This window comes from Pangasianodon hypophthalmus, chromosome 8 (genome assembly GCF_027358585.1).
Source record: "Pangasianodon hypophthalmus isolate fPanHyp1 chromosome 8, fPanHyp1.pri, whole genome shotgun sequence".
In the NCBI taxonomy this organism is placed as follows: Eukaryota; Metazoa; Chordata; class Actinopteri; order Siluriformes; family Pangasiidae; genus Pangasianodon; species Pangasianodon hypophthalmus.
Window position 1 is genome coordinate 24,406,948 of NC_069717.1, and position 237,739 is coordinate 24,644,686.

Below are 237,739 nucleotides of genomic sequence, written 5' to 3' on the forward strand. Positions count from 1 at the left end.
TTTATTTTTATTCCAGAGGTTCCATATCAATATAAATATTTCATTGAGATCATGTTGTTTAGAGCAAAGGTGCTCAAATGATTTACAGTCAGAGAGTCTTTTAACTGTAAAAACTGTAAAATTCACAGACCTCCTAAAACAATTAGGCACACAATTTAAAAGCGTACAATAATATTTTAGCTATTTATTGGAACTAGAGAGTTTTTTCCACCTATAGAACCCATTTTTATTTGTTAAAAAAATCATTGTAATTATGATTAGATTATTTAGAGGTCTAATAATATTGATAATAGTGGGTTGTGATTTCCATCACTGTACCAAATTTAGAATCTATCTATCTATCTATCTATCTATCTATCTGTCTGTCTGTCTGTCTGTCAATCAATCAATCAATGTATGTATGTATGTATGTATGTATGTATCTATCTATCTATCTGAGCTTTATTTGCGTTCTGAGGTTATAGCAAGGCTGATACTGATACTTGAGCAATGTTGGAGGTAAAGAAAAAACAATTACAGAAAGGAAAAAACAACAGTGTAGGAGATTCTGTCATTGTGTAACAGGTGTTCCTGCTTGGGCCAGAAATGTATTTGATGGATGACTGCAACATGAAGAAACAACTGTAGTCACATGTGAACTGTTTATGCTGTAAGTGTGCGGTAGAACAGGATGCATTAAAAATCATCCATTTTTTCACCACATAACAAGTCACCACTTCTGGCCTCATAGTGATGATGATGATGATGATTATTCTTATTATTATCAGCATCATCATCATTATTATTATTATTATTATACATTTACACTAGCAATAATCACATGACCTTAAACAGATTCCCCGACATACCGGTTGTGACTAACTGCTGAATGCCTAGGCGTTTGGTAAGAGGAATCGATGTTGATTTTTAAAACTTTCCACAGTCTCACTCAGCGGTTTTGTTCCTTAAAGCAAATACACGCCTTTCATTCCTATCTGCTTCCATAAGGCTTGCAGCACTGTAATTCCCACTGAGGAAGAATAACCTCCTCCAGACCAAGTCTTCTGATTATTTATTGTAGACTTAATGAATCCTTACATAACATCAAATCAAACAAAGACATCTCTTCTCCTTGATAAGATCACTGATCATTATGAAAGAAAAGAAAACAACATTTCCTTTAATGCATTTATTTACTTCCTGAGGGATTATTTACCTCTTGTAGCTAAACCCATGTATTGGAACCAACTTTGTCTTGTGTTATTTTAATTGCTGAATTCCAGACCTCTTCCTGTTGGACATGTAGTGTTCAGAACAATGAATTGATGCTGCTGTAGTCCACATGTGATTAAAAAGACGAGGAAAAGGTGCGACACTTCTGCTGAAGTGCAACTGATGTGCTCTTAGGATTAAGAGCCAGGATGGAATGCAGGAGTTTCACTGAGCGGTTTAATTGGACCAATGACAGAAGCTGAATTTGGTAAATTTGCATAAAGCTACGTGATTGGACAGAAGAGCAGACGCGGAAGAATCCTGGATGCTGCAACGGAAACAGTGACGTGTTTACAGGAATTGCCGTTGATACGTGTACAGAAAGACCTGGAACACGTCTGGAGCTTACTTCTGATTCATCTGCATCATAGACTACAGGCTACCTATAGCAAAAATGAATGCATGGATGAATAAATAAATCAACAACAAACAAACAAATAAACATGTACTATGTAATATATTAAATATTAAGATTGTGACCTGTTTCATATGATACACCACATATTATTTGAAATAGGGGCATTTTTACTGGCTTAAACCTAGGTATCAAAAAAATGGCATAGGCTTCTGAGGATTAATATATGTGTTAAAATATTATTAAGATTTGTGATTTTCTTTCATGTAGACCCCACTACAAAATATATAACGCTGCATAACAAACAAACAAACATACAAACAAACAAACAGGCTATATAAGCCAAAAAGCTACGACTGTCTGTGTAGCACTGAAAATATTGTTGCAATCAATCAAACAAACAAACAAACAGGCTATATAAGCCAAAAAGCTATGACTGTCTGTGTAGCACTGAAAATTACATTTACATTTACATTTATGGCATTTGGCAGACGCCCTTATCCAGAGAGACTTACAATAGTGCTTTGAAGTCTATCAAAAATACATTCTGTAAGTGCTAATTTAAGTATTTTATGAAGAGGTAAGTCTTTAGACGTCGTTTGAAGACTGCCAGTGACTCAGCTGTTCGGACATCTAGGGGAAGTTCATTCCACCACCTTGGTGCCAGAACAGAGAAGAGTCTCGATGCAGGTCTTCCTTGTACTCTGAGAGATGGTGGGACCATTCAAGCAGTGCTAGAGGATCGGAGGGAGCGTGGTGGCGCTCAAGGTGTGATAAGTGCTTTGAGATAAGTGGGTGCTGGTCCGTTTTTGGCTTTGTAGGCGAGCATCAGTGTTTTAAATCTGATGCGGGCAGCTACAGGAAGCCAGTGGAGGGAGCGTAGCAATGGGGTGGTGTGGGAAAATTTAGGAAGGTTGAAAACCAATCGTGCAGCTGCATTCTGGATCAGTTGCAGAGGACGAATGGCGCTCAGAGGCAGACCTGCCAGGAGTGAGTTGCAGTAGTCCAGTCTTGAAATGACAAGGGACTGAACAAGCACCTGTGTGGCCTGTGAGGAGAGAAATGGACGAATTCTTCTGATGTTATAAAGGAGAAATCGACATGAGCGTGTTAGATTAGCAGTGTGAGAGGAGAAGGACAGTTGATTGTCCATGGTTACCCCAAGGTTGCTTGCAGTAACCGAAGGCGAGATCAGAGAATTGTCTAGGGAGATTGCAAGATCCTGAGATGGGGATGAATCACCTGGGATGAACAGCAGTTCAGTTTTGGTGGGATTAAGTTTCAGCTGATGAGTTGTCATCCATGATGAGATGTCTGCCAGACAAGCTGATATCCGAGCAGAAACATGAGAGTCTGAGGGAGGGAAGGAGAGGATGAGTTGAGTGTCATCTGCATAGCAGTGGTATGAAAACCCATGTGAGGATATGACCGCACCAAGAGATCGTGTATAAAGGGAGAACAGGAGAGGACCAAGTACTGAGCCTTGTGGAACACCAGTGGAGAGTCTGCGAGGAGCAGATGTGGATCCCCTCCACATCTGCTATTGTTCTGCTATTGCTATCTGCTACTGCTATCTGCTATTGCTATCTAAATATTGTTGCAATCAAACAAACAAACAAACAAACAGGCTATATAAGCCAAAAAGCTATGACTGTCTGTGTAGCACTGAAAATATTGTTGCAAACAAACAAACAAACAAACAAACAAACAGGATATATATAAACCAAAAAGCTATGACTGTCTGTGTAGCACTGAAAATATTGTTGCAAACAAACAAACAAACAAACTATATAAGCCAAAAAGCTATGACTGTATGTGTAGTACTGAAAATATTGTTGCAAACAAACAAACAACAAACAAACAAACAGGCTATATAAGCCAAAAAGCTATGACTGTCTGTGTAGCACTGAAAATATTGTTGCAATCAAACAAACAAACAAATAAACAAACAGACAAACAAACAGGATAAATAAGCCAAAAAGCTATGACTGTTTGTGTAGCACTGAAAATTGTTTTAAACAAACAAACAAACAAACAAACAGGATACAGAAACCCAAAAGCTATGACTGTCTGTCTAGCACTGAAAATATTATTTTAAACAAACAAACACATAGGATACAGAAACCCAAAAGCTATGACTGTCTGTGTAGCAATGAAATTTTTTTAAACAAACAAATAAACAGACAAACAAACAAACCAGACTACAAACACCCACAAGCTATGACTGTGCAACATTGAAAAGGAACATGTTGTTTTAAACAAACAAGCAAACAAACAAACAAACAAATCACACTACAGATACCCAATGACCATTAAGGTGTTGTTTAAAAAAATCTTATATGTAGCATTTCATATATAGAAGACTAGGCCAAACTCAAACCAGCTTATTAATGTAGCAATATTGTGTCAGTGTTATATGTTCCCCACTTGTGGAGCCTGTAGTCAGTTGTAGGTGGTGTAACCTACTGAGAAACACTAGGATATTTTAGATGTGAAGTTTATGAAGGAACTTGTGTGAGTTTCTGGGTGAAACCAGCAGAGGGCGACAGATGCAAGCTTTAAGAGCAGGATAATTGTGATCATTGTGACTTCTTACTCCTGCAGTCAAACACTTAGCTCTAAACTCTTTCCCTTGAGATTTTCTGTAAAAGGAACTGTAAAGTTATTTCAAGACTTGCCAGTTCAGTTGATAGTGTTAGCTTGGTTGCGGGACTATGGAGAGGAAAAGCAAAAAAGAAAAAGAAAGGATGGGGGAGATGGGAAAATGAGGGATATGACCTTTAGTTGTTGCTTACGCAGTTGGGCTGTTAAATATTTATTTTAGATGGCAGGAGTACACTGAGAAGGAGAAAGAGGAAGGAGAAAGAAGGAAGAGAGGGAAGAAGAGCGACTGGGAGAGAAAGAACGCAATTAGGAGACACGAATAAGACAAAAACAATGAGAGAGAAAGAGACAGTGCTGGACACTAGTGTTTGTGAGAGTAACATTAAAGTGTTTGTACCGCTCTTTAGTCAAAGTGATAATCCTAAAGACATATTAAGGCCAAGCACAGTGAGTAAATGAGCTCCTCTCACATTACATCAATACTATCATCCATTACTTCCAGCTGTCCTGCTTTCCAAACCCTCTCAGTTTCTGCCTTTCTCAGTCTTTTCCTGCTCACTCTGTATTTGATTTGGCAATTAGATGGCAAGTTCCTGGCATGGCGGTGATCATAAAGCTATTTTCCTTTCTCCAGAAGTCTTTGTTTTGCATTCAAATACAAGTCTTTCTTAAAATTTAAAGGAACAAATCCACCCTGAACAACTTGCATATTCATCTTTCTAATCAACATGGTGTCCAAGATTCATTAAATTCTGACTTCTTTAGTTTTCAACTTCTTTCATGGACATGTTGCTCTATTTTCACTTTGATTCCTGGTTTTCTACATTAGATGGTGGGTGACTGATAGAGGAACCTGTACGAACCTGTACACTCGCTTCACCTCTACCTAAAGAGAGCAGTGCAGCGGCGCTTTAGTCATTTAGTCTCTCCGGCTCTCTCACACATTCTCGTCTGTACACTCTGTTCAGCTTCCAAAGCTTCATCATTCATGCTAATACCACTGTCAACACCATCGCACTCATCATCTCGTATATTGCCTACTAGCCGAGCCGGGTCACTGCCGTAACTCAGCGTCATAGAGCTGCATTGCTGGAAAATGGTGAGTCCTGACCATTACCCCTTATGTTTTTTTTTCTCCTACTAAATGCCATTGTAAGTGCACTAAGGGCTTAAGGGGTTTCTACACAGAACTGAAGAGATGTGGTGGTGGATCTTTTTTATTTCTATTTGTCAATAACTAGTATGTCAACACTAACAGTGAAAAAAAAATGGCTGTAAAGTTTTTAAATGTGCAACCAAATGTTTTATACGTTATTAAAACAATGACCAAAGTTACAATTTATGTAAAAATATTGTTACTAGATTTTGCTTTTTTAGTGCAGCGTAATTTGATTTGCACTTTAATGCTGTGATGAGGTTCATAGGTGAAGACACGTGTCAAATTTACATGGACTGAATGTTATATAACCCAGCCTTCCTGAGAAGTTTCTTCCCATGTCAGGTGCAAAGTACCTGCCTGTCCAGCTTTTATCAGCTAAGCAAAGGGACGGGCAGGATTCATACTATTTACACAGAGATGTTCCATTTTCCCTGGATCGTCTACTGCTCGTCAGCTGAACTTGTTACGCTTGAGTAAGTATTACAGCCAGAAATCTGCCTGGCACCTTTGCAGATGGACATTCAGTCATCTGGAACCTCTTGTAATGTATCTAGGTGTCGGTACTTGCATGTTGTTTTTTTCTTTGCAAACTTAATAATTGGTTTGACAGTGAAGCTATGTTTAGTTAGAGACATATGTTTGGTGTTGTCTTTTGAACGGTTGGTCTTCCTCCAAAATGTCACGATTGTAAATGCAGAGGTATTTAGATGAGATTAATGATTGCTGGCACTTGATGAGCATAGTCGAGGCACATTAATGGAGCAGAAAGGGCCAGTTAACCACCGTGCCAGCCTGGAGCTGGACCTGAGCATGGAAACTGTGAGAGAAACACTGATCTCTTCCAGCTGAGTGCATGTGTGTGTGCGTGTGTGTTTGCAGTATCTCCACTGACTGCATAGAAGAGGGGTGCATAAAAGTGTGAGTGCAAAAGCTTATGAAGCATTTTAGTCCATTGGCGTGCACGGTGATTGCAGATGCTCTTTGGTCATTGTATGCATCTTCCATCTGGTTTATGTCCTGACAAGATTTTAACCACAAGCATTTACATTTGCCTTAACTTTAGCCAGATTTAAATCAGAGTGCAAGTCTACATGGCCTGTAATATGCAAATCAGCTTCTTACAGTTGACCTTTCTGTGTTGTTCCTCATTTCCAGTTTTTTTAAAAATGCAAATGATAGTTGCTACAGCAAAAAATGTGGCAAACTCTGAGCAGCGCAGAGGCCTAATGTACTGGAATTAGTTTTGGTTGGCATCTATGGAGATATGGGTGTATTTACATAAGGATAAAACACTACAGCCCGAGCTGCTGTTGTAGAAAATGAATCAACACCTTCTGACCAATCAGATTCAAGAATTTGAATCTGCAATGGGTAGAGCAGAATGTGGAAAGCGTTGCTGTCTCACAGCTTCAGGGTCCCAGGTTTGATCATGAGATTGGGTGAGGTTTACGTGGTGTTTCTGTGCGTGTTCACCCTGTGTTCAATCCATGTGGGTTTCTTCTGGGTCCACCGGTTTCCTTCCATCTCCCAGAAACATGCCAGTAGGTGGATTCATTAAGATAAATCACTCCTATATGTTTGTGAATGTGTGTATGGTGCCCTGCAGTGGACTGGAGTCCCATCCAGGGTGTATTCCTGCCTCATGGCTCCTGGAACAGACACCAGATCCAACACAACCCTGACCAAGATAAAATGCTTCCTGGATATGAATGAATGAATGAATGAATGAATGAATGAACATTTTGATTAAACACTGTTCTCACTGATAATCAGTTAAAGGTGGACAGTGAGGGAGAAAGTGTCAGCGTGTGCTAACAAGGTTGGTATTCAGCCGATGTGCCAGCCATATGCCCACGTGACAGAGATCAAACCCACACCGCTGCTTTCAAACAGTGAGAGGAAATGGGTTTGTTCTCCTGATTCTAAAACAGAAGAGGGAGTTGCCTCTGAGAACACTCTGGAGTTTCTATTATTTCCATCTGTGCATGAGCGTGTTGTATGGAAACTATTATGGAGCCCCCCAAACTTGTTAGGCCCTGAGAGGTGTGTGTGTGTTTCTGGTTTGCACACAGGCTGAGTCACAGAAGCACAGCCCATTAGTAGACGCCCCCAGCCCAAAACAGAACAGCGTCTTTCCCGCTTCTCACACTCCCTTCCTCTGTCTAACTGATTCACTGGAACTTCATCTCACAGTAGGTACAGTAGGTTTCTCTCCTGTCACTGCATTCACACACTCCGACTGTACATTTCTGCATAAGCTTCACTAGCTAACACTTACCTTGTGTGCTCTCGTGTTTCTAATTACTTCCTTTGTGCATGTTTACTCGATTCAAATCTCCACTCTTGTATATTGAGAAAAGAGACTTTAATATCCTCATGTGAACTGTGGCAGCTAGCACAGCCTGATCTTCTGGATTCCAAGCACAGAGTGTGTGACTTACAAATGGGATACTAACCCATATGCTGAGCAGTGCTGTATAAGTGCCATTGTTTTATTCACTAGAGGCATATTTTCCATGCTGCATTGTAGAACTGGACTAAACTGAATGTCAGCATTAGGGTGAACACTGAGGACGTTTAACTCTGGAGTAACTGTATGTTTCTGTCTAGCAAGCTAATTTCTAATTTTATCATACAATATTTCGTAATAAGTCATTGTGATTGTTATAATCTGGAAGATTTCATCACTTGTCCAAGGTTGCTGTGTTTGTCCTGGTACATATGACAGGAATTGCGTAGTAAATTTAATCTTATTCTTGAGACAGTTTTTTTAGGGTGTGTATCACGTAGTCATTGCAGTATTACTGTTTAATATGATAAAAAGCTGTTTTAATGTGATGCATTGTGATTCAGTATTGTGTAAACATTTCATTCATTTATTTATCTACAGTAAGTGCTTTATCCTGGTCAGGGTTGTGGTGCATCTGGAGCCTGTCCCAGGAAAACTGGGCGAGGAGGAAATACACCCTGGATGGAATGCCAGTCTATCACAGGGTATCGTTATGAAAGAAGTGCAGCTTAGTAGTTTTAGCTTTGAGGAGTGGAAGGCCACGCCTCCATTACAAGCGACTGACTGGCACAGAGGCCACACCTCCTTCACTGGGACTGACAGCCTTAGAGTCCATGACTTCTTCACTGGGACTGGAGGCCACACCTCCTTCACTATGTTAGACAGAAAAGAAGCCACACCTCCACTACTGTGACTGGCAGATACCGAGACCACATCCCCTTCACTGGGACTGAAAAATACAGAGCTCACACCTTCTTCACTGTGACTGACAGGCACAGAGGCCACGCCTCTTTTACTGGGACTGAAAAGCAAGGCAAAGGTTTGATGACGTCAACTATATTTATGTGTGTTTCCAATGGTAACAGTGATTGTCAGAGCCAAGAGTAGGCCAACTCCCAAATGGTTTCCTCATCACTGCAAAGGTGCAAAACTCAATGGCTACATCCCTACATTCTACTTCCCAGGTACTGCACTATATGGCCAGTTGGAACCTATGTAAGATTCGCCCAATAGCTCAGCTCTGTACGTGAAGTTTAGCTAATCAGCTTATCTAGTTTATTTCCATTACAGTCCACAAATATCCATCTTGGTTGGGGTCTTTGCTGAAGCGAGGATGTTATTAATTATGCAGAGCTGCCAACAGTGCTAACAAGAAAACGTTAGTAGGCTAATCATCCAAAGTGACCCTGTTTGCTTGTTTCCTGTAAGCTCACAAGGCCAAGGCACATAAAGTCACAGGTCAAATCTCACCTAAATAAAGTTGGGACGAAGCAAAAAGTACCCTCTTCCAGAAGCTGATGCACATCTTTTCACGTCCTCCGTCCTTTCCCCTTCAGTGAAATAGCTTTTGATGAATTTGGTCTGGCAGGTGCTTTAGCTGTTATAGTATCTTCTGTATCTCCACAGAAGAGGTCAAAAATTATAAATGCTATGGTTAAATCGAAGAGTTTAATATGTTAGCCAGAGGTCTGCCTTTAAATTGATGGAGTTTATGTGTAGCTACTCTGTTTTTGCAAGAATGTCAGTGTAGCTAATTCATACTAAACTGTATCGCCACTGTATTAGTTTCATTGTACTAAGTTGGCATTTTGGTTATGAAGTTTGACTGATGCGTTTAGTATGGAGAGAGAATTAAAGTACTAAAGTAGACTAAAAAACATGCTAACTTTTGTTAGGATCTGTACTTCATGTGGATTTATAGCAGTATTAGCATCACAGTATTAAAAGTAAATATTTGCCAGAGTTGTTAACCAAACTCACACACAGTCTTACATAACACTGGGCCTTGCCCATAGCATTGTTCCTTCCATACTGTCAGGACTGTTGTTAGTTAAACTATCATAAGGTTGGGATCTAATAATATTTCAACGCTGATGTCATTTATAGCATTTTTCAGTTATTACTGCTTGATGATAATGAGGAAGTTGAATACCTTCCCTAAATAGGACAATCCTGATGACTGTGGATAGTTACATGTGCTGTCTGTGCTGGAGTACCGGCTCTGCTTTTGGCAGGTAGGATGAGGGAAGTGTATACATGTGGGCCTTCTCTTCTCTTCTCCTCTTCTCTTCTTTTGCTTTTTAGTAGTCTTTGGAAATAAATGTCTACATATGCATGACTCACGCACACACACACACACACACACACACACACACACATACAAATTCGGGTACTGGCCTGAGTTACACTGCCTCCTTCCAAACCACTGAATTATTAAAAAGCTGCTGACTCCTACAGCTCTAGAGAGCCAGAGACCTTCACAAACAGCCGTCCTTCACACACACACACACAGACACACAGACACACACACAGACACACACACGCATATTCACAGACTGTTAACTCGCTGAGAGAAGTAATCATGCATATCTTATACATGTCTCGTTGGAGAGACACAGCATATGTGTGTACGTGTGTGTGTGTGTGTGTGTGTGTATGTGTACAAACAGCAAACACTGCATGCTGCAGAAATAATGAAGCCTGTCACCTGAACTCTCAGTTACATAACGCCTCTCCTGCAGGCCATGCTGCTGTGTGAGCTTACAGTTGAAATCCTTCACCTGTGGGAGAACTGGTTTAGATTCTGTGTCTTAGCAACATTAAACAGAAACTATTCTGTCTACTTTAAGACAAATAATCCTGTTTACGACCCTCCTTTGTTTACATTTTTTTCCTTGAGGAATTTTTCGAGTTAATCCAAGTTTCAGCAGGTCATGGTTGTCAGTGACATACTATGAGTGTTACTGTGTATTATTCCTTCAAGTTTTGCCTATTCAGATGTTTGTCATAGCGTATAGAGTACGTTCACAGCATTCTTTTGCTATGCTGGGTTTGACAGCTAGCCAAACAAAACAAGGAACATTTAAAGGAATACTTCAGCATTTTTCAACCTAATCTTCTATCCACCTCATCATGTGTGTGAACCATGAGCAATAATTTCTGTTTGTAGAAATTGGCAGAAAAACTTTTTTACGGCAAGGTCACATATAATGGAAGTCTAAGGGCAGATGTGGCTTTATTAGGGTCCATAGTGGAGGCTAGAATACAGGTGGGCAAAACCACACAAGGGTAAATCCAAGATCACAAGTCAACACAAAAGCAAGTTTCAAAAAAAGGAGACAACAACATAAAAAGCTCTGACTTAAAAGTTACAAAAATACATGACAACACTTTGTGACAAGTATGAAAAACAAGCAAACTAATAAAGGGCTTAGAATTTATACTCAGTAAAACAGGTGAACACATTAGGGTAATCAACCAGTGATAGGATGGGGCAGATACAGGACTAGAACAAAAAAAAAAAAAAAAAAAAAAAACCAAAGTTAACAAAAGTATGAAAATGAACCCCAAAAAAATAATAATTGCAAAATGACTTTATTATTAGGTTTAGATTATGTGGAACTGCCACAAAACAAGTCCCTGTGAATTAATTATTACTACAGAAATGATCATTTATTGGAATGAGTGCATTATTATAAATCTATCATTTGAATTACAGCTGGAACTATAGTCAGAACACCTTCTGTCCATCATATTCGAGAATTCAACAGCACTGTGGTAAAAGTGGTATATAAGCTTCCACAACTCCCTTTCCACTTTCCTGCTTGAGTTGGGGTGTAATTTCATGTTTCATTGCCAGCTATTTTATCAAAACAGCATTTCCTTGGCATTGTGAAACCAGCTACAGCCTGGTGGTCCCTTCTCACATTTCCTGCCTAAAATAAACCATGATCTCACACATTGGAAAGAAGCAGCGATTTCCCCATGTCTCTTCAAGATAATGAAGTAATGAAATCACCTGTCTGTAAGTGCACTGTTTTAAATGAGGGTGTGAGGTCGGACATGTATAGCCATGCTAGGTTCATGCTCATGGAGGGGATCGGCGAGCCATTGCGTAACCCCTTAATGTCTTTCTAACATGCAATTCTTTCAGAAGTGATGTCTGTACTTGCAGAAAGTCTTAATCTCTAGACCTATACATTGGTATACAGCTGGCCACAGTGTACATGAATCAAGGGATTCATTATTGTTTACTCCAGGCTTATGTCAGTCTTTCTTTGAGTCATTTGGAGAAACCTGTTCTTTTCTATGTCACAACTTGTAGAAAGAGAGAAATAAGAGAAAGAATGGAGGGAGAATAGCATGGTTAGGAGGGTGGAGGTTGTTTTGTATTTGACTTCCCCTGTTTTTATCAACTCGCTGTAGATATATCACCTTATTAGCACAAAGAATAAGTTTGGTGCCTATTGAAATGTCATTCTGCAGTGCAGAAAGTCAGCCAAGAACGAGTCAAGTATACGCTGCCTGATCGTTTCCACGGCAACCCTTAGTGACCGGGACGTTCACCCCAGGCAGAGCAAAGTGTGTGTGTGTGTGCTTATATGGGGGAAGTTACTCTATCAAGGGAGTGAATGGAGGTTAAGTGTAAGAGTAAAAGAGAGGGAGTGAGTGAATGAGAGAGAGAATGCGTAGCCAGTCGGTGAGATCAGAGAGGGAGAGAGAGAGAGAGAGAGAGAGAGAGAGAGAGGAGGTCTGAGCTGGTTAGATGTGCAGTCAGAGAGAGTGTGTGTGGGAGAGAGAGAGGCTGTGTTTTCCTAAGGACTCTATGCACAGCAGTACCATCACACACTCCAGTAGATCTCTGACACAGACTTTGGTGAGTTCACTTTTCCCTATTACATAGCAACACTCAAACTTTACAACTTCGTTATCTGTAGACCTTGTCCAGGCCTTCAGGGCTTCATTCGGAAAGGTACAGTAACCTCCGATGGACTGTCATGTCTTTCTGAGCAGAAATAGTAAGTTCTCACATGATTCAGGGAATGAAAAATATAGCAAATATGTGAAGTTCGTTGAACCAGTTTGTTTTCAATGACAACTACCTTTGCGACTTCTCAGGTGCTTTACATATTGAGCGCTCTGATTTGTTTTAAAGGAGACACAGCAACGGATATGTGGTGTTGAAATGATCTAGAATGATCCTGGGTGGTGTATGGAAATCATTATTATAAAGTTCCTGTAAATTGAACAACAGTGTAAAGCTGTACAATTAACTGTATTTTAATTGTGATTGGTGAGCTTAGCTTGACTAATGTTAATGTTAGCTATTGATGTTAACAGTGTTAACATTATTTGGTTCTATACTGTGATTGCGTATTCATTCATTTGTTATGAATTGTGTTTCCGTTTAAAAGAATACCATTTAAATGATGTTCCAGGTGAAGTTCCAGTTACGTTCCAGCTTATTTTCCAGTTGCTCATCTTTCAAGACCCTGTGTAAGTTGTTCCTATAGAATATATAATGTATTACAAGTGCATTAATATAAACCTGTGATTTGCCTTGCAGCTGGCACTTATGGCCGAGCTGCTGTTATGGATAATTAATGAACACCTTCTGACCAATCAGAATCAAGAATTCAACAGTGCTGTGGTATACAGTCAAACAACACTATTTTCCCTTTAAATTGGCTGTATAATTTTGATTAATATCAGTATTAACATGAAGCCCTAAAATATAAAAGTGTATAACATTATACGAAATTGTAGAGCAAGTTTATCTCCAGGCTTTTATAATAACGTATATGGTAACCTGCTGAACTTTCAGCCTTGTTTTCTTGCATTCAAAGTCTTTCTTCCCTTCAAAGGTTTCTTTTTACTGACTATAACATGCATGAGTGAGAATTTTCTCAGAAGTGGGGTTTTTATGGAGTCACTCTGTTCCTCTTATCATAAAAGGAAGGCTTACACATTAAAAGGTCAGAGTTTAATCTGGTTGCATATTTCCTGTCCTTTTCTATGGCTGTCTTTCCTCTTTTTTGTAGGTAAATGTGACTGGTGTCAAGTCCACTAGTGCGTGTGTCTAGGGATGAAGGAATATATGGTGTGTGTGTGTGTGTGTGTGTGACTGAGAGAGACAGAGAGAGAGAGACAGAGAGAGAGAGAGGCTGTACCAGAATATAACTTATGTAACTTTCCCATGGATCTCTGATAAATGTGAAATTACCAGTGGCTTACCACTAGCCAATATTGCTAGCATGATAGCTAACAGTAGTCTATTATGCTGTGTAAATCAGTAGCCAAGTCACTAGCAAGCTAGCTTACACTTGCCATATTGTGTAAACCAGTAGACAGGGTCACTACAAGCTAGCATACATTACACTAGCTATTATACAGTGTAAAGCAGTGAGCAAGATTGCAATAAGCTAGCTAACATTAGACTATTATATTGTGTAGAACAATACACAAGGTTGCTACCAAGCTGGCTAACATTAGTCCAGAACATAAGTTTGCTGCTAGTTAACATTAGAATAACTGTGATATTGTGGAAAAGGATCTCTGTAAGATGGCAAACATTAGAGTAACTCTTATATTGTGTAAAACAGTAGATAAGGTTGCTAGCAAGCTAGATATCATTAGATTAAACATTACAGATTGCATCATACTGCGTCAGCTAGCACACAAAGTTGCTATAAGGTAGCTAACATTACTGTCATATTGTATAAAACAGTAGACAAGGTCACTATAAGCTAGCTAAAATTAGACTGTTGGATTGTGTAAACTAGTATCCAAGATGGCTAAAAGCTAGCTAACATTAACTGTTGTATTGTGTAAAACAGTAGACAAGGTCACTATACACTGGTAAACAATAGACTAACTAGCATATTGTGTAAACCAGTAGACAGGGTTTCTATAAGCTAGCTAACATTATACTAACTATCATATTGTAGAACAGTAGATAAGGTTGCTATCTATTAAGCGAGTTAACGGTAGTATTTCTTTTTTTAATTTCCATTCTGCTTATTATTTTCCCCTTCGGTAGTTCCCCTGTGCCCAACATTGCCAACATAGTGACTAGATTTGGTGACTTTTTAGAGTACTTTATTGGCCTTCTTTCTGAAAAGAGCCTGAGTTTAATTGTGCTTGAGTAATCCCCAATCATCATTGTGCCTAATTGTTCCCAGTGACCAATCACTGATCACCAAATTAGTCTAGGTGACTAATAGTGACATTTTGAACATGCATTAGCTACTTTCCCCTAAAAAGAGTTGATAACAATGCCTTAGCACTCCAGTGTGGGGGTTTTAGAGGTCGAATACCACTGTTTTAGTGCTATCTGAGATATTTAACACATTATGAAAGATAACAGTTGCGTGTTCGGATTGAGCATTTATCAGTCACAGAGTACGTACAGTGTTATGCACGGAAAGTCTGCCTCAGAAGCGATGAATGCTACACCTTCGAGGATGACTATATAACTAAAAGAGAACCAATGCCTCATTAGTTTAATACGGCTGATATATGACTAGGCTTCCATTGGGAAACCGCTTGTATCCAGCGCTAATGGTAATAACGGACATTCCTTGCTCTAGCAAACTCCAAACTCAGACTTTAGGGCTGTGGTCTACTAAATCACCCGGTTGGATGGGCTGAGAAAACCAGAGAAGTTTTTAACCCACAATCCAGAATATTAAGTTGCCTCTGCTTAAGCAAATACTCAATAGAAACATGTTGAGCAGCATTCCAAGAAGTACAGAAACTGCTCTTTGTGTTTTTCCACATGAGCAGGGGACAGCGAGTTCCTCCTAAGAAGCAGAACATGAAACGTTATGTCAGCTTATTCGTCTCTTAAACCTTCCTACAACTTAACGCTGCTGTACATTTTTAAACTAATCCAAGAGCATAACTCGGGTTACAGGAGCAAGTGTAGCGGTAGTAGGTAAAAGACAAGTATGAGCAAACATCCGAACAGCGACCGACGTGTTTCGAAACAGCCAGACGTGTCCGAGTGGATCCCTTAATGTCTTTTGACCCTGAAGGAGTGTCTGGCTCTTCACTATCAAATGGTATGCAGCATCTGGGCTGATCAGAGGGCCATACATGGTGAGGAGATGGGCCTGTCTCTGATTAATGTGTGTATCCTTTAATAACAGTTGATTGTAAGCAGACACACAGAGCCATGTATGGGCCAAAGTGAAAGAGGGAGGGGAGAATGTGTGTTTGTGTGAGGAAGAAAGAGAGAGGATTATAGTGTTATAAAAAAGAATAAAGGGAGTGTATGGAAATGCTGAGACAGGAGAAAGAAGGGATGACGAAGATTTTTTTGGACTCCAGGTCAAGTGTTGTGAGCCTCACCTCACAAATCATTTTGGATGGTAACCTGGTACTCGTCTGTTATTGCTTCCTTAATAGATAATGTCCTGGTCTCTTCGTAAACCATTGTTTTTTCTTTTCTCTCTGTTTCTCTCTCTCACATACACGGCCAGATTTGATAGATTAGATAGGTTTGCTCATCATTTGCCAAACAAAGTAGGAAACAATTTGAGTGTTTCAGATATCGCCTGAAGCGAATGGGCTGAGTTATCTCACTCGCAATCGTGCTTGTTCGTTGTATTGATTTGTATGCATACTTGCATGGTCTTTCAGGATTTTTGTTACGACCCTGATGTATAACAGAGCCTGCAAACATGCGTCATTGTCATGCACCAATCTGCACTATATAAACACATCTTCTTCCTTTTATGGAATCATCTTAAAACAGGGATTTATGTCTCCTGATCTATTTGGACAGACCCAATGACTGATTGGGCTCATCTTTTCCAGTGTGACAAACAAAACAGCTTAGGTTCAGGACGTGTTCCAAATACCACCGAGGATGGATAGAGGTGTGGGTTAGAATTTGTCTAATCACAGGATTGAGGGTGCCAGGCAATTGTGGCAGAGGGAGCAAACCAGCTTTTCATTCATTCATCTTCAGTAACTGCTTTGTTCTGGTCAAGGTAGCGGTGGATCTGGAGCCTATCCTGGGAAAACTGGACGCAGGGCCAGAATACAATCTGGATGGGATGTCAGTCCATAATCAAAAGGCATATCTAAGAACTGCTTTGTGCTGAATGGGCTGAAAGAATTCATTCGTAAATTGTTTGCAGGAGCATTTACAAAAGAAGTGTTGTATTTTTCAAAATCCAGCTAGTTTGTAAATTTTACTAGCTTCAAATCATATAATTAGCAATGTTACTGCGATCATGAGTTACTGCAATTTTAATTACAAATTATGCTGTCAAGTTTGAATCACTTATTTATCCCATATTTCATTTGAATTTTTGTGAATTTTTTGTTTCATATTAATGACTGAAAAGAAAACATTCCAAATCAAATAAAAAAATTACGTCAAAGACGAGCCGTTTGTTTAGGACAAAAGAAATGGTGCCCTACAACAAGAGGAAGAGTTAGTGTGTGTCTAGTAGATGATGCACTGCAGTGGCTGAGCTGCATTACTGGACGATTGAGCACATAGAAAACATCTGTTTCACTGTTTACTTGTTATTTGTTGTTTTCAGCTCTGTGAGCTTTGCCTTTTATTAAGATTTATGGGCATCGCTAAATGTGCCATGAAGGCACTTCATTTATGATGGGCATTTATCAACATACGTGTATGAAGAAAATCAGCCTTACTGAAACATTTGTGACATCTGGCTGGAATTTTTAGTTCGGTGAAAACTTTACTAAAAGATTGATAAATGAGGTCGAATGAACAGGACAGGCTGGTTAATAATTGAAGACCTAAAAGAAGACTTTATACGCGACTCTAATTTTGTGTGCTTTCTTAGTGGAACAATAAGACATGGTCAGTCTAAGGGCACTATAATTAATAGCACAGCAGTTGAATAGAAGGGCCGTGTTTTGACCTCACTGGTAGTTGAAATGCTTGAGTGGTTGATAGAAATACTGACAAACTCAGGAGAAACATATATAATTAGTGACTTTGGCAGTAGCGTTTGTCTTAAAGTGGTCTGGGTTAGTAGACAGATGGACACATTAGCACTGAATCTATGCTGGTGGTCCTTGGGCCAGCCAATTATAAAGAAGTAGAAGAAGTAGAACATCCAGCATGAGTTCTGACCGGACTTTTTCACTCGGTCTGCCACCCAGATGACTAATGCTTTGTGCATTGTGCATAATGCATTTCTCTCTTTCGTATTTGCATCATGGGGTACAACAGAGACAGGGTTCACTCTTCTTTGGATACACTTGCTATTGTGACTAAGGTCACTGGGCTCCAATTGACTTCCTTAGGCTCAAGGGACAAGGTGGTCATAAAGACTATAAAGCCTAAAGTTAAACTATAAAGATAGTTATAGTAGGGATTGTTGCTAGCTTAACATGTAGAATAGCTAGTCTGAAAGGCTGTGTGTCCTTTATCCTTATGACAATAGTTCTGTGCTCCAAATGGACGTAACTAGACATGTTATCTCAAAACTTTGTAAAATCTCTAAAATTCACCTTTATACTACAAATTAAGCTTAACAAACAGTTCTACAATTCTTGCAACTTCTGGAAAGTTTTGTTGCACTTCTGTAAAGCTAATGTTTGTAATGAAGTAAAGTAAAATTTGGTCACTTTAAAACCATTAGTATTTATTTCCTCACAGCACCACAGATGATAGACATATCTGGAAGATAGCTAATTTGTTTGACATATCAAGGCCGATAAAAAGAGTCTATACATTTCAAATTAATCATCTTCAGCCTCTTTGGTGATAATGCCATCATTTTTCCCATTCACCTACTGGTTGGTCATGTTCCCAGACCAGTGACTCAGACTGCATATCCCAGCAGGGCCTGGGTGACGTTACCTTGAAACATTGCTGTGGAAAAATGTGTTCACTGTGATGTTCCTTGTAGGAAGTTGCACTTTTTTTTTCACCAAGCTTTGGAACAGACAATTCTATTTAAAAATAGTATCTCAGAGATCTTGGCTGATATCTCTTATATTGCTATCTCTAACCCAAAACATCTGGCAGGAAGAATGGAAACTCTCGTGATGGGACCCATAACAAAGGACCACGTCTAGATTCATGATGTCACTGAGCTTTCAGAGGTATTCAGTACTATTGGTTTCAAGCCTAGAATATAGTTGACTGGAACCAATTATGGCTGCATTTATCCCAAAACTGGCAGAAAATATAGCCGTGAACAGAAGAATTGCTTGTTAGATGACATAATTTAATGTCCATTTGCATTCTAAAAAAGAACTCATCCTTTTTATATTATACAGAATTGAAATTAGGGATTACGTACAAGAAAGAGCAATTTCATTAAAGCCAAATTAATTTTTTTTTTGTGAAATTAGTTGTACAGAAAGCAGCCTCATTTATGAGAAACCCAGCTGTGATCTTAACCATTTACAGCTTCTCATACAACTTTCATCTCAACTGTTTATAACATGATCAAAAGCCAAAACATCTTTTCATACAAATTTCTTGAGACAACAGCCTATAAACATGAAATAGTGGGATCCGGTTGGTTAGTATACAGTTGCCTGTATAATGTATATATTATAAATCTAATCAAAGACTTATAGTAATATGCTAGCTTTGATGAATATATCCTCATTTTGTGTATACGCTTACAGTTTTTTATTCATAATTATGACAGTTAGAGCTTATAATTATTATTTAAGTAGACCTGCCAGTTAATAAGGAAGACCAATTATAAAACTTCTACAGTGCATTGAAAATGGTATAAGGATGAACTTAAAAACAACCTGATAAAACGTGACCACAGCATGCGTTACGCCATATGGTAGTAATTATGGTCTTCACCCCTCAGGCCTCCCCTTCATTAGCTAAATTCATTATCTCAGTCTAACCTGTCTGTTACCCCATGCAGCTGGTATGCAGGTCTGCCGCTCTTCGACATTAGCCTCTGATGTCAGAGCCGGAACCTAGCAGTCTATAAAACAGCCAAAACACCAATTAGGCTTAGAAAACAATTCATTTAACAAACAACAGACATCCTGCTTGCTTGTTTAAGGATGAAAGCTTGATTAGATTAGAATGATGGATGGACAGATGGATGGAGGGAAGGATGGCTGGATGGTTGAAGGGATGGATAAAATGGCTAGATGAGATGAAATGGATGAAAGGGATGGATTTGGGGAACACTAAATGGACCATACAGGAGTCGTGGAGGTCCAGTCATTTTTGTTAGTTTGGATTTATACAGTATGTATTCATTTTGAAGCAACTTACACATGATGTATTTAGTTGAGCAGTTGGTTATAAGCCCAACCCAGATCTCTGTCAATCCCTGGACAACTTTCTGGTCACTAGCAACTTAGCGGCTGAGGTACCTCTGCTCCGAATGCTTACCTCAAAGTGACTGAAGCAATAGTGTTTTAATCTCATAACAATGCAATCTAACAATGTCATATCTAATATTAATAATGTAGAAGGCGATTTCCCAGGATGTACCCCAAATTGTCAACATGATCCCAGTTTGATGCATAGAACTGAATAATTTGCCCACTGTAAAAGCTCAAAGATGCTCTCCAAAAGTGCAGAGCAGCCAAGTAGCCATGAGTTCTGGGAAATGTGTCTGATGTCACTGCCAAGTTTACTGTACTGGCTATGTGACATTCCGAAGCTCCATGCTCAACATCAGGCCAGGAAACGACTCTTGCCCTGAAGTCCATGTAGGGCTCGCTGGATAAACAGAAGCCAAAAGGCTTAGATGATTCTGTATATAAGAACATCCTGATCTGCTTGTCCTCTGTAGACCTGAGAGATACAGAGAGGTTCGAAGGTTCTGAAGTTTTGAAGCAATATTTCCTTCTTTACTAACATTTCAATTGTTGCATTTTCTGAATGCAGTAACACATAAGACATAGAAGACCACAATTAAAATCAAATTCATTTTAGGGCTTTTCTAAAAGCAGTTAAAATTTTTATTCATCTTGGTTTTAAATAATATGCTCTTGATAGCTAAGAGGCAGTGGAATACATTTTCGGTTGTATTCTTCTGACGCTTATGTAAGGGGATCTGCCAGGTAAAGACGGCTTTACACTGTATGATTTTCAGCTTAATTTTGCTCTTGCAGACAACAATCATGCATCATAAAAAAATTCTCAGGTCGTGCGCTGAGATGGGCGATCTTAGGACACGTAATTGTGGCAGCGTTGGAAATTTTTTATTAAAAGTCTGACCGCTGCTATGATGCTTGTCCAAACTACCAATAGGAGGATGGCAAAGGATTATATGAAACTCATGACAGCTACAAATACAGTAGTTGCAATTTCAAAACATAAACAAAACAGCGGTCAGAAAAATATCCTTATTACTTCAAGCTCACGTTGTTTCTATTTGTGCAACTCTGTTTTCTGCATGATTGATGACTTAAACAGAATGTAGGGATTTTTAATTAATCATAGGTCTGTCATTCAAGGACCTTCACTCTAAAATCTGACATGGAGAACATATGTTATTGTACAGTCTGTTACAGAATTTGGCCAGGATTTTATTAGGATCATATCATACAGTGTGAAAAATGAAAATCTTAAAAGACTGCTGTAGTTGCAGTGTAAAACCGGCTTAAGGGAGAATTATAGACCTTGCTCAAGGCCCGAAAGTGGCCAGTTGATAGTCTTGGGATTTAATAATAACTTTCCAATTAATAGCACTGACACTTAAAGGAAGTGTTTTTTTAAGCCTGATATTTATCTACCACATTTGCAGCCTACGTGTGATTATCATGAATAGTAATTTTAACATTTGCTGTATTGAGAAAAAGAGACTCATGTAGAGAAATTGTGTTGGACTGTGTTGGAGATTTACAAGCCATGATAAAATACAGCAATACAAAATGGTGTTTCAGTTATTGCTGCTCTGAGAGCAGATTAGCCTAAATACTCATGTTATCTAGATCGCCTCTACTGAGGGATCTTTAATGTGTTTAGAATAAAGAAGCTGATTAACTAGGACCAAAAGCATCCTTTCCTGATGTGCTCCACATGAGGCATAGATGGAAGTCTACGTGCTATAACCATGTGTTGAGAATAAACACTGCTAAAGCCTTGTCAAGTTCTGCATAGTTATTTGAGCAGTTTTATGGCCTGGCTATCAGGAAGAAGCCTGACCGTATTAGGTTGACTTTCTCCGCTGTCTCTCTTAATCTTAGATGGGCGTTAGAGTTTTTCTTGCTGTGTCCACCCTCTTTCTCTCTCTCTTTCTCTCTCTCTCTCTTTCTTTTTCTCTGTACCCATTTAGGTAATAGAGGCCTGAGGAAGCCAGGCATGCTGCAGTCCAGGCCAAACAGCTTTATTGGCTTTATATGGCTTTTTATGGCTTGGAGTGCAGTACTGCTGTTATTTTGTTGTTTAATGGTGCCAAAATTGTGGTTTCCATCTCAAAGACGCAGCTCTGACAGGAAGAACAGGAGGCAATTGCAAAGGATAGGAGGATATTATATTATTATGTCACACACACACACACTCACACACACACAGACATACACAAGTACACTCATGTCCTTCATGTCTTAAATCCCAGTTTAAGCAGTCAGGATTAGCCTTGAAAAGCAAGGAATTAAGTATCTGTCCTGATATATGACTACACTAGTCTCATTAATCTTCACTGACATCCACATATTTACTAATGATAAACACCATATGTTAGTCTCCTTTTGTTTCTGGTGTTAACAGCATGAATAGCTACAGTGTCTGAAACCATGAGCTCATTTCAGTCAACCTTTTGCGTGCTGAATTAAATTGAATAATAAATAAAGATTGTCTTGAAAGAAGTAATTGTCATGGGATAAGAAATGACAAAGGTGCTTCTTTCTGCCTCTGCAGATGCGAGGGTAGGGAGCACCAATGAAATTCTTGAATATTAACTCGAGGTTTTGGCATAGTTATGTGAATTACATTGTGGGTATTACAGACTACTTTTGGTAATGTTTAAGGTTGAGTCAGAGCTGGTCTTGTGAAATATGAGTCTGGAATGAGGAGTGCTTTCCAAAGTACACAACACTTGCAAAGTGAACAACTCCCACACACAACCATTATATATATATATATATATATATATATATATATATATATATATATATATATGTGTGTGTGTGTGTATACAGACACAAAGACAAACACACATGCACTGAGGAGGCCTAGGCACATGCACATGCAAGTAGGTATGTAAGCAACAGAAAGATTCACAGGGTATCTGCGATCATGAGCCAGCTGTCAGTTATGACAAACAAAGACCACTTTCTTCAACACGAACATGTGGTGCTGCGTGATGCATTTACAGCATCCATAGGAAATGCCTGGCCAGTTAAATTAGGCTGCTAATTACTAATTAAATATGAGTTTGTTTATATTATGGTGAACAGAACCAACTAAACCACCCCATGCACATCTCTAGTTGAGATAAATTAAGAACTTGAGTGATGTAGCTGAGGTTGAGGAACTGTCAGAGCCAGAATTCACTGACAGTGCTACCATTTCTACCTCTGGGTTTTTTCCCCCAGTGTTTTCTAGTGTTTCTGGAGCATTCCCATTTCAGAAAGGCTCAAATCTGTGTAGAGGTATAGCTGTTTGGAGCAATATACAGCTACTGATACAGATACAGATAGTGGCATTGCATTACACCCCTAAATGTGAGGCCTGCATTCATGCACAAACACAGCAACCATGTTGTGAAGCATGCTGGTGTGTGCACAACACACACAGAACAAACAGCTTGTTTCCTTGTTATGTAACAAGGCCCATTCAGGCTGATGAGTCATGACAGATAGGGGAAAGGACAATCACCACTCCAATCCCTGTGCCTCAGGGCATGTAGCAGTAGAGACTTGATTCAGGAAACTGACCATAGTCATTAGAGTCTGTAATGCCAAGTATGGCAGGCCACATGAAAAACACGTCTCTGTCCAGTCTCTGAGCGGCCAGCGCTGAACTGACCTTAGTGGAAAGCTCCAACAGAAAGCTGATTTAAAAAAAACTCATAGTGGCTTTGTCAGATATGTGTCTCCACATGAACCATGTTGAGAAGTATGCTTACTCAAATAATCTTTTTCGGTCTTTTTAATAAAAGAAACTTTGCCCTTGCCTTTGTTTTCAAAGCATCTGATTGTTCTGGCTTGAAACGTGTCTTCAGATATTCAAAGCTGGCCACATTGTTAACATGAAAATTCTAGTAGGCGGAGAAAAAAACAGAGTTTTACCACAAAAACCCTAGTGTATGTCAGTGGATAAGATGGCTCTGTGTTGTAAACGATAAACAGCATATTCTACCCTGCACTTTTTACTGACCAGAGACCACAGTCCTGCCTAATTGAGGTTCACATATTCACAGGTCAAAGTTCACCTATATCAAGTCGGCGCAAAGCAAAAGTAACCATTACCAGGAGAAAATGCATCCTTGGATTTTACACCAGGCAAATTTGATTCATTTAGTCTGACCACTGCTTTAACTAAGAAAGCAGAAATGTGTGTGTCTCCCATATCACCATAGCAAGGAGTCAGAGATTGTAAATGTTAAGGCTAACCCATAGATGTTTTCAAGGCTTTGAAAAGTTCTAATTCTACACTTGTGGCTTTAACACTGGGAAAACTGGATCAATAGTTCTGGTTCCAACTGTCCTACTTTCACTCTATCTATAAATACTCTATTACACTGCATTTTTTAATGACTTGAGACAGGAATTGAAAACTGCAATTGAGCAGTTGAGGATTAAGAACCTTGTTCAAGGACCCAACTGAGGCAACTTGGTGGGACTGGGATTTAAACCCACAACCTACCAAATCAGTAAAACGTTATCACCAATCCCAGTAACAGTTACATAGTATATGCCTTTTCTTTCACTTCTAAGTAACCATTAAGTTTTCAATTCAAGCTGCTGTTAGCTGATTAGCGAGCATACAGCAGGATTTGAGTCACCCACTAGCATGCACTAGGTATCTAGTTATAGATTTAGCTATTCTTTGGAAGCCATTACAAAACCTTCATGATGACAGCTAGCTTGTCTGTAAAGTTTATCAGCTAGCTAGGAACATGCAGCTTCTCTTATCTAGCCACCATGTTGTCACAGCTGTCTGTAATGAATAATCTGACCAGCTGTCAAAACACAGACTGAGCTGGTCAAACTGGTAGACCATCTTCACCAGCCAAATTATTTTCTAGCTTTCTTATTACTTGATTAAATTGATCAATAAATGTTTGAGATTTTCGAATAGCCTTACTGTTGTGTTATTTTCTTAAAAAAATATATATTGTCCATGTTTTAGCATTAGCAGCATTAATTTAGAAACTGTTTTCATTCTACCAGTTTGTCCAGCTCAGCCTTTGTTTGGCAGCTGGTAGCTGGTCAGAGCAAGCTTGATTTTTGCCAGATTACCTGCTGCTCAAGCTGCAGCATAATGCCTCATTGTGGTCAGTCATAAATAGACAGTGCTCTTCTAAGATGAACTACTGTAACTTTCAAAGCAGTGGCCAGGGCTTCACTAATATGAGCTCAATTATCTCCACCAACCAATAATTCCCTGGTCATTGTGGGACCATGAAGAGACAAGCCATGTTCTCTTTGGTGAAATAAGCCTTTGCATAGCGCAGCTTATTTGGCCATTGTTAAACTAGTGTGTCCATAGCCATTGCTTCATTGCTTTCCATAAGGTGGAAAGGGAGAAAACAATTGCTGTAGGCTATTATCGTTGGATTGTTTACGCTAACCAGTCTTGGAGAAGGAGTAGAAAGTGTTTCAACCGCTCAACCAGCCTGTGAGAGACACATCAGTTGTGACCACTTTCCCCTATGGTTTCTCCTCCAATGGAGATCTGCGAGAGATTCCACCAATCATGCGACATCATTGCAGACACAAAGCAGATACAGATCACTAACGGTCTCTAATATTAAGCAGGCCACATGGGACCACTGCCAAACTGGTAGCTGTTAAACCTTCAGAACATTCTGAACAGGACAGACTTTTGCCGTGGAGCAATGACAGGGCTATAAATGGCTGTATATATCTCTCTTAAGATGTACCATAGAAGACTGAGATACTCTTCTTACTTAAAAATCACAAAACAGATCACAGCTTGGTGTGATTTAGCACTCTGTACTTCTTGGGAAAAAGAAAGTAGTGGGAGTAAAACCACTGCTGACCTTCTTCCTCTGGGACTTTGCAAATCAATCCCTTACTCAAAAGAGAGGATATTTCAGTCTCTAACACTGAAACTCCTTGTTTGTCGCTAAAGCTTTGAAACAGCAAGAACTTCTGTATCCTTTCGTTACTGTTAAGCCCAGTAATAAACTGAGCATGCACACCAGACTGCTGAATGAACAGCACGAGGCAACTTATCCACTACTGATGTGCTGAAGCCCTCTCCTGGGAAAATGTTTAGAGGGTATCAACACCATATGACTCACTTGTTCCATTTAGAATGATTCAGGAACAGAAATGATTCAGTAACAGAAAAGTTACTGTGGCTAGCTGCGACAGAATGTTTAGGTATTTTGGAGAAAATGTGCATGGTGCACCCTCGCTCCAGGGCACAAACTGTAGCAGGGGCTAATAGGAGATTTGTAGCAGGAGCTAACTGGGGGTTGGCAATAACACTGTGAATTTAAGAACCGTCCACTCCACTATACATACCCTCCCCTCTCCTGGAGAGATGTTCTGGACCTAGAAGGGGACAAAATGTCTGTCTTGATCCAGTAACAGGGAAATTACCTCTAGATTTCCTACATCTTTTTATTTCCAGTGGTAGGTTGGACCATGCTTTGCACTGGAGTAGCATTTGCATTGGACAGTGCTTTGCTTTGGAGTGCTTCAACTTGTTTGTTGGCGAATAGCTAGCTTAAACAATGGGAATTGAGAAGTCTTCGCAGACTTCAATTGCAGGCATAGATTTACAGTAGATACACACTTTGGACAAGGCAGTGACATGCTCAGTTACATGCTTGTCGTATTTCTTATATCTTTAGCAAGTGATGCCTGGGCATACTTAACACCCAGCATGCTTAACATGTTCCACATGAGATGGGGATCCTTACTTAAGATCATAAATCTACAGGCAAGAGCAGGATGTAATAGCTTTAGCTGTGTCAAGGTTTCCTTTTCATGTAGAATAAGTCTGCTAATTAGTGAGTAAAACCAGTCCACACTAATGCCATAATAAACCCAACATAAAGTAATAGAAGAGGCCATTGACTGTGAAGAAAATATCAATGAATATATCAACTAGCTCACTTTGACATGTTTACTCGACTATTAAAATAATGAACATATTTTGCACTGGTAACAAAAGTACATCCAGATTCAGTCATAAGAATCTTATGACACATTTTATGGTGTGTCAGTGGATTAGACTGCACTACAAAGGTGTTGGAAGCTGACAGAAGTGGTAAAATTACCCATATTCTTTACTCAAGTAAAACTTTAATAAATCCTTGTTTGAAAGTTGAAGCTTCAAATTCTTAACAGCAGATAAAGTAGAAAAGTATAAACTCTTATATTTACTTGCTAATCCTTCTTGCAGTAAAATTACAAGCAAATTAGTGACTCAAATGAAAATATTAGCTATGGCTAACTAACAGCAGCTTTATTCCAAATCTCTCAAATGTTAGCTAGCATGGTAACACTTTACAGTAACAGTATGTGAATAATCATGCACTAATACCTGAATTAATACTTACTTAAATATGACCTAATGGTGAGTTAAGGCATGTACTAATCATGAACTAATGAAGAGCTAACCTTAACTATGACATCAGTCTTATGAATTCATGCGTGAATAACGACCACCTTAAGTGCATGTTAGTACGTTGTTATTTAACATATTAATTAACACATAGGGGTAAACTAATCAAACATGCTCTATATGACAGAATATGAATTAATCATGCATAATTTCAAACTGTTTATATACTGCAATTTGCCACATGTGTACACACTGCTCCTTTGCCCACAAGGGTGAAATCCTTATCCTAATACAATAACATTTATTAATTTAGCAGACACTATTATCTACTCAACCTGTTTTGCATCATTCACCATCATTCTCAGACTAAAACACTGGAAAATAATCTTACGGTGTTCTATAAGGTTATTTTCCAGTGTTTTAGTCTGAGAATGATGGAGAATGACACAAAACAGGTTGAGTTTGATTAGTTCATATTTAAGTATTAATTCAGATATTAGTGCATGATTATTCATGTACTGTTATTGTAAAGTGTTACTGCTAGCAACCTAACAGCAACCTGTCACAAGTGGATGTAGCACATCATCTTTCACTCTCACTCCTGCTGTCACATCTATTTAAATGTAGATTTTTTTTAAAGGAATTTAGATAGACACTTTGAAGCTGTCTAATGCTAAAACGTCACCTTATGACTTTACAAATATATGATTTATGTATGAAAATGTAATGATTTGAAAATCTTTTCTTCAGTGAGTACAGATAAATAAAAACTTCACTTCCTTTAGTAATGTATCAGTCCTAAACCGAAAAACAGTATAGTTCATGACATCATTATTGCCTGAAGGGGAGGTGATTGGGGCGCCCTACGAAACCTGCTTAATTTGTCCACATGACGATTCGCTCACCGGAACAGAAATGAAGTGATCATGTGTTACAATTATGAGCAAGTGTTAAGTGTCTCTGGAGAAGTCACTACTGCATTTTGAGTTCTATACTGTATGTCACAATTTAAATGAAAGGAAAAAAGAGGCTCTTTACTTATTTCTTTCTCTGAGGTCACAGCATGTGTCTCTGAATAGCAGAGGAGTGAATATTTCTGGGAAGGAAACCCCCCATGCAACACACAGGACAATGTGATTAATGTCATTAATGTTAACTCATATAATGCCAAGTTAGATAACTGTAATGTTATTATTAAGAGCTTTTAGAGTATTCCTAGGAATTTTGTTGGGGGAGTTCATGAACTCATGTGTCATATTTTTACCTCAAATATTTATATGCTGTTGCTATTCACAATTTTCCAAACATTTTATTAATATTTCTAATGTAATTACAATAGTGAATTTAAAAAATTACATTTCTTATCAGTCAGTGTTAGGTAGCATTTTAGTTATCTCCATGTTTCCTGAATTTGTATGGAAGCCCTGTCCAGTAAACAGAATGAGATTGTCTTTTCTGAAAAAGGATACATGCAATGCTGTCTTCATATTTGTATAAAATAAGACATCTTAGAAACCTCCTGTCCTAATGCTGCCTTATAAATAGGACCATTTTTTATCTCGGGGTACAAACTGTCTAAAAATGCTGCCTACTTAAGCAGCATCTTTGTGAATGGCAGGCTGTGAAAGTGATACTTTAGAGTGTCAAAAATAATACTGTGTCTACTGAATATCACAGTTTGTTATACCACTGCTTACCATAATCTAATCTGTCCAAAAGAATGATGAATTTTGCTCTTTTGAAGACACGTTTTAGCTGGTGAAACTGGAAGCATTATAAAATTCTGTCTAAAATGTACAATATGTGTAGTCAGTTACATTTGAAGAACACTTGGCTAATATTATTTTCATAATATTCTTTTCCCAGACAGTGAATCTGAGTTATTCATAAAAGAAAAGGACTGGAAACCCCACAGATGACATGCAGCCTCAGGTAGGAAAACACACATCACACTGTATTGTGGATTTATACAGCAAGCATAGCAACACAGTGGCTGAAAACACAATGAGTCACAAAAGTATAAACCTCAGTTCTGCCTAACCATAACAGGATGTTAACTTCCATAGAACAAAGTTCAGTCTTGTGATGGTGGACATAAATGCATACAACTTGTCCTTTGGTAATGACTTAAATACTGTTTGTAAAACATATCATGTTCAAGAATTTTAAAAACTCTTGGTATGAAACCTCTAGTGACTGAAAATTGGAATTCTTCCAAGCACTTGGGATTGAAATCATAACCTTCTGGTACCTAGTAGAAATGGATCCTTAACGTCTGAGTTACTATTATATATATGAGTGAAATTTATACTGCAGCTCTGTTAAATTCTCTACTCTGATTGGTCAGAAAGTGTTGATTAGTTTTCTATACCACCAGCAGCAGAATAGTTCCAGCTGCAAGGTTTATTTTAATGCGCTCATTCTAATACACTATCCTTTCTATAGTAACAACTTACACAGGGAATGTGGTGGACGCTTCATATAACTGTTGATACGGTGACATTTTCTGTGAGAATATAGTTATTTAGCATTTTTGGAAGGAGTCTCGAGTGTCTATGCTTTGTAACAGTCAAAGCTGTAAGTTTTAAGTTTTAAAGTCTTAAGCAAGCTGTGGTGTTTTTGTCTTACTAACTTCATGAGAGAGAAAAAATTGACGGTGGTGAGGGAAAGACTGTTTGTAGCTGCTATAAGTGATAACAGGAGCTAACTTGCAAATTGCTGTGGTATAAGAGGAATAAATCACTTCATGATGTGCAGTTGTTGGAAAATAATAAACTTCATGGTGGTAAGAGTAACACCACTTCATGTCGTGCTGCATCACATCACCCCATCGTTGAGTATTTTCCTATAATAGAATGGCCCCCGAGTGTTTTATTCACTACATAAATGACTTTCACTCTGTGGGGTGCATGGAATTCCAAGTTATCTAGATCAGCTCACACACGTGAAAGCATTTTTAAAGTGTAAGAAAACACAAGGCACTGATTCAGTGTTACTCTGGAAATGCTTTGCGCTTGACTGCCTTTGAAAGTTGCTTAGACTGTCTAGACTATTCATCAGCACTCTGAAAGATGCCTTAGGAAAGACTTACAGCCAAACACCACAAAACTGTAAACTGTGAAAAAGAGAGCGGGACTATTTATGGACTGCACTTGGATGTATGTGAAAAAGCCTTCGTCATTGGTCCCCTGACTCACAAAAGCATGTCCGTGATTTAGCAAGATACAATTTCACCATCTGTGAGAGCACAGGGATCTTCCCATGACCTCTGTAGTTCCAAAGTGAGAAAAAGGAGCATGTGCAAATCAGGTCAAGGAATAGAAAGCGAGTGTGTGACGGGCCAAAGGAGAAGCCATGGAGAAAATGAGAGAGGAGAAGGGCTGGAACTTTAGTCAACACATAAAAAACATGAAGGGATGCGAAACCAAAATTGGTAGACATGTATCCCTGTAATGAGAGGGGAAAGTTGGTGCTCTTCCTGGATTCTGATGATTGACATTGACCTTTTCTTGACCCTGCTGCCCAGAGCAGATATCTCAAGAGAGACCTGAATAAGTCAAGCTTCTGAGAGGATAGTAATGAGCTTTTCCTATTCTGGCCCCCAGAGACATGGGTACAATGGGGTCTTTATCCTAGCACTGCAAGATAGATGGCACTGACGGAGGGTGAGCTCCTCCCAATACACTCCATTTAAATAGATTAGAATGACTCCTCTTTCCCTTTTACACCCACGTAATGAGGGTCAATAAGAGAAAAGGAGAGGAGGGGAAAAGACAAGACAGTTCTTCTACTTCTAAGCTATTAGATGGTGCTGTAGAGCAACAGCGGCTCATGAGCATAAATTTTGGTGGGGCAGGACAACATTAATAACAAAATAGCCTCAAACAAAATTAAATCAAGAAGCTATCACACTTGACTTGCTATAGGCTTCTATCTACTGAGTAACCCTATAATACAAAGTGAAGAGTTGACAAAATACAGTCATCCAGCATACAGTCTAGCAGTTTAGATGTGCTTCTTTTCAACAGTGTTCGATACAGCAGGTGTGAGCTTGATGCCATTAACCAGGGTTGCCAGGTTTCAGCTAAATTTCCAACCCCAACCATATCTCATTAACCACAAAAGATGTGTGCGTGATTCCATCCCCAGTGGGCCTCTATTAGCTCTTGTTGCAGTTCCCATTCAATTATAACACTATGTAGATAACAGGGGCAGTGAGCATTCTGCCCCAAAGTTGTGCAACATCTATAAAGATGTAACTAGTATTTCAACAGAATTTAAAAGTTGTGAATGAGGACTTTATTAAGGACTTTATTAACATTTGTGGAACGGGTGATATATGTGGTGGGTCCACCAGTGCTGTACAGATAACAGAACATTTCTAGCCTGAAACATCTGGAGTCTGGTAAAACTGTCATTTCACTTAATATTTAGGAATATAGGCTTCACCTATGAGTAAGTTGGTGACTTTCGTTCTTGCCCAACCCAACCATTAAAAGAACATAAACACATCCATCAAAAATAGCCTCTGCATCTGTTTTCTCTTTCAATTACTACCTTCAAGTTCTGTTATAATTTATCCTATACTAACATCCATGCCAGTCTCTAGGGTTTCAGGCAAAGTTGTACTTTCATTTTACTTTTCCACATATATCGAATATCTGACCATCTGAACTGTCTCTGGAAGTCATCAGAACATGCTGATTGGATTGGCCAAGAATTGATTAAAAAAATGCTCCTTATTAGGTCCAATGCCAAAAGAAATTGGTGCTGGAAAAGGAAGTGAAACCACACTGTATTCCTGATGATTTTTGCCAGATCAATGAATAGACAAGCCAAGGACAGTTAACACATCTGTCGCACATATTGCAGCAGCACCATTTTGGGGCAAACCGGACTAATATTTCCTCAGTGTAATGCACAATCCATGGGAAACATATATGTATATCCAGTGACAGCTGGTTATATTAGATAGAAGGCTAAAATCTAATACCTATTATGAGCTCTACCAGTAAACTATTACTGTTGATCAATACATTATATCACAAGGTCTTACTGATGAAATAATCATTCAATCATTTGGGTCAGACTATTACACACACTTAGACATATTGTTTCAAGTCCTGCTGGCTTTCATGCTGTCTTTCCTCCGAATACCAGATGTTGTAATTCTTTTGTTCAAAGCAAAAAACTGCTAAACTCACGATTCAGTTATCTGTCTTTTTGCATAATCTAACAATTGACATAGGACAGTGTGTGCTTAGTCTACCTATTAGTAGTTTCCCCTGCAAAGGTATTTTGGAAAAAATGGATGATAGAGTAATTAATCTACCTCATTTACGTTTATTACACTCAAGTCTGTATTTCACATGTGTCTTCTCATTTTATGAATGCATCAAATAGAGATCAAATCTAGGGGGTGTGTAATCACCTGACATGACTGTCACTGAAAGACTGCATGAATCTACAGTCTGGGTTAGAAAGAAATCAGTCCTAGCCTCACTTCATCATATCACAGTGTGTATTTTTCTTGTTACCATTGGTGGTGATGTTTCTACAGAAATCCAGAATAATCTGCTAGCAGCAAATAATCATAGCAGCAAATAATCTGATGTGGATGCCAAAAATGAAGCCTTATAATAATGTCTTTTTATCTTTAAAAGACAGATGACCTTAGTCCTGCTAGCACATTTATTCCAGCTACCTGTGTATACAGTATATCTAGTTTTATACACATATTTTGCTAGCTAGCTAGTTGGCAAAAAGGTCTAATACCTCAACACTGAAAGCAGTTAACAGTAAACTTCTGTTCTGTTTCTCGTAGAGGACGGTGGTATATGACCATCTCAATGGCTCACAGATCGTTTTCTCAGATGAAAGTCGACCAGGAAACGCTCTGTCCCCGGACATGACCCAGGAAGTAGTCGTGATCTCACCTGGTCTCCCTGCACCTCCTCTGACCCCCTACTATAGGAGTGCTACTGCTTTGGCTCCTCAACACAATGTAATACCACATAACCAACAACCAGTCTACTTACACCACACCACACATTATGAATACACACATCTTTCTGATTACACTTAGATTGGACAGTTTTCTGCAAATGACCTCATGAAGTAATGACAATGTTTGAAAGAACCGCTGCCTTACATTAAATGACCTGTTGGATTTTTTACTCATTTCTTTTGGAGATGTTACAGTATAGGTAAAGCAGTGGTGCCACAGTGTGGTCATATTCAGAAGTACAGACCTTTTTTCCAAGTGTGTCCAAGGGATGAAGTTAAAGGACAAATCCACCCTGAACTTGTAATCTTGTGGCATACAAGAGTGGCATCCAAGATTTAATTTATAATGAAATCCTGAGTTTACATTTTTAGTCTAAACCGATTTCATTGACATGTATTTTCACATTACCCACAATGCTGTTCGACTTCCAGCTGTCCTCACTTCATCTCCATCTAAAGAGGGCAATGCAGCAGTGCTTTAGTCCTTTAGTCTCTCCAACTCTCTCATCTCCTCATCTGTTTTTTGCATCTGCATCAGCTGCATTGCAAAGTTTTCCTTTAATAAAGCTTCCCTTTCCTCTACCCAACACCACCCCTTAGTTTAATTTCCTTTCCAAGGAAAATGAACAGGGCTAAGCAGTTCTGTTCTAACTGTGAGGTGGAGCTTATTTATGAGCCAGAAAGATGTAAACAGAGACCTGAAATGAAGAGAAAACATTGCAAACATTTTTGAAATTATAGAATTATTCCAAGTCTAGCAATATGTACAAAGTGACAAAGACTTATGTCTAAGTAATTCCTTTATATCAGGAAGTTTGATTTAGCTCTATTTTGGATGTTGATCATTTTTCACTCAGGTTGCAGAGGTAAATGGAGGTGCAGTTCCTACCCCCAGTTTCGGATCCTACTACGGCCCAGACCAATCACATGGTATGTGCTTTGCTAATATTAATAAATAACATGTCAGAGTGTCACTTAGCATTATGCATTGTACTAATTGTCAATATCTAGACTTGTCTAGACAACTAAAATAGTTGAGTATCAGCTCAGTTCTGTTTGTACAGTGCACTTTATATTGTACTGTCACAAAGATGCTTCACAGACATGCAGGAGTAAGAAAAAAACCAAGACGACATTCAGAATAGGAAGCTGTCCTCCTCTGAGTGGCATCTGTCTTTCTCTTAATCATTGCTGAACATAAACAAAATACTGAAAGTATCTAGAAGCACCAATGAATAGCTCAGCAATTTAAGGATAATGCGAGTGCAAACCTGCATTCATTTTATTCCCAGTGATGGTACTGCCATCTGTCGGTGAGGGGAGAAATTGTGCTACAGATGAGGGAATAAATTACTTAAATACTAAAGTTACTATATAAGTTAGCGTATACAGTATTATGCTTCATTACTATTCCAGTCCCATTTAATCCAATTGGATGTGAAAGGTCATGGAAGTTTAGGATGTTCCACAGCATTAAATGTAACTGCATACATGGATAGTAGTGTGTCTTTCTTTAATAAATGAAAAATTGTAATCATTGGCAAATGTCTGTGATATATGAGGAATAAAACATTTTACAACATGCTCTTATAGGAACTTCGGAGTGATACCTATAAGAGATGTTTAAGAGCATGAAAGTTCAGTCTGTTCACTTGATCCAGGATGCTTTCTATGTTTTCTGTCTCTTGCAGATCGATTACCTAATGGTGGGCCAAGCTCCGCTACTCTGCCTCGCACTTCCATCACCAGAGAGGAGAGGCTCATCAAATTCTCTGGGATTGGCCCTGTGGACGAATCAGGCATGCCAATCGCATCCCGATCTGTGAGTAGTGTCCTTTTATACAGTATAGAGATACAGAGTGCAGTCTATCATGCAATAAAGTGTCACAGACTTATCTCAGCTTTATCTCGACTAAATATGTAAGGAATAACACACTTGGGGGCATGCTGTTTTGGGAAAATAATCAACACCAAGGTGTTGTGATGTGACCTGACACAAAGCAGAGTTACTGGTAACATTGTTGTAAGCATATCCTGAAGTGTTTTATTCCTCTTACAGTATGCCACAGCAACAATTAATGACAATTTCTTATTTTAGTAAAGAATGACACATATTTTTATCCATTTATAGTTACATGTAATGTTGTGGAACGTCCGTGAAATAAATCGACACTTACGTTATAGCAGCTATAAACAGTAGTTCACTCACCAGACTCTCTTTTTTCTCTCTCTCTTGTACTTAGTATGACACATAGTGTAGCATCAACATGTCTGAAAGCACTGGCACTGGAGACTCCTTCCAAAAATGCTAAAAAATAAACATCTCTTTAGAGAAAGCTGGACCATATCAATGATTTCACACACTTTTAAAATCCATTTACATGATGAGTGTGTTGAGTTTTGCATCAAAAAACTTTGCATCCATTTTTGTCAGCTAGTTTACTTCATGTGTGGGTTGAGTGTGTGAGGTGAGATATGTCAAGTCAGTACTATGCATTCTCTGAAATGCAGTCTGTTTTCTCTCACAGAGTGTGAACAAACCTAAGGACTGGTACAGGAGCATGTTTCGACAGATCCACAAGAAACCAGAGGGTATGTACACACACACACACACACACACACCCTGCCACATACACAATGAGAGAATCGCTTTCTCTCTATTCGTCGGCTTTTATCGGGAATTCTTTTTAGAAACTGGAGGAACCGCATCTCACACAGGTTTCCTGTGGAAAAATTGAGTGAAAGTGTTCAGTCAACCTTAGAAAATGTAACCAGATAGACTTTCACCAACGCTGAGTCTAATTCTACACCAAATACAGCCATTATTTACTTTGCTAACTTTGGTCACTGGGTTTCAGGCTTTCCTAAACATGAACCAGCATTTCTCACAAAATAGTCTTTTACAGAAGGCAAAAGTGAAATGACTGAAACTGTTCCCAGATCAGCAACCTGTTGGCAGTTTCTGAAGCCAAAGGCAAGTTTTATGTAATCCTGCTGTCAGCATTTCTATGTATCATAAATCACTACAAAGCTGAAACTCACAAAAGGCCCCGAAATATTCCATCAGGCAGTTTTATACTTGATTGATTAATTTAATGAGCTGCTCAAAGATCTCTGCTGCCAGTAAGGTGATTTATCCATAACAATTGGAATAACGATTGGAATGTTTCCTAATATTTCATGCTGGGAAAGGATTTATTGCAGATTTATTGCGCATATCTCCTTGCATTGCACTTTAAGAGACAAAGTCGGGTATTGCTGTATTTAGATCAGATAAACAGAAATTTAGCCTCAACAGTGCAATAAAAAACTATTTTCAAAGCAAGTCAAAATAAGTGAAATTCCCAAAATGCTAGCTACTATTAAAGAATATCCCCCAGCAGAGCTTGCTAGCTTAGGTTAGAGAAAAATGATCAAATCTAGCTAGCCAGCATAAGTGAAAATTCCCAAATGCTTGCTTATATTAGAGAATATCCCCAAACCGAACTAGTTCACTAATATTATGGTCTATTATTATAATATATATAGAGAAAATGATCAATAGAGCTAGTTATAAGCTAGTTAACATGAGTGACAATTCCCAAATACTAGCCAGTATTAGAGAATGTCCCCAAAGCTAAGTTAGCTAAGTTAGCTAAAGTTAGAGACAAAGCTAGCTGGTTTCATGGTTATTAGTTAGCTTGTATAGCAGGGGTATTCAACTAAAATTTAGGAAGGTCCAGCTACATTAATGTTTTTGGATAATCAACTAACAACAGTTAGCTTTCAATTCTTAACCATTAGTCATTAGTCTATGGCTGTAAATAATCCATCAGTTTGAAGTGGTTATGTGTTGTTTTGTAGTTTCACATTCCCACTTTTGACTAGAGCGATGGACGATGAACAGATAAGACGTGTGAGATGGGTTTTTCTGAACATGCCATTTCAACAGCTCACTAATTAGACCGGAGGCTGTAAATCAGTGAAAGTCTCTGAAACCCCACACTCTGTCAATGAGCCACCTTCAGCTAAATAATTTTAAAAAATGCACTTGATTGGCTGCAATAGAGCCAAAACAGAGGATCTGCTACATAAACTGCAGTTGCTGAACGATGATCTTTTTTTACACGTTGATTGGTTCTTCTGCAGTATTGTTTGAATAATTGGGAAGAAGAGGCTTCACTAGGTCATCTTTCACCTTGCTGCTCTCTGTTAGGTTATCTGCTCTCTTCCCAGGACCTCTCTCTATCCCTAAACTACAAAATAGAATACACTAGATGGACACCTGACAATCACAACCATGTGCTGTTTGAACATTACCATTCCAGATGTATTCCCTGCTTTGCTGTTACAATAACCTCCACTCTTCTGGGAAGGCTTTCCACTAGATTTTGGAGCGTGGCTGTGGGGATTTGCTCATTCAGCCATAAGAGCATTAGTGAGGTCAGGCACTGAGGTCTGAGGCACAGTCAGCATTCCAGTTCATCCCGAAAGTGTTCAGTGGGGTTCATGTCAGGGCTCTGTGCAGGACACTCGAGTTCTTCCACTCCAACCTTAACACACCAAGTCTTCATGGAGCTCGCTTTGTGCACAGGGGCATTGTCATGCTGGAACAGGTTTGGGCCTCTTAGTTCCAGTGAAGGGAAATTGTAATGCTCCAATATACAAAGACACCCTATACAATTGTGAGCTTCCGACTTTGTGACAACAGTTTGGGGAAGAACCACATATGAGTGTGATGGTCAGGTGTCCACAAACTTTTGACCATATAGTGTATGTTTGGGGAACTGGGGTAATATAATCACAGTATGCTATTTTCATTTATATCACGCAGCCTAAACTGGAGTAAGAATTTGAAAATGTTCAGGTCAGTAGATGGAGTTGATCAACCCTATACTGAAATTGCTGACAGCGACCTTGGCCCAATCCTAAAGACCCACTAACTGGCAAAGTTTTTCCTTTTTCACTGATTCACAGTGGTGGAAAAGTATAAAACACACTGATTTGTTTCAAAATTCTGCTACTATAGTAATAATTCACTTGTGTAAAACGAAATTATAAGTAAAAGTAAAAAAGTTGTCTGGTAAAAAACAAAAAGAAACTTGATGTTAACTAACCAAGTGAGCTACGCAGAAGTGAACACCACCTCCATTATCAACAGTATATAAACAAGGGTAACGTTAGCTGGCTAGCTAATTGCTTACCAGGCATGTTGGCAATAGGGGAACATGTACTTACACTTGTGCAGTTGTCTTCAGAAGTGCAGTTCAGAATTGCTGATTTAGGATGTAGAGTTGTACATAAAAAACATGTAAGTCATGAATCTGTAGCTGTCTAGTAAAGGTGAATTCATGAGGCATCCATTCAGAACGGTTCCTGCAGGTTCCTTCTTCTGGTGCTCCTTTTCCTTCTTCTGGTTTTTCAGCTTGTTTTGTAAAGTGAATAAGGTGCTATACAACACATGGAAATCTACAAACCTGCAGTTATCCTTTAAAATGGTTTCACAGCAGTATCAATCTGGGATTTAAGAAAAAAAACCTAAATGGTTGCTTGCTTGTTATCCACCTAGTCCTTTAAAATCTAGTCTCTATGAAAGGATCATAGTTATAATATTAATGGTGTTAAATCATAAAACAGTTTTTTATTTCAGCTTTTCTGAAAATATTTATTAAACTTTTTTTCTCTTCTCTTTTCTGTCTCAGAGCCAGAAGGTGACTGGCAAGAAAGTGAGTAATCAGTCTTATAAAAATATACAGACACCCTTTAAGCATGTTTTGTCATGTCATGAATTATGCAATACATTTTTATGATCTGATTGCTGTTTGCTTTGACAAGCAGCTCAAAAATTCCCACATAAAGTCTACAGAGTGACGCTGTAATCTCGCAGCAGAATTATGTCCATGTCAATCTGTACAATATTAATAAAAGTGTTAATTACTAGTGCTAGTAACTGCTACATTCTTATATACCTAGCAGACTTGAAATAACTGTGTAGTATATAATTATGTGAAGTTGTATATGATGTGTGCTTGAAGCGTGTTTATCTCGTTACAGGGAGGCTGAATGCCACTCCACCTGTAGAGTCGACTCAGGAGGACGGACACGGACCTGGAAAAGACCCCTTCACCCTCACGCAGCATGGAGCGCTGCCTGACTGGTGAGAGATAACCTCACTGCAAATATTAGTTAGTCAAATACATATTCTCACTGAGTTTTCACCATTTTTAACTCTCTAGTTCTTAAACTAAGTAGCAAAAAATGTCCCACTGACCTTGACATTTCAATAAATTTTATAGCAATACAATTCTATTTTAAAATATGCACTTTATCATATATTCATCTGCCAATTACCAATTAATCAAAATGTATGGATTTAGGCCTGATGAGGATCATGCTAATGACAGTTGTGTGTGCACTGGTGGAAGTGCATATAGGACTAAAATCATATTTTGCTTCAATTTTGCTTCAAACACAACCTCCTGAGCTGCTGAGTGACTAATGCCCCTAAATTAAACTTAGCACATTTAGTACACGTTACCATCAGCTCATTCTCGGGATACTGGAGGACACTAAACATAATCTAGGCATAATTAAAAAAAAAAAGCAAATAAAAATATGATGTTATTTAACAAATCAAAACATATAATTGTTGATATGATGAAACTTGGAGGCATTTATATCACATTTATGGAAAGAGTCTCCAGTGTCAGTGCTTTGTAACAGAGGGAAAACTGTAACTTTAGGTTTTCCACCTTGGGAAAGTCTTCAGCATGGAAGACTTGCGATTTCTCAGTAAAAAGACAAATTGCGTTTTTTTGTATTATTAACTTCAAGACAGAGAAAGAAAGAAAGAAAGAAAGGCTGGTGAAGAATCTCTTTCTCTCTCTGTCTACAGCTGCTATAAAGTAAACGATAACAGGAACTAATGGGTTTTATGGACGTTCCGTAACTTTAAATGTGACACTACGGTATTTTGTTGTTGTTTAGTGCATTTAAAAATGTAATCGTTGACAAATTACTGTCATATAAAAGGAATAAATCACTTTGGGATGTTTGATGTGTTTCATTCCTTACTTAACTAATTAAAAACCGACAAAGCAATATTTAAAAGATTTCGGAAAGCTCAGTGTCCACAAACTTTTGACAGGCAGCATTTGAGCATATGGACGAGCCATCCATCCATCCATCTATCCATCCTTCCTTGTCTGAACTTGCTAAAACACACATTACTCAAGAGTGTCTTTACCGTGAAGTAACACCCAAACATAAATGTAAATACTTCCTTATTCACATTCTGAGCTAAGCTATTATGAAGCTCAAATATTAACCACACCTGTCGTCACACACTCACCAGTTTTGGCAGTTTAGTGCAGTATAGGTGAAGAGGGAAGAAAAACAGAAGAGAGGAGAAAATACAAGAACCAGATAGGTGACTGCAGGCAGGTTATGATCCGTTGCTGCAGGCTCTGACAATGGGAATGTGATAAAGTATCTGCATATTCGGGGGTGGGGTGTGTTTCAGGGCTGACCTGGGCGATGTAATAAAGATTCCAGAGCCGAAGAGCATTTTCGACTTTGAGCCAGGACAAGGAGGCACAGCGGAGGAACGTGTGCAGGTAAGAGGCTTTTCTTGGGGCAAATTAATCCGCTTTTAACATTTATCCAAGGAAATGAAAACAGATCTTCCAGAGTGAATGCAGTTCATACAGTAGTAGACTTTCAAGTACTTGTCGTTATTATCTATTGCACTTTCTATATATATATCACCAAACCCACTCCATGAAATGATTTCTTGGGCTTGCTCCCAACATGTCAAAAGATTCTTCTTATTAAAAGGATAATCCGCAATTTTTAATCTCTAATCTCTATTCATTGCATCTGTAGCATATGTATGAATAACACAAAGAATTATTTTGACGCATTTCCTTGTATTAAAAAAACAATGGAATACCTGTTGGTGGGAAATTTTCTTATAATGGAATTTTTTTTTTTAAAACATGTAACACAAAATAAAGGCTGCACATATTCTATTCAATTCTAGCAACAGAACTTAATAAGACATCAAGAGACATGAGAGAAAGTCTTTATAAAGCTGTTCTTATGTTGTATCAACATTAACTTACGCAATACATCAGAAAGTAATTGTGGTTACCTTTCGGATGATTACTGAGTAAACACGTGTTCTGTTCTTTTTCCAGTTTTGGAAAATATGTCGAAATGTGTATGTGGTAATCAAACAGGAGCTACGTATGTGGTAGTAAAGATTATGTGGAAAAACACTGAAGCAGCCCTTTAATCCCTTAAACTCCCAGAAACCATTAGTAACTACAAAACAAACCTTTCCTAAGAGTTTCAATATAGTTACTAAATCATTCATAGTAGCTACTGAATGATGTGTTTTAGTATGAGGAACTGATTAATAAGCTTGGACTTTAGAAAATTCCTGAACTTCAACAGGTTCTTAACAGCAAAGAGCTTCTGTAAACAACACTGGTGTAATATGCACTTCTTCAGATAGCCATTTTCAGTGCAACTTTGTAGCGCATTGCTTGGGTCAGCATGTTGAAAGCTGTGTTTTGTTGCTGACTGCTGGCATTTCAGTGAGTGGGTTCAGATTCAGCCCTTTCACACACAACCCACTGAGAGAGAGAAACCGTAAGAAAGAAACTTCCTTTAAGGATTAGTTTTTGTCTGTGTTTACAAATGCCTGAACATTGTTAGCGGAGGTTTGTAAATGTATGTGGTCATTTGTCTTGAGACACACCTTTCCATCTTGCTTTATCAGTGCGGTTAAATACCAATGCTTAACTCCAGATTACGTCAGACTGCTCGTAAACAAAGTCTTGAGTCTCAACGGCTCAGATGAACCATCCAGATATCATCACTGCATGTTTCATTTCAACCTAGAGCCACACTTGATATTTGATCCGTTATTTGAGAACCAACAGTGCATTCAAGTGGTACTTGTGAATTCGTGCTCTTGACATGGGAACACACTCTGTTCAAGTTGTGAAATCACTCTTAGTAAGCTATTGGGAGACACAGACGTTGAGCTTAAAAGCTAATAATGAAGGCTAACAATTCATCTAGCTAGCACATAGCCATTAAAAGGTTTATATGGACAGTGGAATGGAAAAGTGACAGTGAAAACAAGACAGAAATGTTGGGAGTATCAACATTTTCCACAGATATGTTAGTAAATTATTCAGAAAACATCCATATTTTAGATACTCCCATATATTAGATTAAAACCTGTCATAAACCTTTATTATCTATATTTGCCCTGATCTTCCTGAGAATTGTTTCCACATTATTTCCATTGCACGTTGGCATGCAATCAAAAATGTATCAGAGCTGCTTTCTCCTGTTGACGTGTACGAGTTCCTGCTGTCTCGTGAATGTGATTAAACTGTTTCCAGTTTAAAGAATTGGCAGGTCTCCCTTTTCATTCAGTGCTTTTCAAACAGTTCCACTCCCCTCTTTCTTTTTGTTTACAAAGCTCAAGAGCTTTAGGAAATAGTTCTCAAAGGAACCTTGAACCATCTTAAGCACCGTGCTTCCGTGCTCATCATCCTGAGAGAAATGCCTTTCTTTTCTCTTGTTGAATCAAACCAAAAAATGACAATGGGGCGAAAGAAAGAGAGAGAAGTAGCAGCCATTAAGGGCTAAGTGTATTTGTTGCATTGTGAGTGACTCGTCACTGTTTGCTCGTTAATCAGGTCACGCTCCAGAAGTAGGAAGAAATGGATTCATTGTTCTCTCCCTCCGCCAGACAGAGCTGTCTTGTGATCACGATTAGGCCCGTTATCCGAGTTATCCGCCTGTCTGATTCAAAAGCATTTGGCGTGCTCAGCAATTAGCTTGCTCAGACATCAGTCCAGACTGCTCCTCCCTGAGACTCGGTCCGACTCTGAGACGCCTTTTTAAGACAGAATCATCTTTATGAGCTGATTTGATTGCGAGGATGGCTGCTGTTGGCTCTGAACAGCTCTCATCATGCCAAGGTATTTCAAAAAACAGTATGGAGAAAGGAAAGTAGGGTCTTAACACAGGCTTTTGAGCTTTTTTGTGGCATGCTGTGGATTCTACCAGACGGGTAATTGTTCAAACGCAATGTTAAATGTTGCATTTAATGTCTGATTAGGGAAGGCTTTTGGGCTTTTACTGCAAATGAGGTGCAAATGGAGTTTAGGACAATTGTTTGATCTTGTATGCCTGGAGAAGTAATGAGTTTATTTACCTTTATAAACATGTTTATGAGTTTAAGGTTTGACTTTGTAGGTTTCACATGAATATCTTATAAACTTTATTGCATCTAATTATCATTCTCTAATAACTGAATATCTCTTGAATACACCTTTTAAAAGAACACTGTACTCCACGAGGGCTCAACAGTCTGTACTCTGGAATGCACAGAATCTTGTTACATGTATTAATGTATTATCTTTTAACATAGTAATGTATGTTTGAATGGAGCTAGTTATAGGCAATTAATTGTATTATAAAAGCTATTGCTAGAAATACACCTTGAACATCGAAGACATCGATTTTAATTTTGCTAACTTTCTTCAGAATTTTTTCAGTACCTTTCCACATTTTGTAGTTTTACAACCTGGAATTACACAGTACTGTATGTCATGAATCTGCACAAAATCTTCTATAATATTGAAGTAGGGGGAAAAAATCAAGAATGGGCAAAATCATCAGGATACAGATGTGCAAAGTTGATAGAATCATATCCCAGAGGACTTGCAGCTGGAATTAGTGGTTCAGGAGGGTGAATACTTTTGCAGCCAACAAATGTCTACGTTTTATTTAATTAAAATGTATGTTGCACCTTTGAATGTTGTAAGTCAAATGGTAAATATACCAATTAAGCGCCTTTCATTTCCATGTGGGGGTGAATAATTATGCAAGGCATTGTATTAATCAATAGTTTTATTCTTCATTGACTCTTTAACATAGCCATTACCTGCACTTGTCCCATTCCCTATAATTTGTGATATTGAGATATATTTTTTTTTGTTCACAGTCACCAAGACAACCGCCAGTGCACTACCCTCCTGAGAGAGCCCACTCTCCTTCCATAGAGGTGAGTGTGAATAGTAACTTTGGTGTAAATGAACTAAACCGATGAAAAAAAAAATAAAAACGCTTTTTTAGTGACCTTACACTCTCAGAGTTCTCCTGTCATGCTTTAATTTATTGCTCTGTACATGTGTGTTTTGTTTTTTCAGGCCACTCTAGTGTCGGAGCTAAACCGCTTCGAGGCAGAGCTGGACTCAGACATCCGTGGCCTGGAGAGGAAGCTGTCTCTGAAGCAGCAGCAGCCACAGCGGCGAGGCAGGGGTGAGGTACTGACCCTCCCCTCAGCACACTCTAATCCTCCAAAATCTCCTTTTTTATCCATTTCACCTCTTTAAAATCTGTCCTTATTTAGCCTGACACTCATGATTTCCTACAGAAAGTCAGTTCTCTTCCTGTTTAGAGGTGCAATTATTACTAGTTCTACCAGGTAAATTGTAGTGTCCCAAATACTGCACTTTTTTTTTGATCCAAATAAAATTAATCATTAAAATTACTATTTAAAAAAAATCATAATTTTCCTTCCCTGTACCATGGTGCATAAAGATGTAATTCCTTTTGTGGCCCAAGTTTAAATAGACTGTTATCCAGTCTATAATTATACCACACACACCTCTATATACTTCTCAGAGTGGGAGAGAAAAATGAGAGAGAATTTAGAAAGAGGTTTAATGGTGAGACGAAGAGAATTATGTCTTCTTACATTAGGTAAGGAGACATAATTCGAATCAGACTGCAAGCACTGCGCTCTTGCGCTTCTATATTCAGCCTGAAACTCCAGTCTTTAATTTCCAGCCAGTCTAGACTATAAAAGTCTCGTCTCACACTGTGCACTGTACAAAGTTGTATCATTTTTGACCAAGTCATTTTGCTTTCTCAGCATTTTATCCCACAGCACATTTTCCCTGACAACAAGCAGCTTAGTACATTGACCTTTTTTGTATTTTTTCCCAATAATGCACTGTTCCAGACAATCAAAACTCAGGCCAGCAGGTCACCAGTTACTCACCTGGCCTGAGGCAAACTCTTCGTCTCTCATATGCCACTTTCGTTGGTTTCCTGTGGTGTTTGAGTCTACGCACATTGTTTAATCAATGAATGATACATACTTAACTTTTTAAAGGTACAAAAAAAAAGTACTGACTGAAATCTAGGGACCAGTACTTTAATAAGAAATTCTGCAGGTGGAACAAGCTACTTCAGCTGTATGATTGGTTAGATTGAAGCTTTCACAGCTTTACCCAAGATAAGCCCGAGAACTACCCGAGAATTTACCCAGGAACTAAACCGGCACACTTTACAAAAGGGGAGAAATTCTGGTGAAAGTACCAATTATTTATACTTACACCAGAACTTCTCCCCTTGTGTAAAGTGTGCCGGTTTAGTTCTTGGTAAATCCAATCATACAGCTGAAGTTGTTTGTCCCACCTGCAGAATTATTTTATTAATGAACTGGTCCCTAGAAGTCATGGATTTACACTCCCCGGAGTTTTAAAACTTGAATTTTATGATAGATTGCTAGCATGCGTCAAAAGCATGTGAGAAATTATTATGTTGTGGTTACGAGATGCCAGAGTGATAGCCATGAGCTGTGTAACATAGCCTCTGGTTAATTAGTTGTCATGAATGGGTGAAAAAAAAAATTCTATAATGCATGTAAGGTGACACGGGATAATGGTTATTCCATGTCGTAACACCATACACTCCAGTATTTCTTTATGCGTCATTCCGAGATTGAAGTGTAATATTAGCAGTCGTCTCCATGCATAGGCTGCTGTAGCCACAATGGTCGAATTCTTTTTTTTATTTTCTTTAGATCTCACTCATTTTTAAAATAAAACCAAGGACTTAAGAATGTTGTGGCCATGAAAGCTTAACTTGTAGCCTCAATATATTAATTCATGGCCATACTTCATTAAAAATAACCACAATGCTATCTCAATGGATTTGTAAATTAAACTACTAGCCTATCGCTACTCTGACCAGGCAGGTTCTAAGGATGAATGAATGAATGCATCGAATGTTGCTGAACATGGTCTTTGTCCCATGAGTTTAATATCTGACTGTTCACTCTTACTCAGGCAAGTTCTTTGTTGTGCCACACAGGATCCCAGTCCCAATGTACAACTCTAGTCTCAACCAGATGCCCTGCGAACCTTTCTAGCTTTCTATAAAGCTATCTTTCTATAAAAAAAAAAAAATTTATGCACCTTCTATTCATGTCATATTATCATATCATACAAATCTATTCATATATTTGTATCTGTTCAGAAAACATTATCTGTTCATATGAAGTGAATGTGCAGTGTGTAGGACCCAGGGGAGACTCCTGGGCGGGTACAATCATGCTGCTCTCTCTTCCCACTCTGCATTCTTGTATGTGTGTGTGTGTGTGTGTAAGAGGTGAGTAGCTACATGGGCTGGACTTACTGTGGTCTTCTATTCACAGGGTGAAAGGAACGACACTACCGGAGCAGGGACATCTGGGAAAGGACTAGACTACAGGTGTGTATTTGTGTGTGATTGTGTGTGTGTGTGTATTTGTGTGTGATTGTGTGTGTGTGTGTGTGTTGGGGGGGGTTCAATGTTTATAGTAAAAACATAGATGATGTCTGCTTTTTCTCATAACTATGGATATTAAGTTTCCTACTAAGTTCACTCCTGGCACTTATAGTCTGTGGCAGGATAGTATCCTTACTAAATACAAATATTGCCATATTGTCTTGTATATATATTACTTGCATATGTATTATATTTTTTGTTTAGTGCTCTCTCACACTCACTCTCTGTCTGTCTGTCTCTCTGTTAGTTTCCATATGTTTTTAGTTGTGGTTTTTCTGTTCTTTTTCCAATTATAATATGCTTCTGGGCAGTCGAGCAGCACATATTTCCTGTTTATAGTTTAATAATTGTTTTCTAGGTAGTGTATGGCGTATGCATGTTTTGGATCTTCATACACTGGATCTTCATATCTTCTTTATCTAGTTGTTTGTTGATCATGATGATTCAGAGAGTGTGACAGTCTCCTGCCACGATTGGTTAATTGTTGACGGGTTCTGGCTTGCTGCCCAAATACCAGAACCCCTACTGTCGTGTGTGTGTGTGTGTGTGTGTGTGTGTGTGTGTATACACATTTAGTTTATTTACATATCACCATCTGGCTAATATCTTCACATTAATCAGGCAAATACATTCTTTTTATGTTCACACTTCCCATGTGACTGTGTGTGTGTGTGTGTGTATCTTGATTACAGGTCAGAGGTTTGCATGTGAGGGACGAACCAGAGGTTTAGGCTTATTTTTATTACTTTACAATAGTTTGTAAAATGATACATGTATGCAGTACATAATATACAAGTTTATACAGTATGTGTAAATGAAGTTATATGCGTCACTAGTCATAGAAAATGGCAGATCGGAACGGGACAGGATATAAGATTGGACAGGATTGGGTAGGACATGATTGGAAAGAATGGTTAGAGTAGGACTGGACAGGATTAGATATGATTGGACAGGACTAGGTAGGGTAGGATTTAATAGAATGGGTAGACTAGTATTATACTAGATTAGATATGAATGGAGAGGATTGAGTGGGACAGGCTGGGACGGGATTGGGTAGGCTAGGATTGCACAGAATGGGTAGAGTAGATGTAGACAGGATTAGATATGATGGACAGGATTTGGAGGGAAAGAATTGGAGAGAATGGTAGAGTTGGACTGGACAGGATTAGATATGATCTAACAGGATTCGGTAGAATAGAATTGGACAGGATTGGATACTATTGGACAGGATCGAATAGGTACTGTACATGATTACTTTAGGTAATGTCAAAAAAACAGAAACACATTATTTATAATCCAAATATGCCAACTGTTATTTTGGTATATATCACCTGCCCAATATTATGTTAACGAAAAAAGTTTAAATGGTTGAAATACTCATATGACAATGTCATGCCTGGTTTGAATACATCCGCACATGCAAATCAGTTCCATTTGTGTGTCCTGTCAGAAATACGGCTAGTGTATCCTCCCTTCTGTGACAGACACAAAGGTTAGCAGCACAGGTACGTTACATGCGCTGGGTACAGGTATGTATTCATACTATTTTAGGCTCTGCAAAATGTCTCCCCCTTAAGATGGCACCCAAGGCAACTGCCTATGCCAGAGACAGGCCTTTGAATAGACTGGATAAGATTAGACAAAATGTCACAGAACCAGACAGGACTGTATTGGATTTGAAGCAACAGGGTTGAACAGGATTGTATTAGATTGAATTGGCTAGGATTGGATAAGACGAAACAGGCTAGGACATAATTAGTCACTACACAGTCTCACAGGACCAGATGTGACACATGTCTGGATACACCAGTGAGAATGTTGGCTTAAGGGTTGGTGGGAACTCAGTTTTAGATTTCTAAGCGAATTCATTGACTTGTGGAGACAGAGTTCACAGTAGAGGCAGTGATTTAAAAATGGTGCACTTGTCAACAGTGTCTGACCAAATAGCATAAAGGATGGCTGAATAGTCACTAAATAAGACAGTGAGTAAATTACATGCACAAACATTACCTTTTGAAAAGCAAAAATATCAGTTAAATATCCATTTTGGATATCTTAACACGTCATTATTCCTCTGGACGTTAAAAGTGTATCGTATTAGAGGGAATATTATTGGAGAATATAGTTCAATTTAAGACTAGCCAGGATAGGATAGGATTCAAGAAAATAGGATTGGACAGGATAGCATAGGATTAGACAGATTTGGATAGGATAGGATTGGATAGGACAGGATTGGACAGGGTTAGACAAGACTGGGCAGGATTGGAAACAGGAGGATTGGATTGGAGAATAATTGGATTCTTGGATTTAGTATTTTAGCCACTCCTGTATTTGAACTAGATTGGATAGAAACATAATAGGAAAGGATCTGGCAGAATTAGATAACATTGGACAGGACAGGATTAGTCAGGAAAAGACAGGATTAGACAGAATATGACTAGACTATGATATAATCAGATTGGACAGAATAGAATTAGATAGAATAGGACTGGATAGGATAGGGCAGGATAGGATTGGATTAGAGAGAATAAGATTGGATGGAGTTGGACAGGAATGGACAAGACAGGATTGGACTCCTGCTATGCATGAATTAGAAAGAATTGGATATTATGCATCCCAGCATACAGGAGGATTGGATTGAATTCCTGGCTCTAGTGTTTTAGCCACTGATGGATTGGACAGCATATGGTGGGAATGGATTATATTCCTGGCTCTAGTGTTTTAGTCAGTGATAGACTGGACAGGGTATATTGAGAATGGATTGGATTCCTGGCTCTAGTGTTTTAGCCAGTGATAGATTGGACAGGGTATGGTAGGAATGCATTATTTTTTTAGACACTCGTGGATTGGACAGGACTTGGTACGAATAGATTGGATTCCAGGTCGAGTGTTTTAGACACTTGTGTATTGGATAGGATATGATAGGAACAGATTCTTGGCTCTGGTGTTTAGCCACTCTTGATTTGAACAGGATAGTGTAGGAAAGGATTGGATTCCTGGCTGTAGTCAGTTATCCAGTCTGCCTTTTTTTCAAAAAGCCAAGTTCACTCCCATTTGCCTTTAGCCTTACAGTCTGGAGTAAAGGCCTGAATATCTCACCTTCTCCCAGACACATTCTTCAGATTCTCTCCATCTTCGTAACTGTATGTGAACATGAACTTGTCTTCTTGGCCTGCTTTTTTTCCCTCTAACCTCTTACTCCACCATAAAGCACTATAAACTGTAAAAACACAAGATGAAGGGCATGCCGAGTTTTACAGCTTCCTCTTGTCTAGAAAATTAACCAGCTTCAGGGAGGAAACTTATAAGAACACATGTTTTAGTCCCAATAATGCTCCAACCGCCCATTAAACCTGCTTAATAAATACTACATAAATTCAACGCGCAACATATTTCAGTGGTGCTACTGTGATAAAAAGAGTAGTTGGAACATTGGAGCATGTTTTTAACCCTGAAGGATGTTCTTGTCCAACCTTTTGCCTTTAAACCATTTTGACAGCAAAATCAGATCAGCAGTTTGCTGTGATTATTTAAACAGCTCTTGGAGATGACAGGGTTTCCTTACAGAACTTTCCGTATCTTGTTATGTAATGATAAGCCCATTGTCTAAGACCAAATCACTAAGCAGAGGAGATCCTGTGTATGAGTTCACCTAAGTGTGCTTTATGTTTCGGTTGCATTTAGGAAGTGTTCTTTTTCCTTTTAATATTTTGTATTATTTTTATTTTCTGTTTATTTTTTTTTTAACGTGAGTCTGCATGTGGGATGAGGCCAGGCACGTGTACATATGAAATGTGGGTCTTTCACGTGTGTGTGTGTGTGTGTGTGTGTGTATATATATCTGCTTTTTGTCAAATAAATGTATTTCAGACCATAACTGTCTTCAAAACAATGGGCCTCATTTATCAAACTGGATAGAAACAGATTTAATCATAAATCATTTGCAAGAGCATTTACAAGAAATTGTGGTATTCAGGAGATTCCAGTTAGTTCAGGAAAACTTATGTATCCGGCAACAGCTCCTGTGTTTGTGAAAATTTATGTATAAGGAGACTAATGTGAATCTCGAATGATTGGCTCCAAGTTGTGAGTTTTATATATGGATTATGTTGTCAAGTTTAAAATGCTTATTTATTTTGATTGCACAGACAAATTTAATGAAAGTATTGTGATTTGAAAAAAAAGCAATCTAAACAGAATCCGTCAAATAAGACTAGCAATTTAAGTGTAATAAAAGGAGGAAGAATTAGTGTGTGTCTGTGGTAGCCAATGCGCTGCAGTGGCTGAGCTGCATTACTGGAAGTTTTAGGCAACGATGAGGTATGGCAGTGTTCTTTCACTGTTTATTTGATATTTTGTCATCTTCAGCTCTTTGTGGAGTTTTGTGAGTGTCACTAAATATAAATTAGAGTACAAAGAAAATTACCAAATTGCAAATCTTGTGGGAATTTTTAATTCGGTTTGTTCTACGAAAACATTTACACATAACTTTACTAAAGAACTGATAATGAGGCCCAATCTTTCCTTTCTCCAATTTTCTCTCAGCTACCTGATTGGAGAAAAGCACCTTGGGACGAAAGATAGAGGTAGTGCCCCTCCAAGCCATCCCACAAACCCTTGCACCGGCGTTCAGCAAGATATAGCGCCTAGCATCACACATGCTAATGGTAAGATGTGACTCTTTCTTTCTTTCTTTCTTTCTTTCTTAATGCTTCTCTTTTCTCCATCGTACAGCCAAAAAGAAACAGGAATAAACACTGACACATTTCTTCTTGTTTTGGGTTTGTACAGTGGATCTAAAGTCACACGATGATAAAGACAGCAGAATGACAGCTTTAATCTGAGACTTTTTAGGTGACACGTAGGAATCAGAGCTACACACTCTGATTTTTATACACACTCCCTCCATTTCAGTTAACTGGATACAGTCAGAGTTTCATGTTGATGGCCTAGTTATGTTTATGCAAATCCTAAGTAATCCATTTTGGGTATCTTCCATGGTAAAGCTCTGTTTCTTTTTAAATCCAATTTGCTGTACACGATCAAAACAACAACAAATTTGCCTCTGTCTAACTGCTTACAGATTGCCCTATATATAAGATATCCAGTTCTTTTTTTACAATCCTTTTCACCGTTAATTTGTTTCCAGGAACCGGGAAAAAGATTTCTGCCTCTTTATTGTTTCAGGTTTCCTTACCTCAGGGTGGTATCTGATTAACACGGATACAGACAGAGCTCTGTATAAAAGAGAGAGAGAGAGAGAGAGAGAGAAAGAGAGAGAGAGAGAGAAAGAGAGAGAGAATAGCATTGTAAACACTGGGCTTGCCTCTAAATGTTCTTAAAGGAATTGCGAAAAAAAATGATTTATAAAATTTTCCGAATGTAGTCGATCACGCAAAACATTATTTAGGAGCTAGTACCAAGGCAAAGTAAGGAACCTAAGTCAACCAAGGAAAAGGGTCACCTGATGTCTAAGATGACTTCCCTAATAATGTTAAACCATCCAGCTACGCCCTCAAGCTTTGTTCAGGTTCATAGATTACTCTGAGTCACACATTCCACATCTCACGTTTTGGGTGAGACAGATTTCCATTACGTTAGCTACATTAGCTATGAATCTCCAATACAAAACTAAAGAAGCAAACCTCACCAACACCAAACACACCATCACAAACACCAAACATGACATGGCTGGTTTTTTGTGACCAGAAGGCTGTGAGGTCAAATCCCATGAGAACCAGCACTGCTGTGCTATATGCCTGGACTTAGTTCTGTCTCACTTATAAGTCACTTTGGATAAAAGCATCTGCCAAACTGAGAAATGTAAATGAAACTGCTGACTGTCTTAGAAAGAAATGTTCCTGAAAAAATCCTTAGAGTTACTCCATGGAATGCATTTCTTTGTTTGTTTGGTTGGTTGGTTGGTTGTTTTTCAAAAATATGAATTAATTAATTTGTTTGTTTGTTTAAGTGTCTGTTTATTTGTTGGTTTTTTTATGCATGTATTTGCTTGTTTGTTTTTATCAAAAGGAAATATTTATTTATTTGTTTAATTTGTTTCTTTGTTTGTGTGTGTGTTTGTTAGTTTGTTTAATTGTCTTTTTATTTGTTGGTTTTATTTATTTATTTATGTATGTATTTGCTTGTTTGTTTTTTATTTGCCTATTTATTTATCAAAAGTAAATATTTATTTATTTGTCTAGTTTGTTTCTTAGATAGTTTGTGTTTGTTTGTTTTTTTGAAAATATGAATTAATAAATACATTTGTTTGTTTAATTGTCTGTTAATTTGTTGGTTTTATTTATTAATGCATGTATTTGTTTGTTTTTTATTTGCCTATTTATTTATCGAAAGTAAATATTTATTTATTTGTCTACTTTGTTTCTTAATTAGTTTGTTTATGTGTTTGTTTGTTTAAATGATGAAGGACGAAAGATAAATGAGAACTGTCTTATATTATATAGAATAACAGACAAAACAGAAGTAGGCCCTTAAAAATCTTAAAAATTCAGACTGGTTTCTCTGTTGCCATCATTCTTGTGCAAAAGCCATGCTTGAGATGGGATGGTAGTTTTAAAAAATAATAATTTTTTTTTTATTTGCTAGATTAGTTTCTAGAGAAGCTGAAAGAGTGTGAACATTACTGTAACTGAGTTTTTCACACTTTTTCACACAGTTGTCTAATCAGAACCTTTCAGTGTTTCAAGCTTTGTGTTCTGTAATAAAATTGTAGGAACACATTCAGAATGAAGATCTTAAGTATCCATTTTGACTCTTGACACTTTTTCTTGCTCTGGCAGACAGAACAGCGTGTGTGTCTGCAGACATGGACTTTCTACCTAAGAGAGAGGAGAAAAAGGTATGTGGGCTTCTGGTTCTGGGGTCAGTGCATGGTGGTATGTCTTCAGCCTGTTTGTTTGATTGTGGGTTTTTCCTTTTATGGTCACAGATGAAAGCAGCGCGAGCCAAATTTGATTTCCAAGCCCAGTCACCCAAGTAAGTATAAATATACAATATAACTAAATAAACAGGAAAGATGGATCAGAAGTGTTAAGCTGTATTTATTCTAGACTGAATGTTCATTCAGGAGGTGTGTGAATAAACATGAACATGTGAAATTCAACAGGAACAAATGATTCAACTGTAACTCAACATTTGCTTCTTCTCAGTGAAATAATGAGTTCTCCAATAGATGGCAGTGTTTGTCTATTATGGATGAGACTGTTTTGCAGTTAGGTGATGGAAACATGCTGAAAAAATATTCATATAGATCTTTTCTAGTGCTGGCTCATTGATTTAGGGAAAACATACAGTGTGTATATATATATATATATATATATATATATATATATATATATATGTACAGAATATAACATTCTGTTTTCATTTTCAAATAAGATTTTTCAACATTTTCTTAAATACAGCACACTCCAGGTACAGGACCAATAAGACACTGATGAGCCCTTGAGCAAGATTCCTATATGCTTAGATTGTATCCTGTTTGAATTCCCCCTTCAGATTCCCTTTGAAGCAAAATCATCAGCCCAATTAATAAAAGTAATTATGCCTGAGCACTGTTAAATGCTCCAGTCTGATTGTTTAGGAGGCGTTGATTAATTTTCTAGAACAGCTGCTCGGACCTTAGTGCCAGCTACAAGGTTTATATTAATCTCTCTCTATCTCTAAAGTCTGTATCAGGCAACAGCGCTGAAGATAAGAAAGCTATTTACTTCAGCAGTTAGTTTGTAATTATTGCATTCCTATAATAGTTGTGTTCATTATTAGTCTTTTATGCTGTCTAGGTTTTGCACCTCCCCATGAGGATCTGCTTTCACTCCAAATATGTCCTTATTCTTGTTCTACAGCAATTTGTTCCCTAGACAGAAGTTTATCAAATCAATATGTTTCCCTGAAATGAGAAAAAACTGTCAACCTACTCACTTGTAACAGACTTATAATGTAATCCTAAGGGCAAATGTTGGGGTAGTTAAAAATGGACAGCAAAACAAGGATAAGACTGAGGAATAACTTGTAATCCTTATTGGATTCGGGGATTCTACCTACTGGCAACACGTGTTGACCTTTGACCTTTGTTTCCCAGGGAGCTGACCTTGCAGAAAGGTGATGTGGTGTATATTCACCGCCAGGTTGATGCCAACTGGTATGAAGGAGAGCATCATGGGAGAGCAGGGATCTTTCCTACTAGCTACGTTGAGGTATGTGTGTGTGTCTCTATGTTTGGTGTGTTCACATGATGTGAAATGTAGTAATCGTAGATCCTCACTCTTCCTCTCTTCCCTCTGTTCTTGAGCAGATAATTCCTCCGACAGAGAAGCCAGTGCCGATAAAGTCTCCCAGCGTACAGGTGCTGGAGTACGGCGAGGCTGTGGCTCTGTTCAACTTCAATGCTGACCTGCCGGTGGAGCTATCCTTCAGGAAGGTACCGGTTCCTAAGAGCTATAATAATAACAGTAATTACTATAATAATAATAATTGTCATAATTACACTATTTATATGTGGCAGTGCTTCCCAGTTTGTGCGAAAACAACACATGCAAAACAAGAGGAACTCAATCTCTTTTAGGGCGAGGTGATATCCATAACACGACGGGTGGATGATCACTGGTTGGAGGGTCGGATCCCAGGCACTGTCCGCAGCGGCATTTTCCCCGCCAACTACGTGCAGGTCAACAAAATGCCCCGCACCAAAACCAGTGATGACCTTTCACCCTGCCCACTCTCACCCCTCTCCCCTTCCCCTCACTGCACTCAGGCTCCGCTTTCACCTCACACACGCACCACCCAATCACGCTCACCCCTCTCACCCACACAGCCTGCCTACACCAGACAGCCGTCCAATCACTTTGTGTACTCGCCTGGCCCCGCCTCACCCACTCCACCCAACAGCCACAGGAGTTTCTCACCTTCAGCATGCAGCTCGTTGGACAGAGAAGCGAGATTCCCTGTTTCACCATCCAGTCATGTCCTGGCGTCTCCACAGGGCCCGGGACTGGCAGCGAACATGAACCCGCGACCTTCATATTTTTATCAGGTATCAAGATGGTAACATTTATGGTGGTAATGATTATATTTTCAGATAGGGTGAAGATATTTCATCACCGATCCTGGTTTCAACAGGTCATAAATTATTACATTTTTTTCTTTCTTTTGATTTTGATGATGTATGATGTTAGTCTTGTAACAACTTTCTGTAGGATGGAGCCAGGACACACTCTCCTCAGTCTTACACACATGTAAAAACTCCACCATCAGCAGCTTCTCCAGTCAACAGCGGCACTACAGTCATACCACGACAGCCGTGAGTCTTAGCTCCCCTCAGAGTGATCTGAGTAATCTGATTATTGTTCCTGAGAAAATGCATTGCTTACTTTCTGTCTCTCTGCCAGATATAAGGCAGTTTACAACTACAAGCCCCAGAATGGAGACGAGCTGGAGCTGAGAGAGGGAGACATTGTTCAGGTGATGGAGAAGTGTGATGACGGCTGGTTTGTAGGTAAATGGCTTTTTTACATAATGGCTGACTGTCCTTTAGGAATAACTTGCTTTACTTTCTCTGGTTTTGCAGGCCTGGCTGTAGATTATGCATATTTTTGACTTACCTGCCCTCTACAGGACACTATTTACATGATTAGTAAAATGGTGAATGTTGCTTAATAGTATGCTACATTTTGAGCATTTAGGATAAAATCAGTTTTTGTTTGGATCCAACTGAGAAGAAATTGTTGGATTTCTGGGATCACATCGAGATCTGCTAGGATCAAGGGTTATTCTATGATGTGAGCTTACTTGGGGCTTAGTTCAACAATCCTGACTAATTTTCTTAATTTCAGTTCCAAAAAAAAGGAGGCTAAATTTAATTCCCACTCAGTTACTTTGGCAACCTATGCTTTTGGACAAACAAGCTCAGTGCCAAGCTAATTGAAGCTTAGTTACTTGTAAATTGTGTTTTTTCTGACATTAAATTGAGGCTTGCTAGGATTAAATTGAGGATTGTTAGGATTAAATCAAGGCTTGCTAGGATTAAATTGAGGATTGCCAGGATTAAATCATAGAATAAAATTGAATCTTGGTAGGATTATTTCAAGATTTTCTGGAATTAAATCAAGGCTTGCTCAGATGAAGTTGAGGCTTGGCAGGATTAAATCAAGGTATGCTGGGATAAACTAGAGGCCTTCTAGGATTAAATAAAGTTTTTTGGGATTAAATTGAGGTTTGTTGGGATTAAATTAAAGGCTGCTAAGATAAATCGAGGCTTGGTAAATTAGATTGAAGGTTGCTGTTATTAAATTGAGGTTTGTTGGGATTAAATCAAGGTTTACTGGGATCAAATCATGGTTTGTTAGGATTACACTGAAGCTTGCTGGTATTAAATTGAAGCTTGCTAGGATTACATTGAGGCCTGGTATGATTAAATGTAGGTTTTCTGGAATTAAATCTAGGCTTGCTGGGATTAAATCAAGACTAGGATTAAATTGTCTTGGTAGGATTAAATCAAGGTTTGCTGGGATTAAATTTAAGTTTGCTGGGATTAAATCAAGACTTGCTAGGATTAAATTGAGTCTTGGCAGGGTTAAATCAGGGTTTGCTATGATTAAATCAAGGTTTGCTGGGTTTAAATTGAGGCTTTGGCAGGAATAAATTAAGGTTTGCTGGGATTAAATCAAGGTTTGCTGGGATTAAATCAAGGTTTGCTGGGTTTAAATTTAGGTTTGCTGGGATTAAATTTAGGTTTGCTGGGATTACGTCGAGACTTGCTAGGATTAAATTGAAGCTTGGCAGGATTAAATCAAGGTTTGCTGGGCTTAAATTGAGGCTTGGCAGGATTAAATTGAGGTTTGCTAGAATTAAATCAAGGTTTCCTGGGATTAAATTGAGGCTTGGCAGGATTAAATTAAGGTTTGCTAGAATTAAATCAAGGTTTCCTGGGATTAAATTGAGGCTTGCTTGAATTAAAGCAAGGTTTGCTAGGATTGAACTAATGCTTGTTAGGTAACTTTAGTGAAATCTTTTATCTCTTGCTTACTTTTTGTTGCTGATGTTGAACCTCTTCTCCTTACAGGTACGTCTGAGAGGACTCATGCTTTTGGAACGTTTCCTGGCAACTATGTGGCACCTGTGTGAACGTGAACAAATGTTTTGGCACATTCACTACTTCTGCAGTCTCACTCACTAATTCGAAGAGAATTTTAACGTATACACACACACACATATATATACACAATAAATCTTCAATCTCTCCATCATCATCTCTCACTTTTCAGCTCCTGAACTGGTTTGCATGCACACTCTGTTCACATTTTGAGCACTTGTGTGTGTTTTTGGCTGTGTGTGTGTCTGTTTGTTTTCACAAGCACTCCCTGGATGTGGTGGCAATGGCAAAGACACTGTGTTTGGAACAGTCAAGGCAACTCGCTTGTTTTTACAGCTACCAGTGACTGATTTAAGAGGTGGCCATGGATATGGTTTGGACTGGACTGCTGCCATAGAGAACAGAGACAGAGACACGCTCCTTATCGTCCACATGCTTATTTTGCAGCACATCCTGTGTTTGACATTTTTGTGTAAAGATTTCCTCCGTCCTGCATTTCAGATTTGTAACAGCGCAGCTCCGTGAACACTCCATGAGGACACACATCTGGATGGATGAACTTTCTCAATTATCATGATCATCACAAATATTAGTGGTTTTTTTTTTTTTTTTGCTGGCTTGGCTGAACTCAATTTGATATTAACAACACAACCATGCAAATCCTTGCCTGCTAGGGCTTCATCTATGTGTAGTATATGTTAGTGCTGTATCTGTTAATCTATTGCTCGAGACACCATTGAAGGATCAACTCACTCGGCAGCATTCTGGGGATTATCGTAATATTTCTGAGGAAGTAACTCATGCAGAACTGGCTTCAGTATGTACGTATTATAAATCTATAGCTCGAACATGTCTGTAGTGGATTAGCTAGACTTTGACAGTTCAGGGCTGTATGTGAGAATAGCTAAATATGATTGCCTACATAACAAAAACCTATTACCGAAAACTTGTGTTATAGATCATTATTCTGTGTTGAGTAATACATTTCCTGACATCTAATATGCTATTTAGGAACATGACCAATCCTAGACGTGCTGTGCATCATGAAGGGTATGGTTCTGTCATTGAGATCGGGCGATGGAAAGGAAGTCTAGTGTCATTTCAGATTGGCTCCTTGCTGGAACATTCTTTCTCTATCAACATGATCTGGTGAAAAATTCACAACAATTCGAAAGAGTGAGGTTGATGTGGTTGGGTTTTGTTGGAGTTAAGGTATAAACCTTAACCATTGTAACTTTTTACACAAACTGAGTCATTTGGGTTGTCTCTTGGAAAGCCATTGCAGTTTTCATTGACCACACTCAAATTCATTCCTAAAAAAGTTTTCTGAAGTTTAACATGATATTAAACCCTGTTGTGAAGTGATCCTCATTTGGAATTGTAATACTAAAGTAAAGTCTACCACATATCGGCCACTATCTTCCTTTTTGAGCATGAAAATGCACTTGGAAAGATGAAGTAAGATGGTGACCAAAGTATAAAGAAAAAGGAAGTGTTTTGATCAGATGATGTATGTACAGTAATTCACAAATTATGTTATCTCATGATCCCTGTCACTGTCAATTCCAACTAAAAGCAACTTCTTAATAAGCATTCCTTACATTCGTAGTCATGCATCGACAGAGGAAAACTGACTTGACCACAGGTTTTTATGGGATGATTATGTTACACTAGAACAGTGAATGCTTGTATGTGGTTGTATTGTGTAGGATACTACTTTCTAACTCGAGTATTATTTCCATTTTTTTTTTTTTGTTTTCTGAGACTGTACAGATATTAACAGTTATCAAACTAAAAATATAATATATTTTTACTGATTGCACAGTGTATTTCAGTAGCTATGGTACTCACAGATTTTGATAACCATCAAATAAATGCATCCTGTGCTGCGAAAAAAAAAACCCCAGAGTTGCTGCTTTTTTTTTTTAAACAACATAGCTCTAAGGTGAGCCCTAAAGAAACCAAGCTGCTAATTCCTAATGCTTTTCATGCCATGTGTTTGACTTTATGTTGTGTTTGAAAACACTCATATGCTTGTCTTTGCTTAGATGTTCTTCTTGTAACTATGACACAGAACCTCATGACTGAAATCAGTAACATCTTCCATTGCCTGGAGTTGTAGTGTGACACACTGGGGAAAAATCCCTGCAGATGGGAACACTTTTTAGATCATCAGACAGAAGTTTCAAAGTAACACATCTGAATTCCTCAAAACTTCAAAAAAGGGGTTTCTTACATGTTTTCCTGATGGAGGTTATAGCTAAAGCTCAGAATGGAAGGACTAAAACTAATAAAAAAAAAAAGGCTTTTTTTAAAAAACAAAAATAGTAAAAAAATATCTTTTGCTTTAACAGGGAAAACTATTTATTAGCAATAGATTAAAATTACCTTATACCATAGTGCTGCTGTATTCTCAATTCTGATTGGCCAGTAGGTGTTGGTTAATTAGCAGCTCTGATAGTAGATCTGTCCACATACCTTTCCATATTTGTGTTTTTTTTTTTTTTTTTTTTTAATTGAAGTTTTTATTGCTTTTTTTTTGGAAGGCTGATAGGTAACAGAAATACAACATTACCATAATTATGCAAGGTTACAGATTTTTACAGGCACATTTTGACCATGTAATAAAATACAATGCAAGACAGAACACAAAATAGTTGTCTACTTTTCCATATTTGTTCTAATATATTATCATTTCTACTGTAACAGCTAACACAGGGATGATTTCTATGAGATGTTTATTAACGTTTATGAAGGAGTCTCCAGTGTCAGCACTTAAAGCTGTAACTTTAAGTTTTTCAACAGTCTTGACAAAAGAAGACTTTTGTAGGAAAAAAAGAACACACCTGAAACCTCACCTCCCTCCTAACTAACTACTATTCCATGACTCATATTCCCGTATCACGTTAGAAGGGAGTGAAGTTTTGTAGCATAAAACAAAACCCAACCTGAATTCCAGACCAAGTCTCTAATCAATCGAAGGTGTGGCCCATGCTTGTGAGTAAACCGGGTGTGTTTGAGCTGAAAAAAAAAGACCAAACTGGACTCCATTGATTTAGAGTACAATATACTAAAGAATATAGATATTATATTACAGTATATTGGTGTGACATGACAGGGCTACACACACCATGGTGTCCAGTAATTAAAGAAAAATGTAGTCATCATGTTATGAATAAATCTTAGTGAACACTGGATGATTAAATCAAAATTAACTGAACTGAAACTAAAACACTGAACGCACAAAGCATATTGAAAACAAACACACTGATAGCACCGGTTTCTAGATTACTTCTCTACTTCATTTTATAAACATAAAAATAGCCTGATGTGAACCTCAATTTATTAGATACTATAATACGACCCTAAATGCATGTATTTCATACATCCTAGCACAGTATTATGCATAATTTGATGACCTCAAAAAGGTCACTAGTTTTCACTAGTTTGATTGTTATAGCTGTTATTGTTCAGTTGTAGAAATTATAATAAACTGGTAGGTGGCATGGTGGTGCAGCAGATACCACGGGTGCGTCACAGCTCCAGGTCTGCAGTTTGATCCTGAGCTCATGTTACTCTCTGTGTGGAGTTTCGCATGTTCTCCCTGTGTCCATGTGGGTTTTCTCGGGGTTCTCTGGTTACCTTTGACTTCCCAAAAACATAGCTATGCTAAACCACCCCTCGGTATGAATGAGCCTGTGAATGTGTGTGCACAGTGTCAGGGTGTATTCACGCCTCTTCCCCAGTGTTCCCGGGACACGATCTGATCCACCTCAGTTACTATAAAATGGTTACTGAAGATGAATAAATGAATGAATGAATGAATGAATGATTGGGGTGGTGTACAACCTGAACTATTACTTTCCTATAACAGCACATCCTGAAGTGTTTAACTCTTCTTATTACACAACAATTTTTTATTTATAAAAGAATGACATGTCATACTTTTTTTTTATCCATTTATAGTTACGTTTAATGTTATGGAATGTCCACGAAACAAGTTAGTTCCTGTTACCACTATCATTATAACAGCTATAAACTGTCATCTCCTTACCCTGAATGTTGAATGTAGGAGTGTTTCCCCTAGGAGGTGGTTCATTTCTGGAAGAAAAGAAAAAAAAAAAAGAAACTTAAAAACAAGCTTAAATGATCAACCTGCAATCCACCTGCTGTTTTAATTAATGAACTGGTTGCTGTTTATGTGATATGACAAAAATGCTTTAACACCTTTGGTTTGTGCAGGTGTATAGTTCAGGAATAAAAATCTCATAATAATCTGTAATAAATAAATATAATGGATATGGTGGTTCATTGCACCTGGGATCCACTGGGACCATGACCAGGATAAAGCACTTACTGAAAATGAATGAATGAATGAATGAATGAATGATGGTACATACTTGTCTATCTGTGCCGCTATCATCATATCATCATATGAAGGTTGGTAAAACTTTTTTTTTTTGGTGAAATACTGACTGCATATGTAGACCTACAGGTCCACCGGTTCCTAAACCAGGTCCTACACATATGAGCGTTTTCCTCATGCTTGATCCAACCAATCAGCTTATTAACAACCTTTCCTGATTCTTGAAGTGCGTGCTTTGCAGCACTAAAACATGGAAACCCATGCACTAACCTATGCACTGAACAGCAGGTGGCGCACTGAGTCACGCGCCGCTTCAGCTCGGTTTCGTAGCCAAAAAAATTAATATTTCCCGTTCTATATCCCACCCACACTTCCAGTGCCCGTCCTCTTGGGCTTTATTTTGATAGCTACACGTGGCATGAGAAACCGGGGGTGTGTTTATCGATGATGCCACATAGCAGTAATCTCAGGGCGAGAGCGCGCGCTAAAAGCCCTGTAGCGAGGTGTGCAGTCACACACACAGACGCACACGCGCGCGCGCGCTGAATAAAGGTTAAAAAAGCAAGCGCGAGCTTCTGTGGCAGGTTTGCGTTTTAAAAAACACAAGAAGGAGGCAGACCTTAAGAGTTTCATGGTGATATTTTCTGTGTAAGAAGCCTTCGTTACAGACAACCTTCCCACATTACTTCTTTTATTTTTGATTATTTTGTTTTTGACACGAGGGGCTGCGCGCGCGGAAAATCACGCGCAGGTGTCAGCGGTTGTAGCGGCTAATTTTTAATTTTTTTTTTTTTTTTTTACCTCAGCGTCGGCGTCGTGTTGTTGTTTTTGTTGTTAAAAAAAAACTCCGGTAAGTTTTTAAGATTTTCTCAACTCTTTTTTTTAAAAAGTCATAACAGCTAGTTCTCTGAAATGTTTGACTTCTTTCAGATAATTCAGTGCCAGCATGTAAGTGTCAGCACTTTTTCCTTGTTTAGAACAAAAATAATTACCACACTGAATTCATTCTTTAAATATTTTTAAGATTTAAAAAAAAAAAAAAAAGCTGACGAAAACATTGACCAAAAAAAATCCATGTGCTATTTTAGCTGAATGTGCAGTTCTAACCAGGTTCCTCTGTCAGTTATTAACCTGTTCCTAAACTGAAGCAGTTTAGCTTGTTGCTAGTTTTCCACTCAGGTCCCTCAGTAAACTGTAGATGCCCATATGGCTCTTCATCTTCAGGATTTTTGTGTTTTTTGTTTTTTTTTCTAAAAAAAAAAGAATCTTGTAGAGTATTTTAGAGCTACCCTGCAGGTCACCTCAGCATTTCAGACTTGGAGGAAGCCACAGAGAACTGAAGGTGTACATCTGTTTGGAGGAAGGAAATATTTTTAACTCTTTCCACCTCACAGTCTCATTTTTGTTCAACTTGTAGGTTTTTTAAAAAAAAAAAGTTGAACTTTGGTAACAAATTCAGTAAGCTGAAAGTTTAAAACAAACAAACAAAAAAAAGAACCCTTTAAACCAAATTTACAGAAACTCTGAACCATAGGTTGTGAAAAGTTTGTGTTGTGTTGTCTTATTTAGTTTTAACATCTTGTTATTTCAGGATAGTATGTCATAATTTTAAATATATATATCTGTCTCATTGTTTTGAATTTACGCACAACTTCAGGTCATATCCTTATGTTGACGCAATATTGTTATTTCAAGCATGTTATTTTAACTATATAACTCATTATTTTGGCTTGACTTATTATTTCAAGATGTTTATTCATTATTTCAATGCAATATCTCATTATTTCAAAACAGTATATTGTTATTTTAGCTATGTATTCTTATTGAAACACCTCATTGTTTCCCCACGATTTTATGTCTTTCAACTTAATATCCCATTATTTTAAAATAATAAGTTGTTAGTTTATGATAATATCTCATTATTTTGACCTGTGAACCTTTACACTTTTTTAAACCAGGATATAGGATTATGTAAATGGGGAAAGCCACCATGTTCTACCATCCCAATAGTTAGCCTGATCATTAACAGGTTAATTAGCTCGGATTTGTCACAGCATTTCAGTATTTGCGTCTCGAATTGTACTGTCCTGTTCTCTGCGATAGCCAAAACTGTCAAAGTACAGCATAACAACCCAAATTTGTTTGTCACTAGTGTTAGCTAGCATGGCATAGCCAATTTTGGCAAAATGCAGCATAACAACAAAGATTTGTTCATCACTAACTTTAAGCTAGCGAGGAAAACAGGTTTGGTAGATGAAAGTTTCTGATTAACCATGTCAGACTTCTTGTAATTCACATATCAACCATGATGGGTTCAAATACCTGAGCCTGTTTTGTGACATAACAAATTGAGCTCATTGTTTTTACAGAAGTACTGAGAAAGTTTCTGTTTATTGAAGATGGAAAAATGTGTGACTCAAATGTGACCATACATCGTGTCCTTTGTCTGCTATAGACCATACATGATATACACGCATACTACCACACCCTTTAGTACACATGCCAAGCATGTGGCTGTATAAGGCCGTACAATGTAATATGTCCCAAAACCAAAGTGCAATTTGATTATTGTAACCCAACGCTAAGGTCTTGTCCAGTTATGTAGTACATGTAGTGCCATAATAAAGCACAGCAGCACACAAACTCCTGATCTGAGTTCACATCTTTGCCTGCCCACACCTGAAATCAAATCACTGATGACTGTGCAGTACATTTTAGCCAGGCATGAGAAAAATGCAGGAACTTGCTGAATCCTCCCAGCTCATTACCTTTCCTTTGTCTGCCTCCCTCTCTCTCTCTCTCTCTTTGGCACACCTCATCTCCTCTCCTGTGTGTCGGTGTGTGTGTATTTAGATGGGTCCAGACTGCTGAGTGGGCATGAGTAAGAGGATCCACAAACACACCACTAGGTCATTGTACTGGCATTCAGCGTTATAATAACAGAGCTGCGGAAAAGAAAAGAAAGCACAAAATGCTAGTGAACGGCCTGTTTCCCTGGTGGAGAAGTTCGCTTCTTGGCACAAATCCCTGCCACTAACCTTCAGCAGCAAAGTCCCAGTTCACTTTTTTAAGGTTCTGCAAAAAAACAGTGCCACCCAATTGAAGCCAGTTCTCACATATTTGTGATTTTTAGTCGTCCAGTTCTCATGTATTTGCGATTTTTAGTCGTCCTTTTTACGCATGTTTCTTCCTTAATAAACTTCACAAATCTGTAATGTATCCATGTATTCAATTATGATTCATATCTATCTTTATAGATCTACCGCCGGCCTTTTACATGTGTAGTTGAAGCTCCGCCCCTACATCGTGCTGGAAGTGTCTACTCAAAAATGGGTCTCAAAATGTTAGCTAAGATACTGATCTATTTCAGTGGCAGTTGGGTGCTTTGGGAACGTAATTATTGAGGTATAGTTGTAAAATCTAAGTTTGTAAGTCCAGGGTGGACATTTCAAGCAGATTTTGTGTCTGCGCTATTAGTTTTTTGGTCATTCATAATCATACCACCTGCTGCACTATACACACCGCCCCAGTCACCGTCTGGCTGATGGTAGAACGGTTTCGACTAGGCGGATTAATTAGACAAACTGTTTCGTATTAGGTGATATCAGGACCATGAAGGTATGTGGAAACACAAATTTGAGCAAAATAAAGTGTAATACAAAGCTCTCCTCCTTACTGCATACGGTCATTTTGCAGTTTAAGAGATTTGAGACGTATTGAGACATTTCAAATAATGTTTTGCACGCAGCGCATGGATGGAACACCACATCTCATAAGTAGCTCGACATACATTCTTATGTTAGGTTAGCTACCCCTTTTAGCATTATCATTTAGCTTTCCGGGCAACAAAAACATGGGACTGGGCAGCACACTGAAGCTTTTTTACCTTATGGGTTAGCTGATAAATTTGATTTGTTCACCTCTGTCAGTACATAGGGTTGATTTGCAGTCATTAACACTGTAGAGACATATTAGTTATTTTATTTGCAGAACATCATTTAAAATCCCTCTTGAAGATTTACAAATGTGATTTTGCATTTTCAGTTAAATTTCAGTTAGTTGAGAAACTAACTAGTATTTGTTCATTTAGGTTTCAGATGCAGGGCGTCATGGATTCGTAGCATGTTTAGAGCTGTTTCTTGGACAAGAAACAGCACAGTGATATGATCTGATGTGGACGAGTGGATGATGAAAGACTCTTCTCTCATCCTCTGTGTCTTTGATATCAGGCCCATGTGGCCCATTTGTTCTTTCAGTGGCTGCTTGACCTCTGGCTTGGCTATGCTTTGAAATGCCTGGGTAGGGTTTTTGTCAGATTTATATGGAGTGTGTACACAAGTGTGCATGGGTTTGTATGACATTGTATGCTGATTTGTTTCTTGTTCTAGGTTAACAATGTCTGTATATGACTCTGTGTGTGTGTGTAACCCTGCTTTTACCTCATGGTTGAGACCGGTGTGTTAAACGGGGCTGTTTAGTAGGTGTGGGTGCATATGATGTATATTCACCATCATCCTGAGTCCTCACAGCTGAGATCTTAACAGGAATGGATTGGTAAAAATCGCAAATTTTTTCCCTATAACCCTATAAATTTTTTCCCTATAAATGCAGTCAATCAGCCAGAACATTTGGCAAGTGACGTTTGCTCCAAAATCTCTTCTGTAAATATCCGCTTCAGACTTTACACCTACTTGCCAATGTGAGTTATGAGACAGAGCAGCATGCTGTAATTTCTACAAATTAGCTGTTAATCCCTCCCCTTTGAACATAAATTTATATAACTTACTTGAAAAATGAGGTTTTGTAGCTTACTGATATTGTTTGAGGTAAGTTTATGAAGAATTGGGAATGAATTTACAAAAAAAAACAAAAAAAAAAAAACAATTTGTATGAGACTTTTGCGTGAGACTTTCTTTACTTTGTGAGCTTCATGTAGGGCTAGTACAAAACTAAAGATGCAAACTACTGGACTCCCAGCATGTTATTGATTACATCTGTGGTAAATTATTGTGTAAATAGTGTTTCACAGAGCTGTTTCTGTTTCATTTCCTTTGAGTCTGTTTCACTGTTCAGCCAGGACTTGAGAACATGTAATATGTGAACCATACGCTATTCGCGTGTCTTCAGCACAGAAACGTACATGTACACTTTATGTTCTGTGCTAAATGGAACCTGGAGGAGGAGGATGTGGTCTGCACTGATTGCAGAGCAGTTCTTAGAGTTCACACCACGAACACTCAGTGGAGCTTAAACCAGCCCTCCATTTCCTGTCCTTTTTTTTGCTCGAAGTATATTTACAACAATCATACATGGATAGAGGTCATTTCTAGTAGGGCTGCAGTCAAATAAGTTATTTAAATATTGGTAAGAGTGTTTTCTTTTAATACCACAGCACTGTTGAATTCTTGGTTCTGATTAGTCAGAAAACGTTGATTAGTTTTCTATAACAGCATCTCTGACAGTAGTGCCAACTGCAAGGTTTATCGTAATGTGCTCATTCTAGTAAGTCATCGTTTCTATAATAAGAGACAGAATGGTGTGAAAAACAAAAACATCCAGCGTGCAGCAGTTCTGCAGGTGGAGATGCTTTGTTGATGAGAGAGTGGAGAATGGCCAGACTGGTTCGATTAACTCAAATCACAATCTTGAGCATCAGAGAATACACAATTATTGTCTTAATAGTTTAATGAGGCTTGTTAAGTTTAGCTATAAAATATTATGTATGTCTAAGCTGCTGACTCAGTACCTCTTAGATAGAGATTTGTCATTATGTGATTGATTTCCTGTTCCAATTACCATAATATAAATTATCATTTTGTCAATTATCCAAAAAATAGTGGACTGATTATTTGATATATATATATATAAATTGTTGCAGACCTAATTGCTGATTAATCTGAGTCAATATTATCATCTCTAAACTACCAGGTGATGATCTCAGACTGATGTAAGTGGATTGTTAAGGTTAATTTATGCTGCAAAGATTTCAGTGAAAGACATGCAAGTAGGGCAGGGCAATATGGCAGAAATATTGCATTGTGATGCCTGAAGATATCATTACAATGCACAAATATGTAATATGTTATTTAGTTTTACTGAGGTTTTTCTATCAGTGTGTGGAAAAAGTTCCAGAAATTCATTTCATTCAGCAACTAGTCCTATTAGTTACTTTAAGTACCAATGGTGTTATTAAAGCACTGACACCTGATGAATAGTCCCAAAAGTGTACCATGAGGGGAATATGTTGCCTTATTGATAATATCATTGTAGCACCCAGATTACGTTCAAACATCAGTCAGTCATGAGATCAGCTCTGACTGGGCTCTTATTCGGGATTGTGAAAGATAAAAAATCCTGATAACAGTGCGTGAGTGCTAGAAAAAATATTTCTATTTCAACATTCAGTTTAGTCTCTATGGCAGCAGAATAAATACAGTTTCGATGGCTGGGAAATCTTGTTATGCAAGCCACATCAAGAGATAACCAGTGAACATTGAACAGTTTCACGGTTGTGGAATCCAGGTTTAATGATTCATGTAGCGAGAATCCAAACACACAGTAGTCATTCTATTGTATAGTGTCTATTCTCTGCACACCACCCTGTTTATTTTTTCCCCTGTTCTCTCATACCTTTGTCCTGCTTCATTTCTGATCGATGTCTTCATAGCTGTAGGGCAGGTTGGATTCATTGGTGGTGCATGTCTGAAGTATGTGCTGAATGTTGTTCAGTCTTTAGCAGGAATATAGAAAGAAGTGTTTATCACTGTGTTACCATGACAATGCTGTGGCTTTACGTAGGGCTCGGATTCACAAGGTATAATTGCCTACAGCCATCATTTCAGGGAGTGGATCTGTTAGATGACGTCGGAGTCAGCATGGGTGTGTATGAAATCAGATCTTGCTCTGGAGTGTGAGTCACTTTTGGGTAGATGTTATTTTGGTCTGTGTTGGTGCTAATTTTGTGAAAATTGTGTTGAAGATTGTTTTATAAATATTGCAGTGCCATTTTATTTAGATAAAGATAATATAGAAGGGATATTTCTTGTTTACAAAGGAGCTAATAACTGAATGGTCACCTTTCAGGCCTTAACCATTAGTGATTAGTTCATTGCTATAAATAAAACATCAGTTTTAAGAGGTTATATGTTTCGATTTGCACCACTTTTGACTACAGGCACAGACTCTGAACAGATGAGACGTGTGTTTTAAACTTGAAGTGGAACATAAACATAACTTCTCTTCTGTCCTCTTTCTTCTGACCTGTTTTTTGTCTTCAACATTCTATATGTTTTGTAGCATAATTTATGACTGTATCAATATTATACTGTCATATCACCCACCTCTAATTTTAACAAGTGATCTGATGTTTTCTGAGATGATGTTTGCATGACTTTGAATCTAAGCTCAGCCAGATGTTTCAGTGTTACAGGAGAACTGAACTGTTCTGTGTATGTGTTCCAGAAATATTGTCAGGAGTCCATCTGCAGTTGTAATCATGTCTTGCTGTCTGGTATTGCTATACACACACAGATACAAAACCTCTGGAAAGTAGTTTTAATATTACCCAAGTTTCATTTTTATAATGTAACATATCCATTTACGCATGATCTAATGCCCTTTCCGACTCGTCATAATGTTATTGTTATAACATCCTGACAAACCCCTAAAACGCACTTTAGTGTATGTGTGAAATTCTCCAAAAGGTCTCACGTTTCTGACTGTCCTTGAAGCAAGACTTCATTTCAGCACATTCTAGTCTTTCTTGGCTTGTGCACATATGTATGTGTTTTATTTATATATATATATATATGGATATGCATATGCAGAGTCACTGTTTCCTCTGCTTTATGACTTTTCCTTCAGTGTTTACTGTAGAGCCAATGTTGGATCGTGTTCTTTAACCAGAGGAGCGTTGGCGAAAGCAGACTTCAGCCAATATTCACTGATAGGGCCAAACATTTTATTAGACCTCTATTACAAACACACTCTGAGATGATAGCCTTAGGACGAGGTGTGGAGTGAAGTAAGGCTCTCCATGCTTTGTTGAACTTTCACTTTGAGAGTATCTTTGAGTGAAATTAAATGTGCATAAATCATGCTTGAGTGAGTGAGTGTTAAACACTGCTAACGTTTTGCCAGGTTTTGTTCACTCCTTGACTTTTTCAGCGAAATCCTCTGACCTTCTCAAGTTCAACAGCAGCTCAGAGTGAATGCTAATGTGCTCTTCAAATAGCATCTCTAAATGTCTTTCACTCGTACGTACAATCTCAGACATGGATGGGTTTGATTTCCGTTATTATAGGACATACAGCCTTTGAGTCACAAAATTTTGGTTATGTTTAGTCTCTCGAACATTAGCAATCATCAGTCACGTATTTACTCCGAGTGCCACTTCAAAGGCCGACTCATTCCGGGTGAACTGAAGTAGTTTTGTCTTATTATGGGCCTTTAGGCGTCGTCTGGAAGCTCGACTTCTTTCATGGTTTTGACTGGCACACACTTTATTCTTCAGCACTGACTCATTCAAATCCGTGCCATCCCTTCATAACATGCTCTCCTGTAACTTTTGAACTGGAAAGTATTTAATGCTAATGGCACAAACACATACACACACACACACACACACACACACATACACAGAGTATCTGATTTGAATCAGAAGAATTTGTTTGTATGGTTCCATTTGGCTACATTTGTGCTGTGGCATGTAAAGATGTTTACAGATACACCCTTTAGTACGTCTTGAAGGCATTTGTCCTTTTTGCCGGCTTTTGCCAAGGTGAGGTCAAGAGGGAGAGGTGAGACACATTGTGGGCATAGTTTGACCATTCTGAACCAGTATTTCCAGTTCCAGGTATAAGCTTGTATTGTGTAAGATTAGATGGAATTCGAAAGATTATATGGCCAGGTCATTACCTGGAATGTGAACCAAAATAAAAAATAACTATGTACTGGTGTCTGGCAATTGAGTTTGTGGCCACAAGTCAGCTCCAGTTTTTAATTCCACATATGTTGGTGTATATCACATGTTCAGCCCTTTCATAACCAGTCCTACTGTTATTGTTTTGATGTGCCACAGTAGGTGCAGTCCTTAAACATCTGTTATCTGGTTACAGTTTGGCCTCTTTTGAATGCATACCTCTACCCGAGTTTCTTTTCTCTCACTGTTGAGTCACTGAAGCAGAAGAACCCCAAACAGCTGGCCTTTGGACAAAGGCAAACGTCTAAACATGGAAAAGGTCTAGACTCCACTAAACCTTTCATTTATTTGTGTGGTGCAAATACTTTCGCCTTCTGTCAGCACAGCAGTTTCTATTTTCACTTCTTCTCTCTCTGTTCTTTACAGTGATTTGGAAGCCTAAAATTACACTACAACAGGGCTGGGCAAGTCAGTAGGCCAGGCACCTGGGACAAACAGATTTCATGTCTGGGCTATTGTATTCTTATTTGTAGTTAAACAAGTAGGTTTACCAACCAAGCAAAGGCACAGTCTGGATGATGATAGACAATATTCCTCCCACCCCAGCCCCCCAACCACCAATTCCATCCACCCCCCCAAACATGTTTTTTTCCCACTGTTCTCCCATGTTCTCCCCATCAAACATCATCTACCAAACAGAGAGAGTGAAGGCTAATGCATGCTTCTGCTGAGACATGTGAAGCCGCCCAACCACATCTTTTCAAGCTGCTGCTCATGCTGCGTCACAGCAGCATAAGACACACTTGGAAGAAACTACTATCTGCCACATGCCTGAGCTCTTTTCCACGATTGGCTAGTGTCACTGTTTTTGATAGTGGAGAGAGATACATCCCTCCCACATGACCGGTTTTGCTCCCCGTCTCATAGAAGGCGTATATTCGATACTCCACTCTGGAGCCTGGTGGATCAAGTGCACAGAAACAATGTGTAGTTAGGGTTCTGGGCAATCAAAACATGGGACTAGGCAGCATAATTGGTGCTTTTATTTGCCTGGTGGGCTTTATTTTTTGTCCACCCCTGTACATATTTCTCTCAGGATGCAAATAGAGCACACATTTATGGCACTTTCAAAGTGTCGGAGTCGTTCAGATTCATCATCACTGTAGTGATTGTGTAGTGGTTTGGTTCAATCAGGCTCAGCCTTTTCAGGCAGGATTTGATAGGGGTATCGGATTTCTGATATATTCATGAGGATGGGAGTTGAATCCCACCAGAGCATTTGGACTAATTGAGATTTTAAGTGGAAGTATGGCTGGCTCGGTCTCATGTGATTACACGACACCGAGCAACAGTGTGGACCAAGTGGAGTCTCTTGAGGTCACAGTAATTACAAGGCTCTAACGAGGGGAAAGCTTGTTAAGGTGGATAATTTTCTAAAAGCACTAATGATGGGGCGGGTCCAAACGTTCAAGGAATGCAACAATATTGCAGCCTCATCTAAGCGCTGTGGGTACAAAAGGTTCTTCTACATTCTTTCCTTTCTTCTTCTCATGATATTTTAATATTTGGATGCTTTTTCCTGACTTGGAAAAGAAACGTAGGACACCAAACACTTTCATAGGACAACAGGATACTTTCTCTGTTTGTTTGTGTGCACAAATTCCTTAGATTCCTTTTTTAATTACTCATCCAGTTATATAATAGGCTGTGCCATTGTTCAAAAGCAGTTCACATAAGGTGGGTGACTGTGAACTGGAGATGTGCTCCAGTGCTTTTATATTAAATTTACTGCTAACATAACTGTACAGCTAATATTTTCTTAAGGATGATGTGCACTTTTAAGTTGTCAACATTGAAATATTACTTCTAACAGTCACACGCAATCTGCTTCCATCACCTTTTCATAATCTCTGAATCGCTGAAATTGTAAGCAAGTTGACAGAGTAGTCCAGGCTCTTTGCATGCTTGTCTGGATCTGAAAAGAAGGATGTCTGACAGACGCTAACATATCTACAAAGAATGTCATGGTCTTGGTTAAGTTTAAGGCTGGTCTAAGACTGGACATGCCATTGCTGCAGTGATTGAATTGAAAATGCTTAACGTGTTCTTATTAAGTTCTTAACTTGTTCTTGTTAAGTTCTTTCAGGAAAAGTTGGTGTTGTGGGTGGGTTCGCACTCTGGGTATAGTGCACTAATGCCCCCTTCCCAGTGGGGTTTCCACTGCACAATTTAAGAAAAGAAAAAAAAAAAAAAACAAATTAAGGAGCTGCGAAAGGAAATATTTCATGTTTCAAAATGGAGATTTTGATTTTCTAAATGTGATTTATATTGGATCATGTACCAGTTGACCTTCAAAAACTTTTCCAAAAGCCTTTATTCCTATTTTTCCATTTGGTACAATTAATAACATTCATTTGCCTACCTACTGTGTCAGAGGATGACACATCAGCTTTGAATGCATCATTTACTGCACATGCAATTCAATCAATGCCATCTGGGAAAGCCCCAGGCTTAGACTGATATCATCTCGAGTTCTACAAAAAGTTCTCATCTGAGCTGTTGCTGAACTTTTTGTTGCATGTTTCCATTTTTACTGCACCTGAATTTAGAGTTTGCATCAACCATTTGACTACTGGTCTGTTGATGTTCCTATTTTAATGAAACCAGATTGTTATGACTTTGTTAAATGCAGGTATGTTTGAGATAATGTCATGCAGACATTAAATGTAGACATCAGTAGAAACTGATTGTCTTTCAGTGCCAAAAAGGCTTTTGGTAGCACTTGCTGGCATTTCCTGTTTTCTTGAATCTGAGTTCCACTTTTATTAGACCTATTAAACTGCTTTAAGATAGTGGCTTCAGTTACAACGACTAATCAGCCATCAGAAAATTTCCTCTTGGCACAGGGCGTTGCTCTGTAATCAGTGTCTTGTTTTCATTACACTGATTGAGTCTCTTCTCGGGCATTATTACTGTAGGGGAAGAAACTGGAGTCTTACTCTTTCTCTGTAAATGGTACCTAGTTTGGTTTGACAATATTCAAGGGGATTCACTATTCAATATTCACTTTTTTATTCACCGAAATGTTTTGCCTAAAAATGACTGGAAAAAAAGAACTTCCATTTTTTTTTGGACCAAAGGCTAAAAATGCAGAACATTTTGGTTAACTGTAACGTGTTGCAATATACCACATTACAAATCATTTCAGTTGTAATAATCTGGGAATGGTGGCTTTCCTGTGTTTCAACATGTTCAAACAATGACAAGGGGAATCTGTCACAATTGGTCCATCACCCTTTAATAAAAAATTGGGCCGGTAGTTGTAATTTGTCACAAGGTTTTTAAGCTGTAAAATGATTCATCCAAACTTGTAGTCTAGAACTGGTTGTAAGTCATTATCCACTCCCTTGTCTCCTGTACTATTTGTGGAATGAGATCTAGCACCTCTCGCATTGCAGAACTTATTTACGAGGTTCAGGCACCTCTGCGCCTTTTTTTCTTTTAATAAAAAAGTTATAATAATAAAACACTTTGAAGGAGCAGTCATTCTGTGATGTTTCCATGATGACCAATTGGTAATCATGTGTGCTCACATTATCAGTCACATGTGCTCACTCATCATGCATATGGCGAAAAAAGGCAGCTGTTGTCATTTTAGCAGAACATGCTCAAAAAGCAAGAGAGGCGTCATTTCTTCTTATTCATTTCAACCCTGTGCCATACGTGTTTTTAGAATTCTAAAGGAGACCGAACAGTCACAGACAAGCAAAAACAAATCACGAATTTCAGGAGGAGATTGTAAGTTATGAGAGCATTGAAATAATTCGAATAAAGAATGTCTTTTTTTTTTTTTTTTTTTTTGTAATTGAGGTTGATATTGGTATTCATGTTGCTATATCGTGTTATGGTGTTTAAATTGCATAATGTATTTACGAGCAGAGCAAAATGTTTGTCATGAAGTTGCGAAGCGTAATGCTCACTTGACTCCCATAGTCCTCCCACAGCAGCACTTAAATGATATGGCTGCAATCCTTCATTGTACCATGATGGTCATCATACCTACACTACTGTCCATGTGCATATGACCGCATTCAACACTGCTGTATTACACTTTTCTCTCACTGTGCACCTGCTGGATCACCTCTCCCGTGATGTTCTGATGCCTGATGTTTTACAAATTAAGCTCTTCTTGTTCTCCAGTTATTTTTCATTCTATGCATTTTTTTTTTTTTAAGTGATGGATTAGTATTTTATTTTAAAAAAAAACTTACGTTCACTCCCATATTTTCCATTATGTAAACATCTTGACACATCTCTGACTCCACATCCATCATACACTATGGACAAGTAAACATTGTGAAATACTGACTTCCCAACATTTCAGAGAAAGAAGCAAACCACTGACAGGGAAAATGTGAGAATACATTTCATTACAGCTATAGTAAGCATCTTGTCTTTGAGATAATAAAATCAAACACCATGGTGTTTGCTTGCTGACTACTCTTTTTTGTAAGGTATTGATATTTTAAGCTTGAGTACTAAACGTTGTTTTAGCTTGCTGTGCGTGGTTATTTGAAAGACAGATCAACCACTTTTGGGTTTATTTGTGTTTCTCTGGGGTTTGAGACATAAAATGCTTCTGTAAATGCTTATGAATGGATGTATTTTTTTTAACCGGGAATATGACGAAGAATCTGTACCTCAGGGTGAATTAGAGAGAAGTTGACTGAATCAAGGAAATGCTTATCACTTAAAAGTATTTCATAATACTGTCAATAGTCTTGGCTAATCAAGGACAGTACAAGCAAAAACGTCAGTCCTGTCAAATTCGAAGATTACTGTCTTAGCGTGTGGCTGTTATAATTGACCTTTTTTGTCTGATACGTGATTTAAGGTGCAAGTTTGTCCTTTGATTTTTTTAGAGATAAATTATGGATTGTTGACACCAGTGGTTGAGTAGGTTATCAGCAGTGGTTTGACCTTGTTGGCAGGGTTCTCGAGTGTCAAAAAAATGTTGGTAAGAGCAAGAGTTAGCCTTTGTTATAGTAAAACATCAGTTATGTTTTTATTTTTAATCGAAGTTGGCATGTCTGTTTAAAAAGCATTATGTAACAGGATTAAATGGATTGACGTTAATGCATCGTATCCGGTCCTTTATAACGACTGACTTACACAGCCGAAACATTTTGGAAATAGTTTTTTCCCTCTAAAATGAGTTGTGCCTGGTTGAAAGGCTGTTATTTTGCTTTCGCATGGAATGCTTTGGGTGGATTGTGGTGGAAGTGTTGGACGCACACAGTGGAAATAATGGAGGAAGAACAACAAAAACATGGCAGCGCACCATAGTTTCTTATTAGAAACACTCCTTCGTAATTGTGCTTTTGTAACAGCAGTCATAATATTATTCACCAGAGAAGTGAATAATGCAAGTAATGTCAAGAAGTTGAACTGAGGGTTGAAGTTTTGAACCGCATTCACATTTAAGGTTGTCAGTTTGTCATGAACAATTTAGGGAATGTAATGCATTATATGAGATTAGAAATCAGGAGCAGCCGTACTTCATGTTGTGTTGTGTTATTTTGAATAATTGTTTTAATATAGAGAAAATGGACCATGTCTTGCTGACGGTATTGATGTACGGTGAAATACTAAAATTTGACATTCTCCAGAGGTGCCGACATCTGTGGTTTAGCTGTAGTGTTTACAATTTTTGATCCCTTGCTACAGCGATACAGGAGACACCTGAAAACTAAACTTTTCTGCTTTTTTAAAATAAAATTCACCCGACAGAAAAGCTATTTCACTGAAGATAAAAGGATGAGGGATGAATTAGTGCTGGGCGATTTTTCATGATTAATTTGTTTAATTCGAATTAATGTTTTAACGCAATTTTGAAAATGTTCTAATAGAGATTATACGTTTATTTATATGCATATGTACATTTTTAATTAAAACATCCGTAAATGCTTTTTAAAAATTTAAACCAATACGAAGGAAAAACACAGCCTAGATTTAAAACAAACAAACAAACAAAAAAAACCCAACATAAACAGGCAGCACTTCACAGAGGACTGAGCTCATAGCAAAAGCTTCAAATATCACTTCAGAGATATGGAATTTGTACAGGTTTGATGTTCATGTAAAATATAATGCTGTATTACATCCTAAGCAGAAGTTCACCAGTCAGAATTACGTCATTTTCAACCTAGGCACGTTTGACAGGCGAAGTGGGAAAATGGACGCCCCCTTATTTGTTTTTTGTTAGTAATAAGCTGGGCAGCTAACTCAGTTAAGTGATTTTTCTTTCTCAAACAGCGAACTGTGTAGTCAGTGTTTTAGATTTAACAAACAAATATGTCTGTATTTTGATTAATTTAAAGCTAATACTTGTAATACTTGAAGCTTTACTTTCTTTTTCTGATGCTGTGTGGAGCCATGATGATTTGACGTCACTTCGTAAATGAGGAAGGAACTCAGATTTGAGAATACCACCCCAAGGTGACTTCTCAGTTGCGGTGGCATTTCATGTCACGAAAGACATGGTCCCCATTTACTCTGTCGAGAAAGAAGGGTTCACGAAGTGTACTGTAGCAATTTTATTTTTTAAAAAATATCTTTTGTTTAAAAGAACCATTGTTTGCACTATTTGCTATAGATGGTGCTGTTACTATTTTTCTAAAGTCCATTTTAATAAATAAAAATCTTTATAAATTGATTTTTTTTCAATTGCATTATGTAAGAACAAAAAAAAAATCGTAATCGAGAATCGTTCATAAAGTTGAAAAAAAATCGAGATTTTTATTTTTTTTGCAATATCGCCCAACCCTAAGATGAATGTATCTAGGTGAACTTTGACCTGTGAATTAACAAGCCTAAAAACCAAGTAGACAGGACTGTTGTGTCTTGTCAGTTTTTTTTTTTTCCAAAAAAAAAAAGGAGAAACTGCTTATTATTAAGTAGTGGTCACACCAAAGTATTTTGCCTCGCTGTTCTCTTGCTGTTGCTTGGCACACAACAAAAAAATGAGCTGTCTCATCCACTGACCTACACTAGGGTTTTTGTGGTAAATTTCTGGGTTTTTTTCTGTCTCTGGCTGCTAGGATTTTCTTGCCAGCAATGTTTTCACCCCTGTTTCTCTCTATCCCAGTCTAGTTTATGTATTTGTTGATTCGTTATTATTGCCTAATTGATCTTGGTAGAGTATGAAAAGATGTGCCAGTTCCTGAAATATCTCTTCTCTTCCTTTTACCGCACTTTCTACAGCCATTTATTTTCCTCAGGAGCTAGCATGATATACTATAGTGATGGTTACACTGCGGTTTCTCTGAAAAGAATAGGATTCAGTGCAAATTGGAGATGATAAGGCACCATTGTAGCTAAAAGCAGACCACCCTGACTGATGCACAGTGAGAGTAACCGCTCTTCTTCTGGTTAGGTTTGGTGTGGCTTTTTCCAAGTTGGGAGGTTGTGTGTCAGAGATGAGCAATGTTTTAAATGATGACAGATGAAAAAAAAGATTAAGAACACTTGTGCACATCTGCACTTGTGATTCCCTTTCTGTTCTTGTGGAGTCTGTGCCCACTGTAGCTTCAGATTCCTGTTCTAGGCTGACAGGAGTGGAACCAGATGTGGTCTTCTGCCGTTGTAGCCTAACCGCCTCTAGGTTTGTCGTATTCTTTGATGCTTTTCTGCTCACCACGGTTGTAAAGAGTGGTTATTTGTGTTACTGTAGCCTTCCTGTCAGCTTGAATCAGTCACACGTTTGTTTTTTTTTTTTGTTTTTTCTCCCCACACCATTCTGTGTAAACTCATGAGACTGTTGTGTGTGAAAATCTCAAGAGATCAGCAGTTTCTGGAATACTCAAACCAGCCCATCTGACACCAGCAACGATGCCAAGGACAAAGTCACTGAGCACACATCCCCCCCCCCCATTCCGATGTTTGATATGAACATTAACTGTGGCTCTTTGTCATTAACTGAAGCGCTAATCATTGTTACCTCTCTCTGATGTTTTGACTACAGGGCTCCGTAAGGTGGTGCACAGCGTCCTGCGGTCTCATCATGGCTTTCACAGTGAACCTGACTGGCCCATCTCCCTGGGGCTTCAGAATATCTGGTGGGAGGGACTTTAAGAAGGCCATTACAGTCTCCAAGGTAATGTTTTCACCTGTTAATCCTAAAACAAGCTCATGAAATAATAGCCAGACTCTCATGCTCATGTTTCCTGTCTGTCTAGCAGGCTAGCTGTAGAGGAAGCCCCTTGATTACAGAAAGAGGAAAATGCCTTTCTAATGGTCAAGCTATTGTTTTTTTTTGTTTTTTTTTTCCCTCTTACAAGATATATTTTTCCAAAGCTCTATTGTAAAGTCTACTTCTAGGAGGGGAGGACGTGAGTTGAGCGTTGTCTTTAAACAGGCAAGTAAGGATATCCTGGTTTTGCCACACAACAGCTAGCTGTACTGTACCGAGGAAACAATGTCTAATGGAAAACTAACACTGGGGTGGAAGCTGGCACAATGAAAGCTGATGCAACACTACTGTCATTTTTACCCATGATCCTTTGTATACTTTAAAAAGAAGATCATATGATCTAACAGGTCACTATATTCTTGGGTTCGTAACCCACGCTGGAAAATTCAAGCTGGACATGAATGAAAACACCAACACGTTGCAAATCATTGCAAATGACTAATATTAGGAACATTAAAGTAATAAATGGTTGTGTGTCTAAGTGCATTGTCATGCCCATGTTTTCCCCAGGTATTATGCAGTAATGTGTTTATACATATATTTTTCTTCTGAACATCAGTGTTATATAATAGGGATGGAGGGATTGATCAGCTACAGATTGGGATCAGATGATTTTGCGCCCTCCATCTGGCTGATGAACAAAGCCAATCTATTGCAAAATATGCAAGCCAGATTTGCCACATGTGAGAACGGCTTTAAACTTGCATTTCCATCAAGATGGACAAATTAAATGGAAAAACAACATAAGGTGTTGGTCCACCACAAATTGGCAGAACAGCTTCAGTGAGCCTTGGCAACAATTTTGCATGTCTCTGGAAATGTACTGGAGGAATAAACTCTGTTCTTCCAAAAGGTATTCCCTTAGTCAGTTAAAAGAAGTCACTAAGTAGGTTGCAACAATTTTTGCCTTAAGGACTGGATCAGAGATTGGCTTATACCACGTTTATATCATGTAGATGAGTTTGGTGATTTTAGTTGTAGAGTCGTATTTCTGTTATTTGAGAATATTACAGTTTGAATTTTTAAGATCGACTATTCAAAACAACACTTCAACCAGAGGACAAAAACAGCCTTTACAACTTGCGGTGCTGCTGCCTTTCTTATTGTTGCAATCCACATTAACTTCAAACACTTAATGTTTTTTTCTCTGTGTAACCACCACCAACATTCTTGGACGCCAACAGGCCAGTACCAGCATGCTCCTGCAGCCTGGTGTCACGATATGAGCAGTCACGTGAGAGGGGGAGCTGCGTGATTCACATGCAGTGATGTCAAATTTGGTTGTAAATATTATGGAAGGGTTTGGAACATCACGGCTGAGCATGTGATGTAGAAGTGAACTGCATGGCTGGAGCCTCATGTGTGCTTCTGCACCGTTTCCCGCAGGGACTGCAGAGTGAAACCAGGATCACTGAAGTGGCAAGGCGTTGGCATGGGTACACGTCTGAATTGCCTCCCACTGTTCCCTCTCTCCAGTGTGGCATTTCTTTAGCTTACATACAGTATATGAGACTCTAAAGAGATTTCATCATCTCTCTTTCTTTTTGTGTAACTTATATAGGTAATGAAAGAGGGTGCATCTTTAGTCTATGTGAAATGAGGCGTGGAATGATGGGACGAGGCACGCTGTATTGTCTGTCTCTGTGGTGACCGTTAATTACCACTTGAGTGCCCAATGACATGGCACCTTTACCCCCCTGCTCTCAATACACACGGAGAAAAACAACTTTAGTTGGCATTTGGAGCACTCTGCCATTTTGTTTCTGGAGGCTTTTGGGTGGTGTGTGGGTGTGTGTGTGTGTGTGTGTGTGCGCGCGCGCGCATGTGGTTTCCTCTTGTAATGGGGTTGAAACCCTTATTGACTAGTGGAGTCTGACTGGCGCTCGAGTCTCAGTGGAGCAGCTTTTGTTGGGTTTGTTCTTAAGACGTCATTGTCTTGTTTGTTTCGGATAGTGTGTGTATGTGTGTGAGTGCCTGTGTGTGTGTGTGCGCGCGCCTGCATCTCATTACACTCTGTCGTTTAGCAGCCGCTCTGATCTTGTGGGACTTGAGCTTTTTTAACTCAAGTAAGAGCTTGTTATAGTTTTCTGTAGAGGCTGCTTCTTTGGGATGCCCTGGGGGTTCGAACACACAACCTGCTATGTTGCGCTGTCTTCATCAAAGGAGACCGTGGCATCACGCAGTACAGGCTAGGATCTGACAACAGTGTTAACTTTATTTTATTATTATTTTTTTTTTTAATAAACTAGCCTTATCCCTAATAGGGCACTGTGTAAGAGGTCACAGTAACAGAGATTATAGTAGTAGAACAGCTGAACATGCTGAATCAGCATTGAGAGAATACTGACTAAGGATCAAACACATTAGCCAATTCTATTTAACATCATGTAGCACTGAAGCGTGTTTGTTAGTATGCCACAGTGACTGAGGGCTGTGGCTTTTCTCTAGCCAACAGGTTCATTGCACTTATATGCAATGCGTAACATAGGAAGGTACTTAATTTACATTAGGTTTGCTATCTGTGTTCTCATTTTTAATGCTATGTGCGAATGAGAGAGAGGGTGTCATTCTTTTTGAACAACTTCAAATTCAATAGAAGCTTGCAACACTGTCATAAAATACACTGGCAGAACCGCAAGCCTTGTGCAAACAAACGCACACTAGGAAGGAGGCATTAGGGTGATGTTAACCAAAAGGGAAGCCTGCAAATAAACATGCAGTAGAAAATGCTAGCACTAGCTTTATCTTTTAGATCTTGGTATCCCACACTCATTGCGGGTTGAAGGTGCTAGCCAAAGCAATTGATTTCTTCATTTGCAAGGACATGCACCCCTATAGTGTTGGAGAAAATGCTGGATTCAGACAGATGAGTTAAAATGGACAGGAGATACACAATGCCATGTGAACATTTTAGTGAAACGTACATCTCCATGAGAAAACATAATTAATGTAGATCCAATTCTTAGATAAAATAAGGACAGTGAAGAAATGTTTTACAATTGTTGTTCTTTACAGTGTTAAAACTACCATACATCAGTACATGATCAGTTTAACTCCAGTGAATCTTACTGAATCGAATCGTATCGTAATCGTACCGAGTATCAGATCAGTAGTGAATTGAAGTGTATCAAATCATTATTTGTTTAACGGTATTGTTTATTTTATTGTGTAATGCATATCGAGATATGTGTCTGAAAGATGGAGATTAAAAGCCCTAATAATTAATCCAACTAATTATATTAGTTCTGTTAGTTCTTAGCAGTCACAAGGTGCCGAGAATCACATAGCTACACTTACAGTGTCATGTTTTCCCAGAAAATACATGAACCAACTGGTGTTATGTTCAAAATTATCTGATAATTTAGCTTATAGGTTGATTGCCAAGAGAAAAAGAGATTCTCGTGATCACCATCAGCAGCCGACTGTGTCGCTTGTGTGCAGGACAAACAGTCTGTATGTCCTGAGCTGCTGATTTATCCCCTTTTGCCTCGTTTGGTTTTCTTTGGTAGTAACAAGACTGACTTTTGTGTGGTTTGTGTTTTGAGTGGTTCGATGTGTTTCTCTTCAGGTGAACCCCGGCAGTAAAGCTGAGAAGGCCTCTCTTCAACCTGGTGACGTAATCATGGAAATAAACGGAGAAAATACTGGTGACATGCTGAACGTAGAGGCGCAAAACAAAATCAAGAGCTCCAAAACACAACTGCAGCTGCTAGTCGAGAGGTAACACACAATGCCGCAATACATGCACAACCAAGAGCTATAAGAAACAGTTGGAATTGCATGAATGCTAATGAATTCATGAGCATTTTAAAGAATGTTTCTAAAAACAGTGTGATCATGTTGGCATTAAATGACACACCTATCCAGGTCATGCCTATTACGTACTACATTTTTGCTTCAGTCTGATAGACAGTTGAACATGCAGAGATTGAAAGTGTAGATGCAGTACCTAAAACAGGAATGTTTTCAAAAAGTCTGCTACACTTCACAATCTCTGTTTTCCTCCGTCTCTCTCTTTCTCTCGCTGTTTCATCTGCTCTCGCTTGTTTTGTTTTCTTCCTCTGCCTTTGTTTTTGTGCAGTCTACCTCTAAATTTGCTCTAGAGCTCTTTTATTGTTCTCTGTACATTTCCTTCCCCGCTTATTTGCATCAGTTGTGTTCCATTATACACTATTACTAGGATGATCATGCCTAGTCAAGTACTCACAAGTGACAGCAATGATCGATCACATAAGACATGGCCATGCTATTTAAAATTTTGCAGCTTTAGTCTTATTTTCCAACTATTCAAGATCATTAACATACCTAATCATTTAAAATTTTGTGAGATTGGGCAGTGTTTTAAAGAATGTTCCCAAATACAGATGTGTGTTTTTAATTACAAAAATGTGGTCATGTTGCCAATAACAGTCACACCTTACCCAGGTCAAGCCCGAACATTGATCCGAATCAACATTCCTGAAACTGAGTCTCACTGGTCACATTGGCATAGGGTTGGAACTTATTATTTAGAGACTTTACAGATGACAATTGTTTAAAAGTCAGAGGCAGGAGCACTGGAGCCTTTATTTGATGCCAAGGCTGTAGCAAGGGCTTATTAGCTATGGCCACAAAAATGTGCAATGATGTGTGGAAACTGGGAAAATTGAAGGGGAAAAATAAAAGTGTAAAGGGAGAATTATGCAGTGCAAAGTTGCTGTTTAGGTATGCAACTAGTTCAGTGCATCACTTGCCATTTAAACACACATTGAGTCAAAACAAAGCTTCGAATAACTTTTTCTTTCGCAGCGCATACAGAACATTGTTCAGGCTTTTCATCATTCAAACACGCAGCCTTCAGTGTGCAGTTTATTGGAACACTTGAGTTTATCATCTGCATCTTCTCCATACTTAATTCTGCATGCTCTGAGTGTTATGCTGATGTTCTGGCATCTTGAACTGACCGACTTGGTCAAGAATTTCATTCTTTCATTTCCCAATTTCCAGATGTTTCTCTTGTCCTTCTTCTTTTTGACTTTAGGCTTTGTCTTCCTGTTGTAGGTGTTGTACTATGTGCATGTTCATTCTGCCCAAAAGATGTCAACTAGGCATGTGCAATAATGTTTCTTTCCCTGCTAAAAAATTTTATTGTCAGGAACCAATACCATAAGAAGTTCCACCAGTTCAGGTTTAAGGAGAGTAGGGGACAATTTAATAATATTGTCAGTCGAGAACTAATCCGCAGTAAACAGTTAAAAACAGTACATTTTCTATATAATTCTTTTGCAAATTGTTTGCCTAATGTCTGCATGGCCGTCATTTCTCTGTTTATCTGCTTGTTTTAGGTCAAAATTCTCTTTTAGCCAACAGCTGAAAGTGCTGTTTGTGGCCATTTTCTGGCAAATTTAATAAAAATATATAACTAATGTTAAATATATTCTTGTGTAATGTTAGCCAAGTTGGACATACATTGATGAATTTTATTTTACATTAATGAACACAACAAAATTTGTTTGCCATGACAGAAAGCGAGAGCACCTCATGAGTTCAGTCAAAAGCATGTGAGATTGGGGAAAGGGGGCAGGGCTTCCGGGTAGTGTTAGTTAATATTGTAGAGTTCAAAACACCTGCTCAAATAATTTCAGATTCATAGGTCATTTGGCTCATCGCCCATTTTATTGGGGAGAAAAAGACTGCTATTTTGGCATATTTTGGCATGATAACTCATACTCCAGTGTTAAACTGAGGAGCTCTTATGCAAAATGCATAAAGGTTGGCAGATCTGGAAATAAAATAACATCAGAATATGCATATGAAGCAGTTTTGTCTGTTATTAATCTGTCAAAATGACTAAAATTCCCACCTTAACATATATAATTGATTAGCATATGACTGAATGCTAGAGATTGCTATCCATGTCACACCCATATTCAGACATTTGATTTATGCTGTTATTTTCTTTCCTAATACTGTTGAGGTATTGCCTATTGTATGTTTGTTTATTTTTCACCCACTTTAGTCATCTCACAATGCGCTGTTTTTGTAGGCCTCTCCCCTATGGCATGCCTGTTCCACCTTTCAGGAAAGGCTGAGCATGCTTTTGCAAAGTTATGTGAGGCATCCCTGTGAACCAGGCAGCAATGTGCCTCATGGTGTTTGAATGAGAACACAAATCACTGCACATACACAGCATTTTGTGTATAGGGACCCCTGCCCTACTGTTCCTCCGCCCAGGAACGAGAACAATTGGAGACCTCCTGGCCTCTAGAGTTCTTTGACACTTTTATGAAGCTGTCCTTTGCTTTGTTTGTTTTCCTTTTTCACGCTGAACTTGTATGTGAAGTACACACACTGGCCTTCCTCCTGGTATTCAAAGCCTTATGCACACATACACATTTGTTCATTCAGACACATTCCTTGTCTATCTGTACAAAAACACACATCTACTGTGAATGCATAAAATCCGAAGTGAAAGCTGAAGGGTGTATAAACACACCCATGCACTCCCTGCAAGTGGATTTTTCTGTGCTGACCTCATGTCTCTATCCAGTCCAGAAACAACACCGTGTGGACAGTTGCACTCCGGTGCAGTATGTGTGTGCATGTGGGAGTCTGACTGGCCGACTCTATTGCTTTGCCAGTGCTACTTTCTCGAGTGCATAACAGTATTAACAGTAAATTCCATCTCTACCTGCTGATTGAAGATGAGAGGGGTGTGATGTTCTCTAACAGCTCTCCAACAGTCCTCTATCTTCATGTGTGTCATGATTTTCAAGGTCAGCTTGGCCATTCAATCAGCTGTTCAGTTCCCACTTTTATCACACCACAAAAACGTGACAATCTTATCAAAAGTGGCACTAAAAGTTCCTGGCTTCTTAGAGTTTATTCTAAAAGCCATATTTATGAGCCTGCTGAGAAATCCTTAAATTTCTTAGCTATGGAAAAGGGCTTCTTCCTTAATTCGATAGTCACTCCAAGACATTAGAATCCTCTACTCATCTGATCCATCTGTTTATCCTCTGGTGTGCGTTTTAGCTAGCATGCTAACACCAGCCTGTTCGTGCCTAAAGTGTTTGGCAGGCTAGAGAACAAAACACAGATAAATGTAATAAAATACACACAGATGTCACAAATCTGCAAGTAAAAATACACACAGTGGAAATGACCAGAAGTGATAGTTTTGTTCTCTACACTGTATTTTAGCTACCTTCTACTGTAGAAGTAGTGGGATAGTTTGCTTCTGTTGGCCTCAGAGATGCTCAGAGCCTACAAAGCTGATCATGGTGAGATTACAGCATTGCAGCTGAGGTTTTGCTTTCATCTGGTAGTCAGTAACTGTGACAGTCACGTTCTTGTGCTCAATAAGGTTTTTATTCTCAAAATAATTCTAATACCGTGGACTTCAAGGCATTTTAAGTATGTAGTATGTACAAAGTTAGACACTTCAGCTGTGTCACGAACTGCACTACCAAAGGAAAGTTTGTCAGTACACCGCTGGTGTCATTGTTTGGGTGCATTATGCTGTTTTTGGGATGCAACCTTGAATTCTCTCAGAAAGGCACTCATGCTGCCTTCTTCCACAAGCAGCTTGTAATCACATTTTTCTGCCAGAAATGGTCAAACATTCCTAACTCTTGCGTCCAGCAGTAATCCAACCTTTACGTGAATTGTAAGCATCAATCATTTAAAAATTTTATGAGTCAGTCTTAGTGTCCAGAAGATGTGTCAGAAGACTGCATCTAAGTTTATGCAAGTTTAAGAGCTGCAATTAATGCTATACTAATGCTTTGTGAATTACTATTACGTTTAAAATATAGGTGTCTAAAATGCTCTTTTTTGTGAATGCAGCCCCTGTTATTCTTTGAAAGGATTTAAGTCTTTAAAAATCTCACACTGCATGTTTTCCCACTGTGTGTTTTTAACCTTTGCTCCCTGAAACGTTCCGCCTTGTTCATGTGGCCTTAGTTTTGTTGAGACATCTGTCCTCAGCTACACAAGACATTTCCATCACCTCACATACCCAGTGTGGAAAGTTAAGAGCTTTCAGCCAAGGTCTTTTATGTGAGCACTCATCAGTCAGATAATGTCCAACAAAACATGATTAATTAAACAACGAAACAATAAGTGCCAAAAACAGCATCCAACAACGGTACAAATTCTTGGCCTGAAAGATGGATGCCATTGAATACTTCATATTAAAAGTGGTCTAATCCCACCTGTTTCAACAGCTGGACTATGTAAAGAGCACCGTTTCTAATGGTGCAGATAAGCAGTGACTGGCTGGTCCATTCCATGAAGTGGAGTATTAATGGAGCCTGTCCACAGAGGCAGCTGCTTCTGAGCCTGCAGCTTTGATGTTTCAATGCGGAGCATGTGCTTTTAACACTCGCCCTCATTCCTGCTCTATCTGTTTCACGCTCTCACCTCTTCTCAGATGCTTGGTTCCCCCTCGCTGTTCACGTATGAGACGCAGGTATGAAGGAAATTTTAAAATGCCTTTGCAGTGCATTTACATGCTTTGGGGCAACAATATATGTGTACTTGCTGTCTATAAATGTGGTCTTCATTACTCAGAGGAATTTTAGAGTCATCGGTTATACATGCTCTGTTTTTGACCCTTTTGCAAGTTATTTAAAGACAAACTATGTGCCATGGCATTTGATTATCTAGCTAGTCCCAGTTTCTGGCACATGGTTGTGTTGAGTGCGTTTTGTACACTTAGCTGGCCACAAGTCTCTGAATCTTGAAGACAGTAGTCAGCATCATTTTTAAAAATTTTATTTAAAAATCCATTAGTTACAAAAAAACATGGTCAAGTCAGAAGCACAATCAGTGAAATGTCCTGTTCCAGTGAATGTAGCCACGGTTAGTGCCAGAAAGTACCAGTCTCTCTCGCTCTCTCTCACTCACTCAGACTCTTCCTTGTTCTGCAGGAACAGTGTATTCTCTGGCCATGACCTGTCATTACTGGTCATCCATCTGCTAAAGTTCAGAAGTCAAAGGTTAAAGGCTAATGAAGATAATGAGTGTGATAATTATGGATATTATATTATTAAGTTTATGGACTTACCTTGGAGGCACCATAACCTGCATTGTTTTGCAATGGTAAGAGTTGGACTGGTCAGGTGCTTGCACTTGCGCTTGTACTTGAGAAATCATCGTAAATGGTGGCTTTTTTTTTTTTTTGGTCCGCTTTTGGTCACATTTTTATTGTATAGAAACAAAAACCCCCACCTGCACACCGATCATGTCTTTGTAGGCTTAAAGACTAAAAGGTTTACCTGGTAGTGATGGAACTCCCCTTCACCACCAAAGGTCAGTCAGTAGGGTCAGGGGGTGTTTAACAAATTTAAACATACTTGCTCATAATTTTGTTAGCCGGAGATGTCACGTCATGTGTTATGCTGACTCATTAGTTTGTAGATTAGATGGTTAGAGTGATCATGCACCAACCACACAGGAAATCCTCATTTATTTATCAAAAGAACATCTGCAGCACCATGCAGTTCAATCAGATTTCACTCTTATAAATAAATGTGCCAGAAAAAAACTCTTTAGGTGCCCCAGAAGAACCTTTTTAGGGTTCACAAAGAGCTTTTTAGACCATGATTTAACCTTTTCTGTTGTTTCCCACCTCAAAGTTCCATCCACATGATGGTAACATTTTTTGGTGGGATTTATTTATTTTTTTCAGTTCTCTGCAGCACCTTTCAAAAACAAAAAATGGTTCTTCTATGATATCACGATAAAGAATGTCTTTTTTACCCACAAGTCTCTGAATCCTGAAGACTGTAGTCAGCATTATTTTTAAAAGTTTTATTTAAAAAAAAAATGTTAGTGGCAAATAAACATGCTTAAGTCAGTAGCAGCATCAGTGAAAATGTCCTTTTCCAGTGAACGCAGCCACGATTAGTGCCAAAAAGTACCAGACTCTCTCTCTCTCTCAAGAATAACTGCAGCTCTACTGTCTAATGGTAAAGAACACATTAGCTCATTAGCTCACATCTCTGTTGTCACAGCTGGCTCTCAGTTTCATATTTTCCCCAGACCTCTCTAAGATCGATGATGTCACACGGCAGAGGGCCATGGTAATCCTAACACCGACGACCTCAGAGTCAAGTGAAAAGGGCAGCTGAAGTTTGAAGCCCTGCATTTCTTTATAATGGTCCAATTTCAATATCAGACAGACTACAGACCAGTTTGACGTGATCTTTTTATCATTACTGGACTATATGAATAAAGCTGGCTTTACACTGTATGATTTTCAGCCGGTTTTGCTGTCAGAAATCGCACATCGTCAGAGAATTCTTTGGTCGTAAGAATTCGGAGAGCGGAGGTTTTAGAATGTATAATGTGATGTCAGAAGTGTGGCAGTGGCAGACCGCTACTACAAGGCTCATCTAAATGCCAGTAATAGGAAGACCCTATATTTCCATAATAGTCTTGCAGAAGACATTCAAAACAAATATGGAAGTAAAAGAAACATGCTAACTGACCGAACAAAATATTTTTGTTACCTCAAGCTAACTTTGAAGAATGTTTCTGTTTATGCGAGCCCATTTTCTGTACACTTGCACTGATTGATGCAAGCAGAAGTCATTTTTACTGGTCTGTCATTAGAGGATCTTTGTGATATATTCTGACATGGAGAACACGTTACCACACAGTCTGTTGTAGAATTTGGCAAGTATTGACTTTTAAAAGTGAAGTAGAATAAAGTTGAATGAAACATGTTCAATTGAAGCCAAAGAAATATGAAATCAGTGTGGATTCACTGGGAGTTGTCTGCTGTGACCAAGGATATTCAGACTGACCTCTGAGACGTTTATGCTCATCTGTCTCATGGCTGTATTTGGTTGATTTTGGCAGCGTGATTTGTCTTACATCGCTGACCTGACCTTTTCAAACTTTTGAGCATTCCATGTGTGATTTCCAAGCACATGGTGATCGTTAGCTGGTTCTCCGGCTCTAAATCACGAAGCAAGTTTTGAAGCAAGGTGCCATTGAGAAACATCTGAATTTATGGCTGCTCTTCCTTCTGGTGCTTCCCTGTTGTGCAGGAGCAGTGTATTCTCTGGCCTGACATTCCTGGTCATCCATCTGTTAAAGTTCAACAGTCAAAGGTTAAAGGCTAATGAAGATAATGAGTGCAATAATTATGTAAGTTTATGGACTTATCTTGGAGGCACCATAACCTGCATTGTTTTGTGATGGCCAAGAGTTGGCCTGGTCAGTTCTGAACTTTTTTAGGGTTCATAAAGAGCTTTTCAGGCCATGATTTATGTTGTTTCCCACTTCAAAGTTCCATCCACATGATGGCAACATTTTTTGTGGTGGGATTTATTTTTTCAGTTCTCTGCAGCACCTTTCGAAAACCAAAAACGATAAAGAATGCTTTTTCCTCACGTTCATTTTTAACATGTTGCATCCTTTGTATGGTTCTGGCTCTATGCTCTCACATGTTCTAGAAGGTTCTCAATTTCTACCAAAAAGTGTATCAGTAGAAACCCAAACTAGCTATACAATCCAAAAATTTCTAAGTATGCTCTAATGTACAGATATGATTTTTTTTCCCTCATAACCATCAGTGAATCACATCTAGCTAAACATAAAACAAGGAATATGACCGTGACGTTATTCAGTTTCCACATCCACAGCTCCACCTCAAGCCACATCAGCCTGAGAATCACTGAAGGTGGACGTTTCAGTGGAGGGAAGGAGGAGTTTGTGTTTGCTTGAGAAACTGTCAGGAGTATTATAAGGTTTGATTAAGGTTCAAGGGTTGACTTTTTTTCAGGAGCGCTGCAGTAAAATGTCTCATTAAAAGTGGCACTATTTGGAGAGAAACCTCCATTCCTCATCCCCCATTACACTCTCTGGCAGCCTGAAGTGTTCTTGATGAAGTGTACATTTCAAAAGCTCTTAAACTAGACTGCTATGTTGGAAATACTCACATATTGAATCCAAGATGTGTTTTCCATGATCACCTGGAAAATTGGTTGCAGAGACTTTTTCTCTAACTTACTGAGAGTTGACTGTCGGCAGACAAATTGCTGCTTGGATGCTGAAATTTATTTTTGTGCTAGTTGTTTTACTTTTATTTCTCTTCCTTGAGTAATCTATGACTAGTTGTTGAAAATATACTTTTCATGGGTTTTCCATGTTTCTGTATGTTGTTAAAATTTTTGCAAGTATCGTGATGTGTTTTTGCCATATCACCTACATCTACTGTAAACACACTCAGTCTCTGAACGATAAATGGAGATCTGTGGTGCACCAAGATCGCTCCAGGTCTGCTGAATCGTGCCCTTGTGCAGCATGCTTTCCCTGAAAATAGAAAAGGGCTTTTTGTGCTGTAGAAGCCCAGCAATTCATTTTAAGGCAAATAAACAGTCGCAGACACACTCTCTGTGTTGTGTTGACGGCTCAGACAAGCCTGTGTTGTCTTCCATCATGTCTGATTCAATTCACTTATTTTCAGTTCATCTACCTTTTCCACATTCCATTAAATACAACTTTCTTTGTGGGTCATTTGCAGCCCAAGAGGTCAGATGGAAAAGTTACCACTCTGGTGTTACTTAAGAAAAGCGTCATGGAAAGTCTCTGAAGCCTATTGTTTGGGCTTGTGGTCAGTCAGTAGCTAGTTATGGAAAGATTTGTTAGATGACACTGAAAATCAGTAATAGTGAGGCATTTTTAATAATGTTAGTGTCCTTTAGAATGCATAACTCATACATTTGTTGTTGTCTTTCTCTCTACAGGCCAGCCCCTTCGAGTCCTGGTCAAACCAACGGGATCAGTTCCACAGAGCAACTGGTGGGCCGTTTCCAGGTCAGTGTCCAGGGAGATCCGCTGGTTGCCCTTTGTGATTTGACAAAATCTCTTTTACAGCCAAAATAAACTCTAAATTTAGAAAACAAGCATGTAAAACGTTTTGAAGTCTTGCGTATCCAAGCCGCATTCCGTTTTATTGAAACTTTTGTCTCGGATTGCATCCTTGTGTAAAAGCTATTTAGAAATTGCTGGTTTGGTGATCAACAGTCTAAAGTGCAGGATTTCGACGGCCTGTTGTGTAATTTGTGGATGAGCGTAGACACATGGCAGAAAAACCAAGGCCTAGAGTTTGTCCTGAAAGTCACACTGGCTGTATACCTACATAAAAATATTTGCAATATACAGTTCAATCTAAAGTGATATTTAATTTCTTTTCATTAATTTAAAGGTAAGGTTTGTACTAGTAATACTTGTTATACTGTATACGTCACTATTTTTCTTATTTTCATTCACTGACCTTATGAAAGAGCTGAGATAGATGCATCTTGGATTAAAAAACCTTTTTCGTCTGCCCCTCAGAGGTTTGTTCTGGGGGATATCATTGTCAATTCAGATTAGATTTATGCACAACACAAGAAAAGGTTTGTTTCTCATTAAGGGGGGGAAGATCGCTACCTGCTGAGCTGTGACTTATAGACTGTCAGGATGAGCTCAAATGAAATGTAGTAATATGAGATGAACCTTTTTTTTTTTTTTTTTTTTTCCCCCCATGTGTGTTGTCAAAACTGTGCATGTCCAAGGAACCTGAGAATGAAAGAAAGCTGATAATGTTGTAAATTGTCAGCTGGTGTTGTGCTCTGTGTAACAGAATGAGAATGGTGAGCAGCAAGGAAGGAAAGAAAAGCACTATAAATACGTTAGCACTAATGTTCATATTTTGTGAATGATAATTTATGCATTATGTTGTGGTAAGAAGTAAACATTATATCAAAGGCTATACAAATCCAAAATCAAGATAACATCAAGATCCATGATGAATTGTTTTTTTCTTGAATTGAATTCAGGGTGGGGTTTTGAGGCTCTTACACTTATGATGACGCAGTTATCCCTTTGCTTCTGTAGGAAACCCTGCATGTGAGGGATGAGAACCAGAACTACAGAGAGTACTCCATCTCCAGCCCAACATCTTTCTCTCCAGGCCCATACTCCCCAGAGCCACCCTCCAGCCCTGAGCGCAAGGGGGGCAGGATCACACCCACCATGAAGAGGTAGAAACACAACACACTGCTGCTATTCATATAGCCATACACTTACCTGAATTATTAAAATAAGAGGGATATTGTGGTCATGGGTGTCAGCTTGAGCCACTGAACTTCTGAACGACTAACTATGGGAAACTTTGTCCAAAAATCAAGGTATGTCTCAAGTGTAGCTCCTCCAAAGAAAGTCTTGTTACCAGTGTTTTTTTTTTTTTTTTTTTTTTTTTTTTTGCTCCTTTGTCTATTACTAACTGTTTCCTGCTAATTTACTACCCTGGCACGTTTTGCTTTTTCTGAGTTTCTCCCCTAGTAAGATTAATAACCCAGGAATCTGGAACGCAGCCACACGTTGCTTGGTCAAATATGCTGCCGATATGTCTATGATTAATGCTTCATAACTGTAATTACCTCAATGAGTTTTGAGCTGTATAAACAGAACGTTTGTTTCAATAACAGAGCAGCCTTAGTTAGGAAAATATGCTTCTAGTCACATAGAGCCTGTTATCTTGATTGGCACTCAATTTCCTAAAGTTCATTTTAGCCACTGTTAAGAAGAGATGAAGTTAAGAGATTAAATATGCCAAACATGTTTATTCTAGCCCTAGTGAAATTGAAATTCTTCTTAAAGCAGTAATGCAATTACATGATTAAACCTAGACTGCTAGTTTTCAGTTCTGAAGTGTTCTTTAATGTAGCGGTTCTCAAACCTTTTGCAGCCAGGGACTCTTTCAGCTGTAAAATTTATTCTGTGGACCCCTTGTTACATATTTATTTCAAGAACATAATCCAACTATTCAGATATTAAGCTTTTTTTCAAATGCACACAATAATATTTTGGCTATTTATCAGAGGCGTAGAGCTTTTTATTCATGAGCTTTCCACTGACAGAACACATTATGTCCACATTGACATTATTTATAGACCGTCTTGTTTTTGAATTCCAGTTCCCATTCTGACCAAAAACCATAAAAACACAGTAATAAATATAATAATACTGATAATGTTGGGTTGTGATTTCCACCAGTGTACCAAAAAAAAAAGTGGACAACCTGGCTATATTCCCGAAAGTGTAGAAAGAGCTTGTTTCTGAAAGTCTTATTCTTGAGACTGGTACAAGGGGGCCAACTGGGGGGGTGGGGCTAGGCCCCCAAAAAACGCCCTGAACCCCCCCAACAGCGTAGCCAGCATATGTCACAAAGAGGATGCCATTAGTGAATGAGAATCCAGCAGCGGAAGCAGTCGTGAGAACATGTTGCTGCACAGTCAGGTTCCCTCCGTGGGTAGCAAATGCTGGTGCACAGCTATTGACAATAATTGAGATAAATGAGGTTGCATATGGCACTAATCTGCATGTGTTAGACCTTGGATACTTCATGCCAAAAATAAAAGCCCTACTACTCACCATGCCCTCAGTATTGAAAAGACCCCTAACAGTTTTGACTTGGTACCTGTGCCCTGATATTTTTAACCGGAGGTGACCGGCACCTGAGAAGTGCGGCATGCTGGCTCGACAGGAAACCACCGCACGTTTGCCCAAGACGAGTTGAATAGTTCTTAATTTTTGAAGTCAAAATTGCATCTGTGTTGGCCAACATTTCATTGACTGGATATTAATCTGAGAAAGGATGTAATGTAGCTAACTATCATGTGAGTACTCTCATTTCTGTGTACATATCTGCTAGCGAATCTATGAATGACTAGACAGATAGGTTAACCAAGTTGTAGATTTGGCTGGTTTTTATAAATAATCCCTTATGCAAAATCTGCTCGTACTGAGACTCTATCCAGTCTCACTCAGAAGAGGAGAAGTTCCAGTTTGAGTCTGGTTTCTCTCAAGGTTTCTTCCTCCCCATCACACACACATAGTTCTACTTTTGGTATCCTAAAATTAGTACTGTGTCAATTGAGCTTCAGAGGGACTTAGGCACATTCCACATGTTAGTACTTGAGAGAGAGACAGGTTTGATTTGATTTACAGAGGGATTAGGGCTAATGTAATAAGATATGGATAATTCAGACATAGTTCAGTTCCAGCAGCTGGAGTTGGAACAGTCTGAGCTGAAAAAAGCAGCAAAGTCTGGGACACCAATTAACTACCTAGATTACCATCCGAACATCTTTACCTCGACAATTTCACACTGATACACACCTCCAGGTTTCACCAGCTGTCATGTGACTTTTATAATGTTATGGATGTGTAGGTTCTCCTCATTAAGAGGTTGGACCACAAATCCAGTCTCTGTGAATTGATAACATGGCACATTTATAATGACTTGAATGAAAAAGCTTCTTAGACATGTAACAGTTCTGCCTGAATGACTTGAAATGACTTTCTTTTCTTGTGCTGAAAATCAACCTAACGTAGTATTTTATTTATGTACCAGCAATCTGTTTCACTTTAGCTCCAGTTTTCGTTTAAGAGGAATTAGCATGCTTTAAACAGTCATTCTTTTCACTTTTAGCCCAGTGTTCCCTTCCTGGACTCCTGAAGAGAAAGTCACCAGTCACAGACTGTCCAGGCCACTTTCTCAGGTAGGACACCACTACACCTGCATACCTGTGCTAGTCTGGACTAAAGCTAAGCCAATACACTTTAATGCCTTAGAGCTTATGCCAGAACAGAAAAGTAGGACATGCAAATTATCCCTTTAGGACTGTTTTCAAAATCCATTCATTGCTTTTAGCAAACCAAACTGGTCAATTTATGCTTGACCTTTGTGTGATGGTTCAGTGCAGCTGAGGCACCTTATTGTATGTTCGTAAATGGATTAAATTTCACTTTGTAAAGACAAATTCATGTGTTCATGACAGGGATGAACAATAAATCATAAATCTATTAGCTAGCCCACCAAGTAAGTGAAAGCTCTAACATGCTGCTCAGTCCCATGTTTTAGTTTCCAGGAAATCTAACTAGGCTACAAAGCAATAGCTAGCATAATGCAATAAAGTATGAAAAGCTAGTTAGCTAGATTAGTGTTTTAATACAGACGCAAACACGTAAGGGATGACGCAGTGGTGTTTCAGAATGAGCAGTACATAAGCTATAGTTACAGGATTGAGGTGTGTCACACCATGTTTAAACAAACATACCAACTGAAGACTTTTTTGAGAAAGTTAATAGCAAGTGGGGTATTCTCTTTCTCTGGCTGCTTTATGGGAGAATAAACAACACTGTTGACCACTGCCTACTGAGCCTAATTGTCCACCAGGCAACTATGCATAAAAAAATAATAGTCCAGACGTGTAATCTAGTAGCCCAGGCTACTGATTTGTCCACTCCTGCATATTGTTTATCTGCATATGACCTCATGCGATTTAGTTTTTTATAGTGTTCATAAATAATCTTGCTGTGATGCTGCCTCATGAATGCCAGAGCTTTGGAAACCAAGAATGTTGAGAAAATAAAAATACAAACTTCATCCTTTTATCATGTACCCCGCTCCACAGGGTGGTACATCTGTAAACTTTGGAAAGGTCATTTCATCAGACTGGCAAGCTGGAAAAGATTAATTCAAAAGATCATTGTGAGGAAGAGGACGATTATACCAGGGGAAACAATGAATTTGACCTGTTTAGTGGCTCCACCAAAATGCATAATTGGCATTTAATATGAACTGTTGTTTGAGTACATCTAATGAGCTCCCTAGTACATGATGTGCTAGTAAAATTTACAAGCTAGTAGAGAGAAGGATATATGTTCAGCAAAGAACAACAGAGAGCGAGAGAGAGAGAGACAATGTTGTGTTTCTTAAGTTAAAATAGAGTGAATTATGTTGTGGGAAAATTCATTTTGAGATATGCAAGTTATGCCACATCAGCCTGACTCCCACAGAAGTCTGTTCAAGACAGCTGACAGAACAGGAAAAAACATGCAGGGCCCTTTGATGGCTGATAGCATTCCAGTCATGTTCCAAATGCTGTGGACACTGGATAAACATACACTCGGTGACACGGCTTATTAAACTCTGTGACGTCCCAAATCCTTTGGCAGAAACAGTAAGACCCTTATAATGGTGGCTCTTTTGAGTGGTCATGGGAGGATTCGACATCAGTTCCCTTGCACTGGTGTGTGTTTGTCCAAGATCTTTAGGATATAAACATGTAGTTAAACATGTGATGCTCAACTAGCAACCTGAACGAGCCTAGTTGAGAAAGGGGTCAAGTATATCAGTCATCTTTCTGCGGAGTGATGCATAAAGTAATGCACGTACAGGTCAAGAGCTTCAGTTAATGTTCACATCAACATCAAAAAGGGGAAAATATGTGATTTCACTGACTTTGATGGTTGTTGCTACCAGATGGGCTGGTCTGAGAATTTCAGAAACTGCTGATTGCCTGGGATTTTCATGTACAACAGTATTTATACAGAGTGCAAAAAAAAAAAAACATCCAGTGCATGGCGGTTCTGTGGTCAGAAAGAGTATGGCCAAACTGGTTTTACAATAACCACTCTTTACAACCGTGGTCAGCAGAAAAGCATCTCAGTGGGCATAGGCTCAACAAAACTGTAAAATCAGATGTGGTATTCTGCTGTTTTAGCCTATCTGCCTCAAAGTTTTGGCCTATCTGCCTTGGTGTGTTGTGCATTCTGTGATGCTTTTCTGCTCACCACGATTGTAAAGAATGGTTATTTGAGTTACCATAACCTACCTGGCAGCTCGAAACAGTCTGGTCATTCTCCTCATACCCCTCTCATCAACATGGCGTCATCATCTGCTGCTTACTGGATGTTTTTTCTTTTCTCTCAAAACGTTTAACATGAAGGAGGCTGTTACTTAAAGGAGACTTGTACCCTAATCCTTTTTTGTTTGTGTTGAAAGGTTGTCTGACATCTGTTCACCCTAATTAATCTGCTTAGTAAAAACCATTCAACCGACAGTCCTGAAAGATCACACCTCTTGACGTGTGATCAGGTGGTGAGATCAGAGTGGCTCTATAGTTACAGCATCGATGTGCGTCACACTACCGTGAAAGGATATTAAGTGTAACATAGTTATATACCAAATGAAAGCTTTTTGTTTTGCGAAAGACAGTAAGAAGTAATGTTTGTTTTCTCTCTCTGGTTGTTGAACCTACTTGTCTGCCGGGCAACTATGAATAAATAGCTAATAGCGGGGGATCAAGGAACATCTGATTTGTCCGCCCCTTACAAATAAAATTAGTGCCATCTTTTGAAAATATTATGTTTTTGCATTGTGATGTTCCTCAAACATTCCCAGTTACACAAGCACTGAACACTGTTAATGTTCCTACAGCACGTTGCAGCAGCGCTGTAGGAATGTTTATAAATGCTGTGGACTGTAACAGTCATCTCAGTGACCATTAATCCAAACCTGGGTCTTGCAGTAAATCTGAGCTCACACATCAACTGACCCCTGCTGTCCGTTCAATTACTCCACAATTTACTGTCAGTCCCAACAAGGGTGAGCACCCTCTTTATTATCCCTCCGTCAGCAGCATTGCTGTCATTCCTCTCGCATCCCTTCATTCCCAGTGATGACCAGGGTATAACAGTAATGTGTTTTTTGAAGGGGGCATTGTAGCTTTGATTGTTTTGATGTAGAGAGATGGAGAGAGTAATGCTGGATGTCAGCTGGATACTGAAAAGCCGAACACAATGTCAAATAAGGTGACCGATGCTATCTGTAATGAACATGGCGCTGGGAGTTCAATCTTCATTATCAGAAGGAATGTGAAGAGCTATACGCCCTGTGAGACAGAACAAACTCGCATGTACACAGGGAAAGGCCGAAAGGGGAAGAGGCGCGCTCTGTGTGGTGCCTGAGAAGGGACAAACATTTCCCTTGCATATTTCTGAAGATCCATTAGCCCATTCTCCTCATTTTTTCATCCTCAACTGGAATCCCATCATTTATCTTTGCCTTTTTCTGTCTTTCCTCCCATCTCTTCAGGGAGCACTTTGCACACATACTTGGGCTTTCATTTTGCCCCAGTGCTAAGCACCCCCCCCCTTTTTTTTCCTTTTTTTTTCCTTTTTTTTTTCCTTTTTTTTTTTTTTTCTCCATTGTGTGTGTGTGTGTGTGTGTGTGTGTGTGTGTTGTAAACTGTGTTCTCTGTAGATTTTGCCTTCATTTGAAATCCTGTTATAAATCTGTAAAATGTTCTCCCTCATCCGTTTTCTTGATTGTGGTTTGGCCATACAGTTTGGGGGGGAAAGCACCGTGTATTCCTGCAGCTCAGAGACGTGGAAATCCAGCCACCCACTTCCCAGAATTCACGAGGTGCAGTGCGGTTTCTGCTTGATGAAAAAGCGACATGATGTTTGGCGAGGCCTTCAGTGCTAGATCAGGTCCACCACAGGGTCTCTCTTTCATACACACACACAGAGTGTGTATCAGAGCCTGTGTTTCTCTCAGTTTGTTCTCTGTATACTGCGAGACATTGTGTTCACTTCGGTGTCAGGTGATGGAGCACATTCTAGACTTTTCCATTCACTTGCTCTTTAAGCAGAGACATCATGAGTAAAGCAGGGAAATATCCATTTAAGACGCAGGCCTTGCTGGCTGAGAGAGAGTCAGGCGGAGAGCGGGATAAAGAGGGAGTATCCATCAGTGCTGCCTCGCAGGGTGTAGTGTGTCCTGAGAAAAGTGGCACGTACAATGGAGGCTCTGATGCAAAGCACTCTGGGTGTGTGGTGTTGGCTTTCCCGTCCATCTGAAGCACAGGCTGCTCCTTGTGTACCAGAGCCTGGTGGAGATGTGTGTGTCTGTGTGTCTGTGTGTGTGTGTGTGTGTGTGTCTATGCTGTGTGTGTGTGTGTGTGTGTGTGTGTGTGTGTGTGTTTTATTGTGTCTGTCCTTCCCTCTGTCTCGCTCTTCCCTGTCTCTCTCTCTCTTTCTCTCTCCCACTGATCCTCTGTCTGTCTCTCATGCTCCCTCTGTCTCTCCACTCTCCATCTTTCTCTCTCACACTCAGTCTGTCTCCATATTTCTGTCTTTCTGTATGTCTTTCTCTCTCTCAATCTCTTTCTCACTTCACTGTCTTTCTCTCTCTCTCTCTCTATCTACCCCTGTCTCCCTCTCTCTCACTGTCTCCTCTGTTTCATTCTCTTGTACTCTTCCCCCACCCCAGTTAAATTTAACCCTTCTCAGTTCTGCCCCTCCTCTCACCAATGACCCAGAAGCATCAGGGACACAGAAGTGGCCTTTGTACCAGTCTGACTGTCCCAACACACACAATCACTCACTTCTCTCTCGTATTCTTTTTAATCATCTCTTTCTGTTTGCTTTCATTAGACTTGTCACTGTCTCTCACTGTCTGACTGAAGCAGACCTTGTTTTAGTACGCTGTTAACTACTGAATCATTCCTGCTGTTGGGTTAAACACATCACATTTTCTTAATTTTAGGCATAGCATTGTGGTTTGTGGACACTCGATTGCTGCTGTGTCACTTCCAGCTAGTTTGAAAAGCTACGATAATGTTCAGTGATTAGCTTAATCGTGCAGCGATTCAGGAGTGACGCAGCATTTCTGGTTTAAAACGAGTGTTACAGTGCTCGTGCTGTGCTCATGATCATGCTGACAGCACTGGGGTTTACAGGATCATTGTCTTATTTAATTGTATAGGGAAACTATTACATTATTCTTGTTGAAGTTTTAAAAAAAATTCAATTACCATGACTGTGTGCTAAAAATGCCAGTTAGATGTACTCACAAAAAATTCAGCTAACTGAATTAAGTTCTAATATTTCTGTCACTGCCAAAACAGGTTTGCAGATCCTTTTAAGTTATTGTATCTCAGACATTTTTTAAAGAATAATACCAGTTTTCAATGAGGTTGTTCAAGAGCTTATGCTATACATTCTCTCATACACACACACACACACACACACACACACACACACACACACACAAACACTAGAGGTTTTATTGTAATCCTCCTTTTCTTCATGTCATGTGTGGAAGTAATTTTATTTGTGGCTTCCCTTAATTTGAACCTCTACTCAGTGACAGTGTTCCATTTTTTTTTTTTTTTTTTCTCTTCTACTCATCTTGGGGGGCTTTGTTGAGTTCACTTCCTCTTCTCTCATCTCCCCAGTGGAACAAGTGACCTGCTATGCTTGAACCCCAGATTGAAGTCCAATTTTAGTCCATTAGGGAAACACCCCAGCGTGCAGCAGAGGAGAAGGAAGACCATGTCTGTTGTGCGCATTAGGAAGCTGCCTTTTGTCTCCACCAGGGAGAACATGTTGCCAAACCTAGTGTGGCTTTGGCGCCGATTTCCTGCCTTGAAGATTGCTATTGACGACCCAATGCCCAGCTGGGTCTGCCCATGGTGACCGTTGTGTGGTTACCAACGGTTGCTGTAGCGGCAGACCGCATCCTGTTCAAGGGCTTGTGCATTTGGATATAAATAAGCAGTGAAGCAAGGTACTTAAAGTACTTACCCTGACCATTGATCCTACACACCCACAAACATACACATGCACACATGCACTAATCCAGACATATTGATTTCATCTAATTCAGATCAATTCAGATTTTGTATTCACCCACTCAGACACACCCATGTCCTTGTAGAGCTCTTTGTTTTGGTTTCATTCAGAGGAAACAGGCTGTTCTCTCAGATGGAGTGGAGATGTCACAGATGAGCCCCATTATCCCACAGCATGTTTATTTCTGCAGTCTTCCTTTAGTGCAGTCCAGCGTATATGTGTGTTGTGGTGCATAGGAAAACTTGTGGAGCCTTAACGCAAATCTATCAGCATAAAGTTTGATCCACATTCATTTCTTAACAACAAGTTCAAGAGCCACTTTTTAACTAGAAACTAATTCCATGTGAACTTTGCAGACTTCAGGTCAGCGATTAACTCTCGGTCTACCACCGTTGGGCCCTTGGACTGATCATCAGTGGCCGAGATTAGCATCAATTACTGTTCAGAGCCTACCAGACTTCTCTGTCTCTTTAATTATATTTGTTTGCGCTTTTAAATGCTGCTTCTCTTTTTAGAAAAAGAAGACTAGAGATTAGAATAGCTGAAAAGTACTCTTCCAGAGCATGGCCGAAAACCACTTTGGCACTGTCCCTTGACTCTAATTCGGACACACACTGCTTTTCTTCTTTCTGCTTTATGTGTATGGAGACACTGGGGGACAACACACAGTTATAAGCTTGGGGTCCACTGTATTTATCTTGGCCCTCTTTAGCCTATGAGCGAGTGTGTGCATGTGCCAGCATGCAAGTGTTTCTGCACCGTTGCACCCTATTAGATCCCCACTGATAAATCCAGAGGTGTATCTTTTCCCTCTGTAGTCTTCTTTCTTCTCTGTTCATTCTCTGTAGATGAAACATTTGACTTGTTATTCTTTCCTCGGAGTCAGAAAATCAAACGAGCTGGTTGGACGGCATCACTCTCAGGCCTCCTCGGAGGCAGCAGAGCCATAGGACCTGAGGCTGCCAGGGTTTATGTGGGAGGTTTTGGCTGGCCAAGAATACAGCCTGTTTTATGATTTTGGTGTGGTTTTAATGGAATAGGCCTGAGTGGTAGGTTAACATTCCAAACATTGTCAAGGTAACCAAGATACTTTTCTCAACTGTATATTTTTTGTTTAGTCCTACAAACTGAAGTTTTAGACCTACACCACCTGAATTGTTTGGTTTGACATTTTTATTGATTTAAGTTTTCTACTGTCATGAGTACTTAAACAAATACACATAAACAAGTATGACACATTAATAATGAAAAGCAGCAGCCAGGTTCGTTTATCAGCAGGGATGCCCCTAATTGAAATGAACTTTACATGAGGTCGTGAAGCATTGAAATGCTAGAGCGAATCAGATTTGACATTTCCCATTCCAATCCAGTGACGTGTGTTAACTGACATGGCACAGATCATGTGCATAAATATTTATATTTTAAATATAAATTATTTTATATTTATTTATATTTTTTTAAAAATCAGCAGAGTAAAATTGGTTACTGAGGGGACAGTTTCTACTTGAACATGACCTTCACCTGTAGATTAACTGTCTACCATTTTTTTCTATTCAAAATAATAATAACAGCACAGATACTCTCAGCAGAATGTTACTAATTTTAATAATGTCCATTTAGAAGAGCTGCGTTCCATCACTTGAATATGAAATGACTCTAGAAATGGCTGCTTTGGGCATTTTCCTCTTTTCATAGGCTTTGTCACATCAGAATTGACGGAGTTCGCTGTGTTGGAGCAGAGAAAGTGTCCTGGGCCAGGGTAGACCAGGGTTTGGTAATGACTGGTATAAGAGATTGGTGGTAGACCAGCGGTTATGTAACAGCTCATTACTCTGATATAATGCAGCTCAGATGGTTGTGTAATGGGCGGGTCTCAGTAATGGTAGTGTAAGATGCAGCTCAGCATTTTGAAGGTTATAATGTTGGACAAAGTCAGAAGTAGGCTGACTTAGGCTTGTGTGAGATTTAATAGCCTAAAAAAAAAAAAAAACTAGCACGTCCACCATTTCAGGTTTAAGGGTAGTAGGGGAGGGTGGAATATTATTACTGGCTGTGCAGTCGGGAACTGCTGGCTGGCAGCGCGGCATCATAAAAACGCTATAATATATATAATGCTGTCACAGATCGGTTGTTTCATGTAAACATGCCCAGCATTTTCACTGTTTATCTGCTTCTCAAAGTTTTTGAGCACTGACTGCAGTATTTAATCACTTTCTAATTATCATCATTAACGTTATTTGTAAAGCGTTAGATTTTAATCATTGTTGTAGGCATGATTAGTCAAAATTTTCAGGTTTGACCATTTAAGGTCAGGTTTTTTGGTAGCATCCCTAATAAATATAGTTGAGTCATGTTAACTTTATACTTCTCTAATGTTTAACATACACTGATAGCTTTTATTTTAAGCGAGGTCACAGTTGAGAGCATGTGAGGTGGGGGAAGGGGGCAGGGCTTCCAGGCAGTGCAGGTTAACATCAGAGCTCAGAACACCTGCACAACTGTCAGTCATTCCAGATTCACGTCAATTGGCTCATCTAATGTTTTTACTGGAGAGGAAAAGACTGCTGTTGTGGTTTATTAGGAGTGATGGCTCATACTAGCGTATGCTGGAGCAAGTATTTTATTAGCCTAAAATATAATCAGAATAAACATCATTGGATATCGTGGCAGTGAAAAATCATGTAGGGACGATTAAATTGGTGTATCACAAGCCTATGCTGTCTATGTCAGAGAAACTGGCGGGTGGGTGAAAATATACCCTGTTTTTACTTCCTTTACACAGTGTATAAGGAGAAAGAAAGAAAGAAAAACAGCAGACAGAAGGGGTGAAGAAGTCATCTCAGGTGGCTGTTTGATCATGCAGTGATTTATGAGGCTCTATAATTACTCTGTAAACTCTTTACCCACTCACACACCCCTCAGCCGAGACAGTTGAGGACGGAGGGAGATTATCTCACTGTAAACGATAGCTCCACTTAGAGAGATTTATAAGACATTTCAGACCCGTTAGAAAGCAGGAGCAACAGCTCCTCAGCAGCTGGCCCACACACCCCACCTCATCCACCACCTCCTAACTCCATTCATCTTAACACAGTCATTAGTTTATTTTGTTTAACAGGAGGCTCGAGTCTCATTTCAGCAGAGCTCCTTTTATAAATGAGGGTACACTTGCAAAACGTGCATATTACATGTAGAGGACATGTGCAATAATCTATTTAAAAAAAACCTACAAAGTTAAATTTTTTAGATAACATAAACACGATGTTAAATATGTAAACACTTAGTAAGAATAGTGAGGAAAAAAACGTTTCAGAAAAGTCAATTGCAAATCTTGAAAGTACAGTCATTACTGAAAAAGTATTAAATATGCGTGTGATGCTGTGTTGTAGTCTGTAATGTAAACTCACCTCATATAATACATACTGCTTGTCATCTAAAAAGATAAATACAGCCAACATTTCAGGCAACTCTGACCAACTACTCATTTAAGCAATATACAATGAAAGCATTTCACTGTGAGTGAAAGACATGTTTGACAGTCCTAGGTTGTGGTCCTGCACTCTCTCTTGTGTTTATATGTCATATTAAAGAGTAGAGAAAGAAAAAGGGAGCAAATGGTCTGCATATGATGCAGTACTGAGCTGAAACAAGACCTTAACCAGGACCATATGTTTAATGAGCTTGAAATTCAGCTGCAGTTGGTCAGCATGAAACAACTTAATTGAGAAAATGAAAAATGTCTTTCTCTGAGTTGTCTGTCGTCTTTCACTTCTCTCTCTTATTCATAGTAACAGTGTGATATTTTGTGGCGTCGCCCCACATGCACAAGTGTGAGAGCATCAGAGGCTATGAGCAAAGCAAGTACACCCACCGACCACTTTATTAGGAACACCCGTGCTTATCCAATTAACCAATATGACAGCCGTGCAGTACATAAAATCTTTTTTTTTTTTTTTTTTTTTTTTTTTCCCCCTCCCCTTCTCCTGTTTTTGCCTAACAAGAGGGGAAAACATAGGGTCTTCTGCTGTCGTAGTCTACCTCCCTCAATGTTCAGTGTTTTGTATGTTTTGAGATGCTTTACTGCTCATCATAGTTGTAAAGAGTGGTTATTTGAGTTACCGTAGCCATCCTGTCACCTCAAACCATTCTGGCTATTCTCTGAACTGTTGCTCACTGGATGTTTTTTGTTTTCTGCACAATTCTATTTAAACTCTAGAGACTATTGTGCATGAAAAGATTTTGAGATACTCAGACCAGCCCTTCTGGCACCAACAACCCTGCCACAATCAAAGTCACAGAGATCACATTTTCCCCATTGTGAAGTTTGATGCGAACATTAACTGAAGCTCTTGACATATGCTGCTGCCACATGTTGCATGAATGAGCAGGTGTTCCTAATAAAGTGTTCGGTGAGGATAAGGTTGTCTGCTAAGAGTGATTTTTAAAAAAAGGTTTTATAGCTAACTAGCACCTCAAACTAGCAGCATTGTATAACCATCATAAAATCTGAAATGTAATGGAGTGTGGATGTAGACCTTGTAACTAATATGTCCAGTAAGAGGTTTTAGCTGTAACAGCTCTAACTCATAGTAAAACACTGCAGGGTTCAGGTAATGGGGTCAGAGTGTCTCACTCACACACATTGTCAGCGTTCAGTGCTTACACTTGCACACACATGCAGACACGCCCACACCGGCAGCAAATCTCATCATCTCTGATAATAACTTTGTTTACCGTCATATGGTTTATATCAGCTCTGTCTGGGTTCTTTCATCTCAGTGAGAGGTAGCTGCACACACTCATCGCCTCTGTATTCGAGACTGAGCCTCTCAGTAGACAGCCAGCATACGGGGGAGCCGTAAAGAGCCATAGCAAATACACATAGGCCTAACTATATCGTCCTAATGATTATAATAACAGCATGCAGAGACCAAAGTTGACAGACATCATTATCATGGGTTCTCACACCCCACCCCCCAAACATGCACACATAGAGTGGCTGTAATGACAGAGCAGAAGGAGTAATAAGTAATAAGAGCTGTTGATGCTGCTGAGCAAACCTTCAGTAGTGGCCACATACAAGCGTTCAATCGTCCTGATGCAATCCAGTGCCCTCTTATCATAAGAAGCCACCCTGCCATTTATGTGTGTGTTCATGCTTTGAGCAGCGAAAAGATTTTCCCTTTTACAGTCTTGTTTTGCTCCTGAAATGCGCCCATTATGTGTTTGCGTCATGGTTCTTTGCAAACATGTCAGGGTGAAGCCTACTTTAACCAGCTCCTCTTCGACTGTCCTTTTTTGGGCCTCCACCTGCCACCCCTCCCAGTAATGTTTTGCTCCTGAAAAGATGAGGGTAATGATTACGATCTCAGGCTTTTTGCTGAAGGCAGGCCATTTTTACTGTCTAACAGCCTAACTATGGCACCTGAAGGCATGAGGATTATTGCAAACACATGCCCACCAAGCCTGTTTTCTGTTTTTACTTCTTTTTGTTATTGCCTTTGACAGCTCCATGCTATATGGGAACAGACGGTTATCATAACCTGATTAATCTGTTCATATCATCTTTTAAAGTCAAGTGTTGAAATGCCTGCCATAAAATATCTCCGGTATCTTGTCATGATTCCCAGCATACTGTTCCTGCACTTGGCTGAGGACTTCTAGACATCAGTTCTGCTTTCATGATTGATGGGTGTTCTCAGTTTGAACCTATTTGTACTGACATTGACACGAGATTGTTAATCTATCTGTGATCTTCAACCAATTAGTGTGTTAATTCTTATCTTAAATCATGTTTGTTGACTCCAGACACAAGCTTCATGAACCGATCACTCAAATGTGATCATGGGCTCTGAGGCCTCAGGCAGTGATGACAAGTCCAGACTGAATCCTGCAGTGAGGGTCCCACTGTAGTGTCATCATTTATACTGATGCACTGTTGAATTTGATTGGCTAATTGACTGCAAGGCAAGTCACAGGTGCTGGTTCTAATAATCATTTTTGTAATGACCAATAGTTACTAGACAAATGGGCAAAAATCTAAACTGTCATGGTGTTTACACACTGGAAAGTCCTAAGATCCTAAATTCCAAAGGAATCAATGCAGCTGGATTTGGAGTGTTTCCTGAGATGCTTTTCTGCTCACAACATTTGTAAAAAGTGGTTGTTTGAGTTATCATAGCCTTCCTGTCAGCTCATACCAGTCTAGTCATTCAGGACATACCGCATCTACCCAACCTTTTTTGTCCATTTTTTTGCACATTAGCTACTCAGTCTCCTAATAATACGTATATTCATAGTTATTTAATCATGCAGACTGGAGCTCTGTGCAGAGGTCTGTCCAAACCTGTGTTTATGGAGTGCTTATGTCTGCACCTATTAGTGTGTGTGTGTGTGTGTGTGTGTGTGTGTGTATGAGGTGCTAAATCAACTGCCTGTGTGTGGTTTCTCCATTAAGACACTAAATAAACACATACTGTACAATTATTACACACACATTATTACACACACACGCTTGCGTGCGGTTCATATCCGCAAGCATATGAACAGGTCCTATAAAAAGTGACAGTGGGTTGAGAGCAGCCGCGAGCGATTGTGTCTACATTCTTTACCCGTGCTGCAACGCAGCCGTTGCAAACAACCAATCGGCTGCTTGCATGTTGACAGCGTGACACTATTTCTGCAGTTTGCTCAGACACCACTTCCTCACTTCCTCACCCAAATAATCTGTTATTTATGTCTTTCTTCAGGTGGATTTAATGCCATCACTTTCTCTTCTTCATCTCACCCAGCTTTCTCTCTCTCTCGCTCCCTTTTCTTTCTCTTTTCTGTCTGCTGGCTCTATATATCTTTGTCCATCTATCTCTCTGTCTCTGTCTCCATCTGTGCATCTGTCTCTCTCACTCTGTCTCACTCACTCTGTCTGTCACACCTGCATGCCATCAGACAAAGTTATACTCAGTTTTTCGCGCAGGTTATTTTGGGAAAAAAAAGTACAGTGAGATATGTGTAGAGATCCAGGTGGATGTTCTTGGGTCATTTTAATAGCTTCTTGGACATTAAAAAACAACAAATTATTATTCTACATATGATATTTTCTTAGTTACTTTATAAGACTAAAACACCAGGAGCCACATCCCAAGAACCGAGATCCTGAGGTCCTGTGTGATGCTTCATAACTTCCTCCATTACATAACAGGCTTTGCTGCATGGTTTGGAAAAGGAAGCAGCATGCATTTGTCAAAGCTTTGACCACAGTTTTCCGGCAGCCGTATGTGTGTGTGTGTGTGTGTGTGTATGTGTATGTGTATGTATGTCCTGGAGCTGTTTGGAATCCCTGATTGCAGTGAGGTTGGAGTTTAATAAGGCGTACCGAGCTGTGCCATCCAGCTGAGAACAGAGTGTGTGTGTGTGTGTGTGTGTGTGTGTGTGTGTGTGTGTGTGTGTGTGTGTGTGTGTGTGTGTGTGTGTGTGTGTGTGTGTGTGTGTGCTCGCTCATAGTCACAGTCCAACACAAACACCACAGCACAAAGGAATGTCCTGCTTCCAACATTAATAATATGCTGATCACTATTGAATGGTGGAGAAGTGAGACATCTGATTTGTTTGGTCACGCAGTTGAATCTTAATGGTCACCTTATGGTCACTTAATGTAGCTGATGGGAAATGGGATGTGTTTTTGGTAAGTGCCCCTCTCTCTCTCTCACTCTCTCTCTCTGTCTATCTCTCTGTCCTTTCATGTTTGGGTGAAACTTTTTCTTCAGCTTGCTTTGTTTGAGTTTTGTGCACATTCCATTCGAGCTTGTCCAGATCTTAACTGATTGCTTGGGTCTTTGTCACCCAGCTGCCTGGTAAGGATGACTTGGCTTTACATCAGATCAGAAAATCTGCATGAGGGTTGTGTTTGGTTGTAGACTCCTCATTGTGGGAAGCTTGCAGTGAAGATCAGCAACATGTTGCAATATGGAAGATAAGGTTTATTTTCAGTACTGTGCCGGTCGTCAGAGAGATGGAGAACAGAGTGTTCAGTGTACATCTGTACCATCTCTGCTGACTGGTTCTATGCCGAGGACATTATACTGGGTACATAGCATTTTGGTGTGAAGTAGAAATGCTGGGCGTTTCAGTGTTAGATGTGGATTCGTCTCTGACGGCTCCAACAAAAATGTGGCTTGTAGCATTCAACAGCTGTGAGATTACGTTAGACAGATAAGATCCTGACTATTATCCTGACTGTGGACTGCCAATCTTCAGCTAATCAGAATGAGGTATCTCTTCATGTCTGTCATTCATGTTACCTTATGATTTAGAAAGCTCCTCCTTTTGTGCTATCTTTCATTGTAGTCTAGGCATGTGTTTTGAGGACCTGGTTTTGGAGGGAACACTGAAGGGAAGGGTTGTGTTTGCTTTAAACAAAACAGCTATGTTCAAATAACTTGCACTGAAATATGACTAGTTGGTGATCAGAATTATTGCTGCAGGACTGGCCTTGAAGCTGGGAGCTCTCATTGCCACCCTTTATCACTCTACGTCTCTCCCTTTGTTTGTCTGTTTCTCTCTCTCTCTCTTTCTGGCACACTGACAGCTTCTCTCACTCTCTGATCCCAGACAGGCTCTCATGCATGGGCACTGGTGTATGTGCATCCTGAGTAATCCCCTGTGAGTGTGCCAGCGATTCTTGTCCTGGCCTCAGCATGCTGAAGCCAGGGGACCCCGGATACTGCCAGAGACACCCTAGCCCCGCCCCAACACACACACACACACACACACACACACACATGGCCCCTGGTCATATTTAGTGAAGCAGTAATTAACTACTGAGTAAAGAGATGTGTGTGCAAGAGAGAGAGGTGGGAAATGTGTTTTTTTTTTTTTTTTTTTTACTTGCAATAAAATCTCCCTTGTTAAACACAATTTTATGAGTTATGTATTTTATGTATGCTATATGATAATTTGTTTTCATAGTGCATTTTCTACATCAGCAGATTCATCAGTCATTTGACCAAAAAAAGTTTCAGTTGACGTGTAGTGAAGAAATAAAAATCGAATATGGCATCTTCAAAAATTTGAATGTGCATTTTTGCCTCTGAATAAATAAATAAATACATATCAACAAATCATTTTTAGCAAAGTGAAAAGCAAACTATTGTGTAGATGAATGATCACCTGAAGAACACATCTTTTTAAGTACAAGTGATTCGCCTTGTTACTTGTAACAGCAATGGATTGCTGTTTTTGTTTTTTTTTTGTTTGTTTGTTTGTTTTTTTCTTCTTCTTTTTTTAAAAATACCCCTTTCTGTGGTGAATGAGCAGTAAAGCACGACCTGGTAAAACTTTGTGCCCTCAAATTTGGCAGCAAAATATTTTTTGAAAGTGACAGTCTTAAAAATCTAAGTACTCCACTTCTCAGTGCTTGTTTGGCTGTAGAGACTGCCCTCTAGTGGTCAGGTTAGTCATTTGCATTCTCATTCACAAAACTTGTCAATGTTGTAATTCCTGTTCCATTTCCTGTACTGTATGCATCTGCCATTGTTAATTAGTTCGTCTCAGAACAAACACACCATGGTGAAGTTTTCATACAGCCAATCATGCTCGTATGCCCTGCGTATGCAGGTTTGCATGTGTGCAGCTGTAGTGGGCAGATGTTGCGACGGCGCTCTGATCCCTGAACTGACATGTGAGCTCCAGCCATGATGAACTCCAGGGCCAAACATCTGGGAGTGAGCAAGCTCCGTCTCTGTCATCTCATCCCAATCGCTTCCAGCGCTGATATAAATAGCAATCAGCAATCAACCACTAGCCCAGCTTGCACGATAAGTGCACGTGTGTGTGTGCGTGCATGTGAGCATTGATGCAGTGTGTGTGTATAGTTACAGTATAGGACTGATTCGAACAGAAGTGCTAAATGCCAAGAATGCAGACAAGCTTTCACTCACAGTGAGGCCCACAAAGCCGATGACAGTGTGAGCGCGCTTAAAGCTTTAGACAGGATTATAAGCTGATTTACTCATCCTTTGAAGATGAGATTAACATGTAATGCCTGAATGCTCATGGAGACTACATCCCTCAGGTGGGGCAGGTGTGTACGCTCATTTTTCCCCACCTGATTCTCTCTGTCTCTTTATCTCGTTATCTCTGCTTTATATGAACCTTTGTTTTCTGTTATGTGACAGAGAAAGTCGCTAAAGCTCATCACCTCAGCCTGTGTGTGCTTGACGTAAAGGACTTTGCTTTAACAAAGCACAAAGCAGACACACTCACTTTGCTATAACTATTACGCAGTGTTTTCACTGACTTGTGTGTTACTGTAGTTAATGATGATCTGTCTGAGACTAAACTTAACCTCAGGAAACAAAAGATCATTTTGGCTTAACAGCCAGACGACTCCCACCCCCACCCCCACCCCTCCAACCACAAACACATACACACACAAACTCTTGCTCAATCCCTACAATGTGCTCTGAACAATATTGTTTCTAAACAATATCAGGTGCCTAACTATGGGGGACGGGTGTTTTTTTTTTTTGTTTTTTTTTTTAAAAATAAACATTTGTCATACTCCCCTTATGAGGAGTTTGACATCCATTGACATGATTATTAAACTAGCTGCTTAATAGCTACATCATTATTAAACTAGCTACTTAATGCTATGCTACCCCTAAATCTAAGCTTATCCTCAGTAACTGAAAGGAAAACTTTTTGGCTCTTTTGGTTTTTTTTAGTTGCAGCTGCCAAAAAAAAAAAAAAATCTTAGTGGGGACAAGCAAAATGTCCCCACAATGTCAAAACTGTCAGCTTCCTATCATTGTGGGGACCAAGATAAAAAATAAAAAATAAAAAAAAAACAAGCGCGCACACACACCCACACCCACAGCAGTTCTGTATTAATAATGTTAATATAGACTGAGGTCACCATATCAGTATGCTATATTAAGTCACTGTTTCACATTCCCTTTGGTCTTGATCATTCGCTCCAGCTCGTTTGCCGAAACCAAAAACTGATTAAACATTAGGGCGCACACACATTTTGCTTAATGATGGCATGGATGGAAAGTTAAACCGCCGTTTCCCAAACTGCTCCTCAGCCTCCCCAGACGGTCTAGATTTCTTCAAACTCCCAAGCCGAACGTACCAAGCGAGTGAGAAGTGAATAACTAGGTTAAAGTGTGTTAGGAGCTTGTTATGAGAGAAGCAAAACTGTGTCGCTATAAACTGTCCTTTTCCTACAGCTCCCGGGAATACACAGGACTGCTGAAATGACAAAGTGCTAAGGAATGTCTTCTCAGTTGTTTTTATTCTGTTCACATTGTAACCATGCTGTGTTTCTGTCGGGTTTCAGGAGTTTTCCACGGTGGACTTCCGCAGCAACTCTGTGTCCAGTCGAACTCCGACGCCTCCTGAACGCTACTCGCCACATAGTCCAATCGAACGAGAGATACCCATGTCCCCCCGCCGCAACAGGTACACACACGCGCACACACATTTGTAATACTATCCTTGTGAGGACCTTCCTTTGACTGACTACTAATACTAGCTAATTAATGCCATGTTAGACTTAAATCTATCCTTAACCAAGAGGAAACCTTTTTCTACAATATATAGTTCTTTTTATTCTGACCTGCTGTTACCATGTCCACACAGATTTCCTGTTTTAGACCTTTGTGTGTATGTTGAATTTTCAATTCTCACTTGTCTGCATGACTCTGAATGTTTACATAGAAACCATAGCACATGTTTCTGTTCAGTGCTGTGACTTCGTGCGTGATTCTGGCCTGTAACTTAATTCACACAACATCTTGATATTTGAGTGTTTATTTCAGCTCCTCTGTCTCAGGGTTCTGTCAGACCCCAGATAGTCTTAATGTAAATTAAAGTAAATAACACTTCATTTTTGATTGCATACCGCTCACTTGCAATGACACTACCTCCACTGTGGTATAGATCCTTTCTTTCTCCACACTTTGGCCTTTCCATCGCTTTGGTAGAGGTTAATCTTGGTTCCAGAACTTTTGTGGCTCATTTCTGTATTTCTTTGCGAATTCCAATCTGGCCTTCTGATTCCTATTGCTGATGAGTGGTTTGCGTCTTGTGGTATGGCCTCTATATTTCTGCTCTTGACGTCTTATTTGAGCGGTGGATTGTGATTCCTTCATCCCTGCCCTGTGGAGGTTGTTAGTGATGTCACTGACTTGTTTTTGGGTTTGGTTTTTTTCACAGCTCTTACAATGTTTGTCATCAACTGCTGTTGTTTTCCTTGGCCAACCTGTTCGAGGTCTGGTTGTTAGTACATCAGTGGTGTTTTCTTTATCAGGACAATCCAAATTGTTGTATTGGCTATGCCCAATGCTCGTGCAATGGTTCTGATTGATTTTCCCTCTTTTCTCAGCTACAGAATGGCTTGCTTTTTCCCATAGACAGCTCTCTGGTCTTCATGTTGATTTTTCCATTTTTGCAATAAATGCAGTCTTCACAGGTGAAACCCAGAGTAAAAGAAAACAAGCGTAGACTTTCAGAGCTATTAATTGTTTAAACCATCAATCTAACAGGACACACCTGGGCAGCAAGAACCCCCTGTCAGTCACATATTCCAATATTTTGGTATGGGTTCAAACAAAAGGTGCCATATTCTAAATTGTTTAACACATTTAGATGTAAATATCAGGAAATGAAAGCTGAAATTCTGATCCATCATCTCATATTCATCTTCTGATCCCAAACCCAAATGTCTTCAGTGTATAGTACAAAAAAAAAAAAAATGGCCTTGCCGTTCCAATACTATTGAAGGGGGCTGTAGCTGTTTCTCTCTCTCTGTCTCTCTCTCTCTCTTTGTGCCATCTCAGTCTCTTTCCCTGTCCCACAGTCTCTCTCTTTCTGTTTCTCTGTCCCTCTCTTGTGCTCACACTCTCTCTCTAATTTTCTTGTAATTTCTCATTTTTCTTTGACTCATTCTCTCTGCGCAACTGAAAAGATTTATTTCATTCTTCCCCCTAATTGGTCCTCTTTTTACACACACACGCACTCACACATGTACACACACGTACACACTCTCCTGTGGCACACACTCTTCCAGCTCCACCCACTCCATGCTCAGCATATAGGTCCTCCTCTTTATACAGTGAGCCTATGCAAGAGTCACACCTTTTAGACTGAAACTCTCCGTTTAGCTCAGCAAAGGGGTGTGTGTTTAGTTGTGTAAATGAGCTTAAGCTTACATGTGAGTGTGTGCACTCTTGAGTCAGGTTTAGGTGTGTATGTGTGTAAGGTTGCCACTGAAGTCTGTTTGGTCGTAGCTGTAAAGGATTTGCTCTGTGTCTTTGAGGTAAGTGTGTAACTTTGCTCAGCACAGGTTTCTAGACATAATATTTTGGAAGTGTCCTGAGTTAGTACAAGCACTTCTTTGGCTTCTCCTCTCTCTGCTCTTTTCAGGCTGTGATGCTGTCTTCTGTTTTGACTGGGTTTTGTTTGAAGCCTGTTTAGCTAGGTGTGTTTTCACGAGATTGTAACATGCACCAGCAGACTGAAGCAGCTACAGGACATAATCAGTAAAATAGCTTACAATGCATGAGCTCCTAATCCGTCATATTAGATGCTTTGTTTTTTCTCTCTCTCTGTCTGGACGTCTGTCTTGCTGTGCCGTTCTTGCCGTCACTTCTGGTATTGACGTAAGTGTGCACGTTCTTGGGGATTTCAGTGCTGTACCTTACCATCTCAGGGTAGAAAGCGAGTGAAGGAGGAGCAAGAGGAGAGGAAAGGGATAGCTTGGGAGGGCTCGCAGACGAAAAAGGGGGGAAAGTGAGTCTGTGGATCTGGATTTAATTTGGGGCATTTTTCACAGAATATGGCTGCATCCAATCTGGATCTGGAGATTTACAGCCCATCTCATCCTCCTGTCTATCCATTTATTTATCTTTCTAATCTCTCGTTCCATTTAATTTATCTGTCCACCCATCTCTGTCTATATCTGTAACTCTCTCTACTATTTCTCACTAAATACATCTTTCTGCATATTTATCTCTCTTCATTTCTGTAACTTGTCTCGCTCTACAGCCATCTCATAAACTATCTGTCTATGCAAATATTGCTTAAATTGCTCTCTGTTCTCTCCCATTCATTCTTCTTTAGCTTATCTCTTATATCTAATCTATCTATATATCTGTTTCTCAATCACTGTAATCTCTAATCTTATTTCTCCCTCTCCAATGTTCATATCTGTCCAATATCTCTATCTTATGACTCTTTCTCTTGATTGTTATATATTTTATACCAACATGCTGATGAATTTTCAAAACTGATGGTGTTTTAATTTTCTCCAGCAGCAGCTTGTACAGTAGTTCCAGCTGCAATTCAAATCTCGGGTTTATATTAATGCATGCTTGTTTTGTGGACGCGCCATATTCATTAAAGCTAATAATAAACAAATTAAAAAATTATTGATGTGACTTTTTGTGTAAAGACATTTATTTTATGGAAGGAGTCTCCAGAGTCAGTGCTTATAACAGTCAGAGGTAAAGCTTTTGGACTATGTTTTCCACCATGTCTTTAATAAACAAATAATTGCAATCAAATTGCTGTGCAGTAAGTGGAATAAAACACTTCAGGATGTGATGTTATAGGAAAATAATCAACTTTGGGGTGGTAACAGTAACCCTGTTTCGCATCAGGCCTCATCATACCATTCCATCATTATTTTTCTTCATCAACATGCCTCTGTTCTAATTCTTACATATCTGCCTGTTATAGAGCTCTATATAGAACAGTCAACATGGTAAATACTGAACGAGCGAATGATTTCAGACACAGTGCGTGTGTGTCGTCGTCTTTTCTCTCGTCACCCCCCCCTCCTGCTTCTGGTCTCTCGTACATGTCTCGTGATGGTTTCTCATTCCATGTTTTCAACAGATAGATCTTACAGGGAACGCATACTCATAGAGAAAAACATGCAAAGTATTGGCTACTTGTTATGCAGGTTTCTAGGGATGAGGACCACACCCACATACACAATCAACGTCTGTCACTGGAGCAGCAGATATTGCACATCCACATACGCACACACACACACATTCATGAGGATTTTAATATTAGAGACTTTATACTGGTCTACTTTATTCACTGAATAACATTCACTGCTTTTACATTCCCCTGGAGATTAGCAGCAATAGTGCTCATAATGATTTATAAAGGATCTCCTGTTAAAAGCATAAGTGCTTTACATGCTCAGTTGAATCTGTGGATTTCTGAGTAGTATTATGGCCTTGTTGTGTGTTAAACCAGGCAAAAGCTTTACTGAAGTTTTTAGATAATGCAAAATGGTTTTCCTGGAGTTAAGAGGGTCATGATTATACAGGATATTTGGTCAAAAGTACACCAGGTTTTGTTTTTTTTGTTTTGTTTTGTTTTTTACTGTGGCACTATTGTCAGAGCTGCTGTTTGGTATAAAGCAATATAAAAGGTTCAGTAATTTTTTTTTCTCTAGGTCTGTGACTGCTGTCAGTACCAAGAAAAAAAAACAGGTTGTGCCCGCATGTTAAATATTGTCAAACCAAAACCAGTCGTGTCCTTAAGATCAGGATGAACGAGTTTACGCAGCATGTATGTGTGTTAGCAACAGGCTGTTTGTTCTTTATGGAGAGGCGGTAGCCTACTCATTATATCATTCTAATTAGTCCCCCGCATGTGTTCAGGATTTATGCTAACCATAACCTGTAGTTTTATTTCAGCAGTACAGCGCTGACGAAAGCACTCAAACTTACTGCAGACCAGTGACTGCTTTCAAACTGCGCGCACTCTGCCTCACTTCCATTTGCATCACTCAAAACCTGCTGTTAACCACAGAGGCGTGAAAGGAGAGTTAATGGAAAGTGAGCGATGAATGGAGAGTGTAGTGATATAGAGGAGAAATATCACATCTTGGTGTTTTTTTTACGGTTAGAAATGGCTGACCATGAGTGAGTGGTTTAGTTGTAGCGAATACGGAGGAGCCGCAGTGGGAAAGTATCAGTGTGCCATCTGAGAGCTTAAATCTCTGTAACACAATGCATCAGCCTGCTAACACCAACGCTAGGGTTATTACGCTGTCAAGGTGTATGATTGGACAGTTACCTCACCCCTGACTTTCAAATAATTTCCAAATACTTATTGAAATGCATGTTTCACTCTTTCAGCTTTTTTTTAACCCAATCAAGTGTCTTAGCCCAGTGGTTCTCATCTCTTTTGTGTCCAGCTGTGGCTCCCCAAACACTGGACTCTTCCCAAATCATACTACAGCAACCTCTTTTTCGCTGCACAGGGGACATGGACAGCACTGAAAACCCTTACGTTGTTGCTACTGCTGCTGCTTCTAGCATGTTCATAACTTTATCATGACACATGGAAGAGCACAGCGTAGCTCACCAGAACTAAATGAAGGAACTATCTATTGTCGGCTAAGCAGTGCTGCACACTGCCACGGTAGCTGGACTTTAACAACAACGTGATAAATTTTGACAGCATAAGAGACATTATGGAAAAGTCATTCTCAAAAATAAGACAAGAAAATCAATTAATTAATTTTTTTGTTTGTTTTTGTGGGTTTATTTATTTATTTACTTACTTACTTACCTATTTATTTTGCTATGTGCACAAGGATGTGCAGAGAGTTCCCAAGTGGTGCAATAGAAAAGTATTTGTCCTTTAGTCAGGAGATTGTGAAGTTGAATCCTAACGATGTCATAACCTTCCATGGCTGGAATTGCTCTCTGGGTGGGTGGGTGCCTATACTTTTTCCTCCCGTCAAGCACAATGCGCCTAGCTAATCGTAGGCATCTGTGGGCTCATGTATGCTGAAGAAGGCAGATAGCGCAGTGTGTTGCACTGCCCTGTGATGCAGCAAGAGCAACAGTTTGAAAACATGTGGATGGCTGTCTTCACATGTCTCAGGGGAAGCACGTGTTCTCCTTCAGCCTCCCCAGTTGGTAGCTGTCATATGATAGGGGAGAGCTAGAAGGGAGAATAATAGGAAAAAAATCCCCCTCAAAATTTATTCCTTTAATTTTCACTACCAGCATGTATGTTTGTAAATGGCCGATTAATACCGTGAAACTTTTAAACTAGATCATTATACAGTGAAAAGTTCAACCCATGACAATCATAGCCCAGACAAATATGATCACATTTTCTTTTCCTTTTTATTTCATTAATATACAAAAACATTGCATTATACAAGATTCATTCCAAACTGACACACACTGCAGGTGACTACATGAAACTCAAACATTATGCATACAGCAGGAAACAAGGAATGAAGGTCATCCAGGACAGACGGTTTTGTTCAACAAGTGGTTTCGAATTTCTTTTCTTTTCTGCCTTTTGTTTTTTCATTTTAATATTAATACGGACATAACTTGCATGACCGTGAGGGCAGAACAATGCAGTATCTCTTTAACTTCACTTGATTCTGGTTAGCATCAAATTAGTGCTGGCAAGAGGCTGTTCTCAGACATTTCTCAAAGGTCTCTTGTTCCAAACACTGGAGGAAATGGTTTGAAACAAACACATGTTTTCAAAGGAAAGGGGCCAAGCAGTGATTACAGAACCTGTGCTTTTCTCTTTTCTGAGAACACTGAATGAACACTTTTCTTTTTCAAATGGCTCTATTACAGCATTAAAGGCTTCTCTCATGTCACTCTTTTCTTATCTTCGTGATGACAGAATATATTTAGAATGTTGGCGTGAACTAATCTAATGTTTGTACTAATCTAATGCTTGAAGATGATTGGTTGTTCCTTCAAACAGTGCATACTAAAACTAAGACTTCAGTCTTCATAAGCGAAACCCTAAAACTGAAATTATACCAAAGCAGGATGAGTAAAGACTGCAATATTCACGTGTAGTCACAGCAACCTTTAATCATAGTTATTGTCTGGCTTTATAGTTCATTGTTTATAGTTCATAGAAACAAGTGGAGAAAATTTGGAGAAAAGTGCAAATTTTTCAATTGATCCCACATTTGAGAGACACTGAAACCACAGCAACTGTAAAATCATGTGAGGAGAATATTTAAATAAATCCGATATGTGAGGGCTTTTTTTTCCTCCTGTCTGGAATGTATTCACAATTCAAAACTATTTAGTGTTTTGTTACCATTAGCAGTGTATACTCACATTATACATCTTTAAATGATTTCAATCACAGTGGTGTTTTTTTTTTAAGTAAATGTATACAGAGATGTAGACAGGAATGTGTTTCCTTGTATTATTTTTTTTTGCTACTGACCACTGCCTCAATTCATTGAATTGACAAAATGATTTTGACAAAATGGATAAAAAAGTAAAAAAGGTCATTTGTGGTTAATTCCCAGGAACTGCGCAGGCTTTTGTTTTTATAATGTATTTTTAGCTGTGTTTTATGAATACCAGTCTGTCTGTAAGGTATAGATAGAGGTCTTATCAGTCTTTACCATGTTGATCTGCAGTTTGTATGTGCAGCAGAAACTATGCAGGCGTACAGGCTTTTCCATGAGCCAGAGTTGATGTGATGGGGTTATAAGATCACTGCTTTAGGCCCTGTTCTCCCACAGCACTCATTTCCTTTTGGCTTAAATGTAGCGGCAGTACTGTTAAACTTTAGGAATATAAATGTCCATTATGAATGACTTTTGCAGTGAACATACACTACTTGTACTGATACTGATCTGTCTGTTTAATGACTGATTTAGATTTCAGACACTGGGTCCTAATGTTTAATTACCTTCTGTCCCTTGTCTGTCTGTGTCCACGTGTCTGTCTCTCTGTCTGTGCCTGTGTCCCTGTTTGCTAGCTCGGACTTTGCGATGCAGCGGTTCGATCGTGAATCAGAGGTCTACAAGATGATTCAGGAGAACAAGGAGTCACGTGCAGCTCCTCGCCAGTCCAGCACCTTCAAAATGCTGCAAGAGGTGTTGGAGGCTGATGAGAAAGGTGAAACACACACACACACACACACACACACACACAACAATTCCTAACTGCCTAAATAGAGAACATTCAAATTAGTCCAACATGTAAAAATTGGGACATAAAGCTCAAAGTCACTGCAACCTTTTGTCCAAATGCATCATAAAATAACCTTAAAGTACCTGAGTATTAAAGTCTGTCTTTTATCTGTGAAGTCAAGTCTAATACTTGACCTTGGGTTCAGTCTGGGCATGTGTGAGCATGTGTGTGAGCATTCTTTATACTCACCTCACGACTGTGCAGCAACAGCACTTTTATGATGCAGAAACAATCTACTTGGCATATCAGGTGTCTCAGTGATCACCGGAGAGGAGCTCTTAAGTCCATCTCAGAAAAAAGAAGAGAGTGGAGGCCAAATGGGAAAAATTAGCATTTTAAATAATTATTTTTCCCCCTCATTTAGGACATGTATTAGTGATATTTAGATGCTTTTCTGGCCCATGATTCACCGGTTTAAGAGACGATCCATTACATAATCGGACATCGTAATGTGCAAAGTAAATGTCCCAGCAACTCTGAATGCGCGTGAACATATTTTACCATCCAGATTCAAATGCTCAAGTGTCTATACTCCGATATCATCAGAGAAAACAATCATCCATGGCAGACAGGCCCCTGATGCAGCTTTTATGATTGACTCCCAATTTTCATTTGATAAGCATTCAGACAATGTTTTTAAAAAGGCTTATCAACGTTTGGCTTATTGAGAAAACTGAGGAGTTTTAACATTGAAAAGGACATTTTGATGGTTGTATATAAATCACTTATCGAATCTGTTCTTATTTTTAATATTGTATTCTGGTTTAACTCTCTTTCTGTTAAAAGCAAAAACAAATTTTTAAGGATTATAAATGTGGCGAGTAAAATAATTGGTGAGAGACAAACACCTCTCACTGATCTCTTTAAAAAGGAAAGCGTCTGTTATTGTGGGAGACTCTTCTCATCCCCTGTATAGTTCTTTCCAGTTACTTCCCTCTGGCAGACGGTATAAAGTGCCTTTAGTGACAAGGGCCTAGTATAAGAAGACCTTTATCCCAACTGCGATTGGCATTTTAAATAGGATCTTAAAATGAATTTTTTATGTATTATTATTATAGTTGTGAAGTATGTAATGTAGTTTTGTTGTGATGATTATTTGTATTGTTTGTGTGTTGAGCCTTTTGTCTAAAGACAATTTTCTACCCTGTTTGGGACAGACAATAAAGCTTTTGAATTGAATTGAATTATTACTCAGCTGTTTATTCTCGGTGTGTATCTGCTCAAAGAAACTTTTGTTTAAGAAATGTGTGTCCTATTTACTTTGTTGCTTTCTCCTCAGAACGTTGATGACAGTTGAAATATTTCGTTTCACATCATATTTTAAATGTGGTCATGAAAATAACTTGCCCAAATTATGGTGACAAAACGATACTGCCTCAAGGCACTTGACGTCACCAGTTCAAGCATTCCAGCGTTTTAGTGCTGGAACCAAACAGATTTGCCTGATTTTGTTGTGGAAAAGCATGGAACTGTTTGACAGAGTATGGACATATTTTACTATTTAGTCATTCAGCTCTTATACACAGCACAAAGGATGGTGGATAAAGGCTTTCATTGTCTTTTTTTTTTTTTTGATCATGTGTGTTAGTGCATCAGTGAATTAAATATTCAGTTTGTTGCAGTTGCTACTAAAGCATGTGGCCCACTGCATGTGGCCCACTGATTCCCAGTAAATATATTACTTAATAATAATGATAAGAATTATTATTATTATTATTATTATTTGCAAAAAGATTAATGAAATTACTTGAAATGAAATGAAATGATATCAGACTACTGACTGATGTCATTGGTACCTAGGTTCTTGCTGCATTGTTTGGTCAACAATTGCATTGCGACCCCTTGTGTAGAATTTAATATTATGACAATTAATTTGTGTTAAACTAAACTCAACATTGAAATAGTGTTGAATTAGCTTATTACAAGACTGAAAGACAGAATCTGATAAAGTAGTCAACTAAGTTCTGAGCAACAGTTAATCGACTTTTGATTAATCATTAGCAACCCTAATCAGCACGCAAACTGTATCAGCATAAAAGCAAGTTCTGCCAGTTCACTTCTTTTGAAATGAGATCATCACAGATGAACACCTGATAAATAAGTGTGATCCAAGTTTTTAGGATTTAGTTTAAATGTGTGTTTTTTTGTTTGTTTGTTTATTTTCTTTTTAAACAGAGGCTGCTCTCAGGTTTCCAGGGAAGCTGTCACCAAACCCACCGAAGCCGATTTCGTCTGTCGCTGGGGTCCAGAAATACCACACCTGTGAAAAATGTGGCAACAACATTGTGTAAGAGAGAAACACTTGATAGTCATTGTGTAAGAGAGAAACACTTGATAGTCATTGTGTAAGAGAGAAACACTGGGAGTATTGCTGATTTTGCGTGTGAAGGTGTTTGTTATACTGTTTAAAAAAAAAAAAAAAAAAAAAAAAAACAGGCACGCCTATGGGTGTGAGGTACCAGGTTAGGTTCAAATACAAATCGCTCTAGAATTAGTGACGCTCTTGGAAAAGGAATAGGAAGTCTTAGTAGTTGATTTAGCTTAGTCATCTTTTATTCCTTACATAAGAAAATCTGAGTATCCTAAAAATCTATTAACAAATCTACTTTAAAAGCTGAAGCAGAAGTTACTGTAAGGAAAAGAAAGAATACAAGAATATGGTAGCTCTAAGCTGATGCTTAAATCTGATATATCAAAAACAAAAAACATGATTGATTTTTGTATGTAGAATGTATGATGTGTAATTGGGTTGTGTTACAGCACCCAGGCGGTGAGGATCATGGACGAGCGTTTCCGTCACCCTGAGTGCTACACGTGCACAGACTGCGGCCTCAACCTGAAGATGCGAGGCCACTTCTGGGTGGGAGATGAGCTGTTCTGCGAGAAGCATGCACGCCAACGCTATCAGGGGCCTGGTGCGGGCTACCGCCACCCCATCTCCCCTCACCACTGAAGCGTCTGCTGTCTCACTCCCTCCCTCACTCCTTCCAGCACAGAGAGCACAGCGAACTCTGAGTAGCCTGCACAGAACACACAGCTTCCTTTTGCTTTAGAGGAAGAGCACCCTCTACCTCTTTAGCTGCATGTGAAGTGTGCTAGCTGTTGACTCTGGGAGGGGATGAGGTGGTGTGTAAGCCAGTACAGCGAGTATCCTACGCTTTAAGCCTTGCTTGCCAGTTCTTCACATTGTATTAGGCTTTTGTTTCATTATCTCTACCATGGATTCATTTAAAACTTCGGTTGGGTTTCACTGAAATGTACAAAACCGGGATCTGCTTAATATAATTATATTCATCACAAGAAATGTATAGTGCACACAGGACTGGTTTCCACTGTGTGTTTGTGTGCGCAATCAAGTTTAATTTAGCCATCGTTTTTGAATGATTATTGGTTTCTTATAAAAAAGATGTTGAAAGTATTTTGCCAATCATATATGCAGAAACGCGCATACAAACACACATTCCTCTTGTATAAGCACAACCATTTATTTCAGGGCTGCTCACATAGTGGCCCAAATTTACCAACAGGAACTGCAGCAGTTGTATCCATGGATCAGATTCCAGCCCATTGACTTAAAATGTTTTGGGCAGCCCTGATTTTTCATCTTTTCATTTACTTTTTTTTTCCATCTACAAGGGAAATGTATATCAAAGCAATATGAATAATAACATGTTTATGTAAATATGTGTATTTTCTCTTTATGGATATATATATGTAGAATGATAGTGGATAGGTTTATATGTGTATGTTTCCGTTCATGTCAAACTTGATACTGAGTACACATCATTTTGATATGATGGAAATGAAAGTGTGTGCATAAACATAAAGCCAGATTATTTTTTAATACTGGCCTTCACACAAGTGGCATATTTTCATACACACAACTCCACCACTGGTGACTTGTTTGATGGATGGCTTCTGAAAAGTTATGTTGTGAATTGTAATGTTAGCTGTGCTTTCCTCACCTTTTTCCTTTTCAAATATAAAATTTCCTGACGTAAATGATTGAGTGAGTGAGTGGCTGCTTATTCAGTGATTAGGTGTTTCTAAGCTTTTAAAAAAGCAATGATCACATTAACAGTGATTAAGTTTCTACAGATGAGGAAGCTGTACACAATATAAATGTCTGTCTAGTATTTTTTCCGGAGAAACGTGAAGTTTGTGGTTGGGAAACAGAAATGCAACTGTTTATTTCAGCTTAGCCGGTGAGAGATAGTTTGCTTGTTAATTGTTTTGTTTCCTAGAAATCTCTCTCCTGATTCCTGGGACAGCGTGTGGCATCCATGGTAACCACTACAGCCTGGTTTTATTCACCGCATATTATACACATGATGTCACTTGTGTGGTTACTTGCACATAACACTGAATTTTTCCATAAGGGTTTTATTCCAGAATGATCTGCCAACAGAATCAGTTTGATCTTAATATGACTACAGTTGTTAGGAAATAGGCTTAATATTTATCTATTTATTTTAGAATATTATAAGAAATAAATGTATCTCTATATTTAAGATATGTTACTTGCTAGGATATTCTTTGCAGTGAGGTTTACTTTATTTCTTAAGTTAATCTTTATTATCACTGGGCATCGCTCCTGTGGGCTGTGAAATCCGTGCTTCTCCTCTTCGTTTGATCACTAGAGGGCCACAGAGGCACTGTAATGAGGAAGAGTTAGACTTTATTTTACACATGCGCTTGCCTCTGTCTGAATGTATTCTTGTGTTTAGCATATATTCTCTGATATGCTTTCATTTTGTATAAAGAAAGCTATAAGATTAGAGGACTTTTAATACTAGACTACTTTAAAACCAATGCTTTTGTGGTGAAAAAATAGTGATTTTCTTTTTTACCCCCAAAAGCTTAGTCCTGCAAATTAATTTACAGTTTGGATTCCATATTTTGGGTGCCATTCAGCCCTTGTAACTTAAATTATTGTTATTTTTTATATTTTCCAACATTAAATATAAGAAAATGTGCATTTAACCAAGGGTTTTGGAGATGCTCCAGGGTTTTGGAGATGCTTTGACTTCCAATGAGTCGACTTCCTTTTGAACATGAATATTTTGTGTGGAATTTTCCAAATGTTTCAAAGGAATGTATGTGTATAGGTAACAAAGTAGAGTGAATGTTGTGGGAAACTAAAATGTACGATTTTCATGACCTAAAATGGATGACTCTTGGAGAAGGAGTATGAGATTTACACATTAACACAAAATTAATATGATTTTTAATGATTATATTTCAAGGTAAGGGACCAAGGTGCTACATAAGACAAACACAGAACAACACAGAATGACAAGGGACTACATAAATTTATACATACAGTGCACAAGTGCAAACATGTGCAGACAGCACAAGACAGCACAATGACTGCTGAGATAGACAATGAGCACAGCAAGTCCCAGTGCAGCGCCGACCAGTACACAGTTCTATTAGAAAGTGACTCCATACTTTTATTAATGTTTTCAATTATTTATCTATAATATACTTGCATATTTGTAAATGGAATGTCAGTGAGATACAAATAGCACCTCAGTTGTGGAATCACCCTTCAGTTTATTAAGTTCAGTGTTTATGTTCATGCACACATTTATAAAACTCAACAGCTTAAACTGTTTTGTCAGAGATGAACGACTTTGATTTCCCCTTCCTTCAGGTCTAAACGCTATTGGCTAACTTGAGCTTGCTTAACACTGCCCTCTTGTCTGTGTCCGAGTCCCACATGTGCTAACAGCCATCTCTGCAATCAATCTTTTCCCAGAAATCCCCGTTGAGGCGCGGTGCTCTGACTCCATCTAACAGCAGGAAGTGCGCTCCACTGAGTGGCCTAATGGGTGTGTAATCAGATGGTTGTCACTCCCTGATGGGAAGCAACAAAACACCCAATTGGAATGTGTTTCTCCGGCAGCCTCAGGCTCTACACAGCACAAATGAGCCTAATGGTGCTGGTGACCAGTCACACTCCTGCCGTGGTCAAATATTTTTGCCTGACTAATAGTGGACGTTACATTTATATTTAATGTAGTCACTCAGGACATTCAGTTTCCAATTGTCTGCACCAACACTACAATGCTAATAAATGTTCAAGAAAGAAAAATTTCAGGCAAAATCCATGCCCTTCAACAATCACCTGCAAGATAAATAACTTACAGATAAATAACTAACAACAATGTAAATTGTAATGCAATATGGGCATAAGTGTAAAACACACACCCACACCACTAGGTGGCAGTGTTCTTTCATGAAGGTACTGCTTAAACCTTTCTGCTCCATCTCTGGCTACATCTCAGAGCTCAAAAGAAGTTTTCACAAAGAGTTGTTTATATACTTGTTGGCTGCCTGTTCGTTTCTCTGTGAGGAAGTGATGTCACTCCAAAACCAGACAGATTGATTAGCTTTCCCAGAAACAGAATTTTAGGATGGAGGTTTGTCTTTCATGTCCTGAAGAAGATTATGGAGAACCTGGTGCAGTTCTTGGGCAGACTTGGACTTTCTGTCTCTGCAGGTCTCAGACAGCCTCCATGATGTTTTTAATCTAAACAAGTGGTCCATTGCTTAAAGAAAAAGTCCACCATAAAACACATGAACGATGTATATATTGAAATAGTTGTGATGTGTTTAGCAATTCAGGTGCTAATTTGTTGGTCAGTGTTGTATTTTTGCTATTCCTGTGAGATGTTAGCGGTCGCGTGTTGTGCTGATGTCATGGGAGGACATTGATATTGCTAGCACATGTCACCAAGGGATAAGTCAGGTTTCACTGTTAGCTCCTACAAACAAAAGAGAAAGAGCTTCTTTTCTCACTCGCCATTTTCCAGCGACATTCAAGGCCATATTAATGAGAAATCCAGCGTAGAATGTAGTATAGAAGTTGCTGTAAACGTCGAACTCGATGTTCCAGGATGCAGTTCAGCTATATGATGCAGTTGCACTGAGTTACAGCAGAGATTCAGCTTGTCTAGTCAGCAATCTGTGAGATGAAGAGTGTGGTGGACAGACTAAAGGACTAAAGTGCTGCCGCATCACTCATTTTAGATAAAAATGAATTCTCACCAGCACCACTATTAGCAGGTAGTTGATTGACATTATGGGTAATGTAGGAAACCATTAACCAAAGTGAAAATAGACCAATGTTTTGAAACTAAACTAATAATTTTGAGTCAACTCAGAAATTCATTACAAAATAAACATTAGATGCCATTTAAGATCGCATACTAATTATAAAGATTAATATACAAGTCGTTCAGGATGGATTTTTCCTTTAAGGATATAGCTTTAAGGACATAGCTCACAAAGCTGAGGTGTAGTTGGAGGGATTTTGGGTTTGAAATATTTTATAATTGTTCCTAATGCTTATTCATGGGTGGTTAACATAACACATACAGCGTAACTAATTGTATACATGTCAATTAACATGTTTTGTGCAGTAATTGTGCTAATGATGTTCATAAATGGACATTGGTCATTATAAATCATAATTCCTCCGTATTTAACCTCCACAATCAAACTAACACATCTCTTCCTTTGTTTAATCACATTTTCCTGGCTGCTATAGTGAGAAACACGGATAACCGATCGGTATCGTGTATGTTTCCTGTTTGTGCTACACTCTGAGCTTAGAGATATTGAGGTGACCGCCAATGAAGTACTGCAGAAGGAGAAAAACTTCTGGTTTTACAGTATATAATGTTATCTTCTCCTATTGCTAGCATGTTATTTTAATCACTTTCAGTTTAAGTGTCATAAAGCAATTTTATGGCAGTGTTATTAATATGGCGAGACTTGTGCCATCACCTCTCCTACTACCGTCTGACAACCTCCTACATGTGTGTGTGTCACACTCATCAATATAATTATACAGATCGTGTCGTGATTTTATTTAGTATATTCCTTCATCCCCCTGCTGAAATTAGTTCCTGGTTACACCACTGGGCTGCAGGCCATAAGACTGACATTTGGCATTTACTACATCCTGTTGTATGATGAATGAAATGAAAGCAATCTTCAAATACTGCTTTTAATTGGATGGAAAACACTATGGTGCCTTCTGGGCCCTCTCAGGTTACCTGTATCTAAGCACTTCTAAGCATTAATATAAGGATAAAGGCCTACATAACTAATGACTGATTAGCACTTCAGCATTGTATGTGCCATAGATTGTCCCAAAAACATAAAGAAATCAGGCTGATACTCTGAAATAAAGTGTCGATCCTGAGTTATCATGTGTTTTATACTCCACTCTTCCACGTTTGCTCAACAACAGAATGGTTATTGTAGGCGATTTTCCAAAAGCAACATGGCTGCACTTTCACACCTATATAGCCTTTTGTTGCATTCTTGTCCACTGGATTATTTTTCCTCTTCCCCTTCTTCCTGCCTCCTTCCCTCAATGTTCCCTTTCTCTAGTCCACCTGGAATGGACTCCAGATGTGGAACGGAGAGAGAGATTGCCTTTGCAGCGATACGAGAGAGAGAGAGAGGGAGAGGGAGAGAATGTTGGAACGACATAAAAGTTTGTCTGGATGCCATTAAGTACAATTTGATGTAATGTGCAGTTTCGGGACGTGACATTTTTAAAAGGAAACTGTGCACCAGATGAGGAAGATTTGCGGGATCGGTGGGATGGGTGTGTCCTAAAAGCAACCTCTGCACTAACTTCCGCGCTACGCTGGCTATGTCCCAAAGCGCATCCTACTATCCTGTCGATGGCACTTGGATTTTGTATGCCAGTTCTAATGTGGCAGACATATGGTGTGTATACACTATTTAGTGCGCTACTATGTGGTTTGGGACGTAGCCACAACATAGTGCAGCAACAACAAACGGCTCTGCTGCTATATTAGCTAGAATACAACTGCTCCATTGTATGAACTGGCCATGCTCGCGTGTCTGAACGTGGCACGAAGAACATACACATCAGCCTCAATCAGGCCTCTGCATCCGTCTCGCTCTCTCTCTCTGCACACCTTTTCACGTTTTCAAAACACTGCCTCCATTTTTTTGTCCACATGCGAGCTAAGGTTTCCCGCTTCCTCTGTTTCTCGTATATATCAAAGGGGATCTTGTTTTAAAAATAAAAAGCTGTGGGTTTTAAATAAAACAAGTCTGTGGACAAAGGTGGACTTAGGAAAAACCTTTTTTATGGGTCAGTTTGATGGTATCAGCTCATAAATATCAAATTTTCTGGTTCCACACGCATGTGGAAACTAAAATGGCTTCTGTTGAACGTTTGTGCTGAGCTAACACTTTTCGTTTCTAATGACAGGAACGTTCTGGTACATGTCAAAGAAACACAGAAAGGGGTTTGTCCTTATTCCGTGTCTTTTATGCTTTAGCAAAATGCCTCAGAGCTAAGAGTGATTTGGTAGGTTACCTCAGTTGTGTGATGCTAGGCTAATAACAGCCATTTGTACTGAGCTAACACTTTTTGTTTCGGATGACAGGATTCTGGTGTACATCAAACAGAAATATAGAAAGATTTTTGTTAGTAGTCTGTACCTTTTATGTGTTTAGCAAACTACCTCAGACCTCAGAGTGACTTGGTACGTTACTTCAGTTGTGTGAAAGCTAGGCTAGGCAACACAAAGGAGGGTTGAAATATTCATGTATTTCCCTTGTTTATTCAGGAGCATTTTCATTATTTTAGCTCACAGTATAACGCCATATCTCTTCAAATCAAGATCAATATTTTCAAGTACGCTAAGAAGACTTGCTAGCAGTTATGTCGCTGCTCTGTTTCTGTCAGAAGAGGAGCAGATGCTAACTTTTCCTAGAGCTAATATCATAGCATTATGCTATTTCTCCTTCTGTGTGTATTTGGGCAACTATATGGTATTTATAACATGTTTATAACCAGTAATAACATGTTAATAGTACTTTTTTCATTCTTTTTTTGCTGGTATAAAAGTTTTAATTGACAGTGTTGTATATTAGCATGTTTGCTTGTTTAAATGATTAAATTTTATTTGAATTGTGCTTTTAAATTGGTTTTGGAAAGTGAAAATCTTTGGGATATCCGTGTTGGATCATTCACAAGAGCACTGGACATCTTTACATATGTCCCATGTCTTCCAACAGCTACACCTTAATTAGCTAATTCAATTCTATACGCTTTTGCTTAAGGCCGTGAGAAATAGGCACGTGAGGAAGCTGTCTGTATCTGACTTCGCTCCTTATCAGTTTGTTACACGTATTAGATTTCCTCTTGTTCTCACACTCCATGTGCATTGTACACACTGGAGCCAAGCATTAATTCAGCACTGGATGGTTTGGTCGCACGCGAGGATCCAGCAAGGTGCTGTGAGCAGCTAGCAGATGTCCAGCTGGGTCATAGTGCCTGGATCCTGACACAAACATTAGGATATAAACTAAAAGGAAAATTCACGCAATTGAGAGCAATTTTGTTGCATCATGTTGGGAAAAAAATCCAGTCAGCATTATTAGAAGGTGATTAGAAAGTGCTAAAACAGCCCCACTGACAGACCAGCACACACTTCCACACTGCATGATTTAGTCAGCGTGACCTTCTGGAATTATTCATGTGAAGCTGCTGGTGTCATTCCAAAGGTGGATATCCAGTGAATTTCATAGTCTGGGCTTCAGAACTAGACATCATCGTTTATACACTCACTGTGCTTGTAGTTTATTGGTTAATGTTCAACCCCAGACATGGTTTCTGCAGGATCATCAATCTCATGAAGAAAACAAGTTCAAATGTTAAACATGGAGTGAGTTATGTGAGGCGTAAGCGGATAGTACTCTAAACCAGTACAGCGTTTTCTCGTCTCTGGCAGCTCTGATTCAATTAATAGTTAAACAAATCAGGCGTTAGAACAGGAAGTCCACCATAACCTTTCCCAAATCTTATGGTATTCACTTTCTTTCTTTCTTTCTTTCTTTCTTTCTCTCTTTCTTTCTTTCTTTCTTTCTTTTCTTGCTTGTCGTCTTCCTTCCTTGCTTGGTTTCTTTCTTTCTTATTTTCTTTCTTGCTTGTTCTTTCTTTCGTTTTTTCTTTCTTTCTTCTTTCATTCTTTTTCTGTTATCCCTCCTTCCTTTTTGTTACTTGCTCCCTTCTTTTTCTTTCCTCTTTTTCTTTCTTTCCTTCTTTCTTTCTTTCTTTCTTTCTTTCTTGCTTGCTTGCTTTTTTTCCTGTTATCCCTCCTTCCATTTCTTTCTTTCTTTCTTTCTTTCTTTCTTTTTCTGTTATCCATCTCTACTTTTTGTTGCTTATTCTCTTATTTCTTTCTTTCTTTCTTTCTTTTTCTGTTATCCCTCTCTACATTTTGTTACTTATTCCCTTCTTTCTTTCTTTCTTTTTCTGTTATCCCTCTCTACATTTTGTTGCTTATTCCCTTCTTTCTTTCTTTCTTTTTCTGTTATCCCTCCCTCCATTTTGTTACTTATTCCATTCTTTCTTTCTTTCTTTCTTTTTCTGTTAACCCTGCCTCCATTTTGTTACTTATTCCCATCTTCCTTCCTTCCTTCCTTCCTTCCTAGGTAGAAGCTTGTATTACTGGGCATGTCTTCTGCAGCTGTAATAATGGTGCATAGAGGATGTGTGGAGCATTTAAAAGCATTTAAAGCGCGTGGAATTGCACCACTGTTGTGTTTTCTGAGGGTACATTTACATTTTGGTACCTTGGGGAACTAAAGTGTATATGTAAAGTACCTTTTTTGCCTAACAGTGAACAGTGTTTTGATGACTATCCAAATTTTAATGACTGCCCCAGAAGACCTTCTGTTCATTCTGCACTCTTTGCATATTCCATGGCAACCGGCTGCTTGTCGTCTCTTATTGGTGTAACCCTATAGGTAGTTCAGTAGCCTTTCCTCACTATTTAGGGGAGAAGTATGCGATTGAGGACCCAGCCATTGTGTTCCCTGATTCTGAAATTATTTCCAAAGTTGTGCCTGTGCACTAGGACCCTGCGGCAGGTCGCGCGTGCGTGGAGGAAAGGGAAAGGGGAAGGGGAAGGGAACGCGCGCGCGCGCGCTCAGGGCAGTAAGTGAGCTGCGACAGGGTGGCGGAGGAAAAGCGCTGCAGGGGTATTAAGGGGCGTTAAGCTCGCGCCGGAGTACCGTTACTCAGGAGCTGCACGCTATGAAGAGCGCAGGGACAGTGAGCGAGCGCAGGCTGGAGGGACACGCAGGCTGCATGCGGACTTCCAGCTCTGAGCAAACGCGATCTTCTGTGTGAATTAACCAAAAAATGCGGGAGCAAGTTCTGCGGAATCACGAGTCGTGGCTGCTTTCAGAGCCCAGAGTAACTTTTTAAGTCTTGTCATCACTTTGGATTCTGATTCGCAGCGGAGTAACACTTTTCTTTCCTGCAGGTTTTTTATCTCTTGCCACACAGCGCTTGCACATCTTGAGGAAGATATTTTGAGGATGCGTTTGCGCGCAGAAATGCGCTTGGACATGACGGATCACCGTCGTGCTGCATTTTCCTGACTGACGCACTGAGCTGCACGCACTTAGTGATGGAGAGACGCGGTCATGCAAGCTGAGGCGCGCGCAAGTGTCAAATCAGTGTAGAGAATAAGGAATTCGCGCGCAGGTTTTAGCAGTGCAGCAGTGCTTTAATCCTCTGATCAGACTTGCCTAAGTGATTCATGTGAAAAGGCTCGCGCTGATGACATGGGCTGACTTCGTGTCACCGAAAAGGGACCGACGATGTTGCGACGCAGCGCGCGCGTCTCGTTCCGCGGCCGGTCGCTGCTCGTGCTCTTGCTACTGCTGCTGCTGGGATTTGCGCGAGCCTGTCGCGAGCTTCTCTCCAGCGGCTGCAGTTGCACGGACGAGCGCGCCAAGGGCCACACGGCGCAGGCGGGCGCGCGCAAACGAGTGAGCTGCGCCGGCAAGGAGCTGACGGAGACACCGGAAGCGAGTCTGATGCCCAACCGGACCATTTCTTTGTGAGTAACTGTTTTGATTCTGCTGTCTGGTCTTTCAGAAATAATGGTTACAAAACTCTTGTCTGAGAGTCGCTATGCACGTGAAGTGACGTGTGGACGCGCGCGCACATGTGTAGGGATGGTCAGTACTACAGTTTTTAAATTCGAAATTGATACCAATATTTTGTGAAACATTAGCAACGATACTGTGAGGTAAGTCTTCTCATCCTTAATGTGAGAGCAGAGATTTTTGTCTCTTATGCTTAGTCACTGACAGTCACTATCCTCAGTCATTTGTTAAAACCCTTCCAAATATACACCATCACCACCACCATCACCCAAAACAACACTGCTTTCACCGATACCACAACCAGCTGCACTACCAATAGCACCACTGTGACCAATACCACCACCACCATCACCCAAAACAACACTGCTTTCAGCGATACCACCACCAACTGCACTACCAATAGCACCACTGTGACCAATACCACCACCACCATCACCCAAAACAGCACTGCTTTCAGCGATACCACCACCAACTGCACTACCAATAGCACCACTGCGGCCACTACCACCACCACCATCACCCAAAACAGCACTGCTTTCACTGCTACCACAAACACTACCAATAGCACCACTATGAATATTGACAGCACTTCCACAACCACCCAAACAACATTTGTTTCACTACTACCACCATCACTACTAACAACAGCTCTGCAACCACCAAAGATACCAATAATATTACCACCACCACCAAGAACTCTATAACTGTTAAAGACACCAGCAATACCAGCCACACCACCACCACCAACTCTACAACAACCAAAGAGACCAACATGACCACCACTCACAACAACTCTGCCATCACCAAATATACCAACAATATTACCAGCACCACCATCAACTCTATAACTATCATAGATACCAACAATACCAGCATCTCCACCAGTAACAACTATACTACAACCAAATATACCAGCATTACAACCAACACCAACAATTCTACAACTGCTAAAGATACCAACAAAAAAAATCCACAACCACCACCACCACCACCAACTCTTCAGTCACCAAAGATAATGCCAACACCACCAACAACTCATAACTCTATAACTACCAAGATGTAAACCCCTACAATCAAGCCACAGGTACTTCCAATAATGGAATTCTATTAATAATAGCCTGTATCACATTATATTTTATTGGCAAGTACATCAACGTTGACTCAACGATATAATGCCTTTACGTATGAGTCACTGTGAAGTTTATGGATGAGTGTGTCACGAAAATAACACACTCCCAACACACCAGTGTGGATGACCTGTTTTGGCAGTTTGGTGTCAGATATATCTACTGATTAAGAACTAGCCTTACAGTACTTACATGATTTGCTACTTTGATACTATCTACCTAATAGTCAGTGTCCCTGTCTGAGTTGCAACCAGAGCCTGTAGGGTTTTTATATCTTGGATTGTAGCCTCTGGACATGTGTTGAACAGCATGTCAACACAATACCATGGTTCTTGTTGAAGGTTTTAGCCCTTCTCCTGCCACTGGTAGAGGATATAGAATGGGGCTTTCAGGTTGGGTTTGATTGGGGAATTTATTTCAGGCTGTGAACTGCAGCGCTTCGGAGCGGAGAATGAAGTCTCTGTATCACAGCTCTGTCATTTTCCATCTGTGTTTCAGTGTGGAGAAAGGAAATGTGCCCCTGGTCAGCACCCCTCCCACACCCTAAAAACCCACCCCCTTCACACACACACACATACACACATACACACATTCTGCCCCCTCTCCAGTCTTCAGCTGACTTGGCTATACTGAAGGGGGCTAAACAGAAACACATTTCTGCTCCTCTCTCTCCCTCACTCTCTCTCTCCCTCTCTCTCTCTCTCTCTCTCTCTCTCCTGTTTTAATGGCTGCCTGGTTGCTTCCTTTCCCATTGCTATGATGCTGCATTCTGTTTTTAACAGGCCTATCTCCAGTGCCCTCTTTTCAGGAAGGAAGGCTGACCAGACGCACTGGCCTGATATGTGATTTCTTTTGTTTCACACTTAAGTAAATACAAGCATTTATGGGTTATGATTGAAGCTCTGACCATTTCTCTATTTACACGCTATCATTAATGGGCAAAACATGCACTTAATTCCAGTCTGGGAGGAAGGAAGCCTGTGCAGGAGTCAAAATATTTGATTTGGTTCAGATTTTGCTGTTTGCATATTTTCGTCTGTTTCTGACATTCAGGAACTTTTTTTTTGTTATTTCAGCATGTCACGGAAACTGTGCAAAATCACTTCAGTTCCGTTCTGGTTGGGGAAACCACATCTCCACTGGGCCAGAAAATGTATGCATTAAAACATAAAAACTGGGCTTGTTCATGTGTTTGACATTAACACCATATACCATTTTAAACCCCCATGCCTCCATGCCATCCTTCATCTTCCCACAATACCCCAGTGCTCCCCTCCTCAGCGGGAGCGGCGCTCGCTTTCACATGAGTGTCGTAAAAAGGAAAACATTGGAAAAATGGCAAAAAGCGGCTCAAGCAGAGGAGAGAAAAGCCAATAGATTGGTTCCCCAGAGGAGGAGGCCGAGGGCAGCGCGTTTATGGAGCGTAGTGGTTCTGCTTAATAACCACTCACATCTGCTCAACACATTGGGCCGCCAAAACGTAGAGGAAGTGGATTCAAAATAAAGGAAAAAGGGGACAGAGCGAGCTCAGGTAGAGTACGATGGAAGGAGGAGTTCGGAGGCAACATTTGTGCAGGCAGCAGCACCTCTTAATGCCATTTATTTGTTTTCTGAACATGTGCAAAGCACACCGTGACACATTTATGGGGCTTGCGTGGGTTAGAGGTAAACACTTCCAGCCTTCAAAGCTCCCCACTGAGAGAAAGGAGAACATTTACCAAAATTGCCATATAGCATGCTGTGTAGTGCTTTGGAATACAACATTAGGGAGAGTAAATGCAAATGGATATTAAGATAATGAGAACACATTTAACTTGTTTTGTATCTGACACTCCAAGGGAAGTGTTTTTCACACTCTTGTCCTTCTAGATTTAGTGACGTGCTGAGGTTCTGCTCCAGATGTGGAATGTTTGGCGTGATGTTGATGTTTCTGTTTTTCCTGACATTCCTCAGGCATTTCTAGACACTATCCCAGGTGCAGCTTCGGATACATCATTTCTCTCTCTCTCTCTCTCTCCTTCATGCTGTGTTCTCACTTGTCAGCTGGACTGGAATGTCAGTGGATGAGGTCAGGGTACTGGGGCAACTGGCACTTGGACTTGTGGGTAGTGCAGACAATGGTGTAACACGCCTATTTAGCAATGGAGGTCAATCACAAGTCTAGCGTGAATTTTTTTTTGCCAAGAAGTAAATGGTAACATTGTAAATTTAGTGAAGGAATATAGATTTACAGCACTTTTCCATTTAACAGTACAGAAGCTACAATTACTACAGTTACAACTCTTCATACCCAATGAGTACCTGTGTTGGGTTATCTTTTATCTTTGCACAATAGGATCAGTGTAAAATAGTATGAATTGCAGTACAAATTATGGCATTCTATTTTTAACATTCTGTTTAATATGGTATTATGGGATTTGGCCTGACTCATGGTGACAGCTTTGCTGTACCATTCAGTGGGTTGCACTGTTTCTAGCATCAATCACATACCCCTGTTCATATGCTACCTTCCATGGCTGAGTAGCTTGTCCGATTCAGCACGGCTATGCAGTACTGCAGGTTTTAGGTGATAGAGTGAGTGTTCTTAGTGATGGTCACTCTAAAATCTAACGATATGGTTTGTTCTGCATTGCTTTCATGGAACTTGAATGTTTAGCTTTAATTTAACGTTGCCTGTCTTCAGGTGTTTTTATTTTTTTGCTCAATCTTAAACTTAAAAGGAAAGAAAAGGAAGTCGAGAAAGAGTTGTGGGCTACCCATTTAAGCCCAGCTAGCTAGCCAGATGTGTATAGCTTAGACTGGGCGATATGACCGAATAATACTATGATAAATCTAGTGTGCTTAGTAGAATGTTGATTTTACAAGGCTTTATAAATTCTTTAATAATGAATGTTCTAATAAAACTATTTGAGTTGTTCTTTGCGAGTGTTTATACTGTCTGATTTCCTGTAGCGTACTGCACAGGTGTATCAGTTTTGATGCTGAGAAATGTCTATTGGTTTACAAATGTATCATTCAAATGATTATGTAGTGAAATAAAGTGTAAATAGTAGCTAAATTACTTAGAACGTGATGCTAGCAGTCATATTTGCTTAGCATCCATATGCCTTAAGAGATCTAAGCTAGCTCAAACTGAATTAGTCGCTGTCTTCATGTAACACATAGTATCTATGTACTCCGATCCAAACCTTGTATTCTTTTACATTTTGTAAGATGTACTGTATCAATTTAAGCATTTGGGCCACACCCATTATATTCATCTGGCTCCTCTTCACACACAGTGTGCACACAGGAGCAGGTCAACAGGTGACCGTTTAATGTAGTACTGTCCAGAATGTTCCTGCATATTTAACTCACAGCCGACTGAGGTTAAGTGCTTCCACATGGACTGTGTTGTAGGATCGAAGTTTTTCAGGACAGGAGGATCGGGGCTGTGAGATTTGGGGTCAGTAGTTTAGGCCTGAGGGTTATCTCTCTGAGCAGCTGTAGGTCACCAAGCCAACATCTGGCATTCCTCATGTGATAGTAGTTAGATAACACCAAGATCAAGCTCTGAGTAAAGATTAGGCAAAGGGCTTTCTCTACTTATAGGACTGGCCTATGAATGAATGTAACACTATGTAGAATCATGGTTACACTGGACACATTTTTCTGTACTATTCATCCATTTAAACACTCCATCTACACTTCCTTTTGTAGAGTTTTTTTTTTTAAATTTAATATATTTGTCCTATTGAGACTAAAAATGGTATCCAGTAAACGTAATGAATACAGTCATTATGAACACATGATTCAAAATCAATTTCTTTGGTTAAAATTATGTTGTTCTTCTTTCCGCTGTTCTCGTTAGGGGTCGCCACAGCGGACCATTGGTCCGGATATATTTAATTTGGCACAGTTTTTATGCCGGATGCCCTTCCTGACGCAACCCTCCCCAATTTTAGCCGGGCTTGGGACCGGCACCGGAAACGCACTGTCTTATGCAACCCCAGTGGCTAGGGTTGGTTCCCTGGCCGGGAATAGATCCCCGGCCGCGGTGGGGAGAACACCGAGGTCTAACCACTAGTCCTCCAGGGACCCTCTTTGGTTAAAATTATAATAAAGAAAAACTATAGTATATAAATTTCTTCGGTAGTGTGATGAGGTTACCACAGAAAGCATCTTGATATGTCACAGTAGTTCACACTGGCAAGTTTCTCTCCAGGTTTTTCTCTCATGGATATGTAGCAGCTGCTCCCGATATCGCCTGTGGGTGTGGCCTATACATGTTTTTAGTTTGCGATAAGTAACATACACAGTATGTGGTTTGATTTATATACATCATTGAACTACTTGTATTTTATTGTTGTACTATGATCCAGGAGAAGGTGATAACAGTGGTTTTCTTACAGTTTTGTGCATCAAACCAAAAAATGCTTTATTGGATTGGATTTGACATTTTCAGACCTGATCCACTGTCTTAATTTATTCCATGAGTGCGTTACGATGATCACCCAACACAGATCCATGACAAATCATTCTAGCATCTCACCTCTGATATTTTGCATTATACCACAGAACTCTGAAAAAACATGTTGTTATTTAACAAAGAAAACCGTTTAATGTAACAGTCAGTTAGTTTTCCTCCATGGGAAAGTCTTCAGGACAGACGACTGTGTGCTTTGCAGTTTCTCGACTGTGTTTTTTTTTTAACTTTAACTTAACTTTAAATTAAGTGTCTTATTAACTTCAAGAGAAAGTGAGGGAACAACTTTTTAAGTGATAACAAGAACTAACTTATTTCTTAGACGTTTCATACCATTAAACATAACTTTAAATGAATCAAAAGTATGATGTGCTTGTTGACAGATTTCTGTGGTAAAAGAGAAATAAAACTCTTAAGGACGTGTTGTTATTGGAAAATAATCAACTTCATCAACCCACCCTATTGTTGAATATTTTCCTGTAACATCACAGCTAAAGTTGGCTTGGTTAGTAAGAGGATGTCAATGTTGGGTATCGGCCAATACCCAAAGCCTATATTGGTATTGCTTGAAAATGGAAAAAAAGCAGGTTTGGTGCATTCCTATGAATGTAAGTATGAATGAAGCCAATCAGTAGTTGTCTATCATTTGCTAGTGTGTGAGTACGAAGGGGTTAATCTGTCCTGCCCCATATCCTTCCACTCCCATTTTCCTTCTCATTCCTTCTCAAGTCTCAGATTCTGCATCTGACTTCTGTATGTCTGATTTTAATGGGCTCAGTTTAGCTGGATTCAGGTTGTAGTTTGTGGTTTCATCAAGAGATGAAGCACTAAATACTGTGGCCTTGCATCCTCACCTCTGGTGGAATTTTAGACTGTGTGTGTTTGTGTGTTCTTATGTGTCTGGAGTTTCAGCTTTCACAGCAGCCCAAGTTTTCCATCACAGCTCAAACTTCCAATAAACATCAAACCTGCATATGCAAGCCGATTGGCATCATTGCGACAAAAAAAAGAATATTTTCAGTCATTCTGTCCTTCACGCACACTCTCACTCTTCCTTTTAGTTCTCCCCATCTCCCCCCTTCCTTCTGAGTTCAGCCATACACAGCGAGGCTGAATCTAAATATTTAGCCGTGCTGGTAGGAAACTGCCATGCCCAAACCTCTTCCAGATGTGGACGAGAGGGCCTCTGTGTTTAGAGCTAATTACGCGCGCCTGCATGGGGACTGGCGAGGGGGAGGACAGGCAGGGGAGGTGGCAGACAAGAAGATAAATTGCGAAGGAGTGAAAAAACATGTAACAGATAATAAAGTGTGTGTCTGTGTGGGACTGAAATGGTAAGCTCACTTTTGACCCCTAGGACTCCTTTAAATAACACGTTAGAGGCTAATGCTAACAAACAAATACCATCTAATATAAACATTCAAGCGCAGACACATCATTTAATCATTAGTATAAAATCGTTAGCAAAGTGTTGTGGTATAAGAGTATTAAATCACTAAAATAATCATTTTTGGGGTGGCATTTTTGTGTCAATTTATGTATAACTTTAAACAAATAATTATCCTTCACATTCAGCCAGACTTCTGCTGCTTTCTGGTGTAGCCAGCTGACTGTTTGCTGGATGAGGGAGAGTCTGTTGAGTCCTTGTTCATCTTTTTTGTTCACCCTGATTTCATTCATTGCATCTCAGTCAATAAGCATTTCTACGGATGCACTCACATATATCAGATGTGCGACATTAATTCTTTCCGGCTCACGCTTCTCCATTTTAAAAGTCGTGATAAATGATTTAATCATCCAGAAACAATAGACTTAAAAAAGACAGGAAAATGAGCATTTCCACCATTTCAGACTGAAGGAGAGTGCAGGAGTGCGTATTAATATTAGCATCTGTGAGATCAGGAACTGCGGCAACTGCGGCAATCGTGAACACTCCAATCCACCATCCACTCTGGATGGTGGATTTTTAGGTGATTTTGCAGTAAAGTGCAATACAGGATAAAAAAAAAAAACATGACAGTACATTTCAGTATAGTCCTCTTTCAGATCAGTCCATATGCCTAACATTGTCACTGTTGATTCTTCTCAAAGTGTGAACATGAGAAGGATAGAGCGCCAGTCAAAAAACCCAGCACATTTAATTACTTTTTAAAAATCATCACCATTAACATTATTTTTAAAGTGTTAGGTTTGACACTATGTTGCAGCCTTGTTTAATGTTTTAGGGTCAAAAACCTCCTCCATTTTTTTCATCTTATTGCCAAAACCTGAAAGTGCCATTTTTGACAATTTTTTGCATGAAATATTTGGTGGCATCCCTAATAAATATAGTGAACTGGTGTTCTTGTCTAATCTTAGTTAAGTCGAACATACACTGACAGATTTTATTTCACATTAATGAACTAGTGTACTAGCATACTTTGGAATCCGGACTCAAACTAGCTCCTACGCAACATACGTAAAGGTTGGCAGGTCTGGTAATATAATATAATCGGCTTAAACTTCACTGAATATCGTGACAGTGTAATATATCACGTAGGGACGATAAAGTCGTTATATCAAGCAAGCCCATTAGAAGATTAACCAGGGAGTAGATTGGACTGAAAGTTACAATTCATATTTGATGATGTGTGTTGCGTATTGTGGAAGATCAGGGCCCAGTTTCTCAAAATCATAAAATTTAAAGATAATTTTAATTGGGAGAGAGAGTGTTCATTGTGATGCTCACTCTACCATTTAATGAGTACCTCAGTTGACCTGTGCTTTTAGGGCACTCGGCCCTGAACATTTAGCTTTAAATGAACTCTGTGAATGTCTTCAGGTGTTTTCTATTTTTTTATTTACACTTTATTTTTAAGTTGTTTTAAGGAGCAGTTATCAATCTGGATATAATCATCTTATTCTCAATGACATCAAGACATAATTATTCAAGAATGAAAACACACACACATACACACACACATTGTAGTGTCCTTGGCAGTGGGCATGGGGTGTGTGAAGAATGTGAGTGTGTGAATTCATACTCCCTCAGACAGCTGCTGTATGACTGCAACAAATGGCTGTTTGTGTGTGTGTGTGTGTGTGTGTGTGTGTGTGTGTGTGTGTGCACGCATGTGTGTGTCAGTTGGTCCAGGTCGGTTTGTGAAACAAGATTTTGTTTGTATCTGTGAGTACAGTCAGTACAGTTTCAGTGTGAAACAAGTGTGTGTGTGTGTGTGTGTGTGTGTGTTTTGAGAAACCTTCCTGACAGATATCCTGGGAATTGTGTGGAAGGGCGTCCTCAGAGAGCTGCCGTTCCCGGAGATGGTCTGTTTACTTTTGTAGGAAAAAGCAACAAGTGTGTGTGTGTGTGTGTGTGTGTGTGAGAGAGAGAGAGAGAGAGAGAGTAAGAGAGTGGCCATATATCAAAAAATCTGACTCTTGTCACACCTGTTGCTGCCACACATGCTTCGACCTTTGACCTCTGGCATGCAGGTCAAGGTAAAATTCAGGATTCTCTGTGGAGTTATTAAAGCGATATGAAAGCATCGTTTATTTGCGTAGCTGAAAAGATGGACCCTGCAAAATCCCTCAAGTAGCATGAGAGAGAGACAGAGCATGTTAGAAAGAGAGAGTGAGAGTAAGAGAAAGGAAAGTTAGTGAGAGAGGGAGGGAAGAGAGAGAGATTGATATGTTCTCATGCTCTTCCCAGAGCACAGCAGGAATCTGTGTTTGGATAGTTTTTCCTTTCACTGCACTCGTCTTATCTGACTCCAAAAAATGCCAATCCTTTTCTTTTTTATTCTTTCTCCACCCATGAGCATCTTATTCCATTTCAGTTTTAGTCCATCTTACTCTTATCTAGTTTTTATATCATAGATTAATTGCTTTTCCACTCACAGATTTATATGTGTGCTTATAGTCACTTCATTGAATCCACAGCGCTGCAATATCTTAATCTGACTTTTGTATATACTTATGCATAAATTATTATTTCTGGTTTTAAAAACTTATAAAAACAAATAATAATAGTATTAATGTTTTCCAGTTTATTAGTGCTTGAATGAAAATGATAGTAATCATAAAATCAGGGTCCAACTGGTACGCCTGTGCCTATATATAAGTTGATATAAATTGAATTTTTTTTTGAGTCATTGCTTTCCAAGTGCATGGAGCTCTGGATATTAATATTATTTTATACCAAAGCCATGTTGAAATTTTGATTCCGATTACTCAGTAGGTGTTGATTAATTTTCTATAACAGCACTGCTGACAGGTATTCAAGAATCGCAAATCACAGGTTTAAATTAATATGCTGGGTCTAATACATGATCGTTTCTATAGTAACAGCTCATTCACGGGGACATTAAACATAATCTAAGACTAATAAAAAACGGACTCAAAATGTGCTGTTATTTAACAAAAAAAAAAAAACTTCATCAGTCATTGATATGGCAAAGCTTTCTGTAAGAAGATGCTTATTTAACATTTACAGAAGGAGTCTCCAGTGTCAGCTCTAACTTTATGTCAGATTTATGCCATGGGAAAGACTTCAGGACAGGAATTTGCACTTTGTGGTTTCTTGGGAACATGACAAGCTGCGTCTTTTTGTCTTATAAACTTCAAGAGAGTGAAAAAAGTGAAGCTGGTGAGAAAACGATTGTTTTTACCTCCTATAATGTAAGCGATAACAGGAACTAAATTGTCTTGTGGAGGTTCTACAGCATTAAAAGTAACTTTGTATGGATAAAAAAAGTACAATCTGTCATTCTCTACTTAATAAAAAATGTAACTTCTGGCAAATTGCTGTGGTATAAGAGGAATAAACGACTTAGGGACGTGGTCGTATGGAAATATAATCAACATTAGGGCTGTAACAGTAGCTCTATTTAGTATCAGGCTGCATCACACCACCTCTAACAGCACTTCCTCAAGTCTTTCATTCCGTACCGTTGATGCTACACAGATCTTCCCGTCATCTACACTGCTGTACACCATTCTGGACAATTTAATATTGCGTAGTGCCAGAAAAAAAAAAGTTACTGCACATCGCACACATCTTCGAGTATATGACTCAGTAACTAACTACTACAAACTATTTAAAATATTTATACTTAATTATATACTTAATACACTCAAACTAATAGGAAAGGTGTGTAGTTACAAGAGTGTGAAACGTAGGTCTGATCTGGACCTAGGATTTAACGGGTATTTATCTGCAACTAGATGTGGGAGATATGACAAAAATATGATATCACGATTCTTGAATACTCTTCTACAATACACATTATATATCCTATAATGTGATATACTGTATAGGGTTGCTCACAACTTCCCAAAAAAACTGTTGATACTTAAAAAAAAATTAAATTTTTTAAATTTTATTTATAGAACTTTCTATATTTTATTTTTTAAAATGCTAAAAATCTGTAAACATTTTTAATTTTACAATTTTCAAGATTGAGTACAAAATTTTCACATCAAATCAGCTGCTTCCAGTTTATAATTATTATTATTTAAAAAAAAAATCTGGTTAGCACGCTTGCCTCGCACCTCCAGGGTTGGGGGTTCGATTCCCGCCTCCGCCCTGTGAGGTTTCCTCCCCCAGTCCAAAGACATGCATTGTAGGCTGATTGGCATTTCTAAATTGTCCATAGTGAGGGAATGGGCGTGTGAGTATGTGTGCGATTGTGCCCTATGTGACGTTTTTATACAAAATGACTTACATTTGAAATAAAATCGAATCTGTGCATAGGAGTAAGTGGTTTAGGGTGAAGAACATTAGGGTTAAGGTCTTCAGGAGCTCCTGGGATGTGAACTCAAACCCTTCCCAGGACCTGTCGTCAGGTCTTTACTCTTATTATTACAAACTATTAGGAAAGAGTTTCGCTGTACTTTCAAAGAGGAGTTAGTGAGAAATAAGCTAGGACTGGAGTTAAAGAGTTAAATCCTGACCTAAAAATTGGTCTTTGTTTGAATTACATGTTGTTTTCACTCATCATAGTTGACTGGATGCCAACATCAGGCACATTATTAATAGCATGCCTTCCCTCTTTGTTTTCTCAATGGGAATTTCTGCTGACCAGGACAACATTGTGTAGTTATTTGGGTCAAACATACACATACACACACATACGTATATATGTATATATATATACAAACAGACTTTGAAGGCATAACTTTGGTTTCTAAAGTGAATATTAAAGCTCTTTTTCACATTCCTTTTATTAGGAGTAAACACTGAAACACTAACTGTTAGCTTTGCAGTGGTTGCACAGTTCATGTAAACTTTAAATGCATCACATTTGTGTTTGCACACACACCGAAACGACTGCGTGCTTTTTGCGGTTTATTGCGAGACTTGCCCCCCTTTCCTGCAGGCAAAATGAAGATGCATGGTTGCATATTGTGTGTGTGTGTTTGTGTGTGTGTGTGTGTGTGTGTGGGAAGGGCGTTCATGGCCGCAGTCGTCTAAAATAAGTCTGCGTCCTCCTCTCTGTAATTATAGTGTTTATATAATCCAGATTTTAATTTTAGACTGGAGAAGAGTTTGGCGTAAACACACACACGTACACACGTGGCTCAGACACAACCTATAATTTCAAAATGTAATGGGAGTTTCTGAGTGTGCTGGCCATTGCGGGTCACTTTGTTATTTCTGCGCACACACAGATATAGAGCCGTACATTCTGTAACTTTGTCTTAGCCTCAAAGCAGCAAATTAGCCTTGCACTGATATTTTTCTCATGCTGCATTTTGTTGCATCAACACGCTGCTGACCAAACATAAAATTTTGACCACGACACAACCAAAGCCAGAAAACTTCTTGTCCATGCCTGACCCAACTCTCAGCATCATGTTTTGAATCTGAACTCAACCATAGCCAAACAGCATTCTGTCTAAATCGTAATTGTAAGGTAATCAAGTTGTCAATCACATATGGCTGTGTGTCGGACTGGGAAAACCCTTCATATGGTGAAATTTAGACAGTTTCTTCTGGCAACTACAGATTTTCCTGAACTGAAATATGCTTCACTTTTGTATGTATCTCAATCATGAGTACAGTCTGATTACTCCCAGAAGTGAAAAGGGAGAAAATAGCATTTAAAGATTTCATTTGGACTGTGGTGCAGCAGTATCATGGACATTTTGGTTTGATTTGTCTGTGATCACACAGTGAATTGACCAGGCTTAGGTCTGTTTCATTATGGCATGTAACAACAATTTTATCAAATTGTGCTTTATGATCATTGCATTTATTTGTATAATCAAATTGCCAAGGATAAACCCAATAACTATTACAAGGTAGAAGATAAGTTATAGTGTGAGGACAATAAACACAAAATAGTGTACACAAAGTGATTAAGAAACATAGAAAGATGTTCATATTAACAATGTCTTCTAACATCTAAATCTGAATATGGAAAAAGGAAAATAGGAAAAATTTGATGGAATTTGTGGAAAAAAAGAAACAGAATTCATATGAACTGCAGTGTGCCAACAATGTGCTTGACTGTAGTGTGCCGGGTTAAAATATATGCTTAATGTAATAAAAACATGGAAGCTGTATTGAGGGAATTGCAGGCCAAAGTCCATAAAAGCAGGGAATGAGAGAGCATTGAAGAGAAGCGATGAGAAACCCAAGCCTTTTTATATTGTAATTTATATTTGTCTCTTCGTGATGAACTGAGATATTACTGAATAACTTAATTAGAAAACAGATGTTGTGTGATTACACACATTTATTCAGAACAGACTGAGAAATGGATGACACGACTCTCTCTCTCCCTCTCTCTCTCTCTCTCTCTCTCTCTCTATCTGTAGGCTGCCTTAACAAAGCCATGTATTCACATCTCAAGACGCATTTAAGCACTAAGTGCTCATTGTGCTCAAGGGTTTTGGCCCAAGCCAGGCTTGTGTGTGTGTGCGCGTGTGTGTGCGTGTGTGTTGTGCACTTTACATGTGGGTTCATTAGTTTTTTTGTTTTTACATAGGCATCATAAAGAGGCATCATACAGGGGCATGATATAGAGACATCAAACAGAGACATCATACAGGGGAAACAGAGGGGTATTATATAGAAAGAGGAGTCATACAGAGGGAGGCATCATACAGAAGCATCATACAAAGGTATGATACAGAGGGTGGCATCATATGTCATCAAAGACATCAACTAACATATCAAGACAAATTGTTCTAACCCTCTGTTTGATAACAACATTTGGAGGATGTTTTGTTGAGGCTGACATAAGGCTAGTTAAAAAGAAAAGCAAGCTGTTGAACATGCTGAGGTACCATGCTGAGGTAAAATTCTAAAGTAACATGTTGGATTAACATTGTGAGGTAACATGCTTAGGTAAAATTCTGAAATAAAATGTTGAGGTAATATTCAGAGGTAACATTCTGAGGTATGATTCTGAAATGAAATGTTGAGGTAACATTCAGAGGTAACATTCAGAGGTAACATTCTGAGGTAACATTCGGAAATGAAATGTTGAGGTAACATTCAGAGGTAACATTCTGAGGTAACATTCTGAAATAAAATGCTGAGGTAACATTCGGAGGTGACATTCTGAGGTAACATTCTGAAATAAAATGCTGAGGTAACATTCGGAGGTGACATTCAGAGGTAACATTCTGAGGTAACATGCTTAAGTAACATTCTGAGTTAACATTCTGAGGTAAATGTAGCTACATTCTGACAGGAATCACAAGTTTCTGGCTGGTATACTAATGTTACACACCAGTTCTCTCATGTACACCAGTTTGGCTTGGATTCTATGAAAAACTATAACATGAACTATAATATCTCAACATGGTAGAGGTAGCTAGCATGTTAAAAAGTATGCTAATTAATGATTAGCATGATTTTGCTTTCTTTTTTTTAGCAACTTTCTAGCCTGTAACCACCTAGCAGGAATATTTATTTAGCTTGCTTTTCATCATCTTAACAAAATATACCATTTCAGTTAAAAGTTATAGTTGTTTTTAGTCTGTTTCTTTTGTCCAAAGCTAGTTTCTGTTTTAGCCTGTTTCCTGAGGTAGCGATGTAGAGAAAGCCAATATAGTGAGTTCACATGAGATATTAATGTCTCAGAATCACCCCATACAGATATTTTACCAAGTGCTGCACTTGGTCTGTGTTTCCAGGAAATAAAATGAACTGTTTATCTTTTCTTGCAACTGAATTGTCAGATAAAAATTTATATCAAATATCACATAGTTCAAGGCACTTGGTTGTAGCACTAGTGTAGATATAACCATCTACATGTATTTTGGCAGAATAGTGCATCCACCTTGATATAATTACAGAGTGTGTGTGTGTGTGTGTGTGTGTGAACATGCGTGTGCCTCTGTTTGTGAGTGGACTCACACGTTTGACCCCTTTCACAGAGAACAAGCCCCAGGACACACATACACACACACTCATTTCTGCTTTTCCCTGAGTGGCTTTTTCCTGCAGAGTGTTTCTCCGGACCTCCATCCCCCTCCAGCAGCACTCAGGTCTGGCTGTACAGAGTGTGGGTTCCTGGGCACAGAGAGTGTGTGGAGCTGTGTGTGTGTGTGTAATGTGTGTGTGTAATGTGGTCTTAGCCAGGCGGCTGATTAGGACCAGGCTGTCAAGCAGCAGCGGTGGCACTTGAAGAACTCCAGAGAGAATAGGAGCCCATTAACAAAGAGCAGAGCAGCCTTGCTTCTGTTCTGAGACACACACGCATACACACACACACTCACACACAAATTCACAAGTTTTTCTCTCACACTTATATTTGTATATATGCTATATCTAGAAACAGAAATGCATGCTTACACTAGTGTTTGAATGGGTCATGCCGTCCCCACAGTCATGCACACACAAAGCAGCATATACACCTACACACAAAGCATGTACACACACACACACACACACACACGCAGACATACACACACCAGACCACTCCTGCTGTGAAGGCGCTGTAATTGGGCTCTTAGGCTTCATTAGTGGCAAATCTGAGGGGATGTTTCTCTCTCTCTCTCTCTCTCTCTCTCTCTCTCGTACACACACACACACACACACACACACACACACACTTTTTCCCTGCTCGGTTCCCCTCTCATGAACTGCTTTGTAACAAAAAATCTCAATCCAGCAGAGACACATAGTAACACTTTTGCTTTGGACTTTGGACCATACACTTTTTTGGACAGCTTGTTTGCTTCCTTAATACTACAGTAAAAAAGATATATAAAGGGTAGTGGTGTGTACTTTTCATTACATGATGATCTGGTGTGTGTGTCAATACATGATCAACAGTCCTATGTATGAAAGATAGATGTGATACAATGTGATTCATTATTATACAGAGCATTTGATTTTAATAGTGTTAGATTTAATAGTAGAAGGCCACACAACTAATAACACTGTGACTGGCAGGCACAAAGGCCACGCCTCCTTCACTTTGACTGACGGTTAAAGAAGCCATGCTCTTTAGCTGTGACTAACAGACACAGCAGTCGCGCCTCCTTCCCAGTGACAGACACACACAGAGGCCACGCCCTAATCACTTCGTGAATAATGATGGTAAACACGAAAGAATGTTCAGGGTCAGGTTTTGAGACCCTAAAATATTTGCATCATAACCCATAGCTTATCCAGTCCCTTGGTTCTCAAAGAGATGTACAGGGACCCACGAGAGTTTACGAAGCATAGCTAGGAGGTCCACAGTTAATATATTTGTTACAGTTGCGTGAGATCATGAGCCATGATTATCAGAATTATTATGTTTATTATTGAGTTATTATAGTTATTAGTCTGTTTGACTGGTCACTGTAATTGAATACAGATAATACAACCCTCTGTAACTCAAAAACTAGTCATAAAGATGTGTTGTATGCATGGAAAGTTCAGAAATAAAAAAGCTTTTTGACTTTAATTAATAGCCAAAATATTATAGTACAAATTAATATTTACACGGTTGAATTACCTTTATAAAATAAATATATTGGGACTAAGTGGGGTCTGTGGATTTTTTCTTTTTTTTATGGTTAAAGAGGTCCTTGGTTGCAAAAGGTTTGAGAACCCTTTGCCCAAATCTCTTTAGACTCTGTTTGTACCTCCTAACAAAATTTCGTACAATTTGAGGTTGTACTACAATTTATACCACTTCTTTAAAACCCATAATGCACGTCTGTGTACTCCAACTCCTTCACATAACCTGTTTTCATTTAAACAGATTGCACGAGCAAACAAAACTGAATTGCTGCCTATGATTGTGCCTTTGTTGTCAGTTAATGCCCTTAATTATCCTTAACTTCGGAAAAACAATTTTGGATAATCAGGCGTCAATAAAAACTGTCTGGGAGAAAATGAAGGCCTTGCTATCTTCAGAGAGTCTCATGAGGAGCCTGAACAATGTATATGATCAGTTTTAGGGTCTCATGATAAATTACAGAGCCTCTTTGTAACTTATAGAGTGTCACTGTAACATGCAGGGATTTGTTTAGGCTGTTCTTATAAACTGACGGCCCTGGGTGTAACCTATATGGTGCCAGATGTGAGAAATATACAGGGTGGCCCATTGGATCTCATTTTCACCTCATTTAAACCAACTCTGTTGAGCCTATAATGCATGTGCAGCGGGTGACATAATTGCAACATCCACCATAAAACCCATACTGCATTTTTCTAACTCTTTAGGGCATAAAAGCTTGTTTCTAACTTACAGGGTATGACACGTAGTTATCATATGTAAAGTTGTATAGATAAAGGTAAAAATGGATGATATGTACAAATGATCAGATTGCAATTATATATTGCTGTGAGGATATGCTAATGATTAACAGGCTACTAGTGGTCTTTACGAACTGTTGGGCTTTCTAAAAAAACCCCTTTGGACCCTCCACAAATTACCATTTACCTGCTAGAACTGGGCAATATGGCTAAAATACCATACCACAATACTTGAAGATGTTTTCATGGCACATGTTATGTATCACAATATATAGTATAGCTTTTGTTAAGGTTGGTACACACTAGAGAAACAGTTCCACAATAAGAAAAAAGTGATTTTTTTATTATTCAAACATATTGCAAAAATAAACTATTTAAATAGGAATGAATGAAATTTGTAGCTGTCCAGTTAGCTACCTGTCACTTCCAGTAACAGTGGAATTGGTTGATGTTGAAGGAAAACTGACAAGATGTACAATATTATGAGAAAAATGCATTGTGACAAGTCATATAACCCACCCCAACCCCAAACAACTCATTATTCCATCGGCGAATTCAGTTTTATTATATGCATACCAGTTTTTTTTTTTAAACAATATCCTTAATGAACAATCCAGAGATGATTGTGACAAAGAAAAACTCCCTGAGAGATCACGAGGAAGAAACTTTGGGAGAAACCAGACTCAAAAGTGTGACAGTAGATAGTGGGATTATAAATCATTACTCTTTTACAACTATAAAGTCAAACAGTAGTAAGTGTGTTGAACAGATGTTCAGTTTGAGCATATTGTGAATAAGAGTCCTGGAAATTCTTTATGTTTACAGCAGCATTTCTTAGGTACAAATTATATAGGGTTATTTCACTGTGATTTTCACGCCACTGTATCAGAAGAGTGTCAGGAAGGATAAAAATTGTTAAAACTACAGGCCATACATCAATGTCTTTCTTTAACAATGCCGACACAAATAAAGCTCATTTGCAGACAACATTCTCAGCTTGATATCCGTTGCCTTGGGGTCTGTTTGACTATGGGGCCCAAGCATTTGCCCTCTAGTATTGCCTCTGTGGGCAACAGTAGTATCAGGTTACACAGACCCATTTTAACCAGCCGGCTCTAAGAAACCAACGTAAGTGACACTGAGACACATAATATAAGGTTTTATTTTAACCTACGGTGTGTGTTTTAACTCTTGGGATTATTGTTGCTACTTAGTCTGTATTATACCATACATTGTGGTGTATTTATATCCGTATGGCATTGTATCTTATGGCTTTTAGGGTTTTTTCCCCTCTCCACGCTACCACTTTCATTTCCTCTGCCCATAGTTTCCACTCCTCTCTCCATCTCTTAGCCATGCCAGGGTGAAGTCAGTGTGAGCATCCTGGACTCGGTGCCTCCACTTCAGGCACTGTGGTCAGAGGAGACAAATTGAGCTAAACCGCCATGGACAGAGGGAAGCATAGGGCAGGGTGGAGCTGAACAGGGCACAGTGCCATCAGTACCCAGGCACACATGGGCATCTGGGCTGCCAGTTAACACAAACCTAGGCTGAGAGACTAATGATTACTGCTGTAGAGATACGCTGGCTTTAGCAGCGGGTAAGTAAGCAATGGCTGAGCTGTTTTTAGCAGTGGATTGGCAGTGGTGTGATCTTGTGTGTGTGTGTGTGTGTGTGAGATCACATATGCGCAGCTGACATATTTCAGATGCATATAACAATCACATATCCAGAGCTCTGTCTCTGACCACACACTAATAAAGACTTCTTTTATAGACCAGCCAGTCACAATGGCCTTGGTTCTGGAAGTGTCTCTGTCTCACTCATTACTACCTTAGTCATTTCATAACATTCGCAAATAAAAACATGAAACCTTTTTTTAGCCAAACCAACCAGCTATTAGATGACCACTGCAAAATAAAAGAAAAAAAAGGAACGGAATAAAAAAGTTAAAGGTAAAAGACTAGGTCACCCCAGCTTTCTAAAAATTAGACGATTAATTTGCAATGGCAATGGCGAAGAAGCGTGTCATGAGTGTCACAAGCTTCACATGTCTCTGCACAGGAAGAGCACTCAGCCATATTCCTGAGGTAAAAACAATTAAACTCTCAATAAAACATTTTCATAATTACAGAATCTTCCATGCGTATAGCCGACTAACCAGATGAGTCATTGTTATGGCTAGGACCCCTTTTGCATAATGGTTTTGTTGTGTCTGTTGGCTGCTTGACTTCTGCAAGGTAAGCAAAAATGTGTCCAAACCTCACTTCTTGAGCCAGTCTTTCCCACAAGTTGAAGACATGAAATAACTGAGGCCCATTAGCATGTGACATTTGATTCACCTGTAAGCAGAACACAGTGTCAGATTAGTGGCCTATTTAAACACAGCATAAAAACAATCAAATGTGGAATTGAAATATTTACCATTTTATTGCACCAATCTTTTCAACAAGGTATCTAACTGTGGATGCCTTGTGAAACTCTGTAAAGTTTTTTCTTTACTGTGTCCTCCCCTTATCCCTTCCTCCACTCAGAATTCTCTTCCTCCAATTCTGCCGTCCACCTGTTCTTCCTCTCCGCGCCTGTCCATCATGCTTTGCTGCAGGAAGTGCTCCCAGGTTGACCCCCGACCCCAGGCAGCTGGGCTACGTATAAACAGCTCATTTTGTCTGCTTCCTGTTTGGCCTGAACGGGTGCAGCGCCTATTTTAGTCTGTTTACAGATGGGCCTTCTTCAAGAAGCTGTGTGTGTGTTCGGATGTGTGTTTGTGTGCTTATGTGTGAGAGTCTGTAATGTTTGTGTGTGGGTGTTTATGCTGTTTGATAGCGAATGCTGCTGCATGTTCCTGCTGTCATTACACAGTTCTCAGAAAGAGGCTGAAGTAGTGTGCTTCATGAAGTGCACATCCCTTGAACTGTAATTGTGCTCTGTTTTATTCTGTTTGAAAATGGACTATGAAATAGCTCATGTATGTCCTGAAATAGCCTTAAGGCTGATCTTCGTGAGCCCTGCCTTCCCGAAACACGCATTAGTATAAATGACACAACGGCCATGAGATCATAGTGCACACAGCAGTCACACGTGTGTATAGACGTTCACTTTCTAAATCATAGGCCTACTTTCTTACTCACCAGTGACTTATCACTATCTGTACTTCTTTCGTCTCTGGATTCAATTAAGCGGTTTGTTTCTTTGCCAGTGATCTCTGTTGGTCGCTCCTTCATTCTGTCTGTCTATTTCCTTATCATACCAATGATAATGTCATACACAGTTTAAATAGTGCTCGTGAAAATAACTTGAGTTGCTAATCAGTAGGAGCCTCCTAATGCATGGTGTAAAAATGCTAATCATGTAACTACTCAAAGGAAATGTTACCATTAATTAGCATTACCAGTGAAGCTCCTGCTTCGGGTTGTTACAAATAAAACAAGTGCAACAGTTATCTTTTCAAAACCAATTTGCAATGTTGTAATTTTTAATCATCAAAACCCTTCATGTTCATGTCTTAATTTAAAAGTGTGAAAATAACTTAACCTGCTGTGTTTTCACAGCTCCTGATACCGATTAGCAGTATTTTGGTACTGGAACTAATTTTGCCTGCCAAGAGTCAGCCATTTTGTGATGGAAAAGTGTGGAACGGTTCCAGATTGGGCATTGGCACCATAAAAAACGGCTGTCTCTGTATTAAATTTTGCTCCTTTTTGCAGCTTTTGTCTGCTAGCCGATGATGCTCATTTAGCCGGCTAAATCACCACAGGACTAAACGGTCCTTAGGGGAATCTGTGCTTCAAAGAACCATTTGAATTTTTGTTAAAAAGGAGATGACTCATAAATTATAGTGTGTGTGGGTGGTATGGGAGGCTGTAATTAGTTTAGTGGCCAGACTGTTGTCAGAAAGCGCTTTTGACAGTCTCAGCGCTAATTTTGTTTGACCCTATTAAACGGTTGCATTAGGACATTTTACTGTGATGGGACTTGACTGCTGCTGTCACAGTGCTTTCACAAACATTAGAATAAGAAAGTATACACATACAGATGCAGAATTTCCCTCACCTCACTTGTCCACAAGTCCGAGACCCAGGCTCAGACCCAAACTAGCTAACCATGGCTAAGATTCTCTCACTGTGTTAGCTACACCAGATATTCTTTGCATTAGCTTTCATTTTAATAAGCATTTCTCTGTGGGGTTTTATTTTGACATCTTTGGTTACTGTTTTTAACACAATTCCTGTCACAATTTGCAAACGCATATCAACACACAAATGTTTTCCTCAGAGTCATATCATAGCTTCCTAATGTGCACACTTGCTAGTTATAGAAGTGACAGGACACTTGGGATAAAACTTTGTGCTGCAATTTTACTATCTTGACATGTATCACTGATATAGCAGTTATTCTCTGGATTCTTTTTGAAGACATATTACCATTTCTCCCAATCTGTGACTAAGTTGTTTGTGTGTGTTTTTTTTTTTTTTTTAAAACCCAACTGGCTTCTTAATCACTATATATGTTCACTGCATAGAATATAGCAATGTTGTTGTAGGACCTACGTAGTGCACTATATGTTCAAAAGCCCCAAAGTTGATTTTTTTCCAAACACAATAGCAAGTGTTTTATTCCTCTTCTACCACAGCAATTTGCCAACGATAACAATTTTTCATTTCTTATGAATGACACGTCATAATTTTTATAAATAAAAATAAATAATTATTTATATTATGTTAGCAAGACCAGTTGCTTCATGTTATCACATATATTACAACAGCTATAAACAGTTGTTCCCTCGCCAACATCTGTTTTTTTTCTCTCTCTCGAAAAAAAAGCTTGTCATGTTTCTGAGAAACTGGAATGCACAAAATCCTCTGTGCTGACAACGTCACAGAAAACCTACTGACTGTTACAATGTACTGACACTGGAGACTCCTTCCTTCAATGTTAAATAATTGTCTCCTTACCGAAAACTTCACTATATCAATAGTTACATGTGTTTTTAGTTAAAAATCTTTTAAAAATATGTTTTTTATAATTAACCTTAGAACCTTATGCAGAGCATCTACTGTACAAGTCCCTGTTAATGAGTTGTTACTACAGAAATTATAACATATTAGAATGAGCACATTGATATGAAACTGATTTGCCTTGTAGTTGGGACTACTGTCAGAGCTGCTGTTATAGAGAATTAGTCACCTTTTAACACCTGCTGACCAATCAGATTTGGGAATTCAACAGCGCTGTGTTATAACGGAGCTTAAACACTCAAAAGTGGATGACTGGTCTTCAATTATTCATATAAAAATTATGTTTTTTTTCAAACAGTGATATATAATTTGAAAAAACCAGCCCAGGCCACTAGAGATGAATCTAATGTCATGATAATAACTTAAAATACTGCCATAACTTTTAACAAGCAATATACTGACAGGAAAACACACACACACTCCTGTGCTCTTACATGCTGCCACTGCATTCCGCCATGTAGATTGGAAACACACTTTTGTCTCAAAAACAGCATTTAGAGCCAATTAAGCCCGTATGGGGTAGAGGGACTCAGTGGAGGGGGTGGGGGGGATGCCAAGAGCCATTATTAAAGGCTGTCACCTTAGACACAGAAAAACACACACACTATTAAAGCCACTTACGGCGTGGTAAATGTGACAGACACTTATAGCCAGTGTGTGTGAGAGGGTGAGAGAAATTCTCTCTCTTTCTCTCTCTGTATATATCCCTTACCCCCTCTCTCTCTCTCTCTCACCCCTGATAACCCTGCTCCCTCTCTTAAGGCCATTAGTCACTGGCGAGAGGGATAATTGTCATGGCGAATAGCCGCACCACACGTTTGATGTGGATGCCGAGATCCTTTTGATGTAAAAATGTATCCACAGTGATTATCAAGATTATGGCCTCCTCCACCCCTCCCACCTTCCCTCCTTCCCTTTCCTTCACCCCTCTTTTTCCATCCTCCCGTTTGGCTGGAAGAATTAATTGGATGCAGCTTGCTCTATTAACTGGAGCTGATGCGGTCATCACCGCCACTGTTGAGTTTATTCAACTTGCGTTTGGCTACTGTCCCTCTCTCCATTTCGCTGTCAGTCGATCCTTTCCTGCACTTACTTCTCCCTTGTTTATCCTACTGCATTTTTGTGAACGTCAGACCAAGCATATGCTCTTTTGTCTCTCTCATGCTTTCTCTTTTGGTCTGCCTCTCTGTTTTTCAAATATTTGGACCATATTACAATATTAGGGTCTGTGCAAGTGTTTATGCGTAGTCCCTGATATCCTGTACATCTTCTAAATGGACTCTCATAAGAGTCTTCTGGCACTTGAATGTCTCCGTTCATTAAAGCTGTTCCACTTACTCCTTGTTGTTTTATATGCTAGTGGAAACTGATGAGTTGCGTCTAACATAGCTGGTGGTCTCTGGTCTGGTTTGGTTTCTGTTTTTTTTTTCCCTGGCATTTCTTAGATACACAGCAGCAGATCTTACCCCATACACACAACACTCAGGGCTTGCAGAGAGTGTATGTGAGGAAGCCTTTGTGCAAGTGTGTGACTAAGAGAGACTAATTTATATGTATGAAATACAAATATGCAAGGGTGTTTACTGTACCGTTATGTTTTTATTGGATGCGCACATGTGTGTCTTGGTCCCATGTGTGAATGCGTGGGTGCTTATGTTAGGTTTTATGTGAGGGTGTGTGCTTGAGAATGCCTGTTTGAGCAATTGTATTACACAGGGATATTTATGTTGGATTTGGCCTCAAAATTTTATTTTCAGTTTCTGTGTGAACATTAATACGAACTTTTAAGTCTAAAAAGTTTGTGTGTTTGCTCTGTCTTACAGAAACCTAAGCAACAACCGCATCCGAGTCCTGAGAAATGGCTCCTTTGCTGGCTTGTACTTGCTGGACAAACTGTAAGTAACTGTTTTCATTTAGTCTTCATCATCACCCTGATCCTCATTTATACAGTTTTTTTGTGGACATGCTTTGATCTGTTCTGTCTTTATTTTGGATCTTAGCCCTAGATTTAAGGCCACAACATGCAGAGCATGGGTTTACAGCTAGACTTAGAATCTCATACTGAGTTATTTTTGATGACAGTTGTTCAAGATGTTGGTTTTGGATGTTGTATTCCTTTACCTTAAAGTCCAAGTTGAGTCCAAGGCCAGAGTCTGTGAGGTACTGTCCAAGTCAAGTCCAAGTCATGTCCAGAGTCCCTAAGCTACCACCCAAGTCACATCTAAATCAGGTCCAATGTCCCTAAGCTACTACCCAAATACAATCCAAGTCAAGTCCAGAGTCCCTAAGCTACTGCCCAAGTCCAATCCAAATCAAGTTCTGAATGAGAATGGGGTGGAGTCTGGCAACCATATTGTACATTTTTAGCAAAAGGGGTCCTCATGGGTTCTTTGTATAGATCTTTCCTTCCTTGGAACCCTCTCTGAGAGGGAAAACACTCTGTTGTCAGGTCTATAGGGGTCCCCCCACAGGGATTTAGATTTGTTAGGGTTCAAGATTTTACACATTTTTTAAAAAGTATACCATGGTCTGAGTGATCTAACCCGCTACAATTCTATAGCATTAGAAAAGATCATAACCTTATCAGTCAGTACTTTTCTTTAACATTAGAGAATACCTATCCAGGTGTTTACTGACTAGCTTAAGTGTAAGACGTCCACGTTTAACTTGTCAGATGACGGCTTAATGAAGGGGCTTTTAATTTGCTATAACCAAATGTATTTAAACATCATAGAAATATCCATGAGCAGTGAGAAGCAGGAGTATGGCAGGATGCGGTGAGTGGACTCATAGCATGAGCAAAGATTCTGGAAAGATTTGTCGCAAAAGAGCAATCATGTTGACTCAGTCCCTCTGGCATGAAGGTCTTGTCAATGCAGCTTCACTGGAGATAATAGAGTATTGGGCTGAGCCTTAAGAAAGCACTTCTTTAAGCCTTAAGAAAGGGGGGATGGAGAGGGAAAGTCAACAAGTGTGGGTTAAAAAAGTGAATATTGATATGCAGTCTGTTCTTGTGTGACAATGCAGATGTAGACTGCCATAGAAGGCCATAGTTATGACTTTGAAAAAGACCATACCTACTTGATAATGACTCTGGCTTTGTTCAGCTTTCAGGATGTGTAGTGCAGGCATTGCTCAGAACATACTGTCTCTTTTTGGTTTAGTCCCATTGGACCAGGTTTCCTCAAAAAGGTCAGGTTCTTTATGAGGTGGAGCGCTGTCTCTCTCAGACAGGGAGGATGAGACATGGCTATCTCCCATTTGTAAATGAGAAATCTCTAATTAGATCTCCATCTATCACATTATGGATGTGCAAGTCCACCCAAAAGGTTAACAGGCGAGGGAGGATGTAGCCATTGAGGCAGAACGTGAAGATATTTCATCTTAGTAGCAGAAATGACCTGGGGACACATTGGGGTTCTGAGGGCAGATTATCTCAGAAGTCATGTCTCTTCTTGGATCTTGGTTCTACATGTCATGGACATATAACCTTGCTGATTAGAAACTACAAGGCAAAATAGACAGCTCAGCAGTCATACTTCTTACTTCTAACTAAGCTGGAAATACGCTGGCCCCTGTTATAGACAATTAATCAATATCTGACAAATCAACAGCAAGAATTCAACAGAGCCATGGTGTAAATGGCTTTAAATGGTCTTTCTACAGTATATATCAATAGTACACAGTATTTATAGTAAGGACACGTTCCTGTGACTTTGATCAAAACCGCTTTCATTACAAATTGTTTATTCACATCATGTTAGGTGGAGCGCATCAGTTTTAGCCAAAAAAGCACAGCAGGAAATTAGCAGCTGCAAAAAGCCAACTTAACGACCTGGGCTGGGTTAGTAGCAGCTGCTTGGAATGAGAAGCAGATTTTCTTGTCTTAATTAAGTGCTGCTCCCTCATTAATGACTACCAGAGAGAGACAAAGATAGTAAAAGTCAGCTCACACCTTCCTCCAGACAGGCCACCTTATTTATGACCTGTAATGGCCTGTCCTTTGTTTGAGGTTTCCTTTCTTTTTGACCACCAAACTTTATACAAGAAAGAGGAAAAGATGAAAATTCTGAAGATGTGGGGTCATTTTGGTGGTCCCCATAAGGATGCTCTGCTTACTAAGATTAATGCTATTATTATTGTTATTAATGTTAGTGTTATGTGTATGCATTATTTCAGGGTTTTCACTCTTTTGGGTTTCCGCTCCTGTCTAACACTCTCATGCCACCCAAATACACCTCACACCTAAGTCATGCAAACACCCCAGCAAAATTACTCCCTCATGAAGAAGATGAGATGAAGGCATTTTTTCAGCACGGTACTCTGTTAGTCAGATGCTATAAAGGAGAATTACCTGTATTCAGTGGTGGCTGGTATATATGGCATAGCAGGTCCTAAGCCCCCGTTATTCAAAAATAAAAAGACATCACAACAATTCTTATCATCTTAACAAATGTGTTAAGGTGGAAAGTAGTTCTGGCTGCAAGGTTTATAAAGTTCTCACTCTAATATGTTCTTGTTTTTATATTTACAGCTTACACAGGGACTTGTGTCTAAGTTCCACATAAAAGGGAGGCTAAGTTCCACATAAAAAAATTGTGTAGTTGTTGATATGGTATTAAGTTTCCTGACAGGAAACATTTATTTAGCATTTATGGAAGGAGTCTCCAGTGTCAGTGCATTGTAACAGCCAGAGGTCAAGCTGTACGTTTTCCTCCATGTGAAAGTCTTCATGGCTTTGCAGTTTCATGCAAAATCGTTAACATGACAAGCTGCATTTTTGAGTGAAAAAAGAGAGGTTAGTGAGGGATTGACTGTTTATAGTTAATATTAAACATAACTATAAAAGAATTAAATGTATGATATATTATCCAATTAATAAAAAAAGTGTTGTAATAGAAAAATATTCAGCTTTGGGGTGGTAACAGTATCTCAGCTTTACATCAGGCCGAATCTCATTATTTTCCTATAACAGTCTACCTCATTATGCCAGTATTAGCTGTGTGTGTGTGTGTGTGTGTGTGTGTGTGTGCGCATGTGTGTGTCTGTGTATGGCTGTTAGTGTGTAAGACAAGGCTTCTCGCTCGTGTGGAGGTGTTTGTTTGGGGTAAACGGATCTGATAGTGCTTGTTTTTATAAGTGCAGACACACCCCCCGGGGAGCTGCAGAAGTTGAGGAGGGAGAAATCTGAGCCGAGGTCACAAATCAGATCTCATACCTGGGTTAGTGGTTAAAACAGCAGGAGGGGCGAGGGGGGACATGAGTGGAGGCTGATTTACAACTTAAAAAGACAGTGGGACCAGAGTATGCATGCCACACACACACACACACACAATAATTAAGCCACACAAACACTATTGGGGTGCCAACATTTTTCATAATAAAACAGCAAATGTGTCAAAAAACAACTATACTGAATATCTCAACACACTCTTTCTTTCTTTTTTCTTTCTTTCTTTCTTTCTTTCTTTCTTTCTTTCCAGGTATCCTTTCTTTGCTTTTAATTTAGCTATGTGAAGTAATTCCTGTTGGGTAATCAGCATTAAGTAATCAGCACTGTTCAGTTAGTGAAAGTAATTTTTGCTCAAGCTTTTGTAGTCGTGTAATTGTTAATTGTAGTATCAGGAAAACGACAGTTAGCTCATGATATATAAATGTATAAGTGCAGGCACATGCCTAATGCACACACGCACAGCCTCCAATTAAGCCACACAAACACGCTTTTCCATGCATGACCCGAGTGAGGTCAGTGTCAGTGGGTCACACTCCCAGTGCTCCGGCTCCCACGCATGGCAGGGCACGGCACATATTTGTGTTTTCCCTAATTGAACCCACCTGAATCAACTCATCTGCAAATTACTGAGTGCCTCCATTATGGGCTCTGATGTGTTAGAGCAGAGAAAAATACAGAGATGTGGAGTAGGAGGGCCGTCCGGGGTTCTCTGAGGGTTTCTCTCATTAGATTAGACAAAGTGTGCAGTTTTTTCCAAGAGGCATAGAGAAATCCCACAAAATTGATTTGTATCAGTCGCTAATATTAAACTTAAGCTACGTTATCATATAAATATAGATAAGAAGTACCACCTACTCTTCCCATCATTTTGGTAATTTTGGTAAGTTAATCTTGGTTTCATCAGTCCAAAGAATCTTATTCCAGAAGATGGGAGGCTTTTTTAGATGTTTTCTGGCAAAGTCTAATCTGGCTTTCCTGCACTTGAATGTTACCAGTGGTTTGCACCTTGTTGTAAATCCTCTGTATTTATATTCATGAAGGCGTCTCTTGATTGTAGATTTTGACAATGATACTTCTCCAGAGTATTCTTGACTTCTGTTGATGTTGTGAAGGGCTTTTTTCTTCACCAAGGAAAGGATTCTGCGATCATCCACGTTAGTTGTTTTCTGTGGTCTTCCAGGCCTTTCGTTGTTGTTGAGCTCACCAGTGCTTTCTTTCTTTTTAAGAATGTACCAAACTGTTGATTTGGTCACACCTAAGGTTTTTGCTGTCTCTCTTATAGATATATGTTGTTGTTTCAGCCTAATGATGGCCTCCTTCACTTGCATTGACATTTATGGCATTTGGCAGACGCCCTTATCCAGAGCGACTTACATTTAATCTCATTTTTTTATACATCTGAGCAGTTGAGGGTTAAGGGCCTTGCTCAAGGGCCCAGCAGTGGCAGCTTGGCGGTGCTGGGGATTAAACTCATGACCTTCTGATCAATAGGCCAACATCTTAACCACTGAGCTACCACTACCCATTGAGAGCTTCTTGGACTTCATATTGGTAGCTCCAGTCAAACAGCTGCGAAATGCCAACTCAATACCTGATATCAACTCCAGCCCTTTTATCTGCTTCATTTGTCTTGAAGTAATGAGGGAATGGACCGCACCTGGTCAATTAACTTCTTGTCAGTCAATTGTCCAAATACTTTTGAGCCCCTGAAAATGGAAGTACTTTAAAATGGCTGTAATTCCTAAATGGTAAATGCCATATTTTTGTGGAACCTCTTAAAATAAAGCTGAAAGTCTACACTTCGATCACATCTTGATTGTTTTATTTCAAATCCATTGTGGTGGTGTATAAAGGCAAAATCACAAAAACTCTGTCAGTGTCCAAAAACTTCTGGACCTAACTGTATCTCAATTAAAAAACATTTAGGCCACGCCAATCTTGGGTTTAAATCCAGATATACAGACAATGACATTGTGTTACACCCCTTTGTTACAGTAATCATCCCTTACTCCAGGATGAATGACTTCTTTTATACAGTCTTTACTGTGTATATATAAGACTACTGTGACCCATGACTTTCCCTCTCTCTCTATCTCTCTCTCTCTCTCTCTCTCTCTCTCTCTCTCTCTGTTGCTTTGTTTGTGTCTTCAGTCCTTTTCAATTTGAAGAGTGAGTTATTGGCACAGCACTTGCATTAGTAATACTGCCAAAGCATTGATCATTACAACGCATGTGTTGTTGATCAGAAATAAAGAGAAAACTCTCTGAATCTCCCTGGATCACTCTCACTATCTCTCCTGCTCTCTTTCTCTCTCTTTTCCTTGCTCTTTTTTTGTTCTCATTCTGTTTCTCCTCTGTGCATCCTATTATGGAAATCTCTCTCCGACTCTTTTGGCGGAGCTTCAAGCTTTTAAATACACTGCAAACGGTTCTCCGTAGACCAGCTAGAGAGGCTGGCTGGTTTTGTCTGTGCTTTAGCACTGATGTTTATCACTCTTTGTCCTCCTGCGTTGCTTTGATCTCCTTCATTTTTTTCTGCTCCTGAATGCATTAGATGTGTGTATTTCTTCTTTGGCAAAAGATACAATACATGGCACACGTGTGTGATCATAGAGGTGCTGAATAAAAGCTCAGTTTAAAGCAGTGTACCATTTAATAAGATACTATTCATAGCAATTACGATGCAATGTTATTTATTATTGTGCAAATCGTTTTAGAAAAAAAGTTAACAGTGGGAGGCACTGGGACTGACAAGACGCAGAGGCCACGCCTCTTTTACTTGGACTGACAGACTCATAGGCCATGCCTCCTTCACTGAAGTGTTTATTGTACACTCGTAAATGTCTTTAAATGTGTGAGGGCTCCTCCTTAAACCGTGTGTGTAGAAACCCGTAACCCTAATGGATGCACACCATGTGCTATGGATTTGTGCTATGATTTTAGCTTGCGCTGTAAATTGGCTTAAAGAACACACACATGCCACATGTGTGTACGTTAGCTGCATGCATAGATGGAAAGAGCATTCAGTTTCATTTCTCAGGAGATCGTGCTTTGTGGTGTGTGTGGATTTACCCTTCCAGTGTGCATGTGGAATCCGCTGCAATAACAATGTAAATGGGAAACATTTGTGTTCAGCCATATGCGGTTCTGTGCAAGTATGACATCCGTTTGTGATGTATGCTACTGACTGCAGGTCCTGAGGTCACCGAACGACATACAGCTTGCCGTACATTATCCGTGTGGACTGTGTACAAACATGCAGGCTTCGTTTTTTCAAATGAATGTGTGTTTTTTGTCATTACAGAGGTATTCTATCCTCACAGAGAGGGTGAAATAAAGTGTACACCCACACATACATACTGAATAACGTAGTTTTTCCACTAGATAGTATGGTATGAGTGCAAATCCACAATCCCAGATGTTGTCGTCATTATTACGGTAATAACCATGGAAAGCTGAGACGGAGAGCTGAGATGCTGTTTTCATGTGTTTCATGCATCTCCAGTAACCACTTGTGATTTCATCTTTTAACTAGCAGAAGTTACCAAATCTTCCACATTTACCAAGTTTATTCATTCACCTTCACCAGTGAATGTCCATCGCATGGCATTCCCTGCTTAGAATTTCATTAAATATAAACCAGCTAACAAATTCACTAATACACATTTTTTTGGTGCAAACACACACGCCAAAAACACACACCAATGCACACATGCACAGAGTGTGCATTAACATAAATTTCATAATGAGATGAGTCTTAGATAACGAGCGGGGACCCTGATGGGTGTGTGGCCAGATCACAGCAGCCTGTCCAACACTGAGCTGAGGGAATGAGAATAATTAAGAGAGAGGGTATGTGTGTGTATAGCAGGGAATTGTGGTATACACAGAAATGAAATATTTTATATATATAATATATAAAAATAAATATTATTGTTAATATTGCAATGAGTGCAAGGCCTCTATATGTGTGTCTGCACATGTGAGTGTGTGTTTCCTCATCCTTTCTTTCTGCAACACAGACCACTTAAGATTTGGACAGGAAACACGTACTTGTATATGATTGAAGGAGAGAACATGTACCATGTGAAAAGAATCTGTGTGTGTGTGTCTGTGTGTCTGTGTGTCTGTGTGCATGACCATAATAAGTATGACCTTGTGGAAGGAATACTTACATCATATTAGAATGGTTGGAAAAGACATGTAATGAGAAGTATTGTTAATATTGTCTCACACAGAGAAACTAAGAGAAGGAGAGAGACAGAGTGAGAGAGAGAGAGAGAGACAGAGAGACAGAAAGAGAGAGAAAGTGAGAGAGACAGTGAGAGAGATGGTGAGTGAGTGAGTGAGAGAGAGAGAGAGAGAGAGAGAGAGAGAGAGAGAGAGACAGCCTACCAGCATTCTTTAATATAAAGCAGTGCTATGGAAGTTGGCTTGGGTTGAGATTAACATTGTTTCCAATGTAGGCAAGCATATGACCTTGTAGAGAAGGGAAATACGTGTGTGTGTCTCTGTGTGTGTGTGTGTGTGTGTGTGTGTGTGTGTGGTATATCATTTTTTTATATATATCTTGGTGGGGACCCACAAGGATAGGAATCTCTGACAGTTTAGACCTTGTGAGGTCATTTGGCTAATAAATTATTTATTTTTTTTATTTCTAAAAGAGCCTAAGGATTTCTTTTTGGTTACCGAGGTTAAGGCTAGGGTTCTATTTAGGTTAATTAATAAATATGTCAATGGTTTATATAATCTTTATTATTGTGGACCTGAAAGCAGTGGACCTGCATGAGTCAGTCAATAATCAGATTTCTTTTTTATTTCTAAATAAATGGTGCAACCCATCAATAAACCCATGGATGTGATGAACAGTGTTAACTTTCTGATATACTTATTTACTTCATGTCTTACACAGGATGTGTATCATTGGCCACTACTTGATTCTAATGATTAAATTAGATATTATGTTATTATTAGTGTGTATCTGCAGATATTCGGATCAGAACAGTTTTAGGATACATGCCACTTGAAACTATGAAGAACGATTTGATGAGATGATATTAATATCACAGAATTATTCACAGTATGCTTTTCTGGGCCTATCACAGGGACTTTGACCATTGACCATCTCCTTGTTTGTATGACAGGGCTGCTGTTACAGGAAAGTAATCAGCGATGAGGTGGTGTGATGCAGCCTGGCGTGAAAATGAGTTATTGTTACCACAGCAGCAATTTGTCAACCCTAACAATTTTTTGTCTATTAAGGAACATCACATTGTTCGTTTTATCCATTTATAGTTATGTTAAATGTTGTCATACATCCGCAAAACATGTTATTTCCTGTAGCATCTGTAAACAGTCATTTGCTCAATGGCTTCTTTTTTTTCTCTCTTGATGTTAACAAGACAAAAAAATGCAACTTGTCATGTTAACGAGAAACCAGAAAGCACAAACTGCTCTATCGTCAAGACCTTCCTGTGACGGAAAACCTACTGACTGTTACAAAGCTCTGACACTGGAGACTTCTTTTATAATGCTAAATAAACCTCTCCAAATTAGAAGCTTCTCTCTATCAACAATTATGTGTTTTTTTTTTAAAAATCAGTTTATGTTGAGCTTTCACCATAGAAGTCCCTGTGTAACGTGTCACTATGAAAATGATACTGTTTTGGAATGAGCGCCTTAATATAAACCTTGCAGCTGGAACAACTGTCAGAGCTGCTATTGTAAAAAATTAATCAACACCTTGATGAACACTACAACGGTTAATCATGGTTATTATGACAACAGCGATGTGGTCAGGAGAGGGTTAAAGGTACAGGAGAGTAGAGAAAGCGAGAAAGGAGGGGAAGGCATGTGTGTGTGTGTGTGTGTGTGTGTGTGTGTGTGTGTGTTTTGGGGGGGTAGTAGAGCTGGACTTGATAGACTCCAGATGTGGCTGTGAGATAAACTCAAGGCAAGGGGTTTATGCATGTGTGTGCGTGGGTGGATGGGAGTGTGTTTGTGTTGCAGGCTCAATGCAATCGTGTCTTCTGGGCAGCTCAGAAAGCGACAGGCAGGATAGGGTCGGAGATAAAGTGGCCGATCGTGCACGCCAAAAAAACAGCAGGAAAAAAAAGAGGAGACGGCAAACTTTCTCAATTCTCGCCACATCCGTCAACCTCAAGCTGAACTGATTTTCAATTGTTGTTTTTATTTTTTTTTTTTGTGAGCTAATTTTTTTCTTCTAAATTCGGTCTCTGTGCTTCCTTCCCTCTTGAATTTCCATTTCTTTCCCTTTGACCTCGCTACTCAAGTGTGTCTTTCTCTATTTTTCTCGTCCAGCCACAGGGTGAATATTCACGGTTCTCCATTCATCCATTGATATTTTATACATGCTGTGTTGTGTTCCTGCCCAGATGTTTCTCCTTGGTTGTACTCGTGTATCTGAGCCGACTGTCTATTTAGTTCATATAGAGAAACTTGGCAGATCACTGATCCTATTTATGGAGGCTATTAAAATAGGTCTTCAATTTTTTACAGGTTTGCTCAAGATTTGCTCCAAACGTTTCCCAAACCATAATATGCACTAAACAGCACACTTTAGTGGTTGGTTATGGGAATAAGGTTAGCGGTGCACAGAATGAGGCAATGGATACAAGCAGGATAGCCTAAAATGGTATACAATTATTCTTAAGCACACACATGCACAGGCATAGCTTCAGGAAATCTGGCCAGAAAAAAAGAAAAAGCTAAAAAATTACGGAGTAGTAAAAAAAATGTACAGTTTGAAAGTCTATCAAGAAATAAAAATAAAATTCAGCCTTGCAGTGAAATAGGAGTTCCTCACAGCTCTATATTCAGTCCGCTTCTTTTTATTTTTAAAAAGGTGAAAATTCTAATAATTAACAACATTCAATGTCAGTCCAAAATCAAAATGAGCAGAATATATGGCTGGAACTATGCTTTGAGATGTGCTACATAAATACATAAATACATTCGTAATAACTTGATTGTATTTTATCATCCAATTTTCCCCTGGCTTTATTTTTTTGACCTGCAGCCCCTGATTTGAGCCTGAGAGTTTTTCTTGGCATTAAACCACGGAATGAGCCAGGAAAACGTATAATCAGAATGAACCAAGAAAATACACTTTCTTACTTCACTCTTTCATCATAGCCCCATTTTATATATGAGTACGGTAGAGAGACTGAAAATTACAGCATGCTTCGGCCAGAAAACGGCTCGCTGGACACTACATGTGTATTTCATTCTCAAAATGTGAAATATAGCTTCATGTTGCATAACCATGAGTTGCACTTAGATATATAAACATCCTGCTCAGGTTTCATATGTATCATATAAGCAACTGTTTTTTTTTCTGGATCAATTTTAAAAGCTAACATTAGAACCCATGAATGGTGTAACTTGAAATGTTGTCAGGAGACGGCTTGTTTCCAACGAATCCCAACGACGACGCGGCTAGAGAGTAGAAATGGCTCCGTTCTCTCATATTTAATATAATGGAGTGATGTAGCCAGATGTGTGCATTCCTTAGCTCAGGGATACAAAATAGGTTGGTTCAGCTGCTCTATGAGGTTAGAAAAATGTTGTGTTTGTTTGTGTGTGTGTGAGAAAGTACGAGTTAGCCTTCATGTTTTGGTTGAGGAAACTAGCTAGTGGGCGGAAATTTGCTTTGGCTAAATTTGGAAGAAAATGAATAATTAGTATTCGTTCATTTGCGATCATAATTGGAACTTATGAAGACAAAGTGTCAGCTTAAACACACACAGTTAACAAGGCTGGACTGGAAATTTAGTCGAGAACATTTTCATTATGATCAGTGTCAGTGTGAAAATATGCAAATGTAAACGACTAACCTCTCAGTAGTCAACTAATTACCCATTTTCTATTGAAAGAGTCATGCTTCTGTTAGCTCGTGGCAGACTTGACTGATTGGCTGTAAATTATATAAACAATTTTAGACGGATGACGAAAGCAGGAAATTATCTGGCAAAACAGGAAGCAAAGGTTTGGGTATGGAGTAGATTTGGGGTGCAGAGTTATAAGGACCCCATTGTTTATGTGTGTGTGTGTGCAGTGTGTAATGTTGGGCATGAGTGTTTTTTGCTCCTGAGAGCCTCCCCTGTTCGGCTTGCACGGGAAAAGCGGAGTGGAAAAAAAAGAGGGAAAGGAAACTGTAAAAATAAACGAGTGAGGGCCTCTGCGCAGACAGGAAATGACACGCGGCACAAAAATGGCCTCTGCCGGCCTCACACACGCACACACACAGACACACACACACACACACACACACAGAAACACAATGTGATGCATATGCACAATCAGTACATCCAGTATTAGGTTAGCTAATGTCTTTAATATGTGTGTATACATTCCACTAACAGCTGTGAAAATGTGAACACAGCAAATCCACACAAACACACACACAAGCTCTCTCTCTCTCTCTCTCTCTCTCTCCATCCTTTACTACAATAGGATATTTAAGACAAGACCTGAAGCAGACAAACCCTTAATGACCCTTTAGCTCTTTCCCTCTCATGTTCTCCTTTCTTTTTTTTGCTCTCAGGCCCCAGGTGCATAGACAGTCATGACTTCTTAAAGAACAAATAAAGAAACTACACAAATGGACACATCTCTGAAACACACACACACACACACACACACACACAGTCTCCATCGTCGCAAACTCAATAGACTAGAATGCGGTTCTGAAGGGAACCAACAATAGTCCTATTGGGTCAGACTGTGGCATTCTGCTCTGCTGCTGTCCAATCACAGAGCACACGGGGAAGTAGAGCAGAAAGCAAAGCACTCTGGGAACAATGGGGCAGTGGTGGATTGATGTACATCAATCTAAAGATGAGTGTCCTCGCAGGCAGGAGAAAACATGGAGAGCTGCTTTTGTGTGACTGAATCAGAGCAATGAAATTTCAATTAGGCTTGGCGTAATGTTCAACATCATTGTTCTGATTAGGGCTGTAACTAGCCATTATTTTTTTTATATAAATGATTAATTCATCAATTATTGTTTTGATTTATAATGTAATAGGGTTGATTAAAATATTTTAAACTACGCTTGACTAAATTAAGGGAAGGGAAGGTCACTAACTACAATACAACATAACTGACATTACAACATTATTTATCAGATAATCTGTCACAGCATGTGAATATTACCAAGTTCTTGCGTCAACCACGTGAGACGCCCAAACTAACGTAAGGTGACAGTATTCTGTACATTTTTACTGGCTCTTCACACTTTTTTTTTTTTTTAGAAATATGTCTTAACTGTATTTGTTGTTGCCCTGATTTGTTCAATTCCAACCAATTAAATTCCAAATAAAGGCAAAATAATTATCCACTGGCTTTCCCGCTACCTGAAACACTCTGATGTTAAATAAAGTTTGCTCGCTGTGTGTACACGAGGCTGTTTTTCCCCCCAGTTTGTGGAATCGACTCCAAAACTTTGGGGTTGACACTTAGATTCAGTGAATCGACTTTAAACTATAAAAACACTACAACAAAACCAAAAATACAACACAATCGAAACAGTAAAACCACAAATGAAACTATACAAACTATAAACTATAAAAACACAACAGCAAAACTAAAAACAAAACAGGAAAAACACAGCATCAAAACTATAACAGCACAGCAGCAAAACTAAAAACACAACAGCAAAACCACAAACGAAACAGCAAACCTAAAAGCAAAACAGGAAAAACACAAAAAAAACAGCAAAACTCAAAAAACACAACAGCAAAACTCTAAAAACACAACAGCAGAACTAAAAACAAAACAGGAAAACAAACAAAACAGCAAAAACACAGCATCAAAACTATAACAACAGAGCAGCAAAACTAAAAACACAAAAGCAAACCTAAAAACACAACAGCAAAACCACAAACAAAACAAAAACTATAAAAACACAACACCAAAACTAAAAACAAAACAGGAAAAACACAAACAAAACAGCAAAACTCTAAAAACACAACAGCAAAACTAAAAACAAAACAGGAAAACAAACCAGCAAAAACACAGCATCAAAACTATAACAACAGAGCAGCAAAACTAAAAACACAACAGCAAAACCACAAACGAAACAGAAAAACTATAAAAACACAACAGCAAATCTAAAAACAAAACAGGAACACACAACAGCAGAACTAAAAACAAAACAGGAAAAAAGAAACACAACAGCAAACACAAATGCATGACAGCAAAACTGTCATCAAAACTGAAAACACCAAACATCAAAACTGAAAACACCACAACAAATGTGGAAACAACAGCAAAGCCAGAAATGCGTCAACTTTTTTTTTTTTTTTGCTGTCTCAAACCACACACATCTGTGCTCTTCTAGATAAATTTTGAGTAAACACATCAGTAACAGAGTCTGGTGTGTGTGTGTGTTTGTATGTGTGTGTGAGAGAAGCATGGGTGTGAAATGTGCATGCTAGGACATAAAAATCTGTCATAAAAATCTCAGTGTGTTTCCTGTAGAGAGGAAATGGAGCAGAATCAATTTCTAACAATGTTGATGCAGTTTGCAGGCCCTCATGTCATCGGGGTACTTGAAAGCTTACTAGAGTGTGATATGGGGTGTGTGTGTGTGTGTGTGTGTGTGTGTGTGTGTGTGTGTGTGTGTGTGTGCGCGCTCGCTCTCTTCCACATTCCCCATCTCAGTGATAAGAGAGTGGATGTGTGCATCGCCGTTGATCTTCACACAGAGAGCGTACGCAACTCTGACCTTTAGTCCGAGAGGTGTGTGTGAGTGTGAATGTGAGTGTGTGAATACAAGTGTGTGTGTGTGTGTGTGTGTGTGTGTTTGTGTGTGAGGAGTAGGAAAGAGTGGGTAGTGTAGTTCCTTTCATCACAGCGCTAATGAGGACTGGGACACACCAGCTAGGAAACAGCTATTGTTCCATATGAGTGCAGCTAGTAATACACACACATGCACACGCGCGCACACACACACACACACACACACACACTCACACACACTCACACGAGCACCCTCTCAGACACCTATAATGTACTCTCTCTCTCTGTCTGTCTCTCCCTCTCTCTCTCTCTCTCTCTCTCTCTCTCACACACACACACACACACACTTATTCTCCTGCTTATGACTTTCACTCATGGTCAGACATTTAGTGACCACAATCTTCTATAACTTTAGCTCTCTCCTTTCCACTTTCTTTGACTTTCACACTCTCAGTTTCTTCTCTCTTATCTCAATTCTCTCATCCTTCTTGTCTCTTGTGTCTCTTTTTCTCCTGTCTCTTCCTCTCGTCTCTCTTGTTCTCATTTCTCTCTTATTTCTCTTGCCTTGTCTCTCATCTCTCTCCTCTCTTTTTCTTGTCTCTTTCATCTCTCTCTCATCTATCTTGTCTCTCTTTTTCTCTCTTGCCTCATGTCTCTCTTATCATCTCTCTTTATGTCTCTTTTATCTCTCATGTCTCTCTGTTTTTTGTTTGTCTCATTTCTCTCCCTCCTCTCTTGTCTCTCTCATCTCTCTTTCACCTTGTCTCCCCTTGTCTCTCTCTTGTCCCTCTTTTATTTTTCTCTTGCCTTGCCTCGCTTGTCTCTCTCAATCTTCCTTCTTTCTCTTGTCTCTTTTATCTCTCTTGTCTCTCATTTCTCTTTTTGTCTCTTTTATCTCTCTTGTCTCTGTTTTTTTGTTTGTCTCATTCTTCTTCTCTCTCTCTTTCTCTCTCTCTCCCTCCCCTCTTGTCACTCTCATCTCTCTTTCACCTTGTCTCCCTCTTGTCTCTCTCTTATCCCTCTTTTATCTTTCTCTTGCCTTGCCTCGCTTGCCTCTCTCTCTTTAGCACTCATCTTTCTCCCTCTAATCTCTCTCTCATGCTCGTTTAACTCTCCTTGACAGCTTTCACCAGTTGCTCTTGAAACTCGTACCACAACACACTGATAGGAAAACTTGCACTTTTTGATAGCGTAATGTTATAGTGTTCATTTATAGTGTCATTACTGGGTAAATTTTAAGCAGCATCAACTTCAATAACACACATTATTACTTAGTACTGAGAAAAATGTTTAAACATGGTATACGATATATATATATATATATATATATATATATATATATATATATATATTTTACCACTTTCAAAGGAATCTTGCTATAAAATTGCTATAGTTTTGAAAATCCTGTTCACACACACCATTTTCTTTAGTCTTCGTAGATTGTGACATACTACAAATGCACTACATGCAGTGTTAATTACTACACTCTAAATGGCTAATTTCATTCTGCATTCCCTATTTTTATGCCATAATGTTATCTTGTTTCAATGTAGCACAGTATCGTGCACTTTAAACATTGCCAGTATACTTTGTTTTTTTACTGCAGTATCTGTGAGAATGTGTAAATGAAGAATGTCATTATACAAGGAAGCTTGTGCATATGACAGTACAGTTGAATGAAATATCAAACCGATAATCCTTTAAGGGTACTAGATAGAAACCTTTTTCCAAAGCGTGGACTCAAACTTTTGGACTCCTGGCATCTACTCTATAATGATCAGAGCTTCACCAGTACAGAGTTTACTAGGCTAATTGTGCTGTGAAATCCAAGCAAATAGCTTAGTATTTAAGGATCTTTCTATTCTTACACAAAACCTTGACTGCTGATTACTGCTGCTATTTTATTTAAAACCTGACTTGATTGCTCCATCTCATCTTAGAGATGGAGTCTCTGGACTTAGATAAATATAAGATCCATCTGTCCGCATGTCTCATCTCAGTAGGTCTGAAAATACTGTGGTCAGCATATGAGAACACTCTGATTTTCCTGATATGAGCAGCCAAGGTTTGAGGCTATGCCTTCTTTGACACGTGTCAGATTTAAAGCCACCACATTGGTCAAATGATCAGAAGTAAATGACTCAAGTGAATATTTATGTAATGGTATGGAGACAGACGGAGCTGTGGAAAATGCCTGAGGTTTTATATATAGGCTTTCATTCTCAGAAATCATGAACCTTTTTTTAGTCGTATGTAAGATGCAATCAGTAGCACAGGAGGCCTTCGTTCTGAAGAGTCAATAAATATTAGGACTGGGGATATAACTGGTTTCCTCTCCAACAAATTCAGCCCCAGTGAAGGCTAGAAGCCTCTCAGTTGGAAGCTCTGGTACAATTCTACAAGGAATCATCACTAGAGGGACAGACCTGGATCTTTATTTGTGTCATACGAGAAGAGGCCGTTGCAAAGCATCAGCTGACCTCCATCATTCTCCCAATTCCCACCTGGCTAATAAATATCATGCCAAGAGTTCCAAAGGTTAATTTAGAGGCCAATAGTCTGTTTGTGTTCAGGGGTCAGAATGATAAGTGTTTCAACACATGGTTATGGGCTAAATTAGAGGACAGGAAAAGGTGGAGGGGGTAGAGAGTCGGCATGAAACCATATCTTCAAAGTTTGTTTTAAAAAAATGTGTATTTATGGCTTGGCTGAGGATGGAGCAAGTTCATTGTGGGAATTGTCTTTTCAAAAGTACCTTCAGTTTTTATCTCTCTTGAATTTCCCAAAGTGTTTTCTTTCAACAATTACATGATCAGGTATCGTGCAACGTTTGCAGGGTTTGAAAAAAAGTTTCTATTGGACTTATAATGCTTTAAGACAGGTTGTGTCTGTTCACTGTATCTTCACTAAGCATGACATTAAAAAATTCATTGTCAGTGAATTGAATTGCATCCAATACTGATCCAGCTTTTAAGGCCAATATTTGTCCTGATTCGAATACTCAGTATTGGGTCGGGACATGGACACTTATTGGTTAAGGTTCTGTGCCAGTGACCATGTTAATTTCCTATCTCTCTTTTATCTCTCAGTCATACTGGGGACTTGCAATAAATGTTTTATAGTCACTAAAAAACATTGCACAATATGTCTTTCCAATTAAATCTGTTTTCCATTTGTCTTCTGACTTTGTCTTCTGTTCTTCTGATTCGCATCTTATCTGGATCTTGTCTTTGCAGGGACCTGAAGAATAATCTGATCAGCACCATCATGCCTGGAGCTTTTCAGAGTCTAACAGCACTGAGAAAACTGTAAGTTGAGTGGAATTATTCATTTTCTTCACTAATCACTAAGAGGAACCTGCCAGTAATCAGATAAAACTAGAGAATACAATATGACAATATGAAAGAAAAAAACAAAAAGAAAAAATATTAGGTAAGGAATACAAAACAACAGGCCTGTTGTAGGAAAATAATCAAAGACAGGATGGTGTGATGCGTCATTAATATGAAGCTGGGTTATTCTTGCTATCCCGAAACGGATTATTTTCCAATAACAGCATGTGCCGAAGTGTTTTATTCCTTTTAAACCATAGCAATTTTTAAATCTAACAATTTTTATTTGTTAAAGATTGGCACATCATACTTATCTGTTTATAGTTACATTTTAATATTTCCACGAAACAAGCTAGCTCCTGTTATCACTTATGTTATAACAGATATAAACAGTCATCCCCTCACCATTTTTTTCTCTCTTGAAGTTAATGAGAAGCCGCACAGTCCTCTATTCTGAAGACTTTAGCGTGATGGAAAACGCTGACATTTGGAGACACCTTCCATAAATGTTAAATAAATGTCAACTCACGCGTCTTTTTTTTAAAAATCCATTTAGGAGGAGTTTTTGCTATATGATGTAAGTCGCTGTATAAGTTGTTACTATAGAAAAGATAATATATTAGAATGAGTACTTTAGTATAAACTTCTGATTTGCCTTGCAGCTGGCACTATTGTCAGAGCTGCTGTCCTAGAAAATTAATCAACACCTGAAAACTCATTCATCAGCATCTTTAGTTATCAGCCGTTATATACGGATCTTGTTTGTCTCATCAATAATAAATAATCCTGAGAAAAATATGTATATGGCACACTATGCCTAAACCCTCAGCCAGCTGTTGAGGGAACCACAGAAGCCTGCAGAGGATTCTGGGATGGCTCTGGAAATGACAGTATGAATGCAGCTAACCATTTGCTGGCTTTTTATTGTGTTTTAAAGCAACCACAAGCTGTAGTCACAGTGTGGCCTCTCCTTCAGACTCCAATGGGAGTTTATTTCAGAGGAAATAGTTCGGTCAGGAATTTCAAATGGGGCTGTGCAGAAACAATGTCACAGACGATAGTGCATCTCTTAACTGGAAGTGACCGATCCCAAATACCAATACAGCTCTGGAGTCCTGGGGAAGGCAGACTTTTCTTGAAGCAATTTCACACACTCATTATATACTTTCACTCACTCTCTTTGCCTCCCTTTTTCTCTCTTTCTGGTGTTTTGTCAGAGTTGTATCAGCAGCCTTGCCTGAATAAACAGGCAGAAATAGGGGGCAGGAACAGGACATTTCAGCTGAAGTAGTAGCAAATGGACATGAGGACATGAGGCTAAGCCAAAGCGAGTGAAAGCAGAGTCTCCGCTATTCTCTACTCTTTAATGGGCTCCTGTCTCATATTGTTTGGGTTAGGTTATGATGAGTTTATAGTAGCTTGTATATCTCATATATTGTTTTTATTCCAAGCCTTTTAAAGGACATTTCCAGTATGTGCTTCCAAGCATTTCAAAGTCAACTAACAAACTAAAAGGTTTTGACCATAATGGTGACCCTGTGGAGAACTCGGTCTTGGTCTGGCTGGATTGCTGTTCAGGGTTGCTCAGCGTATCCCATTTGTTCCTGTTTACAGTGACCTGTCCAACAACCGGATCGGCTGCCTGACTCCAGATATGTTCCAGGGACTCACCAACCTCACCAAACTGTAAGCCATTGTCTTTTGATAGTGACATTTATTGATGGACTAAAACTCTCTGACTGCAATTAGTCCAGAGCTGTATACTTGGGAATGATGTCTAAATTCCTGAGGCAATGTGTTTGTGTTTCAGGAACATTTCGGGAAACATCTTCTCTTCTCTGGAGCCGAACATCTTCCAGGAGCTTCCCTCACTGAAGCTGGTGTGAGTGAGAGTGCAGCAGAAATTTATTTAAGCTATTCCAATATAGAAACACAAAGATGAAACCAAAATATGTTGTAGGGGTGTAACACACTGCCACTAGTATCTGTTTAGTGATCCAACTATTTGCATTTGTATTCAGATTTAAAGTCAAAATGGGTGTGGACAGAATCTTTTTATTTAATTATTAGATATTAACCTTACCATTGCACGGTAAGATGTAGAAATGGAAACACGGTCAGCATGGTTTGTGAATTCTCGCTCTCTGACAGTTCCTCAACCTCAACTACATCACTCAAGTTTATTTCAGTTGATCTCAACTAGAGATGAGTTTTAATTCTGCTTGTGCAGTTATTAATTTATTTGTATATTTTATTTTTAAGATCTTTTTCAGTGTTGAACTTTCATAAATCTTTTTATGAATGAAAATATAAAAAATTTTAAAATATAAAGAATAAAAATAAATATATTTTTGCAGACATTAAAGTATCATCAAACAGCTTTTTTTAATGCAACTGTATTGCTGGGTAATTGTTCATAAACCTGCATATATCGTGATACATATTCTGTATAGCAGGAATGCCTTCAAGAATCATGGTATCATATTTTTATCATATTGTACCCATGCACGTGTATGTATGTGCCATGATATTAATTCCCATCTAAGGTTAAATTCATGTAAGAGCACGGCTGGTTCTTTGTCAGGTATGCCGGGTTAATCCCATAATGTAGCCATATAGGATATGATTGATATCAAGCTTAGTCTTCTGGGGTTTTTACAGGGAAAGTGTAGACTCAAGGACCACAAACATGATAGATTATTCTATAACCTCTCTCCTAGCCGGGAAGTCACCAGGGAGCAGTGGAGAAATTAATTTATTTAGCATGTGTGTAGAAGAGTATGAATTTATGCCCCTTTATATTTATGTCATAAGAAGTATTTTATTATTAATCTTGTGTTCTGCTTAGGAATGTATGTCCCTGTGCATCACTTTTGGTTTTATACGAACACGTTTGCAAAACATAATTTAAAACAGCAATACATTTGATCAAAATCTCAGTCGTTAGATATATGAATACTATTCATGGAGTATTTTTGAAAAATGGTTGGGGATCTTCCTGATAATAAATAGAAGTAATGAGATTTGGACAATTTCCGTAATATAAATATAAAAGGTTAAAAAGAAATTTTTCTGTTCAACAGATCATAAAACAAATATTGACTATATATGGGATTAAGTTGCTTTTTCTACCCCATTAGGAACTTCAACTCTGAGTTCCTGTCGTGTGACTGTGGCCTGCAATGGGTGCCGGGTTTCTTTCACACAAGTTCAGCCAGACTCGGAGATGAGACGTTCTGCACGTATCCCAGAAGGTTCCAGAACAGACGACTGCGAGAACTAAAGGAGAGTGACCTGACCTGTGGTGAGAAAATACATCCACGTATTTTAGCATGGAGTCTGTATCAAAATATGTTGAGGCCGTTCTAAAGACCACTGGAAGACAGAAAGCCAAATCGTGAGAAAGGGTCAATTTACTGAAATTAAAGCTTCTGGGGAAAAAAAGTGGAATTTCAATATTGCTTTGAATAGTTGCTTTTTAGGAAAGCTGAACTCCCTTGTCTGGGCCGCATCCTGGCTGGAGCTCAGTTTAAAATCCCACTCACCGATTTTCCATGTCTGTCATTCCATGCTCCATCTTGCCACTGGGGATCTGATTCAGTTTCTCCGTGGCTTTTAGTCAGCCCTCATGTGATCTGTCTGTTGATCTCTATGGTTTTGTTTTTTTGTCTCTTTTTTCAGGGGGGGTTGTTTCAATATCATCTTATGTCACCATTCCTTCCCTGTGTAACATATAAAACATATTTGCATTGGCGAGCAGCAGATAGAGATGAATGTCGATGAGTAATTCCACTGTGGTTTCAGTGTTATGAAAAAAAGGGCCTGAAAGCCGCTAAACATCTCTGATTTAGCCAGGCTCTTTCACAATCAGTCCGAGGGGGCTGAACAATAATGGAGCACCAAAGCACCCAGAGGAAAATGACTGTTTTTCACCTCCTTCTATCAGAAAAGAAAAAACGGATACCATTTACTTCAGTTATTACCCAAAGGGGATAAGTAAAGAGACTTGTGTAGTACATTTTTAGAACACTCACATATATGATATTTATATTTTCTGGATAAAGTATAAAGTATATTTCTGTTCATCTTATTAGCTACATGAAGAAGTTAATCACTAGGGATGAATGTGTGTATTTCTGCATTTTCCAGAAGGGCCCTTGGAGCTGCACACTCTGTTTCTGTTACCCTCACTGCGCCAAGTAGTGTTTAAAGGAGACAGGCTGCCGTTCCACTGTACTGCTGCCCGGGTGGACCAAATCACTGCCGTATACTGGCGCCACAAAGGCCAAATTGTCAGCAACAACCCTGAGAATGGAGTTCTTCTAGAGGAGAGTGTTCTACACGACTGCACTGTCATCACCAGGTAACCACGTAGTGTGATGTAATCAAATCGATTAGGTAGTGACACAATGTGACATACTGTAACGCGACATTTTTTATTCTTCAGCGAGCTGATCTTGTCAAATGTGCACGTTGATGCTAGCGGCGAGTGGGAGTGTGTGGTGACAACAGGACGAGGGAATATCTCACGTAGTGTGGAGATCGTGGTTCTGGAAAACAGCGCCACCTTCTGCCCTGAGCAAAGAGTGTCCAATAATAGAGGAGAGTTCAGGTGAGGCTGGAATATCCAATCCATTATCATCGCCAATATCAAACATGAAATCCAAAAGCTTCCTATAACATGTATGATCATTCTACAAATGAATTATTATTAGCATTCATTTCTAAAAGTAGCTCTGTTGTGCCATTCTTTAGGTGGCCGAGAACTCTGGCTGGAATTACTTCATATCAGTACTGCCTGCAGCTGCGTTATCCATCCCTGGCTGGAGGGGGTGCTGTTGATCAGAAGAGGGCGTCTCGCTACTGTGATCGCTCTGGTCGCTGGGAGGAAGGAGACTACTCTCAGTGCCTCTACACCAATGACATCACTAATGTCCTTCATACATTCATACTGGTAGGTTATCACCAGTGTGCTTTACACATTTCCTAAAGTTAACCCCTCACAAATACCCTCTTTAAGTGTTCTTAAATACTTCTATTCAATTAATACTTTTACAAGCATAGTGCATCACAGGTGTTGTCTATATTTTTTAATGGTAGGCTATTATCAGTGTCCTTCATAATTTTATGATGATAGTCTATCACAAATGTTTTTTACAGTTTTGTACTAGCAGTAGTTGAGCAGGGAGATGCAAAGGGCCATGATAGTTTTGACAAGCATAAGCATGGCCTGAACATTATGATATCCTGCAGGATAGTGTGAAATGGTCAAGGTAGTAGTAATGGTAGTAGTAATAATGAGTCGAGCTTGAAGGTGAAACTCTGCCTTCAAATGTGTAACTTGGAGGTGGTGATCCATCATCAAGAATGAGCTATCTGACAAACTGAAATGTTTGTTGAGACTGAGCTATCTCCAGGAGGGAGTATTACTAAAGCAGATAGACAGAAAAGCCATGAAAGGGGATGACTGTTCACAACAAGGCTGTCAACACTAAGAAAGGGAGAGGACCAAGCATGGATCCTTGAGGTACACCAGTTGCAGCTTGGACTCTTTGCCCGTTTATTATATTCTGAATGATCTTCTCGAGAGGTATGGCCTGAACCATTGGAAAGGGTGAGCAGAAGAATCTGATGGTTTGTTCTATCAAAAGCAGTTCAGGAAGTGACAACTTGCTGGTGGTTTTTGCAGATATTCATAACAGTCAAAAATGAAGACTTGGTGGTGGATCACTCATGAGGCTGGGATGGTTGGGATCCAGCAGTTCATTCTGTGAGAGGAAAGAAAGAGTGTGTTTGACGTTAAAATTTTTTTTGATAGATATAGAAGGGAAGTCTTCTCTACAGGTGTCTACTTGGTTACTTAATATGTTAGGATATTTCTCCAAGACACATGATGTGTTGATGTGATGTGCATACAGTAAGGAAGGAATAAAACATGATGGAGTTTGCTCAAAAGAAAAATCACTTTCAAATCATCTCTGAATGTACCAAGCATTCTCATACGTCCTCAATCAGATTGTATGATGTATACTATGTGAAAGCAGATTTAATAAGTGAAAAAAAATCTTTGTGTTCTAGATGCCCATCAACGCCTCCAATGCTGTGACACTGGCACACCAGGTGAGGACATACACGTTGGAGGCAGCAGGCTTCACAGACTCAGTGGATGTGTTCTATGTGGCACAGATGATGCAAAAATTCATGGATTATCTTGATCAGTCACGCGAGGTTAGTAGAGTTACTGTATGCAATTTTTAATGTTTTCAGTTTCTAGCATCTGACAGATATGTTGGTGGATCTTTTATGGCCAAGTCTGACAATCTACAGTTATTCAGTCTTGATGTACTCTTGGTGTTTCAGCTGGCAGAAGTGCTGGTGGAAATGGGAAGTAACCTGATGCAAGTGGGTGATCAGATCTTGTCCCAGGCTCAGAAGGAGAAGAGAGCATGCAGCACTATAGTCAGCTCTCTGGAGACCTTAGCATGGCCACAGCTTCACCCGAATGCCCAGGATCTCTCAATGGTAGGTGATACTCATAAAATGCTATTGTGGCTATTGCCTCTTTCAAAGTGTACGGTATAGGACCCCTACGTAAAGGAAATAGACATTTTGCTTTTCCTCCCAGAATGCACTGCAGTGTGGCCTTAGGGCCGACTCACGCCAGCAGAACAATCGTAGCATTCATAAGCTAGCATGAGGGGTGAGCATGGGTCATGGCTTCATATATTGGCCTTGTTGTAGGGCAAGTACTGCCACAATTAGATAATCAAAGGCTAGTCTCATCATACAAAAGAAATAATATTTTGAATGGCATTGCATGAAATCGGGGTGTCCAAATTTATGTTTTTAAACAAAAGGGTTCATTTTCGGTTGACTTCTGGTCTGTTCATTAATGTAAGAGAAGGCTAAACCCTCTGAAAGAGAGTGTACTTGTTTTATAAAGAGAAAAAAAAAACACTATCACACAAGCATTTCAACATTTCCCTGTAGATATCTCAGAACATCGTGATGGAAGCTCACTTGATACGCCCCGCCCACTTCACTGGCATGACCTGCACCGCCTATGAGAGACGAGAGAGCTCTGGTGCCAGTGGATTAGATGTGATAGAGTCCACCAACGAGCAGCAGTTACACTTCCGTTGCACAACAGGAACCCACAACATGTCACTAACCGCTTTCCCTTTAAAGGTGAAATAGAATAAAAATTATAATAAAATAAAACATTCAAAATCCTGTAGTGCAATTCTCTCTTACTACCGATTTCTCCCTTTTTTTTATAGAATGCTGTAGCACTTGCTTCAGTCTCTCTCCCTCCATCCCTGTTCCCTCCAAACGCTCCTACAGACTGTAAACTGCAGTTTGTGGCTTTCCGTACTGGAAGATTCTTCCCATTTATTGGAAACTCCAGCAGCGCAGCTCGTAGGAGGAGTGTGAACACACCGGTCATCTACGTAGGCCTCGGTGAGCTACCTGGCTTCCTTGGACAATATCGAAAGTCATAATAACATCTTAGGGTACACCATCGAAGCCTGCGAACCAGTAGTTTTGGAGTATCTGGTGTCATTAAATGGTGTATAAGAGGAAAACTGGGAAAAGACTAACATTCAGTGATGGCTAACCAGTTTATACCAGCCACCCCTGCTGACATCATTCTTAAAAAATCAACCCTTCATGTCCTCTCTTTTTACCTTAAATGACCCAGAAAATCTCTTCTCTCTCACACTGGTAGATGGATGCACCATGTGGAACCAGTCAGCTCCCATCGTTGTGTCGCTGCGTCACACATCACCTGGTAACGATCCAGTGGCTGCACACTGGAGTCTGCAGGCACTCAAGCATCATGGGAGTTGGAGTACAGATGGCTGTCAGTTAGCTCACAGTGACGCTACCATCTCAACGCTACGGTGCACCGTGCTCAGTAACTATGCAGTGCTTCAGGTAATACTATGGTCCAAGCCAAATGAGCAGTACTGTTGTTTAACTATAAGGAAGAATCTTAGAAAAAAAATATTGACACTGTCTATGTTGTAATAATGCAAACACAGTAAGGCACTCTGAGATAAATAGCTTTTCCTGCAGTAAGTCTTATCTGTCTAATGAGCTGCTCTGACCTGTCTGCGATAGACTCATTCCTTTAAATAGGGAGGACACATCTCCCATTACTAACAGACATTTAACACTACATACCTCTTATCCTGACACCAGGCAAGGGGTATTATTTCTAACCTGGCTTTTGCATGTCTATGGAAAGCAGCCTGACATTGACTGAGTGAATCTTAAACGTGGCTGCTTGCTTCCTGGCACAGAATCTGACTTTCATAGCATTTGTCATATCTCAGAATGTTTGAGTTTAATTAGAGCTTAAGCCTCACATAAACTTTGGCAAAGCAGTGATTGAGGAATGCAGTGGTAAAGAAGTTAATGCAATTAGTCCCTTGATGTGAATGCATAGTATGTGGCTTTTGTAATGCTTCTCTATTTCTCTATTTCAGGAGGTGCCTGATTTTCCAGGTCTGGCTCCTGCACCGGTGGAAGTGCTCCACCCGGTGGTGTACACCTGCACTGCAGCGCTCCTCCTGTGCCTCTTCACCATCATCTTTACGTACATACTGCACCACAGGTAGTGAGACGTTAAGGTTGGATCGTTCAGTTCAGTACTTACACATTCAGTACTTAGTTTACTTAGTTTGCTTCCGATTACACTGAATGACAGCAGCAAAAACCAGGAAGTGCAAGTTTTACCTTTTTTTCATCATCCTGTATTCTTTTATGTCCACAGCTCTATTCGAATTACTAGGAAAAGCTGGCACACCCTCCTCAACACCTGTTTTCACATTGCCATGACGACTGCGGTGTTCGCTGGGGGCATCACTCTAACTAGCCACCCAATTGCGTGCCAAACGGTAAAGATCCTAGAGCTCCAGTTAAACACCAGCACAAGGTTTAATTACTCCAAGCCATCATGTGTTAACTATGTGTTTGTTTTTGTCATGTCATGTGTGTGTGTGTGTGTGTGTGTGTTGTGTTAGGTGGGCATTGTTCTCCACTATTCTTCACTGTCCACTCTGTTGTGGATCGGCATTAGTGCACGGGTGCTCTATAAGGAGGCCTTGTGGCGTTCTCCACGGCAACCAGAGGGCGAGGCTACAGTGGTGCCCACTCAGCGGCCCATGCTCAGGTCAGTGACGTCATCCGGGTGAAATGAGAATATGTCCTTGTCTCATGTTAACTTTAACCGCTTGCGTTGTGCAGTTACAGCATTCTAAGGATGTCCCTGTTTTTCAGTTTAGATATGTACACATAATATTGTACTTCACTTATAATATTGTACTTCATTCCACCGGGATTGATGTTTTGTACATTGCTCTTGTCTTACACCTGGAAGTTGTGAAGTTGTGAACACCGTGTGTAATACCACTGTATATATATCTAAATATACTGTGGATGTGGTGACAATTAAATTTGACTGCTGCTTTGCCTCTCCATATTGTGGGTTCGTGTTCTCAAGAACTTAAATAAAAGTGTTATTATTTGAGACTCAAAGACGGGACATATGGAGTTGGACAGGGGCAATCTGAGGATATAAAGCACTATTTAAAGACAAGCTTGCAAGTGCAAGACCACCCTGACACAAAACCTGACTAGTCAAAGAACACCATTGTCCTTATAAGAACCAAGAGCCATCTGTTAGTGTGGAACAAGCAAGATGGGAGAAAGAGACCAGGGAAATGTACAGCGAATGGATTAGATAAAAGTGGCAAGAAAAGCCATAAATCTAATAAGAGATAATGCTAAGTGTCAGTCATGCTTGCTGACATGAATGCACTCACACATAGATTCCTGTTCTCCTCCAGCCAGGGTTCTCACACTGTACTACTGACCTCAGTGACCTCTATGCTACCCACACACAGGGCCTGTCACTGGGATAAATCACTCTCCTGTTCCCCACTCATAGCACTTCTTCTACAGCCTTTCCTGAGAAACTAAAGAGCAGACGATTTCATATTATACCACCAGGACCAGCACAACATTAATAAATCCAATCAAATAGAACAAAGAATGTTGAAAACGGGTCAAAGAACATGAATTTTCAATTATCCAGGACTAGTAGTATTAAAAGCAAATGACTTTTGGTTATAATCTTGAATATGCTTTTGAGAGTTAATAAAGTCCTTCTAGATTACTATACAATATTAGGAATTAAATCCTTGACCCCCTACAGCACAGAGAAATTGATCTGGGCTACTGTGTAAAAGATGGAAGGAGAAATGTAAGAAAAGTAAGACTATTTTCCGAAAAAAAAAGCACATTGCAACATCCGCAGCAATTTGCCAATGATCACACTTTTTTATTTTTAAATTGATGAATGACACCTCATACTATATTTTCATCCACTTATATGTATTTTTATCCATTTATAATTACATTTAATGTTGTGGAGTAACATTATTAGAGTGATGTTATTACTTATGTTGTAGCAGCAATAAACAGTCTCTTTTTGTCTCTCTTGAGGTTAATAAGACCAAAAAAATTTGCAGCTTGTCATGTTACTGAAAGCGCAAAATGATCTCCTTCCTGCAGAATTTCCCATGGCGGAAAAGTTACTGCTACGCTAATACTGGAGACTCCTTCCATACACGTTAAATAAACATCAACCTACAGAAGGTTTTACATCAACGATTATACGTTTATTAGTTAAATAACAACAAACTTTTTATCTGTTCAGACTTTGTATCTGTTTTTTCTGTGCCATTTTTCTTGTAGCAGTGTTTGTCATCCAAAACCTTTCCATGTCTTTCCCTCTCTGTAGGTTTTATTTGATAGCCGGCGGCGTTCCTCTCATCATATGCGGGATCACTGCAGCTGTCAATATTAACAACTATGGGGACAACATTCCTTAGTAAGTAGAATAATACAGTTATTATGTTTAGTACATTCCTGCTGATAACAAGAGGATAATCTATTAAATACATAGACACTCATATTCAAGACCTAAATGTCTGAGAGACGGCACTATTTCTTTAAGACATGACAGAATTTAGTGTATTTTTGTTTTATACATAGACATTTGATTTATTTTACTTTAATGCATAAGAAATACCATCTGAGTACATAATATACTATGACCTGTGGCACAATTATAAATTAATTCTGCTGTAACAGTGACTTTCTGCAATGTAACTGAGTTACACTGGGATCTTAACTGAAATTTTGCTAAATAAAATTTCAGTTTAGCCAACCAGTGATCTCTCAAATAACACTAGTCAGAACATACACAAACTATGTCATTTATTTTAAATCTTGCCACAACTTAAATAATTTTTTTCCACAAGAAAATGTGATACATCTCAGAATATTCTTTATATTAGACTGTAGTGGTTTCTAATATACTATATGTCCAAAGGTTTGTGGACACTTGACCATCACACCCATATGTGCTTTTTGAACATCCCATTCTGGATTTAGTCCCTCTTTGCTGTTATAATAACCTCCACTCTTCTGGGAAGACTTTCCACTAGATTTTGGAGTGTGGCTGTGGGGATTTGCTCATTCAGCCACAAGAGCATTAGTGAGGTCAGGCACTGATGTTGGGTGAGGAGGCCTGGGGTTCAGTCGGTGTTCCTGTTCATCCCAAAAGTGTTCAGTGGGTTTGAGGTCAGGGCTGTGACCTGTGGCCACTAGAGTTTTTCCACTCCAGCCTCGCAAACCCTGTCTTTATGGACCTCACATTGTGCACAAGGGTACTGTTATGCTGGAACAGGTTCTTAGCCTCTTAGTTCCAGTGAAGGAAAATTCTAATGCTACAGCATACAAAGACATCCTACACAATTTTGTGTGTCTAACTTTGTGGCAACAGTTTGGGGAAGAACACATGGGTATGATGGTTATAACCTTTGGCCATATAGTGCGTATAATGTGTATCCATGGTTACAATGGTGTTTGTTCGAAAAAAGCAGAGAAAGATATATCACATATAATAGCATCGTAGAAAATCCATACTTAAATTGTATTAAAGTAGCAAATTTTAGTATTGTACTCAGATATACACTATGCTACACAAACGTGATCATATTTAATTATAAGTGATGTTTACTTACTTCTTTGTGATTAATTATAGTAAGCACGAAATGTCATTATTTACAATATCTAGCAGAAAAACGGACAGGTTCATTTCCTTGAACTCTCATTCAGTTTGCACTGACTTTCTGTAAACTTAGATTTATAGCAATGCTGTATAGCTCCTTTAAAAAGAGTGTCACTAAGACAGAGCACTTGTTGTTTGTCGTTAAATAATTCTTTGCCCTCTCTGACCTTCTTATTGCCTGTGACACTCTGGCAGCTGTTGGTTGGTATGGCAGCCCAGTATTGGAGCTTTCTATGTTCCTGCTGGCCTGGTGATCCTGGTGACCTGGATCTACTTCCTGTGTACCGTGGCGCGCTTGAGACGCCGAACCTCCCAGAGTGCCAAGGAACCTCCATGCTCCACCTCCGGATCCTCTCCCTTACCTGAAGCCCAGCCAGCTCTAAGTGGCAGCACTAGCTTACTTTCAACAGACTCTGCAGTTGACCCAATGCATGCTGGAATGGTGCAGGAGGACCAGTACTCACTGAAAGTGCAGTTCTTGGCACTGGTGGCGACTCAGTTTGTGTTTTTGCTTCTGTGGTGTTGCGGTGCGATGGCTATGTGGCACATGGACAGAGAGAGGAAGTTATTCAGCTGCCTGTATGGAGGAACGGCAACAGGGCTGGGAATCTTCTTGGTGCTCCATCACTGCTTCAAACGCTTGGATGTCCAGGCAGCTTGGCTTGGATGTTGCCGGGGGTACCATCGCTCACAGCCGATTCCAGCCTACAGCCAACCCTGCACTGCCACCGCTGGAGTCCAGAGCACTTCTGAAAGGGGCTCACAAATTTTTGTTGGCTCTCTTCCTCCAGCAGAGCAAAGCAACTACTCTTCTTCTGCCAGGTCGTCCTCCACACCGAGTGGCACCAGCAGTATCGGCACTGGACCCTGCAAGCTCACTAACCTTTTGCAGGTGGCGCAGGACAATGCCAACAACGCTACACGTGCTCTGGCAGGCACCAACACCAGTACCAGCACGGAGAACAACACCAACAGCAAACCTGCTAACAATCTGCTGCTGCCCAGTATTAGCACCTCACTACCTGTTCAGCAGCAACAACGAAAAAAGACTAGCAGTAGAACTAAGGCAGGGAGTGGCCAGTACCACCACCGGGGGGAGGGAAGGGGACATTATCGTCTGAAAGCACTAAGAGGGGGTGGGGGCAGTGTAGGTGCCTTGGGCCCACCTGGGGTGGACCAAGTCAACATTCATCATGTTCACAGATATGCATCCAGTGAGAATGGAAGTCTTCGAAACAGCCATTCGGAGAGCCATAATGGTCCGCTGACCAATGGGAGACACCGCGGGGAAGGACCAGGAACAAGTCCTTCGGAAGGAAGCGATGGAGGAAGCAGTGGAAGCAGGAAGCCTTTCCCACTTTTGCCTTCTATAGCAAGTCGGGTTGCAATGCAGCAGAATGGACAGAGGCGCAGTGCAAGCAGGGACAACCTTAAATTGGTCACTGCGGCTGATAAAGACTTTAAACGAGGTTCGTATCCGTTGAACACTGACACCATAACAGTTACCGGAACTACAAGCGGCACAACCTCATCAACTCTACCTGCCACATCAAATGGAATGCTAAAAGGTTCAGTGATCGAACTGGACGCAAGTGGATCGGACCATTCACAGGGGTCCATTGGGATGAGGCCTGGGGTTTGGAAGAGTGAGACGACGGTGTGATGGCGACATAAGTGAGCTCTAGCTAAACCACCTAACATTATGTGTTTAGGGAAGAGTACGGCGGGCAAGAGTCTCACAGCACCAATCTCAAGTGAAACATGTGGTTTCCTCCAGGATTAGCCTCCCTGACATTTTATTTTCAGTAATGTTCAGTGAGCTTGAAACAATTTGCACCTTCCAGAAACATACCAGAACATTTGCCAGATACTACTCATGCATTTGTTGAGGTTTTATGAGGGATCCTGTAGATTTTGGTGCCAAATAAAGCAGGAGGCTTGTTGTTTAGGCCTTGTTGTATTGTTTTAATTAAAAAAAATGAAGGGATATACATATATGCAAAACCTGAACCCTTTCCAAATCAGTATTTTTCATCATGAAATGGTGCCACAGTACTGTTTCGCTGTGATATGCTTGTTGTTTAGAATATATCTAACATGAGGTTTAAAAGCTATTGCTAAAAAGTGAACACCTTACGGTATCTGTAAGCTTAAACTTTTTATCCATTTTGATCTATGCATATCAGTGGAAATAGACCACAAAGTGCATTCCGAGTTCATTTTGCATTTGTTTGCTTGTACAACCTTTTTTTTTTATACTTAATGTGTTTGTCGTGCTTTGTGTCTGCTGGTTATTTGGCGAACGTGCACATGTGATAGTGAGAGATGTATATGTCAGAATGTATGTATGTAAGAATGTATGGATGAATTAATTGACTATTACAGTATTTAGCTCTGTTCCCTCTCCAGCACTGATAAATACCTCTTGGCCTTACCTAATCGTTCCAGTATTAAGGACTTGCAGTGAGTTCACTTCCTCTCCATGCTTTATTTGTGGAATACGTTTTGGCACTGGGGGATATTGGTCTTTTTTTCTGCAGATGAGTCTGTTGTAAAGCAGGAAATAACTCAAGTATGTGTGTTATTACTGTCCCTCTTCTGTGTCAAAGGTCAAGATTATAATGAAAAACACAGGTCTAGACTGCCCTCTAGTGGATCACTCATGCCATTTATCAAATGCACTGCCAAACCAAATATACCACCAAGTGATAAAGGCTATAAGTGGTGATTTCACTATGGTTGGATTGAAAGAAATTTGGGTGGAGAAGATTTTTTTTTTTTTTGTAATCATGTTTAACATGGTTTTCCCGTAGCACTTGGAAAAAGTCCACTCTTTCTTACACCTAAATGAAGCACAAACTATGTATTAGCAGATTCAGGGTATTTTTCTATTCTCTATCTTTTTCCCTTCTCTTTTCCTTTCTTTCTTTCTTGTAGTCCTCTCTTAATCTTTCTGTCTTTCTTTCTTTCTCAGGCATATTCATTGCCACATGTTGTTCACTGCTAAAATCTATCTATCTTTTCTCTGATTGTTACAAAATATACAGTCCCCCCCCCCTCCCAAAAAAAAACCTAACCAACAAAAAGTATCCTTTGGAAGGGGCTATTTGAAGAAACCAGGCTCTAGACATGATGGAACCATCTAGATTCAACCATTCATCAGGCAATACAGTGTAGCAGTGTAATATAGTGTAATGTACTGTCTAAATGGGAGCACTTAGACCTAACTGAACCCAACTTTTTTTTTTAATACAGTTTTAAAAAGAAAAGAAATAGTACCCCTGGTCTAAAGGGGGAAAACAGTGTTAGTCACAAGACAATCATTTCATTTACAAGTCCTGCATTATGCCAAGAAGTAGCTGTTCTTATTTATAACATCATATGCAATTTCATCTTAATGACAGGATGCCATTTTTGTTTTTTTTTTCCCATATCTTGAATCTTTCTTAGAGTAAAATTACCAGCTCTGCTCTTCACACGTGTTCAGGGATTTTTGACACCAAAGAAGCTTCTTTAAACATCTTGTTACAGTATTTGTAACGTTTTCTCTCTTCAGACATCACAAATCTCCCAAAAGTGTCACAAATTGGACAAGCAGTTATTAAATGTTTTGTAATATCAATATTTATTATAGTGTACGTCACAAATAAGATGTGCTTTTGTTTTATTGCATGTTGGATTCCAGTGAGTTTTATTAGTGACATGATGGTGTGTAAGGGTGAATTATCCTTTTAAAAACAGACATGACTTAGTGTGATCTTTTTTTTTTTAATCACCAAACGACTGCATTAGTGGTTTCCATGGTTTCCGAATTGAAGTTGAATGGAAATGTGATGTTTAAAGGTGTATAAAGCTAATTATAAAAAGCATTTGTATTGTTTTTGAATGATGTATGGACTTGTTTGTGTGCAACGGTTTAACAAGCCATGTGATCTTTTTTTTTTTTTTTTAATTTTGATTTACAGTCTTCTGTCCCTATGCATGAAGTTTTTGGTCAGTAAAAAAAATCAGTAGGCTATTTATCTAATAATGATTGTTTCTACTGTCATCTCGAGTTTTTAAAGGGATATTTCATGTTTCATGTGTATTTATATGTCACTTTGCATCAATATGAAAGTTCCTTTTCAGTTCCAGTAATATATTTGCTGTTTGTGCCTTATAAAAATTCTGATGCAAAATAAAGACTTTCTAAATACCTTGGTCGTTTCTTTTAATTATTAGGCTCTTGTAATGTGTCTTAAATAACTGTGTTATTTAAGACGTGAAAATGTATGACTGAATTAAGGCAGACATTTTGCAATCGACCAGTGGTGCATGATCTGCCCATGGTGCCGCACTTCATTTGTATAATTATACCACATCACTGCAGTCTTTCTACTAGGCTATAGTACGAGGGTGAGTCAAATGAAAACCTTAAATGCGTGATATAAATTAGAGAAACACTACATTAAATTTGTATTTGCAAAAGTAAAAATGTTCTACTGGTCCATTGTTCTCTATAGCCAAGTTTAGTGTTATCTCAAACCTGATACAATTTTGTGACTCCTATTTGCAGTAAACAATGCAAATTTAAAAATTAAGGTTTTCATTATGACTTATCTTCATATGTTTATTTGTATTTCACATTGTGAACACACTGCGATGATGCATACTCAGAAATCGCCTATGATAGTAGACAATTTGAGACAGTTAAAAAAAAACAAAACAACAACAAAAACTAGCTCTATGTGAAAATATATGCATATAGTATAGCCTGTCTCCCTACAATGCAGAAAGGCAGTGTGGGATATATGAGGTATAAACTGATCTTCAGGAAATAACCTATTAAGTCCTTTATGAAGCTTCACAGTAAATTCACAGGCCTACAGTTTCTTCCTTTTGTCAACTATGATTTTCTTTTATTCTTTACACCTTAAAGGAAAATCATGGTCTGGAACAGTGGTCACTGTGAGATGTCACAGTAGTTCCACAACATAGTCACCATGTTGTCTTGTAAGTAAAGAATAAAGCACTTGGGGGTATGGTGCTGTAGGAAAATAATGAGCGACGGGGTGGTGTGATGCAGTCTGACGCGAAGGAGAGTCACTGAAGTTGATTATTTTCCCATAACAGCACATCCCTAAACGTTTTATTCCCTTTATACCTCATCAATTTGCATATTTTAATTTATTCATAAACAAGGTGAGTTGTTACTATAGAAACAATACTTTATTTAGGGAACAATAAACTCATTTAGTGTATGTCTGTTTTCCAAACTATTTCTAAACTATTTCTGATCTTATTTAGGCTGTGATTCACTGCAGGTGAAGTCACCCTTGAGAGTGTTAAACCTTCCCGTAATTCACCATGGAGTCATCATCCATACATAGCAACGCGTTAGTTCTCTCCTACCTGTTTTCCGTCAAATCCCGCCTCCTGTGCTACAATTGGCCAACAATACCCTGCATTCTGACCCAGGATTGGCTAGAGTTATCTGTTCTGCACTCGGATTGGATTCCAAGTCTTGTAGTGGCAACAACACATCCAGCAACTAGGAATGTTTTCCCCCAAAACATGGTAGAGTCGATTCCGATTCAGTGTGTTTGTAATTGAGTCGATTCTGATTCAGGGTGTTTATAACTGAGTCGATTCTGATTCAGGGTGTTTATAACTGAGTCGATTCTGATTCAGTGTGTCTGTAAATGAGTCGATTCTATGAATGTATTCCTTTATTTATTTATTTATTTATTTATTTATTTTTATTATTATTTTTATTTTTTTTTCGTGCTTTCAAAAACTTCAAGATAGGAAGGCAGGGAGATAAACTTGTAAAACAAACAGTGTAAAATATGATATTATGAATGTCAAAGAATCGACACATTTATTAAACATTTAAACATTTATGATGATTTAGTTCGCAACATGTTTTGCCAGTCTTTGTAGTAAATGATATATTTTAATTTTTGAAAGTAAAATACAGCCATATTGCTGTTTTTTTTTTCTTTTTGACATCACATCTCACATTACATGCGTCTTGAGTCGAATCAGTGAATCGGTTTCACGGTGGAATCGACTCTTGGTTCCCAAACCCTTGGAGTGGAGAATCGACTCTTTTTTGGGAATCGACTCCCAGCACTGCTAGTAGCTTCGGTGGTGATTAGCGTTTGTGCTAGCTCCCGACATCACAACATTGGAAGGTTGCGAGAAAAAGTTTGCGACGGAGTTATAAAGGGCAGTTTAGCAGATTTTCGGGCAGTCAAGGAGAACAAAACGGCGCAGAAAGGCGGAATTAAAGAAGCGTCCATATCAGCTGGGGGCGTGGCTTGTGTGCGTGTGTGGGGATATAGCAACCGCCACAGGAACCATGTAAGAAGTTTGTGAGGACGCTGAGTGGAGCAGGAGCCTCTGAGTGGAGCAGGAGCCTCTGAGTGGAGCAGGAGCCGCTGTCTGAAACAGGAGCCGCTGTCTGAAACAGGAGTCGCTGTCTGAAACAGGAGCCGCTGTCTGAAGAGCGAGGGAAAAAGTCAGCCGTGGAGTGTTGGATACAGTGTCTGAGAGCGATACACGTTGAGTAGTGAGCTAAGCTACTATGTATTGAGGCGTAGGCAGGGTTTAGGAGGTGTTGGTGTAGCATTGGGGTGGAGGATGTCTCTCGCCGAGCAGAGCCAGCAGTGGTACCCGACCAGCGTCCAGGTGACGGTGCTTCAGGCGCGCAAGCTGCGGCTCAAAGGCAAGAATGGTACGAATGACGCGTACGCCATCATCCAGGTGGCCAAGGACAAGTTTTCCACCGCGGTGGCGGAGAAGTGCGTGGATCCTGTGTGGAAGGAAGAAGCCAGCTTCGACCTGCCGCTGTTCCACCGCGGGAACGCCGAGCGCTGCACCCTGTACATCGTGGTGATGCACCGCGCCCTGGTGGGCATGGACAAGCTGCTGGGCCAGGCAGTCATCAACCTGCTGGACGTGCACGACAACAAGGCCCGGAAAAACACCGAGTAAGTGCAGGGTGACCTCTGTGTGGCACTAAGTCAAGGAGAAAAACTCTCCATATTACTTTTGTCATAGGGTTAATAACTTTATCTCAACCCATTCAATCCCAGATTGTTTAGATTGTTCAGCTGGGGATGAGTAGATCTTCACTCTTCTTTCATAATCCACCTGTATGCTTTTTCAAGAACAAAAAGTAGAGTAGAAAGTTTAATTAGTTGATCAGTTAGACTCTTCCATCCATTTTCCATACTGCTGATCCTGCACTGGGTTGCGGGGAGCCTGGAGCCTGTCCCAGAGGACTCGGGGGACATCCAGGACCCAGGACGGGGTGTCAGCTCATCACAGGGCACAGTCACACACCTGTACACACACTGCGGGCTATTTGGAAATGCTAGTCAGCCTAGAACGCATGTCTTTCGAATGGGGAGGAAACCAGAGTACCCAGAGGAAACCCCTGAAGCAAGGGGAGAATGTGCAAACTCCGCGCACACACACAGGGTCGAGGTGGGATTCGAACCCCTAACCCTGGAGGTGCGAGGCAAGCGTGCTAACCACTAAGCCACTCTGCCTCCTCCCCATTCATCTAGAATTTTTAAGAATTTCTTTCCTTCCACCTCCAAAAAAACATGCCAGGTGATAGATTGGCTACTCTAAATTGCCTCTTGGTGTGAATGTGTGTGTGTGTGTGTGTTTGTGTGTGTGTGTGTGTGTGCGTGTGATGCTCTGCGATGGATTGCCATCCCATCCTGGATATATTCCCGGCTCACCCAGCGTTCCTGGGATAGGCTCCAGAACCACGGCAACCCTGACCAGGATAAAGCGGTTACAGAAAGAACGAATTTCTTTTCACCTTGTATAACTTTTCATTTTGCTCCGTTAAAGCACCTATATGGTCAAGATTTATGAGGATGCTATAAATATGACAGTAGAATTAAAAGTATTAAAAGTTTGACAGACACTTTTATACTGCTTAAACACAGAACATAACTCTTAGAGCATTATGAAACCTAACCAAAATTGTCATTAATCATATGTTCTGTCAGAGTACTTAGTTTGATATTTAGTTTTGAGGTAGTTTTAGTAGTGAGACCGGAGCTGAGGATCTCTGTGCTGAAAATCCTGACTAGGTCAATCATGCACAGTCTGTACTTTTGTGTGCTTCCATATCCAGCCTAATTTGTTAAGGGATTAATAATTAGCTCAACGCTTGTACTAGGTGTGTCCTCAGGAAGGAAAACTTTAAACACTGTTGGGAGTTGAGAGTTGGACAAGTCAGTAGCCCAGGCACCTGAGAGAAGCAGATTGCATGTCCAGCTTTTTTTTTTTTTCTTTCCAGTCATAGTTGCCACCAGAAAAAGGAAAAAAATACTAGTTGACCTTTTTTTTTAACAAAAGTTTATTAGGTTTGTAGCTATTCAGGGTGGTATGACACCCTTGATGCTGAAACTATAGCTCATACTGCTTTCTTCAAATCCCACCGCCTGCTGAACCACACACACAGGCCGAGACGTGATCTGGCTGATGGTGGGAAAGTTCTTACCAGGCGGGTTAATTAGTGTGTACGATTAGTGTGACTGGTGATCTTTTCTGAATCAGGAACCCGTGGGTCAGGTGTGTGTAAACACTGAGAAAACAGAGTTAAGTGATCTCAAGTGCAAACTTGCCGTATAACTGTCCTGCTGTAGCTAAATAAAGATGCTAGCAAGACCCGATTAATATGTTGTATGTGTTGTGAGAGGACAGAATACCACTTCTCATAGCCGAGATTTTGGCCAATGATTTGGTGACGTTTTGCTGAGAGCAGAAAAACCCAATGTGCTACATTAGAAACTTCTTAGAGGAGGATAATAGTCATAAACTTGTTTGTTTCACTTAGTCTATATTAATGCGTATATGCGGTACTTTACCACATACGTCACATTGCTGTGTGTTATTAGGCTTTTTAGCTTATTCAGTTAGGCAACCAAAACACTGGGACTGATCAGCACACTGGAGTGTATACTTGCCTGGTGGGCTAGCAGATGAATTTATCATTTGTCCATGCTTGCTAGTCCAGCTAATGGTCCAGCGATTGTTCTGCTCGCTCTCTGCAGGTCTACAGTCGATCTGCAAATGGCAAACATGATTTATAGATTTATGTCGTCCCACCCCACCATCAAGCTGTTTTAATTTACCAGGATTCATTTGTTCTTCATGTAGTCTCATTCTGCTGCAGTGTGACTCATTTATTTCTAATGTTTGCTCAATTCCTATGTTTAACGTGACATTTGACCTGAAGCCCAGGACCAAACCACACACAAATATGCTACTGGCTTGTTATTGAGGGCGAGTAGGCCACATTCCAGTGGTTAAGCGATTGTCATGGCTGACCTGTGTCCAGATCCTTTGAACCTAATTTATTAAGATGCATATGGGAATTTGAGAGTGGCTGCATTGTTGTTGTTATTTAGAAGACCACTTTAATGTTTATGCATTCTGGTGAACTCTTTATATACGGGTAAGATGCCGGTGATTAATGATTTCTCTGCTGCAGTTGTGGTTCACCAGTTAAAGCTCATGGCTACTGAATCGGAAGGTTAAAAGTTCAAATCCAGGCTGCCACTGCTGAGCGTTTCCGCAAGGCCTTTAAGTCTCAGCTGCTCAGCGCTGCTGAGTCAATGCATGGAAATAAATGTAAATGCTAAATACGTTAATGCAGAGTTCAGCAATCTGACAAGAAAAGCACTCAACTCTGCTGGAATGTGAACATGCAACTGAAGGAAGGGCGAACACTACCTTACAGGCATGTCACTTTCTCTCCATTCAGTTAACTTAATTGCCTCAGGCCCTACGCTTCATTGAAATCATTCTGTTTCAGGTAACCAAAATACAAAGCTACTCAGGGCTAGAAAAAGGAAAAGGAAAAAAAAAACTATTCTTTATTCGCAAAACAAACACCACATGCTGCACTACACATATCAGCCGAGGCACGATCTGGTTGAGGGTAGTACGGTTTTCTTCAAGGTGCAAACACAATGTGCTACATGATCTCATTTGTTTGTTTCCCTTCGTCTGCTTTAACGCACTTAACTTTAGTCTAGTCAGTTAAGCTTCCAAGCAACCAAAACACGAGACTGGGCAGCACTTGGGAGCGTTTACTTGCCTGATGGGCTAGTTAATAAATTTATCATTTGTCCACTCCTGGATCATAAATTTAGTCAATATTGTCAATAGCCTGTTTAGAAGAGTCTGATGAGAAGAGTCTATTTACAGGCCAAGCCTGTACAAACAATCTCTAATTTCACGCATGAATTTTTAAAGAATGTTAGTCTGAGTAATAAGGCAGACTTTCATAGTCTTTCATAATGAGAACAGTCCTCTGTAAGATCACACCCAGACATGCTGTTTTGTCACGCCTGCCTCTTGCCACAGGGAACATTTAGCTTCCAGTCTAGGGCTGGGAATCATCAGATACTTTCTTAGGGTTGGTCACCGTTCATCTGTTTTGTTCTTGGCCCATCCCTGTTGATCCGCTCACATGATGCGTCACAGGCATTGCTGTCTTTTTGTGTTCACCAGCTTCCTGGTTATATTTAAATTTCCATGATGAGATCGCTCCACCTTCTCAGCACTGCAACCAGCCTTATTTGAGTTTCAGGTAATCAGCATAGAGGAAAAAAAAAAATCAATGAATACACCAGCTTCCATGCTCAGTGGTTAAAGTGCACACCAGAGGCAGTGACATCATCTGTTTGCACTCCAGGCAAACCAACCACACACAATCATCCTCACACGCCACATGAAACTGGAAGCTATGAGCTCGTCAAGGTCAGGGCAAACAAACCAAAAAAAAAAAAAAAAAAAAAAAAAAAAAAAAGCAGAATGGAAAATAATCCAAGAACACCAGGCTTTCTATCCTGTCTTTTTCTCAGTATCATATTTAATACTGATTATTACTCATAAATTTCATCTTTTAGGCCTGATTAATTTGTAGTAAGATGATTGAAGGGCCTGTCAACCAAGAACATTTCTCAAACCCAGAGAAGATTTTACGTTATGTTTTGGTTGTGGCAATTTAACGTACATTGTGTTATACTAGTTCTGTTGAATTCTACATTCTGATTGGTCTGGTGGCTCTGACAGTAGCAGGAATTCTAGTCGCAGGTTTATATTTCTGCTCTCGTCCTAACATGTGGTTTCTATAGTAACAGCTAATTCACAGGGACTTGTATGACACACTCCATATAATCTAAACCTAATAATAAGCAGATTACAAATGTATATGGTGAAGCTGTCTGAGATTTATGGAAGGAGTCTCCGGTGTCGGTACTTTGTAACATTACGTTGTCTGCCACAGGACAGTCTTCACGATTGTGGACTTGGCACTGTCCACTCTCTCAGTAACATGCTTGAAGAGAGAGAAAAAAGTGAGGCTGTTGAGGGAACGACTGTTTATAGCTGCTGTAATGTAAATGATAACAGGAATGAGCTTGTTTGGTGAACAGTCAACAACATTCAAAAGTAACTATAAATGGATAAAAAGTACAGTGTTGTTTTATAATGAATATATTGTAATTGTATGCAGATTGCTTTGGTATGAGAGAAATAAATCACTTCAGGGTGTGCTGTGTATGGAAACTAATCACCACTGGGGTGGTAACAGAAACAGCCGCTTTGTGTCTGGTTGCATCACGCCACCTCATTGCTGATTATTTTTCTATAACAGCATGCCCCCAGTTGTTTTATTTCTTACTTAATTTATGTGACGAGGTTAACAGAAAATCATGTTCACGTTCAGTTTGTTATTTTAGTCTTTTCCGTTTGTACAGTTTCCACTGTTCTTTTTGGTGTCTGGTCACAGGACTCCTGGAGAACATTAGTGTTTGCTCTTGGACCTCGTTCTTCATAGACTGTATTTTTGACTTTTATAACATACTCATTCTTTTATTAATGTATTATAATACACACAGACATAAATCTTAATTAGAAATAGGCCAACCTTTACAGCTTCTTGCTAAGGTTTTTACAGTTTCACCTTCAAACGCTTCCTTCCACATGCCATCCACAGGAGAGTCTGAATACGGTATAATTTCCCTGCGGATGTGTGACATAAAAAAAAAAAAGGAAGGACTTTTCTATCTCTGTGGTTAATTGATTTGTTGAAAATATAGCAGTCTTGTACTGGAAGCCTGCACTCACTTCCCCTTGACATAGAGAAGTTCATCTCAGAGATAAGGCATGTTCACAGCACACTATCTGCCACCTGGAAGTCTCACAATATGCCTCTTTATGCAAACAGAGAAGTTGGAGGCGTTTCCCCTAATTTGCCTTCTGAGGTCATCGTGTTTTGTTCAGATGTTCCCGAGTGAAAGGACGTGCCTGTCTGCCTGACGTACACTCCCTTTTTCAGTGATGTTTGATTTTAAAAATAGCATGGGACATGGTCTAATTGTAAACACCTTCTCAATTATGCTGGTGCAGTTTGGGTGTAGTTTGACTTGAAATAAGCTTGACATTTCAGCACCACACATGGTTACACCCATGTTAAATGTCAGGGACAAAATTCAGCGTCAGAAGAAATTCCAGGTTTTTAAAAGGTGTGTTCATGTCATAACTGTCCTCTGTCGTGCTTTCTGTACTTCAGATTTAATTTCAGGCCTTATCTTTTATTGAGGCATAATGCTTTATCATTATCGTTATCATTGTGAGGGACGTTATTGTAAGGTTCAGAGTGCAGTCTGGTTTTCAGTTGCTCGCTCTCTCTCTCTCTCTCTCTCTCTCTCTCTTTCACACTCTCACACACGCACACGCACACACACACACATGCACTGAGTATCAGTATTGAATTCTGCTTCTCCTTTGTCTTGGCACTTGTTGGTGTCGAGTTACTGTCCCACTTCACTGTAATGTTGATATAGGAGCATTAGCTGCTGATCGGCTTTGCTTTCCACCATGTTCTTTGTCTCTTCTGAAGGTTTACCACTGAATATGGTTACTTTCGCACATACACAGATATTTTTCCAAAAGGGTTAAAGGAACATTTTAGTATTTCCCACCCGAATGTTGATCACCATGGACAAGAATTTCTAAACGTTAAATATTCGTTTTTACTTAAACCGCACTTACAAAAGGAAGTCTAAGAGCAGTTGTTGAGTTTTGGCAATTCCTTTTAAAATGTAACACAAATTAAAACCTACTTTCTAACAATAAAGCTTTTAGGATGAGACAGATATGAGAGTTTTTCTGTTACTTTCTCAACACTTGGAAACGTATCAGTTCATAATTGTGTAATCTTGCATGCACTAGGGAGGTGGTAGATAGAGAGTAGGTTGAAAAAGCTGGAGTAATTCTTTAATTTTATCACAATCTTCAATATGAATGCTGAATGAATGTGAATGTTTGAGTGATCACAACACATTAAAATGTGTTTGTATATGCCCTAATGTTGATCTGTAAGACTGTTATTCATTTGCTAGTAGTTTATTAAGTTTTTTCAGAGATTGTACATACTTTATTGGGAATGCTTCTGACTTGAGATTCAGCTTTTCTCCAAGTACACTAAAAGTCCAAAGCCCAGAAGTGTCGAGTTACGTCTTGCTCTCAAGTCCTCCTCATTTTTGAATTATTTATGTTACTCTTTCTTGCTTTAAGAAGATTCTAACTTGTTTGTTGTCTTAGCTCTAATCCTGTTCTGCTTTAAATAGTGCTTGACACACTTCCGTACATGTTACATGGCAGTTGATGTCTATTGCTAAATATATTGCTAAATATTGTATCACACCCTCATTGAGAAACCCAAGCTCACCATTATTAAATGAAAAAGCTGAAAAGACTGGTTGACCAAGTTTGGCGGTTGAAGATCCAGAAGTGTTTTCTCTGTAAACATGGATCTGCGTGTGAAGAGGACACCGATACCCATATGACGCCATGAAGTCGAGGTTCCTGTTAACCCCTTAGACTAGGCTTAAAACTTTCTTTCTCACAAATGGCTCTAAATGAAATGTCAGGCTCATTCCCGAGGCAGTATCATGTTCAGAGCATGCACATCCTTAGATGGAGGTTGGCTGTTTTTCTTGGCTTAGTTGATGCAGCCTGATAAGGCGCTTGCAATAACGGTCTGTTTTTCTGCCCTCCCCAGAAGAATCCGAGCTCTAGGTTCCCATTTCCTGGTGCCATTATCAAGGCCATTTGAGTTATTCCATCTCAAATTCTCCAGTGTAAAAAGCAGGAACATATTAGGCTTTCAAAAACTGTAAAAACCTCAAGGTCTTGCATGCTGTTTGTCCTTTATTTGGCATGAATGTAATACTGATTGTGCTAGGTCATTTTGTGTTGGCAGGTGGTTGGTTACATGCGTAGAGTTTTCAGAGATAAGCTCTTTTATCTCTACCTCAAATAACTTGGCCATTTTTGATATTTTTTTGTGCTGAATTGTGTTGTGCTGAATTGTGTAACGATGAAGTATAGCCTTGGATCTGAGGAATGCGAAGGTTTCTGAAAGGAGCACTCTTCGTCAAAGCCAAGATTAAGATCTTTGCCCTTCACCTTCATGGAAGGAACATGTCCTCATGGGATGGTGGCTTGTTTCCACTGGCTACAGTGTGTCACGCACTGATGCTTTTATGACTCAGTTGACTTTCGGTGCTCTTGTTAACCCACCTCTTTCTTGCTAGCCCTGCTGGTTCTGTTCTTACGCTGGCTTTTGAAATTCACTCAGATGAACTCAAGTAAGGCAGATTTTGATTGGTAAACTCCACCTAGCTTATCGTGGTGGGAGCTGCCTTATCGAAATCCAAACAGTAACTTCTCCACTGCCAGGTTTTCTAGCTCTGATGCTGCATTCCTTTTTCTCTTGGTTCTCTAAAAAAAAAAAAACAGTTGGTTCCCTCTGACTATATGACTATATTCCAATTCCAAGTCATCAAATCCAATTTGTTTGTAGTGACAGTTGTGTGCATATCAACATTGTTTGTCTGGATTAACAACTAAGGCTTGTATACACCAACTAATCTGAGTAATTTCACTGTGTATTCATGCAGGTTTTTTCCTGGCATTTAAATCGGATTTTATTGGTTCATCATGGGTTAGTGGTTAGTCACCAGAAATCTTATTTTAATTTTGGATCATTTTAATTCGAAAACACATATAAATGTGTCTTAATATGATTGTGGGGGGAGGTTGGATTACATGCTCTTTTTTTAGTGATTGGTCAGTAGGAAATCTTTCCTGGTCAAATTGGGCGTTGTGTATTGATTACATGCTTGCCTTTGCATAATGTGTCTAGAAAGAATTTATGAATATGCCAATGTCTCCAGTAGAATTGAATGTATTTAATGCAGCTGCAGATTATGTATAGACCTCAGACCTTCAGTTGCGGTTCTGATCTCTATATTCAGCTGCCTCTGCCGAAGGTTGCAGTTAATTACTAAATACATACATAAGTTCTGTGAGCGCTTTGTCATGAAATTTTCACACAATTCCACATCGTGGCAACATTTTCAGCAAAGAAACTCACTGTTTATTCTCCTCTTGTACCACAGTAACAGCTTGTGAAATAAATGGATTTTTATAAACATGTTTTTTATTTAGCGTTTTCGGAATCTTGTAACTTTTGTTTTCAAGATGGAGGGATTTTCAGTTTCTTGGTAACATGAAAAGTTGAATTTTTTTTTTTTTTTGGGGTCTTATTAAATGTGAGGAAAAACACGAGAGGCTGAAGAGAGAACGACTGTATATAGCTGCTGTAATGTAAGTGATAACAGAAACTTGGTTTGCGGTTGTGCCAAGTGTGTAACTATAAACAAATAAAACGTATTACTTGTCATTTTTTCGTTGATCAAAAAGTGCTATAGTTGGCAAATAGATAAGAGGAATAAAACACTTCGGGACTTGCCTTTATAGGGAAATAGACAACTTCAGAGTGGTTAATCGGCTTCAGAGTTGATTATTTTCCTAAAACAGCACACTCTGTTGTGTTTTACTCCTTTTCTAATCTCATTTATATCACTGCTCAAATAATTTGGAACAATATATTTTGTCGTACTGTTCTGAAATGGACTTCTCTGTAAGTGAATCTGTCCCTGTGCTGAATCATTCCAGTGCTGGAGCTGTCAGTATGAACTTCAGGGATATCAGACAGAAACTGTTTAATGTTTGTAAATACAAAAAGTACATACTCTGACAACTTGTAGTTCATGGTACTGTGACAGCTCACACATGGTTGTTCTTTGGGATGTCATATCAGTTTCCTCCCTTCATGTTCAGCTAATTTTGCCTGAGTGTGGGAGCCACCGTGTGGCTTCCCAGCATTGCTGTATCTTGTCATCTGACGGTTAAAGTGTTTTACCACAGCTGTGTGTGGGTGGATAAAGGCATGTTATTCTATTCTGAACAGCCTCTCTCGAACAATCCTATCTGCTAGTTGAGCTGAATACAGGCTAATTCCCATGCCGCGAACAGAAAGCGAGCGCTGATAAAGCACAAAGACATAATTGTCTTTTTTTCTTTCCCCCAATCCACTAGCCTTTCATGACCTGTGATATGTTGCAATAGACAGCAACTTCCATCAGCGTCATTGTGACTACTAAGCACCAAATACACTGTAAATAGTGGTAATTAAAACGTATTACATACAGACTTTAAGTTTAACATTTGTCTGTTTTCAGTTGGTACAAGCTGCTGGATAAGAACGGTAAAGCAGACAAGGAGAGAGGCGAGGTTCTCCTGGACATCCAGTTCATGCGGAACAACATGACAGCCAGCATGTTCGATCTCTCCATGCAAGACAAGCCTCGGTCTCGTATCTCCAAGCTCAAAGATAAGGTCCGGGGCAAGAAGAAGGATGGACTCTCTGACTCCGCTTCCGCTATTGTTCCTGCCACAGTTAGTCAGGTCCTGACAGACAGCGAGGGGGAAGAAGAGGGAAGCACAGACTCTCCAAAATTGAAGAAGTCATCTAAATTTAAGTCTCTTTTTGGATCAAAGACAAATCTCCACAGAGGCGTGTCCCAATCCATGTCCACCCTCGGTACGCTGCCTGAGAAGAACAGCTCGCTGAGCAGCAGCCGATCCTCAGGCCTCAATGAAGAATCTGCTGAAGGTAAAGATAAAAACGATGTTGTAATTTTTATTTATTTATTTATTTTTTAAATTTGTGTCGTTAGTGCATGACGTTGAAGGTTCAGAGTATTTGTGTTGATGTAATATTAAATAAGAGGTCAGGGTGTTGCATTAAATTTTTCCATTTTATATTGTTTCTCATACAGGCAAAAACAAGTTTAAGTTTTTGGGCCACAAGAGAAACAGTAGCACTGACAGCAAAATATCTCTAGGCCCTTTCACCCTGCTGAATCGCTCCAAACAGAGCACTCCTGAACAGAGCAACCTGTGTATCAATGGCAGTCATGTGTATGCTGAGGATCAAGAGACCAAGCCGAATTCTGGTTCCTCCCTCAGCCTGAGTGGCTCTGCAAAAGGTTCCATAGAAGACCTGCGGAAATACCACGAACGAAAACCATCTGCTGGTTCCACTGACTCGTTCAAGGGCCTCAGTATTCCTAGTTACAAGCCTGACTCAACAGACAGGGAATTCCAAGTCCAACAACGCCCTCAAGAGGATGAAGAGAAGAAGCACAAGAAGACAGAAGGACGCCTGCAGGAGCTTTTGGATGAGCAGGAGAGAAAGAGGCAGCAAGAGCAAGATGAGAGATGGAGAAAACTGGAGGAAGATGAAAGAAAGATGCAGCAGGAACGAGAGAGGAAGCGGCAGGAGGAGGAGGAGCAGCAAAGAAGGAAGCGTGAAGAGGCAAGGAAAGCAGAGGAACAGAAACGCCAAGAGGAGTCCAGAGTGACTGAGCGGCTCACTTCTCTTTTCGGCCTAGGGCGGAAGAAAGAGGAGCAAATTTCTCCAGCAGTGGAGAGTCCTAAACAACTGGAAGTACCAGCCTCCACAAACCCGTTTGAGGAAATTCCACTTGGCTCAGACAGCCCAAATCCTTTCCTAGAGGAGAAGCCAGCAGAACCACAGAAAGAGGTGCGAACTGCCTTCACTCCAATGCCACCTTCCAGCGGCTTTCCAGCTCGTACAGCCAAGGTTTCTGCAGTCAAGCCAAGGTGAGTTTTTTTTTTTTTTTTTTTTTTAATGTTACAATACCATTAGTTGCCAACGTTTAGTCATTTGGCATGTTCTTCTGGGCACCTTACAAATGTGCAAAGAGCACAGAAATGCACAGTACATAGAGCTTGCCGAAACATCTTTCTTAAATGTAGACTTGACAACGAGAAGAATATTTTTGTTCAAGCTGGGCTCATGTATGCATAATAAAAGGTAAGTTGAGCTGCCTACAGTTCAGTCAGCATCTTGAATAAGAGTCTTTATCTCAGTAAAGACATCTGTAATTTTATTCCTTCAGTTTGACTTCTATGAAGAACATCATCTTCTGGAAAGTCTCGAAGTCTATAAATGTTGACAAAGCCTCTTTCCTGGGTCTAAATTTTATTAACACAAAGGTGTGTGTAATTTTCAAAATAATCCACAATATTTTAAAAAATAGTTTATTTAATGTTAGGATTACTTCTAGGTCCAAATTTAGGTTAGAGCTAATCTAGCGTCCAAGTGTGTTGCCAAGGTTTTTATGGTTAAAAAAAAAAAAAAAAGTTCCATATTAATTAGTTTCATTTAAGAAATGGAATATCATTGCTTACCTCAGTGCATGTTTCCACTTCAGACTTTGGTTATTATGATTATTTTTTAGCTTAGTTTCCGTGTAATGATTTTCCAGTGAAGGTACAGGAACTTCTTGGCTAAGGCAAGCTACATGCTATTTTTCTTCTCCTGTAGCTAATTAAAAGGCATTTCAGTCTTGACTTCCATGTGTCCTTCTTACCTCTCTTGCTGCGCTCTAGTATTCTCTTTAGAATCAATGTTATTTTGAGTCTGAATTTGAACCGTGACTTAATAACTTGTTTCGTACTGACTTTTTTTTTTTTTTTTTTTTGTACTGACTTCTCTAATACCATCTATTTTGTCTTAATTTCCTAATTGTTAATTTTGTTGCATTGAATACTTCTAGCTAACCCCCCACCAAAACGTGGTCCTGGGTACAAAGTAAAGGATTGTTTATCTTCCATCTGGCTTGAGTCAAGCCTATAGGACTAGTTTGGTAGAGATGCTCTGATTGGTCACATGCGAGGGAATGTGGTCTGGTGTGTCAGCTGAGGTGCTTAGGTATGGAGAAGAACAGGTTGTGGATGGAAAATGTGACTTTGTGTACTCACAGACTGCATCTAATACATTGCGTGACTTATTTCTGAAGTTGTACTACATTTTGTCTTGAAGACTTCTCAGCTTTGAAAAAATAAGGATGTATTTAAATACAATTTTTTTCTAATTGGTGAGTAATTTTGCCATTCTACTACATTGTGTCTATTAAACTGAATGATTCAGCTACAGGGCTACAGATTTGCTGGAACTGCTTTTATAGGCTAGACAGTTCATGACCAAAACTCCTGTATGTTTTGTATTTATCTCTGATAAACCTTCTAATTCCTTGTTTTGTTTTTTTTTTAGTAGACATTTTACTTGTGTACTTCATACATTCATTATGGAAGCTATATTCTTTTAATGGTCCAGTTAATTAAATATTATTAAAATCTACTGGAACTACTTAATAGCTGTTATGATTGAGGTCTTTGGAGCCTGACAGTATCTTCTAATGTTCATCAATGCAATGACATTCTGAAGCAGTAAACAACCATTTGTATGCATTACTGTGGAGCTTCAGACTGAAATGTTACAGTACTTTTCTTGTGTAGTGTTTCATTTCTGTCTAGAAATCTTGCATCTGAAATGATGACAAGACTTGAATTAGATTAAGTAGGTCTTATGACAAAACTGATTAGTGTGCGACCCATGTTACATGATTGTCTTGCAGGAGATGGCACCAGTTAATGCAGTTAATATATTGATTGAATTTTGGGTTCTGTTCAGCAGCAAAGGTTAGACCTTGGACAGACTTTAAATGTTTACTAGAGATCAAGGACTGAAATTGTTTTTTGTTCTTGCTCCTTGGCAGATTGACTCTCAGTCAGAAGACTGAAACAGATAATACTGATTCCCTTGCCTCCCCTGTCCCCTCAGACATCCAGAACTCTGTTCCTGCTTCTACTTTTTCCCCTGAAGCATCACCTTCTAGTGATTCTTTTGAGTCTTTTGATATGTTTTCTAACCTCCACTCTTCTATGGCACCTCCTAAACCCCAGAGAACCTTTTCAGACTCGTCAAGAGGCAGCATGGAGAACCGTTCAGGAGTTGATAATGCCACTAACTTGTCTGAGAAAAAGTACAGAGCCGCACAGTCACCCAGCTATCCTGGGGATCCATTCAAAAATGAAAAGCACCATCTAAAAAATGGCGTACAGGTTAGTCCACCAACCTCGGAGAAAACTCAAAAACCTTCACTTCCTCCTCCTGACTATGAAGCTCTTTTTCCCAAGAAGAGACATGGTGTAATGACTGACACCCGTTGGGAACACATTATTGCTGAAGTGAACCAGAGAAAGATGAATTTTCAGGATGGTGAAAAAGAAATGAGCGTAGATGGTCCTGATGAGCCCATCTCAAACAAATCTTCAATTTTAAAGGAAAGGAATACATCAAGCCTCAACCAGCATCACAGGGATTATCAGGCGGTGTCCTCTGCCCCCACAAAGGGAATGGAGCCTAAGCCGGCTCTAATTCCACCCAAACCAGCTAGTTTGGCAACAACAAAACAGCAGCGTGAGGCTAATTCTGAGCAAGGCCATACCCATAAACAATTATATTCTGTACATGGTGAAAAGACCAAAACAGATTTGGGAAGAAACCTGGGACCATCAGGCCAGAGTCAGCAAGACACTCGGATGAATGTAAAGGGAGCTTCAAACCCCATTCCTGACCCCACACTTGGTCAAATCTCAGAGCCAAAAATGGAAAAACCAACACCAACAGCCAGGAGTATAAAAAAGCCAACTTCAAGCAGTGATGTTGATACTACAGGGTTGCCTCTAGCCAAACATAGGAAAGGAGCTCCAAGTAAAGAACCTGTCATACAGGTTCAACCAGAGCAAAGTATGCTCGCTTTTACATCCTCAGCAAGTTCTCAAGTGGATGGAAAAAAAGAAGGTTCCAAGACAGCTAAGAGTTTGTGGGAGAATTTAGGCTTTGCGGAAGGAAAGCCTACCCCTGTAAATAAAACTGCTAAAACGGTTAACATACCAAAAGAACAACCATTTACAAATGTCACAAGTGCTCCTGAGAAAAAAATGACTGAAGTTGACCCTTTCCCAAGTGATAAACTAATCTCTCAAGATCCCTGGGCTTTACCACAACAGACCATGGATCAAGATGACTTTTTCACTGGTGGTCCGAAGGAAGGAAAAAAGCCTGAAGATCAGAGATTATCCTCAGATGACTTTGATAACATATTTGGATCTGGTGCATCTAAAAATGAAATGGATCCTTTCTTTGTGCCCAAAGATAAAGCAAATATTTTCTTTGAATCTGTGGCCTCTAAAAATGAAACAGATTTGAAAAAATCACATAACTCAAGCCCTTCCTCCCAGAAGGTATACTCACAAAAGAAAAAACTAGCACCTCCACCCCCTGAGAAGCCTGTAATGGGGAAAGATACCATGGACAAACCAGTCCTTCAAGAGGCTGATGATGTTGAATTAACTGTTACTAGTCTTGCTGAACCAAAGGGTGGTGAAACTACAGAAGCCACATCAAAAGCTAATTTGGATCCATTTACATCCCTGTCTTCAGCTATTCCAGAACTCCTGTCTGGAAGTGCATCTGGGGGCAAAAGCACACTCTGTGCCTGGGTATCACCCTCTGAGGTTCAGTCAGGCCCTTCACAAAGCAGTGGAGGTGGTGTGGTATTTACCTCTCGCAGGTGAGAATTAACTACAGCTCCCCAACACCACTCTACCTTTTCAAAAGCAACTACTACTAACCCTTGGAATCCCCTTGGCCTTCTTATTTCCGAGGTGCCTCTTTCTCTCTCCATACATTTCTATCTTTTTGTGGCTATGATGCTCAAGCTGGGATTTATCGATGAATGATTGCAACTTGTCCAGCAAGAAGCAACAGGCTTATCCAATCGGTTTGAGACTAAAGATTGGTTTCTGTGACATATATTAAGCCTGGTTCAGAATACACATTCATTCCAGGACTAGTCTTAATGTGTCCAAGAAACTACCTTAGCTGATTATTCCAAATGTTGTTGGGTTGTCTACTACTCAAATTTTGATGGATCTTTTAGTTGCCCATATCTGCATGTGCTCTACACATGAATACCTGGTGTCTGTATAATATTAATAACACAATAAATCACTGATTTGAACGAGCACTTTGTGTTTGAATCTCTTGGGCAAATTTGGTGTTCTTAATAGTTCCATGTTAGTTTCTTAATGGTGGGAGAACTAACTCCTTTCTTGTGTTTTTACTCTTCCTCAGATTACTTTCCTTGGCTGCCTCTTGTATTGAACTGTAATTCGGTTCTGATTATTTGTCAGTTTTTGTTTTCAATAACTTAAATGTTTAAAGAAATGATTCCAAACACTTACAAGCTGCAGTTTTACATATTTGTATGTTTTTGTATGTATTTATATGTGTATTTTTATATAGTTGGAATTGTTGGATACTTCTTGACATTTTCATCCCTAAAGTCCATGTCTGTTTTTCCTTAGACCACACCCAGTGAAACCGATGAGTCCCTATGAAAGCCAGTCTCCTGGTAGTATTTCCTCGGGAAAAGATTTGAAGATTCCAACGATCCGAGAAGTGGCTGAAAAATCAAAGGTGTGCTTATTTGTACAAAAAAACCCCCAAAAAAACAATAAATTATATAAAGCAATTTGCTTTGATACCTGGGCCCTGTTGTTCATATGGTGACATAACAAAAATAGATGATCTATGCTAGATCTGTTAATTGTGATAATTCCAAACAGGTTAATTTGGTTCATTGACTGCATATACTGCATAGCCAAATTAACTTGGCTGGATTTTTCAGAGGGTCTAGTCAAATGCACTTATTACTATTATTATTTTTTTTATTGTGTCTATTTTAATGGGGTGCCTCATGAAGGAATGGAGCAGCCACAGCTGGAACAGATTTCACTTACAGAGAAGGTTTCTAAATGAATGAGCTAATCTAATTTATGCTGAACAAGCCTGTCCTTAATAAGGCTTGAGTTTACAGACTTGTGTTGGCAGTAAGTACGACAGTAATTTGGAAGAATGGAAAAATACAAGATCATGTCATATAACCAACAATCATATCCAACATAATCCACATATGAAAAGCTGGGCCCTGGTGTATCTGATTCCAGCTAAAGTATAATGCTTATGTAAGCACTCAAATCTTACCCCCACTTCTGTTATGATCTCTCCCTTATCTTCCACTCTCCAGTCTGTAGAGTGTGGCCCATACACCCAGCTCACTCAGGAAGAGTTGATCACCCTTGTGGTGAAGCAGCAAACTGAGCTATCCAAAAAGGATGAGAAGATTCTTGAGCTGGAAGATTACATCGATAATCTGCTGGTGCGTGTCATCGACGAAAAACCCAGCATCCTGTTGGCCCTAAACGCCAAGGTTTAGGGGAAGAAGTTCTTCACTATGACACTATGAGGTGGAAGATAACTGAACCTACTACACCTACACCACAGTGTAACATAATGTTTTGATGAGATGTGCTTCCTAGGAACCAAACCTTCCAAAATGATAACTTTTGTTATAGACACAGGCTATACTCTACGGTTTCACATTCAGGTTTTTTTTTTAGCTTGATTTGGTTGAGCTGCATCAGACAGGTGAAAGAAAGTGTTCAATGAGTGAGATAGGACATCTGTTGCTCTGGACTAATATCTGTTAAGTCTCAAGATGAAACCAAGGAAGGTCTTTTTTTCACTATTCATAAAACGGTGACATGAAGGATTAACAGTTTTATGCTGGAATTATTTCTTAATGTGTTGTTTTATGTGTTATGTCTACAAAGTGTGTCTTCAATAATGGACAGATGAAATGTGTTGAATCATTGTAGCATTGTATTTATCTGTGGAATGATTCGAATTTTTTGTCACTGAATGATAGATTTTTTTTTCTTAACACTGAACTACATTTGACTGGTGTCTGGGTTGTTTTAATGTAACAGTGGTGTCACAGGTACATTTTACTATCTGCATTTCTGTGTCTGATATTTGTATCTGTTGCATTTTGTTGCCCCATACCTCACACCATTAACACTAGATCTTCCCATGTTATCTGGCTTTTGCCTGACCCCTGCTATAGGTTATACTCATTCTTGTTGGCTGAAGATTAGAATTAGTTCAGACCTGCCCAAAATGTGCACAATGTTGTTCCACAGTGTCTTCATTCATGCTTTAAGATATTATGGCATTAATTGTTATTTTTCTTGGCTGCTGTCTTCAAACTTTAAATGCTCATTTAAGAAAAGACATTTTTAATGATCTCTGCTGTTAAAATATTTATTTTCCTAACTATATTTTGAAGAAAATTGCTTTGTGTACTAATATGGCAACTCTCAGGCCACATTCTGGTACTATGACATCATTACTATATAACACTATTTCTATGTTTATCAGTGTGACCTAATCATGAGTCAGCTATAGTGGTGCTTCACCACTTCCTGATTGATACTTTAAGATCAACTGCAATAAGACTATCATTTATTTTGTATACCTGTGCCTTCTTGTGTCCTTTATGCTTAACAATTTCTTTCTACATTCCAATGATAAAATATATTTTGGATAAATTATGTATATTCAATAGATAATTTTTTATGTGTATTGCATTGAGACAATAGTTAATGTACATTTATTCTGCTATATGAAAGTGAATAAAACTATTTATACCACAGGGCTGTTGATTTCTCGATTCTGAAGGTCAGAAGGTGTTGATAAACTGATTGCCAGTAGTTCTTGCTGTAAAATGCACATTAATATGTTCACTTGTTCAATTACTTGGAAGGTAGACACGTCATATGCAACAGTTTTAAGAACGTGTCATTGTTGATATGGTGAGGAAACTGTGAGGAGACATTTATTTAGCATTTTTTTGAAGGCATCTCCAGTGTCAGGGCTGTCAAAGCTGTAGCTTTAACTCTGGACAGTGGAAGGATGACTTTCCAATTTCCTGTATGCAATTAAAAAAATCAGCAGCAGGTTTTTTTTTTTTTGTTGTTTTTTTTGTTTTTTTTTTTTAAACCAGCCACAGTCCCACCTTAGTTACCATTAGCTTTCGAGACCAAGGCTTGCGAATTCACAGGTCAGAGTTCACCTAGATTATTATTTTTTTTAAACGGTAACCACTAACAGGAAAAAGGTTTTTACCAAAACGTGTAGTTTTTGCAATCTCCCATATCGTAACAAGGGGACAAAATTTATAAAACACTGTACACTGTTACAGTGTAGACATTGGTACATCTGTATCAAGCTGTCATATTTAATCTTTGGTTCAAGATTTTGCGCACACACAACCAAATCGAGAGGTTTTATCCCTTAGACAGATTGTCCAGGTGAGTCTTATTTTTGTTTGTTTGTTTGTTTTTCAGTCCTCTTAAGTCTTATTTTAGTAAAGTCACTATGTCAGCATTTCAAAAACATTTTCAACAACTGAATATTTACATGTGTGTGCACAGTGCTTATTGTCACTCACACTATCTTCCATTTTCTAATATGAGTTCACTTTATTTATAGGAAAAATCCACACTGAATGGCCTGCATATCAGAATTTATTATCATTATGTAATTCATATCTTTATTTATGCAAAACAGTTCAATTATGATTAAATCTGGGTTGATTATTTTTTGCTTAAACAACCTTCATTGACACGACAGTGATGACAGTAGGATTCATCCCTCGCTTCTCTGCCTAAAGAGAACGATGCAGCAGAGCTTTAGTCCTTTAGTCTGTCCAGCTCTCTAACCTCCACATCTGTATACTCTGCTCTAACAGATCTGCATCCAAAGCTTCAACTCTCATGCCAATACCACCGTCAAGGCCATCATGCTTGTCATCTCGTAGCTTCATCTCGAACTTTGAGTCCAGTGTTTGCTGTCTCCACTACTTTCTCTTGGATTTCTCATTAATGTGATATTGAACATCGCTGGAACATGGTAAGTGAGAAAACAATCTCTTGCGCTTTTGTTTTTAGGAGATAACAGAGAAACCTGTCCGTTATCCCTTACTGAATGTGTGAGAATGTTGGAATGTTTTTCTTCTATTAAACAGCATTGTAACTGCACTAGCAAAGTCCCCCTGTCACATCAGCGCAGTAGACAGCTGCTAATTTCTCACAGGAATAACAAAAGTCCAGCACCAGCCAACAAACTGGCACTAGAATCACTTAGAACCTGAAGCATATTTCATTATGAAGATATTTAATGTCTTTCACAGTGACTTTTCCTTTAATATATTAAAAACAGTATTCTTTTTACATTTTACATTTCTTGTAGGCTACCTCTTATATGATGAATAACCTTCAAAAACTTTGCAGGAAAAATAATAATATACTGTATTATATTATACTATAATATATATTATATATAATATACATTATATTATACTATAATAACAACATTATAGGTATGAACATGGCAATAATAGGCACCTCAAAGTGTAGGAGTGTAGGACTGTGTGTGTGTCGCACTGTACTTATTTTGCCATTTTTGTATTACAACATTGTAGAAGGAGTTTAAACCAGTGTCACTGAAGGAAATGTCTCATGCTGTCTTGAGGATAGCCAGAGGCTTTTCTGGTAGGTTTTAGACAGAGGGTATATCAAACACATCCACTAGATGGTGACATCAGTCCATTTACCACTGAAATGTTCTGTTCAGTGCAGCCTTATTCGATGCTAACAGTGAAAATTTCACCTTCAGTATGGTAAGTGTCACGGTTATACATTTCAAGCTTGCTGCATTAAAGAATTGTACTCATATTCCCAATACATAATGACAAGGGTTGGGTGGCTTAGGACTGTTAAAAGCCCCTAATGGAGGGAGAGAAGAAAAAGAAAAAGAAAAAGAAAAAAATACAAAAGGGAAGGAAAGCAAAGAAAAAGAGAGAGAGAGAGAAAAAAAAAAAGCACAAAAAACAGAAGAAAAATTTTACATCAAAAGTAGAGAAAAGAGAAGAATAACTATTCTGCACATGTGCACATACTAATCACCAAATCAAATACAGTTTGGCAGAAAAACAGAAAACAATACAGGAGAGAAAAAGAAATCTATAAATAAACACACACACATGTACATACACATGCATACATACATGTACACACATACACCTATACATAGACTTAAGCACTTTATTAGACTCTTTCTAGGTAAGTTTAAAATATTGGTGGCTGCCTTCAAGAGGACCGTAAAGGACAGAGACAATTCCAAAAAGCCGAGTAGGTAATGGGACCTGGGATTAAATCTGTCCAAAATGATTGCACTCTCAGAGTGAAGAGAGTTCCTCCTGACACTCCTCCCTCCCTCATTCCAGCAGTTTGGTGATTTCCTGCTGAAACACTCCAGATTCACATCAGTTATGATCAGGAGAGGTTGGGATACTTAAGTGATTGTAATGAATTGATCTTCAGTCAGGTACACTAAGTCCTGGTAATTAACATCTGCAGTGCAATCCATTCTCAAGTGATCATAGCTGTGCCCTACACAGTGAGAACTCGGGAAAATTTTCCTGCGTAGGTTGAAAACTAACAGCAATTCAGAGTGCACTAGAAGTTGAATGTCACACAGATTTTCCAGCTGTGGCATACAATTTATAATTAGCCTACTAAATGAATGACAATTTAACGTGACCTATATTTACAGGCGATCATAAGGTTTTCAGATTATGTGATTATGTAAGTATTGTGATTGCACATGAAAAACATGTGCATGTTATGCCCTGAAATGTTAACTAGTAAATATTTAACATCATGTGAATTATGTGATAAATAAAGACACATTTGAAATTAAGATTAACATTATCAAATGGGGGAAACACATAAAAAAACACATGCATTGTTTGTGATGTCCACAAGAAAATGTATGAAACATGACATACAAGTGTCTAGAAACCACATGTGTAATTTTTCATGTGTGATTATGTGACTATGTGATGTGTAAAGCTAATCTTACAAGCAAAGTTTCCACCAATTAGTACCTTGCATAATGACTCTTCAAGTCCTCTTTGAGTTAAATGCTTTTCAGTGCTAGTATAAATCATCTTATAAATGGCTCCTGTGTGCATCCTCTGTTCAGTGTCTGCCTTCATCACATCAGAATGGACCTTACAACTGCTAACACACTTTCATTAAGTGATGAATTGTTGCGCTAACACAGGAAGATTACCAAAATGTTCTGGACTTGAATCATATAGGGCCACAGCTGGATGAATCACAGCTGGGCACCAGCACCACATATCAGCAAGAAAATTTGACCTGAGGCCAAGCTGTCATGAAGCCAGACGCCCCGCAACACCCATCGCCCCCACCCCACCACCAAACTGAAAAAAGCCCAACATCTAGCACACACACACACACACACACACACAGTCCCTCATTAACTCTCCTACCTCCACCTACACTCAGTGGAAGATTAGTAAGTAACAACGCTTGAAATTTTTAATTTTAAAAATAATATTTGATGAGGTCTACCAAGGGTATAATTGCCTTGAACATCCGACATAATCCACTACATTCAATGCACTCCATTTATTGATTTTCAGGCTCAGAAAAAAGTAGCAGGAAAACAGTACTTTTCTGATTTTACTGAAGTGCAATTTATTTAAAAAAAATCCTTTTGGACAAAACACAAAACTTCAAACCAAGGTGGGTCTCCCAGCTAAATGGCACTGGCACCACTATCAACCATTAGTCAAGCGAAATTGTGGGTGAGGTAGGAAACATTAACCAAAGTGAAAATATACTAAGGAAAGAAGCATTTAAAAGAAGTTTAAAGTAGAATTACAGGATTTCATTCCAAAATAATTCTTGGACCCCGTTGGAGATCAGATATTAATTCAAGTTGTTCAGGGTGAATTTTTCGTTTAATGTAACAGTAAAAGTGTTTTCAGCCAGAGAAAGCTTACAGCTCTAGAGAAACAATTTACAATTTACATTCCCAACTATTTGTGGTTCCTTGATGCCCACGGTTTGGAATGGGATGTTCAACAAGCACATACGCCAAAATTTTGGCCATTTAGTGTATTTCTTTTCTATTCCTGCTTTCAACACACTCAGTTCAAGTAACAAAGGGCTGTAGAAAATGTATTATTATTTAGTGCAGGTGTTATATAACAGTTTAATCCTCTCTACATGACATACATATCCAATGACATTTACTCCAATTATATTACCAGACCTGCCAAAAATCTTTAGCTGAAAATGGCCAAAAACTTCAATGTCAATTTTGAAAGTTCTTGATTCTGAATGATTAAATTGTTGATATTAAATTTTTTACATAGGAACATATGAGCAGGGAAAAATCACACAAGCCTTATGCTGAGCTGAAATGATAGAAATGTGGACTGACCAGAGTAATGTGAAGAACATGTGCTTATGCACTGGAATACAGACTAATAACAGCCTGCTTCTTTCTCAAGGTTAACTGGGGAAAAGAAAAAGCAACAAAAGAACTACATGCAGCATGCCAAGTACCTTGCTTGGCAATGTGAGGAAAGTAAATTTCCCTCAGTGCCCAACAAGGATCAAACTAACAAATGCTATTTGTGAGCCCTGGTCTGAATGGTGATGATGAAAACTAAACAAGGGAATACTAAACCAAAACCATTTGTATTTAATTACATTTGTTAACAGACATTTTAGCCAAAGTCATTTAACATTGAGACAGAACACAATCCAAAGTATAGAGCTGAGCAGCTGAGGTTTAAGGGTCTTGCTCAAGGGCCCAACAGTGGCAGTCTCACTGGCAGTCTCGAGATTTAAACTCATAATATTTCAATTAATTGCAGAACCGTAACCCCTAAGCCTCTGAGCAATTTAGCCACTGATGCATATGGCTTGAATTTTTTAAAAAAGTCCATTAAATCCACAATATGGCAGTGAAAAAATACAAAATACTTTTTTTTTGGAGCCATTTGCAATTGTGTAATCATGTTTGCATCCAGTGAAGACCTACCATTTTATTTCAGAACAATTATGACATTTATCATTTATAGGAATAACCCCATGATAATCATTAATTTGTACTTTGTGTTCCTTTGACCCAGGCCTTCTTATTTAATTGTATAGTAACACAATGGCAAAATATTTGCAGAAATGCCCAATATATTGTACATCCATCTCAATTACTAGCAATACAAGCAACTCTAGAATTATTAGCACCCTTCAGGAAACTGGGCAAAAGTGATTATATAAAATAAATATTGCAAAAAAATTATTTTAGATTTGCACTTAAACTGTTTGAGAAATTATTACCTATCCTCTAACAATATCATTCTCTTTTTTTAAAACAATTGACACCAACAAGGAATATTTAAAATAAATGCAAATTGACAGGCTTGAAACAAAACCTTTAAAAATCTAATCTTTAAATTGCTTTTATTACCCAGAAACACCTAGAAACATGTCATCATGGGGAAGCCGTAGTATAAAATACCATTAATGCAGTCAGGCCCATAATAAAATGTTTCAAATGTCTGAAACAAATGAATTTTTTGTCAGGAATTGGATGCATGATCATACTGGTCCCTTGCACAACAAGCAGGATGGTGACAGAGAGAAAGGAGGGCTCAAACATCACAGATTCAAAATTACACTGTGTACTCAATTCTTGGGGTTGTCACATTTCAGAACCTCCTACTGATCACCTTGTCCATAACATCAAGCTGTCTGGAGGGGTTCCTCCTGAGAGAAAGCCACATAATCCAGTTTCTGACCTTCACCAAAATCACACATGCCCATGAACACCATCGGCATGTTTGACAATAAAAGCTTCCTGTTGGAAAAATAATATTTGTAGTTACACTTTCAGTGTTGACATCCAAACTTATATCACTACAAAGGTGTAATTTAGAATTGGCAACAGAAAAGGGTTCTTCCTACTGTCAAAGCGATCGTGAGTTTGAATCCGGGTGATGCAACAGCCAACCAGAGGCTGTGAGCCAAGGGAGTAGATTCGGAATGGATGGCATACTCTCTTTCCCCTGTCAATCACAGCAGCGCTAGCCAATCAAGGGCATCTGCTTGCTCATGTATGCAGAAGAGGGCAGATAACGCTTTCTTTTTGGCTGAGTTCATGTCTCTTGGTGAAGCATGTGTTACCCTTTATTTAAGGTACATTGGACCATTTTTTTTTTCAGTAAAAGATACATACTAAATGTACAAAACATGCACCACCCCAGCAACAAGGAAAGATACAATAGAGTAGCCTTTTTTCCCTGAGAGTGTAAAATAGTTGCCAGAGTGCAGAAAAAAGCATTGAAAAAGGCAATTTCACAGTCAGTGTTAGTAACAGCAACTGCTTTACATAGCTGAAAGGGTTTCAGACTGCATGCTGGATTCCACAGAGAGAGAGAGAGAGAGAGAGAGAGAGAAGTCATAAACATGTAGAGTGTTTTCTTTCCCCTGGCCTGCAATGAGGACCGTTTTTAATTCACATTGTTTCCATCATGCTGTCCCTGAGTCGCTGGCCTTATTATCCAAGTTTCCCTCGCTTGTTTGGCATCTACTGATTCACCCGTATGGCACATCATCAAAAAAGTGCTTCTCACATGGTGGGTGATTGAGTGGGGATAAAAAAAAAAAAAAAAAATCAGGGAAGAGCAACTGAATGAGTCACCATGGCAACATTTCCTTTCCTTTTCTTTTCTTGTTGCCTCTTATTTTTGTGTTGTGGTCATGACATGCATCTGTTAACGTGCTCAGACAGCATGATAGACTATAGACCGTGTTGATCCTTCTGCCTAGCCATTTAGTTGCATGCTGTGGATTTTGGGATTGGCGACCCGTCTGATCTTGCTACTGGGGGCCAAAAGCAATTTTAGACACATCTTGCAAGTAGAAATGCCACATGTAATGATACAGTGATAATACCAGGGCTTAGATGGGTGATTTGAATTGCTTGGAGTAATGCTGACATCTAACAAGCAAAATCATATAGATTCTTGTGGCCCGAGAGGGGTTTTGAATACCATTACTGTTCTATTACTTTGATAAATAAGTGTTTATTTATTGTACTTTCATTTCTCAAGCGGCGGCTACCACTTCCACGGCATCTTAAGCACTTAGGTTCAGCTGGGAAAAAGAACATGTGCCAATTATTCTAGATGGATGCTGCTTTGTAAAGTGATTGAATCATGAAAAAAAGATAAAAACATGTCTATTTGCATATATCTCCGTTTCCTTTTATTTCAGACCAAAAGAAAAATAATTATTTTTTTGCACAGCTTTCAGAGATCATTGTAGCTTATTTTTCCTTTTTTTTCCAAAATGTTCTGTTATGAAGTTGCAATCATATATCTGCTATTTCCTAAATTTTTGTGACAAAGCAGCAATGACATTAACAGACATAAAAAAGAGTATATATCTGCGCATTGTTTATTAATGCCACATTGCACTTCACATCTATTTGTACAGCACGTTAATGTTGGAATTAAATACAGCGATGACAAGACGTATCTGATTGGCTCCTTACTGATATAGCAATTCATTCAAGTTCACTTTCTACAGCATTCAAAACAAAAAAGCTACTTTGCAATTGTTTTCAGCTCTGTAGAATATTCAGTAGAGACAGCCCATTGTCTGTAATCTCCATGAAAATCAGGTCATAACCTTAGTATTATAAGCATCTACAGTATGTTACATTCCTTCATAACCCGGGAAGAACCTTATAATAATAAGCTCACAACGTGTGCAGTGTACACAAATCATGTCTCAGTCTTCATATACAAGTGTGCAATGATGTTTTGCATGAAAATGAAAAGGCCCCATTTGGCATATCTAGACAGATCAAGCATAATAATTATTTATAACAATAATTATAATCATGATAATTCATATTATGTAAATCAGTGTGAATAACTATAAATCATTAAACCTTAACATTTAATAAAATAAGTTCCAAGGGTAACAAACAAAAACATTTATTAAACTGGTGCATCTAATGTTCTTTGGAACACTATTCCAGAGTTTAGGAGTCAAGAAAATGAATGTCTACAAAAAGAGTTACACGATGCAAAAATGGGACGATGTGCATTGTAGAAATGTGCGATTCACATTGTGGAAATCAGCATTCTACTTATTATGCATCTAATGATTTTATACTGTTTGAACATTAAAGATCCCAATCTGTGCAGCCCACAGAGTTAAAATACAGGGTGTCCCAAAAGTCTCCATACATAGGGGAAATTAACACTTTTTAGCAAATGTCATAATTAGTTTATATATATATATATATATATATATATATATATATATATATATGCTCACACACACAAGGAATTTGACTTGGTATAAAGCTTCCAGAACACACATACCAATAAGATGGCAAGACATATAATAATAAAATTTACAAATAATAATAATATGAGAGAATATCTAACACTGTACAGTAGACACAATAGGCTTAAACAAATAGATATTTGTACAGATATAATACAACTATGTGCAAGGTGAAGGCAATGGCAGAAGCATTAAGGATATGTGTACAGGTAGTATAGTAAGAATGAATTTACATGTTGCACAAAAAATTACATGCATAATACCAGATGTGTGAACATGAGTTCATCATAAGTGGGAGAGACGACTCTGTGTGTGTTTACAAAGAAATGGCAATCACGTAGAGAATGTTTTGTAAATAAAGTTACATTTTGATAAAAAAGTGTTCATTTCCCCTATGTACAGAGACTTTTGGGACACCCTGCATATAGAGAGCATGCTGACGAATAGCTCAGGATCACAAGGACTGACACACATTATAGGTTATATGGTTACACAATCCCATTATAACTGTTAAAAAGCGCTCTTCAGTAGCTTTCAAACGACACCAACCCCAGGCCACTGCGATCTACAGTGCCTGAGAAAGAGGCAGTGGAAATCAGGCATTTTAGCCGACTTTGGAGCTCTATTTCACATTGTTTTCCATTGTTTATGATTTAGAAATAAAAAAGGAGTTCTCTCCTTTTCTAAAAGTAAGGAGTGTTCCTTACTTTTCTTCAGAAAAATTTTGTTCGTAATATTCTGAGAATCGATTCGAATTGTGACGCAAGTATCATGAATCGAATCAAATTGTGACCAGAGTGTATCATTACTCCCCATCATTACATTCAGCACGGTGTTAAGGCAGATCCAGACTGCCTTACATTCTTTCTACATTTTTCACACCAAACTTCTAAAAGAAAGGCTGTCCTTTGATTTTCTGTAATGGTCACAGTTCTCTGACAAAAACGTCTGCAAATATATTTTTTTAATTCTCTTCCAGCAAAACAACTCTTGGTACAATTTCAAGGTATCAGAATCACAATTTCAAGGTATCAGATATATTATCAGAAGGTGATAAGTTGGGTGATAAGTTTTGATTGGGAGTTTTAATTGTGAGCCTGTACCATTAATAGAAAAGTTTGGGTTTGACAAATCTTGTAGAAATACAATTACACTTCTGGCCATACTACCAACAGACATGTTTTGTGTCTCAAAACACTGCCCAAACCTTGTCCTGTGCATCTACCAGTAACTACTGCAGATTTTTTTGCTGGTGGCATTAACTCCCTCGGATTGGTTTCATCGGGTTCATTGTTTGTCAGAGCACAACGCTGGCAGCAGTACAGTTGTTGGTGGGTATCCCAATGCCAATGCGTTTGTGGCATGTGAACATCTTTCGCAGCTCTGCTCGGAAGCGATCGTGCAGCCACGCATACAAAAAGGGGTTGCAGCAAGACGAGCTCATGGCGCACAGGTGGCACAGCAGCTGGATGAGCAGAAAATAGCGCTTGTCAATCAAGTCGATATCGATGTCTCGGAGGACGTTGAAGACACTGATGGGCAGCCAGCAGACTGCAAACGCTGCCACCACCAATGTCACTAGACGGAAGGTTTTGCGTTTTCGTGCCCGCTGTGCCTCCGCCTGGCTCTGTGTGTGGTGTCCGGGCACCACGCAGTTGCGGAGCTTGACAGATATGCGCAGGTATGAGATGCAAAGTGCTGAGAGCGGGAGGACATAGGTGATGAAGAGTGTGCTATAAGCATAGGCCAGCCGCTCACGCTCCTGGCCCATCCAGAACTCCTCGCAAATGGTGAAGCCTTCATCTCTAAACTCCACATAGTAAGTGTGGGCCACAGCTGGAGCCACCAGGCCACAGGAGAGGATCCAGATGCCAGAAAGTAGGTAAGCACAGGCCAGGACTGAGATGCGTTTCTTCAGAGGGTGCACAGTAGCATAGTATCTAAAGGGCAATAGAAAAGTTTGGAAAATCTTACTAAGTCATGCAGGAATTTAGTTTGCATAAATTTCATGTGGAGTCCAGTTAATGTAAGACAATTTACCTGAGAATTCCTCTGTCCAGTTAGTAAACATTTTAATGAGCCTAAAGTTTCGTTGATATTTTAAACATTTGTGCTATCTCTCTTTCATTCCCAGTTGAGTTATTTGCTTATTCTTGTCCATGTATTATTTCTCAAGTGGATCATACACAAAAGTACACAAAGGACACAGCTTTTTGGACCAGTTCTTAAATAAAAAAAAAAAAGATACTATACAGGTACATTTTGTTCCTCGAGGTACAAATAATGCAAATGTGTCCAGAGATTAACAGTGGTCCTTAATGTGCTATTATGTACATTAATGCTTTAAACTTATGTCCAAACATAATATTCCTCATGCTCGCAACTACATACCTTTCCTATTAGTTTTACTGTAGTTACCAAATAATTCATATAGTTTCTGAACAATGTGCTTTATGGGGAATAACAGAATAATAATATGGGATGGAATTACACGAGTTTTAAAGTTACACTACATTTACGTTATCAAGTAGCCTATCTAGTAGCCTAATTTACACCACTGTGACCCTGACCAGGCAGTTACTAAGGATGCTGTAAAAGCATCGTGCAGGGCTGCATGTTCATATTGGTGAACATAGTCTGTTTTTTTTTTGGGTTTTTTTTGTCCAACTAGCATATCTTTCCGCTAACTCAAGCCTGCATGAAGGTAAAACCTCCCTTTTTTGTCTAGTTTCAACCAGATGCCCTGTGAACCATTCTGGCAAGTTTAAAAAGAATAGCGCACCTCCTATTTGCATCTGTATTTGATTCATATTATCTATTCATTCCTAGTAATGTATTGGTTACACCCCTAGTGCTTGGAATAAAAATAATACTCCCGGAAGATGTCTCAAGGTTTCCTACATGCCCAGAAGGTTAGAGTGTGCGCTGAGTTTGAAATGTTCCCTCCAGCTGTGAATGTAGGAAAACTTAAGATTTTTTCCAGTGACTGTACTGTATTTATTGTAAGAATAGACCATTTCTTGCTGTGAGATGACTACGTTTTAACTTTCAATGAACCTAAAAACTACATTTCTAAAAATGGATAAGGAGATCTTGAGATCCAGATACTTAATCAGGAGAGCATTCATCAGGAGAGCATTCATCATTAATCAAGAGAGCAACCTCTGTCTAAGTTATATATAGCATATATATAGCATATGCTGAATGGCTATTCATGACAATGAAAAACGAAGACACGAAAAGCTTTATTGAAGTGGCTGTTTGCATGGCTATTCCCTTGTTTTTTTTAATCAAACCTGTCAAATTTATATTAATAATGACACCTTTCTCATTTACTCTGATACATCTAAATAACAATTCCCACTTACCTGTCCACACCAATTGCTGTTAATGTGAACACAGACACGTACACAGTCACTGGCTGAATGAGGAACACCAGATAGCACATGAATTTTCCGAACACCCAACCTCGAGGGTTAAAGGCGTACGCCAGGGTGAACGGCACACAAGTGGCACACATCAGCATGTCCGAGAATGCCAGGTTCCCAATGAAAAAATTAGTCACATTGTGCATCTTTCTGGTCTGGCAAATGACATAAAGCAGCAAATAGTTCCCAAAAACTCCCACTAGCACTACCAGTGTATAGCAAGGAATGATAAGGAGTTTGAAAGATTGGAGCAGCTCCACCCCAACGAACTGTGGACTGCGTTTTGCCGAGCCGTTCGCGGACTGCACCGCCACCTCATATATCCGACCCATGCTGGAGTTCTCGGTGGTGATGTTGCCCAAGAAGCAAGAGGTCATGGGTTCAGTTGGCCAACCACTGCCACTGGCCTCCATGCTTGAAAGCTGGAAGGCAGGATCACTGGCCTGGAGTTGGAGAGAAAGGAATTTGTTTAGCTACATTTGAGCCAAAACTTTAAAACCCAAGAGCGTGGATGTCAGTTTCAGTTTTTTCGCAGATGGTTCTGGAAACCCCAGAGGAACTGGTAAAACAGTTGGATGTGTCCTGAGTGGGCGAGTGGTGTCGAGTGCTAATGCATTTTATGCCACAAGAATGCATGAATATTGCCACCTTATTCAATTTTTGAACAGATGACAGGAAGTATGTGCAAAAAAGACAGTTTGAATGCAATGAGATGGTTTTAAGATTCAGCAGCTTAAATTGTTGTTTTAATCTTTTTATTCAGGGCTTAGGTGTACAAATCATTAACTCGTAACAGATGGTAGGATTCTGAAAGAGCTCATGCTCATTAATCTGATTTAGATATATAGCATGGATGACAGTGCTGAACGAAAAACGTGTCCTACAATGAACATCAGCATACATTGAATTGTTTGACTTATGGATATGTCATTTACAATGATGAATATTTGCATATAGTTTGGATTGTAATGCAAATGGCCAGCTCATTCTCTCCCACTCTATTACAAACTGAGCAAATGACTGACAGATTAATTGACTAGCCAATCTCTTGGGCAAAACCACATGACAGTCACTGATGGTGTTTTTTCCATTAGTGACTTCAATTGTGTTTATTGGGATTAGCAAAGAACTAGAAAAGCTGTTGAGTATTATTTGCATAAGGTTAGCATATTTTATCCTGCTATAATTGTCTGCTTAATCAGGATTTCTAATGTGGAAGATATGTTTAGTTTTCTGCTCATGAACACTCATTTTAAGGGGGAGTGGTTATCCACTATTTGATCCTGCTGAAAAGTGTTGTTTAGAAAAGTGCTGTCAAGTAATGCTTGTATAACTTTACAAACTTACTTTTAACTCACTAAATCTGAACTTGCAGGTATCAAAGTAATTCATGCAAAAGATTTGAAAAGCAAACAGCAGGTCTGCCTTTTTTCTTACCAACTTTACAAGCCCTCGCTGTGATCTCAGTGACCTTTCTTTAGGGCAGCTTCCTCCTAAATGGAACACAGTAGTGGTGGTATTTGGTTTTTGCTTAGTTAAGGGAACACTTAAAAACACTTGTCTGCATGCTCTTAATAATCCTGGGGTGATGTAATGTGACCTGATGCACAGCAGAGATACTGATACCACCCTACACTTTGGATTATTGTCCAATAATGCGTGCCCCAAATTGTTTTATTCCTCTTCTACCATTTGCCAAAACTGATCATTTTTTATTTATTAAGGAATGACATCATATGGGGCATGGTAGCTTAGTGGTTAGCACTGTTGCCTTGCTTCTCCAGGGTTAGGGGCTTGATTCCTGCCTCTGCCCTGTGTGAGTGGAGTTTGTATGTTCTCCCTGTGCTTTGGGGGTTTTCTCCAGGTTCTCTGCTTTCCTCCCCCATTCCAAAGACATGCATTGTAGCCTGATTGGCATTTCCAAATTTTCTGTATTGTGATTATGTGTGCGATTGTGCCCTGCAATGGAGTGGCAGCCGGTCCAGGGTGTCCCCGACCTTGTGCCCCAAGTCCCCTGGGACAGCCTCCAGGTTACCCCGTGACCCTGTGTAGGATAAGTGGTACAGATGGATGGATGGATGGATGGATGGATGGAATGACATCATGCTTTTTATCCATTTATAGTTATATTTAATTTAATAGTTTCCTGTGTTGAAAAACTAAAAAAAAATAGAGCTTTACTTCCGCTGACAATGGATACTCCTTCCAAAAATGTTAAATAAACATCTCCTTACAGGAAGCTAGATCAACAAATACATAGAGCATTCACAATGCAAGTCCCTGTGTGAGTTGTTACTATAGAATTGATATCATATTACAACAAGTGCATTAATATAAACCTGTAATTTGCCTAGAAGCTGTCAGAGCTACTGTTAGAGCTGCTGCTGTTATAGAAAATTCGTCAACACTTTCTGACCAATCAGAAACAAGAATTCAGCAACACTGGAATAAAATTGTTTAGATGATTCCTTGTTAGCAATTTCTCAACACGTACAACATGTAACTACAACAGATCCTTCCTTGTTATTTCTTGCTTTTATTCTGTCTGTCCACTTGTAACAGTGTGATGCCTTGTGTGTTTTTTTTTGTTTGTTTCTTTTTTTAAATCTTATTTCTCTACCCTGGTTTGGCCAGAGGCATGATTTTTCTATTATACCCATTCCTCTCCATCACCTGTGCACAACATATGTGCTTTGAAAAGTGCAAAATTGGATACATTATTTTGAAGATGTTCAGTCTTATGAGTTGGCCTTGAGCTCAGTCTCTTCAAACATCTGACTCTCAGCCGAAAAGCCAAATAGCTTGCTATTGCTTTGAGAGTACAGTGAGGTATATACGGCTACATGGAACTTCTGGAAGTGCTCAACATCAAAAGATACTCTGTCCCATAAATACACTTGTTCCACCTTAAGGGGGTTTACATCCTGTGTGATTATGTTTACCGGGAAAAAAGACCTGACCTGTAGCCATTATTTGCTCAGTAGAATTTCAGAGGGCTTCCTCTGTCATCAGACTCTCATTTGCCCTGATCAGCTCCCAAGGCCACATTTTCTGAAAGGCTTATATTTTGCTGTGATCTCAAACTTAGTACTTTCCCTTGGCTATTAACTGCTAAACTCTTTCATTAATTTTCAGACAAATGCCTGCAGCAAAAAAATTAATTAATCTCTTTCTCTCTCTCTTTTTTTTTAGCTAAGCCTGTGAGATTTATGCTATTCTGTCACCAAAGTTACACCAAAGCTCTCTGCTAGGGTGAAAATTAATTGATATTAATTTTTAATTTTGGCCTCTATGATTACTTGTGCCCTTTTGCAACAAAAGTGTATTTCAATGTGTGGCATGTTGGCTGCATCATAATCAGATATCAGTCATTCGTGACTGAGTTGTACATTTTACCATGCAGCACAGCATAATGTGTTCAAAAAATGATCTGATATATTTTGCTTCAGGCACCTTGAGTATGCCGTTGACCCCTGACCTGTGTGCCTTTCTTGATATCGCAAGGCCAATGCTAATGACATTTACGCTGTTGGAAATATGCATTTATTACTTTCACTAATGTCTTTTTTAAGTAAAGCTCATCAAAGCGTGATGTGATGAGGCATGAAGAAAGCAGTAAAAAAACAACAACCCTGTTTTATATTCTCTGCATTCTTTATGACTTAATGTGATGGGTTGTTAATGCTGATGTAATGTGAAAAAGACTTTGGTCTCAGTTGGGTTCCTTTATTTGAAAAAAAAAAAAAAACAGGATAGAATAAATGGATTAATTCTGAATGTGTCTGCCATTGCTTGCATACAAATAACATTGATTGGACTCCAAACAGCAAAATTTCACAGCTGATTAGAAATAATTGAATCCTGATATAATACTAAACCACACAGAACGCATTAGAAGAGTGGAGCGTTTGTCATTTACACATGCAAATTGAAATATGAATTGAAATACTGTAATTTTTTTTCTCATTACTTTCTTTCCCCTTGGTACTAAAACTTAAAATGGTTCTATGTTGTCATAATGCATCATATTACTATACATATAATACAACTAAATAAACCTGTGAAGCAAATTTCCAATTTGCCAGCTGATGGCTTCCTTATAGCTGCTCCATCAGTGCTCCTCATCATGTGTAGCCTAATGTCCATTTACAGGTGCTGCATTTCCTGTCTTTATTTCCACACAAATTTGTCCTTCACCATTAACTCCAGTGAAACTCCAGTGACTCATCCTGGGAGAGTCAATAAAATAAATTAGACGGAGAGGGGCAGGTCACATGTGACTAGTCTATAGGCAGTGTTCGTATCTCCTAAAGCCCCCATTGATACTGACTAATCAAAACAGCCCATCTTTCTCTCCCACTATATTTCCATCCATGTGCTCCAAGAGTCTTCATGCTGGGTAGAAATTAAATAAAAAGCTTGCAGGGATTGTTTGACAATGCTGTAATGCAAGCATTTTTCCTTAATAGATCAGATATTTCCCAGTATAATTCTGATTCAAACATTTAAACTCATTTCACTTAATGGGTGTTTATCAGACATGTGGATTGGCTTCACTCTTGAGTGTGTTTTGACAAGCTGTTCACTTCTAAGATGAGAGTCCTTTCAGCAGGACATTTTATTTATCTATAAAAACTCACCTGCAGTGATCAGACTGATTAAATGAGACTGATAAAAATTCATTCATTCATTCATTCATTTGTTCATCGTGAGTCATAGCTTTATCCGGGGCAGGGCTGCAGTAGATCCAGAGCCTATCCCGGGGACACTGAGCATGACATCAATCCACACAGGGCACCACACAAACACACACACACACACACGCACACACACGCACACACATTCACACCTAGGGGCATTTTATGTTAGACAGTCCACCTACTGCCATGTTTTTGGGAGGTGTGAGGAAGCCAGAATACCCAGAGGAGACCCATGGAGACATGGTAGAACATTTGAAACTCCACACAGACAGGAACATGAGCTCATGATCATCAAACCTGGGACCCTAGAGCTGTGAGGTGAAAACGCTATCTGCTGCACCACGATGCCTCACAATTAGCAAAATTATCACCTGAAAATAGCTCCTCTCGGTCACTGACAGTTGTGTGCAAAAGCCTGTCAGGTTTCTACATGTAAATGCAGGCCACCAGTTCAGCAGGAGGAGTAGGTGCTCACATACAAAGTAGGGGACGTTTCCAATTTGTGCATTCATAAACTCTGGAATCCTTAAGGTAAACGTGTAGGTGCTTCTGTGATTTTTTTTAAATGAATTATGGAATAGCCACACGGAGTAATCTAAGTTTTGTTACTTTAATCTTTTAAAAAATTATTTTTTTAGACATAAGTATTTTAAAGACATTCTACCATACATAAACACACTAAATGGGATAAAATTTGCAAATGTATGCCCATTGGTTCACATGATTCAACATTTTCATATCACAATATCACAGTATATGGACCACACAAAAATGAAGTACTATATATATATATATATATATATATATTTATATATATATATATATATATATATATATATATATATATATATATATATATATATATAAACACAAAACACAAATCTAACATGCATGAAAAGTGATCATGATAACATGATATATATATGTATGTATGTGTGTGTGTGTGTGTGTGTGTTATGATAACATGATATATATATATGTATGTATATGTGTGTGTGTTTTAGAAGATAGTGGCATTTAATATCAGTGTGGTTCTGGAATATTGGCGTATATCACCTGCACATGTGTCTACACCAGGATTTTGGCCATCTTGTGAGAATTAGAGTTGAGGCACTATTATAAGATTTTTAAAGCATGATCAAACCAGACTTCACTTAAACAGAGCTGACAGAAACATCTATTTTCACACTGCAGTATACTGCAGCAATTAATTGCTCAAGTTGCTCAAGTTTGATATTCAGATGGTACGTAGTTCTTATAAACACACTGAAAGTAGAGTTAATGGACAAGCTGGAAACAGATTGTCAGAGTTTATTAGACAGTTATTTAACAACCTGGGACGTCCACCTGTCATCCATAACCATGAAGAATGACTGTGGAATAAAATCAGTGCTTGATCATGTGTTTTGAAGAGTTAAAAACATAAATAATAAATAAATAGGATTTATGTTAATCATATATAACACACACACACACACACACACACATATATATATATATATATATATATAAGAGATGACTAAGATGAGGACTAAGATGAGATGTAATCATAGTTTCACAAATTATGGCAAAAAAAAAAGAAAACATGCTGCATAATAACTCATCATATAGCTGTAGTTCCATTAAACAATAACTAATAATTAGTCGTAATTAAATTGAGCCTGTGTTGTGATTGGTTCTTCTCATTAGCAGTTAATTCCATGACGCATAAATGTAGTGTTTATAGTGAGCTTACCTGAAGCTGCTTCGTCACAGATGTCCTTTAAAACCCAGATGAACAGTGTTTGACTCGCCCTGCTGCGGGTTTCCGTGCCGCTCGCGCTGTTTGAGAGCCGCGCGCGCGTCCTCGCGCCCCGCAGGTTTCCCGCTTTGAGCGCGAGGCTGGAGGCGGAGTCTCAGAGCCTCGCGCGCGGCCACTGCGGATAAGATTACAACATTAACTAAACATTAACTAAACATTAACTAAATAACATAAACAAAACTGAAAAATCGATCAAACGTAAGCATACATGCAAATAAATATAAACATACATCATCAGAAATAAGTAAATGAATATATAAAATATATTATTATTATTATTATTATTATTATTATTATTCTTTAGGAATTTATATATTAATATTATAATTACAATACTTCAAAAATATTTCACCATACATCTGTGAATCCACTTAACATCTCATATTTAAAACACCCTTTTCCATGAGTCATCCATTACAGGTTATGAAAAATTAGCACCTTTTAGTCATTCACTCAACTCTGGTACCTTAAAACATTAACTCTTATTAAAGATCTGGAAATGAAGTTACACCTTCAACCGGAAGTTGCGTCATGTGATTTTCCTGGAGATCATGGCAGGAAGAAAAGTAAGTTCTTTATGCTCAGTGCTGTTGTGAGTTTGACTGAGTACAACCTTTTACCTAAATTCTAGCTTTAAATTAAATTATTAGTTTAAAAAATGAAGCAAATTATTAGCATTATGTCGTTAAAGTCATCCAGCCATTAGCATGGATGCTAGATAAGCATTAGATAGCGTATGGCTAATTCTCTACAAAAAATCAACACTTAATTTACACACACACACACACACACACACGCATGCATGCACACACACACACACACACACACACACACACATATATGTATATATATATATATATATATATATATATATATATGTATATGTATATATATACGTACAAAATGAGATTGTTGTTGTTACCTGAAATGCTGAAATGGGTTATTACAATTTTTTTAAAAAAGTTTTTTAAGTTTCAAATGCTATCCCAGTTGTAGAAACATCCATAAGTACTTTTTCCCCCAAAGGAGAGCTTGTGTGAACTAAAGTACTCTAATTTAAACCACATTTAGGCTACAATTTATGGTCCAATTTGTTTTAATAAACAGCATATAACCCCATTTGTGTCTGACCAACAGCCCTGTGGAAGTTAAGTGCAGTGAAAAAGACATTTAATTTATTTGTGTTCAGAAAAAAAATGGAGTGGGTTAAAAAAAAAGAATTCAGTTCATTCACATCTCTAGAGAGAACGGGTAATTCTGTCTCTAAAAGGATAAAATGTGTCCATAAGATAATGAGACTGTTAAAATTAGGGAGAATATCCTGTGTATCATCCACACAGAAATCCGTCTGACAGGGGCTCTGATTAGCTAATCCGCTTGATTACTGAAAATTCTCATGTTGAATCAATGCCTATTGATCCGTTTTACGTTCACCTGATTAGCTTTGTGGGTATTTGAATAGACCAAACCCATGGTGGTTATGTCAAACTCTAATCGTTGTCTCTCATCATTACAATAATGCCTACCGAAGAACATTTAATTAGTCGCAGCTTGACTGAAAACTCTGCTCAGTATGCATAGCACACATTTTCTCTTCTGATAATTCAAGGATTCGTCTTTTGATGGATGTACTGGCATTGCTAACATTCTGGCTTTTGTAAGAATGAGCCAGCATGATACAAAGTCACCACTGAAAGTTAATCTCTTTTTTCCTTGCTTTCAATAGTCAGAGAAAAACTTGCAGGTTAAGAAAGGTTAATCAGTGTTTACTACAGAAATGACACAGGACAAAAGAGCCTACGTGCTGATTCTTCAGAACATGTTTGGTACGGTACGGTGAAATCTCATGTTTAATTTATACAAACTGAAGTACTTGCATTACGTTGTTGTGTTATAATTCACTTCTGAATAATTCATGAGATTTGGTTGAATCATTTGTGTGAATAAAGCAATTTGCTTACCTGACAGCTGCCTCAGTGCCATGGAGTCTTAATGTGAATAGTTTGGTAACTTTGGTATAATATAAAACTTGTATTATATGTGCACAAATAATGGTGTATACTGTATATACTGTACGAGCCACCAAATAACCACCTATTATATTATCAGATTGACTTGTTTTCAGGTTTGTTACATTCCAGAAAGGTTAGGAAAGATTGCTAGACACTCTATCAGAATCTACTATGTATTTGGGACACAGTGCTGCTGCTAGTCAAAATGGGGTCCTTCATTATAATACCCTTTCCAGGGGGATTTTCATTTAATAATGACGAATAAAGAAATATGAAAAACATGTGTAATGAATGTACCCCAGTAGAGATGTGCTGAGTTATGCACAGTACATGGTCTGCTGATCTGTGCTCATACATCATACACCAGCTTAAATACGTCAAACAGCTTCAAGACCCGGCTTTAATCATTGACAGGCGGTCGATTCGGAGAGAGAAAGAATAAGAGAATCATTATGGTCTATAATGAAAATGGATTTAGGTGTGATGGTGTTTTAGTGTTTTTCTTGCTAAACAGGTAAGCCATTTATTTGTTCTCTTTTTTAGTGAGCAATTTCATGGATTGAGACCTTGATGTGGTGAATGGGCTTGTGTACTTTAGTGAACTTCAGGTTATGTCAGTGTGGACTTAATGCTCCCAAAAAGGCCTTCCTTGGTGAATAAATCTGAGGGTGGAAGTCAGACAAAGAGCAATCCTAAAGACCCCCATGACAATGACAAAAAAGACAAATTTGACTCTGCCAATATTAGAGTTACCAGGAAGCAAGCAATGCCAGTCAATGTAAGTTGATGATGGAAGTTCTCATCTTGATACATCAACAATTTCTTAATGTTGGCTTTATTTAATAGGGCAATACACCAATACTCCAGTGTAACTAGGATCGGCAGAGATAGCAATAAGTCATTGGGCATTTCCAATTTCCAGGTCCAACTTTGATGAAACTCAGAGACAACAGTTCTTTGAGGAACTACTAAAGGCTAACAGCAATCCACTTCATTCTCTTAGGGTTGAAATGCACTTGTTAGTTTTACACTTTTCTACACTTCTCGACTTACCGATTGGTTCATTATAACTGCTGATTTTAGGGACGATGATTTTTTAATTTGAGATCAGTGTGGAATGATAGCTTTTTAGTGTGACATTATCACAAGAGGGATGAGAGATTTAACTCTCTGCTGCTCTGTAGACAAATCAATTGATAGACTTTGAATGGCATTGATTTTTTTTGTCCTCACTCTGACACCCAAAGTGATTTTTAGGCAGGGCAGCTGGGTAGCAGAATATGTCAGAGATGGTATGGTAACTCTTTTAGATTTCAGAGGCATTATAGTACCCACAGTGACAGTCATGACACACTCATTGCAGTACAATTTATAGAATTCAGCATCATTATTCGTATAACCTGTGGCTGTAATAATGGAAGAATGAAGCTACATCCATTACTCACATATTAGACATTCTCAACAACAATGCTCTGTCTTATGGGCATGCTGTGCTGTCTCAATAATGTGTAGGCATGTATGTCCTCATAACAATTTATATGTTCCTATATGTCCTGACAACCAATGGGACAACCAATGGGCTTTTGATTTAGACACTGTGAATGGCCACACTGTATAGAAGCAGCATTATTTCATCAAGGGCATGACAACTAAATAGATGAACTTAGTCACTTTCTCTCTCTCTCTCACACACACACACACACACCGAACCAGCAAAGACAGCTGTGTATTAATATTCATTATTTTTCTGATAAAATCTGATAAACCTTGCAAACATTTGCAACCTTGTTGGATGTTTGTTTGTTGGTTGTTTTATTTTTGTAGTTTTACTGAACTACACTGACCTGTTGATATCTGCTATACACTAGTGGAGGAAAAACTGTTTTAGATTTTCTTCTGCTTTCAAATAAACTTCACTTGATCCACGAAGCTAACTACGAATAAGCCACAGACACCAGCACAGAGGATTGCTGTCTGTGGTAGCGATGATTTTAAGTTTTTTTTTTAACATTTTTTAAAAAATGAAATCATTAGACAGAATATTCAGAGTGTGAATCTAATCCCAGTCAATCCGACACCTAATTATCCATCCATCCATTCTCTGTACCGCTTATCCTAAACAGGGTCACGGGGAGCCTGGAGCCTATCCCAGGGAATTCAGGGTACAAGGTGGGGGACACCCTGGACGGGGTGCCAACTTATCACAAGGCACAATCACACACACACATTCACACACACTACAGAAATGCCAATCAGCTTACAAAAGCATGTCTTTAGACTGGGGGAGGAAACCAGAGTATCCAGAGGAAACCCCTGAAGCACAGGGAGAACATGCAAACTCCACACACACAGGGCAGAAGCAGGAATCGAACCCCCAACCCCAGAGGTGCTAACCACTAAGCCACCATGCGCCCCTGCACCTTATTATATAGAGGCCAGTATAATTATACCAGTAGAGTGATTAGAATCTTTTACCGAAGTCCAAGAGTTAATTAATTTCATTGATCTCTTCTTCAAAATCATCAGTGTGTGGACTCCGATACCTACACACTTTCTCAAAGAAATTACTACCAGAAGCAATCGAACCACTGTTAAAAATAATAAACTCTACTGGCTATCTATTAAAAAACTGACCTTGACCCTTGTCAGCTTTCATACTATAAGCCAAAATCAAACATCCACTTCATTTCCAAGATTCTAGAAAATGAATGAATCAAATATGAGAAATCTTTCAGTCATGATTCAGGGTCACCACAGAACTGAGACAGTAGCAAACGACCAACTAATGTCAAGTAATGCAAGCAGAGATGCAACTGGGGATGATCTCTACTTGATCTCAGTTAAGATCATATATAGCTATTCCTCTTTATATATCTTTTCTAGATCAAAATTTTGTTGTAAATAAGATATCTCTAATTCTATCCTGGCAGTTGAGTTTACTGAACTGACTGTCATCAATTTGGAAATGTTAACGAAGATCTGGGGAAAAGTTGGGTGTTGGACAGGACGCTGATCCTGGACCACTATTTTTCCCATTTCACTTCTTTGTAAACATATTTGTAAAGTAAGCAGTAGGCAGCATTTTGAGTCTGATTCCTCTCAAGGTTTCGTCCTTATTCTTCCTCCTGTTGTCTCACTGAGCTTTTCTTTTCCACTGGCTTTTCTTGTTGTAGGGATGTAGTTCTACACTTGGATTTTTGCAAACGTGCTTAACACTGTATATTATTCAAGAAAAACTGTATCAATAACAATGAATTGCATTGAATTAATACAAGTAATATTTTTGGTCAAGTTCACCTGGATTGAATCATACTGCTAGATAGAGATGCTAATTATTCTCATTTTGAAATGATACTTAGCACTTCCCTCATACAAACTGAAAAGTTTAACTTAGCACTAGACGCAAAGCAAAAAACATACAGTATATTGTGTTAACTTTCAGTTTCTTGGATTTGGACATGGAAATTGAATCAGTGAACTCAAATCATTATGTTATCTTTTTAATACTTCTTTAATGATGAATAGTGCAGAATTAGCGATTAATGCTGAACATTGTTCATATGTATAAGGGAAATGAATCATTCATTAATAGAGCCATCACATTTAGGGGGCCTTTGTGTTGGATTTAGAGGCTCTGGACCAGATGAAGGTTTAAACACACTGATGGCAAATCTCTGTGCTTGGTTACAGTTGTCATTATATTGGCACAAAGGTTTCATGCAGCGAATAAATGCACACAAGCCTATTCAGGTTATGCAGGATCTGTACTTGCAAATACCATCCACCTGACCTTTTAATTATAAAGAATGTTAAATGAATAGCCAACCTTTGTGCTGGCAGGTCAGCATTTATCAAAACCTGAAGTATTTGTAAGGTTGGAGAAAGGAGATATGAATGACTCCTGTCTCCAAGAGATTGATAATGAATAAATTCATGTTGTGTGTATCAGTATACATCTAAAGTTTTGCTCAGAGGACAGTATTTATTCTGAAAAGCATAGTCTTGTCTCATCTGTTTTCATCAGGCCCACAAAATGAAATGACACAGACGGCGCGATGAACATGCGTCACCTGATGGGTGCAATGTTTCAGCTTTTCTGAATCAAATAGAGTTTGATTTGATCAGCCCTGAGATTTGTTTCATTGTTCAATCAACCATTGGCCCACCGGGAGCCAAACTGATTTATTTAACTTTTTTCCCCCCTTTTGTAAATTGTCTTTTCTCCCCATCTGTAAATGTGAAACTGACTGAATTTAATTATGGTGAAAATTGTGTATGTTTTGAATACAGAGAACATTTGTTAATAAAATGTGTCATGTGATATGGCAAAGGCCAGGAGATTCAGTATCTTGAAAAGGATCTTTCTGTCAATAGTGGCTGTGGTGCAATCATTTAACAGTGTTTGATATGTTTGGATTGAGGATTTGATTAATATCCTGACTCACTCCTTCTTTAAATAACTCAACAATAGGTTTATAATTGATTAAATCTC

At 39.1% G+C, this 237,739-nt stretch overlaps 5 protein-coding genes across 20 annotated transcripts; 4 read left to right on the top strand and 1 right to left on the bottom strand.

The window, feature by feature from the left end:
- Nucleotides 1–5,799: 5,799 nt before the first annotated feature.
- Nucleotides 5,800–59,998, top strand: sorbs3 (sorbin and SH3 domain containing 3). 10 transcript variants are annotated; one of them, XM_026925024.3, is made up of 23 exons: nt 11,220–12,535; nt 13,098–13,155; nt 29,222–29,287; nt 33,180–33,359; nt 34,219–34,291; nt 35,053–35,183; nt 35,890–35,953; nt 39,043–39,066; nt 39,395–39,497; nt 40,863–40,956; nt 44,373–44,432; nt 44,578–44,694; nt 46,875–46,930; nt 51,533–51,654; nt 53,788–53,846; nt 53,937–53,983; nt 55,089–55,203; nt 55,302–55,427; nt 55,572–55,673; nt 55,989–56,039; nt 56,203–56,306; nt 56,395–56,501; nt 58,068–59,998. In XM_026925024.3, exons 3-23 carry the CDS (start codon nt 29,276–29,278, stop codon nt 58,127–58,129), a joined length of 1,809 nt encoding a protein of 602 aa, XP_026780825.1. In that variant the 5' UTR covers nt 11,220–12,535; nt 13,098–13,155; nt 29,222–29,275; the 3' UTR covers nt 58,130–59,998. The 10 variants fall into 10 exon arrangements, with proteins under 10 accessions (XP_026780822.3, XP_026780821.3, XP_026780820.3 ...); XM_026925019.3 differs by lacking the exon at nt 11,220–12,535 and adding an exon at nt 7,542–7,561 and having other exon boundaries at nt 55,572–56,039; XM_053236370.1 differs by having other exon boundaries at nt 11,215–12,535; nt 55,572–56,039; nt 58,434–59,998.
- Nucleotides 59,999–62,899: 2,901 nt separating this feature from the next.
- pdlim2 (PDZ and LIM domain 2 (mystique)) lies at nt 62,900–125,113 on the top strand. Of its 6 annotated transcripts, XM_053236375.1 has the most exons (11): nt 62,900–63,111; nt 63,270–63,313; nt 79,407–79,538; nt 83,203–83,354; nt 92,375–92,444; nt 93,510–93,655; nt 96,109–96,178; nt 113,440–113,561; nt 120,894–121,033; nt 123,284–123,395; nt 123,869–125,113. In XM_053236375.1, the coding sequence occupies exons 3-11, from the start codon at nt 79,446–79,448 to the stop codon at nt 124,059–124,061; spliced, it is 1,098 nt and encodes a 365-aa protein (XP_053092350.1). In that variant the 5' UTR covers nt 62,900–63,111; nt 63,270–63,313; nt 79,407–79,445; the 3' UTR covers nt 124,062–125,113. The 6 variants fall into 6 exon arrangements, with proteins under 6 accessions (XP_053092350.1, XP_053092349.1, XP_053092346.1 ...); XM_053236374.1 differs by having other exon boundaries at nt 62,900–63,313; XM_053236371.1 differs by lacking the exons at nt 62,900–63,111; nt 63,270–63,313 and adding an exon at nt 63,341–63,411.
- A 7,987-nt stretch (nt 125,114–133,100) lies between these two features.
- Nucleotides 133,101–192,039, top strand: adgra2 (adhesion G protein-coupled receptor A2). The gene is made up of 19 exons (XM_026925600.3): nt 133,101–134,022; nt 158,194–158,265; nt 175,604–175,675; nt 177,314–177,385; nt 177,510–177,581; nt 178,840–179,003; nt 179,849–180,062; nt 180,147–180,311; nt 180,455–180,653; nt 181,778–181,927; nt 182,060–182,221; nt 182,690–182,887; nt 182,980–183,160; nt 183,429–183,637; nt 184,192–184,319; nt 184,479–184,602; nt 184,729–184,877; nt 186,510–186,599; nt 188,040–192,039. Exons 1-19 carry the CDS (start codon nt 133,781–133,783, stop codon nt 189,505–189,507), a joined length of 4,131 nt encoding a protein of 1,376 aa, XP_026781401.3. The 5' UTR covers nt 133,101–133,780; the 3' UTR covers nt 189,508–192,039.
- A 1,924-nt stretch (nt 192,040–193,963) lies between these two features.
- On the top strand, nt 193,964–212,710 carry rab11fip1a (RAB11 family interacting protein 1 (class I) a). Of its 2 annotated transcripts, XM_026925262.3 has the most exons (6): nt 193,964–194,818; nt 204,458–204,891; nt 205,058–205,904; nt 207,866–209,725; nt 210,522–210,633; nt 211,244–212,710. In XM_026925262.3, exons 1-6 carry the CDS (start codon nt 194,469–194,471, stop codon nt 211,430–211,432), a joined length of 3,792 nt encoding a protein of 1,263 aa, XP_026781063.3. In that variant the 5' UTR covers nt 193,964–194,468; the 3' UTR covers nt 211,433–212,710. The 2 variants fall into 2 exon arrangements, with proteins under 2 accessions (XP_026781063.3, XP_053091850.1); XM_053235875.1 differs by lacking the exon at nt 207,866–209,725 and having other exon boundaries at nt 193,986–194,818.
- An 8,620-nt stretch (nt 212,711–221,330) lies between these two features.
- On the bottom strand, nt 221,331–231,281 carry prlhr2a (prolactin releasing hormone receptor 2a). The gene is made up of 3 exons (XM_026925742.3): nt 231,170–231,281; nt 224,675–225,177; nt 221,331–223,246 (listed from the first exon to the last, which is right to left on the bottom strand). The coding sequence occupies exons 2-3, from the start codon at nt 225,145–225,147 to the stop codon at nt 222,604–222,606; spliced, it is 1,116 nt and encodes a 371-aa protein (XP_026781543.1). The 5' UTR covers nt 225,148–225,177; nt 231,170–231,281; the 3' UTR covers nt 221,331–222,603.
- Nucleotides 231,282–237,739: the final 6,458 nt, after the last annotated feature.

Bases quoted from the DNA above. Each gene is read 5' to 3' on its own strand.
- sorbs3 (XM_026925021.3), top strand. The intron at 44,695-46,874 runs GTACTGACCCTC...TTCTATTCACAG, and splicing joins AGCGGCGAGGCAGGGGTGAG to GGTGAAAGGAACGACACTAC. The intron at 55,428-55,571 runs GTACCGGTTCCT...AATCTCTTTTAG, and splicing joins TGGAGCTATCCTTCAGGAAG to GGCGAGGTGATATCCATAAC.
- pdlim2 (XM_053236371.1), top strand. From the start codon at position 63,376: ATGTTTGACTTCTTTCAGATAATTCAGTGCCAGCAT. The intron at 83,355-92,374 runs GTAACACACAAT...TTCTCTCTACAG, and splicing joins CTGCAGCTGCTAGTCGAGAG to GCCAGCCCCTTCGAGTCCTG. The intron at 93,656-96,108 runs GTAGAAACACAA...TTTCACTTTTAG, and splicing joins ATCACACCCACCATGAAGAG to CCCAGTGTTCCCTTCCTGGA.
- adgra2 (XM_026925600.3), top strand. From the start codon at position 133,781: ATGTTGCGACGCAGCGCGCGCGTCTCGTTCCGCGGCCGGTCGCTGCTC. The intron at 175,676-177,313 runs GTAAGTTGAGTG...TCCTGTTTACAG, and splicing joins CTAACAGCACTGAGAAAACT to TGACCTGTCCAACAACCGGA. The intron at 183,161-183,428 runs GTGAGCTACCTG...TCACACTGGTAG, and splicing joins GGTCATCTACGTAGGCCTCG to ATGGATGCACCATGTGGAAC.
- rab11fip1a (XM_026925262.3), top strand. From the start codon at position 194,469: ATGTCTCTCGCCGAGCAGAGCCAGCAGTGGTACCCGACCAGCGTCCAG. The intron at 209,726-210,521 runs GTGAGAATTAAC...GTTTTTCCTTAG, and splicing joins GTGGTATTTACCTCTCGCAG to ACCACACCCAGTGAAACCGA. The intron at 210,634-211,243 runs GTGTGCTTATTT...TCCACTCTCCAG, and splicing joins AAGTGGCTGAAAAATCAAAG to TCTGTAGAGTGTGGCCCATA.
- prlhr2a (XM_026925742.3), bottom strand. From the start codon at position 225,147: ATGGAGGCCAGTGGCAGTGGTTGGCCAACTGAACCCATGACCTCTTGC. The intron at 223,247-224,674 runs GTAAGTGGGAAT...ATTGCCCTTTAG, and splicing joins ACAGCAATTGGTGTGGACAG to ATACTATGCTACTGTGCACC.